General features: G+C 48.5%; 25 protein-coding genes, 2 long non-coding RNA genes, 2 other non-coding genes and 4 pseudogenes across 54 annotated transcripts; 14 read left to right on the top strand and 19 right to left on the bottom strand.

The window, feature by feature from the left end:
* The first annotated feature begins 3609 nt into the window (after positions 1-3609).
* LOC120677317 lies at positions 3610-4742 on the top strand (annotated as a pseudogene).
* Positions 4743-8319: 3577 nt separating this feature from the next.
* On the bottom strand, positions 8320-11332 carry LOC120677396 (pollen receptor-like kinase 5). Its single transcript, XM_039958549.1, has 3 exons — positions 10203-11332; positions 9340-10113; positions 8320-9244 (listed from the first exon to the last, which is right to left on the bottom strand). Exons 1-3 carry the CDS (start codon positions 10903-10905, stop codon positions 8535-8537), a joined length of 2187 nt encoding a protein of 728 aa, XP_039814483.1. The 5' UTR covers positions 10906-11332; the 3' UTR covers positions 8320-8534.
* A 1506-nt stretch (positions 11333-12838) lies between these two features.
* On the bottom strand, positions 12839-14859 carry LOC120677354. Its single transcript, XM_039958504.1, has 2 exons — positions 13341-14859; positions 12839-13265 (listed from the first exon to the last, which is right to left on the bottom strand). Exons 1-2 carry the CDS (start codon positions 14776-14778, stop codon positions 13129-13131), a joined length of 1575 nt encoding a protein of 524 aa, XP_039814438.1. The 5' UTR covers positions 14779-14859; the 3' UTR covers positions 12839-13128.
* Positions 14860-17478: 2619 nt separating this feature from the next.
* Positions 17479-22971, top strand: LOC120678805 (ranBP2-type zinc finger protein At1g67325-like). 3 transcript variants are annotated; one of them, XM_039960184.1, is made up of 10 exons: positions 17479-17771; positions 17989-18034; positions 18141-18253; positions 18362-18644; positions 19030-19091; positions 19275-19326; positions 19415-19524; positions 20249-20279; positions 20526-20677; positions 22497-22673. In XM_039960184.1, the coding sequence occupies exons 1-10, from the start codon at positions 17760-17762 to the stop codon at positions 22671-22673; spliced, it is 1038 nt and encodes a 345-aa protein (XP_039816118.1). In that variant the 5' UTR covers positions 17479-17759. The 3 variants fall into 3 exon arrangements, with proteins under 3 accessions (XP_039816118.1, XP_039816117.1, XP_039816119.1); XM_039960183.1 differs by having other exon boundaries at positions 17599-17771; positions 18359-18644; positions 22497-22971; XM_039960185.1 differs by lacking the exon at positions 22497-22673 and adding an exon at positions 20825-21217 and having other exon boundaries at positions 17599-17771; positions 18359-18644.
* Positions 22972-30118: 7147 nt separating this feature from the next.
* TRNAE-CUC lies at positions 30119-30191 on the top strand. Its single transcript has one exon. It is a non-coding gene; the product is annotated as a tRNA-Glu (tRNA).
* A 5607-nt stretch (positions 30192-35798) lies between these two features.
* TRNAE-CUC lies at positions 35799-35871 on the top strand. Its single transcript has one exon. It is a non-coding gene; the product is annotated as a tRNA-Glu (tRNA).
* A 151-nt stretch (positions 35872-36022) lies between these two features.
* Positions 36023-37856, bottom strand: LOC120678522. The gene is made up of 5 exons (XM_039959755.1): positions 37155-37856; positions 37017-37062; positions 36823-36908; positions 36625-36683; positions 36023-36404 (listed from the first exon to the last, which is right to left on the bottom strand). The coding sequence occupies exons 1-5, from the start codon at positions 37665-37667 to the stop codon at positions 36302-36304; spliced, it is 807 nt and encodes a 268-aa protein (XP_039815689.1). The 5' UTR covers positions 37668-37856; the 3' UTR covers positions 36023-36301.
* Positions 37857-38031: 175 nt separating this feature from the next.
* LOC120678523 lies at positions 38032-43424 on the bottom strand (annotated as a pseudogene). The gene is made up of 15 exons (XR_005676617.1): positions 43058-43424; positions 42153-42309; positions 41804-42057; positions 41009-41164; positions 40841-40942; positions 40626-40738; positions 40347-40437; positions 39947-40074; positions 39640-39710; positions 39463-39505; positions 39273-39369; positions 39061-39144; positions 38754-38878; positions 38538-38604; positions 38032-38339 (listed from the first exon to the last, which is right to left on the bottom strand). The product of XR_005676617.1 is annotated as an uncharacterized LOC120678523 (transcript).
* An 11266-nt stretch (positions 43425-54690) lies between these two features.
* LOC120678436 (chaperone protein dnaJ 10-like) lies at positions 54691-59800 on the top strand. Of its 2 annotated transcripts, none has more exons than XM_039959623.1 (10): positions 54691-54995; positions 55090-55149; positions 56825-56907; positions 57345-57504; positions 57642-57771; positions 58380-58538; positions 58668-58846; positions 58943-59023; positions 59110-59244; positions 59375-59800. In XM_039959623.1, the coding sequence occupies exons 1-10, from the start codon at positions 54909-54911 to the stop codon at positions 59471-59473; spliced, it is 1173 nt and encodes a 390-aa protein (XP_039815557.1). In that variant the 5' UTR covers positions 54691-54908; the 3' UTR covers positions 59474-59800. The 2 variants fall into 2 exon arrangements, with proteins under 2 accessions (XP_039815557.1, XP_039815556.1); XM_039959622.1 differs by having other exon boundaries at positions 54692-54995; positions 59107-59244.
* A 373-nt stretch (positions 59801-60173) lies between these two features.
* Positions 60174-70698, top strand: LOC120678486 (rho-associated protein kinase 1-like). Of its 2 annotated transcripts, XM_039959690.1 has the most exons (4): positions 60174-61619; positions 65466-66152; positions 66266-66689; positions 70559-70698. In XM_039959690.1, the coding sequence occupies exons 1-4, from the start codon at positions 60498-60500 to the stop codon at positions 70567-70569; spliced, it is 2244 nt and encodes a 747-aa protein (XP_039815624.1). In that variant the 5' UTR covers positions 60174-60497; the 3' UTR covers positions 70570-70698. The 2 variants fall into 2 exon arrangements, with proteins under 2 accessions (XP_039815624.1, XP_039815623.1); XM_039959689.1 differs by lacking the exon at positions 70559-70698 and having other exon boundaries at positions 66266-67220.
* Positions 70699-70715: 17 nt separating this feature from the next.
* On the top strand, positions 70716-73506 carry LOC120678487 (tetraketide alpha-pyrone reductase 1-like). Its single transcript, XM_039959691.1, has 5 exons — positions 70716-70868; positions 70969-71135; positions 72267-72461; positions 72564-72726; positions 72917-73506. The coding sequence occupies exons 1-5, from the start codon at positions 70748-70750 to the stop codon at positions 73282-73284; spliced, it is 1014 nt and encodes a 337-aa protein (XP_039815625.1). The 5' UTR covers positions 70716-70747; the 3' UTR covers positions 73285-73506.
* A 405-nt stretch (positions 73507-73911) lies between these two features.
* LOC120678500 (transcription termination factor MTERF6, chloroplastic/mitochondrial-like) lies at positions 73912-75393 on the top strand. 2 transcript variants are annotated; one of them, XM_039959727.1, is made up of 2 exons: positions 73912-74050; positions 74219-75393. In XM_039959727.1, exon 2 carries the CDS (start codon positions 74225-74227, stop codon positions 75221-75223), a length of 999 nt encoding a protein of 332 aa, XP_039815661.1. In that variant the 5' UTR covers positions 73912-74050; positions 74219-74224; the 3' UTR covers positions 75224-75393. The 2 variants fall into 2 exon arrangements, with proteins under 2 accessions (XP_039815661.1, XP_039815662.1); XM_039959728.1 differs by having other exon boundaries at positions 73920-74050; positions 74214-75393.
* Positions 75394-75479: 86 nt separating this feature from the next.
* On the bottom strand, positions 75480-79755 carry LOC120678499. 14 transcript variants are annotated; one of them, XM_039959712.1, is made up of 14 exons: positions 79543-79755; positions 79008-79430; positions 78790-78910; positions 78241-78301; positions 77986-78099; positions 77688-77735; positions 77470-77601; positions 77275-77394; positions 76719-77113; positions 76542-76641; positions 76397-76456; positions 76218-76304; positions 75996-76118; positions 75480-75913 (listed from the first exon to the last, which is right to left on the bottom strand). In XM_039959712.1, the coding sequence occupies exons 2-14, from the start codon at positions 79033-79035 to the stop codon at positions 75614-75616; spliced, it is 1689 nt and encodes a 562-aa protein (XP_039815646.1). In that variant the 5' UTR covers positions 79036-79430; positions 79543-79755; the 3' UTR covers positions 75480-75613. The 14 variants fall into 14 exon arrangements, with proteins under 14 accessions (XP_039815646.1, XP_039815657.1, XP_039815651.1 ...); XM_039959723.1 differs by having other exon boundaries at positions 76719-77122; positions 78237-78301; positions 79006-79430; positions 79543-79752; XM_039959717.1 differs by having other exon boundaries at positions 76719-77122; positions 79000-79430; positions 79543-79751.
* Positions 79756-83613: 3858 nt separating this feature from the next.
* Positions 83614-85747, top strand: LOC120680123. Of its 2 annotated transcripts, XM_039961745.1 has the most exons (5): positions 83614-83673; positions 83776-83920; positions 84085-84177; positions 84544-84788; positions 85363-85747. In XM_039961745.1, the coding sequence occupies exons 2-5, from the start codon at positions 83801-83803 to the stop codon at positions 85532-85534; spliced, it is 630 nt and encodes a 209-aa protein (XP_039817679.1). In that variant the 5' UTR covers positions 83614-83673; positions 83776-83800; the 3' UTR covers positions 85535-85747. The 2 variants fall into 2 exon arrangements, with proteins under 2 accessions (XP_039817679.1, XP_039817678.1); XM_039961744.1 differs by having other exon boundaries at positions 83620-83920.
* An 84-nt stretch (positions 85748-85831) lies between these two features.
* Positions 85832-86764, top strand: LOC120678248 (cytosolic sulfotransferase 5-like). Its single transcript, XM_039959389.1, has 2 exons — positions 85832-85852; positions 85982-86764. The coding sequence occupies exons 1-2, from the start codon at positions 85832-85834 to the stop codon at positions 86762-86764; spliced, it is 804 nt and encodes a 267-aa protein (XP_039815323.1).
* Positions 86765-88233: 1469 nt separating this feature from the next.
* Positions 88234-91270, bottom strand: LOC120680118 (probable L-type lectin-domain containing receptor kinase S.5). Its single transcript, XM_039961743.1, has 2 exons — positions 89810-91270; positions 88234-89451 (listed from the first exon to the last, which is right to left on the bottom strand). Exons 1-2 carry the CDS (start codon positions 91182-91184, stop codon positions 88601-88603), a joined length of 2226 nt encoding a protein of 741 aa, XP_039817677.1. The 5' UTR covers positions 91185-91270; the 3' UTR covers positions 88234-88600.
* A 3383-nt stretch (positions 91271-94653) lies between these two features.
* On the bottom strand, positions 94654-97822 carry LOC120680065 (probable L-type lectin-domain containing receptor kinase S.5). Its single transcript, XM_039961708.1, has 2 exons — positions 96349-97822; positions 94654-95873 (listed from the first exon to the last, which is right to left on the bottom strand). Exons 1-2 carry the CDS (start codon positions 97727-97729, stop codon positions 94996-94998), a joined length of 2259 nt encoding a protein of 752 aa, XP_039817642.1. The 5' UTR covers positions 97730-97822; the 3' UTR covers positions 94654-94995.
* Positions 97823-110160: 12338 nt separating this feature from the next.
* Positions 110161-115583, bottom strand: LOC120678931 (squamosa promoter-binding-like protein 15). Its single transcript, XM_039960389.1, has 11 exons — positions 115272-115583; positions 114453-115180; positions 114026-114219; positions 113095-113939; positions 112912-112986; positions 112694-112801; positions 112492-112609; positions 112271-112406; positions 112045-112189; positions 111336-111956; positions 110161-111244 (listed from the first exon to the last, which is right to left on the bottom strand). The coding sequence occupies exons 2-11, from the start codon at positions 115124-115126 to the stop codon at positions 110828-110830; spliced, it is 3333 nt and encodes a 1110-aa protein (XP_039816323.1). The 5' UTR covers positions 115127-115180; positions 115272-115583; the 3' UTR covers positions 110161-110827.
* A 6813-nt stretch (positions 115584-122396) lies between these two features.
* Positions 122397-126608, bottom strand: LOC120679633 (annotated as a pseudogene).
* A 1129-nt stretch (positions 126609-127737) lies between these two features.
* LOC120677308 lies at positions 127738-128975 on the bottom strand. 2 transcript variants are annotated; one of them, XR_005676260.1, is made up of 3 exons: positions 128490-128975; positions 128098-128397; positions 127738-128018 (listed from the first exon to the last, which is right to left on the bottom strand). It is a non-coding gene; the product is annotated as an uncharacterized LOC120677308 (long non-coding RNA). The 2 variants fall into 2 exon arrangements; XR_005676259.1 differs by having other exon boundaries at positions 128098-128975.
* A 9013-nt stretch (positions 128976-137988) lies between these two features.
* LOC120678994 lies at positions 137989-141474 on the top strand (annotated as a pseudogene). The gene is made up of 9 exons (XR_005676916.1): positions 137989-138309; positions 139109-139232; positions 139310-139419; positions 139689-139814; positions 139894-140014; positions 140107-140191; positions 140296-140409; positions 140501-140540; positions 141039-141474. The product of XR_005676916.1 is annotated as an uncharacterized LOC120678994 (transcript).
* Positions 141475-143939: 2465 nt separating this feature from the next.
* On the top strand, positions 143940-147892 carry LOC120678991 (SAC3 family protein C-like). The gene is made up of 8 exons (XM_039960476.1): positions 143940-144237; positions 144454-144554; positions 145342-145563; positions 146178-146399; positions 146527-146612; positions 146846-146942; positions 147358-147450; positions 147534-147892. The coding sequence occupies exons 1-8, from the start codon at positions 143982-143984 to the stop codon at positions 147711-147713; spliced, it is 1257 nt and encodes a 418-aa protein (XP_039816410.1). The 5' UTR covers positions 143940-143981; the 3' UTR covers positions 147714-147892.
* Positions 147893-147932: 40 nt separating this feature from the next.
* LOC120678993 (calvin cycle protein CP12-3, chloroplastic-like) lies at positions 147933-148745 on the bottom strand. The gene has a single exon (XM_039960477.1). It carries the CDS (start codon positions 148690-148692, stop codon positions 148315-148317), a length of 378 nt encoding a protein of 125 aa, XP_039816411.1. The 5' UTR covers positions 148693-148745; the 3' UTR covers positions 147933-148314.
* A 217-nt stretch (positions 148746-148962) lies between these two features.
* LOC120678990 (serine/threonine-protein phosphatase 7-like) lies at positions 148963-152979 on the bottom strand. Of its 2 annotated transcripts, none has more exons than XR_005676915.1 (5): positions 152522-152979; positions 151172-151675; positions 149759-149894; positions 149537-149644; positions 148963-149389 (listed from the first exon to the last, which is right to left on the bottom strand). XR_005676915.1 is itself a non-coding variant. In XM_039960475.1 (5 exons), exons 1-5 carry the CDS (start codon positions 152948-152950, stop codon positions 149300-149302), a joined length of 1278 nt encoding a protein of 425 aa, XP_039816409.1. In that variant the 5' UTR covers positions 152951-152973; the 3' UTR covers positions 148966-149299. The 2 variants fall into 2 exon arrangements, 1 of the variants encoding a protein (XP_039816409.1); XM_039960475.1 differs by having other exon boundaries at positions 148966-149389; positions 149759-149905; positions 152522-152973.
* A 385-nt stretch (positions 152980-153364) lies between these two features.
* Positions 153365-158526, top strand: LOC120679283. 2 transcript variants are annotated; one of them, XR_005677093.1, is made up of 6 exons: positions 153365-153802; positions 155068-156647; positions 156808-156876; positions 157415-157593; positions 157757-157930; positions 158049-158526. It is a non-coding gene; the product is annotated as an uncharacterized LOC120679283 (long non-coding RNA). The 2 variants fall into 2 exon arrangements; XR_005677092.1 differs by having other exon boundaries at positions 157757-157963.
* A 411-nt stretch (positions 158527-158937) lies between these two features.
* LOC120679609 lies at positions 158938-160762 on the bottom strand. The gene is made up of 3 exons (XM_039961234.1): positions 160462-160762; positions 159528-159602; positions 158938-159411 (listed from the first exon to the last, which is right to left on the bottom strand). The coding sequence occupies exons 1-3, from the start codon at positions 160630-160632 to the stop codon at positions 159358-159360; spliced, it is 300 nt and encodes a 99-aa protein (XP_039817168.1). The 5' UTR covers positions 160633-160762; the 3' UTR covers positions 158938-159357.
* Positions 160763-163523: 2761 nt separating this feature from the next.
* LOC120680035 (3-hydroxy-3-methylglutaryl-coenzyme A reductase-like) lies at positions 163524-168857 on the bottom strand. The gene is made up of 4 exons (XM_039961682.1): positions 167726-168857; positions 167230-167411; positions 165006-165352; positions 163524-164307 (listed from the first exon to the last, which is right to left on the bottom strand). Exons 1-4 carry the CDS (start codon positions 168643-168645, stop codon positions 164065-164067), a joined length of 1692 nt encoding a protein of 563 aa, XP_039817616.1. The 5' UTR covers positions 168646-168857; the 3' UTR covers positions 163524-164064.
* Positions 168858-178020: 9163 nt separating this feature from the next.
* Positions 178021-180002, bottom strand: LOC120680036 (cyclin-dependent kinase B2-1-like). The gene is made up of 6 exons (XM_039961683.1): positions 179460-180002; positions 179096-179269; positions 178900-178993; positions 178730-178799; positions 178495-178633; positions 178021-178407 (listed from the first exon to the last, which is right to left on the bottom strand). Exons 1-6 carry the CDS (start codon positions 179868-179870, stop codon positions 178300-178302), a joined length of 996 nt encoding a protein of 331 aa, XP_039817617.1. The 5' UTR covers positions 179871-180002; the 3' UTR covers positions 178021-178299.
* A 1124-nt stretch (positions 180003-181126) lies between these two features.
* LOC120680037 (psbP domain-containing protein 3, chloroplastic-like) lies at positions 181127-183205 on the bottom strand. Its single transcript, XM_039961684.1, has 8 exons — positions 182837-183205; positions 182641-182706; positions 182391-182471; positions 182208-182290; positions 182013-182088; positions 181796-181914; positions 181636-181683; positions 181127-181541 (listed from the first exon to the last, which is right to left on the bottom strand). Exons 1-8 carry the CDS (start codon positions 183102-183104, stop codon positions 181515-181517), a joined length of 768 nt encoding a protein of 255 aa, XP_039817618.1. The 5' UTR covers positions 183105-183205; the 3' UTR covers positions 181127-181514.
* Positions 183206-190905: 7700 nt separating this feature from the next.
* LOC120679815 (AT-hook motif nuclear-localized protein 10-like) lies at positions 190906-194859 on the top strand. 2 transcript variants are annotated; one of them, XM_039961478.1, is made up of 6 exons: positions 190906-191196; positions 191677-192284; positions 192763-192815; positions 193525-193656; positions 193863-194024; positions 194243-194829. In XM_039961478.1, the coding sequence occupies exons 2-6, from the start codon at positions 191783-191785 to the stop codon at positions 194483-194485; spliced, it is 1092 nt and encodes a 363-aa protein (XP_039817412.1). In that variant the 5' UTR covers positions 190906-191196; positions 191677-191782; the 3' UTR covers positions 194486-194829. The 2 variants fall into 2 exon arrangements, with proteins under 2 accessions (XP_039817412.1, XP_039817414.1); XM_039961480.1 differs by having other exon boundaries at positions 191020-191296; positions 194243-194859.
* A 411-nt stretch (positions 194860-195270) lies between these two features.
* LOC120679816 (geranylgeranyl transferase type-2 subunit beta 1-like) lies at positions 195271-201349 on the bottom strand. Its single transcript, XM_039961481.1, has 9 exons — positions 201186-201349; positions 200950-201103; positions 200700-200816; positions 200472-200538; positions 196605-196753; positions 196105-196238; positions 195911-196009; positions 195736-195811; positions 195271-195615 (listed from the first exon to the last, which is right to left on the bottom strand). The coding sequence occupies exons 1-9, from the start codon at positions 201237-201239 to the stop codon at positions 195521-195523; spliced, it is 945 nt and encodes a 314-aa protein (XP_039817415.1). The 5' UTR covers positions 201240-201349; the 3' UTR covers positions 195271-195520.
* A 21879-nt stretch (positions 201350-223228) lies between these two features.
* LOC120677254 (heavy metal-associated isoprenylated plant protein 44-like) lies at positions 223229-225642 on the bottom strand. The gene is made up of 3 exons (XM_039958398.1): positions 224928-225642; positions 223929-224001; positions 223229-223673 (listed from the first exon to the last, which is right to left on the bottom strand). Exons 1-3 carry the CDS (start codon positions 224931-224933, stop codon positions 223483-223485), a joined length of 270 nt encoding a protein of 89 aa, XP_039814332.1. The 5' UTR covers positions 224934-225642; the 3' UTR covers positions 223229-223482.
* A 380-nt stretch (positions 225643-226022) lies between these two features.
* On the bottom strand, positions 226023-229171 carry LOC120677253. The gene is made up of 2 exons (XM_039958397.1): positions 228609-229171; positions 226023-226675 (listed from the first exon to the last, which is right to left on the bottom strand). The coding sequence occupies exons 1-2, from the start codon at positions 229019-229021 to the stop codon at positions 226351-226353; spliced, it is 738 nt and encodes a 245-aa protein (XP_039814331.1). The 5' UTR covers positions 229022-229171; the 3' UTR covers positions 226023-226350.
* Positions 229172-246358: the final 17187 nt, after the last annotated feature.

Raw genomic sequence — 246358 nt, 5'->3', positions numbered from 1 at the left:
TTTAGTGGGGAAGTGGGGAACCGATCTGAAAAACTCCTACTGATCTGCAAACGTGGAAGCATCCATGCATATTATACACCTTTTCAAGAGATTTGGGAATGTTGGAGCCAAGGCAGTCCACAAATGGAACGCACTGATTTTTTTTTTGCCGTTTCCAGAGCACCCCATTAGGGATCACCACAAATGGCTGCTGCCTGCCAACTAGACTCCTCATCACTGAACTACAAGCTCGCTTCCCCCCCCCCCCCCCCCCCAAGTCCCTTGTGCTTCTGCACACAAAGGTGAGTGTTCCTTTATTATTACTTGCTGCATGCATGTGGACTACTAAGGTAGCAGGTTCATACTGTCATAGTACTGTTTAATGTAATAGCATTTTAATTTGACGCTGAGTTAGCAAAGATATGCTGCCTGATTCATCTACTTTTGCTTTGCCAGAAAATTTTAATGACAGTAATCTAACTTGATTGTGTGCTTAGATATGCATGCTTTTTGCCTTTTGCCGTTGTAGTGGCCTTAGCAGAGGAGCACTTCTCTAACTGTTTTACATAATGTTGTCTGTAATGGCAGCAAAGGTTAAAGAAAAGGAAGGACGACACACAAGCATGCCGTCTTGTTTACAGAGACGACGGTCAAGGCATGAGCTTTGTCCACTGCTAGCGAGCGGCTGGTCTGCAGCAAGCCAAGCCAACAACCCAATTTCCCACGAGGGCACAAGGACTGCTCGCATGCTTGGTCATGGATGGAGGCATGGAGAATTGGAGATACGAATACGATACTTCCTTCTCCAAAACACGGGAGCGCAGTAGGGCCATTTCTGACTCGAGGCTAAAACCAAGGAACCTTCAGCAATCAGCATCCATGCGCATCCTGACTCAAGTCTGAACCAACCAAATAACCAGTGCTCCATTCTGTGACCATCCATGCAGTTGTAGAGAAGGTGATCGACTGGTCGGCGGTTTCATCTTCTTGATCACAGAGTCTGCATGTTGTAGCCCCTGGCAGTTAGTGGCGGATCCGAAAATGATAAAAAGGAGTGTTGATTTCTTCATCCTCTCCGTTCCTTTCTTCTTCATCTCCTTCTTCCTCCTCCTTTCTTCTTAAAAATGGAGGAGAGCTCAAGGGGGGCTTCATTCGTTTGTGGGGTCTAGTGGGGCTGGAGCCCCTAGACCCAATGCTAGATCCACCCCTACTGGCAATCCATGACGGCGCCTCCGATCAGCTATCCAAATAAATGAGTTGCCTAACTGCAAGCCAAGTGAAGAACCTCACCTTCAGCGGTGCCCATGCCTTCCAGATCAGCTTCGCGCCCCTCAGAGTGTTACCTTTCCTTGGAAGAACATCATGTAGGCTGATTTTGCAGAATAAGTGGTACCATCTGTATAAATATGTTTTTAGTAATGATTGTCGTGGCTCTAGAAGGAGGGTCACAGCCGGGTGGCGTAGTGCAACCCACCTAATCCCAGAGGGTGGTTACTCGGGAAAGCGCAAGCGATTCGTCAGATCTACTCATGAAGCAAGAACACTCGGGGATTTAGAGTGGTTCGGGCCGCTAAAGCGTAATACCCTACGTCCACTGAGAGGTGTATTGCTCTTGTGTCTGTGGATGAGGTCTATCCTCTGCCTCCAAGTCACTTTTTGACCCTAGTCCTTCTCTAACGGGCGTCTCTCTTTTATAGCGCAAGGGAGATGCGTACACAGGCGTTGGACCTCGACAGGTGGGCCTAACGAGGATGTATAGTGATACCACGAAAAAGACATTAATGGTGCTACAGTGGTTGAGAATCTCTCCCCGGATACGCTTCATAGTACTGTAGACTCTCTGACCGAGGGGGGTCTTTACTTGTCCCATCGGCGAGGCGCCCGTTGAGGCAGTGTAGGTTGCGGCGTAGACTGTTGGGTCTACTGCGTAGGCGGTCATGATGGGCGAAGGTGAGCCGTTGTGTCCAACTGGCGTATCAGACTGACATGCATGGCGTGGGGCGGCGCATTGCGGCTGCACTGTGTGCCTTGGTAACGCGCAATCAATAATGCAGCATGACAAAAGTCGCCTCGGGCTTTGCTGTGGCAGAGCGCACTTACGTCTCCCGTATTGAATGCAGTAGGTGGGCGAGTCTTCCCGAGGAAGCTTCGCGGCCGCGCGCCGTGCTTACTCCTGCGGACACGTGGCGGCTCCGGACCTGCCCCAGGCGGGGTGTCTGTTCCCTCCCCGCTGAGGGGTCCGGATAGTATATGGGGGTTCGGGGCCCTCGGCTATTTTGGCTGAGCGCTCCCTTCTCCGGGACACGCGGCGTCACCGGACCCTTCCCTAGCAAGGAATGGGTCTGGGGCCGCTGACCGGGTGAGAAGGGCTCCGGACCGCGGGGGTCCGGCTGCTCAGGTCGTCAGCGCGTAGTCAAGGATAACTACAAGGCTCTCGCCTAGACACAGTAATACCTCTGGGACACGTGGTGACACCGGACCCGTCCCCGAGCGGGAAGCGGGTCCGGGACCGTTGGTCCGGTGGGATGGAGTCGGACCCCTGGGGTCCGACTGCTCAGCTCCTTAGGGCGTAGCTACGGATAACTACGCGAGTCTTGACACAGCAAGAGGGGGTACCCTAGTCCAGAGGTACCGACAATGATGGCATAAACAAATGAACTTATAATACAATGGTTTTCTAATTAAAGGGAAAAAAAGCTAAACCATGACCGGGGGTTATAGGAGGGCTCTAACAAATGAACTTTGGAGTAGGTTTGTGCTCTACCATTATAGGCATATAAGATTAGAATAATGTAAATATTTTACAGCCTCCTAATAACACCTGAGTTTTTTGTACTTCAGTTAATGCTAGTAATGATGGCGTCACCTTTGAGTGTAACTTTTAGTAATGATGGCGTAAACACTTGATTTTTTTGCTAGTAAAAGGTTAGATTTAATTGGAGCTGTAAATCCAACTATATATACAAGCCTTTTCACTACAATATAGACAATTCTAGATGATTGCCTCCTATAGAAAAACTACCAAAATCATTTTCATGCAACAACTAATAAAATGATAGACAATCCTTTAAAAAAAACTTTCAGAATCCTTCAAATCACAAGCAAACCGACGAATGGACTAGCTGTCCAGCTTTACTTAGCATATGCCATAAGTGGGATTATCTAAAGAACAGGAGCACTATCTAGCACCTTGTCAAAAAAAACATCAATGCATGCAAACCTGCTGGCTACTTTTTTACCCTCTAAAAACTGTCCACGAAAAGCGAGCAAAAAAGGCAGAAAAAGAGGAACTCCAGTCTGCTTCGTCATGCTGGCCCGGGACAGGATGAAGGGTTTGTCGCGGCTAATGTCTAATATAATGCTCTCCTTTAGTTTTACCACTTTTTGGTCAGTGGGTTTTCTCTATGCGCGTCGTGGCCTTGGAGTAGGTGTCCACCATGGGAGAGAGCGAGCGAGCGGCGTACGTGCATGTGCTTCGCACTCTTGGCGATGTGGTCTCCTCGCGTTTCTTCGCGCTCCACCAAGAAAGTGGTGGTCACGGTCAGCTCGACCGGCTGCGGCCGGCGGCTCCCCGCCTGCCTATATATCCCACGCCGGAGCGGACAGCAAGCGGAGCCCCCGTCACGGTGGTGCGACATCATCGTCTACGAGCGCGCATTCCGGCTGATCGAGAGGCAAAGGGAAAGAGATTGCAGCAGAGAGAGAGAGAGAGAGAGAGAGAGAGAGATCTCCATCGTCGTTGGCCATGGCGTGGAGGGAGAGCTACTTGGACGTGGTGCTGATTCCCGCTCGCCGTCCTCTTCCCCGCGGTGTACCACCTCTGGCTCTGGCGCGCCGTCCGCCGCAGCCCGCTCAGCTCCACCGTCGGCATCAGCGCCGCCGCGCGCCGCCTCTGGGTCTTCTCCATGATGAAGGTACTAGCCGTAGCTGCACATCGATGTCATTAATTAGCTCATCGCCATGGCCGCAGTGATCACTGACCTTGCCTACTGCTCGACCGGTCGTGGGTGCGCGCGCAGAACAACGAGAAGCAGGCGATCCTGGTGGTGCAGTCGGTGCGGAACGTGCTCATGGGCTCCACGCTGGCGGCCACGACGTCCATCCTCTTCTGCACCGGCGTCGCCGCCGTGCTCAGCAGCACCTACGCCGTGAAGAAGCCGCTCAGCGACGCCGTCTTCGGCGCGCACGGCGAGTACATGATGGCGCTCAAGTACGTTCGTCCTCCTCCTCGTCTTCCTCCTCGCCTTCCTCTGCCACAGCCTCGCCATCTGCACGCTCAACCAGGCCTCCTTCCTCGTCAACGCGCTCTCCCCGTCGCCGGCGCTCCACCTCCCGCTCACCAGGGACTACGTCGCCGACGTCATGGAGAGGGGGTTCCGGCTCAACCTCGCCGGCAACCGGCTCTTCTTCGCCGGCGCGCCGCTCCTGCTCTGGATCTTCGGGCCCGTCCTGCCGTGCCTCTGCTCCATGGCCGTGCTCCCGATACTTTACAACATCGACACGGTCGAGTACGTCCAGAAAGGGAGCAGCAATGGCGAGGCCAATGCGAAGGTGGACATGGTGCATACCGAGAGTGATCAGAGCACTGAAGTCTGATGTGATGATGGTTAAGTTTAGACAGGCAGAAATTCAGGCAAGAAGCATCACCATGGAATATGCTTTACATTGGTGCCAATTCAACTGTAGAATGTTGCAAGTTGTTGGGATGCATTTGTGCAAGCTAGGCTTCCTTTTTCACTGGCAACTAACTAGTTTGTGCTCTAGCAGCTGGCCAGTGGGTTGGGTTGGTTATCTATTATATTATTAAAGGAGTGTTAAAAAAAGCCACCACGTTCGCCGAGATGGTCTAGAAATTCCCACGTTAATCTAAAAAAGAGAAGGATTTGCACTGTTGGATTTTATGAAGATCTAACGGTCAAGATTAACCCAAAGAGTCCACATCAAATACGATTAGTAACAAAGAGTCCACATCAAATACGATTAGTATATATAATTTCGGAATTTATAAATTAATAAAACTTGCCTTCGATTAAAAATCCTTACCGAATACGATAAGTAATAGCTACTAAAAATTATTTTGTTGTACATCTAGAGAAACTGATTAGGCTAACGGGCGAGTCCACATCAAATACGGGTAGTATATATAATTTCAGAATTGATAAATTAATAAAACTTGCTTTCGATTAAAAATCCTTACCGAATACGAAAAGTAAATAGCTACTAAAAATTGTTTTGCTGCATGCCTAGAGAAACTGATCAAGCTAACGAGCACTCCAACAAAACGACGGGAATGACTTGCATATGCCCGTATTGGGCTATGGAATTGTAGTTCAAATATTTGTGATACATGTATCCATATCAGATTGTTTCAATTTGGGCATCGTGCGGGTGTGTTCTTTCATGCTGTGGAGTGTGGCTTCCATCGCCAAACTGTATGTCCTGTATGTCGAGCTGAAGCATTACGAAGATCTAACTATCTAGACTAACTCAAAAAATCCATATCAAATAAGAATACTATATATATTTAAAATTTTAAAAATTAGGAAATTATCGTAAAGAAATTAGCAGTTTACACAATGGCTCCATGTCAAATCAGACTAATAAAAAATTAAATATGGAATTAAAGGATAAAGAAAATTAGCAATCAATTGCATACCAATTGGGATGCAAATAGCTACAATAGAAGTCTATGACAAATACAATTACTAAATAGATATTTTTAGAATTTTATTTTATGAAATAAATTACAAGCACACATGCTCACAAACATGCACACATACTCACCTCTATGAATACGTGCACGCAACTCTACCACTCTCGAGCACCTCCAGGGGATTGAGCAAGTAGATCCCAAAGTCACTACAAGCATCTCGCTGTCGACTGGCATATCTACTACCACTGAATGTGAGGACTCATGCTGAGTCGAGAACTTTTAGTCTTGAACACAAGTGGACAAGTTCTACCATATGAGCTAATCTTAGTTTACATCTAATTTTAGAATTATAAATAACACAAAATATTATTGTGATACTTTGATTAGTAAAAAGCTAAATTTAGAATAAAATTATAAAACTTAGTAATAATAGTATGAACAGTTGGTTCCATCGAAGTAGAAATAAATGGCCCTACTTCTGGAATGCTTAAAAAAATGTACACATATACCTCATCACTATGAGAAGAAAAAAAGAAACTACCTAGAGAAAAAAATGAATTTTATGTACATATTACTATGATAGCTGAAATCAGACTAACCGCGCTATTAGCGCGGGCCACCTTACTAGTTTTCTTTATTTTATTGTATCTGTAAGGAAAATCCATGGAGAATTGACTACACGACAATGCACTATTGCTTTAGCTCTCAAGTGCACCACACTGCTGCTTAATTGATTCAGTCAGCTGATAGGGCGCCGTTTCCATGTCACAAGAAGCAAATTCCTTCTTGATTTCTTTTGTCGAATGTGCAGGAGAGCCGTGTATCTTTGTATTAAAAAATAAAAGTTTATCATACAACGTGAGCTAACTCGCCACCAGCCACTAACACAAGCGTTATATAACATACCTACAGCAACCAAAATGATGAAGCTCTGGGTGTGACTTACATGACAAACAGACAACCTAACTTACGTGCACCAGCATCGATCCAGCATAAACCAATTCCTTCTTGATTCAGGAGGCTCTTTCGTCTTTTCTCCTTAAAAAAAGGAAAAACATTTTTATCTCACCTCACGATATGCCATGGATTCTTTCTCCAATGGAGTGGATGTGAGAATAATTTCGCAAACTCATTCCTATTTGCCTATATTTTATAAAAATAAGTGCTTGAGCATGTATTTTATCAAGAGGAGGAAAGACAGATCAGAACACCACACCCAAACTAATTAAGAAACCAGGTGAACACAACTAACATGAGACTTCCTTTAGACTCTTACATTCTTTACTACCTTTCTGTATACTTCAGACTCCTTGATTTATGATCATCTACGTATATTGGCTCATATTCAATTGACACCAGAATTTAAGCAATTTATCCTCTATATATGTTGGCATGTATATACCCCTTTCAATTAATGGACAAAAAGCATGAGACTTTTGTCTTGTGTTTTTTTTCCCAACCTACGGCGCATAACATTTTTCTCCTACAATCATATATTATGTTTATACACTTATCACCTTTTCATATTGAACGACACAGGCTTATTGCCTATCCATTGAGTGGCTTTTAAGCAAGTACCTCTTTGGTGGCAAGTTTTTGCAAAATATTAGGGCTTCAGTGATCCTAGGCTCCTAGCATTATTCAGAATCAGAACACCAATCTAGCATTTAGGAGAAATTCAAAAAAAAAAGGAAATGGTGATGAAGAGTATTATATCAACACTTCATAAAATCTGGTGAACCCAACCGATAATTTTGACTATGAGAATTGAGAAGAAACATCGCCTCATATTATTTTTTTCTAAAAAAATACACTAGTAGAAAACAAGCCAAAGGTCCACCCTAAAAGTACCGGTATAAAAATGAACCGGTACCTATGCTAGCATAGGTACCGGTTCATCTTCATACCGGTACTTTTGGGGTTGATGGAATCTATGGATAAGCCTTAGGTACCGGTTGGTAACACCAACCGGTACCTAAGGCTCACCATAGGTACCGGGTGGTAACTTTTACATTAGTACCGGGTGGTACCATCAACCGGTACCTACGGATGAGCCTTAGGTCCCGGTTGGTAACACCAACCGGTACCTTAAGAGCCTTAGGTACCGGTTGGTGTTACCAACCGGTACCTAATCCTCATCCAAGGGTTACTTCAAAAGGAAAATATCTCTCTTCCCATCACAAGTGATGTGTAGGTGAGATGGTAAGAAAGGTGCACGTGACGCAATAAGTCCCAATTTCGAATCCCAGCCATCATTGCATGCATATTTTTGACAAAAATGAATGCCATTGGTATCGGTTGTGTTACCCGGTGTTAAAGCCAAAAACCTTTGGTCTCGGTTTCGGGGTACCGGTTGGAAAACCGGTACGCTCTATTCAACCGGTGCCTAAGGGCCTTTTTCCAGTAGTGATGGTAGCCCATTTATATTGATTTGATTAGTGAAAATATACTCACAAAATCAGATTGCACATTTGTGGTGAACTTACAAAGCTATTTTCTTCAAGGCCAAATGATGACCAAGGCCGTAAATATGGTTATTAGCCCACTAAATTATGGTGTCGTTGATGCTGATATAATGATTCTGAAATGATGGTGGGTTTCGCGTTTTTCTCTTTTGCAGAATTCATAGTTTCGCAAGTCCAATAGGATACTCTTGACAATTTGAATAAAAACGAACTTCTGTTGAATTTGCTGAAAATTTATCTGAGACCACTGCCCGGAGAAAACCAAACTAAGATTCGTGTTATATATATACGAAGATATATACCTCTTTTCTACCACCGGCAAGAAAGATAAGCGTACACATTACTAGTTCACGTACGTTTCATCGTGTCGGCATGCCAGTACGATGCACACACGGCACGATCCCAGATTGATCCCCATGCCGGCCCATGTCGATCCATCAGTTGATGGCGACATCATTGAGGTCCTCCTCGTCGTTCACCGACGAGTAGAAGGACTGGTCCTCGCCGGCGCGGTCCACCGCCTTGAGCTCCTCGATCCTGTCGACGGCGGCCTTGAGCTCCCACCGGCTGTCCACGTTGGCCTCGCAGCACGCCATGCCGATCTTGATCAGCTTCACCATCTCCTCCCTGTCCTCGTCGTCCTCGACCTTCAGGTCCGGGTCCACCACGGCGCGCAGCCACTCGCCCTCCGGCGTCGAGCCCACGACGGACACCAGGTCGCTGCCCGCCGCCGCCGTCTTCTGCTGGGCCGACGCCGACGGCGACGGCTCGGCCGCCGCCGCGGCGCCCGCCTTGGGCAGGTCGTAGCTCGGCGGCCTCCCGGCGAGGATCTCGAGGATGAGCAGGCCGAGGCACCAGACGTCGCTCTTCTTGGAGGAGCGGCCGAACTGCTTCCGCTCGGGGGACTTGAAGGCCACCATGAGCTGCGCGGCGTGCGACTGGTTCATCACCGGCACCAGCGCGTAGTCGGTGAGCAGCGGCTCGTACTGGCCGTTGAGCAGGATGTTGGAGGACTTGAGGTGCCCGTGCGGCACCGTGAGCATGCACAGCTCGTCGTACAGGTAGCTCAGCGCCCGCGCCACGCCCTTGACGATCCTCAGCCGCGCGCTCCAGTGCAGCACCGCCTTCTTCAACCCCCGGCCCTCGCCTTCGTTCGTGCCATCGATCGAGCACCAAGCAAGCAATTAGTAGACTTTAACAAAACAGAGAACCAAGTCGATCGTGTTGATGGTGGCTAGTCACCATGGAGGAGGTTGGCCAAGCTCCGGTTGGGGACGAAGTCGTGGATGAGGAGCTTCTCCTCCTTGCGGTAGTAGTAGGCGACGAGCGGGAGGAGGTTGGGGTGGCTGAGCCGGCCGAGCCGCCGCATGTGCTCCTCGAAGTCCTCCCGGCCCACGCGGTTCATCTCCTTGAACCGCTTGACGACGACGGAGTGCCCGCTGGTGAGCGTGGCGCGGTAGCACACGCCGAGGTTGGCGGTGCCGAGCACCTCCGCCGTCGCCTTGAGCAGGTCCTGCAGCTCGAAGAACCGGCCGCGGTCATCGCGCACGAAGGTCAGCCGCCCCTGCTCCACCTTCCGCGCCGTGCTGCCGCCCGCGCGGCTGCTGCGCTCCTCGCCGCCACCGCCCGCGGCGGCGGCGGAGGCGGCGGCGGCCGCAGCCGGCGCGGCGCCGCGCGCCGCGCTGGCTTCGGCCTTCGCCGCCGGCTGCAGCTCGACCCTCGGCCCCGAGGGCTTCGTCGACGCGGCCGGGCCGAAGTTCTTGGTCCTGTCCCGCCGCTTGTGCAGCGCGAAGAACGCCACGCCGGCGATCGCCAGCGTGCCGAGGACCGCGGCGAGGACGCCGTAGGACGTGACGCCCTCCACGGGCTTCTGAGCTGCTTGCTTCGCGTCATCAGCGGACGCGCCCGTGGACGCCGCGGCGTCTTTGTCGGAGCTCGGCACTGGCGCCTTTACTGCCGGCGGCGGAGTGGCCTCGCATTTGGCACCAAGCGGCGCACCGCAAAGCTTCTTGTTGCCTGCACACATTTGTACAGCAACAGATCACATGCTGTCCACGTCGACGTCAAAGGAACAACATGGTCCAGAAATCCATGTCGTTGCTCACCGGCGAACATGTCGGCCTTGATGTTCTTGAGGCTCGCCGGGATCTCCCCCTCGAGCTCATTGTTTGCGAGATTGACTTCCTTCAACTCCTTCTGTTTCAGATCAGGGATCTTGCCCTGGAACTTGTTGTCGTTGAGCTGCAGATCGAGGAGCTTGGGCAGGTCGCCGAGCGACGCCGGGATGGGGCCGGAGAAGTTATTGCTGGAGAGGACGATCTTCTTGAGCCAGCCCATCCCGGCGAACGCGTCGGCGGGGATCGTCCCGGAGAACTCGTTGCCGGACAGGAAGATGGCACGGAGGCCACTGAGCTCCTTGACGTCGGGCATCGGGCCGGTGAACTCGTTGTCCATGAAGCTCAGCGTGCGGAGGCCGGACAGGCCCTTGAGGGCGCCCAGGTCGAGCTTGCCGGCGAGGCTCATCCCCTCGAGCTGCAGGCCGTGCACGCCGTTCTTGTTGCACATGACGCCGACCCATTTGGATTCGTCACCGTCGCAGGGGCTCGTGCCGGGGGCCCAGCTGCTGAGCTCGCCGGCGTCGTCCCTGATCCCGAACTTGAGCTTGAGGAGCGCGTCGGCGTCGTCGGGCGCGAGGGCCAGCGGGAGGCGCGCGGCGTCAGCGGCCAGCGGGAGGAGGAGGAGGAGGAAAAGGCGCCCGGCCGGCAGCAGGAGGTGGCGCGCTAGCGACGGCGGTGGCGCTGTGGCCATGTCCGGGGCGGCGGGGACGGGGAGCCAGCCCGCCGGCGCCAGCGCTTGACGACGGCGGGTGATGCGGCCGGCGGCAACGCTGCGGCCCTGCTCTCGTCGGGCGCGCGCGAGTGGGAGGCCGGCCGCGGCTTTCCAGGGAGGGGGGAAGCGGGAGGTCGACGCCAAGGGAGGCGGAGAAGGGGGAGGAGAGTGGATTCAGGAGCCACCGCCCGCGCGCGCGCGCGTGGCGAGGATGGTGGCGAGAGAGCATGGCATGCGGCTGCCGGTTCGTGGTCGTGGCCAGGAATAGCAATGTGCCTTGCTGCGGCCGTGGGCCGATGAGGTTGTCAAGTCGTTGCAGCGCCTCTGCTCTGAGCTACTACTAAACGCGGCAAGGCGTCAGCAAGAACGTGGATTTTAGACTTGCACACGAGGCCACGAAGGCTTTTTCGACCATTCATTTTCGTATGAGTAAATTTCATGGCCCGTCCCTAAACTATCGAACGATTCTCATCCAGATCCTCATACTATAAAATTGTATTTTTGGATCCCTAAACTATCTAAATGGGTCATCTAGGTCCAATTCAGCCACGTCATACCCCAGAAGCTGATGTGGCAGGCTGACCGTGCAGTGATGTGGACCCTTACATGTGGGGCCATATGTCGGCCTCCTCCCTCTCTCCTCCCTTCTTCTTTCTCCTCCCGCCACCGCCGCCGCGAGGAGCCTCTGCTCCTCCCTCCACGGCCCGAGCTCGAGGCCAACACATTAGCTTCGGTTTTGGGCTCTGTTGCGGCACACTAATGAAAGAAAGAATGAGATTGTCAAAGCATGGCGGGGTCTAGAGTCAAGATCTATGGAGTTCTTCGCATCCCATGGATGGCCGTTTATTTTACGCATTGGTCAATAATGATGGGTCATTATATGTTTTAAATTTTGTATGTGATGTAATAATTTTGAACTGATGCCCCTTCTATGAAGAGGTTTGAAGCCGGATGTTTTCCATTATCTAAAAAAGTCCATAACTATTTTTGACCAATTTTTAACTATGGTTCATTTATACCACCAACACCCTCATATAATTTTAGACATATGTGAGGTTGTTTTTGCCATCTCTTCTCGGCTTGTGGGCCTCATTTGAAACCAATAAGTCCATGAAAAACCAGTGACAAAAAATGTTCTCGATAAAACTAAAAACTATTCTACACGTAGCATGTTCAAAACTAAGAAAGGTTCACGAATATAACAATCTTACTGGCAAGACAATACGAAATTACTTTGAAGAAAATAAAATATTCTAATGAAAAATATAAAAACACAAAAGAGTAGAAAAATGTTTCAACAATATAGCAGAATTGTCCCACCAGCAATCTGGAAGTGTAGAAACAAAGCATGTTTTGACTCGAAACTAATCAAACACCCAGCTGAAATCTCTTACCATGCGTGCTCCTTCATGATGTACTGGGCAGGTCTTTATCCACCGGAAATGCAGGGGAAAATTCTGGAAGGCGTCAAAGCTCTGTTGGCTTGTGTGCACCGGGCGGTGGTGACACAACCAAGCCACACTCCAAGGATTCTACCTGCTGTGACTGAGGAGGACAACGAGGAGGCGGAAGTCGACGGCTGATCTTCTTTCTGCTGTTGTTTTGTTTTATGGCTGTAATGGGTCGTGGTTTGCTTTTAGTCGCTGTTAAACTTTAGTGCTTCTAGGAACCCGGGAGCTTTCTTAGTCTGTAATATGACAGGGCGCTTGACCTGAATCAGGTCATGCGTTCCTGAAGGTTGAATCTCCTCTCCCCTTTCTCCCCTCCGTTCTTAAACTCTTGAACTTCTGTATTTCCGTTACATGTTAATGGAAATGGGGTGAGCCCGTCTCGAAAAAAGCAGAATTGTCCCTCCGACGAGCCATTAAAATCATTGCGGAGAAAAATCGAAATGTTCAGCCAAGAAAGGCTCTTGGTTTGGGCTAAAATAAGCTTCCATTTCTTTAATTTATTTTCTAGTATAAAAAGCACATGTCAAAGTAACATGTTAAACTAACCGCAAAAAAAAAGTAGCATGTTAAACCGGAGGATCATATCAATGTACAATACGTCATACGTTTATACGAGTATAGGTACTACTATCTATTGTTGTATTATTATAAGGGTCATTTATTCTATTATCCTACATTTGAGGCGAAATGGCGAGCGAAATTTTGTAGCACTACCATGCATAAGACTGTCTTGACACGTGTACACGGGGTCCTACTGGAGCACCACAACTTTGCTGAGGATCCAGAGCACCAGAGTCATCTCGAAGACGAAGATGGCGTGGAGGAGCCCCCTGTCGAGCGTGAAGCCGAACAGGGTGATGCCGCCGCCGTTGTGGCGCAGGTACGTCACTACAGCGCACAGCAACAAAAAGTTGGCCTCATTTGATGGCAGCAAATCAGAGTTCGGTTGCTTTGGTGAATTACCAAGTGCTTGTCTGCTCTTGTACGAGCACGCCGCGCCGGGCTCCGCCGCCTGGGGTACGGCCGCCGACGAGCCGGAGACGCGGGACGCGTCGGCGTCGCTGCCCGGCGACGGCTTGCCGTGGCGCATGGCGGCCACCATGCTCATGTGCCACTGGCTGGCGATGGACACGATCCTCTGCGCCCTGTGCGTGATCCTGGCCGCGCCGAACAGGCACATGAAGAAGCCGCTCAGCTGCACCGCCGAGCCGACCAGGAGGTCGCCGGTGTTGGAGAAGCTCTTGGCGTCCCCGGAGGAGAGGACGACGAGGAGCGCGCCGAGCTGGCTGACGGTGATGGTGACGAGGCAGCAGATGATGAACGCCCGGTACCGGTGGCTGGTGGCCAGCAGCTGCGTCCGGATGCGGCGGTGCTCGGCGAAGATCTCGGCGGCGGCGGCGGCGCGCGCCTCGACGTCGAACATGTGGTGGATGCCCACGAAGCGCAGGATCTGGAGCTCGCAGGTGAGGCGGAACAGCACGCACACCAGCAGGAACACCCCCGTGCGGAACACCCACGACGCCACCGTGGCGACCAGCGCCACCGCGCGCCAGGGGACCCGCCACGGCGGGAGGAGCGGCGGGAGCACCACGCCCAGCGCCGCGGGGGGCTCCACCCGGACGGTGCAGAAGAAGAAGACGGCCTTGTGCGCGGCCTCGACGCAGAGGGACGGGAGGAGGAGCGCCGCCAGGAGGCGGAACGAGCGGTCCAGCTCCCGCGCGTAGCCGCGGCGGACGTAGGCGGTGTCGTCGCGGAGCGCGCCGTCGAGGAGCAGCAGCTGCCGGAGCCCCCCGAGGCGGCGGAAGAAGACGGCCAGCGTGGCGAAGGAGATGGCGGCGAGCCCCGTGGCGGGCACCTGGGCGACGCGGTTGAAGGTGATGGCGGACGCGGAGGCCGGGGACAGCGCGGCGTCGGCGCGGAGCGAGACCGAGACGGCGGCCGGCACCAGGAGCGCAAGCGCCAGGAACGCCGCGTACGAGGCGGCGCGCCCGGCGCGGGTGGAGTGGTCGAGCGCGCACCACTGCAGGAACGCGCGGAAGCTGCGCAGCTCGTCGTGGATCACCGACTTGCACCGCGCGTACGCCGGGTTCAGCAGCAGCGGCCGCTGCGACGACGGCGGCTGCGGCGCCATTAGCGGCGGGCACTCCGGCACCGACTCCGACTCCGACGCCGGCGACGGGCCCTGCTCCTCCTCGTCAGAGAACTCCATCATTGCGCTAGCTAGCCAGTAGATGCTTCGACACAGTTGAGAATGAAGCCGTCGAGTCGCGGGATCGGAGTACAATATATAGCCGAACATGTGGCGATCGGTGAGCGGCGAGGTGCCATCCATGGCGCGCAAGTGTGCGTGAGGACTGAGGAGTCGGGAGGGGAAAGGAGAGGTGCGAGAGGGGAGGCCCATGACCGTTCACACTTCACAGGGGCGGGGAGCGAGGTCGAAGCGCAGAAGGCTCACTGGATCTCGACCGTGTACGTGTGTGATGCAACAAAAGCGAGTCAAGACGGGGACTACTAGGCACGCAGATGCGCGGGGATGCAGTAGCTGAAAGCAAGAAAAGGATTGAGCAGGAATTGATCTTCTTGGTTGCCTTTGCTGCAGGTCTTCGATGCAAACTCGCTCATTCACTTGTTTTGCTTTTCGTCAGAGGTTGTCAAGTCAGCAATCTCTGGGGCAGTTTAGTTCCCAAAAATTAAATTTTTTGGACAACATTTGACCACTAATTAGAAGTATTAAACATTGACTAATTATAAAACTAATTACATCGATGGACGGAAAATCAGGAGACGAATCTATTATAAAACTGTAGCACCAAAAATTTGGAAACTAAACGGGCTGTCTATATACGAATCCTGGACCAAACCACGGGCGTCCAAATAGGGCCACGTCACCCGTTAGATTGCTAGCCGTTGGATACGCCCAACTTGCGACGCAGACCATCTGATACCCATCTCTCGCCCGTTAAGCCACGTACCCGCCGCCTTCGCGAATCCTCGCGGACCTGTCTGCTCCCCTGCACTGTCGCCGGCAGGCCGACCGCCGTCCTTCGTCTGCGCGTCACCTCTGCACCTACGCCTCACTCTGCCTACAGCACCACCCATCACCCGCTTGCCGCACTACCCACGGACGTCGTCCGCCAGCTCCAACACCCTTCCCCTTGCCATGGCCGCCGCAGGCAGCCACCTCCCTCTCTTCTCCCTTCCCACTCCTCTCCCCCTGCCATCCCTTTACTTCAACATGGGTAGCGTTGGATCTGCCAGTCTTGGCGGCTCCCCCTCCCCGGAGTGCAGCGACGGAGGTCACTTCGGAGAGCAGCTTCCACGACTGCAGGTCAACACAATACTGGCGCAAGCAGCAGCTCCATCTATGACCTCCAGTGGCTGCACCATCTCTCCAAGGCTGGTAGGCTGCAATGCCCTTTGCCAGCAACCAGCGTGGCCTCCACTGCCTCCAAGGTTTTCGACAAAATGTCCAGCCCTAACACTGGAAGCTGCACAGTCCTTTACTTCTATCCTATGCTACAAACGTCAAGGCTCAGGTTGGTTTACTGGACTAAAAGCTTACCAAACTACGATTTTTGCATCATTTTTTGCTACAAACTACTGATTTTAACCATAGTAATCAGCTAAAAAAAATTCAATCCTCACTTGCATTAATGTAACCATTGACCTTCAACGTGCTTTGGGGATTGTTTCAGCTAACCAGCCCCTCCACAACTTAAAAGGTGTTTGATTGTCATGAACCTGACCTACAGTTATTATCATCAATACTTTCATCCTTCCTCAGTGCAGGTTCTTCTGAGGATGATGAAATTTCTCACATACAAGGATGCAGCTTTGTGATGCTACCTATCTTTGGTTTCAGAGGGGAGATTTATCAAAAAAAAGATATTGCACATGTATTACTTAGTTTTGCTTTGATGTTGCTATGGCAATCTACATAAATTTGCATTGACACACACTGATAACTCATTGAATTTGCAGTGCCATGGAACATGGATTGATCATTTATATATATTATCTGCTGATAATTCAACTATTGTTTGGTAACTCGGATTACAGATCAGTGATTGCAACAACTATTGACTAGCAAATAATCCATTTGAGTAATTGGATAGCAGGGCTTACTCTGTGGTGGGCGCGGCATTGCCGCGCCTTTGTTTCTAGTTATTGAACTATTTTGGTCTTACTTAAAAGAATACGATAGAAATGAACTAAGATGGTTAGTTTAGCTCAGAACTAACCATCTTATGGCCAATTACATGGCTACTCTTATGCCTTTGGTTTATAGGTGGCCAAATGGGCGGCACGGCCCAGGCACGCCTCGCCTGGGCACGGCACGAAAAGGCACGATTAGAATTTCGTGCCGTGCCGTGCCGCCCATCGTGCCCGTGCCGCCCATCAGGCCCAAACACGACAGGGCACTAAAACACTGATTCAACACAGTTTTTTATCGTGATTCACAAAACATTGGTAGAAAATCAACAAAATATAACAAATTGTCACCAGTACATATGTAATCCATCCATCATATAAAATCCATCCATCATATATAATACTTCCTGACATCTATATATAACAAACTGACACTAGGAGCGGGCCTTGGGCCGTGCCGCCCATCGGGCCGGTATTATCGGGTCGTGCCTGGACGCGTCCAGCGTGCTGAGGTTGAGGCCCAGACACAGCCCACCTATGGGCCCGTGCCGACCCGGGTCCTAAATTCATAGTGCTGGGCCCGTGCTTGGGTCGGACTTTATTGGGCCGTGCCTCGGGCCCCCATGGGCTTCGGGCCATTTGGCCAACTATACTTTGGTTTACTACTGCACTTTTAGTTTCTATTTTTCAAAGAGTGCAAGGTCACAAAAGGCATGCTTATTTGTCATTAAAATTTAACACTTAGTTTATGAATGCATTTTAAATTTCATTCTATGCCACAAAATTATAAATTCTTATAGCATTGTAATTTGTATCAATCTAAAAAGCAGAAGAAAATGTACATTTTTTTATAAGAAGAAAATGAAGACATGGGCCGGAGCATACTGCCACGTGAGATCAAAAGGGTCCACTAACCAGAGATGGGCCTAAATGTCACCCTCATCTGGCCCGCACGGCGGAGCAACCAACCACCAGTTCCCAGCTCGTCGTCCGGGAGTGCCGTCCGTGCAAGTACACCGCAGGCCGACGCGGCGGAGGCAAAAGCCAATCTGCACCCCGGAAATTTCCCAAGCCGAAATCGCAACACCCTAGCCCGCTGCTCCGTCTGATTCCCCTCCTCCCTCCTCCCTCGCTCGCCGCTCCTCTCCGCGGCGTCTGCGGCTTTCCCTCTCCGCTCCAAGGAGCGGTAAGGCCTACCGCCGCGCCGACCGCCGACCGCCACCGCCAGCCATGTCTTCTCAGGTACCGCCCCGCTCAGCTCCTCCTCCTCGCGCCGCCCTCCTCGATTCCGCCGGTCGATTAGGGTTCGAGCAGGTGTCGCGCTACATTACTCCATTAGTCGCGGCCGCTGGAAGCTTGCTAGCGTTGCTGGATTTGGACTCTCTGTGCTGTGCTCGTCGATCTCCCTCTGAATCCCAGACATCCGCCAGGTCTAACGAATTCGTGCGTGGGTTTGCAGGTCGACAGCCGCAACCAATCCGCTGGGAAGCGCGCGCGCACCGACGGTAGGTTACCCCGCCGCCTCCTCGTTCTCTGTCACATCGGATACCTAAGCTGCGTCTGGGTGGGTTTCCCCCTTCCCGGGGGACAAAAAAAACATGCGTGTCTCAGGCAGCCGGCGTGAGGATGACTGGGTTTGCCCCAGCTGCAAGAATGTCAACTTCGCTTTCCGCACCACTTGCAACATGCGCAACTGCAACCAGTCCAGGCCAGCGGATCACACGGTACATGATGGTTTTTGCCTCGCTTTAGTATAGTGTACCTGCGAGTACTTCCGCTTGTCGCTAGCGCTTTTGCATTCACCGCGTGTTGCTGTTGTTGCCGTTCAGAAGGCCATGCAAAAGCCTATGCAGACTCCGCCCCACTACACCACGTCAGGGGGTTACATGGGCCCAGGGACACCTCCATCGATGTACCTTGGTGGGGGTGCTCCCCCGTATGGGACCTCCATGTTTAATGGACCTGCAATGCCGCCGCGCTATGGCATTCCTCAGTTCCCTGGGAGTTCGGCGTATCCATATGGATATGGTGGTCGCATACCGATGGGGAGCCCCTACGGGCCGATGCAAATGGCCGGGCCACCTCCATATTCTGGTGGATCTATGATGGGAGCAGGTAACAAGTTCTTTGGCTATGATTTGCATGCCTTATTTTGATATTGCCTTGCATTTCTTAATATTAATCTACCTATCAAAATAAGTAGGCAGAATCCAATATTTTCAATCCTTCCTTTTATGCAAACCATAGTGTGTAAACAATTGGATTTTACAGAACATAAGCACACCATTTCTTTTCACTTGATCCTCATTTATCATAGATACTTAGCTTGTCCAGCAGACCAGCACTGCCTCTTTGGGGACTATTTACTTTTGCGTTCTGCCACGTGTCCTCATTGACACTTCTTTGATTGGGGGTCACGATGCATGTTTTCCAATCCAAAGTTCTCAATGTGTTCACTCAAAAGTGACAAGACTTATCTCATTTACTGTCCCATTAATAGGTGGAATGTATGGAATGCCCATGGACAGATATGGCTTAATTCCTCCTAGTCCTGGTTCAATGGTATGCTCTTCTGATTACCCTTGCGTACATGCCACTCATGCTAATTCGAATTAACTACTGTTATCTTAAATGAAGAATTATCCGCACATTGGTTGCTGTTACTTTGCATTCCCAGTTTCATGATAATTATAATGTGTGTCTACTCCATTTCTCAATGTGCTCATTGCTTCTTGAACTTGAAAGGGCACAAGGGCTGGCTCATATTCTGATGAAGGTTCCCAGAAGAAGCCTGCAGGTATAAATGATTGAATTTGTAGTTTTTACTCATTTAAATTATTACTACTTGGTTAATCTCTGCATATTCTCCTGAACTATCACTGCAGGATCTGGGCGTGATAATGATTGGGAGTGTCCAAATTGCCACAACATCAACTTCGCCTTTCGCACAGTCTGTAATATGAGAAAGTGCAACACACCAAGACCTGAAAACCAGGTATGAGACAGATGAGCGATTCGATATAACTACTTTCAGTTTCATGTTTTGGAACTAAAATCATTTCAGTTTTTTCTGCAATTATCGATAGTACTGTAACTTTGCATGTGTGCTTGAAGTTGATTTTGCTGCCACAAGATTAGTCATGTGTTTGTAGTTTATATGTCTTCATTGTATACTACAACATAGTCTTTTATCCCAAGCGAGTTGGGGTAGGCTACAACATAGCCTACTACATAGTCTTCATTGTATACTATTGTTCTAAATGGTCTGCTTATGTATGCCTGGATATCTCTGGTATGCAGTAGCTCATCATTGCATTTGTATGCTTGTTCATCTATTGGACATCGGAATCTCAGTACTTTTGTTGATCTCCTTTTCTGTAGTAAAAAAAAACTCAATACAACTCTCTTGTTATTGAGTGTTCATGAACATTATCAAAGAAATTGCTCATTTAACTGACAATTTGTTGCTAACTTGCTACATGACTCATGCCATTGCACCCGCTTGATGTTCATTAGTCATTACTGTTGGTGTGATATGTGATAAGCTAAACCATAACACTTTTGTGAACTTTTAGCAAACAAGTATTGGCTATTCTTATCTAAAAGTAGTTCTCTTTCATCTAAACTTGGGTCTACATTTCTAATGCTTGGGCTTCTGTATATCGTTTATAGAGCTAAGTATACTTTACTGATTGCTTGTATATCCACTCTTTCTGCAGGGATCTAAGCCAGATGGTTCAAGAGGCTCAAGTAAGTTTCCATACTATAAATGCTTTCTGCTGCTTTTATCGCTAGATTTTTTTGTGTATATCAAATGCCTTTAATTTATTAAATTTAGAAAACTTTGTTATCACTAGACATTTCTTCAAAGGCAATTAGTTTGTTTTCTTTGGAGTTTTATACGCATAATTTATGGACTAGTTTATCTTTATCATAGGCTTATGTAATTTATTCAATCAACTCTATTTAATTTCACACCCAACCTCTCATTGATAGAACCAAAGATGCCAGAGGGCAGTTGGAAGTGCGAGCAGTGCAATAACATAAACTATCCATTCAGAACAAAATGCAATCGTCCTCAATGTGGAGCAGAGAAGCCACTGCAGACAAACAATACAAATGATTCAGCAACAGATCAGGACAATCAGGTCTGTTTCATGACCTTCAGTATGATCAGGACATTTGGCACACCTTTATTTTGAACATTAAGTTGCATATTAAAGTTATTTTTAATCATTTTCTTGCCTCATGGTTGCTTGCGCATAGCTTGATATATCATGTCCTTACTGTTACAGTGAGTCCTAGAACAGTAATGAGGGTCAAGAAGGTCCAGCGTCATCGTCAAGGTTCAGTCTGAATGTGGGGTCCATCTGTGTCAGTAGTCACTGCTGTCGTTACAAGTTTCTTCCCCTTGAGACCTTAGTTGAGTCAGGGTCCTAATGGTAAACACGTTGGAGTTGGTAATCACTACAGATTTTGGTCACGAACATCCATTTGTCATGTGAATTGGTCATCTTGCCTTTCCTGGCTGAACTTGGTTACTTGTCTTTGTTACTGATACTCTGGGTAAATTGTCATATTTATATGAAATTTCTCTAGTTGTCTGTGTCATAGATTGTCACTCCTCTGCTATGAACTATCACTACTGTTCAACATTTTTTGGTTTTGTTAATGCTGTGTTTCTGGTCGTTTTTCTTTCAATTCATGGTTTGGTATTTTACAGGTGTTTTTTTTTTTCTGAATGGTTGGCGATGGCAACCTTTTTTACCTTCGAAAATAATGTTCTTGGGGATGTTAGCAACTTAGCAAGGTGGTCTACTAAGATACTCCCTCCATCCCAAAAAACAAGTCATTCTAAGATTTAAAATTTGTCCCAAAAAAACAAGTCACTCTACCCTATTTAGAAAGTGCATGTGCATGTACGAATCAATTACTGCCAAATATAGGTAATAAACTGTGTTACATGGACACGCGTGTCCAAAATTTTTTTGCCGCGTCGGTGCGTATCGCAGACACGGCTGGACTCGTATCTGACACGCTGAGGACGAATCTTGTTGCCGGGAGAGAGAAAAAAGGTAATGTGCTGATGTGCACAAGCTAGCAAACGAGCAGAAGACATGGATACATGTGTAGCGGTAGAGAGAGAAGTGTTTTCAATTTCTGTGTTCAGCAGCCAGCTCCAGCTCCAGCCCAACAGTATTTTCCTCTCACACCACTCCAGCCAGCCAACAATATTTTTCTCTCACACCACTCCAGTCACCAGCTCCAGCCCAGCGAACGGAGTTAATGCCGATTTGAGGGTTCTGTCATGCAGAAACCGTAGCTAGTCTGCAGCTTTTGCTGTGCTGTCAGGCTTTTTCCTTGGGTAAAGCATTAATGGGATCTCTTGTGGACTTCTAGTTTGTGTTGTAGGTCTACACTTAGAATATATTTATTATTTGAAAAGCTAAAATACTATTAAATCAATTTTAAAAATATATATTGGACGAATCCCCGAATCCTAATTTTCTGAGCTTGCCGAGTCCGACACCTGCATCCGTGTCGGATTCCGATTCCCGCACCCGTGTCCCGGTAACATAGGTAATAAATAGGGGCAAACATGGTCATTTTACCTTCTCATTAATCTGTCCTAAAATTTCTAGAATGACTTCTATTTTGGGACGGAGGAGTACTTAGGAGAGCACTTTACTTGGTAGTTGGTAGTTACTTTTGCTTGTAGTAACTGTTAGGTCTGAAACAAGTCAATGGTGGACATTTCAGTTGCATGACTGCATATGTTACTGTTATCATCTTCCATGCCCTCTGGGGATTACCGTGTTCAAGTTTCACCATTCTCATGTGCTTGGTTAGAAGAGCTGCTCCTTGGTGAAAGTGATGTGCATCATCACACTGTGCAGTGGTAGACCATCACCTTGCATGCTAGTCTCGATTGTGACTATTTCACTGACATAATGCCATTGGAATTAGTTTTTGTCATGTAACATTACGAAGCTTTTATCAAAGCTGCGACTTCTTCATGAATCTCAAGACAACAGTGAGCAGACACAGACGGATCTTCCTGGTGATGTGGCTGGAGCACCAATGAGTTCTCACGTGTTCCGGATGGCAGCACTCAGTGTGTTGCAGAACAGTCTTGCAAACTAATTTGCTACCGTTTCATATTGTGAAATGAAGGTGAGAAATTTGCACCTCGTGGATATGCTTCTGTAGTGAGCGTCTGGCAGCGCTATAGGAAGTTCGAGATGGTAAGCATTTGTGATGTTCAGGGGGCAGTATCTTGATGTAGCCATTTCAGTTTCTGTTTGGAGTGCCTTGTTTCCTTTTTATCCTTTTCTTTATTTATTCTTTATGCCTAAGTTTGAGCACGCCACTATTGTTCCGTACTCCTGATGTAAGTTCATCACGTTTCTAAAATGTACCGGAGATAATTTCCCCCATGCCATTTGTTACTGAAATCCTCGAATCTTTCCACCAAAAAAGTTGTTTGATGCACACATGCGAAGGAGAATTTTGAAGTGGCAGACGCCTTATCAAGCGAAAACGTGGCAGAAGGGCCTGAACTTTATTTTCGTACTGAGTGGTACAATTCAAGGTTTGGACTGCAACCGGTTCTAACAGTCTGGTTCTCGTTGTGGTTGGCTATGGTACAGTGGAAACTGGTTTAACTTTGTAAAGTGGTCCAATTTGGTTTGGTTTTACTAGAAAATCAGATTGGGTTGGTTTGGTCTAGATTCAATCCGCTACTTTCTATTCTCTGTTTGAGGACAAAGGCGACAACGCAGTCCCCCGCATAGGTGATCTTGACGAGCGCCCAGGTGAGATGCTCCCGGCTCGCGGCGTTGTCCCGCCTGATCCACACCACCACCGTCCTCCCCCCTTCGCCGCTGGGAACGACAGCAGCGGCACCCGCGCCTCGCACTGCAGGCCTGCAGCAGCTGCTAGCGCCGCGTGCCGTCCGGTCGATCGATGCCCCCCGAGCCTGAGATCGCTCGCTTGTTTTTGGGCCATGTTTGGTTACCCATCAAATCACAATTGCACTAAAAGACGAATGTCCGCATGCAGTACTAAATGAAGTTTATTTGCAAAATTTTTTTAGGAATGTGTGTAACTTTTCGAGACGAATCTAATGAGCCAAGTTCCATCATGATTGGCTACAGTGATACTACAGTAACCGCGCTCAATCATCCTCTAATCGTGCGGTCAAATGCCTCATTAGCTAGAGCAACTGCTACAGTACCATAGTTGTGGAGGTAATTTTATAATTAGACGTTATTTAATACTCCTAATTAGTGGTCAAAGCATCATTTCTCTCTCATCAAAACATTTTCACTCCACAACCAAACATGGCCTTGAATAGAGGCCTTGAATAGAGAGAGAGCTGCAACTGCGAAAAGGGGATCCGTGGGAGGCTGCGTTTATGCGGCCGTCTATTTTCACTCTCGTCATTTTTAGATTAGATGGTAACCATAAGAATAATAAATTCAGTTCGGTCTTGGTTTCAAATCATTAGAGATTAATTTGGTTCGTCTTTTGAGGTTGGTGTGGTGCGGTTTGAGCGGTGAGCATATTTAGCAGTTGGATTGGTGTGGCTTTTGGTTTGGGTATCAGACCATTAACAGATTGACATACAATGGCGGCTAGAGCCCAAGTGTTGCGCGAGTTCCATACCGGTCGGTACCCTGGGCGGGTATTCAAACCAGTCTCAGTGGAGAATGTCATCACACAGTTATCTAGATTGTGAACTAGGTAATCGAGCCCTCTCACATCTCATGACACTTCTCTTTCTCTCTCTTCTGTCATGTCAACAAATTTAATGCTCATGACACTCCTATAACACTTCCACTGAAATTGGTCTTAGTGTTAATGTGCTATACCCACGGCCAGATTGACCGAGTGTTAATGTGGTATACACACTGCCTGATTGTATGCGAGCTGTATTTAGTTACTAGGTGAGCTCGAAGGGGAACAGTCGGAGCAAGCTAGGCAAGGGTTGGCGGTAGATATCGCGTAATGTTTTTTTTTTGAAAGATCGGAATGATTTTTCTTCGGGAAAAGTTCGAATTACACCCTCGAACTATCATAGAAGTCCGATTTTCAACCTTCAACTACAAAACCGAATAATATAGGACATCCAACTATCGAAACAGTACAAATTTGGACCTTGGCGTGGTTTTCAAGGTGGTTTTATATTTTTTAAAACTAAAAATTCTAATTAGATTTAAAAAAATAAAATCTAATTCATTTTAAATCAGAAAAATATGAAACTAGTATAAATTTTTTTTCTAAAAGTGTGACCTATCTATTTGAAGCTTAGTTATTCAAAAATAATAGGCTTAACTAAAATCAAACAAATATTATGGAAATGAAAATTTTTGATCTGAATTACTGAGATGCATCATGGCAATAGATAGGTTATATTTTTAGAAAACTTTTGATACCCCTTTTCATATTTTTTGATCTAAAATAAATTACTTATGAATATTTTAGTTTAAATTTGAATATTTTAATTCTCACAAAATGTAAAACCAACTTGGAAACCACTCCAAGGTCCAAATTTGCATGGTTTTGACAGTTGAATGGCCTATGTTATCCGGTTTCGTAGTAAAAGATTGAAAATCGGACTTCTGCGATAGTTCGAATGTGTAAACTGGACTTCTCCCTTTTTCTTCAGGGTCCTCATGTCTTGCATTAACACGTGATTTCACGGAAGCATTTGCTGAATTATGCTGCATAATTCTTTGAATTCCTGATCACTTTGTGAAACATCAACAGAGTTTTAATTTGCACTACCTTCCGCTGCAGATATGGATAGAAGCTTCACTAAATCAAGTCATGATTCATCTGTTACATACATTCAAGCGTTCAATTTCCACGTCTTCAAGATCAATCGAGATATGTTGATATGTCCACATATCGAAACAACTAGGTTTTTGAAATTAAAGCATTCGTAAAGCTATGATGTTATTTGTAAATTATAGGGACTTATATGCAAAAATTTGAATCGTGATTAATATATAATTATCAAAGTTAGATGGTATTTTGCAAAATTGTGCCGGCTTCAATCCTGATTTGCTAAACCTAAGCGTACGTACCCTTAGGAAATCGACGGTCGCGAGAGTCAACGGGCCTTAAGATTAGTGGGAGATAACACAACAGGCAAATCGCGGTCATGGGTGCTTCGCCCTCGCCCCGACCTGGCTCGGCCACCTCCATCGCCGCCAGAACTCTAAAACCGCCCTCCTGCCACTTCATTGCCTAACTGGCCTGCCTCCCCTCGAGCCTCTTCTCTTCTAAGCCCGCTGGAATTGGGGAAGGGGTGACTGCTCCGCGGCCACGGACACCTTCGTCCGTTGTCGCTGGACGCCCGCCGCCACCTCGACCTTCGCCCATGCGTGGCGGCTCCGCTCGCTGCCACCTCGACCTCCGCCCGCCGCCACCTCGACCTCCGCCCGCCGCCACCTCAACGCCAACAGAGCAATTAGCTAAGTAAATATCAATACTTAAATTAAACAGGATATCTAACCTGTGGTGTGCCAAGATTCGGAAATCCAATCCAACGGCGATTCGAATGGGTGGGTACGAGGTGCTAGGTTGAGTAGAATGTTTACGGTGCCGGCTTCACGCACGGCGGCCTCAGGCCGCGCCGGCGCCCGCCACCAGTCGGGTCGCCAGGCATCTCCCGCGAGACGCGACGCAACCCTCCTCCCAGCAGCGACGCCAGTCCCCGGTACTTGTGGGGTCCTGCTTCTGCGTTGAGGTCCGGCGAGGTGAGCCAAGACCCCGCCCGATAAGGCAGCACCGCAGCAGCCGACCAGCCGTAGGCCGGCGAGACTTCCGGTACGTCATCTTCCCTGCGCGCCGCACCCTCCGAGTCCGATGTCGGAGTCAGCCGTCAGCGATGGCGCGACGGCGCAGTGCCGGCTTAGTTCCCGGCCGGCGCACGCCAACGAGCGCTCGTACGTCTCCGATCGCCGGTGCCACCTCCGAGTACACGCTGCGGGCTGGCGAACGCGGCAGCTATGGATTCCGCGGTGGAGTGGAGTGCAGGTCCATCAGGACGCCGGTCAGATTGCCAGTTCTTCCACGCAAGAGAATTGAGATTGGTGGTCTGATTCGATCCCTTCTCTACGGGATGCAATTTCAGCAACATTGCCCGAACATCTTCAAACAACATCGAGAGTGGTAGGTTGGGTGCAAAGGAGAAGTTCACCTGAAGCTAGCAGGCCCAGCCAGATCTCGCGGCTTCTACGTTCATCCGAGGCAGTGAACGCCGCCGGCGTATGCCGGGCGGCCGCCGGCCAGCCGGGTGTGGCCCGTGTCGGTGGATCGGGCAGCAGCTCAACGGCGGCCCCTAGGACCCCCATGTCCCGCACGGAAGCCGCGAACGCCGGCGGTGGAGGTCAGCGCGGCGTGGTCGCCGTCGATAGCGCCCGCGCGCGCCAGCGCCCGAGCTCAGGGGGTGGACGTCGTTTCGGTTGCCGTCCGGGGTGGACGGCAAATCAAATACCGTCCGCCCCTGGGTCTCTGGAGTCCGTTGGATCGCACTCGTGTGGCCCGGATCGATCGCAAGGCTACCACACCCTTTCCTTCCGCCTTCCTCTCGTGTTGACCCGCGCGGGTCGCGGAAGAAGGAAGAGCTCTGGTGCACGAGTCGCCGCGGCGGGGTTGGTGGTCAGCCCGCGGCACCTCGACGGCCGCATGCCTCTGCACGGCGCGGCGCACCCTCCGATCGATATCGCCGGTCACTCGGCTCACCGCCGGTGCATGGCCACCGCCGCCTAGCTAGCTGGTGTGGTAACCGGCACCGGCAGACGCCACCATGGGCGCCGCTGAATACAGGCCCTCCAGTCTCGGGGGCACCGGAGCACGCCGCCACGATTTCATCATCATCATCATCTAAACCAAACTAACTCATGCACGGATCAACCGGATCGTGAGACCCCTAAACTCCTAACCGAATCGTCAACTGGTGAAGGGGCGCCGTCGCCCATGGCTCTAGTAGCGGCGGCACAAGTACGTATGCTCCATTGTTTTTTTTTTTGGGAGAAGATCAGGTACTCCAATGTAGCATAACTGTATACGACATTGAGAGATGTGAAATTGCTTTATCTGACGAACACCATGCACATGCTTGATCTTAAAACCTGAAATGCATGACGATCATCTTGTCTTGGCCACACGCACACATGCATTTATACATCTTATCTATATCAAATGCAAGCCTCATACATGCACATACTAAAATGCACAATATCCTTGCTATAACACCTTCATCTAGGAAAATAATAAATATTTTTCGAAATATCCCTAAAGGAAAATAGTAAGTGAAGAAACGCGCATATCCTCTGCCTAATCTGCTCACATCCAATCCACACCCAAAATAAATGCACCACATTATTGCTAACAAGTACTAAACCACGTACAGCCCTCTCCATCTCTCTGTGTGCGCCCATCTCCCCGTGTACTACGTACACGTATACGTACTCAGATGTTAGAGATAGGATTAGGTGTGAGGCATCCACAAAAAGTCAACTAGAGAGATCCCAGCAAAAGTCTTTTTCTAGAAGGATATGATATGGATATCCCTCAGGATGCAGGATTTCTTGGGTCAACCCAGTGACCCAAAACCCAATTCATGATTAGTAGGGTAAAAACTCTATAGAGCCGACCCAAAAATAATATGGTGTAATAACCGGTTTACAAAATGGGTTATCGGGTTACCCAAAACACAAGAGAAGCATAAGCCTCTTCCCTCTCCCCGACACACGTCCTGCGCTCCTCTAATCAATTCCGCTGCTCGCGTTGCTAGCTAGCAGCTAGCACCACCATCGTCCATGGCTTTCTCCGGCGTGCCCCTGTCCATGCTCTCTCGTCTAGTAAGGATTGGCACGCGCGACGACCGCGCACCAGCCGGAGCTACGCACCTCCGCGCCGGCGCAGCTACTGCTCCCTCCCTTGTTCGCACGGGATCCATTTTTTACCGCGCCTACCGCCCGTGCCCTCAAGCTCGGCGGCGGCGGCGGTGGCGGCCACGACCCCTCAGCGGAGTCCCATGTCGTGGACGAACAGGTGCTCATCAACAGACATGAACTCCGCGAGGGCCTCGAGCACCAGCCAGAGGATCTGATGTCCTTCTGGATGCTGAGCCCCATGGACAGCATCATCCGGTTCCGCAGCACCGGCGCGTCGTCGCTGCCTTCGCACCCTCTAGCACCTCTACCATCGAGCGCTCGAAGCTCCAGCAGAGGTAGTACGCCGTTGCGAGCTTGACCTCCTCCATCTTCTGCAGGCGTGGTACACCGGTGGCCACCACGGTCGGTGCGATGTAGTGGCTGCCATCGCCGCCGCCGCCGCCGATCCCCCCGAAGGCCGCGCGGGGACCGTTGGATCTTGGTCTCCACATTTGCGAACTCAGCCTTGAGCTTCATCTCTGCTATTGCTGTTGGCTGGAGCTCGGAGGGAGAGGGCGATGCGGGAGAAAGAAAACAGGGGAATGGAATGCAGGATAGGCAAAGTTTTGGGTAACCCAACGAGTTTCGGGTAATCCGGTGTTTAATTTTTGGGTCAACTCATTATGAAGAAGATTTCTATTGGGTTGAGTACTGGTCGACCCAAAACCAACCCACTTGCATCCTGAGATATCCCCATATTGACCTCCCAGTGGCCAGGTTGACTGTGGTCTCTCACAGTCTCCCAGCCTCCCAGGTATCCTCCTCAGCCACCGCACGCGGCCACGTGTCCACTCGCAGCGGCCTTTAAAACTCCTTTAAAACCCCCTGCCCCGGCGCCCCCTGTTTCCCCACACACCGCAAGCACAACGCTCTCGTCTCGTCGTCGCCTTGCCCTCGCTTGTGTGGTGTCTTGCAGCTTGCTGGTGGACGTGCGGCCATGGCATCCTCGGCGCCGACGAGCGGGCCAGCAGCAGGCGCCCAGTCGCCGCGCGTCCACCAGCGCCGAGGGCTGGCGGCGTCGGGTTGCACAGGGACCTGGGGTGGGTGGGCGTGCGGGAGCGGCTCAGGGGCGGGTAGCCGGGTACGCGGCGGAGATCCGCATCCCGAGCAGCCGCTCCAGGGTGTGGATCGGCAGGTTCGACCACGCCCTGCAGGCAGCGCTCGCCTACGACGCCGCCATGTTCTTGTTCTACGGCCAGAAGCTGCCCAAGCTGCGCAGGTACAACTTCCCGGCGACGCCGCGCCCAAACGTCCCCGAGGTCGTGCGCAAAGGGCTCACCGTCGCAAACGTCAAGGCGATCGCGGAGAAGCACGGACGGAGCTTCGGCCACTTCCTTCCGCTCCCACCGGCGCCCATGATCCCGGCCGCACCACCAGCTGTGGCACCGTCGCAGATGGCGGAGGCTGGTGGCGCTGCTGCTAGTATGGTACATATGGAGTATTACCGATCGAGATGACGCTCATACAGGTTGGAGATAGAGATACAGTAACGCCGTCACATCCTCGAAGATGCCTTGAACATCCGATTTGCGAGCCTCTACAAATCTTCCACACCTAATCACCTACCAAACATTAATGTCTTGGCTCATGTATCTTTCCCAATACGTTTTAAAGATTCTTCTTTAGCCCTCTCCCGACTCCGTTGTAGTCTAGCTGGTTAGGATACTCGGCTCTCACCCGAGAGACCCGGGTTCGAGTCCCGGCAACGGAAACTTTTTTTGCCACTTTTCAGTGCCATTTTTCCTTCCTGCTGCGCTGACGCTGTGCTTCGGCTTGGTCTCGTACCCAAGTCAAAGGCTGTCTTTTTTTTTCCTGTTTTGGCGAAAGGAAAGTCAGCGGCTTCCACCACGCATGTCGTTGTCCTCGCGACGCACGCGGCGCGGCCGCGCCAGCGCCGAAGCGGCGGCGAGCCAGCGCCGCGCGCACGCCATGGCCAAGCGGCGCCGCGCGCGCCGCGACACGGACCGGTGGTGCGACGCGCCTGCGCCTGCGCGGTGCGCTCCGTAGCCGCTGCTCACCGTGGGCCCCCTTGCGTCAGGGTCGCCGGCCAGACTCATCACACCCCCAAGCGGTGCCGGATCGACTACTCCGATCCCGTTCGTGGTTTCAGTCGTCAAATAAAACAAATTCTTACTATACCACCCACCCAAATGCAACCGACCGATCATGGGCAACAACACAAAAAACAAACATTGTGCATGGTGACGATATCTGCCCGCTTGTTTAACATGGCACATCGTTGAACTTGCGCCAAATTCTCGAATGGATCGCTCAGCTTCAAAACAACACACGAAACTAGCTATATATCCTCTTCTCGACCAACACTCTTAGAGATAGATTATATAGCAGCCGTATTCGGTGGCAAAGGCCTCATCGTCATTAATCAATCTGATGAGAAAAAAAAATCTTTGCGAAGTTAATATTAATTTAACCTGCCAGCAGGATGCATCGTGACACTCGGCGGCTCATCAAGCTCCCTCATGTTTCCTCGTCAGTGAACTAAATCACTACAACAAATTTGTTGTGTGTTTCAGCGTGTTCTAGAAATGGAAATTGTTTCGTTTATCCGATGTTGATGCATGCCAATGGCCATGTTACGGTATACAATGGTCAATTGCAGCAGGTATTTTTGATATTTGGTTATGATTTTATAGGGTAGAATGGGAAAGGAGGAAATAAAGAGAGAAAAAGAAAAGGTGCGAAAACCGACTGTTCATGCCAATTTTGATTTGAAATTTAAGAATGGTAGTGTATCCTCCTAGGATTGAAATTTGAAGCAGTAAAGGACACTGCATTAATCATGAAAAAAAATCATGGCCGAGTTGGTATATCATGTGATCTAGTCACTGTAAAATTATTTGGCTAGCCAAATCGGTACGCTGATGTAAACTGCAATTCTGCAAATACTATACTAATTTATTCTGTATGGTCGACATGCTACTCAAAACTCATAATATAGTTGACTTTGTCATTTGGATTGAGATGGCATTTGAATTTATTATGGATTACATGTATGATCTTGACGGATTACTTGTGGAGGGTTCTATGTTATGAGAGGGAAAATTCGTCCTGTCTGGTCACTTTTCCTGACAGTTGTGATGGCATAAACTATACCTCACCAGTCAACCTTAGGCCGCCAGCTACTCCAGAGAAAAATCTATCTTTCATGTGCCAGCTAACTCCTCATGGTTAGCTACCAATAAATTGTACTCTTTACGGTTATATTATAACTTTCTTGATGGTTTTTGTCATCATGAACTAAGGTATACTCTTTGTGATTGCTTACATGTCCTCTAATAATATCCACTAGTAAGGAGTCATGTGCACATATCTTAGAAGGAATGTATTATTCTTTCAGGAAATGACAAGTAAGTCGCAATAGCTATCACAGTCCACATATAAAGAAGGAATATATTTTTTCTTTTGAGAAACGATAAGGAACAAAGCCATCCACTCAGTGAAGACACAACCGCTGACGTGGGACTTTATGGTTAATTAGTTGTCTGGTATTTAAAATAGTATTGATTTTTTTTCAATAAGTCGTTTGCACCTACCATAAAAGCAACACATTCTTTCGAGAAACAAAAATTAACGGGAGTTACACATAGATACATGAGAAATATACTGTTCTTTCAAGAAATGGTAAGTAATGCAAGCTCTATGTGCTCAAAGAAAGCATTATCAATGACATTGGAACCATATGTGGCCTCTTTTCCGATTGCACTGCACTTACTAACGACATATGTCTTCCCATCAAAGTACACAAATAGCTAGAGTCATGTGTGTACCCTTATTTCAGGAAACGATAAGAAACGATAATTACTAGAGTCATGTGTGTACCCTTATTTCAGGAAACGATAAGAAATTCTAATGATATTGTAGCTATATGCGCTAAACTCTGTATCCTTCTTTTAGGAAACGACAAGATATTCTCATGATACGGGGCCTTATATGCGCTAAACTTAAGTACGTTCTTTGCGATTGCTTACATATCATCTAGCTAGTAGCAGCTCTACTGAGGTTGCATTAGCATCGCATGCTACCATCTTAACTAATAAGATTAAACTTGTGGTTTTTGTGCTGCACTAGGCCGTGAAATATTATCATAAGAACCATTTGCTGATATATAGGTGGTCCTGGGAGTGCAAATGTCGAAATATGGATGCTTTCAAGTAACAAAATATCCAAAATTATGAATAATATCAGATTTTGATTTTTTTTTGTTGCATCACAAGACCAAATTTATTGATCGCATGACATTTAATAATGGAATTGGTATTTTCATCAAAAGACAAAGTATGAATGATGACGTATGAGATGTATATGAGCGTTTTGTTCGATCGAAAGATAAGTAGCAAGGAAACATGTGCATCTAACATATAGAAGCAATCTGCTACTCTTCAAGAGACGATAATTACCAGAGTCATGTGTGTGCCCTTATTTTAGGAAACGACAAGAAATTCTAATGATATGAGAGCCAGATGCGCTAAACTCTGTATCCTTTTTTCAGGAAACGACAAGATCAATTCTAATGATATGAGAGCCATATACGTTAAAAATTAAGTGGCATATCATCTAATAATGTGCGGCTCTATTAAAATTGCAGTGGCATCGCGTGCTACCATCTTAACTAATAAGATTCAACTTGTGGTTTTTGTGCTGCACTACGCCGTGAAATATTATCATGACAACTATTTGCTGATATGTAGGTGGTCCTGGTATTGGAAATGTCAAAACATGCATGAACACTCTCAAGTAATAAAATATCCAAATTTAAATTATGAATAATATCATCTTTCAGTTTTTTTTGTTGCATCACAAGACTAGATTGATTTATTATGCATGTTATTTCTCTACTAAAGAACTAAAGATCGAGATAAAACAACTAAAGATGTAAACCAAGCAAAGCAGCACGGGAGATTACCTTCACTGTTGCTAGAACATAAAAACTTTAGAATAATAGGCAGAGCCTTTTAGCCCTGAAATACGGAAACGGGCATATCTGATTTCCTCATGTCAAGTTGACCAGGACTGCAAGCTCTAGAGTATATATCTATCTATTTGGTCTTGAAAAATAGTGAGGATATACTGATACTCACTTTATTTGTTTTAAACTTCACTTTTATCTTCGCAGGCCGTGCTTAGATTTTTTTTTTAAAAAAATAATCGAGCTTACAAAATCCAACAAGCCGCATCTCCATATCCACCTACACGCGTATGCATCAATTCAGGCGCTACTCTTTATATCTTAGAGATAGAATTGCATCAGCAGCAGCTGCCGTTTTTATTCGGTGGAAAAGGCGTCAAAATAAAAAATCAGATGAAACAAGAGAAAAATCTTTGCAAAGCTAACCTCTCAGCGGGATGCATGACACATTGACACTCGGCTCCCTCACCACACTCGTCAGTGAGCAAGTTCCGCCGCGTGTCCACTCATGGCCGCCTATAAATCCTCCGCCCCGTTCTCACTCGCCTCTCGCACCGCTCGGGGCTCTTCTTCTACCTCGCTCTTGCGTGTTTCTTGGTCCTTGTAGGCTTGCAGCTTGCAGGGTGCGCGGTGCCATTGCCATGGCGGCGCTGGCGACGAACGGGAGCGGGGCGCCCTGGAGCGGCGGCGGTGGGCAGCCTGGTGTGGCGTTCGGGAGGCAGAAGCAGTCGGAGTGGACCGGCGTGCGGCCCCGGAAGTCGGGCCGGTGGGCGGCGGAGATCCGCGTGCCCACGACCCGCGAGAAGCTATGGATCGGCACGTTCGGGAGCGACCGGCTGGCGGCGCTCGCCTACGACGCCGCCGTCTTCTGCTTCTACGGCGAGGACCTGCCCAAGACGCGCAGGTTCAACTTCCCCGTCGCGCCGCGCCCCGACGTCCCCGAGATCCTGTGCGGCCATCTCAGCGTCGCCAGCGTGAAGGCGATCGCCGAGCTTCACGCCCGCACCGTCGACGCCCTCCTCCCGCCGGTGTGCGACGCGACCGCAGCTCTGGCGGCGGTGGCGGCGACGGAGGCTGGTCCTTCTGCCGACGCTACCCCGACCACCATGGCTGACAACAGCAACCTCGTCGTGGCAAGTGCTGTTGACGAGGACCAATTCTCCTTCGACCCCGACGTGATCGCCGGTTTGATGGGCCTCGTGCCCGACGAGTACTGACCTGACCTCTCCTGGAAAGCTGTGCCTGTGCGAACTGCCGGGCCATACCCCCATGGCTGCGTCGTCTATGTGGGTCTCAATAAGATCTAGATCGTCTGGTCACTTCTGAATAAACTATGTTGTATGCAGTAAATCATGTCACTACAAGTTTGTAGTGAGTGTTGGTATGTAAGATGTAACAAGCAAGTTCTGAAAACATTGGGAACTGTTTTATGCATCAATTGCAGCAAGTGTTCTTTGCCATTTGAAGATGATTTTGTAGGGGAGGATATGAAAGTATGAAATGAAAGAAAAAAAAGAAAAGGCGCGAAAACCGACCGTAGATGTGAAATTTGATTTGAAATCTAAGAATGGCTACTACATATATGATATGATGGACTCATTGATCTTTGTTCATTTTTGGAATTATAGGAGGGTTGGACGGAGGATTTTGTGACGTTGCTTTTATTTTATTTTATTTTGATTAAGGTCTTCAATTTCATAACTACCTTTCGTTTTTATCCTCTCTTCTGTCGTGTGCTCTCTTGCATACCCTCCTTTTCTCTTGTTGTTTTGTTCCAAAGAATAGATAAAATATGTAAACTATTTGTCCCATCTATACCTCCTCACATGTCTATTTTGTCTTTGCATATATAACATAGTACACTACAAAAATGTAGTATTGACTGGCTATTACTGATGATAAGTGAAATTAAGTTCTTTCAGAGTTCCAAAAAATGTTCTACATTGTTTTGTGATTCTTGCAACGATGTTTTTCTAATCTTCCATGTTTCTTGCCCCTAGCGCTATTACTTTCCATGTACTTGTTCAAAACAGATGGCCGTAACAACCACCAGCTTACCGTTACTATTTGAGGCAGAAGCCAAAGGAGATCCTACAAATTAATTGTTAGAGATGTGTTGAGGTATCCGGTTTTGAACCTTGTTTGTGTGTACGTGAAATTTATCGACTCCTGCCAACTAACCACACGTCTATAGTGGGCTGCGGCGACTTCTTGCGAATGTGCGCGTGATGGAGCAGGTGGAAGAGTGAACCCGAGATCTTATGCGTTGGTTACTTGATCCAAGGGTGGAGAGTGGAATTTCCAAGTTAACACTTCTGTACTTCAGTTTTGCATCTTCTCTATACTTTTATGTTTCTATTTTAAGAAATTCAGAACCCGTCAAACAAGAACTCCGTTGTAGTCTAGCTGGTTAGGATACTCGGCTCTCACCCGAGAGACCCGGGTTCGAGTCCCGGCAACGGAATTTTTTTTTTGCTGTTTGGTTTCGTTGCTGTCGACTTGATTCAGTTCTCTTGTTGCGCTTCTGTTGCCTTTTTTTTTCTACATTGTTATATACTGAACTGCAGAAGAGTAACCAGAGTACCGTACTGAAGCACAGAGTGATGATCACTTGATGCATGAAAATCGAAGGATCTTTGACCCGGAAACTTTCATATATTTGAATTTGTCTAATCCTTCAACGATTGTACTGTATAAATCAGCAACCGATACCCATATTTTTTGTCTAATCCTTCAACAGTTCCACTGTATAAATCAGCAACCGATACCCCTATGAACCATCCCCACATGGATTCCCACAGCCCTGGGAACCAGCCGAACCATCCCCAATGCCATCCACCTCCAAGCATGAAATGCTCGAGGCATCGGAGAATCGTGCGTCGGCTCCCTCTACATCATGAAGAAGCTTCAGGCTGCTGCTGGACCCAGGAATGGTACTCCCTCAGCAGCTGCTCCCCCAGCACGGGAACAAGCCTGTCCAGCAGGCCTTGCATCAATCTGAAATAAAATTCAGTGCAAGTATCAGATCGAGTAAGCCGGCATAATTTGAGATGCATTATGTATTCATTATGTATTCCACTGGTAAAGCGTCTAGGCAGGGTCTTTCAAAGCTAATTTTAATAAGAGAAGATTCAAGTGGGCGCTGGTGTTCTCTTTTAGAGTTTGTTCTTTGTGGATTTTTGGAAATCAGAACGACGCAGCAAAAAGGCCTACATACAGGTTGCCTGGTTTCTCCACTGCTGACAATGGAAGCATGCTGAACGGCTTAGTGTAGACCTGCAAATTGCAATCAACATACCAATCAGTTTTAACTATTCTCTTGACCAAAAAAAAGGATGAAACTTCACAGCCAGAATCGAACGAATTTGCTCATAAAATACAATGTAGTGCCGAATACTGAATGCAATAAGCACACCTCCAGAGTGACCTCCAAAGTGACATCGATGTCCAAGCAGGGCTCCTCGCCATCGTTGCTCCACGTTATACGGTTACTCATAAATGCTGCCAGAATTCAGTAGATTTAGAAATTCGAACCATGGTAGAACAACAAAGAACATTACAGACAAGGAACCTACGAAGAAACGTTGAACAAAACAGGTCTGAACATACCTGAAAAGAGTTCGTTCTGCTGCTCCATTGATTCTGAACCCGCAAACTGCAAACACAGGAGGAAAGGAAGAGCTGGAATCAGAGAAGTGTCGCATGGCAAGACCAATCGATGGATCAGGCGAGATCGCACGCGCGTACCCTGCACGACAGCATCTCGACGGTGCAGTCGGTGCTCGTCGGGGTGACCCGGAGCTCGAGCACCGGCGCGACCTCGAAGCCCAGGAATCCGATGCGGCGAAGCCTGCACGTGAACGTGCCGGGCCCGGCCCCCGCCGGCGCGAAGCTCTGGAGCGCGCCGGTGTCGAGGAGGGACTCCACGCCGTCGGGGTGCCGCAGGAACTCGCCTACGTCGCCGCCGGAGACGCCGTCCGGGAGCCGGACGCTCTCCCGCCGCCTCGCCGACAGCCGCGCCCGCCGTCCTCGCGGCGCGACCTGGCCCGCCTCGGCATCGCCCTCGCTGCCGCCGCCGTCAGCCTCGGCGTCGCTGCTTGCCACCGCGATCCTCCATGATGCCCCGTCGCTGCGGCTCTTCTTGGCTGCCTCGCTGCACGGACCAGCAGCTGCCGCCGCCGCTACTCTTGCCCGTGGTGCGGGGACCGGCTGCCGTTTGGTGATGAAGATGGCCGCAGGCTTGGTGGCGGCGAGCCTCATTCCATCGCCTGCTACAGCTTCAGCTGCGCATGGATTGGAACACCGGGCAACTGATGATCGGAGCTGAGGCGAGGAGCAGAGAGGAGCGAGCCAACCACTGGCCGGGGCTTATCGTGTTCGTGCTGTTTGCTCGCGTTGTCCAGGCCGCTCAGCTCTACACATCGACACAGATCATGTGTGGTTGCTGGGCCTGGCACGCCTTGCTGTCGAGGCCTGACTCGCTTCTGTCTTCTCATACGGCTCGTGCAGGTGCATGTCTCTGAAGAGTCCGAACAGACTGAACTAATTTTTGTATACTGTATATAACAATTCGCTGGCAACCTTGTTTTTCGTTGTAAACTTGTAGATCAGTAGATCATCTATCTGGTTTGAGAATTGCAACTCATTGGTGTTCCAAAATGCTACTTAGTTTACAAGAGACTGCGTCTTTTGTGTTCAATTGGCATTTTGCCTGGAAAAAACTGCTCTGTTTTTGGTAAAAAAAAATTCTATGAAACTCGTATGTTTCGAACGAGCCGCTGCCTATATAGGAAAAATTCATTGCATTTTACAGCCATGGAAAATTCTAATTAAGCTGTTCTCCACGTGGCTCCACTATCTACCAGCTTGATGTATGTATCCCTGAAGTCGTCGAAAAATCTAGCTTGGTCCTCTGCATATATCCTAATCCATCTGCAGATGTAAAATGTGCAATATTAATAAGCTGATAGAGCATTTAACATTTCCCAAGCATTATCGCTTAAGCCATCTTATTTGGTTTATTTAAGCTAGATATATTAGCTCACAACGTACAAGATAACAAAGATAAGCGAACTTTGCCATGAAAAAGAGATGCAATGTCAATGAGCGCAGATCTAGTTCAGAGCCAACCTTAAGCACTCGTCATCTTCAGTGAGTGCCCAATCCGTGCGCAGCCCCACCATTGCTTCCATGCCAGCTTCACAAAGGAGCAAAATAATCAACACAGCAAGTTTTGAAAAACTCAAACTTCAGATGAGTTTCAGTGGATAAGTCGTCTCTCCAGATTCCAAGGAAGAAGGGAAAAAATTATGTGACAAAGGCATGAGGATAAGCACATGCACTTACATGAAGATGTTTGAGGCTTCTTCTCAAGGAGCACTTTGAAGTAGGTGTTGTCAAAAACGATTGGACTCCCGAATCCTTTGCCTCCAATTGTGTGTGCACCAGATAAAACAACCATCTCCTGCGGTCTGTTAAATGTCAAATATAACTTCAGGCATGGATCTAACACTAGCTTACTTCGTGAAACAAGAATAAATAAAAAATCTGCCGAAATATCACCAAGTGTGAGGTGATGATGTATACTGATTTGATTCCAAATGAAGAACTGAAACCCATGAAGTAGGCACAATATAAGAAAGCGAGAACTCACGAAAAACCCTTTGTGCTGAATAATGTTTTTAGAGCAGCTGCATCCAATGTCTCTTCAGGGAGCTTACCAGCTGGATCAGCAGTACTTCATAGAGAAATACGCTCTTTCAGAAAAATAAGGATAAAGAAACACAATCTGGAATGACTTAAAAAGCTTTCTTAACATTGCGAGTTGCAAAGAATTGTATAATCAAAATCTTTGTGATGTTGCACCTGGAATCTAATCGTCCTAGCCTTACTGGAATTTCAGGCCCACCACAGAGCGCAACTGCCTCAGCACCAGCCACAGCAATCAAGTCCGCCCATGACACTATCGACAAGTGCATCAGTAAATTTTACTCAAAGTGAAAACTGAAGTTCCATAAAGGAAGTACAAAACTGCAAATGATGTGAATTTAAATACCTTTCTGAATATCATCGATTCCTGATTTTGCTTTTCCTAATATCTGTTCGGTTATGAAGCAATTAAACAACCATAAGATGACAACATAGTATTCCTCAATAAATATAACAGTATTTAAGACATTAAACACACAAAAAAGATGATGCTTGTCTGAAAAACACTTTCAAGGGGGTAAACCTTTATGGATCTATTTAGCCCAGTATTTTCAGGCCTGTCAACTTCATATATTATAGAGCCATTCATGCCACCTGAAAGATACTGATATTAATAGTTTGACAGATGTTAATGTGTAGTTTTTCTTTACTTTATTAATAAACACATCATATTCCATGTACATTTTCTAACATTTCCTTTTACATATATTATAGCCTTGCTCAGAACCTAATATTTTAATCTCAACAATTTTATCTATATTTTAATCCAAAAAGAATTTGATAGTGCACTATGTCAGCCGTAGATCAGTGAAAATATCAAGAAAGCTAACCTGATTTGTCACTAACATCAAAAGTCCCTGCATCATGGAAAACCAAACGAAGCACGCCAGCAGCCTTGGCCTTGGTTAAGACAGTCCTCACGCCACTTCGAATGATTGATTCATTGTATGTCTCAGCCCTGTGAAATCAACAATGATCAACTTCTCTTACAGATATCACACTGCCATTTTAGGAGCAAGAAACAGCTTTGAGGATGTTTTCTTTTTACGGATCACTGTATGCTATTCATTACATAATTTTTTTTTCTAAATTCATGTTTGCACAGTGTTTACCATTTGAAACATCAATAACGTGCTCTTATGAATTTCTGATAATAACTTTATGAACTGAATAGCTATGGAAACTCAGTGATAAAATACAAATAGCAAGGTAGTTATATAATGCACTTACGCGCTTGAGACATCAACATGAGGAAGCAGAAAAGGGAGCAAAATGGCAGAAGCAAATTCTCTCCTTCTATAATGCCAGGAAGATCTAGGACCTGGGGCCACCATACAAAGAAAATTTTAGTTGACCATACTGATTTTGTGTTGTGGATTCTCCCTAAGCAACAAAAAACGTTACTGACATCAATCAGACACTTACAGATTGAGTTCATTGAAAATGATTTGGAACCAGGAGATATATGCCGTTCTAACTGAAATGCAAAGCATAATAACTGCGGTATACCTGAAAGGGCGTCTTTATTTTCCCGCTCAACAAGCTGTGAACATGCCAAATCAGCAGCACACCTACCACCAGCTGCAGAAGCTGTTATCACCAGGTTCCCAGCCTTTTTGCCCCTGCACATCATGATTTCTCAGGTCATTTGCTTCCATGTACACATAACTGAATCATTTAAATGAATCATTTGCATAAGTAATGAGCAAAGTTGCTAGCATCACCTGCAGGTACAGCGGCTGTAGCTGGAGTAGAAGATGCTGGAGGAGGAAGATGATGCAAGATAGGGGATGTTGGTGAGCTCCATCCCTTCCTGCTTGCTTTCTCTGAGTTTGGAACAACACCCACCAGCCTACCACAGCTCTTGAAATGAAAAAGAAGGAAAAAGGCACTACCCACTAGTTAGCCTATCGCTACCTGGCTGTACATATGTGTGGTTCCCAACTTCTGGTCCCCACGAAATCACTTGGACAAGCTGTGTTCCAAAGATATTTATCCATTCGTTTTTAGTCCTGCAGGAATATGCCACTGAAGACCCTTGCAAATCTCTTTAAATTCACTGTGAAATTTGACTGTCTGTAATGTCTCTTTCATTCGGCACCAACATTTGCCTTATTTGTTTGTTTATAGTTTAACAAGAATGGAGTCTGACCTGAATTGTGCCTCAAAATAGTAAAATACAAAATGATCCAAGACACACACTGCCAATTGATAGAATTCACGAAATAAAGCAACCTAACATCCCCAATTAATTAGTAGTGATGGCAATATATACTACACCATTGAGCACAACAAATCAACATATAAGGGAGTAGCAGAAAAAGTTTTTTTTCTCAAACGATATCAAGGAAAGCAGATTCAGTGACAGACACAACTTAATTTACAGTACAGGTAAATCATGACTGGATTTTAATTATCGTCAAGTACATATGCCGTAGGGCAAACAACTGTTGTTTCACAGACATGATCACTATAGCTTGGGGAACCCAGTTAGTGGGCCCGCGGCCCAGTCACACAGATTTTTAAAACAGTTTCTTAGAAGTCGGAACTCTCTGATGATGGATTGAAAGCCACCTGGTCACCACAATCCAAGTAATCTCCAGAGTGCTGACGGCCAACTCCCATCAAGTCGAGATAATGTTGGTAATGAGATATAATGGTGTTCATCTTATCAGTGGACCCTTGACCACAGATATCATCACCATACAGGATGTTCATGGTAGCACCAAAGCCAGGATACCTCTTGGACAATGTGTCGTTCTTGGTGGGTTTCCAGTTACCAACAAACACATCATGGGCAGATGGCTGCTTCCGCTTCATTGGAGTCATCCACCTCCAGACAGCTGCTTCAAATGCTAGGGTGGCATTCTGTTCCAATAGCTCTGGGTGATTCAACAGATCCTGCTTGATACCATTGCCAATGATACCATAGTTGTGGTTCCTGGTGAACATCAACAAGCAGATCCAAAATCATCAATAACATAGCCTACTCAGCTCCTAATAATCATCAATAAAGAAGTGACATATCAGCCTGACCAGTAAACAGGAATAGCGCCTCTGCCATAGTACTCAACTCCTTCAACACAAGGGTACAATTCATTGCTATCATCACAGTAGCTCTGACTGGGGCTCAATTCATGGTTATAGCAAAGCCCCCAAGCCGTTTCACCACCAGGTGCTTCACCATATCCACCTGATAGAACACACAGTTACAGTACTTATCAGAAGCTACTTGGCAAAAATTCAGATTAATGTGCAGAATATTTCAAATCAGCAAAATAGAACTACAATATATAACTTAACTTTAGCTAATTTGCTTCTACAAAGTCTATTGTAGTGTTGCTATTTCCAGATTAACATAGATACCAAATTATTCGGAATTTTGGGTGAACCATACTGTTTTTGATCCACATCTCACTGCATTCGACAATTAGTAAACTGAAAATAAAAACCCCATTGTGTTCCCATTTCCTGTGTTCTATGCAGCACGGATACGGATACGTGTATCAGTATCGGAAGGATACGGATACGCGGATACGACAATTTCTCAAACAACCCGATACGCGGATACGTTTTTAACTATTTTATTTGAAAAATAGATAACAATGCATATTAAATTGCAAAACAGGCTGTCTTCATGGAGCCTATTGCTACCAATATTCTCTGAAATTCACTGGCCAAATCCCAAATACATTCTGATCCTCAATTCAACATCACCTCTCCTAGTCCGACAATCCTGCAATATAATCTAGATGCAGATCTAAGCCTACAAGACATAGTTGAACATGTAGAGCGTGGATTCGACTAGTGAGGGCGCCTGCACTAAGTGTAAGTATCAGGTATTCAGGTGAAATGCAAAATCAGAACTAGTCTGGCACTCGATCCCGGCGCATCGGATTGCTCGATCGGGTTAAGGAGTGGAGAGGAGGAGCGAAGCTTACATGACGTCTTGGCGCCGACATGGCCGAGGAAAGCGGCGACCTCCTTCATCCCCATCTGCTTGCCTCCGGTGGTGCCGAACCCGCGAGGCTCGAAGAGGGCGGCGGCGGTGATGAAGGCCTGGTAGTCCCAGAAGCCGGGGGCGTGGGCCTGGGCATCGTTGCGGTGGGCGAAGAGCTCCTCGAACTGGTACGCCTTGAAGTAGTCGCTGATGGTCTCGTTGCAGCAGAACCGGCTGCCGCTGCACTCCCACCCCTTGTCGCACACCTTCTCGCCGGCCTTCTCCTTCCTCCCCGCCGCCGGCGCGGCAAGCAGAAGCAGCAGCAATGCCGCCCATCGGGCCATCGCCGGCTCGCCATGGGCGGAGCTACCTTGATGCCTGGGTATTCCCAGGAATACCCAACTTTTTTCTTCAAAAATCACTTACATTAAGTATACATATATGCATATATTATGTTAAATCTATTTCTTCATTTTCTCAGCCAAAACTCAGCCTAGCGACACCTCTAATACGAGTATATGACCCAGGCCAACAGCCCAATCCCCACTCCCACCTTGTTGTAAGGCCAGTTCCCTCGCGCGCATTTTGTAGCTCCTGGTTGCTGCGAGGTTGCGAGCAGGCGGCCATGGAAATTAGCAAGCCGGCTAGGTGGCCAACGGCAGCGCACATAAGTACCCAGCAGTTTAGTCCTACTATCCAATACTACCCAGCAGGGGGTGCCGCTGTGCTGGCGATGAGCTGCAGGTGCACGGTTCTGCTAGTCTGCTTCTCTCTGAATACTAGTAATTATAGGGGCATGTGATGTGCTTACAAAGTGTGTTGCAAAGGAGGTTCGGTTGGCAACATGGTGTGCTTACGAGCGTGGAAATGTGGAATGGATTGCTCGTCCCCCGTGCAAGAATTTGAATTTGTAACTACAAGTGTTTTGTTGCTGATTAAAGAAATTTGAGATTTCATGGCATTACAAATGGAACCATAACCTACCCCATATTATGATGGCATGGCTCAGGGTCCGCATTCTCCGACGAGGGTAGCGGGTGTTGTGCGATTACAGTGTAGCTGTACAGCAAAGCTTCTATAGCGGTTATGGGAGAATGATGACCGTGGACTCGTTTAGAAAATAGGAATACCCAACTTCTAAATTCTGGCTCCGCCACTGTGGCTCGCGGCTGCAGGTCCCTCTTGCCTTCCCAACGAAGCAACTCACTGGCTGCTGAAGGCGAAACGAGGAGGCGCCGAGCCGCCGATGATTCGGTGGGGGAGGAAACGGGTCGGGTCGTCTGGAATGTTGGTGGCCGAAGACGCGGAGGGAGGGGACCGGGGAGCTGTTTCCGTTCTGGGGGGTATTATCGTCAATTCTACCTTTCGGTTTTCGAAATCACATTTCACAGATGTACTCACTCACTTGCCATGTAAAATATCAAATACTTCCCTCGTTTTTAAATATAAAGGTATTTATAAAGGCTACATGACCTAATAAGAGTATATATTTAAAAATAGATGTTATCTGTAACTCACTTCCCAATTAAGATAAGAAGACGAGATAATGGTCATTTGAGTTTCATTTGCTTGTTGATATTCTGTTCGAGAAAAGTTCAGTAAAACTCTAATCTTTACTTAACAAATAAAAACAATCGCTCTGTTCACCTGACTTTCAGCCAGCCAGCCAGAGTATTTTTCTCTCATACCAAATTAGCATCATCTATCAACCAACAGTATTTTTCTCTGACAACAAATCAACACTAGCTACCAGTCACAGCTAGCCAAACAGAGCGAATATGAGTTAGAGGCACCAATAGTGTGGGAAATAGAGGGGAGTCTTAAACTCTTAGAAGCAACATATATAACAGTAGCAGGTCTTAAGGAAATCCTAAGTGTACCTGATCATCTGTCGAGTCACTTCGGGTTTCGGGCCAAAAAATATTGGCCCATACCCGGCCCATGACATGGTCAGGTTAGGTTCGGGTTGGATCCGGTTGGCCCGCAATTGTGTGTGTAATTTTCGGATTGAATTAGATTTTTTTGAGTTTCGGGTAAAATATTTCGACCCGTACCCGATCCGTCACTTGGTCGGGTTGGGTCGGGTCAGGTTTTTTTCGAACGGATTGGGTCGAATTTATCGGGTCGGGTGGTGTAACATCCCAAAAATCCGATAAATTAAATCGTGCGATATTTATTTTCAAAACCAAGTGTTCCATCGTTGAGCTCAAAGACCGCCCTAATTCCCCGGAACCTTTCCCTGGTCCAATCGTCCGATCTCCAGCATCTCGACCCCCCCCTTTTCTTTCCTGTGGCCTCGTCAGCGCACGCGGGTGACCGCGGATCGCGACCGACCGGCCCCGCGATCGACGCCGTGATCCCGGCACGAATCCCGCCCTTCCTCTCTCTTTATTTCTCTCTCCCCTTCTTTTTCTTTTTCTTTTCTTTTTTCCTTTTTTTCCCCATTTTCTTTTCCTCTCTCCTTCCCTCTCTCTCTTCTTTCCTCCTACCCCGCGCGCTCGCCCCCTTCTGCTCTGCCCCGTTCCCGAGCGCCGCCCGCTCGGCCCTCCCTTCCTTTCTCCTCCGCGCGCGCGCCCCTGGCCCACCGCACCGAGCGCCCTGCGTCCCCCTCGCCCACCCGCGCAGCAGCAGCAGCTCGCCGCCGCCGTGTGCACGCGCCGCACCCCACGCACGCAAACACAATGGCCTCATAGGATGTACTGGCAAGGTAGTACACCTCACGAACCCGGAAGGAGTCCGAGTGACCTGTCATACCCGAGAGAGTGGAGCAAACCCGATGGTGTTTAGCATGGAAGCCAAGACCTTGGAAGAAGTCCCAGTAGTGAATGAGTACCCCGATGTCTTTCCCGAAGAACTTCCCGGTATGCCACCAGATAGGGACATAGAATTTGTCATTGATCTTGTTCCTGGAACCGCCCCCATAGCCAAAAGACCCTATAGGATGGCAGCCTCTGAGTTGGCAGAGTTAAAGAAACAACTAGAGGAGTTACAACGGATTGGCTTCATCAGGCCAAGTTCGTCTCCTTGGGGAGCCCCGGTTTTATTTGTCAAAAAGAAGGACGGAAATATGAGATTATGTGTAGACTACCGAGTACTGAACGAAGTCACTATCAAAAATAAGTACCCCCTTCCCAGGATCGATGATCTTTTTGATCAGTTAAAAGGCGCCAAGTACTTCTCCAAGATCGATCTGAGATCCGGATATTTTCAGCTCAAGATTAGGGAGAGCGACATCCCGAAGACAGCCTTTGTCACCAGATATGGGCTGTTTGAGTTCACGGTGATGTCTTTTGGGCTGACAAACGCACCTGCCTATTTCATGAATCTCATGAACAAAGTGTTTATGGACGAGTTAGATAAGTTTGTCGTAGTCTTCATCGACGACATACTTATTTACTCGAAGAGCATTCAGGAGCACGAGCAGCACCTGAGGGTAGTTTTGGAAAAGCTGAGAGTGCATAGGCTATACGCCAAATTCAGCAAGTGTGAGTTTTGGCTAGAGAAAGTAGCCTTCCTTGGTCATATTCTGACCGCAGAAGGAGTAGCAGTGGACCCCGAGAAGGTCGAAGCAGTCTCCAACTGGCAACCACCGACCAACATCAGTGAGATTAGAAGCTTTCTTGGATTAGCTGGGTATTATCGGAGATTCATTGAAGGATTTTCTAAAATAGCCCGACCCATGACGGAGCTGCTCAAGAAGGAGAAGAAATTCACCTGGACAGAGTCGTGTGAGAGGAGTTTCCAGGAACTGAAGTGAAGATTGACTACCGCTCCAGTACTGACCCTACCAGATATTCATCGGGATTTTATCATCTATTGTGATGCATCCCGACAAGGGTTGGGTTGTGTACTGATGCAAGACGGGAAAGTCGTTGCATATGCTTCCCGCCAGCTCAGGTCCCATGAGCAGAACTATCCGACCCATGATTTGGAACTTGCAGCCGTAGTGCACGCACTTAAAATTTGGAGGCATTATTTGATTGGAAATAAGTGTGAAATCTATACCGACCATAAGAGCCTGAAGTATATTTTTACCCAGCCAGATTTAAACCTAAGGCAGAGAAGTTGGCTGGAATTGGTTAAAGATTATAATTTGGAAATCCATTAACACCCGGGAAAAGCAAATGTAGTAGCTGATGCCATAAGTCGGAAATCCTACGGGCCCAAGGATGACCATTTACAAGAGGAAATGGCACGATTAAATGTGCACATTGTCCCTCGAGGTTCCAGCCAAGTGCTGAACATTCAATCCACTCTAGAAGAAAGAATCAGGAAAGCCCAAAAAGCGGACAAGGGACTGATGGAAATCCGGAGGCAGACCGGAGAAAATAAGGCACCAGACTTTCGAGTGGATAATAAGGGGACATTGTGGTATAAAGACATAATTTGTGTGCCCCAGAAAGGAGATTTTAGGCAGATAATCATGGATGAAGCCCACAACTCAGCCTACTCCATTCACCCAGGATCCACCAAGATGTATATGGACTTAAGACAGAAATATTGGTGGAATGGGATGAAGGCAGATATTGCACGATTTGTCGCCCGTTGTGATACTTGCCAGAGAATCAAAGCTGAACACCAGAAGCCGGCAGGATTGTTGCAACCCCTACCCATCCCGATTTGGAAATGGGATGAAATAGGGATGGACTTTGTGGTAGGATTGCCCAGAACACAGAAAGGACACGATTCCATATGGGTAATAGTGGACCGACTCACTAAAGCGGCTCACTTCATACCCGTACGAACCAACTATGGCGGAGAGAAGCTAGCCAAGCTCTATGTGGAAAACGTAGTGAAGTTGTATGGTGTGCCCAGTCGAATTGTCTCAGATAGAGGGACCCAGTTCACCTCTAGATTCTAGAAAAGTTTGCATAAAGCCATGGGCACCAAGTTAGATTTTAGCTCCGCTTATCACCCGCAGACAGATGGCCAGACAGAAAGGGTAAACCAGATTATGGAAGACATGCTGAGAGCGTGTGTCCTTACCTATGGCAAAGATTGGGAGCAAAGTCTACCCTACGCCGAGTTCTCATACAACAACGGGTACCAAGCAAGTTTAGGTATGTCACCGTTCGAAGCCCTCTACGAAAGAAAGTGCAGAACACCACTGATGTGGTCAGAGGTTGGAGAACGTGCCCTAGTCGGCCCCGCACTCATAAAGGAAGCAGAAGAAAGAGTCGCCGAGATTAGAGAAAAACTGAAGGCAGCCCAGTCCCGACAGAAGAGTTACGCCGACAAGAAAAGACGAGAAATAAGTTTCAACCCAGGGGATTTCGTATATCTCAAGGTGTCGCCTATTCGAGGAACCCGAAGGTTTCAAGTGCAAGGAAAATTGGCCCCCCAGTACATTGGACCATACCAAGTTCTAAAGAAAGTTGGGGCAGTAGCATACCATCTGGAGCTACCAGAAGAAATGTCAGATATACATCCAGTATTCCACGTCTCGCAGCTAAGAAGATGTTTGAGGGTACCCGAAGCAGAGCACGTGCCAGTAGAAACAATAGATTTACAGCCAGACCTGCGGTACCAGGAAGTACCGGTCAAGATTCTAGACACGGTCACTAGGAGAACCAGAAACTCCGAAGTGCGGATATGCAGAGTTCAGTGGAGCAGACATGGAGTAGAAGAAGTAACGTGGGAACGCGAAGACGCTCTGAAGAAGGAATTTCCCCACCTGTTTAGGAACCAGTCGAATCTCGAGGACGAGATTCATTTTAAGTGGGGTAGGTTTGTAACATCCCAAAAATCCGATAAATTAAATCGTGCGATATTTATTTTCAAAACCAAGTGTTCCATCGTTGAGCTCAAAGACCGCCCTAATTCCCCGGAACCTTTCCCTGGTCCAATCGTCCGATCTCCAGCATCTCGACCCCCCCCCCCTTTTCTTTCCTGTGGCCTCGTCAGCGCACGCGGGTGACCGCGGATCGCGACCGACCGGCCCCGCGATCGACGCCGTGATCCCGGCACGAATCCCGCCCTTCCTCTCTCTTTATTTCTCTCTCCCCTTCTTTTTCTTTTTCTTTTCTTTTTTCCTTTTTTCCCCCATTTTCTTTTCCTCTCTCCTTCCCTCTCTCTCTTCTTTCCTCCTACCCCGCGCGCTCGCCCCCTTCTGCTCTGCCCCGCTCCCGAGCGCCGCCCGCTCGGCCCTCCCTTCCTTTCTCCTCCGCGCGTGCGCCCCTGGCCTACCGCACCGAGCGCCCTGTGTCCCCCTCGCCCACCCGCGCAGCAGCAGCAGCTCGCCACCGCCGTGTGCACGCGCCGCACCCCACGCACGCGTGCGTGCACACGCTAGCCGCGCCGCGGCGCGCCGAGCCGTGCACACCGCGACGCCAGCCGCGCGGCCGTGCCACGCCGTCGCTTGCGCACACATCCCCCGCCCCGGCCTACCGCTCTGCTCCGCTCGGCCGTGCGCCCCGCCTGCCCAGCCCGTGCACGTGCCCACGCGTGCGCACGACCGCGCACGCCACGCTGCGGCACCCCGAGCCGTGCGCGCGCCCACACCACGCCACGGCCGCCTGGCCGCACCCGCGCGCGCAGCACCCCGCCGTCCGGCCCCGCTCGCCTCTGCCCACGACGCGTCACGTCGCCGGCCGCAGCACTGACCCGCACGCGCACGCCGTCGCCCCCGGCGCACAGCGCCGGCGACCACGGCACAGTGCCGCCTGCGACGGTCGCCGCCTGCGACGGTCGCCGCCTCGCGTCACCTCGCCGCCCCCTGGCGCCATTGACGAAGCACAGCGCCGCCCGTCGAGCCGTCACATCACTGGCGCGCATCTCGCTTCAACTCGCCGTGGACGCCCGCACAGCGTCGGGCCGGCCCCCCCTCACCGCCTTTAATTCGGCCGCCGACCTCCGCCAGCTTCCCGCCAAGCCGGCACCGCCTTGCACGCCTATAAAGAGCCCTCCCCGAGCTCCACCGCCGCCGCCGCACAGCTTCTTCCGAGTCCCAGCGCCCCACTGCCACCTCCAGCCTCCCTCCCCTAGCCTGCAGCGCCGCCGCTCGCCTTTGCAGCCGCCGACCACCGCGGAGCCCCCCTCTCCACTGCCCCTCGGCCCGAATCAAGGTAGGATTGGGCACCACCGTGCCCCACTGGTGCTCCTCCCCCTCCTCTTGACCGCCGCCGCCCCTCTGGATTACCAATCCAGGGCCACCACCGCCCGCCGCCGCCGGCCGCTGTGGCCGGGCCATCTCAGGCCGCCTCGGGCCGAGTTGCGGCCGGGGATCGGCCCCGCAGGGTCCACTCTCTCTTTCCCCTCTACCCCGAGCCACCGCCGAGGCGCGGAGTGCCCGAATCGGGCCGCCGCCGGCGCCGCTCGGCTCCTCCTCTGTTTTCCGTGGAGGGAGGAGGAAGAAGGGGGGGGCAAATTTGCCCCAAGCCCCCTCCTTTCCCTCTTATTCGGTTAAGAGCCCCCCTCTCTTTAACCAATTTGCAAAATAAACCCTGCCCTTTACCTTATTCCGAAATAGACCCTCCTTCCATATAAACATAGTTACAAATAAACCCCTGAGTAACCCAAATAATTTCTAAAATACAAACCAAGCCCCTACTCTCTTAAATTTAATTGCAATTAGGCCCCTGGACCGTGATTTAACTCCTAACCCTTTATTTAATCTATCATTTCATGCGCCAAATGACCTCGGATCAACCCGAAACTTTACCACGCCTCTTTTAACTTAGTTCCAGCCATAACATTCAGAAACCACCCAAAAATATCACCACGTACTCCATATTTTATGTGCTTCCGATTCGAGCTCAATGATAGGTCTTTGTTTTTTGTGTTTTGATTGCGTGCTTATTTGTATGCGCTGTAGACCACGGAGTGAACGGGGGAGAGCCCGTCAACGAGCAGTACTGCGAGCAAGGGAACGAGGACCAGTTTCACGACCCCGAGCCCGAAGGACAGGACCTCCCCGAAGGCTACGAAGACGGCAAGTTCAATCCCATCCTTTGATGCATGTTTCTGTCCTAGTTTTCATAAACACAACCCAATGGCCTGTTTTATAAAATTGCATATGTTTTGCTTGCATGAAAACACGGTTGGATAGCCACCCCTTGATTTGTGATGACCATTCCTTGACCACCTAGATTAATGTCTGATTTTGCTTGGACGTTAATCAATATTAGAACGCTTAGGACTTTACTCATAATATGATTTATTCTTATAAAGAAAATGTGTGCGTGTGGGATGGGATAAATGAGGTGTTTTTGCAAAGAAAGTTTAGATGGGATGGATGGCATTTCTACGGATTTGCCATTTGGTGTGCTCGTGCCAATGTGGCAGGGCAAAGAGGGGAGATATCCATCTTGTCACAAGTAAGGACCGAGTTGGTGTGTCATCTCACCTAACTCCACTATCGTGCAAACCACTCGACCGTTGAATGGGCAACGGCTTAGCATAAATCCCACTAGTTAATTTGATAGCCATCAGGAGAGCTGAGAGCAACGGGTGACTAAGGAAAAAGGGATAAGCCCAGAGTGACTTATGCCCGGTTATACCTAAGTGAACGGTCGATGACCCCTTGGTGCATCCCGTGATGGCTAGTCAGGTCTAGCTAAGGTGGGTAATGGCTATGTCGGGATCTACACCGACACTTTGGTGCTCGTGTTGTGGTACCCGCTTGTGGGTAAAGTTGCACACCTCTGCAGAGTTAAGAATCTATTCGAATAGCCGTGCCCACGGTATTGGGCGAGTTACGGTGTGGTCACATAACTAGTGTTTCATTGGGGATGGGCTAGTGTGAGTTGTTTTGGAATTGTGTCCGGCAGTTGTGCCGTGTGCTACGACGGACGGGGAGTCCGGTAGCAGTTTAAAACGTGAACTCCATATTACTACAAAAACTGATTTTCTAAAAAGGTTTTCTGTTAAATGAACCCCTGCATAAAGTATAGTTTTTCTGCAAATTAAACCATAACCTATTCCTTGATTTACCTATGCATATTATTCTGATATAACCCCCTCCGTGGGTGTGGTTGGACTTGCTGAGTACGTTTATACTCACCCCACTCTTACTTTTTACAGAAGAAGACCCAGACTTCGTGCCAGACGACGCTGAGTAGGGTTATCGTTCTACACCCAACCTTGCTTGTGGAATCGGCCCTGTTAATATGCCTCCGCTGTCGCAATACTCTGAGCCCGTGCTAGACCCCATGTGGTTTGCGGTCTGGTGTTATGTCGTAGCGTGGTTAATTATTATTATTATTATCTGTATCGAGTGTCCTCCAAGGTTTGTACGGTTTTGAACCATCTTATGTAATAAATGTGGCATCAGCCTCCTGGGACTGGTGTTTTGTATCACATTTATGTTCTCTCTTATGAGGGGACGCTTCAGGTGGCCCGTGATCAGATCTAATCCTAAGAGGTTAAGATCAAAAGCAACGTATGCTATGCAAACCACCTTCATATGCAAACTATGGAAACTACAATCTGAGTCATTAGATTAACATCCAAGTGGAGGAGCGTGGGAGGAGGGATTTGTAAAAGTGTGATTACACAGTCCAAGGACGGGTCAAGATTGGAGTTTCCATAATTTGCATACCAAGATAATTTACATAGCATATGCTGTCAACATCAAAAAGGTTAGGACCAGACCTTATGCTTGAGACCTGGTCTTAAGGAAATAAATAAATCGCAGAAGTCGTCGTGGAGCTGTGGCTTTCGCAACCTGCATAAAGAAACAAGCGGATGGACTTAAGAGAATTTTTTAATCACATATGGTCCCTACCTTAAGGTCATACTATTACTCCCTCCGTTCCAAAAAAATAAGTTATTCTAAAATTTAAAATTTATCCCAAAAAACTAGTCACTCTATCTTATTTAGAAAGTGCATGTACATGTATGGATCAATTACTGCCAAATATAGGTAATAATAGAGACAAACATTGTCATTTTATCTTTTTGTTAATCTGTCATAAAATTTCTCAAATGACTTCTATTTTGAGACGAAGGGCGTAGATCTTAAACAGGCAGACTTTAACACCCGTGGGTCCCACCTTAAGATCCACCCTGCCCATATACATTCTGGAATCTGGATGGCCTAAGAAGAACGAAGCTCTTGAGAAGAAGAGATGCTCTTTTTTTAGACAAACTTCAGATTTGCCCAATATAATGGTATCAATATGGAATGTTCAAAACCGCTAAATATTTTATTATATAGTAGATCAATATACACGACTAATACACATGTAGTTCGCTTGCGCCCACCCAAAAAAAATAAGATGCCATAATCCTATATGTAGAATTTTCCAAGGCAACTATTATCGTTGAGTCAGTTGTCAAATTGGGCATCTTTGTGCAAACAGACTAAATAGGAAGTAAACCCCCTTACATAAATAGAAATAGCTTAAACACGGTAGGTTGTTGCTCATTTTATATAAGTATTAGATCTTGTTTGGTTTCTAAAAGTCCCTAGACTAATTTAAGTCTCTGGGCTAAAACTTTTAGACCCAACCTGTTTGGTTTCAGAGAATAGAGGGTCTAAAATCATTAAATGAAGCTGTAAAAGTATAAAACTGCTCCTCTTGCCCCTCTCCCATGGCCGCAGCCGGATTCGCCGGCCCTCCCCCTCCTCGCCGCGCCACCCTCCTTGGCCGGCGGCAGAGATCCTTGCGGTGAGTTGCCCGTACCCTGGCGGTGCGCCGAGCTCGGCCGCGGCCCCCAGCAGCGTGTGGATCTAGGGTTGGGTGGCGATGGCGGGCAGCGTCGGCGGCGGCGGGGATCTAGGGTTGGGTGGGGGTTGCAGGAGACGCCGCTGCCGCCGCGCGCGCTCGCACCGCCCCGCCCCGCCCGTGGCTGCTCCGCTCCGCCGCGTCGAGCGCGCACCGCCCCGCCGCGGCCGCTCCGCGCGTGCGCGCCGCTTCGCCGGCGACACCCCTCTTGATCTGCGCGACCCCGGCGGCAACGAGCCCTCTTCAGCGGCCGCCACGCCCGCGGCTCGCCGGCGATGATGGCCGGCCGCGCCCACGGCCACCGGAACCGGCTCATCCCGCGGGTCCTCCTCATCGTCTTCGCCGGTGAGGAGCGAGAGGGAGACGGGGGCCGCCGCCGCCACGCGGAGGGCGTCGGGGAACGGTAGCGCGCACCGCGGCGGCCTGGACCGGCGGCGCGGAGGAGAGGGGCCGCATGGCGGCACGGCTCTGGAGCTGCGGGCGGCGTCGGCGCGGGTAGGAGGCGCAGAGGAGGTGGGGAACGGGTGGGGGTGGTTGGGGTTCACGGGGGCGGTGGTGGTGGGGAGGGGTGGGGCCCCACTAGGGGTATGGTGGAATCTGAGTCTAAAAGACCCAAAAAAACTCCTCAAGAGGGTTTTTTTCTTCTTTAGACTCCAACCATCTTTTAGAGTCTTTTAGACTCTCCTGATTGGATTTTTAGACTCAATAGAGTTAGAGACTTATGGAAAAGACCCACGAAACAAACACCACCTTAATATTCCACGCTAATAACCTAATAAGATCATATAATTTGCTACTGTTTAATTGCTTTTGACTTTTGAGCTGTAATTTGAATTATTTCGCAGAAATGCAATGGCGGAGGATATAGATTTCGTGGTTTGGACTACAGTCCACCGGGTGGGGCCCGGTCCAACTTGTCCAACGGCTTGTGGGCGTGGTAATCGCTAAATCCTCCACCCGAAAAATTTAGAAAAAGCAGAGTCGACGCGCTTGTGTGCGTGGCCGGACCCGAAAGCCGCCTTCTCCCCCGACCCCGGCGCCCCCCCGCCGCCGCCACCTCCCACCGGCCGGCGCATCCCGTCCCCTCTCCACCAGCCTGTGATACGCGGACGGATCCACCCCCAGCTGGTGCCCGATTCGTGGGGAGCGGAAGGGGAGATCGGAGCTTGAGTAGAGGGAGCCAAAATGGTGAAGGACACGGGCTACTACGACGTGCTGGGCGTCGACCCGTCCGCCACCGAGTCTGAGATCAAGAAGGCGTACTACATCAAGGAAAGCGGGCGGCTCCTCGCCCTCCCGGCTCGTGCTTGCTTTGCTGCGGGCTTTTGATGATTTGATCTGATTCCTTCTGCTTGTGGTTGCGCAGGCGAGGCAGGTCCACCCGGATAAGAACCCGAACGATCCGAAGGCGGCCGAGAAGTTCCAGGTATAAGTGGTTTCACCATTGCTTAGCTCGTGGTATACTGGTATCTATACTTTGCTCAGCAAACAGATGCTGCTGCCCGCAACTCTGCCTTATAGTGTACAATCCTCGATTCAATCAGATTAGGGGCTTATTACCAATATTGTAGGATCCCAAAATGCTTAGAGTTTAGGCAGTGCCTTCTGCTTGCTTTAAATGTGTTTGTTGGCTGGTTAGGTGTAGTATTTCGCTGTTGAATGACTGTTCACTTCAAGGATATCTGATTACCTTAATGTTGTTGACAGGACAGTCAAAACAATAGTATGTTACAGCAAGGATGATAAATATGAATCTATTTCACAAACAACAATATGGACAAGTGAACAAAATTTACATAAGAATATGATGCACACTCTGTTTTATACTGAAAAGTGAAAACTTATGACAAACCTGAGGCTTGATGTCAAGGGCGTCAGCACCCAAGATGGCAGGCCCTCGGCTGCGGAGCTCGTAGCCTTGGCCGGTAATGGTGCCGGAGTTCTTTCCCGGCGGCCCAATGTCGAAGGGGGTGAGACTGAGAGGAAGAGGTAGAATAGGAGATTGATAATCCTTGCTTAACCTTTAGGGTTCCAAGTACAAGTGTTTATATAGGCACTTGGCCTCTGAATTAAATGGAAATAAACAACCAAATTTCTCCTTCCTAAACCAGCTAACCACTTGACGGCACGCTCCTTGCGACGTCACGCGCATGGGTGCAGCGCTGATACTGCCGCCCCCACATGACACCTGAGGTGATCCATATCATCTTGTAATGCACATTAAGATAGCCATATTCTTTGTAGCCTACAAAAAAAAATCTGGCTGCTGCTTTAAGAATGGATATGTGTATCATTTCTAAAAGTAAGTTGCTTTGAGATTTGATAATTGTGTCATTTTTAGAAATAAGATTGCTCTGACATGTGAAACTTGTAAATTTCTCGATTCTGCAACAAACTCATTTGTTAGGGGTAATATTGAGTGTAGGCTGACTGGAGCGAGTGCTCTTTGCTAGTATGACTATGTTGAGCTAGGCCATTTATCTTAAGCACTCAGATTAAGATGAATCATATCAAGAACCAGGTTGGTGTCTGATGATGGCATTGTACTTGGTGATTGCGATGAGATGATATACGGCATACTGTGATATGTGGTTTTTACATCTCTCTCTCTCTCTCTCTCCCTCCCTCCCTCTCTCTCCCTCCCTCCCTCTCTCCCTCTCCCTCTCCCTCTCTCTCTCCCTCTCCCTCTCTCTCTCTCTCCCTCCCTCCCTCCCTCTCTCCCTCTCCCTCTCCCTCTCCCTCTCTCTCTCTCTCTCTCTCCCTCCCTCTCTCCCTCCCTCTCTCCCCCCCTCCCCCCTCCCTCCCCCCCTCCCTCCCCCCCCTCCCGCTCCCCCTCCCTCTCCCCCTCCCCCTCCCCCTCCCTCTCTCTCCTTTTCATAGATTTGTGCATAAATGCATGGTTACATAGATTCTACATCAGCAATGAATATGTTTTACTTTTACATTGCTACTAAATGGCTATGCCTTATATGATTCCTCGTGATCGGTTTTAAAATAAGATTTGATACCATTATGTGGCATGACTTCATGAGGAAGGATGTGATGCTCTTTCCATAGTTTTATTTGTATACTATTTTGTACTCAGACAATTCTCATAACAGGCACTAGGAGAAGCATACCAAGTGCTCAGTGACCCCACACAGCGCCAGGCTTATGACTTGCATGGGAAATCCGGCATCTCAATGTATGTCCAATCACAAATAAATTACTTTCTGCTGCTTGTGAAAGAAACTAGGGCTTGTTGGAACGTCGAAAAAGTTTCCAATTCTTATGGGACTAGAACTAGTTCCTGTCATTCCAAACTAGCCCAAGGCCCTTTTGGCATCAGTTCTGCTCTCTGCTGGGGAAAAAAAACCCTGAAGTGCTACCAAATGGCATGATTCTGCTGCCGGTTATGAGTAGCAAGAAGAAGCTGATAAGATGTACCAACGGGGTGGGGGTTAAGCTTATAGTTCCATGGGCTCATGGCAAAAGCATCATGAGTATCATATCTGGAAGTTTTCTTAGAGCAAATAATTTTCTTCCACCCAAGATGGTTCTTTATTGGGATAACTAGTGATTCACCTCACGCTGCAAAGAATCTTATAAGAGAACACAATCCTCACTTGCATGGTTTGACAGGGAAGGAATAATTGATCCAGCAGCAATTTTTGCGATGCTATTTGGTAGTGAGCTTTTTGAGGATTACATTGGGCAACTGGCAATGGCATCAATGGCTTCACTTGATAATTTTGGTGAAGATGAATATATTGATGCAAGGAAGCTGCAAGAGAAAATGCAGGTATGCTCTTTTAGCAGGATTGTTTTATATAACTTAAATAATTAATATCATCATGGTTGGCCGCTATCCCATCCATGTTCTGGCATTTCATACTCTTTCTCAACAATATCCTGCTGAATGGAAAACTACTACTGCAGACTGTTCAAAAGGAACGGGAAGAAAAACTTGCAGAGATCCTGAAAAACCGGCTACACATGTATGTTCAAGGAAATAAGGGGGAATTCGTCCTGCTTGCTGAAGCTGAGGTGTCCAAACTTAGCAATGCAGGTTTTTGCCATTACTAGTTACCCCCTCTGTCCCTCAACTCTAGATATTTTTTCCGATAATCCCATGCTGCCTGTGGTCTTAGTTGGCGTACAGTATTAAATGAGCTGTTCTTGTCCCTTTTATTTACCATATGGTTCAATATATTGTTGAACATATTGATGAGTATTGCTGCATTTGACATCACTCTTAAAAATTAAAATAATTTACTTTAGTTGAAGCAACTGTATATCTGATTTCTTTTACAACCACTTATTGAGTTTTTGCCTAAATGCTGCAGAAAGTACAAGCACAAGAAGCACATTCAACTTTCTTAATGCCCTCATAACTACTAACTGAAAGTAAAGTTTGAAACTGATCTATTTCCTGAAGTAAAAAATGTAGAAAAGATTGGAGCTGGCAGATACGCAATTCTCCCTCGTTCCTGAAGTATATGATAGAGTCATAGTCCTATGGGAAATATTTTTGCCAAACCTGTTCTTTGGTGTTATCAGCTATGCACAAAATGTTTTTTCACTTCAGGCTATTCTTTCATCTGTTCTTTACAGGAAACCAGTTGTACTCTGTTAACTGAAATTTTCCCTCTTTTGTCTTTTTTGCTTATATGGCAGCATATGGAGTTGTTATGTTGAACACTATTGGCTATGTATATTCAAGGCAAGCTGCAAAAGAATTAGGAAAGAAAGCGATATTTTTGGGGGTTCCCTTTGTAGCTGAATGGTTTAGAGACAAAGGTCATTTTATCAAATCTCAAGTAACAGCTGCCACAGGTAGAATATAGATAATCACTATTTATTCAAAATTTTGTCTGGAAATCCTGGAAGCATATAATGCAGCTTTTGGCACCATCTATGTTGATGCGCTATGTTCATGAATATTGCTGTCCTATTATTTGGCAGGTGCAATAGCTCTTATGCAGCTGCAAGAGGACTTAAGGAAGTATATGAGTGCTGAGGACCAGTACACAGAGGAAGAACTTGAAATGTACATGGAGAACCACAAGAAAGTCATGGTTGATTCATTGTGGAAGCTTAACGTTGCTGACATAGAAGCCACCCTATCCCGTGTCTGTCAAATGGTATGTCCCAGCAACTGCACCTTTCATGTGCTTTGCATTCTTCAGTACTTCAACATGGCTAGTGTATCTGTGGATTTCTAACACTATCAATATCAGGTGCTTCAAGACAGTAGTGCTAGGAAGGAGGAATTGCGCCTTCGTGCTAAAGGCTTAAAAACTTTAGGAAAGATTTTCCAGGTATTGCTCACTTAAATTTCGTTTATATATCTACATAGCTGTTGACGTTTCCAATATCTGAGTAGTATTGTTGCTCCACGTAGCAGGTTAAACTCAACCCTAGCGAGGGGGAAGCATCACAAATGAGGAATATAGACAACACGTACGAGGATGATGGCAGCTCCCCTGATTCATCACCAAGGAGGGAGCCGCAGTTCACTCCTAATCAGCCTCGTGTCCCGGTAACTGCTCCTTATTGTAAACACGATTGTTTTGCTATTACTCACTATCAAGTGAGTGATGTCTTGGAAAAGCTCTGTCTGACTCTTTTTCATGCTAGCCATTGATTTGATTTCTTCATCTGTTTGCTAGAGCCCGTATGTGGAGGCGCCCCAGGTTGATGGAACCTACTCCTTCAACTTCCCAATGCCTACGGCTCCTCCTGGCGCACAAAGGGATCCAAGGCCATGAGTCCAGATTAAGTCTGCCTGTACCATTATTTCCGTGTAACATTGCCTGTAATACTAGATCATTTGCATGGTGTGCCATTTATACCTGTAGTAGAGGAAACAGAGGAGTTCCCAGGTGCCCTCTGCCCCCATTATTTCGGTTGTTTGCGTAGACTGATGCTAGCGCTGTGTACAGGGGTGTTGTGCTGCCGTTGTTGCAGCTGTAGGTCAGCATCGGTGTACATGTTATGGTGTTGTTCTGTTGCCCGTTCGTTCCATTTTAGCATATACAGTTGTTAACTTGCATCCGTGGAAAATGAAGTTCTGGTGATTGTTTTGCTTTAAGTAAGCAGTCAGGATCAGTGAAGTTTGTCCAGAGAGTTTGCTGTGCACAATTTTTTTTACACTTTGAAACGTGGTAATTCTGAACTAATCTCATGGGAGACGTCAAATAGGAGTATGCTGTAAAGTTCCTGCGAGTTGGAAATTGAGGATTGCGTCTGGAGCTTGTCTGGTCCAAGTTCCGCTTGGAGCGAAAGAAAGTTGTTTAATTGCTGTGAGAATTAGGAACTTTGGGAAAATTCATGTCAAATTCCTGCCATGGATATGAATAGGATAGAGCTGAAGGGTCCCGTGGGCTCTGAACTTTGGGAAAATTCATGTCAAATTCCTGCCAAGTTCTGTTTCGGGTAAAACCTGCCGTCCAGCTCTGAACTGGAACTTTGCGACGGCAAATGCAGAAATGCTTCTTCCACGCAAGGCATCGTCGTACCCATACACGCTCTCGCCGTACTCCTCGCCCAGAGAAGACGCAGCGCGAGCAGTTCATCGTCCTTCCCAACCCGATCCAGTTTCGTGGTGCGCGACAAAGTTAACAGGCTCGGAGTCGGAAGCCACGCGATTACCACCTGAATTACTCCATGATCTAATAATCGTCCAGTACGCAGCGGCGGCGCCGCCCATCCATTACTGAGTCCACTCCGCCCTCGTCGTCCCGGATCCGTCAAGGGAGCAACAGGTTGCTGGTCAGGAGTGCGTCGCCGGAGATGGCGTCCCAGGGCGGCGGCGCCGACGCGTGGGGCGGCGGGGACGACGGCAGCTCGCTCTTCGAGGGCATGGTCCTCTTCGCGCCCGAGCCGGTCGCCGCCGAGGAGGCGGCCCCCGCCCCCGCCCCCGTCCCCGTCCCCGAACCCGATCCCGATCCCGCGCCGCGCCCCGACTCTGACGCCGGCGCGGCCTCCTCCTCCTCGGCGCCGCCACCGCTCGACGAGGACCTCTTCTCCGATCTCACCCTCCTCGCCCCGCAGGAGCCGCTCACGCTCGAGCAGCCGCCGCTCCCGCAGGGCGAGGATCGGGGCCACGCGGCGCCCGCCGCGCTCGCCCCGGCGCCTTCGCCGTCGCCGTCGCCTGCCCCCGCTGCTGCTCTCTCCCGGCAGCCGTCCTCCTCGTCGCTCCGGAAGAAGAAGAGGGCCGTGCGCATCGGGTACGGCCGCTCGCCTCAGCCCGCGCCGCCCTCGTCTCCCGCCACAGTTCGTTCCTCTACCGCTGCTACGTTCTCCGCTAGTAGTATTGCCTTCCTGGATGCTTCGCCGCAACCTGCCGCTCCTCCTACGCCTGACCAGTACCAGGAGCGGCAAGTTGACGCCTATGCTAACGGCGATGAGGTAGACGCAGAGGTGGTAGTGGATCCGGATACCAATCCTTCTCGTGAGGTAGACGAGGAAGTGAAGGAGGAAGATGATCAGAAAGAGGATGAAGCGGCTGGAGTCGCAGCAGCGGTCGGGATCAAGGAGAGGTTGGGTCTTCTCAGATCCCAAATCTCCAGCAAATTCGACTCCATCCAGCAGATGGCTGCTGCTGTGGTTGCCAGGAAGAGGCAGCTGGCAGGTCGGCGGAGGAAGGTGGCAGAGGAGGCGACTTCAGTGGCATCCAGGCACAAGGATTTGGAGAGGGAGCTGGAGGAGGCCTGTGAGGCCGAGGACTTTGAGAAGGCAGAGAGGATCAGTGACTCCCTTGCCGCGCTTGAGAAGGAGAAGGATCGTCTTCTGACAGCACTGCGTGATGCGGAGCTTGACTATGATTCAGTGGATTCAGAGCTGCAGGGTGTGCTCGAGGCGCGCATTGCAGCAGAGGAGGAAGCTGCTGCTCTTCTGGAGCAGTTTGCAAAGGTAACTTGCTTTGTAGTATTCTTTAACCTCGCATAGAACTGTGCCTTGAAACAAAGTTTTTCAAAAGTTAAAGTTAGAAACAAATAGGCATCAGAATTTCCACTCTCAAATATTTCTTCTCGCTAAACATATATCATGTTATGGGTTTTACCAGACAGCATAATCTGGAAGTAATCTTGATTTTGAAATGAACATTTAGATGCATGATCTAACAAGGGACTAATTTTTCAGATAAGACAGAATGTTTAAATTCTGTAATGTCGTATCATATTGTGTGCATAGTGTCACTGTAAAATATATCGCAAGCTTGAATGGTCCAAACAGTTTTTTTTTTCTTTTGGTTATTTTGATGCACTGGTGCTTCAAGGTGTAGTCATCCACTATATTTATTATGTCAATGCTACTTAAGTTTCAAACAAGACAATATGTCCAACTGTTCTGCTCCAGGTTATAGAAGTGAGCAATACTATGATTGAAAAAGATAACTATTTTACATGGGACTGGTTGCAGTTTGAGTTTGTGACTTAGATTGTTGTGCTGCATCACATAGTGTCGGTACCCCGGGACCGGGGTACCCCCTCCTACTGCGTCTGGGCAAGGACTCGCGTAGTTTAGGATAACTACGCGAGTCCTTGCCCAGACGCAGTAGGAGGGGGTACCCCGGTCCCGGGATACCGACAGTGGCCCCCGGGCCCACCTTGGGAGAGGCTACGAACCCGAAGGTGGGGCCACTACTGTGACCTTGCTTCGATCAACTTGGTTGCTTCCAGCGCTCGACTGTGCGCGTTGCAGGAGTCTTGTCGGCTTCGACCATCCATCGGATTTCCCACTGCCTCATCACATCGCAACGGCTCACTGACTCGTGGCCCCCACACACAGTGGTACACCTAGTCACGCGAGCGACGCTCGGCATTGTTGCGGCCGGGGTAAATGTAATTTTTACCACCAGCGCAGCTCCCGAAAAGTCTGGTCTTGCCAGCGCTTCGTGCGCGCACGTCAGCTCAGCTTCCGCCTCGCTTAGTGCGCGGGCGACGGTTCAGATCCCGCTTTTTCACACATTCACTTGTTACTCGCGTCTCATGATAGGTGGGCCTGGGCCCCCCTGTCATGGACTAGGTGTCTAACTCTAGGCATGAGTGTCGCTTGACTTCCAGCGACGGTTTCGGGGCACGCCGGATTGGTCAGGCTTTATTAAAGGACCGTGCCGCTGAACGCGGCTCCCTTTTCGCATTCGTCTTCTTCCTTCCAAGCCCTTGTGCCCCTTTGCTTTCGAGCCTCCTCGCCCCTTGCTCTTCTACGCAGATTGTTCCTCGCCTCCACAGCAAAATGACGTCCCTCGTCCATCCCCGCTATTTCCAGACCGAGGCGGAACTAAACGTGGTGCGCCGCCTGCTTGGGTGGAGTCCACGGGAGACCGCCTGGGGAATTCGAGCGGGCTCGGTTCCCCTCCGCGATCTGCGCACCAGGGAATTTGTGCTGTTTGTTTCGCACATTTCCACCGGCGTGGGGCTGCCGATTTCTTCGTTCTTCCTACTGCTGCTGGAGGATTTCGGCCTCCAGCTCCAGCATCTCACGCCCCACTCCATCCTCCTGACGTCGATCTTCGTCCACCTATGCGAGATGTTCGTGGGGGTGCGGCCCTACGTCATCCTCTTCCGCTACTTCTTCGTCCTGGTGAAGTCCTTGAAGAGCAAGGATGAAGTCGGGGCGTACTATTTCCAGACAAGGAACGATCTGCAGACGCCCTACATCCCCGGCCTCACTGGCGGAAAGTGGGAGGATTGGCGCAGGGAGTGGGTGATCGCCACCACCGACGCCAACGAGTGCCTCGTCATGCCGACCAAGGGGCCCGCCTCCGACCGCCAGTCCTGGAGGGCCAAGCCGTCCCTGCCGCCGGCGTTTGACCCCGTGCTGAGCAAGATCAGGACGCTGGCGGAGAGCGGCCTCACCTTGTTGCACGTGCTCGGGGACATAGCGGAGCGCCGGATCGCCCCTCTGAAGCAGCGGCCGCGTCTTGGCTGGAGCTTCACCGGGCCCCAAGACTGCAGCAGGACCCACTGCGGGGAGGACAGCGATCTGACCCAGGAAGGCCTGGAGGTCGTGGTGCGGGCGGTGACGGGGGAGATCTTCGTCCCGGAGCACCTGATTCTCCCTCAGGGCGTCGTTCCCCTCTGCGAGGACTCGAGCCTGAGGGCTACGGTGCTGGCCACTCTGCCGACCCTTGACGACGGCGGTCTGGCACCGCGCCAAACGGGAGGCGACCCCAACCGCGGCATCCAGATCCCCGGCGCGACTGGGGACCTGGCCCAGACTGGCGCCACGAGGTCCGACCCTTCTGCCAAGGGCAAGGAGGCCATGGCTGGTAGCTCTGCCCCGAGTGGTCCCAGCCCGGGCCGAAGCAGCTCCGGCGCTCCGCCGGTGGAGGTGAGCCGGCGCAGGTCACACCGTAGCGACCGGACCCTAGTTACGGAGCCCGCCGCAAAGCGTCAGAGGGCCGCTGAGGACGCGGGCCAGGGTAGCTCCCGGGCCCCCGGCTCACGTGGGACCCCTGGTGCAGCTGCACCGCCCCCACCACCGCCGGAACATGCCTCTACCCGGCGGTGGCAGCAGCAGCAGCAACAACAACCTCCACCACCACCGCCACCACAAGGGCAGAAGCAGCAGCCACGAGGTGCGCCTCCGCCACCGCCGCCGGAGCAGCAAGAGCGATCGCCGCATCGGACGGCGCCCTCGTCTCAGCAGCGGACAGCGCCACCACCACCTCCGGCGCCGTTGCTGCCGTGGCGGGCGCTGAAGAGCAAAGCAGCCGGACCCCTGCGGTCCGGAGCCCACCTCACCGGGCCAGCGGCCCCGGACCTGCTCTCTGCTCGGGGGAGGGTCCGGTGACGCCACGTGTCCCAGAGAAGGCAGCGCCGGCGCAGATAGCCGGGGGTCCCCGGACCCCCCGGCACCCGGGGAACCAACATTTCACCCAGGAGGGGTCCGGAGCCGCCACGTGTCCGGCGCCCGGGGAACCAACATTTCACCCACGGCACGGCTCTTTCCATCATGCCGCCTACGCCGCAAGCTACGCGGCATGAACAGCATGCGTGGCGCAGCCTACCCTGCTAGCTGCAAGCGCCGCACCAACATGACAGGGCAAGACCACGCCGAACGGAGGGTCTGCGCCGGTCAGTACATCCATACGGACGAGGCAGCGAAATCCCGGAATAAGATCTTCCCCAGACGTAGCACCATAATAGCGCTGGGCGTTATGTTATTTAAATACATCCACGTTGGGCCCACCTGTCGGGGTTCCAACGGCTATGTACGTGCCTCCCTTTGACTATGAAAGGGGAGCACACGCTAGTCTCAGGACAAGTTGACTTAGACTCTCTCCCTCACACTCTCAGCTCACCAGCTAGAACCACGCTCGAGCAATCTCTTGTGAGCACAGGCAATACAACACACAGTGGATGTAGGGTATTACGCTCCGGCGGCCCGAACCACTCTAAACCTTCTGTGTTCATCGTGTTCTTGCATCTAGATCGGACTAATCCTAGCTACCCCCGAATTCATTCTCCCTCGGGGATTAGGCGGGTGTATTCTGCCACCCGGCTGGGTTTACCACCCGACACATAGCTTTGCCCATTTGATCTTCTCTTCCAGTTATGGAACTTACTGCAATCATCCAGTAGCCAACTTAATAAAACCACTGCTAAAAATTATAGGCAACATACTGCAATCTGGAGTACAAAACTAAACAACAATCAATTTTTATTTATGCTACAATTGCAATTGGATAACTGCATTTGGGCTTCTGCTCTTTATTTGATTATTAATACGTAAAATCTCTACCTTTCTTAGGATGCCACTGACCATGCTGATTCAGAGAGCAAGCAAGCAGAAGAAATATCCTCAAAAGAAATAGAAGGGTGGCAAACATCAATGGAGTTACTAGAAACAAAGAAGTTGGAGATGGAGGTCGAAACACAATTGGTTTTAGAAGCACGTTCAGGATTGGAAGGCTCAATAGAGCATTTGGTTGAAGAAGACAAAATAGAGAAAGATACGCTTAGCAAGAAAGGAGAAATCCTCGCTGAGGAGTTAGCTGGGCTTCTAGAGTTGGTGAGGTTGAAAGAAGCAGAGATAGCTGAAAACAATGCCCGGATCCACGAGGTTCAAGAAAGAATTGGTGTCGTGGTCTCCAGATTCCATGGCTCTCAATCTGATATTGACTTGAAGCTCAATTCCTTGAAGGAAGCCCAAAGTAAAGTGGATTTAGAGACTGAAGCGCTTTTGTTGAAAAAAAATGAAATTGATAGGTTCATCTCTTTAACAGAACAGAAAGATTCAGAATTGAGGGAAATTATTGGTGCTTGTTCCTCTGAAGCTAAAACTTGCCAGCAATCAGTTGAAATAAGAAGAAAGCTTGCATCATCAATTTTGAAGTCAAGGGAGGATAGAATTGGGTTGCTAAAAATGGAGGAGGAAATTTTGCAAGACATACAAATGCTTAGGCAAAAAATTACAGATGCAAGAACTAGTCTTCAGGTACATCAGCTCTTCTTTTAACTTTTTTTTGGGTATTTTATTGATAAAGTATCTTAATGTTTTGTTCTGGACGTAAGATATTCTAGATATTTACTGAATTTGATGGCTTACAGGAGATATCTTCGAGGAGAACAAGCATACAACAAGAGATGGATTCATTTAAGCAGAAGTTGGGTTTCATTGACAAAAGGGGCCCTGAACTTGAGGCTGAAAAGAAAGTTGCGGCGGCTGCAAGAAACTTTAAGGAAGCAGGAAGGATAGCTGCTGAGGCAAAAGCTCTTAATTCTGAAAAGGATGAATTGCACACTAAGTTGGAGAAAGCTGCTACTGATCTGGAGATGATAGAAAAGGATATTATAGCAATTACCGACAAGATACAGGAATGTGAAGGGCTTATTGTACAAAAGGAAAAGGAGTCTGCTATGACAAGTTACAAAAGACTCCGGTTAGATTCTGCTGCTGCTAGAGCAGAATTGACTGCTGCAACTGAAACGGATGATAATGAAGAAGTTGAGATACTACGCAAAGAAGCTGAAGGTGCGGAATCTAAAGCATTGGAGCTCAAAGCATGCTATGACCTCCAAATAGAGGATGATGAATTCATGTTTCAGCCTGTCGTCCCAATAGCATTCATAACAAATTCAACGGGGCAGCACTTGGTAGAAATTGCTTCTTCATTTGGCTTGTCTCCCCAAAAGTGAATTGGACAGCAGACTTGCATAGTACCATGGCTGTCCAATATGCGGCATACAAATTTCTGCCAGCACCTGCACATATTGGCAGGAACATCTGTGGTGGAGTGAACTCTCTCCCTCTTCCAGGCTGTTTCCTCAATATCCCCTCTTTAACTCCCCCATTTGGAATACCCTGAACTGGAGTAGGGATCCTAGGGGAGATCAAGTGTACAACATCCATTTTGCATACTCTTTAGGAATTTTGTTTCCCTACACATTTTTTATGTACATTAAACTGTAATTCTTTTCTTGTGCCTGTTCCCATTGAATTACAGTAGCATGTATCAATTCACAATGTGATCAGAATTCTTTTTTGAGAAAAGGTATGTAATTGAGTACATATACTAAAGGGCCAAGAATCGGCGCAACTCCGTGAGTCGTGGCCCCACGTGGGGCCCGTAGACTGTTCATGCGGGTCCCACATACTATTCACGTGGGACCCACATGGGGCCCACATAATATTCAGGCGGGACCCACGTGGGACCCATGTATTATTCAGGCGGGACCCACGTGGGACCCATGTACGTGGGGCCCGTAGATTGTTCATGCGGGTCCCACATACTATTCACGTGGGACCCACATGGGGCCCACATAATATTCAGGCGGGACCCATGTACTATTCAGGCGGGACCCACGTACTATTCAGGCGGGACCCACGTGGGACCCATATACTATTCAGGCGGGACCCACGTGGGGCTCACGATTCTATTAAGTTAGCCTCTTTATCTTAAAAAAATATTTTCCTTTCATTATTTAACAATACAAAATATATTTAACTACTTCCTACATATAAAAAATAATAACTAAACTTTGTATACTACATTTACATGTGGTAGTTGTACTACTTCTTGGGTTTTGATTTTCCTCCGTAAACCCACAAAATATAATTAAACTGTTCAATCATTTCTAAACTTACTTTTTTTCCTACTAAAGTAATTAAACTGTACTTACTGACAAAAAAAATTCCTAAGGAAAAATTAGCTGTACGTCTATACTACAATGCTTGATATTGGCGCGCTCTCAGATACAAAACTACTATGTCGCTTTACTGTAATTTTTAGATCTAACTCAATACATCAATACGCGCGCGTAGCGCGCCAACCTGACTAGTTGAGTACCTATACTAAAGCGCCAAGAATCGGCGCGTGCTCGTGAGCCGTGGCCCCACGGGGCTGAGGGTACTGTTTAAATGTTTAGTTATTTTTTATACACAAAAAATAATAAAAAAATTTGTATACTACATTTACCCTCTATTATTTATTAGATTTTGTTTTCACTTTGTGAACTCGCAAAATATAATTGAATCATCCATTCATTTCTAATCTTATCATTTTTCCTACCAAAATTAATAATTAGTGCAAGCTAATCCATCAACTATATCTGTTACCATACAAAAAATGAATTCCTACATGTACTATTTATACAGGACCCACGCGGGTCCCGTATTAATTGGAATCCACCCACAAATATATTTAATTATTTATTTACACGAAAATAATAAATATATTTCATACACTACATTTACATGTGCTACCCCTACTACTTATTGGATTTTAATTCCACTTCGTAATCTCGCAAAATATAATTGTACGACAATCCATGAACTATACCTACTATAAATTACTAATCTTATCTTTAACCCTACCAAAATCAATAATAAATGTAAATCACTCCACCTACCGTACCTACTAACATAAAACAAAGAATTATTAAAAAAATATATATCCATACATTTAGCGTGCTCTCGGACTTTAAACTACTATACCTATGTACTGTAACTTTCAGACTTCATCTAATACATCAACACGTTGTTAAAATACATCAACACGATATTGTTTTAACTGTAGCACACGATAATATATTTTATTATTATTTTAGATCAAACCTTTTGATACAGGCGCGCAAAGCGCGCCAACCTGCCTAGTTGAGTAACAATACTAACGCACCAAGAATCGGCGCGCTCTCGTGAGCCGTGGCCCCACGTGGGGCCGGGGGTACTGTTCATGTGGGGCCCGGGGGTACTGTTCGTAATAAATAATAATAATGAAGCACTGTTCATGTGGGCCCGGAGTACTGTTTATAATAAAAAATAATAAAATTTAATTCATAATAAAAAATAAAAAAATTATAAAAAATAAAAAACAGGTGCCCCCACATGTTTAAATGTTTAGTTATTTTTTATACACAAAAATAAAAAAAATTGTATACTACATTCACCTCTATTATTTATTGGATTTTGTTTACACTTTATGAACTCACAAAATATGATTGAATCATCCATCCATTCCTAATCTTATTATTTTTTCTACCAAAATTAATAATTAGTGGAAGCTAATCCATCAACTATATCTGTTAACATACAAAAAATGAATTCATACATGTGCTATTTATACATAACTCATGTGGATCCTGTGTGCTATTCAGGTCGTACCCACATAATATTCAATTGGAATCCATCCACAAAATATATTTAATTATTTATTTACACGAAAATAATAAACATATTTCATACACTACATTTACATATGCTAGCCCCTACTACTTAATGGATTTTAATTCCATTTCGTAAACTCGCAAGATATAATTGTATGACAATCCATGAACTATATCTACTATAAATTACTAATATTTTCTTTTACCCTACCAAAATCAATAATAAATGTAAATCAATCCACCTACCGTACCTACGAACATAAAACAAAGAAAATTCAAATATATATATATATATCCATACATTTAACGCGCTCTTAGACTTTAAACTACTATACCTATGTATTTTAACTTTCAGACTTCATTTAATACATCAACACGATATTACTTTAACTATAGCATATAATAATATATTTTTTTTATTATTATAGATCAAACCTTTTGGGCGCGCATAGCGCGCCAACCTACCTAGTATACTATACTAAAGCTCCAAGAATCGGAGCGTTTCCGCGAATCGTGGCCCCACGTGGGACCCACACACTGTTCATGCGGGTCCCACATACTCTTCAGGTGGGACCCACGCGCTATTCAGGCGGGACCCACGTGGGGCCCACGGTTCTATTAAGTGAGTCTTTTTATCTTAAAAAATTATTTTCCTTCCATTATTTGACAATACAAAATATATTTAACTACTTCCTACATGGTAGTTCTACTACTTTTTGACTTTGGGTTTCCCTCCGTAAACTCACAAAATATACTTGAATTGTTCATTCATTTCTAATCTTTTTTTTCCTACTAAAGTAATCAAACTATACCTACTGACACAAAAAAAATGAATTCCTAAGGAAAAATTGTCTGTACCTCAATACTAAAATGCTTGAGATTGGCGCGCTCTCAGACTCTAAACTACTATGCCGTTTTACTGTAATTTTTAGATTTAACTCAATACATCGATACGATGTTTCAAACATAGTAGCGAATAATATCTTTCTATTAATATTTTAGGTCAATGTTTTTTTTTATAGGCGCGCGTAGCGCGCCAACTTGACTAGTTGGAATAAGATGTTCAGGAATAGTTTTTGTTTTGCATCACTGAATACTGTTGCCGACAGACAGATTAAACTGACTGCTAATACCTGAGTAAGACCGTTTTCTAATAAGGCAGCATATCAGTAGGAAGATGGTTCATGCAATGCATCTAGGTTTGTAATTCGTGCCTTTCTAAGCTGTGATCTTGTACAGGATGGAAGTAGAAAATGTGGAACGCAGAAGCTGTGAACCTCCTAAACCGTTGTGGAATCAGCACATGACCAAGCCAACTCTCTACCTACCCAGCTGAGTCACCAGAAAGTGATGACACCCTAGCCATACTGACTTCTCAGAGCATATAAAGACCTTGGATCAAATGTCAGTAGCACCTGCAGTCAGAGAATGGCAAACATGGCCAAGGGCAAAGTGTGCGTCACCGGTGCATCTGGCTTCATTGCCTCCTGGCTTGTCAAGCGGCTTCTCGAGTCTGGGTACCATGTTCTGGGAACAGTCAGAGATCCAGGTTTGCTTCATCTTGTTCTGATGATCTGAATGTATATAGAATTATACTTGTCAAATGAACCGTTACTGAAAGTGCAGTCACTTGTTTGGTGACTTGATAGGGAATCAGAAGAAAGTAGGACATCTCTGGGATTTGGAAGGTGCAAAGGAAAGGCTGGAGCTTGTGAGAGCTGAGCTCTTGGAAGAAGGGAGCTTTGATGATGCTGTGATGGCTTGTGAGGGTGTCTTCCACACCGCATCTCCGATCATCACCAAATCTGACTCCAAGGTATGTTAAACACTAGCTCTGACCACTTGTTCCAAATTAAAGATCTTCCATGGTTATAACTAGGGATCGGCCCAAAACTCGTTTGATTGCAATCCAGATTTCAAAGCAATTGAACTGGAATAAAAAAAAGAGTAAAACGCACCAGGAGTCCATCAACTTGTAGGAGGGTATCACTTAGATCCATCAACTTCAAAATTACATTTCTGGGTCCATAAACTTGTAATTTTTATCACTTAGGTCCACGAACTCTGAAAGTTCATTCCTAGGTTCATAAATTTGTAATTTGTGTCATCTAGGTTCATACCTCTCCACCTAGCTTTCATGCACTGATATCGCACCAACATGAATCTACATGGTTCCCACACATTGCTGGAGTTTCGAATGGTGAAATTTGAGCTTCAGTTTCAAATCAAGTGCATAGGGAGGGGAGAGGGGGGATGAAAAACTTATTTTGGAGGTTATTGACATGTATTGGGATTCAAAGGGGCTTCCAGACTACCATTGGTGACTTCTGGAGCTTAGATCCAGATATAACCCCGTAATATGGGTGGAGAGTAGGGGATGATTGCTTTGGAAAGATGGAGGAGATTATAGAAGGACTCAACAACATGTGTACCGTGGTAGGGGATATTATATCCTTTGTGGCGTGGGTGGCCGGATATGGTGGTGCAAGGTGTTGTGGTGAAAAATCTTATGATGACGTTAGATTTGGATCAACCCAGAGTGGTTCTCGGTGAGAGGTTGAAAGATATTCATGAACAGCTATATCGGGGCGACCTTTAAGGGGCTATAGTCACACGATTGCTCATGGATGAAGTTCATGAACCTAAAAATACACTTTCATAGTTTATGGACCTGATTAACACAAATTACAAGTTTATGGACATAAAAATGCACTTTCATAGTTTATGGATCTAAGTGACACATTACAAATTGATGGATCTAAAAGTGCATTTTTGGAGTTCGTGGAACTAAATGACACACCTTTACAAGTTGGTGGACCTCTGGTGCATTTTACTCAAAAAATAACTAGCTAGCTGACCTACTGCTATCTAGTTGTGTCACCATTTGCACCCCCTAGTTATAGCCTTATAAGTCTTGAACTATAAATATGATGATGCAACTTTGCAGGAGGTAATGCTTAATTCAGCAATAAACGGCACTCTGAACGTGCTACGGTCATGCAAGAAGAATCCCTCCCTCAAGAGGGTTGTCCTGACATCTTCATCCTCAACTGTGAGGATCAAGGACGAAGCAGATATTCCCCCTAACGTGCTGCTGGATGAAACATCATGGAGCTCCATCGAGTACTGCGAGAGCCTCCAGGTAAGCGTAGAACACTCCATTCCAAATTCACGCTCTGTTCTTGTGCCAGTGCAAACATTTTCTCTGAAGAGTGTTTGGTCCCTTTCTGATGTGATCCCGTAGATATGGTACGCCGTGGCGAAGATCCTCGCCGAGAAGGCGGCCTGGGAGTTCGCCAAGGAGCACAAGATCGATCTTGTCACTGTTCTCCCCACCTTTGTCATCGGACCTAATCTGTCTCCTGAGCTCGGCCCCACGTCTTCAGATGTCCTCGGCTTATTCCAAGGTGCGTGAACCAGATTATCTGATCACACTGTTCATCAGGCTCCGTAAGCCGTCAATGCTGGTCCATCAGACTCAATGTCGCCAACTCGCCATGGATGCACGAGCAGCTTTCCTGCTTCGGGAAGAAGCACACCCTGCACACATTCTAGTTTCTGATCATCTGATGAATGCCAGTGGAAACCGTGTCGCAGGAGAGACGGGGAAGTTCACGGCGTACGGGCGGATGGGGTACGTCCACATCGACGACGTGGCGAGCTGCCACATTCTGGCCTACGAGGCCGCCGGCGCCCAGGGGCGGTACATCTGCAACGCGGCGGTGCTGGGCTGCGGCGACCTCGCCGCCCTGCTGGCGAGGCGGTTCCCGGCGTACCCCGTGCCCAGGAGCCTGCCCAGCATCTACGGCGAGCAGACGTACGGCTACGACACGGCCAAGGTCCGCGCGCTGGGCCTGCGGGAGTTCAAGGGCGTCGAGGAGATGTTCGACGACGCCGTGGACTCGCTCGTCGGCCACGGCCACCTCCCGGCGGAGAGCGCGAGTGCGAGCACGAGCTCTCTCTGAATTTTTCTAGCGCATGCGTTGTTCCCACTTCCCAGTCGCATGTACGAAGAGTTTGTCACTCGGACTCGTCGCCCTAGCGCAAAGACTTTAGGATTACATTTTCTAATTTTTTTTGGAACTGGTCTTTTGGAGTGTCAGTGGCAACAGAAGATCAAGATCATGTAGCCGCAAAAGAATAATTGTTGAGATGTGTTCCATCTTCTCCCTGTTTTATCAGTGAAATAGGTACAAATCTCAGGCCCATTCGTTAAAAAAAAAGATGTTCCATCTTACATTCTTCAAGAATCAGTCATGACCCGGGTATTCGATTAAAAAATTCACTCATGACCCGCTGCAAAGTAAGTACGATATTGGTCAGAGTGCAAGTCTTTTTCCCCACAAAAGCTTAATTAACAATTACCCAGCAAGAAGGTAGGATATTTAACTTTCTAGAAGTATATTACAGAGCCCTTTACATCCACAATACCATATACACGATTTCCTAAAAAAAATGAAACCGTATACGGTATACACGATTTCCTCAATAAAAAAAGACCGTATACACGACCAAAAAACGTTCTTCCCAGTGCATTCGGCCCATGGGCCTACTTGATTGAGTCCTTCCAGCCTATGGGCTTTTGGGCCTTCCAGATGGCTGCAGCTTCCAGTTGATACAGTCAGACTGTCAGAGAGATAAGCAGCGCCATCTTCTCTTATCCTCTCCTCTCCGCTCCTCTCTCGTTCTTGGTGACGCGACCGCATCCACCGTAGGGAAAGGAAGAACAAGGTGATTACTGCCGCGATCTCGAAATCAACACTGCCGACATGCGTGCACAAATCCATGGCACCTTCTTTCTCCTCCTGACGAGGAAGCTGGCGGCGGCGGTGGTGGTGCGCGCTTCGTGTTCGACGATTTGCCTCGCTGACTTCTCAACACTCATGTTGGACAGGGCAGGTGCCGATGGCAAGCAGTGTCAGAGGTTCCAAGAGCCTGGCGCAGTGGCTGAGGGAGAACGGGTTCGACGAGGAGACCGTCGCGCGCATGTCGAGGAGGTGCAAGAACCTGCACAGCCTCGACGCCGGCGAGGCCTCGGGCGTCTGGGACTACCTCCTCACCAGCGTCAAGATCGAGCGGCGGAGGCTGCGGCACGTGGTGGCCAAGTGCCCCAAGGTGCTCACCCTGCCCGTGGACGGCAAGCTCGTGCCCACGGTGCAGTGCCTCGCCACGCTGCAGGCCAAGCCCGGGGAGGTGGCGCAGGCCATCGCCAAGTTCCCGCAGATACTCTTCCACAGCGTGGAGGAGAAGCTCTGCCCGCTCCTCGCCTTCTTCCAGACGCTCGGCGTCTCCGAGAAGCAGCTCGCCAAGCTGCTCATGGTCAACCCGCGCCTTATCAGCTACAGCATCGAGGCCAAGTTCTCGCAGATGGTGGACTTCCTTGTCGGCTTAGGCATTGACAAGGAAGGCATGATCGGAAAGATCCTGACCAAGGAGCCTTACATCATGGGGTATAGTGTCGACAAACGGCTTCGTCCCACTGCCGAGTTCCTCAAGTCGGGGGTCGGGTTACAGGGGTCAGATCTCAAAAGGGTGATCATGAGCTTCCCTGATATATTATCACGAGATGTGGATAAGATTCTGCGGCCCAATTTAGCGTTCTTGCAGAGCTGCGGTTTCAGCAAGAGTCAGGTTATGGCATTGGTGGCTGGATACCCTCCTGTTCTCATCAAGAGCGTCAAACATTGCTTGGAGCCAAGGATAAAGTTCCTGGTCGACGAAATGGGACGGGACATGGGTGAGGTGGTAGATTACCCCCAATTCTTTCGACATGGCCTCAAGAGGAGCCTGGAGTACCGTCACAAGGTGCTCAAGCAGAATAAGTCAAGTTGCAGCCTCAGCGAGATGCTAGACTGTAATCAGAAGAAGTTTGCCATGAAATTTGGTTTGGTTGCAGCAGTTTAGGTACTCATCTTGTCTCTAGTTTCAATGTAGTATGTTTTATTTTTCAACTGATGTTTTGATTTGTACCTTTGGGTTGTATTGTTCTTGAACATCTGGTATTGAGAATGCAAATCTCTCATTCAAGTTTCAACTATTCTCTTGATTAGTTGATCTTGAGAATATCTATTTTATTTGAGAGCAAGAGAGGGCACGTCATGTGGGCTTTCCTTCTGTCGCTAAATACTCGATTGATATCCGCAAATTTGTGATACTGTGGTAAACACTAATAAGTTTTCTTTTAAGCTATAACTTTCCTCTGAAACTTTGTCACAGTCACCTATATACACTCACACAAATCAATTTTCCTTAGTTCATTACTTACAAGCACACATATATAGAGGAAAATAGTTTCTACTCAGCCAAACTCCTATGTACAGTATATCTGAAAGAAGATTTGTAGGGTAGCCACTCAACACACTTGTCAACTCGCCTCTTAAGATATTGTCTGATCTCTTTTTGCTGTAGTTCAGGCATGCTCTCACATACCATGTCAATCAGGTCAGGCAAATCTAGCGCAGCATCCTTTGCATAAAAGTGGAGAACTTTGGGTAGGAAGATGGTCTGCTTCCTGACCATGACATTTGCTTGAATGAACTCAGTCCTGGCTTGCTCCAGTTGGTGGTATAATTTTTTGGCTGTGTATAGCCTTACCTGCAGAAGCCAATCACAGTAACTATGACTTAATACCATAAGGCTGGGATGGTGAAGAAATAGTGAGCAAAGTTGTGCTTACTGGTGGATCTGAAAATGCGCCTGTGGAAAGAGCAAAGTGAGCAATTGGCTCTGGATGACGAAGTGCATATGGATGTATGGAGCTCCCTGATTTTTTCATTGGCGTAAATAGCGTGCGAACCCACTGTAATTGCATGGCCATAATATGTTAGTGATTATGATGCGATTGTTTTCTTTTGTTTTAAATCTTGATAGCTGATTGCTGTATTGATGAATGCCATACCAGTGAAGGGCGGTGAGATTGACATCCAAGAATTGAGTTCTGAATAATTTGGGAGTTTACTGAATGTCCGCCCACATTATAAGCAGCCTGGAACAGATTGTTCAACACTGTCAGAAATTCATATGTGATTCCACTGTGTTTGTTTATTTGACTAACTGTTAAAGTATGATGTATTATACCTTCAGAATCATGTCAGTACTTTTCATGCGTTTTTCCTGTAGCCCATAAGCCATGAAAGCCTGTAATATTTCAGAAGGGATGTTAGTTGTGTATCATGAGTCTAAAAGTGAATATTATTTGCAATAGCTAAAAAATTGAACATACATGCATAACCAAAGCATTGTGGATGTTAATCCAAAAACAGAGTTGCTCTTCATGCGCCATCTTTGTAGGATCAATCTTCTCCAGACGTTTTATCAGCGTTCTAGGACACAAAGCGACCATCTGTAAATCAAGTATTTTTTCCCTTCATATATTCTAATCTTTTACACAGTCGCTTACCTGATTGTATCCAGCATTTTGGAGGCATATTCAAATTTGTCTTCATCTATATGTATCCTTGGGAAAATTATCATCCCAGTGTATTGCCCATTACTCCCATCAAATGAACCGTATGTTTCAGAGGTTGTGTCAGCATTGTAATGGCACCGAGGGCTCCAACTATCGACAGGGTACTTCAGAGAAAAGGAACTCGATGCACATGATAAAGAAGGAGTGGACAAGGTCTCAGAATTTGCCTCTTTCAATGGCCTGCTGGCAAGTTTGCAGTAGACAGCAGAAATGCACCTAAGTATGTCCTCTGAAAGTTTGCAGGAGATCTTGGGCACATATTCAGTTATAGAAGCACTCAAGAAGTTTGCAAGGCTAGACCGCCCTGAAGATGATCTTGATAGCTCCTGCGTATGCTTCAGCAACATCAAAGCCACGTCAGACACTTTCAGTTAGGAAGAATCGACACTAAACCAGAGTTAACAGCGGTATCTTTTGCCGGAGTTTCTTTTTTGGGTAGATCGATGGTAAATACTGAAGAGATGAATATAAGGGAAGCTGTTCTTACGCGTTTAGAATCAGAGAGTGTTGGCAGGTTATAGGCTGCAGACTCCTTGATGTTTCTCAGGCGAAGGGTGCCCTCGTCAGCAGTTTTTCTGCTGGGTTGACGCTGTGATTCTTGCTCCACCTGATAAATAACTGATGCCTTAGTATGCAACATAACCCCTGATCATTGATCAATTCCAGGTGGCAAGGTTCTTACCTGAGCAGAAGCACGAGGAGAGACGCCGAGATATTGATCAAATGCTGCTTTGTACAAGGACAGCAGGTGCAGTTCCTTGCGAACAACTTCCTCCTCAAGCACTGCAATCTCCCAGGCCAAGTCTGCAACAGACTGCATTCAAACAAATTCAGGAATCAAATTAAAAGGTGTAAACAGCACATATGTACATCTGAACTGTTCTCTTTGAGAATTCTTACTTCGAGTAGTTCAAAATTTGGACATGGAACACAGTTCCTGAGTCCTGACTATACCACATAGACACATCATTAAGAAAAAAGGAGCATAATCATGACCATTGACTTTAATCACTTCTCCCTAGATATGACAAAGCATCATTCTGTTGGCATCATGATATACTAAGTTATTAAGGAAAGGAACGTGATTCATAAAGAATGGATGGAAGACCTGCGTTTCGACAGCTTTTCTTCAGCTTTCGGAAACAAATAGACCCTCGAGATTGGGATCACCAACCAATTTATTATGGTTTGAACTAACCTTTGAAATAGTTCTTTCAGTTTTCTCTGCAGTTGTGATGATGCGATGCTCCGGCAATTGGTCTGGGAGGTTAAGCGAATATCTTTTATGGAGCATCTTATTGCGATTGGTTGTCTGCCAATAAGGAAATGTTGTGGAACAAGCAAAATTCAGTAAAAGTAAAAGTACAAGTAGTGGCTAAAGAATAATTGCATTGATTATTCGATGAACAGGAAAGGAGTACAAGCAAAACGGAAAACAAATTAGATTACCCACAGGTATGTGATCGGAGAGGCGCGGGGATATGTCAGGGACACTTGCATATGTGCTTATAGCACTGAAAAATGCAAAAAATTGATCAACGTTAGAAATAAACTTAATCAGACACTTGAGGTGTAACTGAAAGCTTGGCAGCTCAGGACGCAGCGAACTGAAAATTTTCGTAGTCAAAGATGTATCTTTTTTCAGTCAAGGAGACAAGGAACATAATAACATAAAGATGCGGTGCTGGAAAATGATTTTTCAAGTACAACTGTCTATAATGCTGTTCCTGTTCAAGTTCAACATTACTTGCAGTACATATCACCTGAGAATCTATTAAAGTGAGCTGCGGAAGACAGATGCATAGCACAGTAACACACAAATACTTCAAATAGGATTGTGCAGAAAATTCTGCTAATGCAACCAAATAAGAATGAAACGGTACTATCGATAAAATAGAACATATGCTCAGTTTTTGTTTGCTCAAAAAAGAAAAGGAATATATGTCACACTGCTAGATGAACCTATGCACACCATGCTGAAAACAAACTACTGCATGCTAACCTTCTTGAGTGTCGGTGTTGCTGATAAGAAGATGGTGTTTCTGCACAGAGTCCTCCTTCCTTTAGGGCCTCTAGTCCTTGGTCCTCCATGGCTGCTGGGCTAGGCTTCAGCCACCAAGAACCTACAAAAACTATCAAGATGAGCATGTACTACTGCAAGCAACACTCTTGTCCATGGCAAGCTTCAGGGAAGGACAAAGCTCAGGCCAACCCTCACACTGATGAGCCGGCTGAACTCGCTTATCATGAGTTCTTGCTGTGTACCATGAGGTGTCCTGACACTGATGAGGAGAACAGAAGAACAGGAGGGCGATGATGATTTAGCTTGGTAAACTTCACTCACTCAACCATACAGAGCTTATATCCCTTGCCATGCAAAGGAACGAGAGGTGAGGTGCAAAAGGACAAGAAGAGCAACTGAGCACAACAAAAACGATGAACAAGAGAGGTCCTAACGCCAGCACAGCTACTAGCCTACTACACAGGCTGACAACTAACAGTGGCTAGGAGGAGGATTAGGAGCTGGTATTTGTGGAGGATAGGATTAGTAGGAGCTTGGAGCTAGCTGCAGAGGAGCCGAGGTGGCCCACACGCAAGGGCAAAGCCAAAGGATGCCACAGAGTTAAAGAAAGCGGATGAAACCTGCAGGAAGATACAGTCAGGGCAAAAAAAAAAAGATGGAAAGAATAAAGAAAGGAGGAAAGTAGCCAAGGTTAAAAGGAGGCAAAACGAAAGAAAAGAGGAACGGAGGTACCCTCAATCATCACGATGTCTCCCTGCTAAATGCTGATCCCTCCATTAATAGATCGAACAGGGAGAGGGAGGTGAGCTTGCCAACGGCTCCAAGCTCAACACAGCGGCGATGATGATGATGACGATGATGTGGGGGTTAGTCCCGGTGCGCGCCGGGCTGAACCGCTAGGGGGCCCGGCCGGCGACGGCGACCCCTACCGGATCTCAGTAATGGCGCGTCTCTTTCGTTCTCGTTTTGCAGAAGACGAGACATTAGGTGATGGCCGCCGGGTCAGAACTGATGGGGATTAGGTCGCACCGCGACACACCTTCCCCCGTTTCTTTCTTGTTGGCCGTCGTCCATGGGAGGGAGGGAGGGGGGGGGGGGGGGGGGGGGGTAAAGGGAGCCGCCGCAACCACCGCGCAACCACCGTGCCGTCGATCGCCGGTCGTCTAGCTCCGTCCGCCTGCCGCTCCAGCTTATCCACTTCGCTACCGATGCGCTGCGATTTGGTGTGCTGAAAGTGCGCGGTGCAGTTGACATGGTTTTTTTTAGACGGGGAGAATCAATCAGGAAACCGGCGTCATTCTCAGCGATCGGGGGCGGAAAATAAAATGGGGATGACGAACAGCAGGTGAGGAATGATTGGGCTCAGCCGATCAGCGTGACAGGGACGGATGGGGATGCTTGGGGCCAGCAGAGCCGACGCCGATGGGACGTGGACGGGCGAGATGCGCGCGAAAACCAACCAGCCACCGGCCGGGGTAAAGACGAGAGCCTGTCCATGGCGCCAGGTAAAGGAGGCAGCCAAGAGGACGACGAGCTGGGGCCTGGGGCGCCTTGGACGCGTCCAAGAAAGGGCCAGGTGGCCGGCACAGGAGAAAGAAGAAAGCAGGCGAAAGGCGAGCAGCGTCCGCTTCCGCGATCCTGCGATAAAAACCGGGTCTTTTTACAGCGAAAATCCGCCACGGCGCGTGGGGTTGGGGTCGACGCCGACCGCGCGCGCGCGGCCGGACCTGCCTGCCTGCCGACGCTTTACAGCGCGGCGGGCCGCTGCTGGGCGATCGACCTCGCCGCGTGGTGGTGGTGGTGGTAGCCGCCGGAGCGGTGGAGCAGTGGAGCCGGCGCGCTGACCGAACTGTTGCTGTGCTCCCCGTGAGCGACCCAACAAGTAGAGTGAGCCAGCAGGAGCCCGGGACAGAGTAGGATACTGCCTGCACTGCACTGAGATGCCGTTGCCATCGCCGCGTCACGGGCACGGGAGCACTAAACGCCGGGACGTACGGGCACGCGGCGGCAACCGACCGGCCGGAGCAACGCCGTCTCCGGCTGCCCATCCGATCCGTCGGTTTCTTTGCATGTGAGCCCCCCCCGGAAAAGGATGCTGGAACCGTGCACGCACGCACGCACGCAATTTGAACAAGAATTCGGGCGGTTGTTGGGTTGCTGCATGGCCGAGGCGTGACCACGAATGTGTATATCATTCTTGGAAGCGCATTGGTCAGACCTGGACAATGGCACACTTTTATGTTGCGATGGAGACGGTAGGGGAGAGCACCCTGCAGGACCCAACGTACACAGCATACATATAAAACAGTCCACATTGTTGACGATGTTGCTAGCGGACCGACATTCCACGGTAACATTCTCAGTGACATTTAGTCACCGTATGTATGAATCCCACACGTTACTGACTTAATGTCACCGAGAACATCATCGTGGAATATCACCGAATCTCAATCCGTTGCTAGCTACAAGATGGATTGATGGCTAAATGAAACTATTTAAGTTCTCTATGTGTACACCTAGCTATATGCTAATCTACACCATACCCTAGGTATACATGTATATACATGGCAGCACTCGCGCATGATTATTATGTTGGTCTCGTCATCATGAGGACGGAGTTCAAGTTACAGGCTAGTGATCGATCACTTGTGAGTTGTGATCAAAAGAAGGAAAAAGGCTAATCAGTGGACACGCTGCCTCATCATCAGCTGAGACCTGAGAGCGCTGCGCGGCTGTGTCTGTCGGCGGTGGCGCGTGCCCAGCCCATCGTCGTGCACGGCGGCGAGCTCCGAGCTCGTCGGTCCAGGTGTGGTTACGCTCGCAGCGGCGGCAGGCGATCGGGAGCTGACAGCTGAGTCGGCTGACAGGCACGCCGCAACCGATAATCGACGCCCGGCCCGGATCGCCCGCCGGCGGCCCATCCATCGTTTTCGCGCGAGCGCGCCGGCTGGCCGGCAAATGATTCCGGAAATAGGCGTCGCCGACGAACTGCAGCTACTAGTCAAACGATGGATCATCTGAGGGGGGCACGCGGCGGCGGCGGCACCGAGCCGAGCCGGCAGCGTCGTCTCCGGCTGTCCATCCGGTCCGTCAGTTTCTTTATTTCTCCCGGTGGTTACGACAAGCAGGAGGTGCAGCCGATCGACGAGCTAGCTAGTGATCCTGCACGCAAGCGTCGTCGTCAACTAACTACTACTTGGAGTAACCATCGATCGATCATGCATGTGAGGGCCCCCGGAAAACGATGCTGCAACCACGCACGCAATTCAGAACAAGAGTTCGAGCGGTTGTTCGGTTGCTGCACGGCCGAGGCGTGACCATGAATGCGTAGCATTCCTGGAGCGCATTGGTCAGGCCTGGACAGCTGTGGCTGCTGGCTTCTGTGGAAACACCGCAACAACGTCATCTTCCGTCAGCAACATGCTCACCTAGGTACTATGCTGCGAGCCGTCCGGGAAGAAGCAATGTAAACCTTTCATCAAAAAAAGAAGCAATGTAAACCAGGGTACGAAAATGGTGTAAAAGTTTAAAACAGTCGTGATGGTCCATTCAGTGCCAATGCAATGAGATTCTTTTTTTTTTATTCTCTCCCCTCCCGGTGGCCTTAAAGAAAAAAAAACCCGGACAATGGCACACTTTCACTGTGTTCGGCAGGCTGGAGCTGGAGTGGTGTGAGATAAAAACACTGTTACCTGACTGATGGCTGGAGGCTAGTGCTGGAGCGATGTGAGAGAGCAATACTGTAGGACTGGAAGCTGGTGCACCAGCCGAACACGGTATTTATGTTGGGATGGAGGCGGTAGTAGGGACCCAACACAGCATACTTGTAACACACATGGCTGACGATGCTGCTACAGTTGCATGATGGATTGATGGCCAAACGGAACTATTTGTATATATGTAACTATGTAGGAGTACACATATGGCACTCGCGCATGATTATGTTCGTTGGTCTCGTCATCTGGATCGAGTTGAAGTAAAAGGTTACTAATGATCATTTCTGAGTTGTGATGAGAAGGAAAAAGGAAAAGGCTAATCAGTGGACACGTGTGGTTCTCATCATGAACCTGGCAGATGAGAATTGAGATGCGGTGGGGGAATGGCCGATGAGAGCAGGGACAGGCGACTTCCCAGCGAGAGCGCTGTGCGTGTATCTGGAAGTGTAGGCAGAGCGCGGCATGCAGTGTCTGTCGGCGGCTGACAGGAACGCCGCAGCCGACGCCCTGGTCGCCCCCGCCCATGGCCATCCATCGTTTTCTTGCGAGCGTGCAGGCCGGTGGCGAACGATTCCGGAAAGAAATAGCTAGCTAGGCGTCGCGCCGACGAACTGCAGGTGATCGAGGTGGTAGTACCAGTCAACAGATGGACCATGTGAGAGGGCCCGGGCCCCACCAGAAAAGGATGCTGGGCCCCCACAGGCCATGCAAATGGACGAGTAATTCGAGCCGTTGCATCGCAAGACACGTGCATGATCATGGTCATAGAGATGGTCAGATGGAGTTCGAAATGAAGTCCCAGGTTTCAGAAATAAATAAAGAAGAGGTCAAAGCAAGGCGCAAAGGTATTCAACCGGTTCACACGTGTGGCTCATCATGAACCGTAGCAGCAGAGCAGGAGCTGGGCTGGGCTCGCACCGTACCGTCGTCGGCCCAACCTCTACCAGGCTGCCGCCAGGCCAATTTGCTCGCTTCGTCCTATCTATTAGGCAGGCTCAATCCCGGGAGAGCCCAGGCCAACGCACGCAGGCCCAGCTCGCACACCGGGTCCGCCTAAACCCCTACCACCTCTCACCCGAAGGGGTGGGGGGGGGGGGGGGGGGGGGGGAGCGCTGCCGGCAAGCCGTGCGCCGCCGATGAGCCCACCGTAGCCGAGCCCTAGTTCCCCATCCCGTGTCCGGCCTTCGTGCCGTGTCTCTTGTGGCGCCTTACTCCCACGTATTTTGATCATCACCTTGGTGCTTCGCAGGTACGCGGCAGAGATCTGAGCTGGAATGGCTGGCCGCTTCGTCTCCCACAAGTTCGTCTCCGGGATTTGCCGATCGACAAGCCGCCTCACCGCCCGCGCGTCTCCTTCTGCTAGGGCCACCGATCCGATCGTCCCCCGTGCCTTAGTACGTTCAAATTCCGGTTGCCCTACGAATTGGGTTGGCTCATAATTCTGTTCTTGCGGGAATTTGTTTTATCTCGCCTTGTAATTGGTGAAGTTTCTATGTGTGTCTGAGTGTTTTTTTTTGGAAGGCGACAACTAAAATTCTGATCTTTTGTTGTTGCCCAGGAAGCTGGCATCAGAAACAACAGCAATGTCTTCCATGGAGCTGCAGTTCAATCTGGCACCGCTGTCCCCAATAACTGCGCCATCCATAGCTATGTAATAAGTAGCTCCCTTTTCTCCACTATTCATCGTTACTGAAGTTATATTCGGCGTGTATATTCATGAAATTTGTGAAGTTCATTTATAACCTTAGGGTTTAGTTTTGTCACAAAGAACGAGTTTTACCTGTTTTTAACTCATTTTGTGCTTGCATATATATCAAAATGGACGCTGCTTGCTTTTAATTTGTATGAAGAATGGCAGTGCTCGTTGCTTCAGTTTCTTAAAATCTGTGCATCTGAAGTATTTGGTTGTTAGTTTCACAGGATTACAGCAGGGCTGTACTGCTGTTCAATTTATCTTGTGAATGAAACCTCTGTTGCTAGTGCACATTCTGACTCCTGATCCTGCTGCGTGATGCAGGCTGCTGCAAGGTACCTCGGTACATCCCCATGGTCTTGTGCGGCTACTAAAGCAGGCTGCCCAACGACTGGGATGCCATCAACTGTCATCAAGAAGCCAACCTTTCCGGTTTCTGTTGGAGGAATGAAGCGAACTTATTCATCTGGTGCACCCAACAAGCTCGGACATTCTTGGGGAGCCAAACTGGCAGCTTGGCGTGACAGAGGTTCAGTTTTGAAACTTCGTATAGCTAAAAAGCTGGGACCGTAAGTACCTCGATTGTTTCCTCTTAATGACTCCTGGATGAATAAGTCTATTGTATTTAAACCATGCTTCCTTCTTTATGAATGTCACTTTCTGCTTTCATTGCTTCCTTTATCAAATTTTATTTGAGCTTACTCTCTATCATGTTAGGAAGAATTTAGGTTGGTCAATCTTTAGTTATGGCTACTAGGTTGATTAGAACTGGCATGCCTGATGCACAAGGCATGCAAGAACAGATTTTGTGGAGAAAGCAAAGTTAATTGAATTGAGACTAATAGGAAGATTTCGTGGCAAGTTACAAGCTAGGCTAGTTAAAACTGCTCCCCCCCCCAGGGATTGCATTATCGTTCGATAATCAACGATTATCGACTCATAATCGAAGCCGATTTTAGCGATAATCGCGATTATCATGATAATCGAAGCCAATATCAACGATAATCTGTATTGATTATCGCTACCGGGCTCCACTGATATAATGAGATGAGAATGCCTATGGCGATGATGATTTAGTTAGATATAGGTTCATCTGTTCCAGATAATTAATATGCATAGCGACTTATGTTTTCTGACGTGCAGGGATGAAGGCGATAAAGGATGGATTACATTAATGTTCCTTGCAACTTGTATTGGCTTTTGGTTTTTCATTATGTCTCTTTATCCAACAGCAAGGGACTATGGGCATGGCCGTAGTGGTTCCCGTGGTTGCTCTGGTTGCTGCCATTGCCTTGCTGGTGGTTCAAAATCCTAAAAGAAAAGGCGCAATTAAGTTAACAGCTCCAAGTGCTATGAGGAGGGCGTTACTTGTTTTGTTCGTTCTTTTTCAAGAGTGCTGTGCTTTCAAATTTAGTTTTTGAATAGAATGCAATTGCTCATAGAAATGTACATAATGCAGCCGGTAGTGCGAGGCCAGTTGATAAAATCAGCCAAATTGTCCATATTGGCGATATTACTTCCTTTGAAATCGGCCGAATTGTCCATATTACTTTCTTCGCCTTTTATATATGTCACCTGCATGGCATGGATGCCAATATGAAAAAGAAACTGCATGGATGGCGAGGGCGGCATCGTGTGAAATGAACGATATCTTTCATATTGCCAGACAAAAAAGTTGCAAGGCAACAGTTTTAAACAACTTCATGATGTCAACTTGTACCGCTTATAATACAGCTCAGTTAGTTTGTTATCTTGCGTCCAGTTTGCATTACTAAAATGCAAACTGGACTACCCATGCAAAAAAAATTTCAACACAAACAAAAAGGAAATCAAAAGAAAAGTCTATTATTTCTCCTGCAATCTCGTGCCGTTCCTGGAGCTGCCCTTCCGGGTCCTCCACCCCGTCACGGAGCTCGAGGCGCTCCCATCCCCGAGGCTCCTCTGCACGCACCTCCCGCACCAGCTGCTACCCTCAGGCGTGCCAGCTCTCGGCTGCCGGGTGGTGTACCTGTGCTGGGAGCCCAAGGACGTTCTCGTGTCCACGTGGCACTACATGAACAAGGTGCACAAGGACTTCCACATCGAGCTGGACAAGGCCTTGGACTTCTTCTGCCAAGGGGTCACTCTCTACGGGCCTTTCTGGGATCATTGCCTTGGGTATTGGAAGCGGAGCGTGGAGGAGCCCGACAGGGTCCTCTTCTTCAGGTACGGCGAGATGATGGCTAACCCTACCAAGCATGTGAGGATGCTCGCCAACTTCCTCGGTGCTCCATTCTCCAGCGAGGAGGAGAGCGCTGGGGTGGTGGAGGAGGTGGTGAGGCTCTGCAGCTTCGAGAGCCTCAAGAGTCTCCCGGTAAACTCCACGGGAGTGTCTGATCGGATTGGCGGGTTGCCGATGGAGAACTCGTCCTACTTCAGGTCTGCCAAGGTCGGAGATTGGCGGAACTACTTGACGGAAGAGATGGCAAGGAAGCTGGACTGCATCGTTGAGGAGAAACTGAAAGGATCTGGACTGTCCTTTTCACACATGGAGCTAGGCAGCTAGCTACGTATCCCCCTCCTGGCGGAGTACTGGAAGCATAGCATGGCAGAGCCCAGCAGGGTACGTTCTTTTCTTGAAGTATGACGAGATGCTGGCTGCCCCTGCAAACCATGTCAAGATGCCTGCCGAGTTCATCGGCGCCCTGTTCACCGGCGACGAGAAGAGCAGTGGGATCGTTCAGGAGATAGTGGAGCTGTGTAGCTTCGAGAATTTGAAGAAACTGCCGGCGGTGAACTCGTCGGGGCCGGGGTGACTGATCCGATCGGTGGCGGGCTGGCCATTGAGAATTCTGTCTCTTTCAGGAGGACCGCCATGGTTGGGGTCTTGGGCACTGGAAGAATTACATGACCGAGGAGAAACTTGGTGGATGTGGTCTTACCTTCTGAACTGAAGTTTGTCATGTCTAAGGAATAGTAAACTTATTACAAAGTGAGTGACGATGCTTGTTCGGAATAAATACCTCGATCTAATTCAAATATATATTTCCCGATTGTGCATGCTGCGTATATTGTTTTTACAAAGATGAAATTTTCATGTTGATGTAATTTCAGCATGATTCCAGCAAAAACTACATGTTGCAATCAAATATATATTTCCCGATTGTGCATGCTGCGTATATTGTTTTTACAAAGATGAAAGATGTAATTTCAGCATGATTCCATCAAGGGAAAAACTACATGTTGCAAACGAAGATTATACTATTATGATTTGCCAATTGCATGCTCGTGCAATGTTATGTAATAATCCTTTGGCTGTGTACACTTTGTAGAGGCCGGAACTCATCTCCATTATTTTTTAAAAATTTATTTTGGGATAATCTTTGCTTACACTAGCTCAGCGAGTTCCACACAGAACCATTTAATCTCCCTCTGAATCGTGAAAGTTTGCCATTTGTATCGTCATTCATCAATAGGAATTGAACACCTTGGCTTTGTGGTTAGTGTTGCGCTAAGGCTAAATTTCTGGAAGGAGAGCACCGGGCCATGAAGGCAAGATCTGCTGGTTAGAGGAGGCTGCGGCCTGTGGACGATGGGCCAATTGCGCCAGCCCACACAAATTAGGTGCTTAAAGGGAACAGAATAGTTTCCAAACAAATAAAGAATAAGTTAGCTCCTCTCAAAATTCCTTAACAAAGTTTCAGTAATTCAGCAAGCTATTACTGAATATTGTTCAGTAATTTGGTAAATTTAGTTCAGTATTTTAATGATTATTTTTTCCTGTAATAGAAGGTGGGTGTAGAATAACATTCTACACTTAAGGTGTACTCATAAAAAGAAATAAACCCGCTCAAAAATTGAATATGAAAAACATTAATAGTGTCACAAATGTACGTAATTTTAGTTTTATCATAAGTCAATAATAACAATTAAAGAAATGGAAATATATCTACATTTACATACCAAATAGAGATACTATGGACACGTATTTTATAGTGGATCTAATAAAACTTATGCTTATGAGACCTGGAAAAGTTTGAGTTGAGGAGAAAAATGAAAACGGCCTACTGTACGATTTTAGGATAATCTTTGCTTACACTAACTCCTGGAGCCTTCGTTGCCAGGTAACAACATTAGAAAAATCTAATGAAGATACTTACAGAGGGGATACAAAAAAAATCAATGAAGCAAGAAAAAGTGGTAAGAATTCAAACAAAACAATGTCCATACGAACAACACAATCGTATCATTAGCCCATCCTCTTCCTGCCTTCCGTCTCGATCGTCTTTGCCATCGTGGAGCTCACTCTGCTTTGGACAATTAGTCTCCACGGCGACAATGGCAGATCGAACTTGTCCATCAACAGCTTGCACGCGATGGCACAATATAATGGGCGGCGCGGTCACGGCAAGGAATCGGAGACTTCCTGCTCGAACGCGTGTCTCAGGCTGCCCTTGATGAAGTTGCCGCTCCACGTCGACGCCGACGTCAAGCTGAGCTGGCTCGCCGTCGTGCCGGCCGTGGTGGACATGGTGTCGAGCCCGGCGTCGGTGGCCGGCCACACGAAGGACGGCTTGAACGGCGGCACCGCCGGCGGGGGCACGGAGCCCAGCAGGATCTGCTGGATGGCCGGCGTCCTGGGCCGCTCGGCGGGGGTCGGGTGGCTGCAGGCGAGCCCCAGCAGGAGCAGCCGCTCGGCCTGGCCCCGGTCGAAGGCGCCGGCGAGGCGCGCGTCGACGGCCTCGAGCGCGCGGCCGTCGCGGTGGAGGCGCCACACCCAGTCCACCAGGAAGTGGAAGCCGTCGATGTCGCAGCGCGGGCGGCGGCCGCAGACCACCTCGAGCACGACGGCGCCGAAGGCGTAGACGTCGGACTCGCGCGTGGCCTTCTCGGTGTGGAAGCACTCGGGCGCGATGTAGCCGACGGTGCCGTGCACGCCGCCGGCGGCGGCCTCGTCGATGTAGGAGGTCTTGCCGGCGTCGATGGCGCGCTCCAGGCCGAAGTCCCCGAGGCGCGCGCCGAAGGCGGCGTCGAGCAGGATGTTGGAGGCCTTGAGGTCGCGGTGCACCACCCGCTGGTCGTACTCGTCGTGCAGGTAGTGCAGCGCCGACGCCACGCCCTGGACGATGCTGTACCGGAGCTCCCACCCCAGCAGCTGCCGCTCCGGCGCCGGGCCGAACAGGTGCTGGTCCAGGCTCCCGTTCGGCATGAACTCGTACACCAGCAGCAGCTCGCCGTTGTCGTGGCTCCACCCTGCGCGTCCGATCCCAAAGATGCATGCATGCATTGTTCGACCATGTCAAAGTTCAATTCAGTAAATTTTTTGAAATTTTAATTTCTACAGGTAAAAGTTCAGTAAAGATTTTAAGATTCAAAGTTTGAAGGCATCGGAGCTGTAAAGTATTGTTAGACGAAAGTGGAGGGTCACGGTCACCAGAAAAATTGTTGTGCGCACATGCATCGCCTGGAAAGCCGAGCGAATTGCGTTCGAGTTGCCATTGTTAATGGACAAACCATGTGCGAGTATCGCCACAGGAGGGAATAAAAGAATCGAGAAATGGTTAGGCGGCGGCGGCGGCGGCCGGAGGTGAGCAGGAATGGGGGGGCTTACCGACGAGGCGGACGAGGTGCTTGTGGCGGAGGCGGTTGATGATGCTGAGCTCGGCGAGGAAGTCGTTCTGGCCCTGGGTGCTCGCGCGCGAGAACTTCTTGACGGCCACCTCCACCGCGCTCCCGGGGCCGCCGGGGCTGGTGTGGTCGCCGACCACCACGCCCCGGTACACCACCCCGTACCCGCCCTGCCCCAGCTTCATCTTCTCGTCGAAGTTGTTGGTCGCCTTGCGGATCTCGCGGTAGTCGAACTCCCGCGGCCCGCCGGCGAGGCTCCGGATCATGGTGCCGGTGATGGCGCTGCTGTCGTCGCCGTGCACCTTCCGCCGCTTCACCACGCACACGTACGCCACGATGGCCGCGGCGGCCAGCGCGGTCGCCCCCACGGGCACCCCGACGGCCAGCCCGAGCGTGCGCCTCCTGGCGTCGCCGCCGCCGCCGCCGTCGCCGCAGGAGAGCTTCTCCATCGTCATGTCCCACGCCAGGACGCAGTTGAGCTGGTACTTGCGCCCCGTCGACGCCGAGAACCCGAAGTAGGACCACTCCGCCGCGGCCGCCCCGAGGTCCAGCGGCGCGGCGAGGACCGCCCGCCCGGGCTTCGCCTTCCCCGCCACGGCCATGAACACCGCAACGCGGCGCGCGGCGCCGTCGTAGTCGACCCAGACGGTGTAATTCGCCGGCTTGGCGGGCGAGATCTCGATGCCGAGGGGCTTGAGCGAGGTGGTGGCGACGGAGACGACGCTGTTGACGTTGAGCCCGACGTGGTTGTCGTCCGGGTCGTAGGGCTGCTTCTCGGTGTCGAGCTCGACGGCGACGATCTGGTTGGTGGCGTTCCCGTCGGTGGCGGCATTGGTGAGGCCGAGGTACCCGCCGGAGCTCCCGGCGGGCGGCTCGTCCGCGGACGGCGCGATGACGAATGCGAGCCCCTCCGCCGGCTCCGTGCCGTTGGGCCGGAAGATGTTGATGGTGAAGGCGGTGCTGAAGGACGCGACCCTCTTCTTGCCCCCGCCGGCGGTGGCGTTGGCCTCGCCGCCGTGGCCCTCGCGCTGCCAGAGCCTGAACGGCGTCGCGTAGAGCACGCGGCCGGACTTGTGGGTGAGGAAGGTGGCGGCGTCGTTGAGCGAGTCCGGCGTGATCTGGAGCGCGCCCTGGTTGATGTTGGCGTCGCCGAGCACCGTCACGTTGGCGCCGCGATTCGCGCTGACGAAGCCGGAGAAGCTGAACCCGGTGACGTTGCCGCCGACGCCGGGAGCTGCGGGCACGCGCGAGCCCGCGGTGGCATTGGTGGCGAGCGAAGTGGCGGCTGCGTCCGAGGTGACGGCGGCGGCGCTGGCGGCGGCTACGAGGATCAGGTGTACGAGGAAGCGGGCGGCCATGAACGAGGAGCAGGAGGAGGCCGAGACCACCACCACTGCTGCGGCTGGCGCCCGTGTGCGGTGTGGGCGCTGCACGGCCGCTTTCCTTTATTTCCACCGGCTTTCCTGAGAGATTCTTCTCTCGAGTCTCGCCTACGGGGTATAGACGACAGAAAAAATTTGGAAGCTTTGTTCAGTAGCAAAGCTGCGTTCACATCAGTGTATTCTCCTGTCCTGTCCTGATTGCCTGAACAAACCGAGCGAAAGAAGCAGAGATGAAGGTAGGTGCCGTCGCTGCGATCTTTCTTATCTTTTCGGTCTCGTCGATCTGGCAGGTACCGTGCCTTTTCGATCACAGATATTCCATTTTGTAACCAGATTGAAAATACATTACTGTGGCATTCAACACTTACACTTTTCTTTTTCTGAAAAGAAAAAGAAGGTGATCATATTCTTCAGACAGAAGCATGATTATGCAACCGGTGTGGATGCGCCAATCGGCAAAATGATGAAAACGGCATGCGTTCGACTAACTGAACAGTGAATAACTGAATATGATGCCCATGTTACCATCAGGCTTCAGCATCAGGCAATCCCGGAGAGCAACTACACTGTACTTGAGCTGGTCCCATCAAGCATCGAATTGGAAATTTGGAATGTGAACAGTCTTCAGTTCCATTGTCCTCGATCAAACATTCAAACTGCAGCTGGTAGCTTGTCGTCGCTCGTACAATGATCTAACTTGAAAGACCAACATCCGGCGATAGACTGAGGCCTTGTTTAGTTCCCTCCAAAATTTCAAAATTTTATAAAATTTCACATCACATCGAATCTTTGAACACATGCATGAAGTATTAAATGTAGTTAAATAAAATTTTGAGTCTAGTTAACCCATGACGGGACAATAATTACTAAATACAAACGAAGTACTACAGTGTTTTACATATTCACTTTTATGCATCTAAATAAGGGCTGAATTCAGTTCTTCAGGTTCTGTTCAGCACGGGGCGCGTCAATGGAGATGGCAGATGGGATTCCACGAGCGGGGTGACAGCGAGCGAGCGAGAGGGCGGTCGGTCACCGCGTGGCGCACGCTCGCGGGTCAGCAGCTGAACGAGAACGATTGGGGTCGGCTTGCACCTCTCAGCAATCAGCTCGTCAACTTCAGATGGTCAGCAGCACATGCGGCTCGAGCCCGGTTCGCAGCGCCATTCCCCAGCAATTCTTGGCAGAATCCGGGCTGGATCAGGAATGTCGCGGCATCACCATGCCATGTTCGGAGCAGTTGCATTGCAGGAATAATGGCCAAGGACCAAGGTGCTTCAGCGCCAAAAATGCTGTTCCATTCCATGGATGAACTCGACCTGGAGCTGCGACTCTGACGGAAGATCAGTCAGATCCATGCAGGATTGCAGGTCAATCTCTGCTCTTCAACTGCTGCATTGTTCAGGATCCACAGTATCACACCAACAGGAACCAAGGATCTCTGTGTCGTGGCCCGCACATGCCGTCAGCTCCGTACAGGCTCGAGCTGTTGAGCAATCAGCAGCTCATGGGTCATGGCACTTTCTCATCTTTTCCTTTTCGCCGCAAAGAGGATCAGATCAGCAGCTCGTTGCGCCTTTTGCGGTGTGAAACTGACGCGGCGGGGAGACTGGAGACTGGAGGAGAATGGAGAGAAGAATCGTCATCGGGAGGGAAAAGATGCAGCGCAAGCTGGTGCCTGGATCTCGATGGCGACACCACTTTTTTTTTCTTCGGCAATGATAAGGGCATGCAGCTAGCAGCAGGCACCAAACTTTTTCCTTTTTTTATTTTTTTACACAGAGGAACTAGGAGCGAATGCTGCAAAAATCTTTTTGTGGTGAACTTGCTGCGTCATGGTAAATTGAAGGTGAATTTACAGTGTGTTCTGGATGGGAGGAAATGGCACGTTTTCACGGTTCTGTCATCTTCCTCCTCGCAAGTCGCAACTGGATCGAGTCATGGGTCATTGTGGTTCGATGACGGTGTGTCCCGAAGTTGCTAAGTTGTTGCTTAATCTTCTGCGTATTCTCGGGGAAAAAATAGAAGTGATTGAAGCAGTTTCTCATTCATGAGTAACCTAGGCCTTGTTTAGATGTGAAAAGTTTTGGGTGTAAAGTACTGTAGCACTTTCGTTTGTATTTGATAATTATTGTCCCGTTATGGGTTAACTAGGCTCAAAAGATTCGTCTCGCAAATTACAGTCAAGATGTGTAATTAGTTATTTTATTTAGCTATATTTAATACTCCATGCATGCGTTCAAAGATTCGATGTGATGAAATTTTGTAAAGTTTTAGAATTTTGAGTGCATCTAAACAAGGCCCTAGTGGAAGTCGAAAGATGCTACATAGTGCACTCAACTGAAAAATGGATCAAGTAGTGCTAGACCGTTGGATCTGGTCCAAATATGGGCAAGACTGAAAAAATAAATTTTGAGCACACTTAACAAATGCTAAAATTTCTGACTAGCCAAAAGCCCAAAACACACTCTAACTTCATTCTTTGTCTGCTTTCAAGAAACAAATCAAGGTCCCCTTAGGTGCAGTTGGATCACTTATGTGTGGGTCTGACCCCACACGTCAGTGAGGGAGGACTACTGCAGAGGAATCCCATCCCGTGCAAGTGGGTACAACTATATATTCATGCATTTGGCCAAAATAGAGTACTTTCAAGTGATGGGCAATTGCTCAAGAGAAAACACAAGGGGAAAACATAAGAATTAGAGGGGGGAAAGAAAAATGTAAGGAACTGATAGATAGACCCCATCTGTCATAAGAAAGTTGGAGCTGTTGCTAGGCTTGTGGGCTGAGCCTTGTAAAATATTTTGGATGGTGCATAAGTATTTTGGATCTTTTGTAATAGCACATAGGTAAAAGACTCTAAAATATGAGCAAACCTTACTCACGCAGTGTGTATCCTAATTAGGGGCCACCGCTGGATTTGTTCTAACCCTATAAACGATCACCTCCTAGTACTGACTCGCTCTATTCGCTTGGCTTGTCAGCAGTACTTTTCTCTCACACCAAATCAGTACCAGCCACCAGTCAGTCAGCAGTATTTTTCTCTCATAACAAATCAGCACCAGCTACCAGCTACAGCGTAGCGAACAGAGTGGCACTGCTGGCCTAGTAGTGCATAAAAAAGTTTGCTACTAATTGAACTTTTTTTAAAAAATGTTTTGTGGGCCCTAAGAAACATATGTGAGTATGTGACCATCGGGTTGCATTGAAGTTAGTGAGCGATTTACTCGCGTCCTCATCTTAGTTTTAAGAACAAAAAAAGGGGTCCCAAGTCCCAACCCGTGGGCCGTAGCCACATTGCACTTTGACTGCTTGATGTGGTGCTGACTTGGCATTCCAGCCTACCTCTATTTTATGGGTTTTTTTTATCTATTCACTATTTTATGGTTGTGCTTGTATTCTCAATTTGAACATGAATGCCGATTTCACTTTTAAAAAATCAAAATATGAACGAATTAAATCCCTTTATTATTCATCAGCTGATATAAATTTTGAAAGAGCCCACTCGAACAGTTGGCAGTACAGAACTAAAATTTCTGACTAGCCAAAACACACTCTAACTCCATTCTTTATCTTCTTCCCTGGAACAGATCTCAAGGTCTCCTACTGTGCAGTGCAGGTGCAGCTATATATGCAGCAATGCACGACTAAGCTCCCTTAATTACGAAATCGATAACTACATGTATTTACATTTCATTCACATCTAATATTTTAGAGCTGCGACGACGATCATGGCCAAATCCATATATGTAAGGCCAAGATGCACACGAATGAAGCAAGCACTGGATCAGCGGCCGGAGGAGAGGGCGGGGAAATAACCCTCGCTGCTGTTGGGCGCGGTGTGCGGGTGGAAGCTGTCGTAGGAGGTGACCTGCGTCGCCATCGCCGACGACGCGGCGTTGCCGGTAGCCCCGGTGGTGGTGGAGACCTCAATGTCGCTGAGCTCGAAGTGCGCTCCCCCCTCCGGCGGCCACACGAACTGCGGCTTGAACGGCGGCACCTCGGGCGGCGGCGAGGCCTTGGACAGGACCTGCATCACCTGCGGCATGGTGGGGCGGTCCCCGGGGTTGGGGTTGCTGCACGCCAGCGCCAGCAGCAGCAGCCGGGCGGCCTCGTCGTGGTCGAACCCCGCCGTGCCGAGGCTCTGGTCGACGGCGCCGAGCAGAGCGCCGCGGCCGTGCATCTGCCACACCCAGTCGGCCAGCACGGGGCACCGCGGGTCGGCGCGCAGCGCGTACTGGCCCGTGACCACCTCCAGCACGAGCGCGCCGAAGGCGAACACGTCCGTCTGCCGGGAGGCCTTGTGGCCGACGAAGTACTCCGGCGCGATGAACCCGCGCGTGCCGGCGACGTTGAGGTCGGTGAAGGAGTTGCGGTCGTGCTCGAGGACGCGCGCCAGGCCGAAGTCGCCGAGCCGCGCGCGGAAGGACGCGTCCAGGAGGACGTTGCTGGCCTTGACGTCGCGGTGGAGCACCATGTGGGTGTACTCGTGGTGGACGTAGTGGAGCCCCGCCGCGACGTCGGCGACCACGGCGTAGCGCCGCTCCCAGCTCAGCGGGGGGCGCTGCTCGTCGGCGACGCCCCGGCGGAACAGGTGCTGGTCCAGGCTGCCGTTGGGCATGTACTCGTACACCAGCAGCAGCTGCCCCTTCTTGTAGCACCAACCTGAACATCAGTTACAATGCAAGAAATAAAACACATTCAGAACAATGGAACAAGATGGTTGATGCTGAGTTGAAGATTCTTCTGAAATCAAACGGCAGAGAATTGAAAATTCAGAACGTGTTCATCGCCAGGATGGTTGAACAGATCAGAATAGTAGTAACTAGTAAGTTGCTGGTTCCTACACGATTTCATAAACGCGTTAGAATTTGAGTAGAATATGTCGCCTCTACTTGTTCCTCCATGGCCATGGGGTACTAGTTTACCACCGATGACTCGTCAAGGCAAAATGAGAAAACAAATGGATGTTTCTTGCTCAGCTACTAGAAACTGGTCAACTCTGATCAGCTAACGAACAATAACGGACAGCTAAATCTCAACCACCAACATTAAACCCAATCTGATCTGATAATAATGTGGAGCAGGCATCATCTTTATTCTGATTTGAGATGAAATTAGCTAGGCGTTTTTCACGTACCGATGAGAGGGACGATGTTCTTGTGGCGCAGCCGGTTGATGATCTGGACCTCGGCGAGGAAGTCGCTGACGCCCCTGCTGTCGTCCCGGATGAACCTCTTCACGGCGACCGCCATGCCCTCCGGCCGGGCGTCGTCGGCGGGGAGCACCCCCTTGTACACCGTGCCGTACCCGCCTTTCCCCAGCCGGAGCCGCTCGTCGAAGTTCCGGGTGGCCTTCTTGAGCTTGTCGTACTCGAACCCGCGCGGCATCCCGGGGAGGTTGCTCAGCTGGTGCTCCAGCCGCTCCTGCCGCCGCTCCATGGACCGCCTCGCCCGCAGCTTCTTGGTCAGGAAGAAGGCGGCGACGGCGATCGCGGCGACGACGACGGGCACGACGACGGCGACGATGACGATCCACGTCCTGCTCTTCTTGTCGGGGATGATCTCGATCGACAGGCTCCAGTCGAGGATGCAGTTGAGCTCGAAGTTGGTGCCGGTGGACGCCGAGAAGCCGAGGTACGCCGTCTCAGGGACGTGCTCGCTGAGGTCGAGCGGCGACTCGAGGACGGGGGACGGCGGCTTGGGCTTGCCCCAAGCGGCCATGTACACCGACATGTGCCGGGCCGCGCCGTCGTACTGGACCCAGACCGTGTAGTTGGTGGCGGTGGTCGCGTTCGTGGCGATCCTGAAGGCCGCGAGGCTCGCCGTCTTGTTGGAGACGACGGAGCCGACGTTGAGGCCGACGTGGTTGTCGTCGGGGTCGTAGCTCTGCTTGAGCGTGTCGAACTCGACGGCCACGAACCGGTTCGCGGCCGGGCCGGTCGCCTCCAGCGTCGCGTTGGTGAGGCCGAGGTAGCCGCCGTAGCTCCCGGGGGGTGGCTCGTCGCGGGAGGGCGCGATCACGAAGGTGAGGCCCTCGCCGGGGCTCGCGTCTGTGAGCTGGTACACGTTCATGGTGAAGGTGGCGTTGAACGACACGACCTGGACGCGCGGGGCCTGCTGGGGGGAGGCCGTGCCGTTGCCGGTGGTGGTGTTGCCAGTGCCGCCGCCGCCGCCCTCGACGCGGTGCCACAGCGTGAAGCGGCGGCGCAGGAGCACGGAGCCGGACTTGTTGACCATGATGCTCTGGTAGGTGCCGGCGTTCCCGGTGTCCGGCGTGACCTGGAGCGCGCCCTGGTAGACGCGGGCGTCCCTGCTGAACACCAGCTCCGCCGCCGCCCCGGAGTTGCCCGCCTCGAACGAGGGGTAGTTGTAGGTCGCCACCTCCAGCGGCGGCAGCGGCTTCAGCTGCGCCCCCGCGCGGCCGGCGGCGAAGGAGAGCAGCAGCAGGGCGGCGGCGAGGCAGCCCAGGAGAGGAGACAGAGGGGAGCGACCACGTCCGCCGCCGCATGCAGGCGCCATGCCGGACACGGCCGCACGGGCGGGGCGACGGGTGCCGGAGAAAAAGCGCAGGGAGGAAAAGGACGCAAGCAAAAGGCGAGAGGGGGGAATCCACGGTGGTGGCACGGCGGTATTTGTACCGGTGGGCGGGCGCGGCGCGGCGCGGCCGAGCCAGCGTTGACGAGTCCGCGCGACGGCGGCGCTGGTACCTGGAGAGAGGAGGGGAGAGGAGGGTTGGTGGGTGCGTGCGCGTGCGCGCGCGCGCGGCGGGGAACTTGCCCGGCGGATTCCTCCCTGACCCGGCCCGGCGGCCGGCCCGCGCTCGCGTCTCGTCCCGGTCTCGGCGAGACGCGGAACGTGCGGGGACAAGGGACGACACTGACGTGCCGCTACCAGAACGCAGGCGCACGGCTTCCGCGGCATTTCTGCTAGGACGGGTGGAGCCCATCTTTAGTGCAAATTGCCCATCTTCCGAATTCCAAAAATACTGAAGCTGCAAGCTATTTTCGAATGGTGAACGATTCCATTAGCGTGTTGGAGTGAGCATTCGTCGGTAAAGTATCTCAGTACCTGGAAACTCCTTGCGCTTCTGATAATCTGATCGGAATTGTTTATGTGTTACAGGCAAAATAAGAAAAAACTTTGACGATTGCCAGATCCGTTGGAATGGTATCCCATAAACACCAGTTTTCAAATTCAAAGTCAAAACTTGCAGCTGAATATAATAACCGATTATTTAGCTGCAAAAATATACTGTTCCATCGCCACGAACGTTTCCATTGGTCTTCCCCCTTTTGTTTTTCCTTTTGCTGCTTTCATGTTTCCATGCTTGGAGATATGTCATTGACTTTTGGATTAAACTATAAGAGCTTGCACGTACTGGGTGACAAGTGAATTATCTGTTATCGTCCTATAATTAAACTTATCATGACCGCCAATGTTTTCATTCTCCAAACTTGAGAATTGGAATACATACAGATTTTAAAAAGTTTCCACTATGCTGAAAATGGATTATGGATCCAATCACGCATCGATCACGCTGTGCACAATATTCTTTAGAGATCAGCGCTTCTTGACTGAATTATAAACATAGCTTATAGCCTTATACCTTGCTGAAGTCTCAGTTCTGAACGCTTGACGAATATCAAGTGTAAACACAGCTATATGTAGACTGTAGTAGTTCTGAACTGCTTGATTTCTTCTGAAATGCTGTCAGGTCTAGTCCTTCAGCACAATCCCATCTGTTTACCCTGTCACCGGTTGGCAAAATCCGTTACGCATTGCAGCTTCCTCTGAAACGCACTCGTCAGAATAGTCCTCGCCTTGCTGCAAGATCCGTACGAAATTATTTATCTTTTATATTGCACAGTTTCTTCTCAGCAGCAGCAGCTCACTTGTTCACACACGAGATGGTCACGATGCAACGCATCATAGCAAGATCAGGTCAAACTGAAATGGAGCCATCATGTCATTTTCTGTTTTTTTTAAAAAAAAATATTCATCCATTCCGGACGGCAAGGCAGGGCATGGATAGTCAAGCAAACCAAGTGGCTAATCTGCCGGTCATTGGAGTAGTAAGAAGGCAGCTCCAAAACAACACCCGGATCCTCACCAGATCACCGAGCAGAAGGTCAATGGTGTGCATTTCCATCTCAAGCCAATGGAAAAAAGAGAGGTCAGCATCTCCGATTATCGCAACAGTTTGATAATACGTTCGCAACCATAGTTTAAACCCCCCTAAACGCGTCTCGGGACGACTATAAAGCAGCAGGTGGACGACAGGTGGAGGGTCAATGTGTATGCATAAGCTGCAGAACCGGGGCTGCAGGTACTACCATACAATTTGACATTTTGACAGTTGCAACCTCTTTGCAATGATCAGAAGCAACTACTCCCATTCCCCCCCCCCCCCCCCTTCCCCGAGGAAACTATGGTCACATGTTTCTGTCTCAATCTGGTTGTTTGGGAGTACTAATCTATTGTACTATGAAGAACACACAAGTAACGAGCATGTTGAATCAGCAGGCCAATAGGAGCAAGGCAGGTGTAGCAAGTTAGCAACTGAAATAGACAACTGGTGCTTTTTCTGGGCAGCCATGGAATGAAATTCTCCGAGATTAAAACGAGATAGACATCATCAATGCATGCAAGAATTTTCCTGATGCAGATGCTGGAATGCTGATGGTGAGATGATCTGACTAGCTTATGATCGTGGTAACTGCAAACCAAAGTCCCTTTCCATCATCACCACCCCACAACTACCAGCCTTTCCTTACCTGGTAGTGGTAGCGGTAGGTTTCTGAATTCTGAATCCTCGTCAGCTAGCAGCTAGCTTGCCTTGCCTGGCAAAAGTACCCGGGCTTTACCCACTGAATCTCGTCAGGAAGCCAAGTCTGGGGACATCGCATTACGGCGAAAGGTGCATCCCCCGTCGCCTTTGTGTGCAGGAGTCTGGATGCGGGATGCGTTGGCGATCGTCTTGGCCGAGCGGCTGCCGGCGGCGGATCGGATGTGTTCTGTTGGGCTGTTGGGTTGGCTGCTGCTGTGCGGTGGGATGATGGGCGGCAGGGGGCTCCTATACATTTTTTTGGAAGATAGATAAGTTTTTTTATTTTTAAAGTCCATTTGATCCAATTAATTGCTACAAACAAGTTCAACATTTCAATAAAATAACCTTAACATTTTTCATAAACATATTCAACATTTAACTTCAAATTGTTGAAATTGTAAATACGGAATGTTGAAATTGGAGTTACGGAATGTTGAAAATATTAAAATTAAAAGTTGAACAGGGCGTCTTCTTCTCCGGCGACTTGAGCGCCTTCTTCTCTGGCGCGGGCGGCGCGGAGCAGGCCAGCGCGCATCAGCGCGCGGAGGCGCGTCGGCCGCAAGGCACTGCGCGGGGCGCATGCGGTGGCTCCGCGGTGGAGCGAGCGCTGGGGCGCGTGCGGCCGCGAGGCATAGCGCGGGGGTGCGTGCGACGACTTCGCGGTGGAGCGAGCGCGGGGCACGAGGCGCGGCGGCGGCGGCACAGCGCGAGGAGAGGGCAGCGCGCGGGCAGACGGCGGCGTGTGGGGAACAGAGAAGGTTAGAAAAGAGAGAGAGGAGGACTGTTGTTGTTTGCACGAATCTCGAACAGTGGAAGATGATGAAGAAATTTTTTTCCGGAAGATATATAGGATCCACATGGGCGGCAAGTGCGCGCGCACGGGCCCAATAATCATGCGGGCATCGGGATGGGCTGATGAGCACGGTACGCTTCGTGTGGGCCGTGGGAAGAAGATTGATGAGGCCGTCATGTGGGCTTCCAAGGCTGACACTGGAGTGGGTCGAACTGGGCCTTCAGTTCGGTAAGCATCAAAACTCGTGCAATAAGGTGTTGGGCCTTGGGATTATTGGACCAGCAGCAACGCTCGTGGGCTGCCAGCCATCCCTTTCATTTCAGCCCACCCATCCAATTCAGTGGCGGCTCCCGCAATAATGTGTTGCTGATGTGTTGGGCTTCTGTTTCCAGAATGTTTTTACTGGTTCTATCAAGATTTTACTGCAACAAGTGCCTCCAAGTAAACTAACTGCTCCATCCGTTTCTTAAACGGTAACGTATCTGGTGAAAACCACAATTTTTTTAAAAACTCGTGTAAATTATGGCAAAAAAATTATTTAAATTCATCAAAAAAATCACACGTGTAGATGATATGATCATACACAACCTTACAAAATATGTTGTCCAAAATCGATTTCGTTTGTGAGATATAAAAATAACAAATTTCTAACAAATCATCTGGACAGCTTTCTGGCTTGAAATTTGTTATTTTCATATCTCATAAACGAAGTCGAGTTTGGACAAGATACTTTACAAGATTGTGTATCATCATATCATCTAAATGTGTAATTTTTTTGGTGAATTTAGATGATCTTTTTGCCATGATTTACACGAGTTTTCATAAAGTTGTGGTCTTCACCAGATAAGTTGTCTAATTAAACCTAGAAAACTACCGATGCTTTTTAAACCCCGTCGCAGTGCCAGTAAAATCACAGCCTAAATCATGAATCGAGCCTCTTAACAATAAACTGACGCCCAAAACTGCAGGCCGAATCCGAATCTCCCCGCGCCGCATCGTGTCACATAGCGACAGCATCCTCCCACTCTGCACCCCGCGGGCACCCCGGCCGCCCAGCCGGCCGGCCACCGCAACTGCCGCGGCGGCAGGGTGGTGGCTGGCCGCCTGATTGGATCGCGCGCCAGGGGCCGCGAGCCCGGAGGAAGCGGACGCCCACGCGGTCGGCGCGCACGGGTTAACATGCCGAGGGCAGGGCAGGGCACCCGTCTGAGGCAGGCCACCCCCGTCAGCGTCAGGGCACGATCCCCATCCGCGCCCGGCGCCCCCGCGCACGAAACGTCTCCTCCTCCTCCTCCTCCCCAGTGGTTGGATGCCGCCATGCACGCCGCACTCGTCGTCGCGCGGCGCGGCGTGTCCGGGGCCCCGGGCGCGCGGCTCCCTGTCCCCCGCCGCGCCTGCGTCCGCGGGGGGCCTGGGCGTCGCGCTGGACCAGCAGCGGCCACCGATCGTGACGGCTGACGAGGAGTCCAGGACCATCGCTGGTACAGGCACACCGGCCGCGACGCGCCCTGTCACGACTGTCCCGTCCCGTCCGGCTGTCTGCGGGAGGGCGAGATGCCATCCCATTGCCACGCCCGTTTCGACAGGCACAGGCTAGTGTCCGTCCGTGCGTGTCTCCGGCTGTCGTTCGATCGTGCAGTCGTTCACGGCGCTGGGCTAGCTGCCAATCGGCCCCGCGCATATCCCACACGTGTCGAGGACGCTCCGGGGACCCCCGTCCAGAGCAGGGAACTGTGCCTTTTGACAGGGGAGGGAGATGCGAGTCCAAGATGTGCTCATCGGATCATCCACTCGACCCTGGTGGGGCCACGCCGACGTACACGGCGGCGTCGCCTGCTGCCGTGACGGGAGGCTCGTTGGCGTGCCCAAGCGGCTGCACACCACTCCTCGTCCTCGGCCGGACGAACGGAGCGGTGGAGTGGCCGGCAGGTGAGACCGGCCACTTTTGCTCCGAAGAGCAAACGCGTTGCCGCTCCGGGCCATAACCTATTAACCTCCTCGTGACGCCCTCCTCGCCGTGTCCGGCCCTGCCGCCGCCGATCGACTGCCAACTGCCCGCACGCAACAACGCCGTCGTGGCCCATCGTCTTTTAACGACTCGGTCCAGGATAACGGTTAAGATCTACTCTACATTTTGAGTAAATCACACTTGCTAAATAACTCTCTTGCACTTTTATCCTCGCTTCGCGCAAAAGGTTCGAACCGGAGTTATTAACTTTCCAGGGACTGTCTATTTAAGTCAGTCCAACTCCCTTTCCGTTTCCAGTCTGGGACTAAAGAAATACTGTGCCGCGTGCTACAGTCGCGATGATGAATCTACGGGTGACCGGACGGTGGGAAACTTACGGTCGACTCCACCTACTCCACCACATGGTGGACCCCACCACTCCTCCTTCCCCTTCTTTTTTCTCAAGCGCTCCCGGCTCCTTTCCCTTCCCCTTTCTTCCTCTTCCTTCGTCCTCCCCAGATCCAGCGCAGGGGGACCCGACCAGTCCGAGTTGGGCGGAGGAGGCGCAGCAGTGGAGGGGGGTGGCGCCGCCGGTGGGGAGGCGCAGCATGGGCCCGGGGCGCGCCACGCGCATCAAATGTGTGTGCTTGCCCATCCGGTGGGGAGGCGCTGCACGGCCCGGCGGCGGTCCTCTGTGCGCCGCCGCCAGATCCGCGCGCTGCCACCGCCGCGCGCTCCACCGCCGCCGCCGCCGGTGAAGCGTCCCCTCGTAAGAGAAGACTTAAATGTGATACAAAACACCAGTCCCAGGAGGCTGATGCCACATTTATTACATCAGATGGTTCAAAACAGTACAAACCTTGGAGGACACTCGATACAGATGATAATAATAATTAACCAAGCTACGACATAACACCAGACCGCAAACCACATGGGGTCTATCACAGGCTCAGAGTATTGCGACAGCGGCGGCATCTTGACAGGGCTGATTCCACAGGCAAGGTTGGGTGTAGAACGATAACCCTACTCAGCGTCGTTTGGCACGAAGTCTGGGTCTTCTTCTGTAAAAAGTAAGATTGGGGTGAGTACAAACGTACTCAGCAAGTCCAACCACACCCATGGAGGGGGTTAAATCAGAGTAATATGCATAGGTAAATCAAGGATAAGGTTACAGTTTAATTTACAGAAAACTATACTTTATGCAGGGGTTCATTTAACAGAAAACTTTTTCGAAAATCAGTTTTTGTAGTAACACGGAGTTTAAGTTTAAACTGCTACCGGACTCCCCGTCCGTCGTAGCACACGGCACAACTGCCGGACACAATTCCAAAACAACTCACACCAGCCCATCCCAAAGAAACACTAGTTATGTGACCACACCGTAACTCGCCCAATACCGTGGGCACGGACTATTCGAATAGATTCTTAACTCTGCAGAGGTGTGCAACTTTACCCACAAGTAGGATACCACAACTCGAACACCGTCGTGTCGGTGTAGATCCCAACATAGCCATTACCCACCATAGCTAAGCCTGACTAGCCATCACGGGATGCACCAAGGGGTCATTGACCGTTCACTTAGGTATAACCGGGCATAAGTCACTCGGGGTTTATCCCTTTTCCTTAGTCACCCGCCGCTCTCAGCTCTCCTGATGGCTATCACACCAACTAGTGGGATTTATGCTACGCTGTAAGCATCTAGGCCCTCAAGGTATGTTTCGGTGATTAATGACAATCATTATTGTGACTAATGAGTTTGTGCAGCTTAATAGATCATTATCGCTCATTTGGTCATATGTCAAAAGAGGCCCCTCAATTTCATTATTCAAAAAGGCGATCTCGGTATTCAACTCAATTATATGGCAAGACTAAGGATCTTTCTAGTCCTAAGTGTCATAAGGTTGAGAAGGACACTTAGGTTAGTATAGGTTTTATAGTTTTGTAGTGATCGCACTATTAAGAGGGGTTAAGGCTAAGTAACTTGAGCATGGACATGGTCATTTGAAAATGGATGCACACTATGGTCACTCAGGTTTCTAGAAGTTCAAATAAGTGGTTCTCAACTTATATCTCAAGAATATTTAGATTTCATTCAAGACTCAAATCAGAAAAGGCAAAATCAGAAAAAGTCTTTAACACCGGTTTAACCGACGACCTCTATTTTCTATACGTCGGTTAAACGAAGTCAGCAGAGTCTGGACAAGTCAATACACCGGTTAAACCGACGTGTTTGAATTTAACGTCGGTGCATTAGTCCAGAGTTGGTTTTTCCAGGGTATTTCAAGTTCAATACACCGGTTAAACCGACGATGTTTGAAATGGGACGTCGGTGCAATTGACCAGTGAGATGGTTTTTCCAAGGACTTCAGAAGTTGTACTCACCGGTTAAACCGACGATAGGTTTGAGTTAACGTCGGTGCAGTTGTCCAGAGACTTGATTTTTCAGTTGATCAATGGACAACTACACTCACCGGTTAAACCGATGATACGTCGGTTAATCTGCCCAAGTTGTAACGGCTAGTTTTTCAGAAGGGGCAGTTTACATTCATCGGTTAAACCGACGATGACTATTGGAGGTACGTCGGATTAACCGGCGCTACGCAGTTTTCTGGCAGCTTTTCTCCAACGGCTCTATTCGTGTGAGCTGCCTATATATACCCCTCCAATGGGTCATTTTGCTACTCTTGACACCAGGCAACATCCATACACTCAATACTATAGTCAAGAGCCACCTTGAGCTTCATCTTTCACATATTTGTTCATTCAATCAATCAAGAAGCAAGATTAAGGACTTGAGTAGAGAGAAGCTTGTGTGCATCCGTTCTTGGTGATCGGTTCTTGCTCAAGTGAAGGCCTTAGCTTGTTACTCTTGGTGATTGGCATCACCTAGGCGATCTTGGTGATCGAGGTGTTTCTCGCGGAGCTTGCCAAGGATTGTGGGAGCCCGGAGAAGAAGATTGTACGTGGCTTGATCTCCACCACGCCGGGATGGTGAACGGAGACTCTTAGTGAGCGCCCTCGTCTCGGTGACTTGGGAGGTGACAAGACTCTTTGTGAGTGTCACAACGTGGATTAGGGGTGTGTGCCAACACATCGATACCACGGGAAAAAAATCCGGTTGTCTCTTGCCCACTCTCTTTATTCAAGCATTTTCTTTCATGCAATTTATTCATGAGCTTGACTTAGAGATCATAACTTAGCTCTACCTTGCTAGGCTTTACTTCTCTTTTTATCTCTCTTAGCTTGTGTAAGTAGCTTAGTTATCCGGTTGGTGAATTGGTGCCTTACTATCTTTGTATAGGTTAAGGTTGCTTTACTTTGTTTTAGAAATTGAAAAAGGCCCAATTCACCCCCCTCTTGGTCCATCGATCCTTACATACGCCGTTGCCCACTCAACGGTCGAGTGGTTTGCACGATAGTGGAGTTAGGTGAGATGACACACCAACTCGGTCCTTAGACACGACAAGATGGATATCTCCCTTCTTTGCCCTGCCACACAGGCATAAGCACACCAATCGGCAATTCACACAGAAATGCCGTCCATCTCGTCCATACTCATCTTTCGAAAATCCACATTTTATCCCTTCCCACACACACACACATTTTCTTTAACAAATAAATCATATTATGAGTAAAGTCCTAAGCGTTCTAATATCGATTAACGTCCAATCAAAATCAGACATTAATCTAGGTGGTCAAGGAATGGTTATCACAAATCAAAGGGGTGGCTATCCAACCGTGTTTTCATGCAAGCAAAACATATGCAATTTTTATAAAACAGGCCGTTGGGTTGTGTTTATAAAAACTAGGACAGAAACATGCATCAAAGGATGGGATTGAACTTGCCGTCTTCGTAGCCTTCGGGGAGGTCCTGTCCTTCGGGCTCGGGGTCGCGGAACTGGTCCTCGTTCTCCTGCTCACAGTACGGCTCGTTGACGGTTCTCCTTCGTTCACTCCGTGGTCTACAGCGCACACAAACAAGCACACAATCAAAATAAAGATTTGTCGTCGAGCTCGAAACGGGGACACATGAAATATAGAGTATAGAGTGATATTTTCAAGTGGTTTCTGAATGACATGGTCAAGACTGGGTTAAATTAGGCATGGTAAAGTTTCGGTTTGATCCGGGGTTGTTTGGTACATGAAATGATAGGTTTAGTAAAGGTTTGTTGCCGGACAAGGGGTCGGGGCTTAGTTGTAATTAATGAAAGAGCTTATTTAGAATTTCGGGAAAGGTTTGGGTTACTTGGGAAAAGGATAGGGTCTTATTTCTAATCAAATTTATATAGTGGAGGCTTTGTTTGTGATTACCATAAAGGACAGGGTTTTATTTGAAAGAAAACAAAGGGTGGGAGGGCTCTTAGATAAATAGAAAGGAATGGAGGGGGTTATGGGCAAAAACGCCCTTTCTTCCTCTTCCTCCCCCGCGCTGGAAACAGGGGAGGGGGCCGGCGGCTCGCCGGCGTTGCCGAATCCGGCGGCCAAGGGCTCGAGGCGGCTCTGGGGTAAGGGGAAAAGGGCCAAGGAAGCTCGCGGGGTTGATTCCCGGCCGCGGCTTGGCCCGAGGTGGCCCGAGGCGGCATAGCCACGGCGGCCGGCGGCAACGGGCGGCGGTGGCGTTCGGCTGGCGGCCCTAGGCCACGATAGCGGACGGGAAGGGGGGGAAAGGAGCTGGGAGGTGCGGGGGTCCGATCCCCGGCCTCACCTTGAGTTGGGGCGGCGGGCAGGAGCGGGTCGACGGGCGCGGCGGCGGGTGGAGGAACTACGGCGACGGTGGCGGTGCTGGGGTTCAGGAGGAGGCGGCACGGGGTTGCGAGCTCGCTGAGGAGCTCGGGGGTGCCCCTCGGCCCTATTTATGGGCGGCTAAGGCGGTGGAGGGGGTGAGAGCGGGGCGACGGCCAGCGAGGCGGCCCTGAGCGGCGTTAATGGTGTGGGGGCGGCGAGGCTCTGTGCGGGCGTCAACGGGGGCGGGCGCGTACGGCGATGGGACACGACGCTGCGGCCGCGGCCGGGCGGCGACCAGCGCAGGCGATGCTGTGCCGAAGTCGCCGCCGCTGTGCAGCGTCAACGGCAGTCGCTTCGTGTCGCGGCGTCGCGTCGCGGCGTGCCGTGCGCGCGCACGCGGGAACAAGGGGGGCAGCAGGCGGCCGGCTGGGCGCGCTCGCGCGCGTTTGCGTGGGCCGGTGCGGCAGTGGCCGAGCGGAGCGAGCGCGCGTGCGGGGCAGGCGAGCAGGCGGAGCAGCGCGGCCGGGAGCACGGGGGTGGTGACGCGGCCCGGCGCGCCGTGCGCGCGTGTGCGCGTGCTGCGTACACGGCGGGCCGAGGGCAGCGCGCGCGGCCTGGGCAGGCGAGATGGCGGCGAGCGGCCTGCACGGGAGGGGGGGCAGGCGTGGCGGCGAGCTGGGGCAAGCCGGGCCGAGCGGCGCGCGGGAGGAGAGAGGGGTCGGCCCTCGGTGCGCGCGGCAGGGGAGAGAGAAAGAGGGAAGGAAAAAGGAAGAAAAGAGAAAAAGAAAATAGAAAAAGAGAAAGAGAGAGAAAAGAGAGAGGGAGAGAGCGGATCCGCGCCGTGATCGCAGCGCCCGGTCGGCCACGCGCGGCGCCCGGGCGCGCGTGAGCGCGACGCGCGGGTCGAGGGGAAAACAGGGTGCGGGATACGGGTGTCGGGTCTTTGGGGAATCGGAAGATCTGGCGGAACAGGGAAGTTCCCGAAAAGCTGGGGTTAGGGTTTTAAGGAGGGATCGAGCTCAATGTCGAGAAACAAATTTAGCACACGATTTAATTTGGTGAGTTTTCAGGACGTTACAGCCGGAGCCGCCTCCCCGGGGTGCGGCGGCCGTGCGCTCCCCCGTCGGCGGGGTGGAAGACGGGGGCGGCGCGGATCCGCCGCCGCCTCGCGCCTCCAGTTTTTTTTTCAAAAAATTTTCAACAATTTTTTTTAATTCCTTTTTGATTTTTTCGGATGAATATTTTTTTTAATGACGCAAAAAAAATTCTTGAAATTTTTTTCTGCTCTCATATTTTGCTTGAAATGTTTTTTGTCTCCAAAATTTTTCTTGTATTTTTTTTAAAAAAATTTAATCAGAAAACGACAAAAAATTCTATAAATGGAAAAAAACAACGGGCGGAAAATCGACCGTACGGGAGGCTCCCGTACGGTTGACGTAAATTAGCGGTGCCCTGCTACAGTAGCCGTGCGCTGCAGTAACCGCGCGTGGCAGTCTTGTTAGGCGTGCCGCGTGCGTGCCCGGAGCAGCGGACCGGCGCCGTTGGTCGACGGAACGAGCGTGTCCGTCGCACGGGAACGGCGAGGAGGGTTCACGCGCCCGTGCCGCGCGGCCACAAGAACGCGAGGGGGGCGCACGGGGGCAGCGGCGACCCCACCGGTCACTGTGGCGAGGGTTGGCATGGCACCGCGCCGCGCCGGCACGGCATCGTTCACGAACGTGGCCAGCGCGCGTCCAATCCGACAGCCATGTGGCGGGGGAAAGCTACCGGCCGCGCGACCCGGGCCGCGCGTGCATGCACCTCGCGAGTGCGGCCTGCCGGCCGGTGCCCGGCGGGGCCGGAGCCGGGGGGAAAGGCGTGGCTCCGAGCTGCGCGCATCACGACGCATGGTGCCCGCCCGCCTTGCCGCGGCTGTGGCCGGGTGCGGGCGGGGAGATGGAGCCCCCGGCTCCGGCTGGCTGCCACTCGCCGGAATCTCCACCGCCGTGTCCCCGGGGCGATCCGCACACGGCGACGTCCAGAAAGGGCCAAGCAAGGCATCGCATTCTGGTCACGCGGCCCCCGGCGTCCACCGGGACGACAGCAACACACGATGCCGGAACGCTGCGCCTGGATCAGTACCTTCTTTTTTTTCTTTTAACGTGACGAGCCACCAGAAAGTTAGTTGCCAGTATCAGGATGCAAGTGGGGCGGGTTCTGCCGCGAACCCACTGGCCCAACCCGCGCCGCGAACCCGCTCAACCCGCGCCGCAAACCCGCATCGCTGAAGCGGACCACGCGGCTGTGGTCGCGGTTACCCACCAGCGGCGCCGCAACAGCCGCCAAAACTCAGTGCATCCATCGCCTTTATCATACGAGCTCCGCGACGACCAGCTAATCAAGCATCATCGAACGACGAACGTGGACCCTCTTCTTTCAGCATTACAGAGTGATTAGGGCCATGCTGAGCTCAGATGTGGCTCCAGTCAGGAACACCTGATTTCAGCAACTTGCCACACTGTTTTCCTAGTGCTGCAATCGTACTAGCACACACATGATGAGCCACATGAGCCAGAGAATATGGTGCTGACATAAAGTTCGAGACGATAGCAATCGGCACTTCAGCAGGCATGATAAAACCAGCGAAAAAACACCATAGGAAGATGCAAGAGAGCTTATTCAGAACAGAATTTTGTGGGGTTATGGTGGTGTCAAATAAAACAGTAGAAATTCAGGTACACTTCAAATCTGCCTATTTTTCTATTTAGCTACAAAGGCACTATGAACGATACAGATGTGCAAGCTTCTTTCTCATTTACCCCTGCTACTATCTAAAGACAAGATAGGACGCGTCCATGCTAGAGCACAGTATTTAATACACAAAAAATAAAAAATGAGCAAAAGGTGAGCAAGATAATTAAACACCATCTTTTGATACATGAACCAAGCGATTCGCACGCTTACACCAGCAAAAAAACAAAATCAAGGTTACTTACTCATCGTCCAGGAACTGTGATTGCTTCCATCTATCTCGTGCATTTGCAAGGGAGCACAGTTGCTATGTCCCTCCCCCACAAAGAGCATGTGCCAACAACTCTGCTCAATCCAGATTCAAGTTTTGCCACTTTTCCTTAATTTCGCTGTAGCACATCTAACATCTCCAGATCCTCACCTATTGACACTTCTTTTGCCCCGGGAAGGAGTTTTCCTTCATCAGCAGTACTTTCTGCCACTCATCCATGGATTGAGTTCCAAGGACACTTAAACAGTTAAATAAAAGTATGCGGTTCCATTCCCTCTGCTTGTTAACTTAACAATACCAGATGGCTCAGGCGTCCTCGATGTTTACATTGTACCGTAATCCAGCCGCTCCCACTTGAAGGACCTACCAGAATTAATCCGCAGCAAAGCTCGCATGAATACACATACGCAAACGCAGACTGCTGCTATGGCAAGCATTGAATGGATATATGGCCGAGCAAGCAACCCTCGTGACCGCAAAGGTTTCCTTAGCACACCAGACTCCAAAATGGCGCACTGGGAGCAAGATTGTATTTGCAATGCTCGAACCCCACCAATATTTCCTGACTGATCCATTCGAATTTCATCCTTATCGACCATTATGCTAACCTGGCTATTCTTCTTGTCCACCAGCTTTTGCGCAACAAGCTCATTATAAGAATTATGGTTCCTCAACTTGGCATATGTTTCAGGAGATTGACCATCATCATCTAGAACCGACTGCCAGCAGTTTAAACCGATCTGCAGTGATGTATGCATTATCAGAAGAAATATTGATGTGAATAACTTAGAGCGAAAGTGTGAAACACAAACTAAACTTCACTGAACATACCTGTTGAGGATCATCTGTCAAGGCATCAACTATGTCCTCTGCATTCTCAATTGATGCAGCAAGATGTAACGGAGTTAATCCACCAGGACCAGGAAAGTTTGGTAGGAAGGGGTAAACTTTGGAATTATCAGGGCAAATTACAACAAACTTCACGAGCAAATGTACCATGCGGCTGCTCTTTCTTTTCACAGCTCTGTTCAGAAGATGAACCTCTGCTAGCATCTCCATAGTTTCCTGTGATAGTTCATCGCTAACCAAGCTCCTCTTGGCAAGGATATCCAGAAGTGTTTTAGTAAGAGAGCACCAGTCACGCTCACTAGAGAACAGCAAAAGATACTTGAACCGAGGAGTTGAGAACTGAATCAAATCCAAATCAGAAACATCGGGTCTGGAGGAAGATGTACAGGCAGCGGCCCTTTGAAAGAGCCAGCCAAGTTCGTTAAGAAAGTGCAGAACTTGATCCCTTGGCTTTGATTGCCTAGGGTCGTGAACCTGATCATCTGAAGGGACATCAGGAAACTGTGAATCCTCAAGCTCAACTTCAAGGTTTCTCAATTCCTGACAAACACTTGAACTTGCAACAATAACAGGGAAGCTGTTACCCCTGAACCTGTTCTCCACCTGTAAATATCAAGCATGGCAGTTGCAATCATCTTTACCAATATGAACTAATTTCCATATATCAAAACAATAACATTGAATTACAAACCTCAATAAAGCAGCGCCCAAGAATAAGATCTGGTTCTCCTGGCAAGTCAAAGGTCTCAACACCTGAATCATCATATATGGTACCTGGATATGCTGAGCACAGCACTTCTTTGGATATGTACTTCCCCGTGCTGGTACAGTGGATCCTGCATTGAAGCAAGGTTCAGAAAATCAATAAAATGGCCGATATTATTGTCAATACAACAATTTTACGACAGAAAACTTACTGGGTGCCAGGAATAGTTAAATTACGGCCCTTCAGAATGAGAGAGGTCTTTTGCCCACCAACAACAGCAATTGGTGACACAAAGGTCAACTCAGGTGTATTCCATGTTCTCCACGATTTCGATAAACGGGTTGTTCCTGAAATGAATTAGGAAACTTGGCATCAATAAAAATGAAGTGACAAAATCAAAGTAATGGCACTATTGACTAGTTGTGTGCATACCCTCATTATATGATACCAACTTGGAATCGGTTCGAACCAAAAACCTTCCTTCCCTCCAGAAATCCAAATCGGGATTTTGAACTAGCGTGTTTACTCTCTGGAGAAGATTTTCTTCAAGCTGTGTTCACATCACATAGGTTCCGCATTAGATATACTAAATATAGGTGTCTAATTTTGTTGTCTAATTGAAAGGCTAACTTACCTCCTCCCATGCAATAGCTGGCATTGATAGGTACATGGATAGTACAAGGCAACCAGGGCGAATGTATCCTTCCATCTCCGTAGGGCTGTGTTTGAGCCAATTTACAATCTGAACACAAAAGAAAAGAGAAATATTTCAATGACAAGGTCATGTCGTAAACAGGCTAAAGGAGGACTTCAAGTGATATTGTTAAAATAATCTAACTAGTTAAATCATACCTCGTCACGAAGGTTCCCAGGTATTGTGCTTGGCTCCTTGCCAAACAGCTTGAATATAATCCTACCAGTCCGGTCCTATAAAATGGTAAATCAAGAGAATAACAGAATTTAGTATATGGTGATATATGACATCTTGGAAAAGTGCGCCGACAACTGGAACTGCAAGCTTCTAATATGACCTACCTGTCCATCTGAGTTTGAGGTAGAAGGTGAGTGATCTGAACAAGACGTTGAGGCATAACACGACTGATACCCAGGATTTGGTGGTGATCCATTCTCGATTGGCCGATCTGAATCCTTGAATAATTCAAGTGGTGGTGCACACCATGCCCGACTTGTGCTAACCTCAACCATTGCAGCATCTTCCCCATAATCATGAGGGTGCCTATCCTCCTCATCCACTGAATGTACGGGGAAGAATTTGTGAGTTATAGGTGGAGAGGACGAAGGAGATCTCTCATCCAGAGGATTACTACTCTCTGATGATAAGTACTTGTTTGCAGAGTCCATCTTAGGAGGAATGTCCTCCTCAGTACCACCAAACAGCTGCAGTGACAAGTATGGCCGAGTTTCTTGATCTGTCTGCATATATGTATGAGGTTGACTTCCGTGAGTGCTATTGCTTCTCGTGAAACCAGCAGCAGGAAAAGCTCGGACTGATTTATCATGTGAATTTACAACAGTCGCAGGCTCTGTTGAGTGACTCTTGCTCTTGTTGTTACCACTACTGTCACTGCTACCTTGGGACTGAGATGTATTTGTCTCAGGGGTTGAAGTGGCAAGGCCAGTTGATAAAACTGCTAGCAAATCCATGGTTGATGGCACAGTTTGCTTGTCAATTCCATTAGCCGTCTTTTGCATAGAATCCTCTTGTTGCTCTTGCGAAGCATTCAAATCAACAACTTCTAAAGGAGGAGACTTTGCAACAGAGGTGGTGTTGTTCAATGAATTTATTTTGCTTATTATTTCGACCAGATTCTGTTTATCTGGTATTGGAGCGATGCTTGGCGCTTTACCAGTGTTGGAACCTATCATTGCAACAATAAAAATCAGTACTTGTTAAAAATCACAAAGTTGTGAGAGAGTATACTGAGTGCACAGTGAGTGCTGGTACCTTGCAAGCGTGCAATAACCGTAATCAGATTGACAATATCCTGCGTCCTATTTGCTGCATTTTCTTGGTTTCCAGGTAGCAGCAACTGTGAAGCCACATCTGTTGGCTGAGTTTTTCTTCTTCGCCGGTTGTGTCCGGCGAGCCTACGTCTGCAGCTCCTCTTACCCTCATCAAACTCCGCGAGTGGGTGAAATCTAAACGATTGACGAGAAGAACCAACTTATTAGTAACTAAACTCTCTCGCTCACAGCCTTACCCCCAACACCGGCAGCACCATGACAGAGAACCGCAACCATCTCTCCGGCCAAATACGCACGGCGTGTGAAGAAGCGATCAAATCATAAAAACAGATTCCTAAGAGTAGCCCATCATAACAACAAAAGTTGTCATGAAAGTTTTGGAGGAGGGTGCGGGTTACTATCATTACCTACTGCACTGCTGGCAGAAGCGCTGCATCTGGCTGGCGACGAGCGCCTTGGTGGTCTTGCTGTGGGTCTCGCAGACCTTGTGCCTCCGGTGGTAATCCTTGGCGCTTGTCAGATCCGCTCGGCAGTCATCCACCTGGCACATCGGGTAGCTCGCGCCTCCGTTCGCGCCCCCACCGCCTCCCGATCCTCCAGCGCTCCCCGGCGATCCGGACCGGACCCGCTTGCTCGGCCTAACAACAGCCTCCTGCCCCGCCGCAGCCGAAGCGGGCGGGGATGGCGAGGAAGCCACGGGGGCAGGCGGGCTGGTGTCCATCGGTGTCGCGGCGTCCTTCCGCAGCCCGAGCTGAAGATTCAGCGCGCCGTTTCCCTGTCGATGCGCCTCAGCCGCCTTCGCGGCCGCCGAGGCCGGCTGCGGCTGCTGCTGCTGGGCCTGGGCGCCACCGCCGCCGAGGCGAAGCGCGTCGGAGGACGGCCTCGCGATGAGCGCGCGGCTGTCCCAGTCCCACATCTTGGGGTTCCAGTTCCCGTCCCCCGCCGCCGCCGCCCTGGCCGGCGCCACGGCGGCGGGCCACGGGTGGGCGCGCTTCTTCGCCGCGGCGGCATGGGGCGGCAGCGGCTGGATCTGGTGCAGGAACAGCGGGGGGGCCACCTGGGGCCCCACCTCCCGCTGCATCGCTCCTCAAGGCCTCCTCCTCCCCCAACGCCGCCGGTCCACCCCCCGACGGATCTGCACCACGAGGCCGGTCAACCAATCAGCGACGAGGAGGCGGCAGCAGCAGCAGGAGACGCCAGCGGCGGCGGCGGAAGGTTCCAGCTACCTGCTCGGCAAGTCTTCGCGGAGGGGGGCCAAGTCGCCCGCGTCACGTCACCCGCCCTCGCGGCCGCCCCCCAGAAATAGCACCAGAAATATCCCGCCCGGGAAGGAAGCGATGCTGCGATGCGAGCGAGCAGAGGTGGTGGAATCGGCGGTGGAAAGAGCGCGGCGCGCGGGCGGAGGTTGGGGATGGGGGGGAGGGAGGGGTGGGAGGAATGGGCTGGTGCCGTGATGCGGCGCTGGAAGGGAGGCGGCAAAGGGCAGGAGAGAGAAAGGGAGGGAGGGAGGAGGCCGCGGGGAATCGAGCGGAGCCGGGCAGGCAGGCAGGCGAGTGGGGGAGACGGCTCGGGTTTTGGCCTGGCCGTCGCCTGGCCTCGTCGGGCGCGGTGGCGTCCTGGCGCGGCAACAGGGCCGGGTGGTGGCGTGCGCGTGGATGGATCGATCCGCACCGATGGCAGGCGCGCGTAATTAGCGCACGGGCGCGGGGGCGGGACGGGGAGCGCGGCGAGCCGTGGTGGTGGTGGGTGGTGGTGCCGCCAGCCGCCCCACGCCGCTGCCCCGCCGGCCGTACGGCGGGGCGGGGTTGGCGAGAGCGATCGCGCGTCGCGGACAGCGGCGGGCACGGGTACCGGTGGTACGAGCCCCACCACCACCACGGCACCACTCGTGCTCGTACGCGCGGCGTGCGTGTCCCCTGGCCAGGCCGGCAACCTGACCCCCCCGGCCGTGGTGGCGCGGCCGCGTGGTGCGGAGGTGCCTGTGCGCGCCTGCTTGTCACGGTACGGCTCTGGCGCGCCGGGCCCGTCGAGGTAGACTCGGATCCTCTGGCGTCCTCGTACGACGATGCCATCTGCCACATGCATTATTGTACTTAGTACGTTACCATATTTACCCCGACAGTACTGCGGGTTTCTTTCCGGGGTGTCTAGTGGGTGAAAAAATTTGGATTTGACTACCGTATTTCGTTGTTATTTGATAATTAATATTCAATTATGGATTAATTAATATCATTAGATTTATTTCATAGGAATCAGTTAGACTATGTAATTAGTTATTTTTTCAACTACATTTAATACTCCATGTATGTGTCTAAAAATTTCATATGACCGAGACTACGCAAACTTTTTTAGATCTAAACGAGATTTGGGTAAAATAGCCACCTACGGCGGGTGCTAGTTTGACCTTGTTTAGGTGTCTTTAAAATTTCAAAACTTTACAAGATTCCCGCACATCGAATCTTTAAACGTATGCATGAAGTATTAAATATAGTTAAATAAAATAACTAATTACACAGTTTGTCTGTAATTTGCGAGACGAATCTTTTGAGCCTAGTTAACCTATGATCGGATAATAATTACTAAATACAAACAAAAAGTGTTACAGTATTTTACACCCAAAAATTTAAGTTTACGTATCTAAACACCACCTTTGATGAAAGTTTTATGCACATCAAATACAGTGTCATGTTATAATTTTAGATGATGTGGTACTGAATCAATGAGTAGAGAGATAAAATAATGAAACTGTGTATGTACGGTCACCAACTTTTGATGAATCTTAGAATGAAATATGATGATTGCTTATGTAATAGCAAATGCGATATAATATATTGGGAAGTGAGTTTCTTCTATAATTTTATTTATGTTTTGTTGATGTGACACTCTTGAAAACAACAAAATGAAACAACCTATTGCGATTGGCCTAATGGATAGCCCCACCTTCTACCTCCGAGTGCTTCCTTGATCTTGCCAAAAAGTTCTTTTCAATCCACAAATCGCAAGCTAATGGTTAGCATGTCTAATAGAGTATCGGGTGTAATAGATCTGTAGTGTAGATGAGCAAATGTATAAAGTGGCTAACACATTATTTTTTTTAATCCTTAGTATCCACACATTGTGCTTCGTGGAATCTCTCAACCATTTACGTAGGCTTGCGGCCGAGTTCCAACTTGACGGCCAGTCTTAGACCTATCTACCTTACAAAAATTTAACTCTTTCAACGCAATCGGTCGAAAAATAACTTATTGCCTTTTTGGCTCTACTATCTGGGTTTCATCGGTTGAATCTGCTCGTGACACGGCCAGAGCAACATATGTTATCGGTCCCTTATCACCCCTCGTGTTTTTTCTCCGGGGGAAAAAAACCATTATGCCTCGTGACATACATGTTGCCATCTTAGACCCGATACGTGAACTGAGTGGCCGAAGAGCGTTCTACCCTCGACGAACGACAAATCGGGAGGCACAGTTGCCCACTCAACACTCATCACTTGCCCCCCACGGAAGATTCCCCGGGCAACCACCGGCGGCGTAGTGCTTGCCGGTCACATCAAGCATCGTCAACACACACGCCGAGTTGGATTCTCACTGACCCCGGACCCAACTGTAGAAGAGCGCGTGCTTATCTGACGGCGAGGCGGCGGGCGGCGGCTTCCCAATTCGCCTCGCATCCGCCGTCAGCTCGCCGCGGGACGGCCCGAGGGGCAGAACGGGGATGGAAAGGAAATGCCGTGGTGGAGCGCGAGGACGATGCGCGGGGCCCGCGCCCGGCCTCAATTATTTGTCCTCCGGGATTCCTTTTCCTCCGCCGGGGCTCGCCGCTCGCCCGCCGATGGCGCCACCCGCGCCCGTCCGCGTCCGGCGCCGCGCTCGCTTTTCCCCCGGTCCGCCCACGGGTTTTATTCGCGCCTGGACGATTCTGCCCCTCGTCCCCAACCCGGCGCGCGTTTCCCTTCTCCGGCGGCCTCCGCCGCGTCGCCGGTCGCCGCCGCGCAGGCGCCACGCGTGGCGTGGGGTCAGTAGTGGCCGTGCGGCTGCCGGGGGCGGGGCGGGGGCCCCGTGCGCCGGGCACGCGCGAGTCCTTATCTGCCAACGAAATGGTTGCCACTGTACTACACTGTACTCTACTCCCCGTTGGGTAAAAATAAGGCAATAGGCAAATGGTTTAGGGCTTGTTTGGATCCCAACTTTTTTCAAAAGTCCCTATCACATTAAAAGGAATCTTACTATTTTATAGTATTAAATAAAATCTGTTTATAAATGTTTTTTGACAGCTGAGAGCTTTTTCGCGAGACAAATCTAATGAGCCTAATTAATTCATAATTTGCTACAGTGATATTGCAGTAACCATTCGCTAATCATGGATTAAGATACCTCATTAGATTCGTCTCGCAGTTTAGCCCTAGGGTTCTGCAGTTAGTTTTATAATTAATATTTATTTAATACTTCTAAATACTAAAAAGTCTCTGGGACTTTTTTTAAGTCCCTATTCCAAAACACCCCTTAGCGGTCAAATGACAATCTTTCAGCGAAGCTGGAGAGGGAGTGAGGATGACACGATGTGGTTGAATTAAATGTTCTATATTACTTGATCCAGGTGGTTGCTTTTCGCAGTGAAACGCTGAAATTACTTTACTAATTACTAGGCCATGGCCGCTGCGTGTTTACCGATCTTGTTTTTTTTCTTTAGCTCACCAAGTTCTTCGTCCATCGTCCTCTCGTATAGTAGTATATTAGTTTGATCCATCTCGTTTTCCCCCGTTGTATATTAGTAGTCTACTGATACTCAGGGGCGACGCCACGTTTCATTCATCATGCTGCACATGCACCGGGGTCCGAATCAAACTACAATATCTCATTTATTTATTGAAGCTTTGCTTGAAAATTTTTGTGGCTAATGTATAAATGATGATGTCCGACATCAGGATCTTCTTTGATCTAGCCTCGCCCCTGCTGATACTTTGCTTTTTGCTATTGGAAAATGAAAGCTTTGCTTCCGTAGAAGCTGGGAGTAACAAAAAAAATAAGATCCTCTTTTTACATAAGAAAACGTATCAGATACTTTTATTAGCCAGATAAAATTGTATGCACGTTTTTAGTTCTGAGAAATAACTTTGGTGCATGGCAGCAGTGCGCTAATTTTTTTTGCAAACCTTTTATGAAGTGCTAAATTGTCATGGTGAGCCACTTATCCGAGGAACCTTACTTAAGATCCAACAATAAACTCAAGACAGGAACGTATAAAAAGGATCCAGCTGATGTGAAGTCCTCCGGGGCACAGAAAAAGAACACTTCGGCCATACACCATCTACGGCCACACATTAGGATGCCAAAACTAGTGATCTTTGTCTAAAAGCTAGGCATCAATACCGTAGGATTCGGTTTCCCACCTCCAATTCCGATGCTACTTATTCTTTTCTAATCAACATTTCCACCGTTTTTTTTTGTTTCTCGTCGCTCGTGTACGAACTACAACAAAATAGCAGTACGGGTAAGCTCGTGCTGCGCAGCGACGCTTATGCATGGGCCTTCACGAAACCCTCGATGCGAGCCTAGGACCCACCATACGGGTATGTTTTCGTCATTTTGCCCCTATTCTTTTTCCTCACGGACAGGACACCCCCCCCCCCCCCCCCCCGCGCCTTTGTAAATTGCGGGTGGATCGCATCTCGCAACTGGAATGTGCTCCGCCTGCGCGACGTGACGGGCGCGATCGCGATTTTTTTTGAAAGAGCAATCACGATTATGGCCCTGTTTGGTTCCTCCACTAGAGAGTACTAGACAATTTTGACCGCTAATTACGATGTTAAATAAAGTTAATTTACAAAATCAATTCTAGAACCCCTGCGTTAGGAACTTTAAAGAATATAATGAGGTCTTTGACCGCGTGATTAGAGGGTGGTTACTGTAGCATCACTGTAATCAATCATCGATTAATTACTGTCATTAGATTCGTCGTGAAAAGTTATACTCATCTCTTAAAAAATTTGCAAATAAATTTCATTTAGTACTCCATGCGAGATTCTTTTCTCGGCTTGTGTGCAATAGGAAGCACTAGTGAGAACCAAACAAGACCTATTCGTCGCCGGTTCTCAGTCTCATCAGCTGCTATTCAGCGGCTACCTCGGAAAAGACGGTAAAATAAAATAAAAATCCGGCCTTTTTACTTTTTCCCCAGCTATCCCGGAGCAACAGTTGGCTTGGTACCGTGCTGATTTGGTAAGATGGCAACAGTGATGTGACAGCTCCTCATTACCAAAACTAAGCTCAGCTAAAGGAATACGCGGTCACATTTTCGCGCAAGCTAAAACTGGAAAAAAATCTCATTTCCCAAAACTTTTCGAGAAATGCATATTGGAGGTTCCGCAAAATTCGTATGGAATCCTCGCGTGCGTTCCAAAGAGGACCTCATGCCGCCCCCGCCGTGTTTAATGACACCTGGCGACGACGCCTTGCACCATTTCGCCGTGTGCGCGTAGCAATACTCGGCAGAAAAGAAAAGGAAAAAACATAGTACAGTGCTAAACTGCTAAGGCTACATGGCTATCATCATTGAAAAATATAATACAGCAATCATACGAGTCCTTGGTCGGCCGGGGGATTAGAAAAGTACAGGTCCGGGAAGTGGTCCGTACGTCCATTTTTCTTCTTCTTTTTTTTTCTTCAATCACGTCTGTTTTCTGTGGGTACACGCCCCACGCAGGAGGAGGACAGGTCCTATCTGGGCGAGGCGCCTAGCGTTTACCGACCGTGGCATGTGAGGTTAGCCGAACCGTATGGTCAAAACAGTGGTTAATAAAGGGCGACGCGTCCGCTTCAGCTGCCCGATCAAATCTTGTACTGGCTTCGCGTACTTTATTTAAGCTCCGGGGAGGGTGGTGTCAAGAGATCGTTGGCTAGCGAGGAAAATAATTATGCGCGCAGCTGGGCTTGTTGCTACTCCAATCAAACCGTATTCTCTCGCTCTCTAATTTTTATAGAAAAAAATGCAAGCATACGAAGAATAATAAACGAAGGTATTATAATGATCTATTTCATGGTGATTTAATAAAAATTAATTTGGTACTGTGAAAATTTGTGTATTTTATTGCAAATTTGGTTAGGGTTAGTGAGGTTTGACTTATAACAGAAGGGGTATTCTAAACTGAGTCCACCCAAGGAAGGAAGCACACGGTCCTTTCCTTCTAGATCTACAATTCATTAATGCTTGTTCGAGCGTGACGGTGCCATCGAACACCACACTCTCCTCTCTGCAAAAGCCTAGTTGAAAAAAATATGTGGCACCGTCACGTGTTGCAAGATGCACTCTGTTACTAGCCTCTAGCCTACGATAAATTACGTTCACGTCGTCGTGTAAATTACGTGCAGTACGTACTTTTCGCTGTGTTGCAAGTGGCCCCCACTCGGCATCACCCCTTGCCCTCCCTGCACTTTCTTAATCGCCCTCTCCCTTCCCGAGCTCCTATATGGCTAATCAGCTGATCAGCCTCTCATGACGCCCTTGTTTACGTTTCTTCTAGGCGCCCGTGTATTCTAATCCCCCCGGCCCGGAGGTTATCCCAGCCACCACCCGCGGAAAAGCGTTGACGGGGCCGCCCGCCCATTGGCGACGAGGTAATCGTGACCCCCCGGGCCTCGGGCGCGGCCTCTGCGCGGCGTCCGGCGACGGAGATCCGGTGCAGTGCATTACTGCACGTGCAGTTACTGCTGCTGACGTGTGGGACCATGCGCCGTGGGGTTCACGTGTCAGCGGTAGCAACTGCACGTGCAGTTACTGCACCGGATCCTCGTCCGGAGCGTTCGGCTCCGGGCTCCCGCCCGGGCCGGCCGCGGCCTCGCCGCGGCGCCGTCGCTGTCGCAGTCGCGCACGTACACTACAAGAATTCCTGTAATACATGACGGTACAATTTAGTCACCAATCATTAAAAAACTGTCACCAAGTGGTTTCTGTGAAAGTTTTTAATTTAGTCATGTATTGAGAGTCACGGATTAATCTGCGTGACATCTACGTGAAACTGTCACCGATTAAAGCAATCCGTGACATCCATCGCCAGTCACAAATCGACTTTGGGCCCTGCTAAGTCCAACAGGGCCCAGATTTAGTGACCCCAAAAAAAGTCACGAATTGTGGAATTGTGGACACGTAGGATTTAAATCCGTCACCAATTAATTATCCATGTCATCACTTTGCTTGTTTACATGGCACGGCTGCCACGTTGGATGCTGATGTCATCACATATATTGATAATTTAATTCTATCACCAATCAATAATTTAATTCCGTCACCAATCAATAATTAAATTTCGTCACAAATTGATAATTACAAAAGAAGCAAATCTCCAGCAATGAAAATTCATGAACAATATAAACATAATGAAATTCCAATCCAGCAATTGATGGCATATAAAATGTTGCAATTCTAATACATCAGATCACATATAAATAGTTTGTACCCAATATTACATCACAGGAATGTATCAGCAATCCTTAGCATCAGGTTCCAGTATGACACTTAAGTTACTCACCAGAAACAGCAAAAGTATTGTAATCTATTTGACCATCAATAGAATGCAGCAACTGCAGCAGCAAAAGAAGTTGCGACATAGCCTAACATCCCATACCATGTAGCTTAATTTGGTCGAATCTGACTTAGCACAATCGCAAGTTTTGCATCCATTTCAGCTTGCTTCCTCTTCATCTCCTCCTGCTCCTTGATCCTAGTCTGTTCTGTTTCTTGCACTTTCTTTGACAACACAGCCATTTGCTCACGAAGCTCAGCATTGTCCCTCTTCTCTGCTTCTAGTTGAACCTCAATGTTTTGTACCTTGGATCTAGGACGTGCAGCCTGGATCCCCACATTTTGAAGGAACTGGTTCTTTTTAGTGTTCTCAGCCAGCACATCAGCTACAACCTCGGTCGCAGACTTTGGTTGTTCGCCCTCTACAAGTGTAGACTGCTTGTTTTCCATTTCAGTCTAGAATGCAAGAAACAGACACATTTGAAGATAATAAGACACACCTAAAAACAAGCATTTTAAGAGGATTATTTGAAACAATTCCTTACAATAGCAAGCTGTACAGCAGGAGTGTACCCTTCCTTTTTCTTGCTGTAGTGGCACTCCTTGAACAAATCCAGTGCATCTGGATCATGATCTTTGTACTTGTCTCCCTGAAAAAAATATCCATACCGAATAATATTACTTAATAAGAACACTTTGTAGTAGCACAAATTTGAAGAAACATCATTTACACTAGATCAGATTTCACATGTATATCCATGCAGCAAGAGTTAAAGGTCTACACAATTAAACAAACCAGTTCGTATTTGACATGTATATTCATACAGCAAGAATTAAAGGTCTACACAATTAAACAAACAAGTTGAGATTTGACATGTATATTCATGCAACAAGAATTAAATATCTACACAATTAAACAAATAGGTTGATCACAGGATCAGACATTAAGGAATTGGAAACAGTATTTTCTAGAACCAAAAGTAACTAGCAGAATCATCTATTTTGTCAAATCAGTACAATAGCTAAGCAATTTGCACAATATTGAGGGGACACTTATGGCTGCACATAGACGTGTAAAAACATTGCTCCATGTGTAGCATTAAGTAATTAGAAACACCATTTCCAAAAGTACAAGGAAACACACAGAATTATATATGTTCAAGATTTGGGCAGCATGTACCCCTAATAGAACAAAGATTACAGAGAGCAAGATAATAGCAACTTAAAGCATTCAGATTACAGTAAACAGCACAGGTTACAAAAGATTTCTCACAGCAGAATTGTCTATTTGTCTAACCAATACTACAGCAACTAAGCAATCAGCACAATACTAAGACAGCTCTTATGGCCGCACATAGGCACGTGTAACTTACCAAATTTTCTACGTGAACCATGTAGCTGCGGGAGCCAGTTGTTTGATGGAACTTGACATTGGCTCAGTTATCTTTCATCCTTCGACAAGTGTTCTACATCAAGAACATAAAAAACATGCAATGCACGTGTCATAGTACCATCCACAATGCATTAGTTTATTTTGTAGGAAGAAGCATACCATCTTTTCTGGAGTTTTCCATAATTCCACAAGGTCATTCCACTGTTCATCATTTAGTGATTTGACTGGAGATGTTTTGCTCACCAAATGTAGTGGAAAAGGATCAAAATACTTTTTCTTCAGCCTATATTGTTGTTGGCGAATGGCTTTCTTCATCATTTGCATGCAAGCATTATGAACTGGTGCTTCGCTTGTTTTGATATCAAACTTTGCCTATTCAAATGAGAGAATAAGTGAGAAAATACATAGCATGATTGATATTGGAGGGGAACGGCTGGAATAATATACTTACACTAAGCCTTCCTTCAAACATAGTCAATATCTCAGGTTTTTTCTTGTAATCCTTCCAGTGCTTAAGCACAGGCAAATGGTTCCTCACTGCAAATGTTGCATTCAGTTGCAAACTTTGCAGCAACAAGAGGCACAACAGGTCTTATCCTCCCTTCTTGAATAATTACTGGCAGTTTGCCACGCCGACTTCGGTTTATCCTTTGGAGACCATGTCCCATATTAACCCCTCTTTCTCGTCTCTCTTGCAATCCTAGATGTATATGCACAAAACAAACAACCAGTTAGGTGTAGCAAACATGGATCAAAGATGAACATGCAATCACCAATTAATTTTATTAGTTAAAATGGTTTGACATAGGAAAAACTAGAACTCCAGTGGTTTTGTGATATAGATAGTAATTTTTATCTCATATATCAACACATTTCCTTGGGGGAATAATGCAAATTAATATTAGTTGTACTTCAGAACCAGCAATAACATTCCAGCAACAAGATGACCATCACATGATATTCTCCTAATTAATGTACTTAATGCCCACATAGTGAGGAAATAGCACTTCGTAGCATTCACACATGGTTAAAAAGAGCACGTAGCAGCATCAACTTTCAAAGAGGAGGCAGCAGTATGCAAATGCTTTCATGTTCAGAAAAATACAGCAGCAACAGCAGTGTTCACTTTCACCACCAATAGTATTTCAGCATACAAACAGGAATAAACTTATCACCTTCACCTCCAATACTGATGCCTCCTCTAGGCTCTGTAATGCCTTCACCTCCATTGGTTGTGCAGCCATCAGAAAGGACAATGCCATCATCTGAAAAAGGCAACTAGTAAGAATGCATTTAAAAATATGGGCGTTGACATCAGGCTGTGCTATGGCATCACCTCCAACTTCCTGAACTTGGTTGACATGAGACGGCGATGGGTCTGGGAAACATATGTCACTTGGTGCAAGATTTGCCTCAGGCTGGGCAATGCTTTTCTTTGACCTTGTAACTCTAGTAGTTTCTTGTTCTGGATAAATTCTCTTAGACCTGCGCTTGATTCCACCAGGCCCACCGGGCGGCATGGCAGGTCTTCTATCAGATCCCTTTAAGCCCTTTAGGAAATAGAAGCATGAATTAATTAGTTAAAGCGGGCAGATATATTTCAAAAGCAAAAAAAGTTCATTTAGTCCGAATAAGATGGAAGAGTAAGCACCTTAGCACTGTCATCAATCATATCTCCTTCACTATCATCATCATGTGAAGGATCATAGTCAGATTCAGAGTCTTCTCTATTTCTATTATTATCAGTTTCCTTCTCATGAGAAATGGAACAAATGTTTGCAAGCATGCTTTTCAAACCAGGAATTCCAAGTTGTTCCAGCCTTGAACTATTCTGCATACAGCGTCTAAGGCGTTGCTCTTCGTATGGATGCAGTGGCTTTTCTACGATGAGAGAAAACATGAACATATTGTTACTCAGGAGAAGGATTTATTTCTACGATGAGAGAAAACATGAACTACCATAGGGGGGCTTTGTTGACTGCTGATGTATCAGGGGAAGGGGATCAAATCAGATATGCAACGAAAGTTGTTGGGCAACCTACCACACGGCCAGCCCTACCGCGCGCCGCTCCTCACCCTGCGCCGCGCCACCATCTCTCCCGAACCCACGCTGTCCTCGCCGCCCAGCCCCGTGCTCGCCCTGTGCTGTTCTCGCCGCCGCCCTGTGCCCCTGCCCTACCCCCGCACTGGTAGGGCATCCCGCGGCGGCGGCCGGCGACCCTAGCGCAGCAGAGCGGCGAGCCTACTCCCTTCCCAGCAGAGCAGCGCGTCGAGCCCGCCGAGCCCCCCTGTCCCGTTCTCCCAGGTGCCCTGCCCCCCTTCTCCTAGGATGTGAGATGAGTTATGGTATGTACCAACAATCTGGCGTTCTTGTGGCTTCTTTGCTCCAACCTTCGGTGGCATCTTATGAAGTTCTTCAGGCTGGCACTGGTAGAAGATGAGGCAGAGAGCCACCGACGTGCTAGGATGCGAGAGGATGGGGGAGATGTGGCCGATGGATGGAGATGAGATGGAGAGATGTCGCTCGTGGGTGGCGGCGGACTATGGACGGGATGGGGATCTGGGGAAATGGCGTCGGCGGCTGACCTAGGGATTTTTGGCTCTTGATATTTGGCGTGGGAGGGAGGAGCAAACACATAACTACTATTTTGCCCTTCAGGTGGTGGGCGCCGGTAGGCATGCTATATTGTTATTCTGATTAAGATCAATGGGCAGCAACGTAAACTCATTAGAAGGCTCATTTTCAGCTGGCGGGCAAGTGCGGCCAATTGTTTTTCAGCTCGCGCCCAAGCGCTTTTTTTTTTTTCAGTCCGCGCGTCTTGGGCTGGGCTTTAGCACTTAAGAAGGTTTAGGAAAATACATTGCACAGGGATACTATAATTAAATTTTTGGTACAATATTAATTTTGAAAATGACCTAAGTCAATTATGGTTACATAAGAGATTTTATTTTTTTTACCTCAAGTTTTCCGAATTATGTATTATGCCTACGTAACGCTTGGTTAAAATTTCTCATCACTAAACCAATTTCACTTTGGTGTTTTTTACATTTTCATGCACAATACAAAACCACACTTAGCATATAAATTTTACAATTTAGTATTTGCTTATTGGCCAAGATATATCCCAGTAGCACCCTCAAAAAAGTTTGGACAAGAATCTCAACACGTTGTTGGTGTTTCTTTCAAATGTCTTCCGCTCGTAGTGTGGAAGTCCTATGAAGTGAGTCTCATCGTCCAAGTTTCAACGTGATCGATAGTTCACTCTATCCTTTTCATGTTGGGGGCTTGAGGTTACCTTCGTACGACATGTTTATTGATCTAGATAACTTATTTGTAATTTTTTGTCAACACTACAATATTTTAGGAATTTAATTGCAGTTTGATGATTTAATGTAGAAATAAATTAATAATATATAAACAACCTCGAAAATTCAAGATATTTGGTGGAGGGCCAACATATGTCCCAGTAGCACCCTCAAAAAAGTTTGGACAAGAATCTCAACAAGTTGCCAGTGTTTCTTTCAAATGTCTTCCGCTCGTAGTGTGGAAGTCCTGTGAAGTGAGTCTCATCGCCCAAGTTTCAATGTAATCGATAGTTCACGGCTTGAGTTATCTCCGTACGACTTGTTTATTGATCTAGATAGCTTATTTGCTATTTTTTAGATAAATGTAAAAAATTTGGGCAGCATGTACCCCTAACACTACAATATTTGGGTAAATGTAAAATTTTGGGCAGCATGTACCCTAACAGAACAAAGATTACACACAGTATAATAGCAAATCAACAGCAAGCATCCAGATTACATATAAATAGGAAGCATCAATATTTAAATTGGTTCATGGACCATCATATGTCAACAAGCATACAGATTACACAAAAATAGCAAGCATCCAGATTTGAAATGGTTCATGCGCCATCATAGGTCAACAGCAAGCATCCTCACAAGTTCATGCATCCTCGCAGGTTACAAAAGATTGATTGAATAAAATAGCATTCACTTTTTGCCTTCTTTGTCATATCACATTTTAGCTGCAACGACATCCACCACCATCTGCAGCTTCCTGAAAAGGTAGCACTAAAAATTCAGCACCAAAAACTAGATGGAAAATACATAAATAGAAGAAACAGTAATGGTTTCACCTTGCCATAACAAGTCCAGGGCTATTCATCATCACTGTCTACCTCATTTATGGCACCTCCTTCACCTTCATCGCAGTACTCTAAAATTGTGTCATCTTCCACATCTTCACCATCACTCTCTTGCAATTCTATGTTTTTTTCTTTTCTCAAATTAAGGTACTTCTGATTAAGGCATCTACTACATGGACACAATATTTCATCATCCTCTCTGAATTTCCCTTGAATGAAGCCCATAAATTCTTTGACACCATTGATGTATTCACGGGAAAATAATCTACCATTCACCCAACTTCTATCCATCTAATCAAGCATAAAAAAACCAAAGCAACAAGTCTGCATGCACTAAAAAACTAGATTCAACAAAGTCAAGAAAAAAAAATACAAAGGCGTACCTTGGGCAGTTCCACGCAGGGGCCGAGAGGGTGCAAAGTGGAACGGGAGAACAGAGAGGGCCACGGCGTCGGTCCTAGCCACCTGGGTGGTGGGCTGGTGGCCGCCGCCGCCGGACACAAGCCGGAGCAACAGTGTGGAGGGGAGGCGCTGGCAGGGATCAAGCGGAGCCGCGGAGGAAGGGCTGAGCGCTTCGGCTGCTGGTCCCTGGGGCGCCGGTCGGCGGAGAAGCAAGAGGCCGGTCACCGGAGAAGCAGGAACGGGCGGACAGCGGTACGGCGCTGGGGCGCAGGGGTCGGCGAATCGGGGCGAGGGCGACGGCGCTGGGGCTGCCGGCACCGCGGGCCGCTGCCCTTGTTCGATGCCGGCGGGGGCGACCACCTCCGGCTGGATTTGCCAGCGGCGGCAACTTGAAGGCGGCGCGAAGCGGACGCAAGGGCTGGGGGATTTCGGTGGATTGAAGATTCTCGCCCTCTTCGATCTATTTCATCCCCGGGTATGGAACTAAGTACAAGAACAAAACTACCGTGACCTATTCTTAACTCAGTCCATAGCTCAATGGTAAGAAAAAGCTCTATCCTAACAAAGGTCTGGGGTTCGATTCCTTATATATGGGACATTATTTTTTAAATTTTGGATCAACCTCTGCTTATGATTGATGAGCTGGCATTAGTTCCGTGACACATAAGCAACAAATGCTTATTATACAAAAAATTAAATAAGTTTTTTTTCATTGCCTACACCATGACAATTTTTTTTTCCTGTCACCATAATACCATGTAACCTGGATTAAGGCCTTAGTTCCGTGACACATAAGCAACAAATGCTTATTATACAAAAAAATAAATAAGTTTTTTTCATTGCCTACAACATGACAAATTTTTTTCCCTGTCACCATAATACCATGTAGCCTGGATTAATCCGTGACATTTATTAGTGACTGTTTATGCACGACTGTCATGACCAAATGGGCTGGATATCCAGTCCTACCAAACCATGATGGAAAAACTATAAATGTCACGGATAATACTATATTAGTGACTGTTTCTAAATATGTCACGGGGAATCTGTCATGGATTACACGATTTCTTGTAGTGGTACGCCGGCGGGCGGCGGCCGCCCGGCCGTTCCTTTGGCCAGTGCCCCCACGTGAGCCCACCTGCACACCCGTGCCCGTCTCCGCTCGTACGCTGCGCGCCCACGTACGACGTACCGGCCGGCTACGGGCTACCCCTCCCCCTCGCCGCCGTCGTCATCGCGGCGCAGCCGTCGTTCTAGCCTGCGGACAGCGTACGCGCCACGTGTACGAACGGCCGTGCTCCTGGCCCTGGGGCCCGACGACCTGGCCTTTTGGGAACAAGATAACCATGGGGTGGGTTGAGATGGAGACGGGTGCGAGCGTGCCACTAGTAGACGTAGCCTTCGTCCGGAAGACTACGCGAGGATTTGGATTTCGATCTCATCGCATCAGATGGTACGGTAGTTGGGTATGAAATACGTCTGGGTTTGTCGAGCAGCCAACCGGTTCTACACCTTCACACACGAACCACACCCACGGCGCGGGTTCGAGCCGGCTCGAGATCGGCTGGGGAACATATTTGGGCTTGGGCACACGAGTTGTTGTCGATCACCACCTTTAAAAAATTCATTTTTTGTAAAAAGGATGAGGGACTTTCCAATTTTCTGCTCCACCGAGAGGTAGCGAAAGAGCAGTTTTGGTGGCATCCGGGTGTGGGGTCCGGACAGGATTCTAGAACGCCGCCGTTCCCCGTCCGGCCGGTGCGAGGATTCCTACCAATCATGGCGCGTCCGCGGCCGCGAGCCGGCGGCGGGCCAGCACGAACATTTTCCTAATTTTCTCCCGCTGCACGTACGCCGACGATCGCCGGCCGTATCTCCCGCCGCATATCGCCGGGCGACATGTACGGCCACGTGGCTCCCGTCGACGGGACGGGTGGTCGTTTCCCCTGAGCACTCGTTGCCGAATGCCGATCGCGTCACGACGGGTGGTGGCGGCGGAGTTGCAGCAGCAGGGGAGGCGCCGCCACGAGGCATATGCCGTGCGCGTCGCCGTCTCCCTGCACGCCGTAGCCTCGCCTCGCGCCGCCCGCCCGCGCCGCGCGTGACGTGACGTGACGCCAGCCTGCGCGCGCGAACGACGGAAATTGCACAGCGGCACTCCTCCGGCACTGGGCCGTTCCGGACCGGCGACGTCACCCGCGGTGAACCCAAGCCGGGCCGTGCCCCGCGACGTCGATCGGCGCGGCGGCGGCGTCGGGACAAGGATGGCGACGGACGGCGAGCGACCGGCCGGCGCCGGGAGGGGCGCGCCCCGGCACTGCACGCAATCATCTCGTCCGTGCGACGCGAGGCTATGCCGCGAGCCACATGCGCGCCGCGGCGGGTACGGGCTGGAGCTGGCCGCCTGTCCCAAGGGCAATCATACCGGCGCCGTACGCCCTCTGCGTGCGCTGTGCAACCTGTGACGAAACCGCCAAATTAAAACTCTAATTAAGCGTAATAGCCGTCATTTGAACACATCGGGTTCATTAGCTTAACGGTTTAATTTGACGATAATTTCTCAACACACGTCCCGATCGAAACATCACCGATAGTCCCACGCGAAGGTGGACGCAGATAGCACAAGCACGACACGTATTTGAAAATACAACAAATATACCTAATACTTACCTTGAGTTTTACAAACCAAGTGTGAATAAATACAAAATTTACAAACTTTGATTTTCTGAAATCCGGGTTCAACTCAAGGAAAGAGGGCCTACATCTAACAAAAGGGTGTCCTAGGGAGATTCCTATCTAAACGTCTGGCTTCACAACCTCCCATCCCTCTGCATCTCGGCGGATGAACTTGGCGCAGCAGGGACAGAAGTCTACGTCTGCGTGTCCTGAAATAATTGTGGCAACAAACCCTGAGTATACTAATACTCAGCAAGGCTTACCCGACCAGTAGGCATAACTTAGCCCACATAGCTATACAGGCAAGGCTTTTGTCTGGTGGTTATTTTGCAGAAAACTGCGACTAAAGTTATTCCTTACTTTTATTATTTTAGCTCCAATTTCTATATAATCTAACATAGTCTAATATTTGCATAACCAAATCTAGAGCAAACATAATGTAACAACAAATGATATATCAAAGTTCATCAATATGAGTATAACCGTTTTTCTCCACAACAACACTACGCTGCGACGCAGTGACCAAGGTGCTCATATCCGAGAGCGATTGACGCCGAATCGATTCGATTTAACCTTGCAAGGTGGACCTAACCAACACGGCACGCATATGCCCCGTCGGACTATACGAGCCAACAATTCCCCTCCCCGCCTTGAACTACAGGAACCAGCCCAACGACATATGGTCAGCCGAGCTCAACGTGAGACCACCAAAAGTAAACATATGCATCCCAATTCTCCGCGACTACTCGACTCGCCCTAGGAGTTGGGTGCGGGTTCCTGTACTTTCGAAGCAAGGCAGTACTCGGCTTACCGGTTTCGACTACCTCCTACTCCCGGCATGCGGTTAGTACAGTTCAAACATGATCAGCAGGGCCAACAACGGCTCGGTCCTTAATTGACACAGGCGGAACTACACCTCTCCCGACCGGTCTCAGATTCTATTCTTTCTTCCATCCCAAGACTATCATTCATCTTTAGTAACTCATATCTGGAACGTAATCCATCCAATATCTCGCGAGTAACCCAGAATTACTCGACTTCTACCGAACCCTATCTAGCATAGCATTTCTATCGTCCTATACATACTAGAATGACTCAGGGGAATCTAGGGTTCATGCAACTAGGGTTTCAAACAACTCCTAAACATAATGCACAATAAATAAATACATAACTAGGTGTCATAATTTAAAATTAATAGGATGTGCACCGGGGCTTGCCTTGCGCCTGTTGCTCAACATTAGGATCAACCGGGCCTTGGGCCGGGTGCTCACACCTCTCCTCCTGGGCTTGCGTCGTCTGCTCTTGTGGTGCCGCGATCACCTCAAAGACGGCGCCCTCAGCTGCGGATGCTACACGTATGCATATGAAATAAATGAGTGCAGCTCTATGATGTAACTAATTTACTTTAACTGGAAAACCCTGCGGACTGTCTGCGCCCAAGTGGCGGACCGTCCGCCGTACTATTCGACCGACCCTCCAGAGACAACAACGTCTCTGGAACAACTTCGAATTCTACCTGCGGACTGTCCGGCCCCTCTTGGCGGACCGTTCGCAGTTCACGTGGCCAATCCACCAGAGACGGCAACGTCTCTGGACAAAGTCCTAGACACTACTGCGGACTGTCCGCGCCCAAGTGGCGGACCGTCCGCGGTTCAATTCTGCGAACACCACCAGAGACATCGTCTCTGGGACAAATTAAAGCTTCAACGGCGGACCGTCCGCTCCCCTATAGCGGACTGTCCGCAGTAAATTTTCCTAAACTAACAGAGGCAACATCGTCTCTGGACAAAACCTAACTTGGCCTGCGGACTGTCCGGCCCCCCTGGGCGGACCGTCCGCGACTCCTATCTTTGACACCGCACACTAGGCAGCAGCGAGCGCGGCGACGGCGGCGGCGGTCGCTCACTGACGCCGACGGCACTCAATGGAAGGGAAAAAGATCGGGAAGCACGAGGAACTCACCAGGAACCCATTCCCACGGTCGGTTCGAGCGGAGGACGACCGGAGAGGCGGATCAGCGGTGGAATCAAGCTTCAAGCACCTCCAATGGCGTCCGGTGGTGGTTGAGACGATTTCGGCCGGGGAGGAGTGGGGCTAGGGGTCGGAGAAGGTGGAGGAGGTGCCAAGGAAGGTTCCCGCGCGAGGAAACGAGGTTTGGTGGCCGGAGGAGGGAGATCGACGGGGAGGGGACGACGATGGCGCGGGAGCTCGAGCTCCGCTCAGCTCTGGACGAAATGAGGAGGAAGAGAAAAATAACAAGTGGGTCCCACACCCATCCAGATAAATATCTGAGCGATGCCTGGCGGACTGTCCGCCGTCCCCTCGCGGAGTGTTCGCGAGGCGGGTGTTACACAACCTGACCATCTTTTCCCCCGTTTGGGAGGCGAGATGCAGCCCTGGGTCCGGTCCGGCCGGTCCGGCCGGCCGGCCGGCCTTTGAACGGCGACTTGGAGGACGCCGCCTACCGCCGTGCGGGTCTACGCTGCGGCCGCCTACAGGGAACTCGATCGCGCAACTGGCCCGGTATTTCCGCGCAACTTGCGCCTGCGCGATCCAAATAGTGTCGCGTTGATAAGAGCCAAGACCAGACCACGGAACACGGCGGATCGCCATGCCTGGAGCTCTAGGCCGCCTCTAGGGCGCTCAGCTAGCAGAAGCAAATCGACCAACCTTTTGCGCGAGATCGAACAAGGCGCGTACGTCTCGAGATACGGATACGATCCGCCGGACCGCCGGGGCCCCCACAACTAACCATCGGCGCCCGCCAACAGACTGCAGAGCAGCGGTACTGTACCAGCAGAGCAGTGGTACTCGGGGGCAGCTGGCTGGCCGCGCCGCCCGCCGTCCATGTTAGGTTTGAGCTGGTCGGGATCCAGCCGGATCCCTCGTACCAGCGCGTAGGCCGGGCCGCCGGAGCCCATCCATCGCGCCGTCCCGTCCGTCCATGGCGGCCTCGTCGCCAACGGCAGAGGAGTACATCCTCACATGCGCCTGGAATCGGGGTAGCTCAGCCTGAGGCTGAGGCCTGAGCTGACCATGGTCCAGTAGTGTCCAGCGGTTGCTGTTAGAGAAAACAAATTAGACCAAGTATAATAATGGATTTATAGCCAAGCTAGTCAGTAATTTTGATGATGTGGAGGGGAGAACAAAGGAGAGAGAAGAGAGCTTAGCTCCAAGTTAAACACCAAGCTGAGCACGGATGCATAGGCAATAGTGGGTCCTAATAGAGATCTTTGTGAGAAGAAGAGAAAAAAGAATGAAACCATATAATAATAAAAATATTTGGAGCCAAATAAGAGTCTAATTATTGTATAATTTGGCTCTTGTTTCTTAGCTATAGAGTCAAGAGGCAAGCTCTCTTCTCTCTCCTCCCTTCTCCCCTCTACGTCATTAAAATTGCTGACTAGCTTGGCTATAAGTCCATTATTATACCTGCTCTGAGCCAAACACTTGACTCAGTTGTGTTATTAGCCAGGCTCTTAGGAGCCCCCTCGAACCGATGCGGCCGCGAGCACGCGTCCGGCGTGTCCGCCGCGTGTGTGCGCGCGTTTCCGCTTGACATGTGTCTAGGTGAGCTTGTGCGAGCCTAACCCACGCTCTGAATCTGTCACCAACGCGTCTATGGGTTGCTCGTTCGAGTCTTACAGTAAACAAACAGAGGGGGGATCAGGGCACCACAGCAAACTTTGGAAGTTGAGGCGATTGCCATGTTCAGACTCTGAAGTCACCTGTGGAGGAGTGTTACTCCTTACCTACCTATCAATCTGGTGATCACTGCTCGTACATACTGTCTCGAAGACTGATTGAAAAGCGCACATAGGGAGAGTGTTGCCCACTTATCCTTGCAGAAATTAGATGGACAGTGGGCGTGCTTGGTTGCCCGACATCGACTGCCACGTCTCACCTTTGGCCTGCAACCAGGCAGGCCCAGTGTCCTAATTTTGGCAAGGACGCTGGCAATACTCGCCGAGGCTAATTGTTTGTGCCTATGGTTCCCGAGTTAGCCCGCAGTTCAGGGTCATTTAGGGCGTCCGCAACAAGATGTTTTGAGCCAGCGACGTCGCCAGCTGAGGTCCGACATGGAAGCAAAAAGTAGGAGAGAGAGGACTCGATAGCAACGAAGAAATCGCCGATCGATTTGCGTCTGTCTGAGGCTGAAAGCGGGCCCAAACAATTTCATAACACGCGCTCGTCATCTCTCTCCGCCACGCGTGCTGGCGTAGTCGCCGGCTCCACTAGGGACGCCCTTAGAATCAGATTCAGGTACGGGGCCAGCTGGAACGCCATGGACTATTGAACTGAAATAAATTCTTTCACTCTCTGATGAAGCAAGACTGACGGTGCATGATCGTATCGTAGCACAGGTTATTAAAAATGACGTGTCTGCGATAACTGAATGCAAAGCTGAAACATGTTCTCTGTCTCGGGAGCCTCCAATCCGTTGATCTGCAGGCAATAACTAGACAGCAACTCCAGTGGCGGAGCTAGAAACGAACCGTAGGGGGGCTATTTTGCCTAACTTATGCAAAGTGTATATACATACATATGGTTAATAATATTTTAGTCACATTCAACAAAATACAAGTGACCATGGAGGCTATCACCTTATCACACAAGCCATCAACAAAATAAAATAACCCATAGAACTAACATAGGTTAAAATTCCACTCTCCTTTCCTTCAGAGCTCGGAACTCGGAAATTATATCGTTGTAACTGTAGTGCTCAAGAATTTCTCCTTCTATTTTTACTAGCAAGCTATTGGAAAGAAATTCGTCTTCCATCTTATTGCGCAGCCTTGTTTTGATGATCTTCAAGGTTGAAAAAGCACGCTCAGCGTTTGCTTTTGAAACTGGTAGAGTGAGAAGCAACCGAAGCAATCTATCAACCAAGTTAAAAGTCCCAGCACGCCTTGAGGCAACAAGATGTTGACAAAGGTCTGCTATTGTTGCAATGTTTTTCAGATCGTCACTGTTAGAAGCATCAATAACAAAATGTCTCAACTGGTTCTCTAATCCAACCCGTTCTTGCTTGTTAAAATCTGCTGGACAGTACTTTTCAACCATTCTGCAGATCTCACTAGCTTGGAAAGATGCAAATCCATTCTTCGGCACCAATGTAGCACTAATGGACAAAAGACCCAACACCTTCTCATTGAATTTCAGATTTAGTTCTGTCAACTGAGTGTCAATTGTGGCCCGAAATATCTCAACACGAAAATAGCGTTCTTTGGTAAAATGATCAGGCTGACGATGAGCTCAGCCACCACCCATAATATATGTTTGTTCCATGTCTGGTATATCAATTTCATGGGTCACACAGAAGTCAACAACCTTGCAAAAAAATAGTTCCCAGCCATCATCTGATCTCATTTCCTCTAAAAGAAATTTGGTGGATTGCACAAGCTGGATGGCATTTACTATGTCCTGTCTTTTCTTCTGTAAAGCCTGACCAAGTTGTTCAGTGATCTCCAATATTTCTCTCATCATACATAAGATAAATACAAACTCGAAAGATGTATCTCCATCGGCACGATATGTACCAGGTGATGAATCAGCAGCTAATTTTTATAAAACTGAACTTACAGGATTGAACATATCCATAAGACTAGAAATAGAACATAGGTTGGAACCCCATCTTGTGTCCCCTGGACGTTTCAGTGAGCGGATTTGATTTGCTCCTTGACCTGTCTCAAGCTCATCAATGGCTAGCAAACGTGCAAGTTCAACCATTTGGGCATCATGGAGCTCATCGTGACGCCTTGATGATGAGTCAACTGTGTTTACAATGAAGAGAAGATGCTGAAAAAACTGGGTAGCAGGAACCACATCCTTTGCTGCAGCAACAAGAGCAAGCTGTAAACGATGGGCATAGCAATGAACATAGTATGCATAGGGACATTCTCTGAGGAAAAGTGCTTGCAGTCCATTAAACTCTCCCTTCATGTTGCTAGCACCATCATACCCTTGGCCTCGAAGGTTCTGGACATCAAAGCCATGGCTGGACAGGACATGAGATATTTCCTTCTTTAGTGTCAATGCTCTAGTGTCCTTTACATGTATCAAGTCAAAGAACCGTTCCTGCACAACACCATCTTGATCAACAAATCTCAAAACGAGTGCCATTTGCTCTCGTTTTGCTACATCACATGTTTTAACCACAAGAATAGAGAACTTTGCATCACCTATTTCCTCACGAATATGCATCCTGACTTTCATTGCAAATATACTCAAGATCTCCTTTTGAACATCAGGCGACGTGTACTTAGCATTTTGTGGAGCATTCTCTAAAATAACACTTGCAATCTCAGGATTAAATTCAGCAAGAAGGTTTAAAATTTCTAAAAATTTTCCTCTATTCTTGGACTGAGGTGTCTCATCATGGCCTCTAAAGGAACAAGATTGCAATGTTAACCACTTAACAGCTGCAATTGATGTTTTGAGCCGTAGAAGATTTTTTTCTTTCTCTTGATTGTTTGCCACCTCCACAATATTATCTATATGATTTGGGTTATTCAACAAATAACGGCATTCTGTCACTGCACTGTTCTGATGTGAGCAAGGGCCTGACCCAATCTTATCTTACAATACGATTCACGCACCAAAAGACGGGCAGCGGATCGGGCCACGTCACCCGCTAAACTTCGAGCCGTCGGATCTAGCCAATACACAATATGTGCCGTCCGATCGGGTCATAGCGGGCCACTCACCCGTTAAGCTGTCAACCGGATAGTCCCGAACCCGCTCGCGGGCGATTCCGGCCTCTCCGCCGCCTCCCCCTTGTCCTCCGGGCGCGGGCAGGGGTCTGGGGTGCGGGCGCCGCGAGCGCGGTGTTCACGGCCGTCCCGGCAGCCCGGCACTTGTGGGAGCGCGCCAGCGGCCACGGCGACCCCAGCGCAGGCACGATTGTGGGCGAAAACCCCAACCCCAGGCGCTCCAACCCCAGCGATGGCGGGGTCCGGGGCAGACGCGGAGCAGGCGCAGAAGTGGGCGGCGGCGGCGGCGTACGACGACGAGGGCGACGCGCGCTGGTCCGGCTACTGGTCCAACATCCTCGTGCCGCCGAACCTCGCCTCCCGCCCCGACGTCATCGACCACTACAAGCGCAAGTTCTACCAGCGATACATCGTGAGTACCCACCGACCCACTCGATAGCTGCTGCCTGCTGCCGTCGCCCTTGCCCACGGCTCTCCTCTCCTAGCTTCGATTCCTCAATTCCTTCCCCTGCTGCCGCTGTTCCTCGAGCCGTCCGTCCGCGTTGGGTACTAGTAGGATCTGACGCGCTTTCCGTACGGAAGCGCTGTCGTTCTGGGTACATATGCTGGGGTTGTTTAAGCTTGTTGAATTGAGCTTGTTCGGTACTAGGAACTAGGATCTGCCGCGGCACGCTGCTTGCTTCACTGGCGACGGCAGTATTGCAGATGGGATGCCCGTTGCGACCTGATTGCTTAATGTAGGCTGTCCTTCCTTGAAGGCCACATGTTCGTTTCGATGCATTCCTTGCTTCGAACCCTGGATGTTATTTCCACTTGATAGTAAGCTATGATGTGCAATGAGCTTGGTGCCACAACTAGGTTTCCAGTAATTTGTTCGTCCTGTTACAGACAGTCTAGCAAGCATTTTGAAACTTGAACTTCATCTCCTTCAAGTTTTTTTATTCCTGATGACGGATGTGCAACATGTCCATTCTTACTTTCTTAGTTTATGCTGTATATACAAGCCATCTATGAGTTCAATCAGGATATTCTTATACAACCATGCTGGCAGAGCCATAGAAGAAGCTTGTTTGTACATAAAGCTAACAAAATGAGAAAACAAATTCTATGGTGTTTGCTTATCATTTTAGTTAATATTACCACTTGTGTGACACTAAAGAATGAATCAATACAGTGGTTCATGCATTTTATTTCTTCTTTTATTTTCACAGGACCGTGATCTGGTGGTTAAGCCAATGTCATTCACCGGTTCCACTCAACAGAACAGGCCAGATGTAAGGTCTTCATCATCGCCATCCAATGAGAATCTCAGGGCTCGTAACTCAGCTAAAGCATGTACTTTTTGAGCTTTTTACTGACCATAGGATCCATCATTCACATCTATCTGTTAGCTGAGTCCATTTCATGTGCAGGATCTACTTCGAGGTCAGCACCACCGCGGCCACCGCCAACACAAATGGATAGTGCTGTCAACCCTTTATGGTTTGATGCACGGACTATACATTTCTCCATCAATGCCTGGGTAAGCAATAAGCCACCTTTCCTTTTTGGTAACGGGTTTTTATGTATGCCTAAAAGACCTGCTGGTAGAACCGTAGAAGATGTTCCATTGTTCTATTTGATTCTATAATTTCGCCTATTTCGGTAATCCTTGTGGACATGGCATCAATCTCTGAGCCATCAACCTGTCACGTTTTTATTTATTTTTGGTATCTTGGTCCTGCTACTCTTTTTTGGACATTAACCTTGCACGTGCCATATACTTGGGCGTGATCAAATTATTATTTTCAGGTACTTGTAGTTGCTGGACTGGGAATGCTTCCAATTCTTCCAAAACACCTTGCTGACAGAACTTGCAAACTTTCATTACTGGGAACAATATTATCCTCGGGATATTCTCTATACAGTACTTATGGGGTAAGTGCCTGCCTATCTGAAGAATGAATATTTTTTTTACCTGGAGGGACTTTGATCAGATGTTCCTTTTTGTGTAAAGAAACCAAGAGCATGGAACATGCCAGCAATTCAGGCTTGGTTACAGTCTGTACTTGCAACCAAGGATTTTATCCATTTAATGTTCTCTTCTATGCTCTTCACATCTCAATTGCACTTAAAGAGTAAGATGCACTTTTTCTCTTGCAAGTTCGTGACCCTGATATCTCCTTTTTGTTGCTTTATGCTTCTGCTTATAATTTTATATTTGTAACAGTTGCTGCACTACCTGTGCTCTGCTGGGCACTTGATCATGTAGCCAGATTCCTAAGGCGTAATTTCGCTCGATCCTCTTTCTACAGGTAACTGCATGCTCCACTAGCTGTGAAGTTTGTTTCTGTATCCTCACAAGTCGCAACTGGTACCCAGTGTCCATTTCTCAATGCTGTATTGATTTCTTTTTCAGGAGATACTTGGAAGAACCTTGTCTTTGGGTAGAGACAAACAATACTACAATGAGCCTCCTTAGTTCAAATGCTGAAATCGCCTTGGGCTTTCTCCTGATCATATCATTGTTCTCGTACGTTTATTCAGTTATCCAGATAATTCTGAAATTTTAATTTTGTCTGAATAATTGCAGATTTTGACATGTACTTTTTTTAATGTTGCAGGTGGCGCCGTAGCATAATTCAGACGTTCATGTACTGGCAGGTGAGTTATCCTCCAAACATTCAGCCTTCCCTTTTTGCATTTCATCTCTTATTTCCATGCACTGGATAGCTGAGGGATTAGTACGACGTCACCTGTGCTGTTTCACTGCATGTAATAATTCCTAACCTCTGTGTACCTCAGGCCATATGTAGTGATTTACATTGTTTTCTGTATCATTCTAATCCAATAAATTCAATATATATATATATATATATATATATATATATATATATATATATATATATATATATATATATATATATATATATATATATATATATATATATATATATATATATATATATCTTCTGCCCTGCTTTTTGTCCATCAACAACTGGTTACCATCTGGTTGGCAATAGCAAGTAGGTTATTATTTAGCTATCAGCTTTCAGGTGCATTGCTGCTCCTTTCTAAGCTACTTATATCAACAGTCAGCACCCGCTGCATTTTTTATTGCATCACTTACCAGTGTCTTCCACATGGTTGTATAATGTGCAGGTGTTGAAGCTGATGTACCATGCTCCAGTGACATCCAGCTATCACCAGAGTGCCTGGGCGAAAATTGGGAGGATTGTAAATCCATACATCCACAGCTATTGCCCATTCCTCCAGACACCCATTTCTGCGATCCAGAGATGGTGGTTCAGGCAGTGAGATAGGCGGGGAAATTACATATGCTGCTTAATCATTGAGCCACTCCGGTCTTTTGAGATGGTTAAACAAACATAGCGTGTTGTTGATTTCCTGTAATGCAGCTGCGCACTGTAACCTTTGCAAGTTTGGACTTGCTGGATGACTGATATCCCAGAATTATGGAGGGTGCTCATCGTAGCCTGTAAACTCAGAGAGGCGGTGTACATTGGTGCAGGAATGAGTGGATGGCCATGTGTGCTGAATACAATCTCAGCCTGGTTAAGCTAACTTAATTTCGTCCTGCCCTTTGCGTTATCCACTGGAAGTTTCTGTTCATATTTGGATTGACGACGTTTATGTAGAGCACGCGAATTTGCTTAATATCTATGCTTTGCAGCGTTTCCGAAGTAGTCACTGGCTGTGTGTTTAAGTTACAAACCCAAGTCGTGTCATTTTCATTTCGTAATTTTTTGTGACCACCATGTGTGGTTTACAGACATAAAAGGACGGCCCAATATTAAGGAGGAGGCACAGTGGCACACCTGTCCCTAACTAGTGATACTGATGCAATTTTTTTTTGAAAATAATACTAATGCTAATACCCAAATACTGTACATAGCACAAGATTTTGGCTTGGCCTACGACCTGTATAAAACTAATGAGCACTAATACGCTAAACTTACTCGAAAACTAAATATAGGAAGAAACTAAAATGTTTACTTGGATTTGTTGGTGATCCATAACCATAGCGTCTGTTCTTTAATTTTTAGAAAAAAGTTTTAGTCCACCTGAAAGACCAAGTATATAAACAGCAATAGACTCCAAACCCCCAACTACACTATACGATAGATATATTTATGCCAGCGAAACAACAAATGTGCAACACCGACCCGTCCACTGGCCGCACGCGGCAACGCCGCGGCCATTTCTAGTATGAACTAAGAAAGCACAATTTTTGCCATCATGAACCTTCTTCCATGTGTCAAAACCTTATACTGTGAAGACATCAAAACCACTTCTTCTCTTTATATTCTTACTGGAAATGAAGCAAAGAAGACAATATGCACGGTGGTTGCTCTTTGAATACTCTAACCAAGAAGGAAAATCACTGAACCAACTAAACTTGAAACGACGCTGACGCCCTTTTGGTCCAGAAGCCTTATAATTCTACAATTTAGGTTGCATTGGGCCTAACTTCAAGTATGCACGCCGTACTTCATCTTGTTGATTGCTAGGATATTCCCAAATTTGTGGACGCAGTGCCGGATCTCGTTCCAGGAATTCAAGTCCTCGAAATACAGCAGGTCTAACTGATTGTTGTTCTTCATCTTGTATTTGTTCCAATCCAATTAAGGGGGCAAGAACTGGAGGTTCCTCTGGATCCACAATCGGATCATCCCTTTTCTTTTTGAAAAATTCATAAATTGGTTTCTCTTTAACCATTTGTACCTAAAATTGGTACAACTAATCCTATCAGTTATAGGTAAAACAAGATGCTGTTTTTGAAGGTGGAAAGCAAGGAACGGATTAACGGAATACGCAAGTACTAAAGCAGCCAATAAGAATCAGCCTAGTTACCTGTTGTTGCCTTCTTGCCGAATGCCAGAATGCGGATGATGCTGAATTTTGCTGATTGGGGATTGGGGATTACGGATTGGGGAATTGCAATTGGCGGATTGTGGCAAGCGGATTCCGATTGATCTCGCGACCAGCTGCAGCGGCCGGCGAGCAGTAGACGATGGAGACCGCCGGACCTGGCGCCGGCGGCAGCAGAGGCGGAGGCGGGGGGGGGGGGGGGGGGCGACGAGGCACGAGCGACACTGCGGCCGTCGCCTCGACGCTGTGTGCGCTGTGCGGTCTGCCGGTCTGGCCCCTTGTGCCAGCCTGGGTCAGTCCGTGAGTGGACAAACGAGATGGCCAGATGGGCCTTCGTATACCTATATGATTTTATTTGGGCCAAGGGGAGGGGGGCACGACCCAGTTTTATCGATACACAGCTCCGCCAGTGAGCAACTCGGCAAGCACATGGATACAACCAGAAAGCGATGAAGTCACCAAGAATGCGATGACCTCGAACGAAAGCACACGAGGAACTAGAACTGACGAGATTGGCACTGCCAGAAGCCCAGAACACAGCAATTTTTCTTAACAAGGGGATTACAATGAAACAGACTTGCCAATTTCCCCGGCCACGAGCTCGTGCGCCAAGACTGCGTCACGAGCTCCTCCTTGGAAGGTGCCCACGCCTACATACATACATACACGACAATGCGAAACAAGCATGTTTTCTACATTGCGCGTTAGATTATCACGCTAACATGATCCATAGCCAAATTATTGAAGCCCCGGACGGATCTCTACTATGTAAGCAATGGTTACAACATTGTATCTTAGTCCTTGCTAAAAATTATCAATCAAACCCTAGCAATGCTTGGAAAACCAAAACTTTTTTGTGTAAATCTGAAGAGTCAAATTATTTATAGCAAGCTCAAGCGAAAAAAAAGTTTTATTGTATCACAATTCACAATGACTGAGCAGTTTAAACGGTTGTTCTTGTTGACTGAAGTAGCTGCTCCAGGAGACTGTGCATCCAAGTTGGACTGCGGGTTCGAGGAAAAGACAGGGACTAAACTGAAAACTGACTGGATGCACAGTTGGTACATCTGGTGCGTCCACGTTGCATCCGACGGATGGAATCCGTTGGGTTGGGTGCACGGGGGCCCCAGTGCACTGGAGCACCAGTCGCTTCCTCAACCATTTCCAACTTTCCAAACTACCCCCAGCCCTCAGGAGCTCCAGATCGAAGCCATGGACCGGGGCTCGAGCTCCTCCCGTGGCAGAGGCTGGCAAGGACGGGGACACCACGGTGGCGGTCGTGGTGGCGGAGGCTGGCAAGGATATGGACGCGGACGCCATGGTGGCGGAGGGGGTGGCAGAGGCCGCTCCTCCCCACCAACTCCTTCCTCCACCGCCTACCGTGCGGCGGTCAACCCAACTCCGGCACCGGCCTGTACCGTGGACGACGCAGCGCCGATTGTGGGAACCTGCCCTGACATGTGCCCTGGTAACCCCCTCCTTGCTCACATCCGTGCGACCTGCCTGTTCGGCGAAGGCACTAGAACCTGCCGGGGGTTTTTTTTTTTTTGATAATAAGAACCTGCCGGGTTGACATGACGCCCAATGCGCTCCACCTATTCGACGAAATTATGCGAGGAGTACGGTCCAGTTTGATCGATTGTGTGGTGATTGATCTTATGGATTCCGTGGTCTTCTGTTGCAGCGAGGGAACGAGCGCAGAGGGAACGGCTGAGGGACCTGGCCGTGCTTGAGCGGGTGGGCGGTGATCCCACACGGACGTCTTCTTCCCTCGCCGTCAAAAAGGTGAGGTTTATACTTCCTTGCTGGTCCTTTTGCCTGTATGTGCTTGACTACTTGTAGTCTTCTCCCAATTCAAATGGCCTGACCAGCTACATCCTTCCATGTGGTAGTTAGATTATCGCCTGCTCTTTGTGGATTTATGTCGCTGGATGCATACGTTCATCCAACTGTCATGTACTTATGTTTACAGGAAGATCTGCCATTGGTGCTGGAACTGGCGAACTTTTTATGTTAGTTGCGATTTGCGAACTATTGTTGCATATGCCACCGATGTCGGGACCTCCCTTCATAGGCGTTCTTTATGTCGAATCATCTCAAGGACAAAACGAAGCTGTATTGTTATGATCAACAAGGACGTATTGCAGATGTTGGCCCTACATTTTCGTTGGACAGGCATTTCCTTTTGCTTGGGATTCCCTCTTTTTCTAGAAAGTTATCGGATAAGAGACAATTCTGGGTTCCTGAATTGCTCAAATGGAAAGTTTGCAAGGAATAGGCTTAATAACTTGTAAAAGAATTCTGCTTAATTTGTCATCACATTGGCAGAGAAAGAAAATCATAGAACCCACTGTCCTATATCCTTGTGGTCTTAAACTCTTTACTAACCGCTGAAAATTATATATGGTAAGTAGCAATATGGACATTGCAATAGTTAGTTTTACCTCTGTTTATGCTTTTCTGTTTGTCTGAATGACCGTATGAACATTGTATATATTATAAAAGTATGAAATAACCGCTAAGTATTTTGTGAATTCCACATTTCTTTTTCTAAATCCTGGTTTCATGCTAGTTCTGCAGAACTATATCTTCCACAAATGTAATGGCTTCAGATATACGTCCTCTGCCGGTTTTGCGAGAAACAATGGATTATCTTTTGCATTTATTGGATTCTTCAGAGCATCCGTTTGAGACAATCCATGATTTTATCTTTGATAGAACAAGGTCTATAAGACAAGACCTCAGTATGCAGAATGTAGTGAATCATCAAGCAATTCAAATATATGAGGACGTGGTATATTCCCATCTTGTGAACTCCCTTTAATGCATCAACTATGTTTTATAATTCCAGATTATCTTTGTTGTTCTTGAAGCTTCAATTTATAACATTGAACTTTCAATAGAGTCTAGTCTGATGACCCTTAAAGCTAAGTTTTGGGAAGTCAGATAACAGTTCCTCTTGATTCAAAAACCATATTTCATTCAGTTTAAAAGTTAGATTTTCTGTGCTCACAAAACAATCTTAATTTTCCTTTTTTCCTTGAAGGAACGTTGCAGTATCAATTTTCTTACCAATTGATCACTCTATGCACATGATATCAGGCAGGATAACTAGATATGCTCAAATGGTTGTTTAAGTTATCTTTTGTTCCCAATCCAGGATGGAAATTATGTTTTTTTTCCTCTGAACTATTGTTTAATGGGTGGTAATTTCTGTCTGGCCTTTTATACATCAGTTTTTACCCATCAGGTGGTCTTTTTTTTAAAAAAATTATTTGGCACTGTTAATTTTTGCTGTGTTGCTGGCATACCTTTTCTTTCCAGCTGGAGGAATACCATCGCTTCCAGTTTAACTTATATTAAAGTATTCCTCTTTAAAGCTTTATCTAATACCTGCCTACTTCCCAGGTAACATTTCATATTAGGTCCCATCAAAGACTTGCTAGGTCTTGTCAGGATTCAGATGCATCTTCATTGTGTTTCCTAAACATGGAGCAACTAACAAAATGCCTGCTTTCTCTGTTTGATATGTATCATGCAATCCATGAGAGTGATTCCCACAGCAAAAGAGAGGCCGAATATTATTCCTTCTATGTGCTTCTACATTTGGGCTGCAAGATACCGAAAATGGTAATTCTTTCCCCATTCTTATTGCTTCCATGTTGAAATTTGTTCTATTTACCTGTTCATATTATTTATGCTTTACCTTACTCCATCTAGTAAATACTACATAGCCTGACTTTCTGCTTATCTTCAGGTAGATTCACTCTCTTTGTGGTATAGCCAATTACCTCCTCAAGTTAGACAGTCAAAGGAAATGTTATTGGCGAGAAATTTATTAAGGTAACTTCTATATGTATTGCTTGCCAATGTGAACTTTCCTTTTTGTTCATGCTCCTATTTCCATTCTTATCATTGAGCCCAAAGCCTGTGGCATCATTTTGACTTTCTGTCTGTGTATCCGGTTGTATGATTTAGTCATAAGTACATCTTGTTGATTCCTGGCTGACTGCTTGATTAATTTCATGCTGAGCCATGTTTTTTGAATCTTAGATAATTGTATATATTTATTGTAGATGCTACCACCTAGGAAACTTCAAGCGCTTCTTTTGCATGATAGCAGCTGAAGCAACAGATCTTCAGTTGCGCCTTGTTGAGCCGTTTCTCAATGAGGTGAGTCCAGATGAGAGGTTGGCATTTTCAGTTGGCATAAACTTCTCTTCTAAATTGGTTTCTTAGCCCTTTCTTTAACAAGCCTATTTTTTTTCTCATTGAAATGCCTTTTAAGCCTAAATAATACTGAACAGATGATTGATTTCGTGGCAAAAGGATTTCAAGAAATTTTGATTGTCAATTATACTTTTAATTGTGTTTTGATCCATTCATTAAAAATAAAACCATCTGGAGTTTCTGATGCTGGTCTCATATTTTTCCCCTTTCAATTGTTTTCTGTATCAAAACTAGTACTGTCATTATAGGGAGGAAAATAAGCAATATGCTATTGTTTGCCTTGCGCACAAGCTTGAACTTTGGCTGATCATTTTGTGTTTTGGTGTCAACTTCAATCTCTCCAATTTTGCTGCTGAAGGTCCGAGCTAGAGCCTTAATGTACTTCAACCATAGCGGCTACAAACTCCAACACCACCCTTTGGAGCATTTGTCAGAAATCCTGATGATCGAGGTAATCTTTCTGTAAGCTAGAACCTATAAATTGCACTGATGTTAGGAATTCGGGGATACTGATGCTTATTGGCAATCGTTTAGGAGTCGGAACTGGAAACTCTCTGCAGAATATGTGGACTTGAAATCAGGACAAGCGAAGGTATGAAAGCTTTTGTGCCTAAACAGACAAGCTTCAGCCTACCGACATCCATGCCCCAAAGTAACGGCATTTACATCTCAAGGGATGAAAAGAGCATTGTAATTCAGGTTAATGGATTGTAGAATGTATCAGGAAAGAACTTGTCTGATGTTACATGTTAAACATTTCTCCACGACCCACACGAATACTTGCTACTGTAACAAGAAAAAGTGTCAACTATGTTGTGTACAATAACAAATTTGTACACGGTTCAGATGGTGTGACAACAACAACAAAAAAAGTTGTCCAATCTTCGTACGTACTTGGTATCAAAATTTCATATCGAAGCATGCTACATCTTCTGGTTTTGAATTGCAATCAATCTTATAAAACACATGAGTGGATATTGATCGATCTTGAGTTGCCCTCACCAGGCGCAGGCAGTCGTAGACTACGATCAGAAATGCTCGTCGCATTCAGATTTAGCATACAGGGGGCAGATGAAACCGCCAAGAACTGAAGTAAATTCTTGTTCACTCTCTGATTGATGAAGCAAAGCTAATGGTGCCTAATCATACCATTGTTACTACTAACGTGTCTGTGATAATTCAATGCAAAGCTGAAAGCTGAAACATGTTCTCTTTCTGGAGCCTCGATCGATCTGCACGCAGTAAACAAAGAACCACGCCCATGGTGATTCAGAGCCAGATTGAAGAAGCGAGCCGCGGCGGACGCATGGCGCAGTCAGTCGTCGACGTAGACGACGGCGCAGTCGTCGGCGTCGGGGTTGTGCGCGCAGAAGGGCTCGAGCGGGTCGCCGGGGGCCTCGGCGATGCGGCGGCGGAGGTCGGCCCTGGCCCGGCTCACCTCCTCCACCTCGTCCCACGCCACGCGGCACCCGGCCTCCGCCTCGCGCCCCGCGCACGCCTCCATCGCTTCCGCCACCTTCCGCTCCACCAGCTCCGCCAGCGCCGCCTCCCTCCTCACCGTCCCCTTGTACCGGCGCTTCGCCGCCGCCGCCACCACCAGCCGCCTCGGCTGCCGCTGCTGTTGGCGCCCGCCAACGCCGGCGGGGAGAGCCGAGGCCGCAGAGAAGAGGGAGGCGACGGACGATGACGCCATTGGAGAGGCTAGATCGGCTGTGCTTAATTCTGTTTGAGTTGGGACTTGGGAGGACTGACTAATCGAGGACACGCATAGAAAATTGGGTGACCCTAGAAAATTCGGCAAGCTCAGCCGTCGTAGTCTACAAAGAGCGAATGAAATATCCTCTCCAAATTATTCTTCTTACAAATGAAAATTTCAAGAGGAAATAATTCGTTTCATAAAAATTTAAATTTCTTTCTGGCATGGGAGAACCAGGATCAGCAACGCCAAGCACAGAATTGCAGGGAATCCTGTTGAAATTTGCATCATTTGCTGAAAGACTCCAAAGCAGAAGCAGACAAGCTTCTTCAGATAACATGAGCGAATGCATCGGCAGGAGGAAGGCTCAACCGTCTGATTTTCTCGCACTCAATCTCAAGATGTCATATTTCTGGGTCACTGCTTTTTAGATGCAGATCAACCTAATCTGAACCAACAAATCAGATTGGCGCACATGACAGGAGGCTATGCCATTACCTGCAACGCCACTACGTCAGCATCAATTACAACAAAAAATTGATGGCACGCTTCTTTGGTGACAGTTTGCATGATAGATACAATGATACAGGGCGAGAAGATATCATCATTGGCTCGACGTGCCACTGTCCATGGCGTCTAGATTCAACTCTTCATCTGAGTCGGCCACATCTACAAAATCATAGAACGGATGCGCCTGCACATAGAAAATAAGTACTCTCGAATGATTATTTACATACTAAAACCATAATCCATAGGCTCACGAGTACCACATAATCAATTATTATTCAGGCTTCAGGACATAGAATTTGTTAAGCCTAAGAGCACACTATATGTTACATACCGGAGGTCGAGGCTTGACAGCTTCAAAGCTATGGAAAACAGGGGTAGCAAAATCTGGTGGATTAAGGACAATATATGCTCCGCAGTTGTTGTATCGTTCCTCTGAAGCCTATTATTAGAAAACCACATTAGCCACAAAGTTTTCTTAACTCACCAAAGACAAATTGGCAATTGGACAACAAATATTTGTGCATGAACAGCAGATATGTGATAGAAGTAAAACCTGAAATTGCGGGTAGTCCGGAGCACTGAAGAGAGTAATAAGTTTCCCGCATTCTACATCATGGTCGATTGTATATCCTTTATCCATTCCTAATAGATCGTGTCGTTTGTCTCTAGCATCTGGACCTTCATGAGACCTGATGATTAACTTTGTTGAAAGAAAAGATGAAGTAAGCATGCAAACTTAAAACTGATACAGTTCTACCATGATGCAAACTTTCAAATGTTATCAAGCTACATGCTCAATTTGCCACAAGATATTATTTTCGGACCCAAAATGCCAACTGAACAAGTTCAAATATGCCCATAAAATACTTAACAAACCAAATCACATAAGTATGTCATATTTAGGGTATCTACAGCTAGGTTACAAACTGAAATCAGTGCCAACACATACATTTTCAAGAAGAGAAATGGTGGGATGTTACAGCATGCTTGTAGCTAAAAGCACGCAACGAGTTCTACAAGACTCAACCAATCAGCCTCGCTGCTAAATCAATTGCTCATTCCCAAAGTAAGCAAGAATTTCTTACAGACACAGAAATTCAAGGAGAATAATAAAAAAGAACCAAGCCAGACAGTATACAGTCCTAATAATCATCGTTTGTCATGCTCTTAACCAGAAATAAGGCAATTCTGACAACTGACACTTAGGAGTCGTGAAATTTTAAAATGTATACCATTTTCAATTTACAGATAACAGTAGGCTAGCAACAGACCAATGACAGTAGACTCGCTACAATATCCGAAATATTCATTTTTTGATGGTAACTTATTTTATTTAAACAAAGTGGGTACGTCATGGTTTAAGAAATTACTAGGGCAAGCAAACAATAAGCTATGCCATTTGGAATGGCTAGGGATAGATGAACAGTACACAGCAGGAAGAACTAGCTAGTCACTCTCCCTATAGAAGCTCTGACTGCTTCTTTTAGGATCTTCTTGCTTGCCTCAAAGAAATCGTATAGCTGAGCTTTTATAGCCAGCCCCTAAAAAACTAACTAATTGTCCTAACAAAGTAATAACAATCCTGATTTGCCTAACAACTTGGTAAAGAAAGATGCTAACAGATTAACCAACTAATCCTCATCTCCTCTAGGTGACATGCTGCTGTCATACTGATGGGCCCAGACCAAGACCCCCATCCATAACACTATGAGATATATCAATTAGCAGGAAACACATAAATGAACTCCAAGTAGAAGTAGAATAGCACGTTACTACTCATAGCTCTGTAATCAAACAAACCAAAAACTTTACAAGAATCTAAAAATGCATGCAGCAATATAAAATGCAAGCGTTTAAGTAGCAAACTGGCACCCTAACACTTCATTATTTAGTTGGTAATAAATAAATCTATTAACCAACAACTTTTAAATGTAACAGGAACAACAATAAATGAAACACAACGAACCTTCAAATTATTTGTACGCAGAAACTGCTGAGTGATGTCTGGACCCCAAAGCAAACCGATGCCTCTTTCCTGATTCGGTGAAAGACCCATCTGCAAGGAAGGGTCGGACCAAAGCACATCTCCAGGGATCAAATTTTGACCCTCATAAGGAGGGTCAAGAACAGTTCTCCTTGCCTTCAATAACTCATCCAGAGATCCAAGCCTGATGGACGTCGAATCAACAGTAAAATCAGCCTTGTTTTTGCGACCTTTCTTTCCCTTTTTTGATCTCTTTGATGGTAACACAATCGTCCCACGGAAGATCCCACCATGGGCGGTGTACACACATCCTGCTATTATTGTTGCTAGAGGAAGGTCCTCAAAACATCTTAAGAACTTCCGATAAACCTGAGGGCCTTGATCTTTATATTTAGTCATTACCTCCTTTTCGAAACCATAAACCGAAGTGCAATACTTGGATTCATGATTCCCTCTGAGAAGAAAAACGCAATTCGGAAGTAACACCTGAAAGAATAGAGACATATTAATGACCATCCACTTGATAGTTGAACAGAATTAAGTATAAATTACTTTTGGAATGCCACAAGAGTGTGCAACTTAACTGTCAAATATCCAAATATATTTCACAATGCCGATACAGCAGTGAGGAGATGTGAACAGGTACCAATAATAATTATTGTGAATTGTGCCTCAGAATTATATGCCGATTCTCCATTCATTGCATACAAAATAAAATGAGCAAGCTCATAATTGCCAAGCCCAATCCAAACAAAAGTTGACATCATTACAGTCATGACTGACATTATAAGAACTCAGCCTGCTAGCATTGCCTATAGAAAAATCTAAATGCCTGTCTAAATATGAGCTTAGCAGAATCCACAAACAAACAAAAAGGCCACCGGTGCTGTGATAGAACACCTAAAATGAGTTGAATAGAACACTGCTTACCGGTTGAATAACTACAACCTAATGCTCGAATGGAGTGTAGCATAGGCTACATTTACTTATGGCGAGCATGCTAGTGCGTGTGAACTGTCAATCTCCAAATATTTCACAACAATACAACATTGATGTTGGATGCTGAGGAAATGTGAACAAGTACTACCAATGATAAACAGTGCGAATCATGCCTCATAATTCTAAGCTGATTTCGATTAAGTTACGTCGGATAACAAGATGAGTAAATGAGCAAACTCAGAAAGGTTAACTAGACCTGCTTGCCGCACCTATGGAAAATCTAGAGGTCGGCCATGTATTGCGTAGATCCAACAGAAGAAGACGAAATCGAAATCCCCATATGCTGGGGGTGGATATCAAGCTTAGAAACGAGTCGAATATGCGGAATTGAACCTTCCAAGCGAGGAGCAGGAGGAGGGTCTCGAGCCCCCAGGCGCCGCGGTCCACGTAGTCCCCGTTGAAGACGAAGACCCGCTCCTCGGAGGGGAACCCGGCGTCGCGGAGCAGGAAGATGACGTCGTGGAGCTGGCCGTGGACGTCCCCGACGACGACGACGGACTGCCCGGGCCGCGGGTCCACGCGCACGAGGTTGGGCTCGCGGTGCAGGATGGCGGCCGCGGCCAGGACCAGCCGCTGGACGAGCGCGGGCGGGAGCACCGTCGGGAGGCGGTCCGCGGGGAGGTGGCGCGAGCACCAGTCCAGCGTGGACGCCAGCCCCGCCACCCAGTCCCGCGTCAGCGCGCCGCCCTCGGGCCACTCGACCACCGGCGGCGCCGCCGGGGCCGGATCCATCGCCGCGGCGCCGGCCTCCAGCTGCGCCATGTCGTGGGCCAGGGTGGACGCGCTGAGTGGGTCCGACTCTCCCGTGATTTGGGCCCGGTTTGGATGCGCGCTGAATCCCAGCGCTAGTTGAGAATTTTTCCGGCAGGAAGGACTGAATAAAGTTTATTTGTAAAAAAAAATTCGGGATGAGTGTAATTTTTCGTGACGAATTTAATGACGGTAATTAATTGATGATTTGCTACAGTGATGCTACAGTAATCATCCTCTAAACGTGCGGTCGAAGGTCTCATTAGATTTTTTAGAGTCACTAGCGCGGGGTTTTGGAGTTGGTTTTGTAAACTGACTTTATTTGACATCATAATAAACGGTCAAAGTGTCATTATTCACTAGCACGCTAAAAAAACCAAACGGGCCTTCGTTGGTTTCTTTCCTTGTTTTGCTGGCAGAATCGCAGGAGTCGTGTGCTTTGGGGGGAGGGGAAACGAGGCGCGGCCTCGGGGCTCGGGCTCGACCGACCTGTTGGCTGCGGCCGCGGCGGCTGCTGCTTTTCCTTGCGCGTCCTCAACCCGTGACGCGGTTTTCAGATGGCTTTGGCCGCCGCGTAGCCGCGGCGCGGGTTTCCAGTGCCGCGGAGGTGGAGCTGACACGGCAGCGAAAAGGAGGTTTCGTACTCGCGTGGCGGGGCCGAGGGTGCACACGGCCTGTTCGACGAAATGCGTCGCCGGCGACGATCTGTGCGTGCGGTCTTGAGCTTTGGCTGCTCGCGATCACCACCGGCATCTACCACCTCGCCGCGTCTTGACCTGGATGTTCTCCTGATCTGAAGAGGAAATGGAAAGAAGATCAATGCTTGTGTGCAGATGACACAACAGCACCTCTGCATGGCTCCAAGTATTCCCTTTATTTTCTTTTGTTTACCAACAACGTATCATCCTATTTTACGTAGTTGCTTGCCCATGTTACATCTGTTCACATTTCTTCTTCGGCTTGTACCTTCCGCTTTCACCACAAATTCCTTCACCAAAATATGCTTGCAACTGCTCCAATATTATAAATTTTCTTAACCCACGTTTCATATCACCAGCCATTACTTTGACGGCAAGGGGAGCTTCCCAACAACCGTATCTCAACCGGGCCCCACCAAATGGAGTGCAGATACATCTCGCAAAGCATTTGCAACACAGTAACTACTTCTTAAGGACTATACACTGACCGCCTAACGCGTAGTATTTGTTTAAGGTCACTGGTGTGATGCCAAGGTTTGTGCTTGCAGCTTGCCTGGAATGTTACTTTAGCCGCCCCGCCCACGTATATTTTTATTTTCCCCGAGACTGACCGATCCTCACCCTCCCACCCAAGTCCCAACCAGGGTTTAATTAACCGACTGGTCCGGTCAAACCGGTGGGGTCCGGTACCGGTATACCGGACCGGTTTGGCCAGAAACCGGTAGAAATCGGTCAAATTCAAATTTGAATTCAAAAAACTCAGTTCAACCGGTTTGTACCGGTATACCGGACGGTTAGACCGGTTTACCGGCCGGTTTGACCGGTTTGAATTCAAATCCAAATTTAAAATCGCATGTGTAATCGGTTTGGAACGGTATACCGGCCGGTTTGACCGGTTTACCAAGTGGGCCTTAATGGGCCGTCTCATTTTTTTCTTTTCTTTTTTGGTTTAACTTTAAATGCCCGAAAAGTATGTTAAACGAACGAATTTTTGAGAAAATTTGACACCATTAGATTCGTCGCACCTTGAAGTATTTTCAGGATTTTTTTTTGAATTTTGAATTTGGGCCGGTTTGGTACCGGCCCAAACCGGAACCGGACCGGACCGGTTTGACCGGTAACCGGTCAAACCGGACCGGTTCCCACCAGGGTTTAATTAACCGACCGGTCCGGTCAAACCGGCGGGGTCCGGTACCGGTATACCAGACTGGTTTGGCCGGAAACCGGTAGAAACCGGTCAAATTCAAATTTGAATTCAAAAAACTCAGTTCAACCGGTTCGTACCAGTATACCGGCCGGTTTGACCGTTTTGAATTCAAATCCAAATTTAAAATCGCATGTGTAAAACCTTTTGTTTTCAATATTATATAACTTCCACTAATTTCAAAAGTTGATTTGTATCTGCCACTAATTCAAAATTTTGATTTGTAGGGCGAAAAACATGGTTGCTATGGAAGCTGCTGTGGTAACAGGAATATTGAAGGTTGTGGGCAACAAGTTAGCTCCACTGATTATCAAAGAGTACAAGTCTGTAGTGGGTGTCAAAAAGGATCTCCAGGAGCTTCAAAATCTTGCTATGCAGATCAACTCTTGGCTGGAAGAAGAAGGAGACGGGGCAGAAGGAAACTGGCTCAAAAAATTGAAAGATGTGGCCTATGATGTTGATGATGTTGTGGATGAGTTCCAGCTAGAGGCTGAAAAAAAGGATGTCAATGCTGATGGTGGCACAGTGTCCACAAAACCAAAATCATTGTGGCTACAGTGGACGGCGGCCCGGAAAATCAAGGACATCAAGAAGCGGTTTGCTGAAATTGTGAAGCAAAGAGCTGACATCAATGCAATAAAAAATAACATACCAGACACTCATCCTGCACGACATGAAACTGTGGAGTTGCCATTACCCAATGTGGATGCATCATCAGTAATCGGAAGAGATAGAGAGAAGCACCAAATAATATCCAAACTGGTAGAGAGCGAACACCAACAGAAAATCAAGATAGTTTCCATCATTGGACTTGGCGGCTCTGGGAAAACTACCTTGGCTAAACTTGTTTTCAATGACAGGAATATAATTGAGGATTTTAAAGTTAGACTGTGGGTTCATGTGTCGCAAGAATTTGCCGTTCAAAAGCTTGTTGAGAAGTTGTTTGAACCATGCCTGATGAAGAAGAGGGAGGAGGCTGCAGCGATAGCACACCTCATACGGGACAGGTCCGAGTTGGTAGTTGCTTATCAAAGTTGGATATTGTTAAGTGTCCTAGTTTGAAGGTGAAGCCATACCTGCCTTCGTCCCTGCACAAGTTGCTGTTGTGCGGCCACACCGAACAGCTGCTGCAGTCCTCCAATTTTAGCCAGCTGAAGAAGCTCGTGGTATGGGGAAACGGAGGATTAGGATCTGGGCGTGGGTGGGAGCTGCTGCAACCAATGACAGCACTTGAGTCATTGGATATTCAGCATTCCAGTGGTCTAATTGAGCTGCCAGAGAGTTTGGGGAACCTCAAGTCCCTCCGGTCTCTGGAGTTGTTTGCATGCGATGCTATTCGCAGGCTGCCCATGTCGCTAGGGGAGCTTCCGTCTCTGCAAGAGCTGACCATTGGGATCTGCCATAGCTTCAACAGCTTTCCACAATCAATAGGGCGTCTCACATCCCTTCAGGTGCTCAAGATAACAATGTGTAATGCACTTCAGCAATTACCCGAATGCCTGGGAGGCCTTCGTTCTCTACGCAAACTCTACCTTTCTGGGTTGCCGCTGCTGACTTGCATTCCCCAATCCATTTGCCACCTCACCTCCCTTAATGTGCTCTTGATCGGGCGCTGTCCAGGCATCAAATCCTTGCCAGAAGGGGTAACAGGGCTCACTGCTCTGCAGGAACTGGACATCGATGGCTGCCCCGATCTCGCGAGGCACTGCAAGAGGGGAAAGGGTGAGGGCTGGCACCTCATCTCCCACATCCCTCGTCGGCGGATTAGGACAAGAGAAGCTTGACGCCACATCATCATTTTATTAAGGTAAATTTTAACTGCAACTGAAACTCTTGTCTATATGTGCTTGGACCATTTAATACCTGTTTACATTGTTGTCTTCAGATTACTATTTGTGTTCTTCATGTATATGTATGACCCATCGATATCTATTACCTTGTCTTGACATTAATACAAAAAACTGCAGAATAATGTATTGGAGCTATGTTCTTTATTTGACTTCCTTATGCCTGTCTTTCTCAGGTGGCAAAAACATGTAAGTTATATTTTGCATGCAACTCCTTGATATAATTTTCTTCCTTATGAACCTCAAAGCTAAGGAATTTGTACCTTATGCTAGTACCTTACAAGAAAAAACATAGTTTCTGGCATCTTCTTACTAAATTTACCCAAGCTTCCCAGTTAGTGAGTTTTTTTATTTTTTTGCTCCAGAGATTCGAACTCGTAAGTCACCACATTATTTTTTAAATATTCCTAAGTGTATATATTTTAATTTTGCTAATGTACATGGCTACATGGTAGAATAGAGTAATCCAGGTTGGATGAAGAAACTTGGAGCATTTACGACCTGGAATGTTTATAAAATAAATTTAAGGACACCACTGAGTAGTTTGCTATATTAGGTTTACATAAGTTTAAATCGAGCATAATTCCTAAACAAACAGACTGATTTGTGTTTTCCTGAGGAGAGAAATGCTTGCTTATCGCTCACGTTGGTCTTTTTGCATCTACCTCAGTCTATTCTTGTCCAAAGTATTTTGTGCTGAAGTCTAAACTAACATTATTCTGTACAGTTCCAAGCTAACCCATTGGTAGCAGCTAGAGATTCAAAAAGTTCACCAAAGGGTGCCGAAGCTGGTATTCTTGCAATGGAGGTGCTCGTAAGCAGATATTTGTAATTTGCAATATATTTTAAAAATGGTCATATGCCGTGACCTCTAAAAATAAATTTGACCCAATGAAGGATCTTCAGGTTAGTTTTGCATATGATGAGGGGATATCTATTCGTATTAGGTTTTGCTATACTATTTGTCTTGATATCTCAAAATCGTGTAATGTTTTCTTTAAGCAATGTTCTGTGTAATGTTTCTTTAAGCAATGTTCTGAAATGGAATAATATGATTCTGCTCTTGTAGGCAATGAACAGAGCGCACCGTTTGGGTCAAAGGAAAGTGGCGAACGTTCACTGTCTCATCATGTGTGGGCACCCTTGAGGAGAAGGTGTTGTGTCTCCAGAGGTTCGAGATATCAGTTGCCAATGCTGTCATCAATGCTGAGGACTCCAGCTTGAAGACCATGAACACTAACCAGTGCGTGATCTGTTCGCATGCACCCCAAGAAAAGTAAACCTTGGGCAGTTTTATTTTTGCCACCTAGTGAAACACGTGCAAATGGTTTGTTTCTGATGCTTTCTTTCTCCCATATCAGGCGTCGGTGCTTCCACGAGATTCGAGTGATGATCCGAGTAAAGATTTCAAGAGGAAATCTGGTGGCAAAGGCTTGAAGTCCATTCTTAATGAGCTGGACGAGCTTTAGGATCATTCGCGGTATGCGGAGGATCCACGGCGAAGATGAACGGCTGAAGATCACCGGCTCATGTACAGTGTAGACAAATGGGGACGTGTGATCCAGGCGGTTTGCATATTTTGTCGCCAACTCAGGAAATTCTTTATGTTGTTTGATACTGAAGGAAAAAGAGGAGATCACAATACCAAACATGACACGGCTAACACGCAGGTGGCTGAGGTTACGATCTCAACTTTTGTTAGAAGGCTCAGGGCTGGGAGGCTGTAAAGTTTTGACGAGTCGTATACACTCACTGCTTTCACAATTGAAGACTGAATCACGCTTGTTATTCGTGTGCTGTTTTTAACACTCAGCTTTGTTATTCGTGTGCTGTTTTTAACCCTCCTTCGCGCTGTCTCGTGACGAAGTCCTGACTGATGATGAGTTTTATCATCAGCTTTGGGGAACTTGGTGTTAAACGTTCGGAGAATAAATTTGGTCTTTTGAGCATGTTAGGCAGACAAAATCAAATGTGGGATTTTTTTTACACGAAATCGAATGTGGTGTCAAATGGCTTTGTTTCAGATTAATGCTAAGTGTAACAGCACAACTAATGACTAGTAAGATAAAAGCAGCCACAACTAATACAACAAAATCACCACCCGTGCTTCAGAGAGATCTAGTAGGAACGAAGCCATGAACCGTGCAAGTGTGCAACAAGTGAATAAACCCATAACATAAGCCGACATCAGCTCAATCTCATTGCAAATTCAGCAAAAAAGCTCATGGAAGGTCATAGGCACACAGAGTGGGGTCAAGAAGTTCATCTCCACCGTCAGCGAACACGGTATTATTATTCAGCACTAACAGTATGCAACAGAATAAACGTGTAGTCCCTGGCATGGTGTGCGTTGATACAGTGATACATAAACATGTCAACATTCAGATCTAGCTAGCAAAAAAGTATAGAAAAGTTTCTATCTTTTTTTTCTATATTCTGACAGCATTTACACATCTCTCATGATCTGAGCAAACACGACAGGCGGTGGTGACAAGTTACTTCCTGGAGCTGAAGTACTCAAACTGCGAAAAACTCCATTTACATGGCTAGCATAAAGCAACAGTTTCATGGAACGTTTATCATTCACCCAGCAGATTTGCAGAAAACCATTCCTTGTATTGTTCCGCATAAATGGGTGGCACGTTTTGGTACAAGATGTGGCCAGAGTAACTAATCTTCAGATTTTGAAGGCTCCTTTTTCTTCCCATAAATAAGGCCGGTATCCTAGTCACCACATGCAGAATTAGCACAGGGAAAATGGGAAATAAATCCATAACTATATAGCCTATCTGCCAATAAACTTGTTTTTCCATTGTCTAACATATAATGGATGTAGCTACCTGTGGATCAGGAATTGGTTTCCGCTTCTCAACATAACGATAAGGATCCGAGGCAGCAGCCAAAGCAGCTCGCTCCTGAAGAAAAAGGCATATATTTGTTCAGTGAATGGACAAGCAAGGTGATAGCAGTGCAGCTCTGAAGTAATTATATACAATTAAAATATTTCCTGAGGAACCAATGGCACAGTTGAATAAAGTACAAAAAAAAACGATAGACTATCAGGTGCAACGAGAGATACTGCAAAGAATAAGTGCCCATTTGGTTTACCAACTTTATCATAGCTAAGCTTATGCCAATTGGATGCCATACCAAAGAGCAAAACAATTAAACCACACTTCAGACACAGGTATGGAGTGTGGAGGACTCAGATTATCATTGTAGATTGTAGCTTTGCCATCTTTTATAAGCTCTGTGGATAGAAGAGGTGCACAGAAGTGTTATGTATGAGAGAAACACCATCATTTGCCCCAATAACTAAATCAAGGACTAGTGCCTCCACAGCTCCTTAATCCCTATAGCAGCGGCAGCAACTGGAGAACGAAACAAACAAGCAGTATCAACAGACCATGCCTAAGTAATCCGTGCTTCCAGGAATCCTCATGGCTTGATTTGGCAGAGAAATAGGAACAACTCGCACCAAAACCAACCCCAGCGGCTGAGCGGCAACATTTTTCAGCGATCCAATGCATATTTACCAGTGATCGAAAAACCTCTCGGCGCCTAGAGCTAGCGAAACATCTAACAAACTGCTGGATTCAACAGTTCGCTAGGTCTAAAACGAGCAGGCGCGGCTAGATCGATCAACAGACGATAGCAGCCGCTCGTGATCTGAGGGCAACAAATTCCACACTGACCCAACTAAAAGTCCCCACTAGTGGCGTAATCCGAAGCGGCGGAGAGGGAGGGAAGGGCGCGCGAAGGGTAGGTCCTCACCTCCTGCTCCTTGTGGAGCTGGCGCGCGGGCTTGACCCAGAGGTAGTAGGCGAGGGTCCCGGCGACGGTCCAGGAGGCGAGGTTGCTCCACCCGCGGAGCCCGCCCAGCGCGTTGCCCACGAACGACCGCGCGTTCCCCACCGCCCGGCCAAACCCGCTCGTCGGCGCCATCTCCTCCCCCTCCGCTCCGCAAGCGCCGGGACTGACCTGCCGCCGACGCCGCCCCGACCCCGACCGCCCTCGCCTTCGTGTCTCGAATTGGTCCGCAAGAAAGAAAAGGAGTGGGGAAGGGAAGGAAGCTGGGGAGCACTACACGACCGGCCCATGTGTAAGAGACTACGAAGAGTCACATCGGCCCGTATTTGGGCTTGGGCCCTATGTTCAGTGACCTTGGTGAGCGAGTTACAGAGGCCCGTAGTGGTTGTCAAAAATCATCATTATCATCAATATACCATTGGAACTGTCTTGTACCATTGAAACTGCTTAGAGCAAGGTTAATAATTTAATCTGCTGCTGGCTGTAAGAATTCTTGTAACCTACCTCTCAGTCTATTTGTATAGTGATTTAGTCCTTTATCGTTAATACATAGCTCACATGTCTCTCTCACGAGGTTTTTTTTGGTTACTATGTCGAAGCCGGCTGTAAGCTTACTACCCGCTTCTTCTCTCTCCTTTCTTGTCTTCTTCACCTCAGTATTTAGCCTGCTTACAGTATGTTATAATACTTATTCTTAGGGTCCAGTCTCAATAGAAGTTTAATGGAGAGTTTCATAGCATTAAATGTCATCAATTTTTCTGACATGATAAAAAGAGAGGAGGATGTAGTTTTATGGGATGTGATGAGAGTTTCTATCACCATGAAAAAAAAGGTGATGTAGTTTTATGAGATGTGAGGAGAGTTTCATCACCATAAAACCTATCTGATACAGTTACCTATTTTTTAGTTTAGGTAACTGTGCTCATGAAATTTTCAGTGAGTCTGGCCTTATTATGTCTCAAACTTTGCGAGGTTACGTACGTGTCCGTCCAGACGAAACGGGTTCCCGGCAGGATCCCGGGCGGCGGTGGTGGTGATCTGACGACCCATCCTGCCGGAAGACACTCGGACATGGGCAACGCCAACAACCAGGTCCATGGGCTCCGGTTCCGGCTCGTCACACGCTGTCTGCTTGCATCCTGCCCCGTGCCCGCGGGCGCGCCACGCACCGCGCGCTCGGGCCGGCGCGTGCCCGCGAGGCAGCGTCCCCCGGAGCAGGAGCCAGGAAGATCGCCGGAGATCCTGCCCCCAGCGCTCGGCCTGTAGCACGCGACCTGTGAACTGCGATCCGGCCATCCGGGTGCCTGCCTAGCTCTAGCTGTGCTCCCTTGGCCGGGAGCTCGACGCCCGGGCGACAAGTGGACGGCATGCCCGGACGCCGCAGAGGCCCCACCGGAGATCCGGGGATCCCATCCAGGCCCGGGCGGCCATGTGCCCGTGCCGGACGGATCCGGTCTGCCCACCGTGCCGTCACATGCGGACAGGCCCCTCCGCCGCTCGCCGGACCCGGGGCGCACTTGGGCGCCACTGAGGCTTCCCGCACCGGCGAACAGTATCCCGCACGCTATGCGACACGTTGGCTGCATGCCGTGCGGGATGCCGGAAAAAATACGGCAGCGGGGGACTGGAACCCGCCCGCTAAAATACCGGAGCAATCGTGGCGCTGGGCACGCGCCATCCCAACCGCCCGTCCGGCGGCGCAGAGCGGCGGACCCGCCCGCAAAAAGAGAGGGCCGCCGGCAGAGAGAGACGGCTGGATCGAGAGAGAGAGGGCCGTCGCGCCGAATAAGCAGGAAGGGTGAGAGAGAGGACCGCCGCCGAACCACCATGACCGGATCTTGGGCCGCCGAACCACCAGGTGCCCTCGAGGGAGGAGGGGGTGGCGCTGGCCATGGCCCCTCCGTCGCCGGCCTCGCACCCCCAGTTCCTCCCCCGCGCCATGGCCTCCGCCTCGCCATGGTCGCCACGCGCCCGACGCCGACACCGCTGGAGCAGGGGAAGGGGGAAGGCCATCGCCGCCGTCGCCTCCGCGCCGTTCGCCGAGCTCCGGCCGCTAGCCCGCCTGCCCCCCCCCCCCCCCCCCCGCGCCCGCCCCGCCGTATGACGTGCGCTGTGGTTGAGCCGGTGGGCCTCCGCTGCCGCGAGGGCCTCTGCACGCCACCACCGCCGCGCGCAATACCCGGCCGGAGGCAGGAGGGAGAGGACGCCGTCGCGAGGCCGGCCGCGCTCGGGCGCCCAAGAAGGAGGCCGGCCGCGTCCTCGCCAGATCTGCACGAGGGATGACCGAGCAGCCCCGCCGCCGGAGCCCACGAGGAATAGAGAGGGGCGGAGAGAGAAAGAGAGAGCCACGAAGAGGGGAGGGGAGGGGAGGGCCGTGCCGCGCCGTGCGCAGGCCTACCCTGGGCCGAGGAGCCCCGCCGCTCCGGCCGCGCGCTCGCCGGCCGGCTCGGCTCGTCCCGCGGCCCACGCTTGCGGCGGCGCAGCTCGCCGGCGGGGGAGGGAGGCGCGGGGATGTCCGGAGGAGAGGAAGAGAGAGGGGCGGGGAGGGAGGAGGAAGGGAGCGCCGCGGGGAATGACTGGGGGAGTAAAAAAAATTGTGATATGTGGGTTCGGTGACTGGTAGTTGATATAGATAAGTGACATAGAGCATGAACGAGTGCAACGAAACTAGAGATAGAGGAGAGAATCTTGATAACTACCACAGAATATTCGTTTTAGAGAATCAATATTGAGTAACATGAGTGCAGACAGCCTGACCCGGCGACCGCCCCCACGCACGCACAGAGAGAATCTCGGTTACTTTAAGCCGCGAGACAGCGATGGCCATAGCCCGGAGCAAGGTGATCTCCATGTCCGTCCAAGTCCAGCCAACCTCGCTGGGGACGGGCACGTGAGGACGCCGCGGGAGCATCCAGTGGCAAAACAAAACCGCTGATCCGGGAATCGGGAGGAAACAGAAAGTTTGGGTGAGTTCTTCAAAAAAAAAAAGGAATATTTGGGTGCAGATGCAACTGGAGAAACTGCCATGGAGGGGTAGGCCAGTGCCCAGTGGCCACGTTTTTTATTATTATTTTTATTTTATTTTACAGCCACATCACCGGATTCTCGACAGCATTCGGTTGCGAAAACGGATCAAACAACGAGAAGAGGGGGAAAAAAACCTTTTATGAACACGAAACACAGAGGAGGTTGGTTAGCTCGCTTCTCCGGTGGTCAGCGCGCAGGGGACGGCGGCGGCAGGGTTTCATGACCGAGTTGGAGGGGCCGGCCACGGCCGGCATAAAAAAAAAAGCAATGGGTCAGCTCCTGAACAAGGACCTGGCCAATTCACAATCTTGACGGTTTCGCTGATGCACACTGTTCGCAGCTCACTTGATGTCGATGATGAATTCTTCTTTTGGCTCTTGGTAAAGTGACCAGGTGTTAAACAACCTCAGTCCTGTCCATGCCCAGTCCCTCCAATCCAACCCCACCTCTGCGCTTCCACCGGACATGAAAAACTTATTCCACGGCATTTTCACTATCCGGGTCCGTCCATTTTTCCCCTGCGACGATCCAAATCCAGGATCAAGGCACGATCTTGGACATGTCCTTGCTGGATCTGTTGTACTTCATGTGGCTCTTCACGAGCTGGCCGGCGGCGAGCGCGGACAGGAGGGATAGCTCCCCGGCGAGAACCCCGCCGGCCACCACGGTGGCCAGCAGCCTCGCGTTTGATCCAGGGGAGTCCCGGTTCGCGCCTTTCACGCCGAGGAGGTCTAGGCATGCTGACTGGGAAGCCAGCTGAGTCCCTCCTCCAACTGTGCCCACCTGCATTTCGGAAACATTCAGAGCATGATGATCATTGTATATTGGGAGCATAATTTCAAAGGGTGTTAAACAAACAATCTGAGGCACCTCAATACTGGGTTATGCCATCATAATCAACAAAGAGAAGACACTACAATAATGTGCCTCATCCTAACATCATCATATGAGACGAGATGAACAGGACAACAAATATAAAAGATTCCCTTCTGTTGGGATCAGAAGAAAATATCCTTTGGGATCAAATCAGCTGACCATGCCGACAAAGAAATGTAGCCAGACCTAATAAATAAACTCTCTAGAAAAATCGCTGAAATCACAACAGTATAGCTAGACTACAACTTAAGAAGGAATGGACAAAGCACATTGCCAGTCACACCAACTCTGTTTGCCCTACCAGTGTAGAACTAAAATACAAGGTTCCAGTTTGGCACAAATCAGCATTCATTAATCACCTTTTCTTTATGAACAAAGGTAACTTGCTAGATGGAAATGCTCAAGAGATTTTAAAGGTCAATTATTCATGGAAAAGGATTTGTAAGTTAAGTATTATAACCCATTGGGGACCATAAGATACGTGCAGAGCATTTGTTGCAGAACAAAATCAAAGTGGGACCAATCATAATGTAGGCAAAGAATATCGCCAACACAAGGCCCAGATATGCTAGCACTTTCATACAAACGAGCGCATTGTTGCGTACCTCGATAGATGGCATCGTGACAGAGATGTGAAGATCTTTTCCATCATTTATGGGTTCCAGCATTGTGATGCAGTGAGAGCTTTCTACATTCTGTGCAGGATCCTGGCCAGTGGCAATGAAGATGGCTGTTACGATGTTGCTCGCGTGAGCGTTGAAACCCCCAAGAGCTCCGGCAATAGCAGAGCCAGCAAGATTCTTGATCGTGTTCAGCTCAACTAGTGACTGCACATCGGTTTTTAGAACCTTTTTCACCACTTCCTCCTTGATAACCGCCTCACAAACCACAGACTTCCCACGCCCTTCGATCCAATTCACAGCAGCGGGCTTCTTGTCAGAGCAAAAGTTACCTGATTTCAGGACCGAAAGATATTGATTATCTTGGGAAAATAACATAATACAATTGTAAATGTGTTCTAGGCTCTACAATTATGTACAGTCGTTTGATGGACAAAATTATGTTTATGGAATCAGGTATGACCAGCACAAATCATAGCACGCAAAGCTGCCAACTTGGTAGTGGCGAACTAGTGATGTACAACAACAACAACAACAACATAGTCTTTTGTCCCAAGCGAGTTGGGGTAGACTAGAGATGAAACCCAAAAGACACAAAGGTCATAGTTCAGGCACGTTGATAGCTAGTCTCCAAGCGATCCTATCCAAAGCTAACTCCTCAGAGATATCCCAATCTTTAAGATCTCTCTTAACCGACTCGTCCCAAGTCAGTTTAGGTCTACCTCTACCCCTCTTTATCTTATCAACACGCTTTAGCACCCCACTACGCACCGGCGCCTCGGGAGGCCTCCTTTGGACATGTCCAAAACATCTCAATCGATGTTGAGTGAGTTTCTCCTCAATTGGTGCCACCCCTATCCTTTCCCGAATAGCTTCGTTCTGGACTCTATCCCTCCTTGTGTGCCCGCAAAACCAACGTAACATCCGCATCTCTGCTAAACTCAGTTACTGGACATGTCGCCTTTTTGTAGGCCAACATTCAGCACCGTATAACATCGCCGGGCGAATCGCTGTCCTATAAAACTTACCTTTTAGCTCTTGTGGCACCCTCCTGTCACAGAGGACACCAGAAGCTTGACGCTATTTCAACCAGCCAGCTGAGATTCTATGCCTAACATCTTCATCAATGTCGCCATCCTTTTGTAGCATCGAACCTAAATACCGAAAAGTGTCCTTATGTGCCACCACTTGCTCATCGAGACTAACATCACCACCCTCATACCTAGATGCGCTAAAATCGCACATCATGTACTCGGTCTTGATTCTACTAAGTCTGAACCATTTTGACTCTAACGTGCGTCTCCACAGCTCTAACTTCCTATTTACCCCTGCTCTACTCTCATCCACTAGCACCACATCATCAGCAAAGAGCATACACCAAGGGATATCACCTTGTATGTCCCTTGTGACCTCATCCATCACCAAAACAAATAAATAAGGGCTCAATGCCGACCCCTGATGTGCCGGTTTGAAATATTCTTTCTTGTGCTTTTAAAATATTATGCTAATGAAATCAGGTATTTACTAGTACAGTCAAAAAGAAAAACAAGGCAAATAAAGGCTGCTAACATGTGTAAAGGTAGCTTGTGTGCTTTCTCCTGAACACTCTAGTAGTATGTATGACGATCAAGAAAAGGTAGTTCCACCTATTCAGAATAAGGTTGTGCGCAGTATCGTTGTACCAACAGGACATTTCTAATGCCCTTTCTGTGACTTTCTACGTCCTATTCATAGTGACGAGCAACACAAAAATGAAGAAGTACTAGAAGTACATATGTCATGCCATGTTGGTTTCACAGACCATCCAAGTTTGATAAGGTAGCGCTGAATTGAACAGGCCAATATCCTGTACTCAAGTTTCCCTCAGTAATTCGACAGGGCACGTAGTACTTGGTACTAGTATTTGAATTACCAGTCTTTATACTTATAATAACTAGTTCATTAAAGACTATTCAGCATGATCTTTTTTTTGGAGGTATTTTGAGCACGGTCTGATTTTAAACATGATGGTGTTTGCAGGCAAGTACAAGAGCAAGTGATGATGAATTTTAGAGGGCCTATGTGCACTTCACATTAAACGCGGCAAGAAAAATATGATTTACTTATTGACAATCAAATAATGCGCTGAAATTTGCAAGCATCAAGCAGGCAAGAGTGACTTAGGAGACCACGATTCAACTTATCCCAAAAGCAGGAGAGCAAAACGAACCTGAGATGCTAATGACATCCATGTCAGGGAAGTCATCCTGAAGGAAATCCAGCACATTTTGCACGCCCTTTGAGATCATGTTCATACCCATGGCGTCCCCTGTGCTGCAGGTGAATCTCATGTACAGGTTCCTGCCTGCCATCGCGCACTGCACCCCCTGCAGCCTAGCGAACCTGCTTGACCTGCTCATATTTGACAGTTATTAGTTCAGCAGTTCAACCATCACGTCATACTCATATCATTATCATCACAATTTCAAAACCTTGCAAACAGAGAAACTACGAGATGAGAACAAAAGGTGGTTTTGATTAAGACATAGGTGTCTTCCACCAGAGAGTCGTATCGCCAAACATATGTTGCGTGCTAATCCAGTGCCATCTGTCGCACTCCGGACGCACGAGTCAAAAAGGCCATTAGGATTAGGATTAAACGTACACAAGCAGTTGTGGCATCAGCTATGAAGCCGAATTTAACTTTTTGAAGTTTCGGAATTCACCTGTTGAAAATCATGGAGAGCGTTTCAAAATTGTCAGGATCCTCAAGGAATGCCCTGACCTCGGCGGCGCGGCGCGCGGTGGGGAGGCGGGCGACGGGAGCGCGGGTCATCCCGTCGCGGAGCACGACGCTGGTGGCGCCGCCAGACTCCGCGATGGCCTTGCATCCGCGGTTGGTGCTGGCGACGAGGCACCCCTCGGTGGTGGCCATGGGCACGTAGTACCTCTGGCCGTCGAGCAGGAGCGGCCCGGCGATGCCCACGGGCAGCTGCACGTACCCGACCGGCAGCTCGCAGCACTGGCCGAGGATGGAGGCGTAGTCGAAGCCGTCGAGCGGGAGCCCCTCGATCTCCCTCCCCGTGATCCTGCGCAGCGCCTCGCGCCGGATCCCGGCGGCGCGGCGGCAGTCCCCGAGCCTGGTCTCGAGCACGTAGGACGGGATCTTCCCGGCGACGACCTCGGCGACGATCTCCTCGTCCTCCTCCGGCATTTTCTCGGGCGCGGCGGCGGGGCTCCCCAGCAGCGCGCACGGGGCCGGCAACTGGCGGGCGGGCGGCGCCGCGGTGGGAGGCGGAGCCCCGGCCCCGACGCCCAGGAAGTCCTCGTCCTCGTCGCTGGAGGAGACGATAGACTGCACGAAGGCGATGCCGAAGAAGCTGAGGAGGTAGATGAGCGAGGCGATGAGGCCGAAGATGGCGAGCATCTCGGCGAGCCCCACGGCGTGGAGCGGCGTGGAGCTGCGGATCTTCTCGCGCCACCGGCGCATCAGGTAGGCGAGCGACACCGCGAACAGGGCCGAGAAGATGAGGTTGGTGTGCCGGATCGGCAGAGGCAGCGCGTCCCCGGCCTGCACCCTCGGCAGCCGGGCCGCCGCGGCGCGGCCGGCCGCCCCCTGCTGCCCCACCTTGCGGCGCGCGTCCATGGCGGGCGGCGCTCACACTTGTCGGTCAACGAGTCAAAGGCGGCGGTGGCAGTGGTCGGGGGGCCGTGGCGCGCGAGGTGCCAGTGGTCGGGGGAGTTCCGGGTGGGATGGCCGGCACCGCGAGCCGCGAGGAGGTGGGTGGAGGACGCCGGCGGAGGAGCGGCTGTCTCGGGGCGCTCCTCGGGATGCGGGCGGCCACGAGGCCGGCAGTGGCCGGCGCGGGCCCGTTTAATAGCGGCGGAGAGTAGAACCCCGCGCTTTTTTCATTTTTATATTAAAAAAAATAAAATTTCAAAAATATATGTTGAATAGGGAAAATTTCAAAAATGGCTGTCGCCCATCTAGTGGGCGACATGACCTAAATGTAAAAAAAATTACATCGCATTAAATAGTGAAATTGTAAAATTGATATAAAATTGTAGAAAAATCAAAAAAATACAACCGCAACTGCTCTAGAAGAGCGAAGCGCGACAAGAGAGGCATGTCGCCCCACCACTGGGCGACAGGGGGGCTGTGGGCGACGGGCTCCCGCGGCTGTGTGCAGGCTGCCTACTTGCCTTGGGCCACAGGCCAGCTGTTGGATCGCGCAAGCCGGCTGTCTCCTAGCTCTCGAACTGGGCGCCGACGCGACGACGGCATCGGAGCGCGCAGCGGGGTCGTCGTCACGTCATGGAGAAGGAGAAGATGCCTTGGGACGTGTCGGCGTTCAGGGAGGCGGAGGGAGGCTGGCTAGCCAGTGGCTGCACTGCACGGCAGCGCGGCGCAGGCTTTCATTAAATAATCGGGGCAGGGCACCACTGCGGCGGTGGGCACCGGCCGTGGCAGGGGTTTAGTTAGAGCAAGTTTAATAAACTTGGCTTATAGCCAAGCCAAGTGATCTAGAGACAAATTTAATCGACCAAACGTATAACAAGTGAGCTCTTCACAGACTCCAACCTCTATTTTTATTATGCTGCCGTACCAATCAAGTGTTGTGTGGTCCACAAACTTTATGCAGAGTCTGCTAGCGAGCGCATGGAACATCTTGGAGCTTGTGTCCACACGGTTGACGGGTTTCGCGACTAACTTAGGGCCTGTTTGGCTCCAGGACTTTTTCCAAAAGTCCCTATCACATCAAAAGGAATCTTACTATTTTATATTATTAAATAAAATCTGTTTATAAATGTTTTTTGACAGCTGAGTGCTTTTTCGCGAGACGAATCTAATGAGCCTAATTAATCGATGATTGGCTACAGTGATGCTACAGTAACCATTCGCTAATCATAGATTAAGATACATCATTAGATTCGTCTCGCAGTTTAGCCCCAGGGTTCTGCAGTTAGTTTTATAATTAATATTTATTTAATACTTCTAAATACTAAAAAGTCCCTAGGACTTTTTTGAAGTCCCTCAATCTAAACACCCCCTTACTCTCTCCTCGTTTCTCTCTTCTGCATCATATTTTGCTGAGCTTGTGTCCAGTCTCCATGACGTGACGACGACCCCGCCGCACGCTCCTATGCCGTCGTCGCGCCGGCGCCCAGTTCGAGAGCTAGGAGCCAGCCGGCTTGCGCGATCTAGGAGCGGGCCCATGGCCCAAGGTAAGCAGGAGCCCGTCGCCCCCGCCCATCGGGCGACGGCCCCCCAATGGCGGGGCGACAGGCCCCTCCTGTCACACTCCGCACCTCCAGGGATCTATTTGTAAAAAAATTTACAGATATGTCCCGTCGCCCGGTCGTAGGACGACAGGCCCCCTGTCCCCCCTCCAGCGGGCGATGGGCCCCCATTTTTGAAATATTCCCAAGTCGGCATATATTTTTGAGATTTTTTTATTTTTAAATATAAAAAAGAAAAAAACTCAACGTGTGGAGGGAGGAAGGAAGGGAGCAAATACCGCATCGGGCTAACGTATTTTTTATTTTATCATGTTATTAATAAGTTAATCTGAAAAAAAAAGTTAGCTTGTGCCACGGCACGATCAGAGCATGAGGTGAAGTCACTGGGCTGTGGACACTTCAGCAAGGTCACTGCCGTGCTGGCCTTACACGTGGTGTCCACCTCCAACTATCGCTCCTACTTTCAGAGTTTCACTTTCACTAGGGCAGTAGAGCCTTTCTTGTAAACGTTGCGGTGTCGAACCAGGCGCACGCGCACCTCGGCATCTTGGACCCGCCGTTCTGATGATACGGTCGGGAGGATTGATTGATCTGATGAGATGAGATTCCAATCAGCAGCAGCTAGCATCTTGGACCCCGGATTTCCACACTACGAGTACAGTTATATGGCAATTTTAATTAGCACGCCTACCTCGTGCGTTCATCTTTTACACACCACGCGCGCGTCACACACGTAACGCTCGAGCTGCGAGCACACCATCGACATTTATATATATACCATCGTGCTGACGTAGTGATGCTTCTTCCACCGCAACAACTAAGGCCTTATTTGGATCGTAAAATTTTACACCAAAAAATATCAAATCGAATGTTTGGACACATACATAGAGTACTAAATAAAATCTAATTGTAAAACTTCTTGTACGGATGGGTTGTAATCGCGAGATGAATCTAATGAGCAATTTGAAACAATGATGCTACAGTAACCATCCGCTCATTATGAATTAATCATGGATTAATTAGACTCATTAGATTCATCTCGCAATTTACAACCCATCCATGCAAAAAAAATTATAAATAGACTTTATTTAGTGCTCTGAAATAGTAAAAAAAAATTCCAAAAATTTACGCCAAAAAAATCTAAACAGAGAGAGTTGTGCTCCCTGACGGAAAGGATTATTCAAAGGGAGGGAATAGTCGTCGTAGCATCGTATCCGCGGGGCGCGGTCCGGACGATCCGGCCGGATCAACACGTTACCCGCGTGCCTGCGGCATGCAGTGATGCACCACGCGGGTGTCACGACCCAAATTTTATAAATATAATTGACATTTAACAAACATCATTATAAACTTCATTAGTGCATAACGCGGCATCGTGTACACGTGTTTTGCATGCATGCATTTATTGAAATTTTGCGCGTTGCTTGAATGCTTGTTTAATTTGTGAAGGAAGTTTAATTTTTGTTATGCAACTGTGCCCCCATATGTTTTATTCAAATACTAGACTTAAAAAGATGATTTTACAATATTTTTGCATAATTTTGTGACAACCAATCCGAAGCATGCATGAAATTCTTGGAACTTAAAACAGCAATTTTGGTTATTTCTTCTGTGAGCAATATAGAGTAGCTTTTTGAGTGTTTGTTGTTGCATTGTCATCTTGGTGCCTTTATCTTGCTCCGGTTAAAATTTGGTAATTTCTGGATCCCAGAATGTGTGTGTATTTATCTGATGATCTGCCTTGCCTCCAACGTGCGTGCCGTGCCCATCCTCGTGCGCGCGAAACCTGGCCGACGACGAGCAGGAGGAGATAAGGCCCGGCAGGCACATGCGTCGCCGGCCGCCGGCGTGGGCGTTCCGCGCGGGGTCGCGCACGGTCACGCGGCCCACGCACCGGCCCGTCGTCGTCGTCCCGCCCGCGCGCCCGTGCCTGCGCGCTACGGCTTCTTGTCAATTAACGCGCGCGCGAGTACGTCTCGCCCTCGCTCGGCCAGGTCATCGCGCGCCACCACCCACCGGCCGGCATGGAGGCGCCGTACGCGCGCGCGAGTACGTCTCGCCCTCGCTCGGCCAGGTCATCGCGCGCCACCACCCACCGGCCGGCATGGAGGCGCCGTACGCGCGCGCGCCGTCTACGGGTGCCGTTGCGAGGACGTCGCACGGATGCGTACGCGTTCGGGCCAGGTACTACGTATAGTTTTCAGGCACTCCGCGTGCCATGCATATCGGGACCCCATACCATACAATCGTATCATTGGCTCACTCATTACTCGTAAAGACCTTGGGGGTGCGGGCAGGGGCCTGACCCGGTCCCCAAATTTTCATTGAACACTTGAATTTTGATTAATTTTTTCTATAAATTAACATAGTTGGCTCTTTTAATAATAAAAAAAATAAATTCCTGACTGCACCCTGTGTTTATCCCGGCAGGCGCCGCCAGCTACTGCGGCTCCAGGCACGCTGGCGGCTCCAGGCACGGCGGAAGTAGGCGTAGCACGCGCTCACTGATGCCTTCCGTTTTGCCCTGGGCCGACGGCGAAGCCGTCAGAGCGCACCGGGCGTTCCCGCGACAGCGGGCCGTGCCCAGGCGGGCCTGTCGCGCGAGGACATGTAGCGCCCTCAGGAGCTAGGACGTGACACGTGTGGCTAAATGTGCACGATCATTGGTCGATGTGATCTTAAGAGCAGGACTAATAACACAGTTGGTTGGCTGACTGGATGCGTGGCCATGCGTCGGCTTCTACAACCGCTGCAGGCTACGTGCCCGCGATTGCCTCTATCTAGGCCCACAAGCAAAGATCGAACGCCCGCTTCAACCGGCGGTATTTCTCTCTTTTCTCTTGTCGCTCCTGCTCGATGGCCAGAGGTACACCCGCTAAGTGTTGAAAGGTTTTTTCTAAGGAAACGGATGAACGCTGGAAGGGTTGATGCGCCAATATTTTTTTAATATATAATAAATATTTTTATATGCAAATGTTTATCGCTGTGTTCGCTTGGCTTGTCAGCCAACCAGCCAGCAGTACTGTTTTCTCATACTAAATCAGTACCAGCCACCAGCCAGTCAGCAGTACTATTATGTCACAACAAATTAGCACCAACTATCAGCCACAGCCAAACAAACACAGCGTATATATACAAGTGTATATTTATCGCTACAAGTACACGCATGCAATCCTATTCCTATGAACATATTCAAGAGATTGAGCTATTAAATCCTTATCTAGAGGCACGACGACTACCATTAAAAAAATACGGCTGGTTAAATTTTAGGGGAAAAAAAACTAAAAAAAGCAAACTATTGTGCAAGTAGAGAATTTGAATCTAGGTGTGCAGATTCCACCGTCGAATATGGTGCATCCAGATCCAGCTGGGGGCGATGTTGGCATCTCGTGGATCGCGTGGCTAATTATTATGATCGACCCACAAATGCGACGCCTTGCACTTGGACCAGGTACTGAACTACTGGTGGCCTCGCGCAGCATCAGCCTGACCACAGCGGAGGGAACAAGAGCAAGTTTGCTCCCCCTCGTTTCTCACGCCCTCTCTGTCTACAGTGCCAAATAGTACATCTACAATGTCAAACAGTACATTTGCTCTTTCATTTGCTCCTTTTCACTGTGGATGGTCTGATACCATTGGTTTGATGTGGCATTTGGTAGGGTGGGGTGGTGGTTGGCCGCCAGTCTCGCTCGCACGTAACGACGCGCGCGTGCCCACAGACACAGATCCAGCGCCGCACGGCCATCCTGACCGTCCCTTGAACGCCATTGGGTTCGATCAGCTCGATGATTCAATGGCGGCCCTGCAGACTCGCAGTGACGTGCCTGCTCCACGACCATGGCTCGCTCTTTGCCTCTTTCGTGAAGAGGCCACCGGGGACCGGGAGGCCTCTCTCTACGTCGGTGCACTGTCGCCTCTCTCTACACGAGTACGTACATGAGTTGATGCGCCCCCGTGGGGCTGGCGCCCTTGTCTCATTCTCAATCATTTTTCTTGGTCTTTTTTGCCTCCTTTTCACGCCATGGATATACATCACGAAAATTTTTCAAAAAAAAAACGAATGGATGCATGGAGTACTAAACAGAGTTTATTTGCGAAATATTTTCACGGATGAGTGTAATTTTTCGAGACAAATTTAATAACGGTAAGTAATTCATGATTTGCTACGGTGATGCTGCAGTATCCATCCTCTAATCGTGTGGTCAAGGATCTCATTAGATTGGTCTCGCGAATTTACCACAGGTTCTGTAGGTGGTTTTATAATTAGATTTTATTTAATACTCTAAATTAATAGTCAAATGTATAAAAAGTTTTCGCGAAATTTTTTACAGCCCCAAACCAAACACGGCCGTGTACGGGGACAGCCTTCCTCGCCCAAGGACAACGAGCCGCAGCGATCAAGAGCTGTGGTACGTGGACAACGAGCAGCTGCACAAGCCCCGTTCATTTCACAAAATTTTTCAAACAGTTTCCGTCACAGCGAATTTTTAGACACATGTATGAAGTATTAAATAAAATTGAAAAAATTATTAATTACACAGTCTAACTGATTAGCACGAGATGAATTTTTTAAACCTAATTAGTCCATAATTAAACATTATTTGTTAAGTAACAACGAAACGTGCTACAGTAACTTTTCGCGAACTGAATGGCGCCAATGTCCAGACAGCTCGAGCAAAACGATCAAGCCACGACGAAAAAGTTTTGCAAAACCAGCAAGAAGAGCTGTAGGGTGCTGGCTCAACTAGAGTGGACAGCTTCGTGGGCTTCCACTGCGGGTACTCGTGCCAGTTGGGCTTGGGCAGCTTGCCGACGCCTGGGCACACCTGTCATTCGGGGTACCAAGCAGCCTGGCGTCCAGAAAAGGCACTAGAGCTGTAGGGTGCTGGCTCAACTCCATCTACAACTCCCTCATTCGGGGTGCCAAGGCAGCCTGGCAGGGCCGGCTCGGGGGAGGGGGGGGGGGGGGGTGCAACCGCCGGGGGCCCACGGGGTTAGGGGCCCCAAAATCATATATATAATAAGCAATATTAGTAGACATATTAATCCTTTAATTGAAAGCCCAATAGCCCATTAAGCCAAATGACTATGAGGCCAATACGTGAGGCTGCTCCGATCCGATGCTTGCTGCCCTGTATCGACGCTTCGCTTTCTCGTTTTCTGCCGCCGCCGGCTGCCCTGGCCACAACTCCGATCGTGTATTGCTACTGTCGCCCTGCGCCCCGGCCCTATTCCCTACGTGGCTGCGTGTGCATCCCTATCTGTAATTCTGTATTCCTGTGATGACTGCAAGCGATGATCGGACACGGCGTGATGATCTGCATCTGCTGGGGAGTGGAGGCCGGAGAGGAGTAGAGGATTAGAGGAGACGATCGGACACGGCGAGCGGCAAGTAAGCAACATCAGCACCCATGATCGAGTAGTACTTTTCCATTGTTTTTCTTATTTTCTCAACAGTCAACAGTCAGCAACATTAATTTTGATACAGTTCTTGAAGATTTTGCATCAAGAAATGCCCGAAGACGGGTTTTTACAAAGAACTGAAGCATTATATTTTTATTTTAGGTAATCATAAAAGTTATTGTTAGTTTTTTTATTACACTATTGTTATATTTCAATTGAGCTATACATGTATTGCAAAGTAATTTTATTATTCATACAAGTGATTTTGACACCAAAAATTAGTTCATCGGGCCCTTCTCTTGTTTCTCGCCGAGGGGCCCTTAAAATTATAGAGCCGGCCCAGCAGCCTAGCGTCCTGAAAAGGCACTACCTCATGGAAACGATCAAGCCACGACGACAAAACTAGCAAGAAGAGCTGTAGGGTGCTGGCTCAACTCCCTCATCTACAACCTCTCTTGCCACTAGCGCCTCCCGAAGATGATCAAGATGAAGATGTCGATGGAGGAGGATTACAATAGTCTTGAAGGCCGAGTTTGTTTTGTTTTGGCAGAGAAGAGACAGTACCCCCCTCCCCGTGTCGCCGAGAGCGACCCGTGTCGCCGAGAGCGACAGGGGGGGCGCATCGCGCCGCCGCCGGCAACATTCCGGGCAGCGGCGGCAGCCCGTGGCCGAGCCGAAGTTGGCACCGCCCACGCCGTCAACTTCTCCTTTCTTCTTCCGCCCCGTTCCTCCTCTCGCCCCACGACCTCGCCGCTCCTCGACGCCGCCGCCGGCTGGGGCCGGATCCGGCCTCCTCCTCGCCGGATCCGGGTCCCCCATGGCCGGATCTGCCATCGGGTGCGGGTGCTCCATTGCCGCCGGCTCGGGTGTGATGTGCCGTCACCGCCGGTTCGCGTGGAGGGCGCGGTTCGGGTGCCGCCGCCGCAGCCCTTGTGCCCCTGCCGGGCGCCGCGTCCTCGGGTGGCCATGGCCGCCGCCGGTGGCCCTGGCCGCGTCGCCACCGTCGTTTCGGGGAGCCGGGGGCGCCCGGCCATGTCGCCGCTGCCTTGCGTGGCCGGGGGCTCCCAGTTGCGCCACCGCCGCTGCGCCTGGCTGTGGTGCCGCTTGCCCTGAGCGGGCCTCGCCTCGGGCGGCCAGGGCTCGCCGTGCGCCACCTCGGTTGGCTGCGCCTCCGTTCGCTTGCCCTTGTCGGGGCCAGTGACCGGTGGCCGGTGGTCGTGGCTGCTGTTGCTGGCCACTTGGTGTGGCCCAGGTCCACGGTTGCGCCGCTGTTTGCTATGTCCGCCGTCGGCTCTGGGTTGGAAAGGGGTGGTGGCGAAAGCCATGGATCCGCTTGCGGTCCTATGACAACGACGCCTCTCGGGCGCCGTTTACTTTTTTGAAGGCGCCATCCTTTCGCCCTTTTCCTCCCTCTCTAGTTTGTCTTCCGAGTGAAAACCTAGACCATGTTGGTCGGACGACGACGGCGCCTATGGCGTCGTTTCCTTCCTGAAGGCGTTGTCTTGGAAGTCTTGCTGGTGGAGGATGCGCCTGCGCATGCGCCTGCGCCTGCCTTCGCTTCATTTCTTGCATCGCCCGGGTCGCATTTGGTCATTGGTTCCTCTTCGCGGGCGGATGCTTTGCCGCCGTTTCGATGTGGCGGATGCTTTGCCGCAGTCGTCGCGTTGGTTGAAGTTTGCTTCGGGCGGATGCTTTGCCGCCGTGGTTGATTGTTAGGGTGGATGTTTTGCCACCTTTGCTAGATCGTAGACCTTTGTGTCCTGGGCGTTGTGTCTCTGCTAGCAGGTTCAGTTGTAGGGTTCTAGCGGCGGTGTTGGTCGTGTCCTTTGTCATCTCCATGTTGCTTTGCTGCTGTTCTTGTTGTCGTTGTGTTTTCTCGCTTGTGTGTGTATTTTTTTCAGTGTTTCTCTTTGCTTAGTCTTTTGTGCTCTTGTGGCTGTCAAGCTCTGCATGGCTGTATCAAGATTATGTTTGTAACTGCTTCCCTAAAACGTACTCAGGCAGGCACGGTCGCGAAAAAGAGTTTGTTTTTGTTTTGCTGAGGACCTAGGAGTTCTGCATCCGCTTTTCCTGTTGTTCGCGTTGTCGGTGTCGCCTTGTGCGCTTCTGCCCCCTTTAAACTTTAGAACTTAGTTCCATCTGTTCTGGTTCCTCTGCTTGAAGACCCTGGGTAGTTGGTAGTCACCATTGAGCGTGGATCTATTTTTTACCTAAAAGTCAGGTATAAAATCGATCCTTCCTCTTCAGTTGGCGACCACCTTCTTTCTTTACTCCTTTCTGATGTATCAGACCTTGTATTTCCATTCTGGTAATGGAAATGGGAATTGCCTCGGTTCGGAAAAAAAAGCAAGAAGAAAAATTACAGGTTTACCACTCGTCAACACAAGTGCTTGCTCTTAACAGAATAAGTGTTCGAAAAAAAAAAGAACTCGTCAATACCAGTTCACTTTATGCTGAAACTCTTTCTAGTTTATCCATCGCAACCAAAGTGAATGCCACAGCACACAGGAAAGCAGGTACTAGAAAACAGACATACTCTACTATCACTACTTACTACTATCCTGGAAGCAAAAGCACTGCTTCAGGGCAATCTTCGCATGCCAACTCATGAACACACCAACCAGGCCAAGAATAGGTTATTAAAGCGGCTGCACCTTCATGCCAACTCATGAAGGCACTTCTCCTTGTCCACACAGTTGAAGTACGGGTGCTCCAGGGCCATCTTCGCAGAGATCCGCCTCGCCGGCTCGTACTCGAGCATTTTCTGCAGTGGCACAGCAATCAAGTAGAGTTAGAATGCAATCACCACAGCGTAACGCCGCCCAGCATTTCATGGTTCATCAGTACTGACCCCAAGCAGGTCGTAGCCGTCTTCGTCGAGACCGGGGACAAGAGTGGACAGCTTCGTTGGCTTCCACTGCGGGTACTCGTGCCAGTTAGGCAGCTTGCCGACGCCTGGCCACACCTGCTCATTCGGAGTGCCAAGCAGCCTGGCGTCCAGAAAAGCAAGACGGATCGTCGTCAGTATTCAGGCACCCACCAATAATGTAAGCAAACGAACAACGAACGGTTGATGAGTATATTACTTGAAGATGTGCAGGAGCTGCTGCAACTCTGAGTCCCCGGGGAATAGTGGGTTGTTAGTGACCAACTCAGCTGCAATTTACCGCCAGATTAGAACATGTATGTGCCGCGGTGAATTCTGAAACAGACATTTCATATCGACAAAACATCTCTGAGTTCATCGGAATCGTACCAAATATGCAGCCCACGGACCACATGTCAACCGGCGTGGCGTAGTGCGTGGCGCCAAGCAGAACCTCGGGTGCCCTGTACCACAGCGTCAGGATCTGCAGGAACAACAAGTTCAGGTACCGCTGCGAATCGGATCCAAAGAGCAGGGATCACGCGGAAACATCCATGCGGCTGACGGAGACGAGAAGAATTCATACCTCATGGGTATACTTCTTGAGAGGGACGGTGATGGCGCGGCTGAGGCCGAGGTCGGCGATCTTGAGCGCCATGGTCTTGCGGTCCATGAGCAGGTTGTGCGGCTTGAGGTCGCGGTGCAGCACCCCGCGGCCGTGGACGAAGGCCACGCCCTTGCACAGCTGGTACATCAGGATCTGGGAACACGCAGCACCACCATCCATCGGGATCAGCCACGGCTAACGCATTCGCACAAACACCTCGCGCGCACCACCATCCATCGGGATCAGCCACGGCTAACGCATTCGCACAAACACCTCGCGCGCACGGGGTGACGGGGGTCGGAGGAGGTGGGGTGAAAACGCGAGAAGGCAGGATGACGATTACCTTGACGGTGAGCGCGGGGATCTTCTCGTGGTTGGCGCGGTGCCCCCGGATGAACTTCTTGAGGTCGGTGTCCATGTACTCGAAGACGAGGTAGAGGATGGTCTGGCCCTCCTTGTTGACGCCCTGCTTGAGGTCGAGCAGGCGCACCACGTGCGGGTCCCGCGACAGCATCCGCAGCAGCGATACCTCCCGCAGCGCGGTGGGGGGCACGCCCTCGTCGTCCTCGGGGAGCCGCGTCTTCTTGAGCGCCACGATCCGGCCCGTCGCCTTCTCCCGGGCCTTGTACACCTTCCCGTACGTGCCCTCGCCCACCTTCTCCAGCTTCTCGTACAGGTCCATGGCGCGCAGCCCGCCGCCCGTGGTCGTCGACGGCGCCGCCGCCGGCTTCGGCTGGTGCTGGAGCGTCGCCATCGCGCGGGCCCGGTCCTCTCGCTCTTGCGGCGGATTTGGGGCTGGGCGTGGTGGATTGCGGTGGCGGGCGGATCTGGAGTGGGGGAGTGCGTGGATTACGGGTTGGGATTGGGCGGAGGATTTGTATGCGGGTCAGCGGGTGGGAGCGGGGGGCAGGAGAGAGCCGTTGAGGGGATGGAGGCGCTCCAACGGCTTGATTTCGAATTATGGGTCGGTGGAGGTGTGGGCCGGTTTTCCTTTCACACGAGTTATGGGCCGAACTGAAGAGCAGGCGAAGCTGCAACTCAAGTTCGTAACGATGGTGGAGCCTATGGGCTGTGGGAAGGTGCAAAGGCCCACTCCCCAGCACAACAACAAAGAGGGGTGCTCTACTGCTCTTCGCGAGTTTTCTTTCCCCTTCCTGCAGCTTCCAGCGGCGAGACTAGGCGATTTCTCGTCTCCTCCGCCGATTCGACCATTCCTCGCCTCTGATGCTCTCGGTGGCGTCAGAGGAGGGAGGATTGGGGCGAATCGGCGGCGGATCTGTGTTCTCTTCTATATAGTTTAGCTTATTAGGAGGTTAGGTCTTCCCGGTGGCGGCGGTGAGATGCGCACCGGTTCTTTTGCTCCTCCGTGATGGCATCGATGTCCGCATCGAAGGTGATGCTGACGTCTGTGTTGGCATCACCGACGGCGTGTTCTTCGGCGGCGGTTCATGGAGGTTAGTCTCCCCCGTAGTAGCTCCGGTGGCTTCAATAATGGTGCAGATCGGAGGTTTGTCAACCTGTGCAGCGGTTCCAGCGGGCGACGTCGTCAATGTGAAGAGGATGGACCCAGATCGAGCCTCTTCATTATCCCTGGCGGATTCACTGCCTCGGCTGGCGACGGAGGCACTAGGTTTGTCTACCAACTAGTCGAGATGCCGGGTTGGGTTCTGTTTCCCACCTTTTTTGGTGGTTCTGCTACCCTCCGGGGTGATTCGTCATCCGGTGTGTTGGGGTGTATGGCGTTTCATGCGGCGTCAGATTCCTCACAATCCGGCGAGGTGATGGCCTTGTGTCATCTTTTTCTTCAGCCGGGTTGTTCAGCGGGTTCAAAGCAGGTTGGTCTCGATCTGCTACTCAAGATGGCATCAAAACTCTTTGCTTCTTCATCGGGGAGGAGGTCGGCTTCAAGCGATATGCTCCGATCGTCGGCGGCGAGGGGAACCGGGAGGAACTTATAAGGACTGGGTTGTAACTTTATTTTCTTTCGAGGGTGTTGTAAGAATCTGGATGTAACCACCAAAAAATATTTATGAATATAAACCCGGTGTTCTAAAAAAAAGCACAACAACAGAGACCCCAGAGAGAGAGGGGGGAGGGAGAGAGAGAAAATGAAAAAAGTAGTTTTTTCAGGGTGAAAAAAAAGACTTGTTACACCTCTGGGAAAACATGATCACTCATTTGTTACACGTTTTTGAGAAATGAGTGTCGCATTCGATGATTCGAAGCTCCCAAGGAACGCCGCATTTATCTAAGACATGAAAGCTGAATGTTGGTCGATTTACAAGCGTAAGAGTTTCGTTCCTGAACTTGGGTTTCCATCAATCCATCCACCACCTCTTGATCTCTTCCCTGCATACCGTGCATCTCTGAATACTACACAGAGCGAAGCCAAGACCACTCATGTCAACCTGAACGATCGAACCGCCTGCGAAACGGGGCCAAGAAAACAGAACACAAACAGGGCATCATCAATGGCAGAAACAGGGCAGAGATGCAGAATTGGTGGTGCCGGAGCTCACCTTCTCTATCTGGGGCCTGTACTTCTCCGACTCCTCGTCGTCGATGTACTGCGAGAACACAAACACCGGGATGACTACCAGGCTTCGCGTGTGATTTCAGCTACGGAACGAGAGCGCTCGGCCGAGCCGAGCAGGTGTTGCCGCAGTGGGCGCTGCTCACCTGGCCTGTCACCGTGTAGAGGCGGTTGTACCATCCGTTGGACGCCATCCCGATGGCCGAGAGGATGTGCCGCCGCCGCTCGCCGGGGTTCTGCAGCGTGTACTCCACGTAGTACAGGCCTGCAGCCAGCGTGCCGTGCGCGGTCAGGCTGGCAAGTTCAGGGGAGCACGCGTCTCTCAACTCTGGACGAGGGCGATGGGCTGCCTGAGCTACTAACCGTTTGCCGCCCTGGAATCGATGAGCTTCGCGGCGAGCCCCGGCGGCCTCTGCCAGCTCCTGTCCAGGCCGTTCACCTGCTCACCAACGCACGCGGACGCCCATCAGGATTCAGAGCACGACTCGGTAGCGAAAGCATCCAGCTGTGTTCAGGGCTTCAGGCTTGAGCAGGCTCGGCCGCCGAGCGCGTACGTACCAGGCCCTCGGCGAAGGCGTCGACGTCGCCGAAGGACTTGAGGCTGGTGAAGTCCGGCCCGATCCCGGTGATGGCGACGCTGACTGGGAGAGTGGCACGGCAGAGCAGGAGCTCGTGAGCTCACTCACAGCGGCACCTTGGCTACCCGGCCGCGGCACAAGGTGGGAGAAGGAGGAGGCGTACCGTTGGAGTCGGCGGCCTGCTCGGGGTAGAACGCCGTGACGGACTTGATGCCGCTGGACTCGCCCGCGCCAATCAGCCATCCTGCACGACGACGACAATCGCAGGATCAATCCAACTGTTTTGCCACCTGATTCTGCCTGCTGGCGCTGCTTTTTTTTTTCTTGTTCTTCAGGGACCGCCTGATTTTTAGCATGCATGTCCGTTCCTTGTACAAAATCTGAAGAAGAAGAAGAAGAAGAAGAAGAATCACCTTGTGGAACCGCAATGCTGAACTTGTTGGCCTCATCCTCGTACGTGGTGAAGCCCTCCTGCAACTCTGATCAGCGGAGGACAAGACTGAAGAAACAAGCATCGTTTCGCCGGAATGCACTGAATGAACAAGAACGCATTTGCAGACCGCAGGCGGGGGGCAAGACCGCAAGAGCATAGAGCCTGCCGTGCCGTACCGGTGCCCTCGGCGGCCGCCGCCGGAGCACCCGCAGGAGCGAGCGCCGGCGCCGCCAAGGCGGAGAGGAGGATGCCGAACAGGGCCTCCCTCCGGGCCACCCCTCCTTCCAGCAGAGTTGTGTACCGAGCAGGGCGGCAGTGGCATGCTGTTGCCGCCTGGGGCCTCCTCCCGTGGTTGCTGCTGGACTTGCGCCTGAACGACGACGAGGAGGAAGGGAGGCCGGCGGCCGGGCAGAGGGAAGCGGTGCTGCTGGTGACGGCGGCCATGGCGTGGCGCACGGCGCGCGTCCTCGGGTACAAGATTGGTGGTGGTTCGCGCGCTGTTTCCTGGGATATTTTGTTTCGGCCGCCGTATGTATGGCGACGGGCCGCCGGGTACTTGTGGTCGGCGAGGTCGGCCGGCCAGTGGCCAGGCGAACGGGAGTGGACCAGAAGCGCAGCCTCGGGTCGTGAATTCGTGATGGCGACGGTAGAGACGATGGGAAGTGGGGCCTACAGCATGTTTCCATGCGAAGTTGGGCCTACAGCATGTGACCTTCTCTAGCTAGCTCCCGATAGGATGAACCACTCTTTGCTCCGGCTCTTGACAGGATGAACACTCTCTTTGCTCCGGCTCTTGACAGGATGAACCAGGGTTTACGTTATCACTGATACATGGTTTATCAGTGTCCTCCGGTATCGATAATCGATTGAAAATCGGTGAAATATCGCTAAAATCGACTGATAAGGAAGATCAAATTCAAATATCGATAATCAATGATTTATCATTGATAATCGATGCAAATCGGTCGATTTATCAAAAATTCGGCTGAGAAATGTATTTAGCAGATGAAAAATAGAAATTTTTATAGTATTTTTATTTGGTTTGTTATGTATGGTATTTTATAAGGTAAATTATACATACATACGTAGCTTACAATAGAATTGCATTAGAAATAAACATGTACATATATTTTGGACATAAATTGAATAAACTATAGATACATATTACATATATCCATGTTATGTATAATTATGCAAACCACACAAATAAACATACACCAAATGAAATTGCACATAAATACAAAAAAGTACATAGTCCATACAAACCACATTGTCCATATTAGCATAAATTGACACAAGTTTTATGCAAATTGGTAACAGACTCATATGACCACATCCATAATTCATACAGAAAGACACTTAAAACATCCATTTTTCATAAATGACACTTTTTTATATAATAATTATGTAAACCAATTAGACATTTAGACATAGTTTTTTTTAGTATAAGCATACATATTATAGTCAACATTGAAGCCTATTGTATCCTAACCGATTTAACAACAAGTCAACATTGAAGTCTTTCTTCCCACCACTAATATTTAACACTAGTCTACATTGCAAATTATCAGTATAACCATCCATTTGTAGCATAATATACAACAATATAGTAAATACTCCATGCATATTTGGTCAAGTTGGTGAAAGGAAAAATCAACCAAAATTGTTGAATATCAACTGATTTGCATTGATTATCGATGGATTTGCATCAATTATCAGGCTTTAGTATTGGAAACATTTTTTTGTCTAAGCAAACGGTGGTTGTTTTTAATATGTAACATCATTCTAGACTATAGAGAGGCTCTAGTTTTTTATAGAATTTTTTCCACACTAGTTATAAATTTTTTTGAATTTTTGAAATTTGGATTGAAATCCATCGAAAAATCAATTGATAACGTTTATCAGTCAACATCGGTAACGGTAAATTTCACCGATAATCGCGATTATCGAGCGATTTTGTATTCCATGGGATGAACCACGAGCAAGGCCGGAACTCGGCCGCACCGCATGGAGCTCCCTCGCCGCCGGCGGTTCCCGCGTTGTTGGAACTCGGCCATGCCGCGCCGAGCTCTTCCGCCGCTAGCGCCGCCACGGAGCTCTCCCGCCGCTGGTGCCGCACGAGGCCAGCATGGCCTGCCGGTGCGGACAGCACGAGAGGTCGCTGGCGTGGCCGCGTACAGGGGGCACGCGAGGCCGGCATGGCCGCTGGTTCGAGCGGCGCAAGAGGCCGCCGTGGCCGCTAGCGCGGGAAGTGCGCGAGGCCACCGGCACGAGCGCGGCGGGATGCGGCTGCTGCCACTGGCAGTCCGGCGCTCGCCGGTGTTGGGGGCGCGGAGGAGCGAGCTAGGGGAGCGGTGCGGCCGCCTACTGAGCTTGCTGCTACCTAGACATGCGAGGGGATGAGCGCTGTGGCCGGAGCTCGCCGCCTTCGGACCTTGCAGCCGGCTGCTTCGAGATATTTTTTTTAAGATTAGCTGCTTCCAGAGATTGGGGAGAGACAGAGAGGTTAGATGAGAAAACGAGAGAGAAGCAGATGATTAAAAAAATTCTGATGCGTGGGGTTCACAAGATTTTGATGTGCGTGTTATAGATACTCCGTTGGGTGGGTGATCTATATATATTGCTCTCTATTGTTGACGTGGATAATTATGTAGAGAGCCGGTCTCTATAACCATTGCGGGTGTCTTTACTGCTCACCAAGTCCGTACCAGTAATTTCTGATTCGGTGAAGCAAACAACACTGGAATTTGGAAGAAATTAAACAGTTTGGGCGCTTTTCAAGAGATCATTGCAGCTGAAATGTTTTGTATCTTAAGGCCTTGTTCAGATCTCAAAACGCAAAATGTAAAATTTTTACAAATCGATTGCATGTTGTATTAAATGTAGTCAAAAAATAAATCGCATTACACAAATGGACTGTAAATCGCGAGACGAATCTAATGAGCCTAATTATGACGTGATTAGACACTAAATTGCTACACTAATGCTACAGTAAACATGCTCTAATGATGGATTAATTAGGCTCATTAGATTCGTCTCGTAGTTTACAGACGAGATCTGTAATTAGTTTTGTGATTAGTCTATATTTAATACTTTAAATATTGAAGATTTCTTTCCAAAAACATAAAAATGCAAAATACAAAGTGATCTAAACAAACCCTAAAGCTCTGGTCTTTTCTTAAAAAAATTCTGGTCAGACAGTCAGTTATACTATGCTGACACGTCACACTCACACGTGGCCGACCTTCTTCCGAGGTGGCGGGCCGCCATAGCCATAGCCTCCGGCCGCTACAGCCGCCGCGCAGCGGATCACGCCCTCCATCAACGGTCTGAGGCTATGCCCCCGAGAGTTGGACGGAGTGGACGGCGAATGCCCGCGTGCAAGCGATTGGTTCGGCTGGGACAACCCAATGTGTCATCGCCGCGCTCGTCCCCACGGCACGCCCTGACCGGCAGGCGCGGCGCGATGATCGGTACCTGAGGTCTCGCTAGGCGCACCGATGCCCGCTCTTCTCGAGGCTTGCCTCCTGTCCAAGCGGCGCATCCAGTACGCGCGCCACCAGGACGAAACCCTCGCCGGAAGGCCGGCGGCTGCGGAACTTCCACGAACACTTCCGGTCGTGCTCGCGCCATGACCGGCCACCGTCGCCACCGAAGCGGGCAAGTCCTCAGCACAGCCTCTGGCTACCGCCCGCCTGACGAGGAAGAGGAGACCCTCCCGCGATGCGGTGGTCTGGGTCGCAGAAGCCTGATTGGACGGCTGGTAAGTGCCTAGGGGGCGGACGGTATTTCAACTACCGTCCACTCGGTCGGTATCTGAAACACGGTCCGTGCCCTGAGCCACGGTGCGCCGCCGAACTCAGGCGGCAGACCTTCCCTAGCTTCCAGCCCCTTCGTCACGAGCACGGAGCACCTCAGAGCCTCGCCATCTTGCACCTAGGCACCAAGCCGCCGCCACGCTGGTGCGCCTAGCCTGGTGGTGGTGGTCAGAACTGTGTGGCAGGAGGCGAAGGGGCCGACCGCGACGGGTGCTGGGCGGGGCGCGGCGGGATGGGACGGCCGGCATGGCGCACCGACGACCAAAGCCCCGCCTAGAGAGACAGAGACGTCGGCTCATCCGCGCCACTCAACCCCGTGGCCTCGCCGGAGAGAGTCGCGTCCGTCTGACCACCGCTAGCCTCCGTCCCTGCTCTTCCTCTCGCCGTCTGTGCCGCCGACCTCGCGTGTCTCTGTTCAACATGCAGGTACAGGTCGCAGAATGCAGGAACAGATGATGTCGCGGCAAGGACGATGGGTCTCTGCCACGTTGGCCGGCGGCAATGTTCGTTTGGCTGTGGCTAATGGCTAGTGCTGATTTGTTATGAGAGAACACTACTGATGACTAGTACTGATTTAGTATAAAAGAACAGTATTGCTGGCTAATTGGCTGACAAGCTAATGGAAAGCTACTCCGCCGCCGCAAGCAGCGCCGGGCCGGCACCGCGGCAAATTTTTTTTTTCCCTCGCGCGCCAATGGAACGGCAGCTTCTGGAGGCAACGGCACCGGGACAAGCCTTGATGGCTTGATCACTTTTATCGATCTGTCATATAGACAGGGTACTTTGATTCTGCTCAAGGTTAGTAATTCCCTCTCGCGTAAGAACAGTTAATGCCCCTCAAGCATCGTCTAATGACTCTAATCAGTGACCAGATGTTTTTTTTTTCAGGTCACCAGGTGTTTTGTTGAGATGAGAGGCCGGGTTCACCGCTGGGCCTAGTAGTTACAAAATGGGTTGGCGCCTTCGTACGGACTGAACGCTGGAGTGGGCTTAAAGTGGGATGGCAGCCGGGATGGAAGCCTCCATTACGGCCTAGCCCAACATGGTTAGGCCCAAAATTAGAAATGAGTTTACTAATTTCCAAATAGAATATTATTATTTTCCGGTAAAATATACGGAAATTCATCACAAGGTTTTATTCTTCAGATTTACTCAAAAGAATGACATCAAGCCTTTTTAGTTGCTTAGTTATTGCGCCTTTCAGAAATCGACTCAAAATGCATTTTTTTTTTAAAAAATGAGCGCAGTAAATTCTATAGGTAGAAACGGTTGGGGCGGCTTTCAGAGATGAGCTATCAATTCTTTGCCAAAATGGCCGTTCCTTCGTGCACTGAACTTTGTAAGGTGAGGAGAGGCTACGAGGCTATGGATTGTCAGGTCACATGGGTCCAAGGCTATGTTGTTAGAATGACTTTTTTTTTTGGAAACAGGTTGTATTATATTAACAAGATATTACATCCCAACTTACAAAAAGACCCCGCAAATATAAGAAATTACAACCAGGTCCACAAGGGGCCCTGTTCTTCTTCTCCGCCTCGTCTCCCGCAGCTCCGATCTTCCGCCGCCGCCTTGTAGGCCTGAAGCAGAGAGCGCAAAAGAAAGCGAGAGAAGACTCCTTCCCAATCGATGAGGAGGCCCCAACCTATGGAAGTGCCGCAAGAGACAGTGCGCCGAAGCTCGGATCGACGCATCTGAGCTCGATGAAAGACCATCGGCGACGTCCACACCGGTGAAGAAGAAGAAGAGCTTCGCCGTCTTGTGTGAAAGGTGAAGCCGATTTGATCATTCCAATGGGGCACAGGTGTGGTTCTCCTCCCTTCTCTTTTCCTTTAGTCAATAATTTTTTTCGACGAACCCTTTAGTCAATAATCATTCTTTTAGTTTTATTTTTCCTCAATTATGATCTGCCAAGACTACTTTTGACACTTGTTTTGCCTTTTCTTCTTTTCAAATACCTGCCGGATTGCTGTTTTCCTCACCTTTGGTACACATTTTTTTTTGTTTTGTCAGAAATTATCTAGGATCAGGAATGCAGGATCACCAAAGCCATGTTCCTTTGAGAAAAGAGAGATACCTGCACAGTCAACAACAGCACGCATCACATGTGTTCTTCCTGCCACCAATTCGTCTTCAGATCCTATCATTCTAAACTTGGTTGAAAAGTTGATGCTACTTTCTTGACATACAAATGCAAATTTATATACACCTGCAATCCGGACTAATCATTCGTATGACATGTTTTTCTTTTTTTTATTGAAAAGAGGACATGTTTTTTCTCCCTACCTACTAATCTAAAACGGTCCCACGCCGACTTCGGGTTCAGATTCATCATACATACTCTCCCGAGAATTCCTGTCCTTCCTGACAGAAAAAAACTCTGATTGATACTTGATAGGCCGTAGTTGCTCATCTTCTGACCGAGCAATTAGCATGGCTACGACCAAGGACTTGACTGTTCACTGTTGACTCCATGGTCTACATCAGTAGAGCCACCATGCTTAAGGGGAGCCTACCGAATTCGAATTCACACCTGCAAATATTTCAAAAGATTCGTCTGCATGTCTGAACCCGCGATGAAAAATCAAAATCTATGTGCTCTGCACCTCCCCCCACTAACAGAGTAGCACTGTAGCAGCCCAGTTCTCTGAACCCTGAAACACCAGCAGCGCGGCGCGTGCGTCAATGAGCCGGTTGCTCAGGAACAGCGAAAGATTCCAGAGCAGAGAGCGATGTGGCGGGAAGTCGCTGGCCGCCATTTCTACCCGCCAACAGCTCCCCCTATCTTTTTTTCTTTTGCTTAATCTTTTTTATTTTAAATTATTTTTTTGTCAGTTTGGGATAAGCTTGTTCGATGGACAGGCAGGCAGCTCGGCAAACCACTTGGATTAGCTCATAGAATAGTGTCACGCTGAAAAAGTCGGGGGCGACAGGATATGCGTAGAATAAATGGCGTGCCCCGTCAGGAAATTTGGAGGCATGCAGGATTGCAGGTATCAAATTGTTTTCCCTGATACACCTGTTGATCGGCTCTTCTCTGCGTCGTCGTGAGCAAAGCAGGGAGCATGTTCCTGGCCGACGTGTCCCTGTTTGGACATGTTCCTGTCTCCTTATGGATCATGTTGAATTAATGGGTTCGTTGTTCACGTAGGAATTTGCTAGCAATAGCTCTCTGTATTTTTTTCTTTTTTGTCCTTCGTCTTCCGGGTTTTTATGGTCCTTTTATTTTATTTATTTTACTTTTTTTGGGGGGGGGGGGGGTGTCACTTTTTTGTGTATAAACATATTTAATGCCTTTTCCTATGAGTTCGACCTCTACTACATGAGAATCTTTTTTCCGAATCTAAGAATTTTAGGGATTTGTACTTTTATTAGATGTAGGGGCTATGAGGTTACTTGGATCATGTCATTTGTTCTCCAATCTTTTTTTTTGTTCGTTTTGGCATTTCAAGGGGACAAAATGGAGTGTATCTTTTCACTTGTCTCCTCACAGATCTTTTTCACGGAGGAATCTCAAATGGATTGCCAAATTGACAATCCAAGCTAGTATGCCGTGACACAAACCGTCGCCAATAAACCAATAATGCATCCTTTCGGATTGATGCCCCCAAGTTATTCTATGTGGACAGAGCTATCAAACTCGGACCAAGCCTCCATTTTCTTGACTTAATCGATTTGAACACAAATGCTGGCCAAATGGCCTCATGTAGTCATGCTTATTTGACGGCATTGCAATTTGGAATTAGTTGTTGGCTAAAGTAACAAGGAGCATCTAAGCACTAAAGCCAAGGAAACAAGAAAGAGAAACAACCACACACGGTTAACAACAAGGTAAATAACACAAAAGTGTTAAGGTCCGAACACACAAATCCTATGATCCCCCCAAAGCCCCCTAATAATTTTTTTAACCATAGATGAAGATGAAGAAGAGATTGAAGAAAAGGAGGAAGAAAAAAAAAGAAGAGGGGTAGAAGAAGGGGAAAATGAGCACCCCTTACCCCACCATCCAACTGTTGTACGACCACGCATATAGCAAAAGTTTAGTTCATGGGCATAGTGCAACAGTATATTCTGGTTGTAAAAAAAGTTAGAACTACTGTGAAGTATTCTTCTTCATCAAAACACTGTATTTTCTATACTAAAAATTCAGCATAAGAATAAGTGCAAGTTTTAACACACCTGTTCTCATGGACGAACTACTAAATAAGCCACTGGAAAAATTTAAAACTCTATATAAATTGCTCATTTCACAATCGAGGAGACAACAAGCTGCAAGATTTTGCAGCAATTAGTCCAAAGGCAACATCATCCTCTAGGCTTTGCATCCCAGTTGGCTGCTTGCAGAGAAAATGATTGGTGAAATAGCTGTGGTTCAGGGCCCAGTGTAAACGAAACAGGCATAAAATGCACAGAAAATCACTTGAGCTTGAGGGGGATCTCAAAGTAAATTGCACAAGTGCTGGGGTCAAATGGGGTAGACCGGCGCATCCGTGATCCATCTACTCCGATTCCCCTTCTTATCTGCTACAGCAATTATATAAATTATCCCGAGGCAATTTCGGCGTGCTTTACTTACCGGCCGCCTATTTTCCTTTTCTCACGAAAAAAAAGATTTTTGTTAATTGCGAAAACGAAGGAGCCCGTGTGAACTAGAGAGGTCAAGAAAGGAGGAAAAAGGAGAGATAAATTGGAGGCTATTAGCGAGAAACCATGCGTGCTAGGTTAGCTGAAATCTCCCTAATCTGTTCATCTCCCTGGGTGGTGCTAGTGTGACCCTGTGATGTCTTCTCCTACCTCATGAGCTTCCAGTCTGGAACTGTGGTAGCTTCTTGTTTTTTCCTAATCTCTTTTCAGCTCAGATATTTTTGTTCTTTTGCAACTGCCGGGTCCGAAATTCCGGTGATTTGTTGGGTTTTTCGCCTGCGAAATCCGGGCAAAAATGAGGATCTGCAGCTTCTGTGCTTTGTTGGCTAAATCCTGACCCAAATTTGGCGCTTAAACCTACCTTTTCTTGGACATTTTACCATTTCCTTCGCCTATTTTTATCTCCCATTTTTTCCAGTAATTTATTTTTGTTTCCATTTCTACCTATTTTCATCTTCCTTTTCTTCGAGAAATTTGCTTCTGTGGTAAAACTGCGTGTTCGTCGCGAGAAAGATCTTGTACTTGACCACTGAAAGGGTTTTATGGGTTTTTTACAGGTTCACAATCCGTAGTCCTGACCTCAGTTGAGCGCTCGTGAGCTCGCGCCGCTGATTAAAGATTGCAGCTATCAGTTCTAGTCCAAGAAACGAGTGCTTCTCCGCCATGGAGGTGAGGTCCGAGCAAGGGCTGATGGCGGGCAGGGATCTGTTTGGCATGCCCAAGAGCCCGCCAGCGCCGCCGGCGTCCGCAGCCATGCAGAGCGTGCGCATGGCGCACACCGCAGACGGCACCCCTGTCTTCGCCCCGGTAACCTCGGCAGCGCCGCCGTCTTATCAGCCGCAGGTTGCGGTCCACGGGCCTAGCATGTCCACTGCGGCGGTCACTGGAGGCAATGGCGCCATGGCGTCACCGGGCATAAGTGAGCCAGTGGCCAAGAAGAAGCGCGGGCGGCCAAGGAAGTATGGACCCGATGGGTCCATGTCGCTGGCATTGGTGCCTGCATCGTCGGCTACAGGGTCGTCGGCGATGGGGCAGGGTTCTTCCGGGCCTTTCTCACTGGTGGGGCCAAATCCGGCGAACTCTGTGCCAGGGGTGTCGCCGTACGGAATGAAGAAGCGGGGCCGACCCAAGGGTTCTACCAACAAGCCGCGCATGGATGCTCTTGGTAAAATTTCTACTTCTATCATTTTGTTTTTCTTAATGTTTTGGTACGTTTTCACGCTCAAGATTAGTAGGCACTGATGAAAAATCTGTTCACATTTTCCTTATGTATAGTTTCGTCATAGAATGTAATATCAGAATAAAATTGTCTTCGAACTGGTTCATGTGCTGTGACTGTGTTGCTTTAGAGGTTGGATGTGCTTCATAGTAAGAGTTACAAATGGAGGATGTACTACGAGAATTACCTTACTGGCTTTTATCAATTCACTACACAAAGCTATAAATTCTTGATGACCTTATTTCTTTTCAACTATTTTGGTGTACATTTAAGAATGTTGCAACATTTGGTTATTTCTCTGCTGAATTGGGAAATACACGTGCTGTTTATTCTAAATTATGCTAAGATAAAAATACAGTAATACATTGACTCCCTTTTTGCTTGTTGATTAACGAACTAGCCCTTATATAAATTCATCTTGCAGGGTCATCAGGAGTTGGATTTACTCCTCATGTTATTACAGTTCAACCTGGGGAGGTATTGCATTTGAATTTGTCAATTGTTTATTCTTGTTTAATTCTCAGAATATGTTCTCGTACATTTTTTCTGGATTCTTTACACATGCTCACTTTATCTCAGTCTTTCCTTTCTTGTCACTACTTTTCTATATACAATGTTCCCAATGTGCAGCCTTTTTGCAAAAGGAAAAAACAGGAAGTATCGTTTGTCATTTATAATAAGTTGAATTGCCAAATTGTTCATCTAGACATGTAACTTGTAGCACTAAGTAGAGCTAAGCTATCACATTATGTTTAGATGTATTCCTTCTACCATGTGGTGCTGATGACAATTAGGAGTTTACATAAACTGTCATTTTGGCATTTCCTACTGTGGTAAGTGGTAAATGATTATTTTATCTCCTCTTGATAATCTGGAACATTTCCAAGTTTTGCCCTCCTAATTCTGGCTTGTGCATATGACTGTCTCTGCTTACCTGCTTTATGGCACTGCCATTCTACCTTCATGCTGATATCCTTCCTTTATATGGTCTTTGATGTCAAATAATTTATGTTGCTGTAGCTTTGATAATTAATGGTACTTGCATAGCATCTTTATTTAGGAAAGTGAAGGTGTTAAGTTCTGAACTTCTGTCTGTTCATTAAAGCAAAGCTCAAGGTTCCAGGATCATTTATCAAGAGAGTTTTTCTGGAATTTAACGAATCAATACCTCCACTCTTCCTTTTAGGACGTTTCATCGAAGATTATGTCATTTTCTCAGCATGGAACACGTGCGGTTTGCGTTCTTTCAGCAAATGGTGCCATATCAAATGTAACGCTTCGCCAGACTGCTACTTCAGGTGGAACTGTAACATACGAGGTTTGTTCTATAGCCAGCGGAAGCTAATAGAGATACTTTTGTGTAAAATAGGAGTATTTTCCTAAGCTCTTATTTGTTAAATTTCCATATATTATAATTGGATCATGAGATGTGTAAACTTCCTATCTACTTACATATGCATTGTCACTGTGCAGTGTAGAAGATTTTAATTACAAATGCTAATAATTCTTTTTTTTTTTACATAGGGTCGATTTGAGTTACTATCACTGTCAGGGTCATTCCTCCTGATAGAGAATGGAGGCCAGCATAGTCGAACAGGAGGGCTGAGTGTGTCACTGGCGGGTCCTGATGGTCGTCTCTTGGGTGGTGGAGTTGCAGGACTTCTCATAGCAGCTTCACCAATTCAGGTATTGTTTTTCTCCCTTGCAGTTGTTATTGGAAACAATACATCATCATTGAAATCTTCTTACTTTATCTCCGGTTTACAAATGAAGTGTCTCAAATTGGGGTTGATATCCTATGAGAAGTTCGAACTTACTGCATAATTTCTACCGGCTTACTTAATTGTCTGTTGTACACTCAAAAAAATGATACTAATTAACAGTATTGCATGTGTTATCTGCAGATAGTATTGGGAAGCTTCAGTTCTGAAGGCAAAAAGGCGCCAAAACAGCATGCTCCTTCAGACCCTGCATCAGCACCACTGAAGGTCGCCCCGACCACCTCTATGCGACCCAACAGCCCCCCTTCAAGAGGCACATTGAGTGAATCATCTGGTGGGCCTGGAAGTCCACCACCACTGCATCAAGGCATGGCTGCTAGCAACACTAATCAACCACCAATCATGTCCAGCATGCCCTGGAAATGAGCTCTGCATCCTCGACCAAATTCAGGCAGGCTCAGGTCTACGATTGGTGAACTGCCTTCCAGGAGGGAGCAGCAATTTGCGCTTCAATAGTGCTCGTTCTCTGACAAGCTTATATGTAGTGCAATTCGGAGCTTGACTGCTTGAGTAGTGAGAGTACTGTAGCAAGAAGTTTGTAGCTCTATTGTAGGTTTTCACCCTGAATTCATGTGCTAGGTAGCTGTCTGTTGTCATCTAGAGATGATGTACTGAGCTTTGTCTATGTGATCCTTGGCAGTGTTATCAAATGTTTATTTAGTCCTATATTCAATCAAATGTTATTAAGTCCTATGTTCTTCCAATTCAAATTGATTTGGGCTGGAAGATTCTTCTATGAATTTGGTGTTTGCGCTTAACTATCTTTGCTCTTGACAACATTTGAAACCAAGGATTTTGCCCAAATATGTTTGGACATATCTATCTTTGCTCTTGACAACATTTGAAACCAAGGATTTTTGCCCAAATATGTTTGGACATATCGAGTTTCAGCAATTTGTGTTGAAAAATATGGCTTCCTTGGCGGTTCAGCAATTTACTTTCATACATTACTAAAAAATAACTTTACTTTCATATGTAAAAACCGGAAAAAAAATCAAATAGCTGGTTTTTTTTCTTTGAAGTATGCATAGCACGTTGACCCAATTTGGCAGATCTGTTTTATGTATCATCGAACACGATGTCGCCAGGCACATGAGAGAATCAGATCAACTAGCAAAACAAAACTTTCATGATATATCCAACAAAGCGAGTGGCAAATGCCAGAATAACATTAACTAAGCACAATTGGAGACAGTGAAGAACAACCAATGTTTGCCGTTGTGTTAAACAGTTGTCGACGCTCAAAAAGTTGAAGTGATATTCCAACATGTACTACTGACTGCATATAAAATTTGATTCAACACCTCAGCTACTTTCCTTCCAAACCTAACTACAGTGATTCTGTAGAGCATCCACATTAGACAGCATCATCTGTGGAGAAAATCTCATACATATAATGTTCTATTTTCTCAAGAAAATCCGATTGACAACATCCAATGGCAACGCATAGGCAGGATCCATAGGCTTCACTCCAGGGTACTCCATCAAGGAAAGTCCTGTTCGCAAGAGTTGTTTACTGGTTAAGCACAGAGTTTATAATTCTAATTCATTCGCGTGCCATATACAAGATCCTTAGATATGCTGAAAATACCACAGTATGGAAAGAAAATAAGCACCTGCAACACCAAAGTATGTGTGATAGATATCTACTGCATTATCTGGTCTGTCTGAAATGCCACCAGTCTCTTTATCCTGACAATCAGCACAAATGAGAAGAGTTGGAACTGATACTTATGAGTCAAGGGACGTATGATTATCCAAATAGCAGTGATAGGAATAATAAACAGTTACCTGGCAGTTTAGTATGAATTTTGTAAGCTTTTCCTTGTCGATCCAATGCACTCTATCAATCATGATCAAGCTTGATAGCACCCACCAGGAGTAACAAACCTTGAGAATTTTGAACAGTCAAATTAAATCCATAGTGGCAAGGTACAGTGATGAATGCAAAACATGCACCACGTGGATATACAAAGTAAACTCACATCAGCTAGTTTCTCAGGTCGCCCATTAAGTCCTCCGTCTTTACACTGGCGCTCACAAAGCCACCATCCAAGGAGATCTCTATCAATGTGGTGTAGAGACCCAGTGATTGCAAGAGCGCCAACACAACAAAATACTGCATGTAAATGTATGGGTTCAGGTAATATAAAAGCGATAGCTTATAGAAAATACATGAGTTTAGAAATAAAAAATAATAACATCTGGAAAAAGATATTTTTCAGGCAATGACAGCTAACATTAGGGTCATGATACAACAGGTCAATTAAAATGCCACCAACAATAGAGGAAGTTTTAATGCTACAATAGTAATATTCATTTGAAGATAGTCTACTGAACTCCATAGCCAGTTCTCCCATTCTTATTCTTTGATAAAGCATCCTCCAGAAACACATACTTTGCCCACTTATGATAAATTACAGGTGTGCTCAGAATCAGAAATACCACAAAGTAGAGTTTCCAGTTAAGTCAAAGTAAGACATACTTTGCCCAGCATGTGACTCCCCTCCTGGCATAGCTCCAAATCCACCATCCAAATTCTTACAGCTAACAACAAAATCTACTGCTTTTTGCATATTAATTTTATGCAAACGATGCAGTAGTGATAAGGTACATAGGGCAATATACGAGAACCTACAGAAATAGAAAAAACATAAGTTTGAATTACTAGCTATGGATTGTCATGTTGGAAACACAAAGAGTAAATGACATGCCCAGTGCAACAACTTGTATGGTGGGTGGTAAAGGGCCTTCAAATTTGACTTAGATAATTCAAGGGCCCGGCTCTAAAAGGGCCAGACTCTAATCCTATACAATTTTGAGCTAAAAATGTATAAGGGCCAAGTTGGATTGTGAAGAGACCACTAGGGCCATGGCCCACCATGGAGGAAACTGCAAGTTCATCCCAGTTAATGTCATACACGAACGATTCGTGGATGACATTAACTGGGATGAACTTGCAGTTTCCTCCATGGTACATTTGCCTGTTGTGGTGAGCCCTAAAAAGTCACTGGTTGTTGAGAAGAAGGCTGTTGAGAATAGTGTCCATGTTGACACAACATCTTGACACTACTGCACTTCCTATTGGTGATAGTGATGAAGACACAGAAGATGACACCAAATTCGTGGATAGTGACTATGAGAATGACCAAGGGGATGATGATTTGTTTAAGAAATTTGTAGATACTAATGTGCAAGATGATATTGCTGCCAGCAAAGGAAAGAGTGTGGTGTTGGAAGACATAAGCTTAGACGACGCTTCCTTTGGAGATGAAGGGCTTGATCTACCTGAATCTTCAGAAGATGAAGATAATAATATTAAGCTTAAATTTAAGAATTTTCAGCCTGTAGACATGGAATCTCCCCACTTTAGTGTTGCCATGATATTGGGGTCAGTCCAGGAAGTATGTAATGCAATAAAACAATATAGCAACAAGAATAGGGTTGCCATTAATACTCGAAGAAACAACAAGACAAGGATTGAAGCTTGTTGTGCTGAAGGATGCCCCTGGCAGCTGACTGTGTCTGAGGACAGTAGAGCTAAATGTTTCATGTTAAAGAAGTATGTGAACAAGCACACATGCAATAGGGAATGGGAACTAAAGGCTGTGACTGCCAAACATCTTGCCAAAAGGTACATTGAGGAATTCATAGCTGATGATAAGATGACGCTTGAAAATATTAGTAGGAAAGTTAAAAGAAAACTTAACATTACTCCATCAAGGCACAAGTTAGGTAGAGCCAGAAGAATTGTGATGAAAGCCATTCGGGGATGAAATAGGACAACATAGACAGCTATGGGACTGTGGGCAGCAGTTGAGGTCTAATCCAGGTAGCTTATTCTTCTTGAACCTGCAATACAGTCGTTTCCATACATTGTACGTTTCGTAAGATGCTGCAAGAGAGGATGTTTAAGAGGATGAAGACCACTGATATGTTTTGATGGTTGCCACATCAAAACAAAGTTTGGAGGGCATATATTGACTGCTGTTGGCACAGACCCAATGACTGCATATTTCCTATAGCGATGGCAGTAGTTGAGGTAGAGAGCAAAAGTAGCTGGAAATGGTTCCTCAATACTCTCAAACAAGACCTTCAAATCAGAACACGTCCACATGGACTGTGATGACAGACAGACAAAAGGTAGTTATTGTCATACTTTTTTCTAAATTGCCTTGTGATGCTCACTAATTAATTTTCTTATGTTTATAAAAGGTCTTGTACCAGCTATTGGAGATGAGTTCCCTGATTCAGAACATAGATAGAGAGTGAAAAATGGCCTGGTGACATATGTCCCAAGATAAAGAAAAGGCTTGAGAAAAACTTTAGTTTGGGCAAATACTTGCTATGCCTTACCTGCTGGAATGGGGGTTTTCCAAGTTACAGATAGAGACAAAGGTGCATTGTTCGCATTAGGCTCAAATTTGTGACTGCAGGAGATGGCAACTCACAGGAATTCCTATGTTGGTTGCTGTACCTGGTGTGACAGGTGATTAGTTCCTAAGTTTTCTAGGGTGTGCGTGTGGGGTGTGTTCAGGTCTATGTATTTTTTTCTCGAACACACAGGAGAGCTGCGTATTTTTGTATTAAGAGGAAAAAAAGGGTTGGTCCAAATTACAGGGTCCAGCACCTCTCCTTGGACCAGAGAGAAGGCTGAACTGTTACATAAAAGGATGACACTAGGACCTGACCACATCACACTTAACAGCCTACACTTGTTCTACCAACCTTCCCGGGTCAAAGGTTGCAAGGCCCCTAGCCCCAGAGAACCCCCATAACATTGATTCTTCCTTGAAGGCCTGGAGAGCCCGCTGCAGATTTGGAGACATCCCATCGAAGACACAAGCATTCCTGTGTTTCCATAGGACTTCTCTTCTTCTATTAATACAATGATATGCAGCTCTCCTGCGTGTTCGAGAAAAAAAAAATGCTATCTCATGCCTAAGGCATGAAAGGATCAAGCTGATTTCGTTATGCTACACTATTCAGGCCTTCAAGCAAGCTTATGGGTTCAGCAGCATTATGCCACTGAGGGATAAGGTTCACTGGGAGAAGATGAATGGAGCTGAATTTAAACCTCCACTGTATGAAAAAGGTGGAAGACCCAAAAAATCTAGGAGGAAGCAGCCACAAGAACTAGAGGGCAGTACTAAGATCTCAAAGCATGGAGTGCAAATCCATTGCACATATTGTGGAGGCTGTAAGAAGAGAAAGGCTGACCTAAATGGTAAGAAACTACCAGTAAAGAGGTCCAGGGAATCTCCACATGGAGGAGAAGAACCAGACATTACTCAGGTGGAGTACAACATCATTATCCAATATCCAATACAAGTTATTATTGAGCTCACTTTCAATTGTTAAGAAAAATTGTAGGAAACTTCCTTCAAACTTACAATGTACTAGCTAACAAGGCAGTTCCATGATCACTCAAGTGGAGTAGAATTGTTGTTGTGTACAAGTAATTTTTGTGTAATGATCTACCTTCAACTGTTTGTCCTCTAAATTTTAGAATATTCAACCTTCTAACTGTAGCCAACAAAGCACCTCTGTCATGCAGACATTCATGAGTGAGGTGTGAAAATAAGCTATCCTTGCTATGTGTGAACTTTTCCATGGTACCTATATAAATAGTCTTTTAGTGATATTTCTTTTTGTCAGGCTGCCAATAGCCAATAAGATCTAGATGGACCACCACATCTCCAAAATTGCCAGAATGTGCTTTCATCGCTACGCTTAGGAGAGATGGTCTGCAACCTCTTCGGACGACAGCAACAAGGGAGGGAAGGGCAACAATGAGAAAGAAGAAGGCAGCGTCAAAAAAGAAAAATGTCAAGTAGTGGTCTTATTTATGCAGTGAGGATGTCGTTTAAGAAAAAATGAACATTTCAACGGTTTCTGTTTTTCTTCGGTGGACATAAACACACTTACTATTTTTCATTTCAGTTATGGTTTGTGGAACCTGATGCTACGAATGATGTGCCTGCTTTTCTCACTTCATATATCTCACCTTAATATAGAAAGGCTGTAAGCTTGCAGGCGACCATGGAAATAAAAAAGAAAACAACCGTGCATCTTGCAAAAAAAAAAAAACAAACAAACAGGCTGGAGATAAGGGGCCTATTTGCAAAGAACCATTCACGCTGGAGGTGACATGGATGCCACGTCAAGGCGATGCAGCCATGCAGTCCACTTTGACCTCAAATGCACCACTTAAACATAATCTGTGATCTATTTGAGCACTTTATAAGAAGTATGACCTAGTTGCACCCCATACAAGTCGTTGTACTTCGCATGTCATTTACTAAAAAAACGGAAGTGGGAACTCAAAACAATCATTTGAAAGGGTTTTTACCTAGTGTCGACTTCACCCCAGACATCACCAGAAAATGATCCATCCTCATTTTGCAGTCCAGCAACATCTGACATAATGTAGTTAAGGAAAAGAAACTGGACTTCAAGTTCAGTGAGATTAATAAACTAGGGTTGCAGGATTCGCTTTTCTCATTAAGGCATTGGAAACCTCAAATTTACAAAGATACTCCAACAGTGTCAACCAATTCAAGATATGGAAAAAGGATACAATCAGCAACCTTGTCTATGTCAAGGACATCGAGCCGATCGAAGAGGCAGAGGACCTGCACGGCGCTTAGCGTGTAGAGGACATGCGGGTCGTGCCCGACATTCCCTCCAAATCCACCTGCACCGCCACACGCATCCAAAGAATAGCACCCGCACAAATCAATTAGCTACCTCTACTCTACACAATCCATTCACCGGAGGGGGGGGGGGGGGGGGGGGGGGTCGAAAGAGGATTGGCAGAGGTGGAGTACCAGATTCCGGGTGGTAGCAGGACATGATCCAGTCAACGACCTCGGCGGCGCCGACGGCGTGGAGCTTGTGGAGGAGGTCGAGTGTGGTCAGGCCCCAGTAGGCGCCGTTGAGCCGGATGTGCTCCATCACCAGCGACTCGAACGAGTCCTTTTTCTGCGCGAGAAGGGCGGGCGTTGGAAGCGCCGGAGAAATCCAGGAGACGGGGGCGAGAGGGCGAGATGGACGGGTGCGTTACCTTCTCCACGGTGACGATGTAGCGAACGTGCTGGTCGGCGGCGAGCTCCGCCATGGCCGCCTCGCTTGCCTCGTGCAGTCGTGCTCCTCGTCTTCCCCTGCTCGAACTCTGGACGGAAGTGAACTGAACCCTGAACGACGGCAGCAAAAGTTCATATCCGTCCAGGGGTTATATGAAAAATACTAGGTTCTTTCTTTGCTGCAAATATTCAGATTGCGATCCAAATTAGCGAGATATCTGAAAATATCAATCCAAATATTTTCACAAAATCCCCTGATTTAGATCAATCGTGATCCAAATTAAAAGGGTATTTGAAAATATCGATCCGAGTATTTTTCACAAAACTCCTGATTTGGATCGTGATTATTAATCACAATCCAAATCAGGGTATTTTTGCAAATCAGGTGTTCTCAAAGCTCACTTGTGACCTCCGCCGTGGCAGTGACAGGCTGGCAGTGCAAGGGATGTTTACTGATTTCGCCGACAGGCGGCAGCGACCCGTGGTGAGGTGAAGCACATTTGTTATTGGTTCCGCCAAAATTTAATGCACCACAACTTCTTCAGCGAATAACAACCACGCAGATACAATTAACACCGCAGGCACACCTTGTCGAGTTTGTACAGCTATGGGGACAAGTACAGGGTGCGGTACGGCACAATGAAATTACTTGGAAACTCTCTCCTTCCGGTGAATACTCATCAGAATCGGCTTACAAAGCACAATTCGTTGGGTCAACTCCAGCGCCCACTCTTGCAAACATGTGGAGGACGTGGGCGCCACCAAAATACAAATTTTTCGCATGGCTTATACTTCACAATAGGGTCCGGTCCTCTGACAGACTGGCCAGACGAGGATGGCCGCACAACGCCTCTTGCGCTCTCTGCAGGCAGACAATGGAGACTGCCTTACACTTACTTGCTGACTGTCGCTTCACAAGGAGAATTTGGAAGAGCATTGCGCTTTGGATCCAAGAGCCACTCCTAAAACCGTCAAATTGGAAAATTGCAATTACAGCACTTGAGTGGTGGTCCAATATCACGACTTTACCGAGAACTCCAAGGAAGGCAATTCGTAGCCTTGCGCTACTCATCATGTGGGTCCTCTAGAACGAGCGTAACGCAAGAATCTTCAACGGGAGAGAGTCCAGTTTCTACTCGGTTCTAGGCAAGATTAAAGAGGAGGTTTCCGCTTGGATAGCGGCACGAGGCCCGTAGTGGCAGTCGTATAGTGAGATTTTCCCTATTGTCCATATAGCCTTTCCTTCTGAACTCTCTTCCTCTATATCAATGAAATAAGCACACTCTCGCTATTTGTTCAAAAAAAAAACAACCACGCGAGCACATCTGCGCCGGCCCGTTATTAAATCTGCTCTCACGTTTCTGTGTGCTCCACATTGGACACTGCCCGCTTACCGCCCGTTATTAAATCTGCTCTCACGTGGATCAGCTTTCTCATCAACCTACTTATCCTCCCAGAATGCGGATTGGTGCGGTGGCGACGTGAAGGCGAAGGTCGGCGAGAGCAGATGTATTATTGTTGTGCAATATAGAAGATTTTATTACTTAGAAATACTAATTGTTCCTTGTTTCTCGTGAGGTTGATTTCAGATAGAATGGGTTTGGTTCGAAGACTAGATGGGATAGGTTGAACCCGTCCCAATTTTTTGGGCTGGGTTGGTCTCATTTGTTGTTTGATTAGAGGATTGAGGTTGTTCCTTATTTCTATTTAGTTGCAAGAATATGGAAGTAGATTGAGAGGGGGTGTATATTCATCATTGGTGCAACTAGCCATCGTACATATTCGTTAGACATAATAAATTATAAAATAAAATAAAAATATTTCGAAACAAGATAAATAGACTGTTCTAAACAAGATAAGTAAACTGTCCTTTATTTTATTTTGGAACATTTATTTTATTCTGAAATATTATTTTTCCTGCGGATATGTGCAATGATACGGCATCTAATCGCACTGAATAGACATCCTAGATTGAGATAGCTGTGTTAAGACTGTTAGCTAGTCCTACTGCGATACCGAAGTACGAGTACCGAACAGGCGAAGGTCGCCCAGAGGACCACCTCCACGGGACCCAACAGCCCCCTTCAAGGCACATCAGTTGAATCTTCTGCGAGAGCGCCAGCTACAGTAATCAACCACAATTATGTCCAGCATGCTCGGGAAATGAGCTCTGTCGGCATCCTTGATCAAATCCAGGCAGACTCAAATCTACAATTCGCGCTTCAGTAGCGCTCGTTCTCTGACTAGCTTACTAGTCAGTGAGCTAGAGAGTAGAGAGAGAAAGTGAGGCCGGCTTGCGTGTGGCGGTGCGGGGCCGGGTGGCCGGGGCCGGGGCGGATGGATCGGGGAGGAAGGAGGATGACGCCCTTGGCGTGCCCAAGGGGCGGGGCGGGGCGGGGCGGGCGGGGCGGGGGCCTCGGCGTCGCGTCGCGTGCCCCCCGTGGCGCCAAGTTGCAGCGGCGTGGTGGGCGGATTCATTGAACCTCCGCGCTGGACAGGTACGGCGTAGGGTAGGTTTTTTTTTATAATACGTATCTATATTTAATGCAAGGAAAACGTACAATACAGTAGATATATACAGACACGTATGTGCCAACCGAACTTCGCAAAGGACCCTAAGAAAAAGCAAAATTACATCTGAGTTCCTGGATCCTTAGAGAACCACCGACACTCGTCGTCCTCGTCGCCGGTCGCCACCGCCGAAGAAGATGATGAGCACCACATTGAGCCGGAGAAGTCTCGTCGCCCGCTGACTTGAAAAGGAGTCGAAATAGACACCTGCCCCAAAGAACAGGATGAAGCCGTCGGCGATCACACATCGACCGGGGCAGCGCCCTAACACCTTCGACTCCCAGATATGAGCTCGCGACCGACAACCACCGCCGTCGAGGAAGCAAAGAGCCAGATCCGGCCAGCCAACAACCAAAACCCAAACAGACAGCTCCACATCCAAGCAAAAGAAAGGCAGCGGCGGCATCACCTGGAAGATGATGAACCGCCGGCACCGGGAACTCTAGTGAACAAAGCCCCAACCTCACCCAAGGCGCTGGAGAAGGACGCCACTGGGACGAAGGAGAGGCGAGCACAAGTTATTCTTCAGCCGCGTCGACTCCTCCGCCTCGCCGACGCCGCCCAGACAAAGCCGCCGCGGAGGGACATCCCACCGGCGAACCCTAGCTCCGCCATCGACGATGGCGAGTAAATCCTAGACCTAGGTAAACACCTACCTACTCTATATACATCCGCGCGGCGATTCTCCAACCCATCCCCACCTCCGACGCCACGCAGGCCGCCGGAGAGGAGAGAGGCCGGCGAAATCGCCGCCGGAAACATGATTCGCCTCGCTTTTGCTTTTTGGCAACTATAGCAAGGGGAAAAGCGAGCGAAACAGAGCCACTCACTGTAGTTCTGGGTAGAGGGGTTGTTTGGGCTGGATGCACGCCATGGAAGAAGGCGCGAGTGCCGCGTACATGCATCCATGTTGATCTTGGGACTGTCATTGGGGGTTCTTTCTCTTCTTTTTTTTTCGAGGGAAGGCAATGCTCGGTCGATGCATCCAACTAGGATGGTTGGCGCGCTAACGCCGTGCCTGTAAAGAAGGCATTGACGATCTGTGTTGTTAGAAACAGTGTAGCCATTAACTTTTTTATAGGCAATATACATTATAGATTGTTTTATGTTAAATTTTGGTTAATTTTGGAATTTTTTTGGTAATTTTAAATTTTTTTGCAATTATAGATATGAAATTGATACAAATTGAATGTGAACAAATACTGTATAAAATAATGAAATATTTTTCATTGAAGCATCAAATTTGAATTGTGTTGAGTGTATTTGGTAAGGTAATTTAAAAGTACATTCGAACAAATTTATTAAAACACTTTATGGAAAGAATACCCCGAACACTTAGAGAAGAAAATGTCTGTGACTAAACCGGTCAGTGGCCGGCAGATTGTCCGCACCACTTGACCGGAATGTCCGCATGTAAAGACGTTCGGACATCCAAATCTTCTACAGTTAAGTTAGTTCGGACGTCTGAGCTAGTGGACTGTCCGCCCCCGAAGGACGGACCGTCTGCAGTTCAACTTTCGACACCCACCGGAAACACTTCGTCTCTGATTGAAAAACTTCAAGGAGGGGCGGACTATCTGCACCACCTGGACGGACCGTCCTCCCGTAAAGACGTTCGGACACCCGAACCTTTTGCAATGAAGTTCGGACGGTTGAGCTAGAGGATTGCCCGCCCCTTAATATCTGATCGCCTGCCGTTCAACTTTCGATACCCACCAAAAGCACTTGTGTCTCTAACTAAAAACTTTCAAATAAAATAATGGAATAACACCATGAATTGCATCATGTCATGCATTATGTTTTCATACTATCCATTTAGGACCATAATTAATAGAATTACATCTTTTTCAATAATTGCATCACCCATCTATTTATCAAGTGCAATCATATGATTTCAAATGATCATTTACCATGAGCAAGAGTTTGAAAAGAAAGATTCGAATAAAGGTAAATAATGCAGGTGCGGGTGTGTTTAGTTGGTGTAATGAAAATTTTTGGGTGTCATATTGAATGTTTGATCTAATGTCGGCAAGGATTTTCGAACACTAATTAAACAAACTAATTTTAGAACTCACAGGAAACCGCGAGACGAATCTTTTGAGGCCTTTGATCGCATCATTAGCACATGTGGTTTACTGTAGCACTTATAGTTAATCATGCACTAATTAGGCTCAAAAGACTCATCTCGTCGTGTACATCCAAACTGTGTAATTAGTTTATTTTTAACTACATTTAATACTCTATTTATGTGTCCAAAAGGAGAGGCAAAAATTTTTGGAGGATAATTTTTGGTAACTAAACGTGCTCAATATTTATGTGTCGAAAAGGAGTTTAACAAAGAGGAACGAAAAAAAAGAGGACAGGTGCAGAGGTGCTTACCAAAGAAGGAAAGGGCGCGTGTACTCAGGCGATGCAGCGGAGAAACTTCTGGCGGCATAAGTAGAGCAAGTGACGGACTGGATGATGAGGGCGACAACATAAGAGGAGCGCTGGCCGTCTTCGCTTGCGAAGTACGCTATCCCAAACAGGCTACCGTCCAGCAGGAGCAACCAAAGAAGGCCGAAATAATGAACAAACACGGGGACGGAGCGAGCAGCCCACGAAGCAGACGGCCCAAACCTCCACTCCGCTCAACGTTGTGGCAACATGACAGCTGACGCAGACCGCAGGCCCCACGGAGTAACAGTAGCACAGGCCTCCGGAGGCCACCGTTTGGTTCAGCAATATAGATTTACGAGTACTTTGCACACGCCTTGGCGCGCCCTAGTGTTACTTTTTATAGGAGATCAAAGAAAATTAAGAGTATTTTTGGGTAATAAGTGTTGCAAGGTAAAGTAGTATGGACATTTGCTCAAGTCGGGATATAGGTACGTATATATTGCGTAGGTACATATATACAGGCAGCGTGCACTGAATGTTCGGTTACGTGCACTGGATTTATGATATGAAAACAACAGTAGATAGGCCGAGGAATTGGGTGCCTAGAATGTGTTAGTCTTGGAAGCAATATTGCTTTTTTCTTTCCCCTTCACGTTGGCTGATATTTGTCAAGTGCTGGGAGCCTGCAGATTTGCATGGTAGTTATTAGTGGTTGATCATTATTTTTTTTGAATGACTATTTTGCAGGGCAACAGGTTATAGATTTGTGAGAAGAACTTGTACCTGATGCATGGATTTATCAGTTTTTTGGCTCGCGATCTGGGTCTGCAAATAATTGTAATTACATATAGTTACATATGTATTTGGTTCATGACAAAGTAGTGTGTTGATATATAGAGGGAAGAAATGTATTTTGTAAAGCTGAATACTTACCTGCATAATAATAGGCTTCGTTTGGATCATCATCATCATCGGAAGTTTCACCTGAATATGTGAAGCCATTGACGACAGAAGGGTTGTTCATCCTTCTTTCATTCTCTATCTCAGTTGTTCATCCTTTTTTTCATTTTCTATCTCAGCTGAATATAGAAGGGTCATATGCAGCATCTTTTTTATTTTTTAGAATCTTAAACTAACCTTCATATACCGCTCTGTTGCATTCCCTTACCATCTGGATCTTCTATCTCTTGTTCTTGAATTGCAAATCACTCTGTTCGCTTCATCTTCGCTACATCTAGCCAACAGTATTTCTCTCACACAAAATCAGCACCAGCCACTAGCACCAGCCAGCCAGCAGTACTTTTCTCTCACAAAAAATCAGCACCAGCCAACCGAACACAGTGAATATGATCAAGTTATGGTTACAATAAAGGAATAAAGAAGTGATATGTAAATTGTAAATGTGCACTAACCTTTGATGGGAGGTGGATTGTCATAGTCTGGATGTATTGGACGCTCGTAAATGTATCTGTGTAAAAGTTTGGTAGGTCCGGCTGCATATAGGGTATTAAATAGCAAGCCGTAAGAAGTATATCCTAATCATTTGTAGTAGGGGAAATACAGGAAACATGCTTACCAGCACAGATGGCAAGTAATTTTTTTTTCTGATCTACAAGCACTAGCAGCAAATATGGAAATCTGGAAAGCAAAGAAAGGGAACTGTTGGGGATTGGACCTTCGGGAACGCGCTCGGAGGATAATTCCAGCCTCAAAAACATCTCCTAACCTGTCTGCAGGGCTCCGGAGTTGGACGACAAGAACGCCCGAAGGGTGCCCAGCGCTAGCTAAGACACCGGGGAGCGAAAGCCTCACCTTCGGACCCGAAGGTGAAGGCCAGCCATGGAGGAGCACAAGCCCGAGGGCTACTACCTATAAAGCATCGAAGGAGATGACTGATCGCGCCTTCGGGTGACCGAAGGCGAGGATTGGTCACTCGGAAGCACAAGCCAAGGGGCCAGGACCTGCGGAGTTTCGCGACGACCTACTTCGGGAGCCGAAGGTGGCGACCGATCGCTCGAGGGAACAAGCCTGAGGATGAGAACCCCCGAAGGACATGAGTACCTTCGTCGGGCGTAGACATGTGTGAAACATGAATATGTAAGAAGGTTGGACTTGTACACCTCTTGAGTACGTGAGAAGGTCGGATTTGTACATCTCTCACCTTGTAATTTTACCCCGAGGCCGGCTAAAAATGAGCTGTAAATGAGTTGGGAAGGGGCAATTTAGGAAAACCTGGCCGAGGGCTAGAGGTATAAATAGCCCCCTCTCTGCATAGTGTAAAGGGTTGAATTTTCTAATTATTATTGGAGAGTTCGACACCTACTTTCATTGTCATCTTTCTTACTGTTCATGCTCCCTGTCTGGGCATCTAAGAAGTAAAGATCCCAACAGCGGCGCCCACCGTTCCAGCATGTAAGACAACCCTCGATGGCCCCAGCGAAGAAGAAAGCCACCGCCAGCACCACAAGCACCTCCACTGAGCCTGGCCGCATCCTCGACAGCCCTCAACCGCAGCACGAAGGAGACAACCCACAAATGGAAGACATCACCAACGAAGTTGCTCCTCATGGAGACCTGATTGATAACACTGAAAACACCGAAGCTCATCAACTCACAGAAGCAGCACTCAAGCTCAAAGCCCTTGAAATGAAGAAAAAGAACATCGAAGCCCAGCTTGCCACCAAAAAGAGGGCACTGGACCAAGCAAACAAGCTAGCCGAGGCCAGGCACAGGCTAGCAGAGATGGAGGCAGAAGTTGAGAGCTTGCAGAGGGCATACCAAGAAATTCCCGAAGGTTCCTCCCAGCAAGAAAACCACGTCATCCTCCAGACAGCCTTCGCTCATAATGAGAACCAAAGGCCACCGCCGGTCAACCTCCCATTTGACCCGACCTCGCCACTCTCAGTCGCTCTGCAGCGAACTTCATGGCCGCTAGGCTACAAGCCAACACAGCTCCCCAAGTACAACGTTACAACAGATCCAACTCAGTTCCTCATGGCCTACGAAGCAACCATCGCTTCGGCCGGAGGTGATGACTCCACCATGGCCAAGTCCTTCGTCATGGCCTGCGAAGGTTCTGTGGCCAACTGGTACTCGTACTTGCCTCCGCAATCAATCAACAACTGGTATCAGCTGAAAGGAAGGATCCTACATGACTTCCAAGGCTTCAGAAGGCTCAACGCCAACACTGTAAAATACTTCAAATGCCCCTAGCATGACCGTGAGCCTCTCTATGACTACTTCCGGAGGTTCGTCCAAAAGAAGGCTCAAATCCCAAACTTCCCAGAGAAAGATGCGATAGAGAAATGCATCGAGGGTCTCCTACCTGCCCAGCTTGCTTCCCACCTCATAAGAGAACCTCCGAGGACTCTAGAGGAGCTTTATTCAGAAGCAGAAAAGTATGCGAAGTCAGACGCCGACCACCGCAGAAGGGTCGAGCAAAGAAGAATCATGCGTCAGGCAGAGAAATACAACCAACAAACATGGCAGCAAGAAAAGCAGCCAGCTCACCAGCTCATCTTACATCTGGAACCTTCGCATGAAGATGAGGATCAGATAACCTTCGATCCCTTCATGACACCACCAGAGTCGGAACCCCAACGCTCAAACGACAATCAACCTTCGTCCGGGGCACGTGGCAGAGGTCACGGCAGAGGATGGGGCCGAGGTCGTGGACCTTCGCGTGATCCCAAAAAATTCTTCTGTCACTTCCATGGGTCTGACTCCGACCACAGAACAAACCAGTGTTCGGAGAAGAAGAAGAAGACCCTTGACAGAATGGAGGCCGAGAAAAAAGTCAAGCTAGTTGGGCACACTACATGGCCACAGACCCAAAAACCTCAACAAATACAGTACACACAACCTTCGTTCGTTCCACCTCCACCATTTACACAAGCATACCGCACACCCATGTTTAACTACAACTACAATCACAATTGGCAGCCGCAGCCAAACCCTCAAACGCAAAACATTCAACCCACAACCCAAGCTCAACCCACTCAGGAGCAGCTACCACCACCCCCAGCTCACCCACCAAAACAAGAAAACCAAACCACAAATAGCCAACCCGCGGCACTACCATCCTTCGGCATGATCATGCCCATCTCCGGAGGTTCCACCCTGGACTTCGAAAACAAGAGGCAACGCAGGGACTACTTCAGGCAAGTCCATTGCATCGTCTCCGAAGGTCCAACCAAGAGAACCCAGTGGTTACACTCTACGATCACCTTCTCCGAAGAAGATGTCAACCTCATCAGCTACCCACACACAGATGCCCTCGTCATCGAGACAAACATTCAAGGCTGGAGGATTGGCAAGATACTAGTTGACACTGGCAGCTCTGCACACATCATATTTTCTGACACCTTCGATAAGATGGGTATTGACCGAAGCCTGCTTCAGCCCTCGGATATCCCCTTAATGGGATTCGGAGCAAAAAGAGTGAGCGCAATCGGCAAACTATCACTACCCGTGTCCTTCGGAGACACAGCTAACGCAAGAACAGAACACATCACCTTCGATGTGGTAGAGATGCCCTACCCATACAGAGCAATCCTAGGAAGGGGGACAATCAACAAGTTCGAAGCTATCGTTCATCAACTGTACTTGTGCATGAAGATTCCAGCCCCCGCGGGGGTCATCACCATCCGCGGAGACCAGCAACTTGCACGGGATATAGAGCGAGGATACACCCCAGGCCAAAAAAATGTCCACAACCTTCGGACTGAATCTAAGCCTGATACCTTCAAAGAGCAGCAGAGAGACAGTGAGAAAACAACCTTCGAGGAAGACTGAGAAGTCAAGAAGGTTCCCCTTGACGTGCATCTACCCGACAAGATGGTAACCATTAATGCAACTCTCGAGCCCGAGGAGGAAAAAGAACTCCTTGAGTTCCTCCGCAAGAACCAAGATGTTTTTGCATGGTCAGCAAGTGACCTACGGGGCGTCAGCAGAGACATCATTGAGCACCGTTTGGACATCAACCCAAACATCAAGCCAAAGAAGCAAAAGCTTCGCAAAATGGCAGACGAAAAAGTTGCAGCGGTCAAAGCCGAAGTCCAGAGATTGCTAGATGCAAATGTTATTCAAGAAGTCAAATACCCAACATGGCTGGCAAACACTGTGCCGGTCAAAAAGAAGAATGGCAAATGGCGCATGTGCATTGATTTCACTGACCACAATAAAGCCTGCCCGAAGGATGATTTCCCACTGCCAAGAATCGACAGAGTCGTCGATCATGCGGCAAACAGTCAACTGATGTCTCTACTGGATTGTTTCTCCGGATACCATCAGATTTGGATGAGGAAAGATGACGAAGAAAAAACAAGTTTCATAACCCCCTTCGGCACCTACTGCTTCGTGAGGATGCCCGAAGGACTAAAGAATGCAGGACAGTCTTTTTCAAGAATGTCTTCTGTAGTCTTAGAGCATCAACTTAGAAGGAATGTCCTGGCTTATGTTGATGACATAGACTTCGAAAGAAGAAAAACCATCAAGTCACAAGTATTGGAAGATTTCATTGCCGATTGGACATCCCCAACCTTCAGGGAAGAACCTTCGACTGAAACCTGGATCGTGCACTGCGATGGGGCTTGGTGCAACGACGGAGCCGGTATTGCTGCAATCATAGAGTCTCCTTCGGGAGCAAAAACAAGATACGCAGCACGGCTAACCTTCGGCAACCTCGAATCATCAACCAACAACACCACCGAGTACGAAGCCTTGCTGTTGGGCCTTCGCAAAATGAAAGCCCTCGGCCATCAAAATTTCATAGTCAGAACAGATTCGAAGGTTGTCAGAGATCACATCGAAAAGGACTTAGAGGCAAGAAAACCAGAGCTCATTGAGTACCCCGATGCCGTCAGATCCATGGAGAAGTATTTTAAGGGCTTCGACATCGTTCACATCCCGAGGCACATGAACGACGAAGCCGACAAGCTGGCAAAAGCAGCATCAAGAAAAGAGCAGTTACATTCGGATGTATTTTTCGAAGAAATCACACAACCTTCTGTCAAACCGAAAAAAGAAAAACAAGTTTCAAACATCTCATCCGAAGATTGGAGAAAACCTATAATGGAGTACCTTCGGGGAAACATCGAGCTGCCAGATGAGAAAGAGGAGAAGAAAATGTTCCAGAGAGCGAGGGGCTATGTTATCTCCGAGGGAGAGTTGTTCAAGTCAGGTGTAACCAGCCCATTGTTAAAATGCATCTCGATAACCGAAGGAATCGAGCTCCTCAAGGAAATTCACTCCGGGTTTTGCGGTTCACACATTGGCTTCAGACAACTTGTATCCAAAGCCTTCATGCAAGGATTCTTCTGGCCAACGGCGCTGAAGGATGCTCAGCACATAGTGAAAACCTGCAAAGCATACCAAATGATGGGTCCAAAGTCCTCAAAACCTTCGGAGCCAACTCAGCTGATACCTCCGACCTGGCCTCTTCAAAGATGGGGAATTGACCTAGTGGGACCTCTACCCACAGCTCAGGGCAACTACAAGTACGCAGCAGTTGCTGTCGAGTACTTTACAAAGTGGATCGAAGCCAAGCCACTAATCAACAAAACCTCAGAAACAATCAAAAAATTCTTTTGGCAGAACATCATCTGCAGGTTCGGGGTCCCAAGGGAGATCACCGTAGATAACGGCAAACAATTTGATTCACAGCTCTTCAGAGAATTATGTTACAGCGTGGGCACGAAGGTAATCTTTGCCTCGGTGTATCACCCGCAATCCAATGGTGCCGTCAAAAGAGCCAATGGCATCATCTTCGGCAGCATCAAAAAGTGCATGTTCGAACAGAAAAAAGGAAAATGGGCCGATGAACTCCCGAAGGTCATCTGGTGCCACAACACCTCAGAATCAAGAACCACCAAGTTCACCCCATTTTGGCTACTCTACGATGCCGAAGCAATGACACCGGAGGAACTTAAAAACAGAAGCCTAAGGGTGACTCACCAAGTTGAGGCTGTCCCCTCGGATGACAAAGACCTCATGGAACTGGACATCCTACAAGCTTCGGAAAACCTAGAGAAGTATCAACAAGAAACCACAAAATGGAGAGACAAGAAGATCGTGAAAAAGGGCATCGCAATCAGAGACTGGGTCCTAAAAAGGAAGCCAAATGCCGAAACCTCCGGCAAACTTCAACCCAAGTGGGAAGGACCATTCCTAGTAATCAAAAGCAACAGGCCAGGGTCATATCACTTGTCCGACGCCGAAGGAAATGAGCTGCAGCATTCTTGGAATGCCGACAGCCTCAAAAGCACTACATTTAAGCTTGTAAAAAGGTCGCATCGCGAAACTATAAGCGATCGCGGACCTTCGCATCTATTTTCAGTTATTTCTTACATTGTAAACGGGCCGTACTCTTTTCCTCACAAGGGGAAACTCCGCACAGGAGGTGAGATTTTTGACGAAGTGGACCCAGTGTAAACAATCTCAATACAATGAATTTTCAACAAACAGTGTCACTCTCGCCTAAGCAGCCAAAATGGCAAGCTTCGGCAAGCATCTGCATGCTAAACAAAACAGTAAGTTAGCAAAGTATGCAGAGTCCGCAAACTTTGCATACTTATCAAAACAAACGCACAACAAATGCAAAAACACCAAGGGGCTTCGACCTTTCAAAAGGTCAGAACCAAAAAACCTTCGGCACAAACGCACAACAAGTGGAAAAACGCCAAGGGGCTTCGACCTTTCAAAAGGTCCGAACCAAAAAACCTTCGGCTCAAACGCACAACAAGTGCAAAAACGCCAAGGGGCTTCGACCTTTCAAAAGGTCCGAACCAAAAAAACCTTCGGCACAAACGCACAACAAGTGCAAAAACGCCAAGGGGCTTCGACCTCTCAAAAGGTCCGAACCAAAATACCTTCGGCACAAACACACAACAAGTGCAAAAACGCCAAGGGGCTTCGACCTTTCAAAAGGTCCGAACCAAAAAAACCTTCGGCACAAACGCACAACAAGTGCAAAAATGCCAAGGGGCTTCGACCTCTCAAAAGGTCCGAACCAAAATACATTCGGCACAAACGCACAACAAGTGCAAAAACGCCAAGGGGCTTCGACCTCTCAAAAGGTCCGAACCAAAAAACCTTCGGCACAAACGCACAACAAGTGCAAAAAGGCCAAGGGGCTTCGACCTTTCAAAAGGTCCGAACCAAAAAACCTTTGGCACAAGCGCACAACAAGTGCAAAAACGCCAAGGGGCTTCGACCTTTCAAAAGGTCCGAACCAAAAAACCATTCGTCACAAACGCACAACAAGAGCAAAAACTCCAATGGGCCTTTCAAAGGGTACGAACCAAAAACCAACGACAAAAAGGGCACAATAAGTGCAAAGCGAAGGCCAACAGGCTACCTCGGAAAAATCGAAAGTTGGATGCCAGAAAGGGGGGGACGTTTTTTCCACAAGAACCTTCGGCACCCATCATTCGATCTACCTGAAACAAAAAGAACTAAACCACTCGAGGACAGCAACGCGCAAGGAAGGGGGGAGACATTTTTCCCAAAATGCAACACTTCCGCGCATTGACTCGATTAGTAAACAAACTATATATCGAGGTACAGCAAAAAAGAAATTACGTCTGGGCGACGAGGTAGAAAGGGGGGAGACGTTTTTTCCAAGAAAAACAACACTAACAAGCGTCGCCCCGAACGACAACAATTTGCCTCCCGAAGGACTTTCATCATACTAAAAGCCGTCAAACTTATTCCGAAGGAAACTCGCCCCTGCCAAAAGCCGCCTTCGAAAAGGATTCCCTGGGACAACACGCTGGCAAGGGGGGGGGGCGACGTTTTTCTCCAAAACCAAAATACCCGCATGCCGCCCAGTCGTACCTTACCTAGCAAACCCACGGGAGGATTACAACAGAAAGGGAGACGTTTCTCTCAAGACACATAGCACCTCGAAGGATGCACAAACATAGCACCTCGAAGGATGCACGTAATAAAGCACCTCGAAGAATGCACAAAACATAGCACCTCGAAGGATGCACAAAACATAGCACCTCGAAGGATGCACATAACAAAGCACCTCGAAGGATGCACAAACATAGCACCTCGAAGGATGCACATAATAAAGCACCTCGAAGGATGCACAAAACATAGCACCTCGAAGGATGCAAATAACAAAGCACCTCGAAGGACGCACAAAACACAACACCCCGAAGGATGCACTCATAAAGGAAACCCGAAGGATACGCAATAAGAAGCCACTACAAAGGCAATCGCGAAGGTCACATTCAGACAAAGGAGCAAAACATGTCACAATGAATTTCTACCGGACCAGCTTAAATATTCCGCAACGCTGCATCCAGGACGAGCAAGGCTAAAAGCCTCCCAGCTCATCAATACCATAGCATTGTTCACATCCTGCACCATGGCAATATTTACAGACCAAAGTGCCAGAAAACTACCAAAGTAAACTACAAACTAATCTCTAGACCTGAGCCCCTGACGAACCAGCGATGCCATTCCCCGAAAGAGACCTCCGATCCTCGGACATTCGATTGTCCTCCGAAGGATGATCAGGAGTCGCCCCCTGCACCAAATAGACGAAACCAATCAAAAACAAACAAAAGAAAAAAATGAAAGGTTGCTGAAACCAATCCTACCTCAGCAGCTGCGGCCGCCAGAGTCTGAATGGCAATCTTGCCAGAAGTTCCCCAGAACTGCTCAAAAAACGCAGCCTTCACCTCTTGAATTCTTGCCACCTCCACTACCAAGCCTTCATGGGGTACATACTGAAAACCATCCAGTCGGGCAAGATCAACTGTGCCGGCGCGAAGAAGATTTCCAACAAGCCCCTCGAAGGAAACAGAGGCCGCGTTGTCATTTGCAACGCTCATCACCTCACCGAGGCCCTCGAATTCCGACATCAACCAGTCCAAAAGCAGAAAGAAAACTTGGGGACCTTCGACCGGCTCAGGCAAGGGCAAAGGATCCGCTCCAAGGGCAGCAAGAGCCTTCTTGTACTCTTGGTACACTCCATCAGCTCGTCTGGCGACCTCGGTGAAGACCTTCTCGAGTTCAACCATTTTAGCCTAAACCCACTCCAGCTCCGTGATTCTCCCCTTGAGGGCAGCTTTTTCATTTGCGTCCCCCTCAACAGTCCTCCGAAGGCTCTCCAGAACCTTCTCATTATCCGAAGCAGTTGACTCCAGCTTCGAGCACTTAACCTTCAGTTGCCGGTTCTCGTCTCTCAGAGCGAGAACCTCCGCCTCAGCTCGCCGCAGTTTGTCAGCCAGACCTAATCGCTCGGTGGCGCTTTTCACCCGAAGGTCCGCATCTGCCTTAGCCTTTTGCAATAACATTCGGCTGGCATGGGCAAGCTTCTTGCTCAACTCGGCAACGATAAAGGCAGCGTCGGAGGTAGACGTCTCTGCCACGGCTGCATTAAACTCTGAAACAAACACAAAATCACCTTCGGGAACACAAAAAGATTGAGCAAATGCAAAAACTGAAACAAGGCCCCTCACCTTTCTGGGGGGGGGGATCCCAGTCGTGCCAGGCCCGTGCATCACGACCAAGAGCTGCTGCATTGACGCCGACATAGCTGCAAAAAGTAACATAAATAAAAACACCTTCGAGAGCGACGAACATGTTAGGTAATTAGGAAAAGCCAAGTAGGTGAAACTTACCAGACTCGTCGAAGGCCATCCCCTCCAATGCCTCCACCTCTTTGTCCAAAGGTGGAGCAAAGGAACCCCCAGGAGCCTCTCCACCTCTGAGCGCCATCAGCGTCTCACCAACCAAGATTCCCCCCTCCTCGATGTTCACCGCAAGAACAGGCTGCGCATCCTTCGGCGCAGGAGCCGGATCCTTCAAGGCTTCAGCCATCGAGGCAGTCACCCTCGTCACGGGTGGCTTCGGAAGGTCCGTAGGCCTGGGCCCAGTCTTAACGAGGCTTTGAATCCTCTTCCGCTTCGTCGTACCTTCGGAGGAACAATGAAGATTAATCAGCGCTTTCGCCACCTCAACCCGACAGCCGGAACCGAAAAGCATGGTCCCGTACTCATCGCTGAGATCATAACGGGATCTAAAAAGCCTCCCCTCGGGAACTACGATCTCCCCGCCCACCGTCCCCATGAGCTCTTCCATGAATGAGGGCGTATCGCTGTCGCCCGAAGAAACCTCCTCATCTCGCGCCTTCCTCTTGGCGCTCTCAGCCCTCGCAACAGAAACCTTCGAGCTCGAAGGTTTCCGACCACGCCCGCGTCCCCGCGTGCTAGTAGCCCCGGAGCTCCCCGCCTCCTCCACCTTAGCCTTGCCCCTAGATTTCGACTCAGGAACCTCCGAACCAACGTTCCCCGGTGGCGTCATTCTTGGAATGGCGTTCGCCGGAACCGGCCGAGGCTCGTAAGTGACACCCATCTCAGCCAAGCACCAGTTCAACCGAAGGTTCCCTCCGCACACCTCCACCAAAGAAAGATATTCCTTTTTATTCCAAGGGACCAGTATCTCCGCAGCCTGCCGCTCCAGCTCATCCACAATAACTTCGTCATTGGAACCCTCGGGCCTCCGAAGCCCAAAAACCGGAGAAGTCACATCATACTTTAAACCAACAAAGCGCTTACGCTCGAACCTCGACGGAGACCAGCCAGCAGCCAGCGGCCAAACCTTCGTAGCCAGAAATTCCTCGACAGCATCCCTGCCACCACAAACTTGGCAAGCCATCATGAAGGCCTCCAGACACGATTTGAAACCTGGCCTGCGCTTGCTGAAGGCAGGCTGATAGACGTGATCGAACATCTCAATGTCCGAAGCCAGCAGATACTTCTCCTCACCAGAACCTTCGGGATCAGGGAAGCCAATCTTGGCGTAAAACCAATATCCTAACCAGTTCCCCTCCCACTTGTTCTTGTAAGCTGTCGAGAGCATAACCTTTAACAGACCGGTCCTTTTGTTCGGCTTATGAGGAACGAAGGTACAGCAGCCATTCTGAATCTCTCTAAGCTCCGAATCATCATCTACATAGACCTTACGAGGCTGGCAGTGCAGCTGGAAAAGCCAACAAAAGGCATCCACAGACACTTCCCCTCCGAAGCTCCGCACCACCCACAAAAATTTGGCCAATGCAACAATCCCGTTTGGGGTAAAGTGGTGTAGCTTCACGTTGAATGGCTCCAAAAGCTTCGGCACGTTTGGATCCATCGGAAGTCTAAGCCCCGCTGTAAGAAAATCCTTAAAGACCACAACCTCGCCGGTCTCCGGTACAGGAATCAATTCTGCCCCCGGAGATCGACAAACCCCCTCGGCGAAATAGCCCTTCGTAACGTAGAAGTCTATCATGCTCTGAGATACGACAGATGGCTCGAAAAGTAAAGTCTTACGTTTCTCCGGAGCCATCAGTTCCGACACATCCGCGGACACCGCCGAAAGACTCTCACTGGGTTGCTGCTGCTGCTGAGACGGTTGCGAACCACCAGCCTATCCTTCGGGAGCAGGACCAGAGCCTGCACGAAGAACCCCCCTCTTAATGAATGCCATATCTACAAAAACAAAGTCAAATTAGAAACAAAGGCTAAAATGAACCTTCGATCAACCTCGCTGTTTGTTTAGTGCGAGCCATAACCTGCAAAGCTACTTACACCGAAGAAAACAAGCAGCTTGATCGCGCACGAAAGAAGAACCTTTGGAAAAAGCGCTTTATAGCCGAAAGCGTCGAAGGCAAGCCAAGCTCGAGAGGGCACAGGTTTTACCCCCCCCACCACCTCCGCTTTTAAAGGCGGTGAAAAGCAACAGTACCAACGGTAAAACTGAGGAGACGGCCAACCAAGCGGCGCAATCAGAGCCCGACACGTACACAACAAAAACCGACCGTTGCAGCCGACGGTTCGGGAGACGTTTTTCCTCGGGAGCTTACCGAAGGTTACGCGCAATCTTCTTCATTAATAAGGGTTCGGACCGTCTGCTTCGGACCTCGCCCTCGAGGGGCTACTGTTGGGGATTGGACCTTCGGGAACGCGCCCGGAGGATAATTCCAGCCTCAAAAACATCTCCTAACCTGTCTGCAGGGCTCCAGAGTTGGACGACAAGAACGCCCGAAGGGTGCCCAGCGCCAGTTAAGACACCGGGGAGCGAAAGCCTCACCTTCGGACCCGAAGGTGAAGGCCAGCCACAGAGGAGCACAAGCCCGAGGGCTACTACCTATAAAGCATCGAAGGAGATGACTGATCACGCCTTCGGGTGACCGAAGGCGAGGATTGGTCACTCGGAAGCACAAGCCCAGGGGCCAGGACCTGCGGAGCTTCGCGACGACCTGCTTCGGGAGCCGAAGGTGGCGACCGATCACTCGGGGGAACAAGCCTGAGGATGAGAACCCCCGAAGGACATGAGTACCTTCGTCGGGCGTAGACATGTGTGTGAAACATGAATATGTAAGAAGGTCGGACATGTACACCTCTTGAGTACGTGAGAAGGTCGGATTTGTACATCTCTCACCTTGTAATTTTACCCCGAAGCCGGCTAAAAATGAGCTGTAAATGAGTTGGGAAGGGGCAATTTAGGAAAACCTGGCCGAGGGCTAGGGGTATAAATAGCCCCCTCTCTGCACAGTGTAAAGGGTTGAATTTTCTAATCATTGTTGAAGAGTTCGACACCTACTTTCATTGTCATCTTTCTTACTGTTCATGCTCCCTGTCTGGACATCTAAGAAGCAAAGATCCCAACAGGAACAGAAGCTAAGAAAAAAAGATTGGATGGAACTTGGAGGGACTAAGCAACGGGAATAACTACGCTATGAGGCAGATGAAAACATACCAATGGAAAGCGAAACTCTCAGACGAGCAGAAGTCACGTCCACCTGTTCCTGGATGGACACTGTGAAGCAAATGAGACTTCTTATTCTCCTCCTAGAAGCAGCAGTGGAAGAGGGGGGGGGGGGTTAGAAAATACTTCCACGAAATGGCTGGAAGCCTTACAGAGGGTCCATGCTGACATTTCAGATGGATGTAAGCTGATTCAAGAAAGAGTGTGGTAACTGATGCAAGACAGGTAGTAAATATGATAAGCCTGAACTAATAATGTAACTTGGAGATATGGGAATATTTTTCTAGGTAAACCCATATCACTGATCTTATCTCATGAGAAAAGGCCTAGTGTTAATAAGCCATTAAAAATGTACCAGACGCAGTATAAATTAGGGCATCCAAAATGATTCAGATATAGCATCCTATTATAATCTGATACCTAACAAACGGAAAAAAAGAAATATAAATGGGAGTTAAGTGATCATATGAACCCATATTCCCACACATCAATTCCACAAAATATGAGGACTCATCATGGAAATGAACAGCAGCTCTAAATATGGTTGCATAAACCTTTATTACAGCAATGCTCAAATGGAACATTATAAAACAATCCAGAGATAAACCAATATTAAGTGTCTTCACCAAAAATAATGGTAAAGTTATGCCATCAAGCTCAACGGAAAGCCAGCAACAGTTTATGTGGAACACACGAGCTCCCTGTTAAATTTCAGTGAAAATTCAGCAACTACTAATTCTCCTGACCTCATTGTTTAGCTTTGGAAAATACCTGCGAGCTCTGCACTTGAAACTTGAACTTCAAAATATTGGACTCCTGCAGCATCTCACTCTGCACACAGAGAAGCAAGGCTATTGGTAGTAATGGAACCTCAGATTTTATCAACATGGCAAATTCATGGCTAACTGGGCAAATTCTATTCAACAGAGTCTATGCTATTTCACAACAGAGCTGTTTATGAAACATCATATGTGGCAGTGTCGATATCGCAGGCCGTTTGGCATATATTGCATGTTACGATATTGAGGTCGTAGCTGCCCAATATTTTTATCAGTAGCTTGGCATAGCAATCCAAATAGACCCTGCATTGTTATACCATATTAAGCTACTGTAAACAGGTACTCAGTACTAATATATGTAAATCATGACAAGCTTAGTTGCTTACCAAAGCGCTGAGCTTGGCCCGGCACCAAAATCCAACATCTTGGCAGGCGCAAACTCTGGCAACCTCCATCGAACCTGCAAAGCATACAAATCAGTCCGTTAATGGACCCCATCAAATAAAATCGGCTCATTGAAAACAAGCAATATTGCGGAGCACACGGTGGAATGGCCCATAGGTGGCAGGCATGCGCAACACAGGCAACATTTCGTCCTTGCAGTGCCGCAGGACGATATCGCCGTACACGGACCGCACCTTCTGCGCGGCACCTGAGAGCGCGTTGAGGTCATTGAGGAGCGTGACGCCAATGGCGGCCACGACGAGCTCGACGCTGCCGCGCCGGAGTTTGGCGTGATCGAAGGAGGTCGAGAGAAGCAGCACCTTGCGGTTCATGGGTGCCTTTCTTGTTCTGCGAGAGCAAGCACCAATTGTGGGGTAGGCTATCCGTCTAGCAGGTGGTGGGCGAGGAGCCGGGGCAGAACTAGGCGGAGAGGCATGAGTAGGGGCAGGGTTTCATTTACCGATCGGACCGGCCAAACCGCCGGGGTCCGGTACCGATATACCGGTCCGGTTTGGCCAGAAACCGGTCGGTACTGGTCGAATTCAAATTTGAATTAAAAAAACTCAGTTCAACTGGCTCGTACCGGTATACCGGCCGGTTTGACCGGTTTGAATTCAAATCCAAATTTAAAATCGCATGTGTAACCGGTTTGGACCGTTATACCGGCCGGTTTGACCGGTTTACCAAGTGGGCCTTAATGGGCCGTCTCATTTTTTTCTTTTCTTTTTTGGTTTAACTTTAAATGCCCGAAAAATATGTTAAACAAACGAATTTTTAAGAAAATTTGACACCATTAGATTCGTCGCACCTTGAAGTATTTTTAGGAATTTTTTGAGAATTTTTCATTTTTTTAAATTCAAATTATAATTTTGAATTTGGGCCGGTTTGGTACCGGCCCAAATCAGAACCGGACCGGACCGGTTTGACCGGTAACCGGTCAAACCGGACCGGTTCCCACCGGTTTTGTAAACCCTGAGTAGGGGTCATCCCTGGGCATCGGAGTCAATCTGTTGCGCCCTTTGGGTCCACGCCGTTGTTCGCCCTTTGGCACCCGCGGCGGGGATGCCGTGGTGGGGCGACCAGAGCCACGCCAGCCGCACGCTCCGTGCGCGCCGACCCCCAGCCATGTGCTGGACCATGGGATGGGCGGTCCTGCGCGACCGGCCGGCCGGCTGGCGGAGCTCGCAGACCTTGGGGATGCAGGAGGAGAGGGGGAGGGAGGTCGGGAGGGGACGGGTTGAGGAAGGCCCGCTCGGCCATCTTACTGGACCTCCTCCTCGGCGGCCGCATCCGGCCTCAGGTGCAGGTGGACGGGGATGAGGCCGCCAAGATCCCAGATGTGGGACAATGCCTTGCGCAGGGGCCGGATTTGGTCGGAGCCGATGAGCGTCACCGCTGCGAGCCTCCTCCTGGCTGTGGAGCTGTCAGGAGCCGCCCGCCCGCTGGCGGCGGCAGCGCCACGGTAGCCACTGCCTTCGCCTCGCCATCCGCGGGAGGTCGAGCGCCATCGGAGAAGTTTCACGAATAATTTTTTTTACAGCAGCCGGGTGAAAGATGGCCACCGCAAGATATCCATCAAACGACCGAAATCTTTTTTACTGTCGTGGCCAAATGAGATGTGGCTGAAGCGTGCGGCTTTAACATACATATATATATATATATATATATATATATATATATATATATATATATATATATATATATATATATATATATATATATATAGGTTTCACCGGGAATTCCTGTGCTAGGTAGCTGTCTATTCTCATCTCGAAATCATGCGTTCAGCTTTGTCATGTGATCCTTTTGCACTGTTATCAAGTGCTACCCATGACCATGACATGAGGTCCTCCACGGTGTCCGGGCCGTCCGTCGTCGGCAGCCGCCGCAGTGGAGTGAGCTGTTCGCCGGAGCTCGCGCACGGCGGGTCGGATCAGTGTAGGTATGTAACAACCTAAGAAAGCGGCGACGGCGACCGCTGCAAGTTCCTCCGCAGATCATGCGCCGGAAGCCATGAACACACAAGGATGGGATCATGAATTCTCGTCCGTACCATGGATCATAATCAGATCATGCGCACACCATCATGCAAGGCACCGGCTTGATTCCTTGCCTGCAGAACAATACATTTTACATCTCCCTGCCGCCTCGTCGGCCACCACCACTCTGTCTCCCCCACTCAACACCGTACCCAAAGGAAGAGAAAAAAAAAATGCCATCTCATCTCTGTATACATTGCGGAACGCCTTCCCGTTCCCAAACCCCAGCAAGCAGAGAACGAAAGAAAGAAAGAAACCAAAAGGCAACAGCGAAGGACCGCCGGATCCGGCCGGACGGTTCAGAAGAAGCTGTAGGAGTTATTGGACATGAGGCTGGTGGTGGCGTAGGCGCTGAGCAGCTCGTTGTGCGGCGCCCATGGCTCGGCGCGGAGCCCCACCCGGCGGAGCGCCTTGAGGATCTTGCTCCGGTTCACGCACCCGGTCACCACCACCTTCTGCAGGCTCGCCTCCACCTCCACCCGCTCGATGCCTGCATCGCGATCATCATTGCGGCCACGAGCAGAAGATGCAGCTGCGTCAGAGACTGAGAAGCCGTCGAGAACCAAAGAAAAAAAAAGGGAAAGGCCTGCCTTTGGTAATTTTTTTTGGCTTTGGTAATTGGTAAAAGAGCAAAAGGATCGGATCTACTACACTTGTGCAGTGAGTCAAAACAGATCGACACATGGATGGATGGACCATGCCACCATGGTAATCTGGCTGGACGGATGGGCTTTGGTTTGCTCACCTTTCACTTTGGACAGGCATTTCCGTACCCGCTTCTCATGCAGCGCCACCATCTCCACTTTCAGCTCCGTGCTCTGCGAACGGCAGCCATCAGGAAATGTGCACAGGATTGCCATGCCATGCCATGCAGTCATGGCTGGCTACTAGCTCATGCAAAGAAAAAGTATTGTTGTATATGGTCATGATCATGTCGTCGTACTAATTCCAGTTATCGCTGTCAGACAAGATGCACTTTCCGAAAGCTAGACCGTCTTGTTGTTGACAAATTAAGGACCTGTTTGACATAGCTTCGGCTTCTAAAACAGTTGGTGAATCAGCTTCTCTGGTGAAGCAGTTTTTCTAATGAAGCTGAAACTATCTTGGAATAAAGTTTGGCAAAACAATGAGGTGGAGGTGAAGCCAATCGAAACCATGTTTTGTGGCTTCATTCCACCAGTGGAAGCTGAAATGAGCTTCACGAACAGCTTCACGTCTGAAGCCCGTCCAAAAATATCCGTTTGGCATAGCTTCACTAGAAGCTCTCCGTGAAGCCGTGCCAAATGGACCCTAAGCATGACGGCATCAGAACGCAGGGGTCTATCGTCTATCCATCATGTACTCAATGGACTCGATCATTTCTCTGTATTGTTTGTTAATCCCAACGGAGTCAAGGCAGGATACAAAGGTGAAGAATCTAATCGCTAACGCATCACCAATATATGAAAAATGTTCTGCTTTCTGCTTGAAATTGCAATTGATGAACAGAAACAGAAGGTGATGAATGTAGAACTGTAGAGGGTAAGCTAGAGATGAATAACTAACAGTCCTTACAAACTACTACTTGAAACTTATCACTTTTTTGCAGGTCTACATTTCGAACAAACTAATCTCTAGGCTCATCTAGCTAAGAACCTCACTGACTTTTCATCGGTACATGAACACCATCAAATTAAACAAAGCACACATTTAGGACATGGTGGATTCCAGTGATGAGCTAGCAAATTGACCCATAGTGCCATACCTCCATGGAAGAGAAACCGGTTGCAAGGTAGATGATCTCACACCGCCAGTCGCCGGCTTTCGGAACGGGGACGAGAAGGGAATAAGATGAGAGCCGGGCAGACCTCTTATAGCGGCAACTGCAAGCAACCCACAAGAGGTGGTAACAAAAAAAGGCGAAAAGAGCACCGGCAGGATGTGATGAAGGGAAAAGGTTAAAGACGGTGTTCAAGCTAAGAGATTCCTGCTGGTGTTGTAATCTAAGCTGATGGCCTCTAAGACCTACTGACCTACGAGACCCTACCCAGCTATGCGGCACAGTGATCTTCTCAGCTTTCCCAAAGGCAGCCCTAGGTCTACATGGAGAAGAGCGACCGGTGGTCTCACCGAGGCCTGGGTCTCTCTTGCTGATCTTGTTTACTTGCCGAGAGCTCCATTCTCAATGGTCCATGAAGCAGGGCTAGCTCATGCATGGCACGAAAGGAGAGGTTGATTGACCCCTGATCAACTGCATCCAGATTCTGCAAGATGCCACACATGTGTCTCAGCACTGGGAGTGCGGTTAATCGGCTGATGGCCGGTTAGGGAGTGGTCGGTCGCAGAAGATCCCGGGCGTGCGATGACATGGACGCCATTGACGGGTCCAAGTTTTGCTTTGTGAGGTGTCGAGCGGATGACGGTGGGCATGGCAGGGGCATGAAATGCAGTTTGGAATGTCGTCTGGAGATCTCCGCAGGAGTGACCTAATGGTTACAAAAAGAGCAAAAGCGCAAAAGGTTAAAGCCAGCCATGAGGAGGCCATGGAAAGAAAGTGGGCGAGGGGGGAGACAGCAAAATGGACCCTGACGCAAGTTTGGTATTCTTGCCCTGCATCCACACGCATAGCAATTGGCAAATTTAACAAGCAGACGAATCTTCAGGAACACCATGACGCAACTAGCCATGCAGTCCAACCACTAGTTTACTTTCAGTTGACTCAAGGAAGAAAGAGAAAAAAAAGGAAGTATATGAAACGGTGATGTACTGACTACTGAGCTGATGCATTGCATTTGCATCACAGTGAATGATCACATGATGATGGAACACAATGGCATAAGGGGAAAGATTACCAAGAAAGTAAGCAACTTGTCACCACATGATTCCATTTCTTCATACCATTACTATCATCCACATTAAGCCCAGGTACAGATACCTCCCCAAAACTTCATGCTGCTGACAGAACTCGCTCAACATGCATGCGCAATCATGACTCGCAACAGATTATACACTCGAAAAGGAAGGATCAACCTTGACCAGCACTATTATAAGTCTATAATGTCACTGTAACTAATTGCAGTCACCTTGTAATCGACGCCTCACCGCTGCTAATTCTGCTAGCGACTAGCACCTACTCTCTGCTAGCTAGCTGACGACCAATGCATCTTTTCAAGAGCGCACAGGTTCAGCTAGTATTTGGGGAGGAGATCCTTGAGATGGACGGCGAAGAAGTCATAGCCGCCGCCGGCGGCGGGGTGTCTAGCGCAGCAGCCCTCCTGGTGGCAGTTGCCGTCGACCTTGCGGAGGTAGCCGAGGTCGGCGCAGCTGACGCCCGGGATGACGTGGCGGGCGAGGTCCCCGACGCCGCCGTGGCGGCTGCACATCTCGAAGGTGAGGTCGTCCAGGGTGCCCTCACGGTACACGATGAGCCCGTCCTCCTCCGGGCTGAAGTTCCGCATGGGGCGGAACACCTTGTCGAACGCCCGGTCGTGCGGGTTGGTCACCGGCATCAGCCTGGGGAGCAAGAACCAAGAGATAGATGTTCAGTGCACGATCAACCACCGGTTTTTCAGTTCAGAGGCTCCATCACAATGCAGTAATGTCCATATTCTTTTTTTATAGATTAATGTCCATATACTGTAGTAGTACATGATGGTCGAAAAACAATGTAGGAAAATAAAAGGAAATGGGGAGGAATGGAGGACACATGAGACTGAGTCTAACGGCAGAGGCAAATCCATTTTTGCCTCTCGAGTTGGCACTGTGCATCGCCAGTAGATGCAAAAGTCTGAGGCAATTTGCCACCGAGGAGAGAGGAGGTGTAAAAGTATATCCCCTCTCTCCTCGAATGCATTTCGCGAGCGGCGGCGGCGACGCGGAGGGTGCACGAGGCCGGCCTCGCGCCGCAACGCCGGCTCGCCTGCGGGGATGGAGGAGGGCGCGTCGTCGTCGGCGGGCTCCTCGACAGGTGTGATGGCGGGGAGCGCCGGCAGCGCGGCACTGCCTGGAGATCGGGCGCGGCAAGGACGGGAAGAGGACGTCGGAGGAAGACGAGCGCGGCACCAACTGCCTGGGGATTTTTTGCGTGTGCTGTTGGAGATCAGCTTTTTTGCAAGGGAGATGCAAACACTGTGCACGAGGCAAACATAGGAATGCCTCTCTCATTCTGCATTGGTTTGTTGAAGTCGGTCTGAATGGTGACCATCCAAAATTGGGCCTGGCCCAACTGTTAGGTGCTTGCTATGTATGGTTGTTTGGGTTGGGCTTCCATGCTCAGGAATTGGGCCGGCTAGACAGCCCAATGCAAGAATGGCACTCAATATGATGCCGAGGAGATAGATACCAGTTCCTCAATTTGGGATTTCGGCACAACAAAATGCGTATCTGAACTCTCTAAAATGACGATTTCACCCATCGCACAGCGCTTTAAAACTCTCACGGCCGTAGTTTCCGACCAGGTGAAAACCGGGACGGTACTGCAAGCAACACACACCAATTCAACCACCTACGAGAGGCATGACGGCGACGCTTCAGTGCTCACGCGGTATATATCCACCCTCGATGATAACAAGACACTCGATCTTCGTGAGCAAGAACTAGTTACCTCCCTCTCAGCAAGTTCGATGTGACAAACCAAACTCGACCAAGCTCACGAGATGGACAACTTCTCCGATCGATCCCACGAAAAAACACATCCCCGGGCCATGCTATCTAGTAGTCTTTTCTGCCCCACGCAAACACTTCACCACCAACAAGCTACTAACCAAAAGCTAAACCTAACTTGATTAGCACCCACCTAATCTTTCCCATCCCGATCACTTCCCAAACACAAAAAAGAAATAACTAGGAGTTTCGCCCTATAGAATTATGTGGAAAGCCGTAAAATCATATGTAGGCTTGGTGGGAGACCTAATCAAATACTGTTGTAAAACAAAACCACCCCTTTTGCATTAGGATGCACAAGACGCCCCAACCCCGCGGTCCGAAACTCGGAACGCGGGAATTTCTCTATTTTCCTAGTACAAACGTAACACACCCTACCAGTAGCGCGATTCGGTACCAACCGCTAAGAGACCATCAAGCCACATCAAGCCACACACACAATCATGAAGTCGTCATAGAATCTCCATTTCAGAGAATCAGGGTGGTGATGAGAAGACACGATCGCATCAACGGCGATGGCGATGTGCGCGAGCAACCGAGCCGGCGCGCGCGCGCGCAACAGCCAGGGTGCCGAGCGCTCGGAAACAAACCCGAGCCTATTCGAACAGGAAGCCAACAAAATCACGGGAAGGGAACAGAGGCGCCGGGCCGGGCGCGCGGGTCAAACCAAACCCGGGGGCGGGCGGCAACGCGGCGAGGCTGGCGCACGCGGCGGCCGGGGCGGCGTTCGCGTGGCGCGATGCAGCAACCGACGGGCGAGCGAGAAGGGGGCGCGCGCGCGTACCTGACGTGGAAGAGGTTGGAGACGCGGTCGGCGCCGAGGTAGGCCTCGACGGCGCCGAGGAAGGCCTCGTAGGTCTTGAGGTGGAGGCCGTCGAGGCGCGGGTGCGGCAGGCGAGGGCGCGGGCGCGGGCCGGGGCCGGGGCGCCGCCGCGCCGCTGCGTTGGCATTGCACCCGAGGAAGGCGTACTCCCGCCACGCCACGGCCGCGCCGGCGGCGGCGGGGAGGCACTCCTGCTGCTGCTGGTGCTGGCTGGGCGGCGCCGGCACGAAGCCGGCCGCGGCCAGGATGGGCTCCAGCTCGTCGTGGGTCAGGATGGGCCGGAACGTGGCCGTGTGCCACAGGGACAGCTTCTTGGCCACCTCCTCGATGGACATCCGCAGCTCCCGGCCCCGGCCGCCCCCGGCGCCGGCCATGGCCGTCGCGGGGTTTTCCTCGGGGTTTATGGCCCCCAGTGGGGGAAGGAAGGAGAGGGACAGGGACAGGGAAGACGACTCCCCCCTCGTTGTTTATGCGATTGTTTTTTCGAATCAAAGGACGGAGAGAGAGAGAGAGAGAGGATCGCAAGCTTAAAAGGAAGGAGGGGGGCAGCCGGGCAGAGGGAGGTGGAGGAGATGGAGAGCGAGCCGCGCCTTGGGATTCTCTCTGCGTGCAAAATATTTTTGCAGGGCTCTGGGCCTGGATAAACGCTCCCCGTACCGGCACGCCGTGCGAATGCTCCGCTGCCCGTTCGCTGACAGGTGGGGCCGTCCTGCACCGGGGTTGAATGCCCGCGGTATCGCCTGGGTTGGCCCACCGGGACGGGCGCGAGCCGTGTCCTCGCCGGGCCGGCCAGGGTCAAACTTGAAACGGCGGAGGTTTTCAGTAACAGAGAAACGGAAGTAGGTGGTAGTGTGTTGGCAAACTACTAATTATGTTCCTAGATCAATGCTTGTTATCTTATAGCGCCATGTGATCCTTTTGAGGTCGTCAAGGTTCTCCAAAAGAAAAAAAAGGATCATGTTCGAAATGACACGAGTAATTAGCTTAGATTGATCGTTGGTGTCTTGGTGATCGAGGATATACGTTACTAAGTCAGTACTTGTCGCTGTAATGCCGCGTCTTAGAATATGTTAGATCTTCTAAAGTTGTCGAGTGTTCAGCAAACAAGACTCATGTTCGAAGCCAAGCGAATATCCTGCCTGACTTATAATGGTTCCTGATATACATTCCCAAGTTGGTGCTTATCGCCTCAAAGTTGTCGGTATTTGCCAAACAATGCTCACGTTTGACACCGCACTAGTGTGAACGACCTATTGGTGCTTGTCATCTCAATGCCGCATCTACAGTACGTTAGATCTTCAAAAGTTGTCGGTATTTGCCAGACAAGAACTTATGATTGAAACTGCACGGGTGTCTTGATTTATGGTGGTTGCTAATATACGTTACTAAGTTGGTGCTTACCGTCGCAATGAAATATCAATTAAGATCCTAGATCTTTTGAAGTTGTCGGTGTTTGGAGAGCATGGGCTCATGTGAAACCATACGAGTGTCTAACAGTTGAGTTATAGAGGCAGATTTGGCGGTGCGCTGAATGTTTTGAACAATATACATGACAAGTGTATCAACTGTACCATGTTTTCTCTGTGGTTATTATGAAACCAAGCGTGATAAGCCTGCCTCTACTCAAACTGAAAGTAGAAACTCAAAGAGTGTCTAGAACTGTTCATTATCTTTTGAACATCAGTGTCGACGTTGCTTAGTTAAAATAATCCCAAATCATCTTTCAAGAGGCCTGGCTTTCAAACAGCATGGTGATGAGCAATGTGCCTAAACAGCAAAGAAAAAAATGTTTCGAATCACAAAAACTATGGAGCCCACTGTCAGTGGTATATGCGCAACAACGCGACGCAAAACCGTGCGTGCGCCTAACCACACGCGGCGTCCCGGGGGCGGCCATTCGGTGGGGATGTTAACGCAGGCAAGGCAGGCGGGCACGCACACCCACACCGCCAGAGGTCAGGCGCAGGCAGGTCGCTGGAGCGGGATCGGCTTCGCGGCTTGTTTAGGTCCTGTTTTATCACAACCCGTAAATCTGTAAACGCGAAGAAAAATATCACATTGAATATTTGAATATATATATGGAGTATTAAATGAAGTCTATTTATAATTTTTTTTTATAGAGAGCTGTAAATCGCGAGACGAATTTAATGAGCCTACTTAATTCATGATTTGCAACAATGATGCTACAGTAACTATCTACTAATTATGAATTAATTAACATTATTAGATTCGTCTCGTGATTTACAATACATCTGTGTAAAAAGTTTTATAAATTAATTTTATTTAGTACTTCAAATTAGTAAGATTCTATTGAAATTTTTTTTGGGTTTCAGGTAAACAAGGCCTTACTCGCCGCGAGGGCGAGGCTGGCTGGCCGCCGCCAATGATCTCCCCCGCCTGCACGCCGCGCCGCTCTAGCGTGGGCTGTGGCCGCTGCTGACGGCTGGCGCCCGCGGCCCAGGGCACCCAGCGGCCGCTGCGTCTCCTCGGCAGTTTCCCATTCGGCGACGCCGGCCGCTAGCTCCTTCTTCCGTCCCCCTTCCCGTGTCATCTCGGTCAGCGTGCTCGGCGACGTGGCCGTTGCGGCCGCGGGTGCGGCGTGCCTCCGCGTGTCGCGCGTGCCGTGGTGGTGCCCGCCCGCGGCCTGCGGGGCTGCGGCCGGTGGCCCGGCAGAACGGCAGGGGAAGTTAGCAGCTGTTCCTGAAGAACCGCGGGAGTAGGATGGTCCTAATAATCTTTTCTGAATTTCATTCTTTTATATTTTTAGTTTAAAATTGTAAATTTAGATTCCGGTTCTTTTAGAACTCAACTTTTCGCTTATTTAGATCAAATTTTAGACCATTTACTATCTCTAAGTGTATATGCTCCGCACTTCAGCGGCCAACGTGCTTTGTGCCACCGGCTGAATTGGCATACACGTTTTGAGCAAGGAAGTCGGGATCGGTAATCAGCCGATGAATTGAGCCACAGAACCTGAGATACACGTCTACCTTCATTTTACAAATAGATACATGTCTACAGCCAAGGTGTAAAAGAAAATATAAAGGAAACATCAAAGTGTGGTTTTCAAATCGAAGACAACGGAAAGACGAGGGTTTCAATTTTAAGACTAATGTAAGCTGATGTCTGTTTTGAAAATACTGGGCGCACGAGGAAATTATTGCATCAATGCGTTTGTTGAAAAAAAAAATATAAAGGAAGAATGAGGAAGAACAAAACTGATAAAATTACTGAATCAATAGCACCGAGTGTTCTACTTGCGAATTTATAGTGCTTGTTAATATACGTCAATAATAAGTCAGTGCTTGCTTGCTGTCTCAAAGCTACGTCCTAGAATAGTACGATATATCTGGAACTCACTGTTAGAAGATAATTATTTACAACTACCACAATAGTGAATCTTCCACTTAACTTTAAATTTGAGAAATAAATTAAAATTTTGTGCGTCTCCATGAGAACATGTACGTTGAAGATGCCATCCAGTGAGAAGACTACCATCCAGCTTCTACCCTAGAGGTAGAGACTGCCATCCAGTTTATCAAGCGTCCTCATCCATATTAAGTGGATCAGGATGGCTTCCACTGTGCGAACCGTTCACTAAGTATTGTAGCCATGCTGTGACGCCATTATGGGGAGACTTGCACAACCTCCAAATAATGGTGTGGCCGGTGGCTGTTTTTGTTGCGGTGATTCTCTCAAATTTCTGAAGCTAAAGCCCTTGTTTGCTTGTAATGTCAGTAACAATGTAATGAGATCAGTCTATTGCACACGTCATGTTTGTGTTTTCTAATCTCAACTAGTTTTATACCCGTGCGTTGCTACGGGTGAAACAAATTATATATATATATATATATATATATATATATATATATATATATATCAACGTTTATCATGAAATATTTGCAACGGCATGTAATGATGAAGTATACATATTACCTTAAACAATATTATCATATATGCAGCCAATCCAAACATTTTGGAGTTTTGCAGACTTTTTTAATGAACAAACGTGACCCTTCGTATGAATGATCAGTCATCTTGTAAAAAATTGTTGACAGCATAACCCCTATAATACAAACTACACCTTAACTTGTCTAATTTGTCTTGTGATGCATCCATTCCATTATTGTCCCTTCTCCAACCTACGAGCAATATCTCAGAAGCCTAGGTTTGCAACACCAATATCAACAGGCACCGCATTCATAATAAATTTCCAAACCTCAAAACCAAACTTTATATTTCAATGAACAAACTTTATTGTGGAATAAGATATTTATTAATGTTAAGAAAATATCATTACAGATAGGAGTCCTAACGCACTCTGGAAGATAGAAAGAAAAGGACTAACTCTAACTCGTGCTCCAGCTATCGCCTTTCCTCAAGGGGCGCACTAAGGATATATCCAACAATATCGAGCTTGCTCATTGTTTCTGCACAATCTGCTTCAAGAACCACGGGGATAACATGCCAGCGTTGGTGCAGACAAATTCCCTCCCATCATGCGGTAGCCTCAGCCTCCTTTGGATCCCTACAGTGAAATAGAATCCTCTCCAACCTATTATTTAAGTTACCCCTCATGGTCCCTAATGATGATCCCCACAACCGGCAACATTAAATTTGAAAGTATCCGTAGCTTATGGAATCCATCTCTAAACATGACTTTTCTGCTTTATCACAGTTGGCACTTCAATCCTAATCAGATTGCAATGATTTTCTACTTAATCACAGTTGGCGGATTTGATATAGTGAATCCATATACAACATGTTAGAAAGACAACAGAACCATCTATTGATAGAAAGACAACAAAACCATATATTGAAATTTTTGCACCCGGCGGTGAAAGATATTATTTTTAACAATCCAAATTCTCCATATAAGCATGAGCAATTTAGCGGTTACCTCAGTTTGATACTGATTAGTAAGAAGCATCAATCACTCAGGAACAGTATGAACCTTGTCCTCCTACTACTTGCAATAACCAGTGTTTCTCCTAGCATAATAAAGGGCTGTGGCATGCAGACAGCTAATGCAGGCATGAAAACAATCCTTGACTGGATTCATAACCGCATAACTAACATAAGCCGTGCTGCTAAATGTGACAATTATTAGTGTTTGTTGATAAACTATTGTTTGACTTTCCAAGCAAAAACCTTGACTTGACCCATGATCCATTTGATTATCATCTTGCAAATAATATGATCTTGTAACTTGTAGGTAATGTAATCTACTATATCAATCGTGAAGAACCATTCTATATAATCAATTTTGAAGTTAAAACATATTCAAATAAGTTCATGTAAGCTAGTGTTGCCATGTAGTTTATTCATACCATGATCCTTGTCAAGAGCTGCAAATGTCTTACACCAATCATTTTCATGGAAAATATACAGATTGTGGCACATTCAGTTGAAAGTGCCTGAAATAATATCAAAGGACTACTTAAACTATGAAGATTCACCAAGCCGCAACCAACATAAGCCATGAGTTAAAGAAATCAGATATGCCATGAATCAAAGAATTCAGCACAACTGCAAGATTTTTTTAATAAAAAAAAGTATTTAGTCTTGATATATCACATCAAACGAAAAGGTCATGCATGTGAGATATATCATTATGTTCAAGATTTCGAATTCAGTAGCTTTGAATGCTCTGATATGTATGAAAACAATTCTGAATATTCAGTCCTATAAGCTAGACATCTGAAAACTCCATATGAAATTGCAACATGTTTTTGTCTTGCAGGTAATTATGATATTTTAAAAACAAAATGATAATTTAACCATACTATCATGGGAAAACATGAAGAGCTAACAATGAATCTAATAGAAACATGTCATAGTGCAAGCTTGCTGAAATTGGATGGTGCATTGCCCTCATCATTAACAACACTAAATCTCTCAGGCATGCTCACTGAGTCATATGTACATATTGTCTGAGCCCAAGTTGACATGGCATTGGGGAGGTGTGATTATCTAAACTTTAGATAATACTTAATTTCCCACGATGATGTGCTAAAGCAGGTTAGCATTTTATTTATACAGATTTGAGACTGTTGTTGCTGCAGCTGAGAAGGCTAGAGATCTTGATCCTGGGAATGCAGAAGTGGGGATGATTCTGAATAATGTGAGGCTAGTTTGTAACCAAGTTCAGCTAGGCGCTAGGCGGACTCTAGGCGCTGACCCACTGCCTAGCAGGTTTTTTTTTCCCGACAGGTCCGGTCAAACCGCCGCCCTCCGGTAGCGGTTTACCGGACCGGTTTGACTGGAAACCGGTTGAATTCAAATCCAAATTCAAAATCGCATGTGTAATCGGTTCCGACTGATATACCGGCCGGTTTGACCGGTTTACCGGCCGCCATATGCGGTGGGCCTTAATGGGCCGGCCCATTTTTTCTTTTTCTTTTTTGATTTAACTTCAAATCCCTGCAAACTATACTAAATGAACGAATTTTTGAGAAAATTTGACACCATTATATTCGTCGCACCTTGAAGTATTTTTAGGAATTTTTTGGGAATTTTTCATTTTTTGAATTCAAATTTGAATTTTGAATTTGAGCCGGTTGGGTACCGGCCGAAACCGGAACCGGCCCGGACCGGTTTGACCGGTAACCGGTCAAACCGGACCGGTTCCCACTGGTTTTTTTAACCCTGCTGCCTAGCACCTAGGCAGGATTAATCGCGCCTAGGCGTTCTTGGGTATTTTTCTAGGCGGTGATTAATACATGTACAAATACTTTTTTTAGCAGAATACATGCAAAAATACTTAAAACAAAAGAAAAAAAAAGAAGATCAGTGCTCATGAAATGAGAAGAATGGGGGAAAGGCCCATTTAAAGGCCCAACTCGCATCTCTCTTCCCGCATCCTCTCTCGCACGCTGCCACTTCCGCACCCTGCGCCCACGCCGCGCCCGCGTCCCCGCCGCCAGTTCCTCTCCCGCATCTCTGTCCCTCAGTCCGAGCCCGCCGCCGCCCGCGCCTGCCGTCCGACGCCGCCCACCCCCGCCGTCCGACCTCACCGGCGACCTCCGCCCACCTAGGGGTCCGCCTACCCCCATAGGCGAGGCGTAACCCCCTCGACTACCGGAACTTGGGTTTGTAAAGCTCGAGACAAGGAAAAAATCTCTTTAAGGCTGCCAAGTTTTCTGATGCATCTATAGCCCATGGTGAAGGGCTCAAGTATGATCCCTCAAATTTAGTGAAATGCTGCCTGACAACCAAAATTCATCTAAACACTGACTTATCAGTGTGCAGAAATAAGTCTTGCCATAGGCATGATATCATTGTTGATCCTAATTAATTCACCCCAATCCAGTGATAAACATGACATAAGCAAGTGATTATAGACTGGATGCCAAAAATAACTTGTTCTTTAAATTCAACAATTATCTAACAATCTAGACTGGATTGAAATTGTTCTATAGATGAAATTGTGCAGCAGCACAGAAAGTGTTGTATCAATAGACACCCCCAGCAGGATAATCTCCAAAACTCACATATCACATCATGCAGTTTGCTAGTACAGGAAACAGGATGCTTCTGTGGCAGTGTTGATGCATGCACTCACCAGAATTATCGCTACCTATAATATAAAAATTGTGATCAACATAATGGACTGGGAGTAAAAAATAATTCTGCAAAATATATCAGTGTAGGCAACATTCTTTTTTTTAGAAGGAAAATGTATTGATCTTAGCGCATTACACCGGCCCTTTCACAAACAGGACCCCAAAGAAAAGAAAAATTACAAAGAAGTCCAAAGCTCCTGTTCATCTTCCTCGAAGCCTTCAGAGATCCGTTCGTCACCGCCGCCGAAGCCACTTCCCAATCGTCGTCGGGCACCAGAGCCAATCTCCACAAGGTAGAGGCCGCAGAGGAAGGCTTACTTCTAGGCGAATCAGCCGAGTACACTGCCTCCTAGGCGCATCGGCCAACTCCCGTACCCACGACGCATCCTTCGATTCCACCGCCGGCAACTCGAGCAAAGCTCAGATTTTCACCAAAGATCATCTTCCTCGAGATTAACAGGGTCAACAACATCATCACCTGAAGAAGACGATGATGCGCCGGCCCTCGACTCCTGGACAGGTCTCCCCAGCCTCTCCATTGATGTTGGAGTAGATCGCCATCGGAGAACAGAAGAGGCTGGGAGAAATTATTCTGCTGCGCCACCGTCACTTCCGCATCGCCGGCGGCGCCAGGAAAAGCAAGCCACAGAGGAACCACACTCCTTCGGCAAAACCTAACTCCACCGCCGAACATCAACGGCGAGCAAACCCTAGACCTTGGTGGACTCAACTAAGACCCTACGAAGACTGGTGATCTGTTGAAGAGACGGAACCCCGCTCCTCGTCACCACCGGCAGCGAGGCCGGAGGCGAGGGAATGGGGGCCGCAAATGGTGGCGGCGGCGTCGCCCCTCGGCTCCTTTCTTTCGCACCCAGGGGCGTGGGGTCTTGTGGGGTGGGTGGCAGGACGTTGAAGCAGGAAGGCCCAATGGCTAGTGTAGGCAACATTCTTGTAGTAGCAGTGACAGTGTAGGCAACATTTCACATTTAGTTTCACTTGAGGTTTTGCTTCCTTTTGCACTTTTAGGTTAGATGTGATCAGTTCAGCTTCAGATCCATGCTAAACAAAATTACCCTACAACTAATTTGTTGAAGTGTGAGACTATTCTGTTCAGACCTAGAACACACAACAATATAGGTGGCCTAAATGACAGATTCTCAAGTTCAATTTGGCAAACTGCACCCACTCAGAGATTTAAATCACAAACTTACATTTGTAGCTAATTGAGACTATTATGCAATTTACTCTTAGGCCAAATCTTTAGCCAAACAGAAATGTTAGCTGAACTTCCTATCCTGCATGAACACTTGCCTTTTTTACATGTTCTTTTCTCTCATTTCTTTCGTTGTCTTCCACTATATAGGAGGATAAACAAACAAAATATTTCAACTTTTTATGCCTTGCATATTGAACTGTTGAGCTAAGAATTTTTCCTAGACTTTTCACGGATAGTCATTGGCTCCTCCATTCGTCATGTTTCCGTTCCTCATCAGAACTCTGACAATACACCTATGTTCCAAATTTGGTCAAGCAAATAACTTTATTTCTTAGTGAACAATATAACAGCCGAAGCAGGTAAGAGATGAAGGGTTAGACACAGTCATTACTCATCATGCGAATTTTAGGCTGCACAGAGTAAAATTGCAATCACAGAGATGAACTCAAATTAGAAAGATTGCAGTTAAAAATCGGGATCGATTAACAAAACGCAGGCTTCGCTATCTCCTCTCACCAATTTGGGAGACGGATTAGGGAGCGACTGCAAGGGGGACTCACCTGACGTGCCGAGCTAGTGAACATGGAGCCAATGGCGAGGGCTTCGGGCCGAAGCAGATCGTCGGGAAGGCGCCAAAGATCGGGGGAGTGAGAGCCGGGAGCCCGACGGCGGCCGGAGCGGGGTGAGGTCGCGAGCGCACGGTGCCAGTGTCCGGCCAGCGTGCTCCGGCGTGATGACGACCGGTGTCATGGCGGGCGAGAGCGCTGGCGCCGAGCTGGTGAGAGTGGGAGCGACGGGGAGCCGCAGGATGGGCGCGCGGGCTGGCATGACAGTGTCGGTGAGTCCGGGGCAAGAGCGGCAGTGCCGAGCGGGCGAAGATAGTGGGGTGACGAGGAGGCGGAGGAGGGGGGCGCGGGTTGGCGGAGGAGGGGCGCGGTGGAAAGCCGAGGAGAGGCTGGCGCGTGAGGAAGCGTCGAGAGGCTGTTGAGGCTGTTGACATGGTTTTTTGGCAAGGCTGTTGACATGGTTTTTTGGCATGTGTCAAAGGATCGGTAAAAGAAAGGAATGCCGGGTTGAAAATGATGATGGTGCGCAGAAGAAGGAGATCAGGCACGGTTTGGTGCCGATCAGGCGTTTCAGCGTTTTTTGGGCAAGTTTTGATATGAGACGGTCTCGGTTTAGAAGACAGTGTTTTTTGTTTATTAAAATAGTTTTCTTAAGATAAAATTATGCTTTGCCATAACCGGCTAGGATTGTGTTAGCGTGGGGTATAAATATAGACCTCCCGACTATTGCAAAGATTGATATACATCCAACAAACAAATTTTACTCTACTTGCAATTTACTTTCTCGTCGGCGGCTTCACCATCTTTTTCTTTCTTCGAGTTCTTTCGAGCTGATCAAGGACGTCTCACATTCGAGCAACTTGGTTTGCTGGTAAGTTTTCGTTTACCGAGTAAATATGAGCTTTAGCTTCTGGGCGCATCGCTGTTTTCTTGTTTAGATTTATTCACAAATTACCCGGCTTAGTGATCTGTTTAATCGGCTGTAAGTTCCTTGTTTATCATGATAAATCTTGTAAAGCCGATTAGATTGAATTATAAGCTTAGCTTTGTACAGATCCATACTTTCGTGGGTTTGTACATTGTTACCCGGCACGTGTCGGCTTTAGATCTAGCCGTCTAGTTGCTTATCGGCATCGGCAGCTCATTGCCGATCCCTTATAGATCGCTTTTATTACACGCTTATCATACCTGATCTTTTGTCGTCTTCTGTATCGCCAGGGCCTTATCGATACCCTGCATAAGAGTGATTCGGAAATCCAGCTGATACACTCTTGAATTTGACTGTTTACTGTTTCTTTATCAATTTATAGGTCAAATTGACTGGCACGCCTTGGTTCAAATCAAGTGCAGTCCGGGCTTGGCGTACAGGGCTCCTGGGCTTGGTGTGTGATCATCTCACGTCAACACATCTTTTGGCACGCCCGGTGGGACCAGAAACATCAAGATGACAACCGACGGGAAAGCAGAGGTTTCTGGGCGAAACCAGATCCCGATCGATAAGGAGAAGCTGAAGGAAGAACAAAAGGCAGAACTTAAAGTGATCACAGAAGCTTTTGAGCAGCAGTGTCTTTTATCCTACAGCACCAACAAAATTGGGGAGGTAATAAAAAAGTTCAATTTTCCTACTTTTGTACCATATGAAGAGTCACAGAAGGAGGACATGATGATACATCAGATGAATCAAGCGATTGGACATGCTTTTGTGAATCATGCTATGATCATGGCTAACTATGTCCACAATGTTGTGCTCAAGACGCTGCAAGATAGGGGGACACCTGGCTTTGTGGGACCGGCTTATCATCAGGCCAGTCAGATGGTCTTTTCTCCTATTGGATCGGCTACTGGGACGTCACAGATTCATCCTCAAGCTCAGGAAGATGGGGGTGTTATAGATGCACAACCGATTAGTACTGTAGCATCAACTCAGTTTCCTCTTGTGTACACCAATTCTACGCCAATGGCTACATATGCACAGGGAAGCTTCATGTCATGATACCCGACTTGGTATGCCTCCAGAATACATGATTCCATCTCCAACAGGGCAACCAAGTACATCGGCTTCTCAGCCGATGAATCAGCAAGTCAATGCGTCGGCTCCATAGCCGACCCAGCCTCAGGATACCGCACCAGCTTCACAACCGACGGTTACACCTATGTCAGTACCTTCGCCAGCAAGCCCAAGCAATGTGTCGGCCCCATGGCCGTCACCTCAACAACATGCTAATGGAGTCAACATGGTCGGCCCCATGATACTGCAACCCAAGTCTCCCACAGAAGTTCTGTCAAACAAGATTCCACATGCTAATGGAGTACCTAGGTTTTCCATGATCTTGCAATTGGTTTTGTGCGTCACGTGAACGTGCCTCCTGTAGCACAACAACAACCTAGTCAGAGGTCAGCACAGGGCAGTCATGGTAATGAGATGGTGCTCTACCAATCACCATCCAATCAACCCCCTCGGTAAGTCACACAGACTGCATCGGCTTCTCAGCCGATGACCACACCAAACGTCCAGCCGGCATCGGCAGCCTTGCCGTTGACTCCACCAGCACCACAGGCAGCATCAGCTGGTGGTCAACAGATCGACTAGGCATCCAAGATTGCTGAGGTGATGAGAGATCAGTTTGGTTTGAAGCTAAAGCAGCAAAATCTGATGTACAGAACTCTGTATCCGACTGCTTATGATCAACTGCCATTGCCCCACAAGTATAAGATTCCAGATTTCACCAAGTTTTCTGGACAAGGGGAAGTCTCCATAGTGGAACACATCAACAAATTCATCATACAGAGTGGAGAAGTGGCCCAACAAGACGCATTAAAAGTGTGTTTGTTTTCTATGTCATTGTTCGGATCGGCGTTTACGTGGTTCACGACGTTGCCAGCCAACTCCATTATATAATGGGCCGATCTGGAGAAATAGTTCCACCAGTTCTTCTACTCTGGTATAGAGGAGATGAAATTGACCGATTTGACCAACCTGAGGCAAAGGAATGATGAATCGGTCGCTACCTTCATTCAAAGGTTCAGAGATGTCAAGAACCGGTGCTTTAGCATGGTTTTGTCTGATCAGCAGCTTGCAGAAGTTGATTTCCAAGGACTCCTGCCACACATAAGGAGAAGTATGCTTCTCAGGAGTTCTACAGCATCAATCAGATGGCCAACAGGATGACAGGGGAGGCAAGACCGTATGAGCAGAAGTGAAGCAACTTTCAGAAGAAAGTCAATTTTGTTGATTGCTTAGATACTTCTGATTTTGATGATGATCAGATGGTGGGATCGGCTAAGTGGGTTCAGAACAATAAGAAGCTGATCTCATGTCCTTTCGGTAACAAAGAACCCGAGAAGTTTGGGTTTGATATTACCAAAGCTGATAAGATCTTCGACATGTTACTGTCAGAGGGGCAGATCAAGCTGAAGCCGTATCATACAATTCCGACAGATCAAGAGTGGAAGAATATCAAGTGCTGCAAATGGCACAACGCAATGTCTCATGACACCAATGAGTGCAAAGTGTTTCATCAGCAGATACAATCGGCTATAGAACAGGGAAGGCTCAAGTTTGAGATGCCCAAAAAGCCGATGAAAATTGATGGGCATCCGTTTCCAGCAAACATGGTAGATGTTGGAAAGATGGGAAATGCATTGCAAACAAAGATGCTCACATCACAATCGGCCAAGGAATCTGGGGCTGTTGATCTCAAAGCGTAGATAACGGCCGATGAAGCCAAAGGTAAAGAGCCGGCACAGAAAGAAGAATTAGCGGTTCCAAAGAAGAAGGTCACATCTCAGATGTTGTTAAACAAATTCCAACGTGATCAAGAAAGAAGACAGTACAGGGAAGAGTCTGCACGACGGCATGAAGGGCATTGGAGATGTCCTTTCTTTGTGTACTATTGGGAAGAAGGGTTGACTCAGCCGATAGTGGATAATTGTCCAGAGTGCAACAGTTTCTATCGTGAAGACCGATCGCATAAGAAGCCACGTTTCGACTAGAGGCCTCGAGGGCCGATCATTAGAGAGAGAAGTAATGATAGACACATCTCTGTACATAATCGGCTGGGGGTAGGGTTTCGGTGCATGATCGGCTGGGGGGCAGGACCATGCTACGTGATCCTGCAGGAGGAAGGATTTTTGCCGATGAGCGAGTTGAACAAGCTGCTGCTGCTCAAGTTTCAGATGAATACCCACACCGCAGAGATCCAGAGAGAGAGAGCCTGTTCATGACAATATCGATCGGCCTCGATGGTGTCCAAGAGGTTTGACCAGATCACAGAAGAGACGAGTTCAGAGACTGCATCAGACAAAGGCACTGGAGGAGGAGGAAAGAAGAGAGGCTCCCAGGAGGGGAGTCAGATCTGAAGTTTGGCGTGTCAAGCCAAAGGCCGATGAAGGGCAACAATTAGAGTCATCGGCTGTCCCTATCAACATGGTTTTCATGCTACCCAGTGAGTTCATAGCTCCAGATGATGAAGATAAGGAGCAAGACTTGGAAGAGGCCATGGCTCAGCTAAATTTAGAACCTATACCGGCTACTTTTGAGAAACCAGAGGATGAAAAACGTAAACATCTTAAAGCTCTGTTCTTGAAAGGATTTGTTGATGGTAAGCCTGTTACAAAGATGCTAGTAGATGGAGGAGCAGCAGTAAACATAATGCCATATGCCATGCTACGCAAGCTCGGAAAGGGTAGTGAGGACCTGACCAAAACGGATATGATGCTCAAGGATTTTGAAGGGGTCGTATCCCCGGCAGTTGGAGCATTGGGTGTTGATTTGACCATCGGCAGTAAGACTCTCCCTACTACTTTCTTTGTTATTAATGGGAAGGGATCATACAGTTTGCTTTTGGGGAGAGATTGGATTCATGCCAATTGTTGCATACCATCTACTATGCATCAATGCCTTATACAATGGATCGGCGATGTTGTTGAAGTTGTTGCTGCCGATTCGTCGTTCAGTATTGCATCGGCAGAAACCTGTGAGGAAAGCTATGAAAGAGTAAAATGTTTTTCTGGCCAAGCATGGGAAGCTGAGTTTCTGAAGGTCGCCGATTATGAGATGTCGTCAAGTTCAGCAACTGGATCTACAGATGAATCTTGAATGGCATTGTAAAAGCTGATGATGCAAACATCGGCTAGGATTTTGTACAGCCGACGTAGTAAGGGTCGCCTTTAGAGCAAAAATGTAAAGGAAAGCCAGTGATGTTGTGATAACATTGGCTATGGATGGCCGATATAATTTTGTATCGACCTTAGGGCAATAAAATCCAAAAGGAAAATGATGTATTGGCTAGAGGCAGGGATTGTAAGTTAAACATTGTTTACAATACATCAGATTGAAGTTTTTCCACCATGACAAGAACAAGTAGCAATTTACAAGGATCCAAGGGCATTCTGGATCACAGAGATCGCACGGAGGCGAATATCATCAGCATCCTGGATCTCTTTGATGTCAGCCTCGGCAGAACCTGGTACAATTTTGATGCTCTTGTGGAGTTGATAACTCTGACGAGCTTGCTCTTGTTTCTCTGCCTCGAGTTGATGAAGAGTTGTTGGGAGCTGGGATAATTTATTATCCATATCGGCAATTTCTTGATTTACTTGTTCCAGTTCTTTGATGAGGCGTTCCCGTTTGACTTCCAAGTCTTTTTTAGACTCTTCCATATCTGCCTTGGACTGAGTCAGAGAGGCAATCTTCCCACGGGTTGTTTCCACAAGATTCTTTAGGTCATCTCTTTGTTTGATCGTTTGCTCTTGGTGAAGCCGATCAGAGAGACACTTTTGGGCTTTGAGAACAGAGATCCGGTGGCTTTCGATGAAAGCATCAGGATGCAGTGCTTCTTCAAGAGATTCAGGGAGAGTGCCCTTTAGAGACTTCAGAATAATGCAAATCAGCTTAGCATCTTGAACAAGTTGGTCAATATCTTGGTTCAGCAACTGCAGGATTCTGCTGATGATATGGCCTCATCTTCTGCACCAATGGTCCCCAGTTGAAAAGAGAACAGATTGTTGTCTGGACTGTCTTGTGCCTGGTTAAGAGGGAAGGAGATGTTAGTGTTGTTCTTCTAGATTTCTAGGAAAAGTAAAACATCTTACTTGTATTGGGAAGACTTCATCAGTAAGTGACGCAGAGGATGCAAGCAATAACGCTGGCAAATATCATATGTATGTCAGAAGGTGATGAATAAACAAGCGAAATACCTGGACTATCGGAGATGTTTGAGAGGCAATTTCTTGAATGTCTTCCTCATCTGTATCTTCGACAGCTACATCTTAAAATGCCAGATAATATGGTTAGCAAGAGATGCATTGTAGTCAGTAGAGGAAATGAAAGTTGTTTATTACCTTCTGAACGAGGAGGAGTAGCATCTGTTGGAACATCAGTGTCTGGTGCCGATGCAATAGTCAGAGTCTGACTGGAAGAGCCTAGGGTCCTCTGAATTGTTCTCTTAGTGCTGGCCATCTTGCGTTTCTTACTAGCAGCGACGCCAGCAAGGGTTGGTGCGTTATAGCCGATGAGAGGATAGTCGGTTGGTGGAGAGTATCTGATCGGCTGCCCGCTTCTGCTGATTGTTGGGGGTGAAGTGCCATCAACCTGTTAAGAGGGTTTGTCAGAATACAGAAAAGCGGTGTAAGATAAAAATATAGCAAGAGGAGTTTCTGTGTTTACCTCATCATCGGCACTCTGGTAATTCTCATCCAAGGCAATGCAATAAATTTTCAATGATCCACAGAAGATGTGCTCTTGCCATTCTGACCACCATTGTACAAAGGGTATAGGGGTAAGTGGCGCTATTTGCCAATCAGCTAGCTGTGTCATATCGATGATAGGCTCCAAACTCTTCAGCCGGTTGTATGTAAGAGCAGTGCCAATTGGGTTTCTCGCCTGCACCTTGTCGGCGAAGTAGAGGAGGGGCGGCACTTGAACAAATCCTAATTGCCTGGCTACCACTGATGGATAACAGAATTCATAGCCGATTGCACTTTTTCCAGAAGTAAAGTTGGCAGGCAGAATTCCTGGGGATATGATCTCTCTCATGATATTTGTGGCTCCGTCGTTATCTCTCCAAGAGTCAAGACTGAATTTGAAAGGATTTTCATATTCTGTGTTGTCATCATGGTACGCGAACCAGATGGTGGAGTTCTCAGTAAAACCATTATAGAAACATTTGAAGAAATCAGTTTTGCCAAAGACGTTGGAATAATTGACAATCATAATAGCTGCTTCGCCGAAGGAAGTGCAACGGCGAGTGATTGGGTCTTCCTCTTCGTCAAATTCTTCAGATGGGGAAGGACATTTCTGACAGCTCTGACAGCTTGATACCCATGATTTTATGCATATACATGTTCAACCATAGCTAAATGAACCACAAGGGGCCTCCCAAGTTGGAGATTGGTTGATCGGCCCATAGTTTGGCCGATACTTGATAGAGTAGGTTGTAGACTGATCCTAGAAGATGTTTGCCAAGGGGTAATGGGTTTCCACCAGCCAAGGTTTCGGCCATCTTCAAAGTATTGTTGGTTGGACCTGTTGTTTTTCCGCTGAAGATGAATTTTTCCAACCACATATTGAGGAAAGCGGTGTGTTCCCTGACTGACACAGAGCCAGTTTTCATATTCTCGGTGACATATCCGCTCCAGCCACCGATGGTTCTGGTCTTTATCTGAAAAGAAGCTTGGTCCAAGAAATTAAAGGATCGGTCGGAAGCAGTGATATTCAGGCCAGTCAACATCATGACGTCTAGCAAGGTTGGAGACATCGGGCCATGGCCAAACAAAAAGGCATTGATGGCGTCAGACCAGAAATAGGAAGCCGATGCGAGCATCGGCTCATTCTTGACCATCTCAGATAGAGAAAGGTTCAGGCATTGACTAATGTCATGTTGTTCCCAGTCAGCCTGATAAACTCTTGCTACTCTACGGAACCAATTCCTCCATCCTGGGGTGACGCTCGGCCAAGATCTAAAAGCGAGAGACCAATTTGAGGTCATATTTAAAGCTTTAAGGGGGATTCTACCGGTTTCCAGGTTGATTATATTGGTTGGATCTGAATTGCCCATAGGACCCATGCAAACCATGCTAGGTTGCTCGGACAGAGGGATGAAGATCGAGGTCCTAAGGGCCTAGAAATGATGACGGAAAAGGGGGAAATCAAGAATAGTTGTGAATTGAAAGATAAAATAAAGGTGCGGAAAGGGGATTAAGATTAGCGTACCTGGGGGATCTCGGATATGAAAGCCATTTGCAGAGCCTGGAGGAGTCTCTCGTGATTGGAGAAGGTGCGCTGAGTTTCAGAGGCAGCGGAGCAGATGAGTTCTTGAACAAAGAGAAGGGTGGCCTAGATGTTGTGGAGAAGAAAAAGGGCAA

The sequence above is a fragment of the Panicum virgatum genome, chromosome 6N (assembly GCF_016808335.1).
Source record: "Panicum virgatum strain AP13 chromosome 6N, P.virgatum_v5, whole genome shotgun sequence".
NCBI classification, from domain to species: Eukaryota; Viridiplantae; Streptophyta; class Magnoliopsida; order Poales; family Poaceae; genus Panicum; species Panicum virgatum.
This window is presented reverse-complemented; position numbering and strand designations above follow the sequence as displayed.

Excerpts from the sequence above, each read along its gene's own strand:
- LOC120680037 (XM_039961684.1), bottom strand. The coding sequence starts at position 183,104 with ATGGCCGCCGTCACCAGCAGCACCGCTTCCCTCTGCCCGGCCGCCGGC. Across the intron at positions 182,291-182,390 it reads GCAGGCCGCCGACTCCAACG|TCAGCGTCGCCATCACCGGG; the intron begins GTACGCCTCCTC and ends CCACTCTCCCAG. Across the intron at positions 182,089-182,207 it reads ACGCCTTCGCCGAGGGCCTG|GTGAACGGCCTGGACAGGAG; the intron begins GTACGTACGCGC and ends GTTGGTGAGCAG.
- LOC120677354 (XM_039958504.1), bottom strand. The coding sequence starts at position 14,778 with ATGGGCCTCCCCTCTCGCACCTCTCCTTTCCCCTCCCGACTCCTCAGT. Across the intron at positions 13,266-13,340 it reads CAAGAGCAGACAAGCACTTG|TGACGTACCTGCGCCACAAC; the intron begins GTAATTCACCAA and ends TGTGCGCTGTAG.
- LOC120678522 (XM_039959755.1), bottom strand. The coding sequence starts at position 37,667 with ATGAGGCTCGCCGCCACCAAGCCTGCGGCCATCTTCATCACCAAACGG. Across the intron at positions 37,063-37,154 it reads TCGAGATGCTGTCGTGCAGG|TTTGCGGGTTCAGAATCAAT; the intron begins GTACGCGCGTGC and ends CTGTGTTTGCAG. Across the intron at positions 36,684-36,822 it reads CTTTGGAGGTCACTCTGGAG|GTCTACACTAAGCCGTTCAG; the intron begins GTGTGCTTATTG and ends TGCAATTTGCAG.
- LOC120680036 (XM_039961683.1), bottom strand. The coding sequence starts at position 179,870 with ATGGCGACGCTCCAGCACCAGCCGAAGCCGGCGGCGGCGCCGTCGACG. Across the intron at positions 179,270-179,459 it reads TCCCCGCGCTCACCGTCAAG|ATCCTGATGTACCAGCTGTG; the intron begins GTAATCGTCATC and ends GCGTGTTCCCAG. Across the intron at positions 178,408-178,494 it reads ACGGCTACGACCTGCTTGGG|AAAATGCTCGAGTACGAGCC; the intron begins GTCAGTACTGAT and ends GTGCCACTGCAG.
- LOC120678805 (XM_039960183.1), top strand. Across the intron at positions 18,645-19,029 it reads TGGATCTATGATGGGAGCAG|GTGGAATGTATGGAATGCCC; the intron begins GTAACAAGTTCT and ends TCCCATTAATAG. Across the intron at positions 19,525-20,248 it reads CACCAAGACCTGAAAACCAG|GGATCTAAGCCAGATGGTTC; the intron begins GTATGAGACAGA and ends CTCTTTCTGCAG.
- LOC120677253 (XM_039958397.1), bottom strand. The coding sequence starts at position 229,021 with ATGGCCGGCGCCGGGGGCGGCCGGGGCCGGGAGCTGCGGATGTCCATC. Across the intron at positions 226,676-228,608 it reads TCCAACCTCTTCCACGTCAG|GCTGATGCCGGTGACCAACC; the intron begins GTACGCGCGCGC and ends CTTGCTCCCCAG.
- LOC120680035 (XM_039961682.1), bottom strand. The coding sequence starts at position 168,645 with ATGGACGCGCGCCGCAAGGTGGGGCAGCAGGGGGCGGCCGGCCGCGCC. Across the intron at positions 167,412-167,725 it reads CTCTCCATGATTTTCAACAG|GTCAAGCAGGTTCGCTAGGC; the intron begins GTGAATTCCGAA and ends AAATATGAGCAG. Across the intron at positions 165,353-167,229 it reads GGATGTCATTAGCATCTCAG|GTAACTTTTGCTCTGACAAG; the intron begins GTTCGTTTTGCT and ends TCCTGAAATCAG.
- LOC120679609 (XM_039961234.1), bottom strand. The coding sequence starts at position 160,632 with ATGGCGCCGACGAGCGGGTTTGGCCGGGCGGTGGGGAACGCGCGGTCG. Across the intron at positions 159,603-160,461 it reads AGCTCCACAAGGAGCAGGAG|GAGCGAGCTGCTTTGGCTGC; the intron begins GTGAGGACCTAC and ends CTTTTTCTTCAG. Across the intron at positions 159,412-159,527 it reads AACCAATTCCTGATCCACAG|GATACCGGCCTTATTTATGG; the intron begins GTAGCTACATCC and ends TGTGGTGACTAG.
- LOC120678990 (XM_039960475.1), bottom strand. The coding sequence starts at position 152,950 with ATGGCGCAGCTGGAGGCCGGCGCCGCGGCGATGGATCCGGCCCCGGCG. Across the intron at positions 149,645-149,758 it reads CGGACTACCCGCAATTTCAG|GCTTCAGAGGAACGATACAA; the intron begins GTTTTACTTCTA and ends TTCTAATAATAG. Across the intron at positions 149,390-149,536 it reads CTGTCAAGCCTCGACCTCCG|GCGCATCCGTTCTATGATTT; the intron begins GTATGTAACATA and ends TTCTATGTGCAG.
- LOC120680118 (XM_039961743.1), bottom strand. The coding sequence starts at position 91,184 with ATGGCCGCCCGCTTCCTCGTACACCTGATCCTCGTAGCCGCCGCCAGC. Across the intron at positions 89,452-89,809 it reads GCACCTCGTCCGCCTCGTCG|GGTGGAGCCACGACAACGGC; the intron begins GTAAGCCCCCCC and ends TCGGACGCGCAG.
- LOC120678436 (XM_039959622.1), top strand. The coding sequence starts at position 54,909 with ATGGTGAAGGACACGGGCTACTACGACGTGCTGGGCGTCGACCCGTCC. Across the intron at positions 55,150-56,824 it reads AGGCGGCCGAGAAGTTCCAG|GCACTAGGAGAAGCATACCA; the intron begins GTATAAGTGGTT and ends TTCTCATAACAG. Across the intron at positions 59,245-59,374 it reads CTAATCAGCCTCGTGTCCCG|AGCCCGTATGTGGAGGCGCC; the intron begins GTAACTGCTCCT and ends TCTGTTTGCTAG.
- LOC120677396 (XM_039958549.1), bottom strand. The coding sequence starts at position 10,905 with ATGGCCACAGCGCCACCGCCGTCGCTAGCGCGCCACCTCCTGCTGCCG. Across the intron at positions 10,114-10,202 it reads CAAGGCCGACATGTTCGCCG|GCAACAAGAAGCTTTGCGGT; the intron begins GTGAGCAACGAC and ends AAATGTGTGCAG. Across the intron at positions 9,245-9,339 it reads CTTGGCCAACCTCCTCCATG|GCGAGGGCCGGGGGTTGAAG; the intron begins GTGACTAGCCAC and ends GCACGAACGAAG.
- LOC120679816 (XM_039961481.1), bottom strand. The coding sequence starts at position 201,239 with ATGGCGGAGCTCGCCGCCGACCAGCACGTTCGCTACATCGTCACCGTG. Across the intron at positions 196,239-196,604 it reads GGAGTCACATGCTGGGCAAA|TATTTTGTTGTGTTGGCGCT; the intron begins GTATGTCTTACT and ends ATTTACATGCAG. Across the intron at positions 195,812-195,910 it reads AATTCATACTAAACTGCCAG|GATAAAGAGACTGGTGGCAT; the intron begins GTAACTGTTTAT and ends GCTGATTGTCAG.
- LOC120678487 (XM_039959691.1), top strand. The coding sequence starts at position 70,748 with ATGGCAAACATGGCCAAGGGCAAAGTGTGCGTCACCGGTGCATCTGGC. Across the intron at positions 70,869-70,968 it reads GGGAACAGTCAGAGATCCAG|GGAATCAGAAGAAAGTAGGA; the intron begins GTTTGCTTCATC and ends GTGACTTGATAG. Across the intron at positions 72,462-72,563 it reads AGTACTGCGAGAGCCTCCAG|ATATGGTACGCCGTGGCGAA; the intron begins GTAAGCGTAGAA and ends GTGATCCCGTAG.
- LOC120678991 (XM_039960476.1), top strand. The coding sequence starts at position 143,982 with ATGGACCGGGGCTCGAGCTCCTCCCGTGGCAGAGGCTGGCAAGGACGG. Across the intron at positions 144,555-145,341 it reads CTTCCCTCGCCGTCAAAAAG|TTCTGCAGAACTATATCTTC; the intron begins GTGAGGTTTATA and ends GTTTCATGCTAG. Across the intron at positions 146,400-146,526 it reads GCTGCAAGATACCGAAAATG|GTAGATTCACTCTCTTTGTG; the intron begins GTAATTCTTTCC and ends GCTTATCTTCAG.
- LOC120677254 (XM_039958398.1), bottom strand. Across the intron at positions 223,674-223,928 it reads ATGCCTGTCCAAAGTGAAAG|GCATCGAGCGGGTGGAGGTG; the intron begins GTGAGCAAACCA and ends ATCGCGATGCAG.
- LOC120678993 (XM_039960477.1), bottom strand. The coding sequence starts at position 148,692 with ATGGCGTCATCGTCCGTCGCCTCCCTCTTCTCTGCGGCCTCGGCTCTC.
- LOC120680123 (XM_039961745.1), top strand. The coding sequence starts at position 83,801 with ATGGCTGGCCGCTTCGTCTCCCACAAGTTCGTCTCCGGGATTTGCCGA. Across the intron at positions 83,921-84,084 it reads CGATCGTCCCCCGTGCCTTA|GAAGCTGGCATCAGAAACAA; the intron begins GTACGTTCAAAT and ends GTTGTTGCCCAG. Across the intron at positions 84,789-85,362 it reads ATAGCTAAAAAGCTGGGACC|GGATGAAGGCGATAAAGGAT; the intron begins GTAAGTACCTCG and ends TCTGACGTGCAG.
- LOC120678499 (XM_039959711.1), bottom strand. The coding sequence starts at position 79,035 with ATGATAAGCGAGTTCAGCCGGCTCATCA. Across the intron at positions 78,911-79,007 it reads CGAGTTCAGCCGGCTCATCA|GTTCTTGGTGGCTGAAGCCT; the intron begins GTGTGAGGGTTG and ends TAGTTTTTGTAG. Across the intron at positions 77,602-77,687 it reads CAAATTTTGAACTACTCGAA|TCTGTTGCAGACTTGGCCTG; the intron begins GTAAGAATTCTC and ends GTTTGAATGCAG.
- LOC120680065 (XM_039961708.1), bottom strand. The coding sequence starts at position 97,729 with ATGGCGCCTGCATGCGGCGGCGGACGTGGTCGCTCCCCTCTGTCTCCT. Across the intron at positions 95,874-96,348 it reads GAACATCGTCCCTCTCATCG|GTTGGTGCTACAAGAAGGGG; the intron begins GTACGTGAAAAA and ends ACTGATGTTCAG.
- LOC120678248 (XM_039959389.1), top strand. The coding sequence starts at position 85,832 with ATGGATGGCGAGGGCGGCATC. Across the intron at positions 85,853-85,981 it reads TGGATGGCGAGGGCGGCATC|TTTGCATTACTAAAATGCAA; the intron begins GTGTGAAATGAA and ends TCTTGCGTCCAG.
- LOC120679815 (XM_039961480.1), top strand. The coding sequence starts at position 191,783 with ATGGAGGTGAGGTCCGAGCAAGGGCTGATGGCGGGCAGGGATCTGTTT. Across the intron at positions 192,816-193,524 it reads TTACAGTTCAACCTGGGGAG|GACGTTTCATCGAAGATTAT; the intron begins GTATTGCATTTG and ends TCTTCCTTTTAG. Across the intron at positions 193,657-193,862 it reads GTGGAACTGTAACATACGAG|GGTCGATTTGAGTTACTATC; the intron begins GTTTGTTCTATA and ends TTTTTTACATAG.
- LOC120678931 (XM_039960389.1), bottom strand. The coding sequence starts at position 115,126 with ATGCAGCGGGAGGTGGGGCCCCAGGTGGCCCCCCCGCTGTTCCTGCAC. Across the intron at positions 111,957-112,044 it reads TTGGGCGCTGCTTTATTGAG|GTGGAGAACAGGTTCAGGGG; the intron begins GTTTGTAATTCA and ends TGATATTTACAG. Across the intron at positions 111,245-111,335 it reads TGACAGATGATCCTCAACAG|ATCGGTTTAAACTGCTGGCA; the intron begins GTATGTTCAGTG and ends ACATCACTGCAG.
- LOC120678486 (XM_039959689.1), top strand. The coding sequence starts at position 60,498 with ATGGCGTCCCAGGGCGGCGGCGCCGACGCGTGGGGCGGCGGGGACGAC. Across the intron at positions 61,620-65,465 it reads TTCTGGAGCAGTTTGCAAAG|GATGCCACTGACCATGCTGA; the intron begins GTAACTTGCTTT and ends TACCTTTCTTAG. Across the intron at positions 66,153-66,265 it reads ATGCAAGAACTAGTCTTCAG|GAGATATCTTCGAGGAGAAC; the intron begins GTACATCAGCTC and ends GATGGCTTACAG.
- LOC120678500 (XM_039959727.1), top strand. The coding sequence starts at position 74,225 with ATGGCAAGCAGTGTCAGAGGTTCCAAGAGCCTGGCGCAGTGGCTGAGG.